At 41.4% G+C, this 271251-nt stretch overlaps 6 protein-coding genes and 1 long non-coding RNA gene across 11 annotated transcripts; 3 read left to right on the top strand and 4 right to left on the bottom strand.

The window, feature by feature from the left end:
• Nucleotides 1-21848: 21848 nt before the first annotated feature.
• Nucleotides 21849-22897, bottom strand: LOC118563235 (uncharacterized protein C14orf93-like). The gene is made up of 5 exons (XM_036137595.1): nt 22826-22897; nt 22687-22741; nt 22499-22596; nt 22283-22401; nt 21849-22174 (listed from the first exon to the last, which is right to left on the bottom strand). Exons 4-5 carry the CDS (start codon nt 22334-22336, stop codon nt 21866-21868), a joined length of 363 nt encoding a protein of 120 aa, XP_035993488.1. The 5' UTR covers nt 22337-22401; nt 22499-22596; nt 22687-22741; nt 22826-22897; the 3' UTR covers nt 21849-21865.
• A 21379-nt stretch (nt 22898-44276) lies between these two features.
• On the bottom strand, nt 44277-69571 carry papss1 (3'-phosphoadenosine 5'-phosphosulfate synthase 1). Its single transcript, XM_012852734.3, has 12 exons — nt 69287-69571; nt 67539-67653; nt 67214-67449; nt 66922-67060; nt 62215-62333; nt 61424-61537; nt 61211-61322; nt 56801-57006; nt 50651-50786; nt 50270-50538; nt 47660-47889; nt 44277-45326 (listed from the first exon to the last, which is right to left on the bottom strand). The coding sequence occupies exons 1-12, from the start codon at nt 69347-69349 to the stop codon at nt 45188-45190; spliced, it is 1878 nt and encodes a 625-aa protein (XP_012708188.1). The 5' UTR covers nt 69350-69571; the 3' UTR covers nt 44277-45187.
• Nucleotides 69572-72721: 3150 nt separating this feature from the next.
• sgms2a (sphingomyelin synthase 2a) lies at nt 72722-87075 on the top strand. 2 transcript variants are annotated; one of them, XM_012852730.3, is made up of 6 exons: nt 72722-72830; nt 80865-81357; nt 82837-82954; nt 83634-83787; nt 84071-84237; nt 86490-87075. In XM_012852730.3, exons 2-6 carry the CDS (start codon nt 80909-80911, stop codon nt 86673-86675), a joined length of 1074 nt encoding a protein of 357 aa, XP_012708184.2. In that variant the 5' UTR covers nt 72722-72830; nt 80865-80908; the 3' UTR covers nt 86676-87075. The 2 variants fall into 2 exon arrangements, with proteins under 2 accessions (XP_012708184.2, XP_035993487.1); XM_036137594.1 differs by having other exon boundaries at nt 72726-72826.
• Nucleotides 87076-88019: 944 nt separating this feature from the next.
• On the top strand, nt 88020-96743 carry LOC105917817 (cytochrome P450 2U1). Its single transcript, XM_036136678.1, has 5 exons — nt 88020-88089; nt 90405-91055; nt 93571-93732; nt 93803-93970; nt 95841-96743. Exons 1-5 carry the CDS (start codon nt 88020-88022, stop codon nt 96035-96037), a joined length of 1248 nt encoding a protein of 415 aa, XP_035992571.1. The 3' UTR covers nt 96038-96743.
• A 1801-nt stretch (nt 96744-98544) lies between these two features.
• hadh (hydroxyacyl-CoA dehydrogenase) lies at nt 98545-106795 on the top strand. The gene is made up of 8 exons (XM_012852732.3): nt 98545-98696; nt 100404-100532; nt 100610-100767; nt 103368-103494; nt 105266-105355; nt 105435-105507; nt 105581-105697; nt 106572-106795. Exons 1-8 carry the CDS (start codon nt 98580-98582, stop codon nt 106688-106690), a joined length of 930 nt encoding a protein of 309 aa, XP_012708186.2. The 5' UTR covers nt 98545-98579; the 3' UTR covers nt 106691-106795.
• Nucleotides 106796-111084: 4289 nt separating this feature from the next.
• Nucleotides 111085-172081, bottom strand: lef1 (lymphoid enhancer-binding factor 1). 4 transcript variants are annotated; one of them, XM_036137592.1, is made up of 11 exons: nt 171156-172080; nt 169485-169551; nt 168294-168421; nt 138078-138210; nt 132907-132997; nt 131221-131340; nt 130455-130617; nt 128896-129003; nt 127058-127106; nt 126458-126499; nt 111085-112593 (listed from the first exon to the last, which is right to left on the bottom strand). In XM_036137592.1, the coding sequence occupies exons 1-10, from the start codon at nt 171357-171359 to the stop codon at nt 126465-126467; spliced, it is 1098 nt and encodes a 365-aa protein (XP_035993485.1). In that variant the 5' UTR covers nt 171360-172080; the 3' UTR covers nt 111085-112593; nt 126458-126464. The 4 variants fall into 4 exon arrangements, with proteins under 4 accessions (XP_035993485.1, XP_035993486.1, XP_035993483.1 ...); XM_036137593.1 differs by having other exon boundaries at nt 127058-127100; XM_036137590.1 differs by lacking the exon at nt 126458-126499 and having other exon boundaries at nt 171156-172081.
• An 81513-nt stretch (nt 172082-253594) lies between these two features.
• On the bottom strand, nt 253595-254492 carry LOC118563234. Its single transcript, XR_004931123.1, has 3 exons — nt 253941-254492; nt 253802-253856; nt 253595-253711 (listed from the first exon to the last, which is right to left on the bottom strand). It is a non-coding gene; the product is annotated as an uncharacterized LOC118563234 (long non-coding RNA).
• Between the last annotated feature and the right edge of the window lie 16759 nt (nt 254493-271251).

The following is a 271251-nucleotide window of genomic DNA, read 5'->3' as shown; positions in this document are numbered from 1 at the left end:
TTCACTTTCAGCTCATTTTTTTCTCATCATTTCTGAAGCTCTTATGAGTTTTTAACTGGACTTTTGCAGCTACTCTTTAAATCTACTCTTCATAGCCAACATTAAAGTAGAAACTGTGATGCATAGATAAGGAACTAAGACATGTGAATGAAGCAAAAAGGCCACCCTCTCAGTGTAGAAGTAGACAGTCTACAAAAGTAACTTTCCCACAATGGCTCTGTGACTCCCCACCTAATAATGCTTTAGTCTTGACAAACACACACACACCAACACACACACACACAAGTCCGAACCGCCTATTCAAGGCCAGAAGCTTTGCTGGGCTGGGATGAAACCAGTACACCAGGTAAAGGCTTCTGACCTCAAAGGCGATCCATCACATCCTGCAATTCAAAGTGTCAAGTTCTTTTGTCGAGGACAATGGGAGACCAACTGAACTGGGGAGTGGGAGGAAGTATTGGACTTGTCTGATGTAACCGTAGACGCTCGGAGGTGATACAATTTTAGCCGTCGTTGTCACCTGAGCACGCAATGATTTACCATGAAAGACTCCCATCCGACAGATGTTTTTAACAGAATACGTCTTTTAAAAAAGAGCTTCGTCTGTTTTCAGACAACTTTACGTCTGGAGAGGAAGTTTTTACACAGAGTACAATCCTACAGTCATTTGATTTTCTCATTTTCTCTGAAAACAGGCTCTAATATCATGTTTTCAACTTATCTGGGCTTTGTGCAGGTAGCTCCACTCTCTTAAAGATCAGTTCCAGCTTCTTTCAGCCTGATGTTAAGATAAGATAAGATAGTCTTTATTGATCCCACACTGGAGAAATTCACATGTCACATCAGCTCAGTAATCAGTAGTCATAGGAAAGAGGAGTCGAGTAGGACGAGGTGCATCAAACATATACACAGTATGTCCTCGTTATACCATGGATTAAAAGGAGTAGGTAAGAAAAAGCAAAAAGAAAGAAAAAAATACAAAAAGAAATAAGGCAGAGGATGTCTTCTGTACATACACTGTGGCTTATACGCGTGTGTATTGACATATATTCGGGTGTGGTAGCAGCAGAAGTCCCTTCTTTTGGATTATTGCACAGTGTAAAATTGCACATTAGTTATTGCATGTTGGTTATTACAGTTGCAGTTATAGTTACGGTTGTGGTTACAGTTATAATTACAGTTATTGTTACAGTTATTTTGCAGCATTGTATAATCTGATGGCAGCAGGGATGAATGATGTTTCCTGTAGTGCAGCTCAGACACAGGAGCAGAACTAAAAGTGAGAGAAAAAGCAGCCAAAGTCCAAACAAAAGCCTTGAAAAATATTTTTAAAAGCCCAGGAAACACTGATCAGGAGGCCTTACAAATGCATCCATTGGCTTGTTAGCAAATGCTGGAAGAAAATGAGATTTCAATCAGATAAATCATTGAATCAGAATCTGCTTTATTCACCAAGTTTGGGCAGACGAACAAAGAATTTGGCTTCGGTTCAACTTTTCTCTCAATTAACACATTTTTAAATATAAATATATAAAAAGGACAAAAAAATTTTTTGTAAATATGTATATATATATATATATGTACAGATATTTTTTGCAGAAGAGAAAAAAACATGGTTGGATCGTTGTGTATGAGCATGGTATTGATCTGGGTTCTCTGACGGTTCAGTGTTCACCAGAGAGAGAGCCCGGGGACAGAAACTGTCTCTGTGGAGGCTGTTTTTTGTAGATAGCGCTCTGTAGCGCCACCTTAAAGGTAAAAGTCTAAACAGTTTGTGTCCAGGATGTGTGGGGTCTGCAGAGATGTTAGCTGCTCTCTTCCTGACCCCAGACCTGAACAGGTCCTGGATGGAGGATCAGGTCAGCCCTGATGATTCTCTCTGCAGACCGGATTGTTCGTTGCAGTCTGGCTGAAGGCTGACCTGAAGTCCACAAACAGGATCCAGGGTTACGTCCCTCGTTGATCAAGGTTGTGCCGTTGCTGCCAACATTTTAAACCACCCTAATATCTGGATGTTTTGCTTCCAATGACCTAGACCCAAATGCAATCCTGATCACTCCTTCAAAGTAATGGACATCCATGGATATCCTTTTATCTCTATTCACGTTGGGCATGTTTCACGTACAGCGGATTTATTTTAACCTACATGTCCTGGCCATGGTTTTCAAATAAAGATAATACTTTTATTACTATTACATTTGAATACCATCAGTAGCTCCTCAACCACATATAGACATCAGCAGATGTAATTTTCAACCCATCAATCCCACTTATCTAACACTGGGTTGTGCGACTAAAAGGCCTGGGAAGGAAACCCAGACTTCCTTCAGCTTATTCTGTGGTATCCTGAAAAAACCTCTGAAGGGGGGGGGGGGGGGGGGGGGGGGGCTCTAGAGGCATCCAAACCTGATTGATGCTGCCTTTCCCAAAGTCCTCACACTGTCTCCTTCACGAGAGACTTGATTACTGGGTTAAGGAGATCTTCAAAGTACGCTAATATGTAATTGCAATATACATTCATTGTTCAATTTCTTCACTTACGGCCTGCAAATTTCCTTTAATTTTCTTTAATTTCAAAGTTTATTTGGTAGGGACAGACACACATTGACATAGACAAACTGAACAAAACAGCAGTCCCATGTTTGCGTCGTAGTGCAATAGAAGCAGCTAATTCGCACAACTTGTCCCTAGATAGGCTTTTAAAAGGTACCTCTAAAAATTAAAGTGATAGTCATTTAAAATAGCACAACATAATATTGACAACATCTACAAACAAACAGTGAAACATAAAAACATTAAAAATGGATACAGTTCTGTTTTTGACATAACCAGAGTTTTGAACATTCTGGTTAAACTTGTTAAACTTTAAATCAACAGGAATTGAGTTCCAAACTGCAGACCTTACAATTTACATTGGAAGCCGCTCTAGTAGATCTGCTATTGCCCTGCAATCTCTCTATGCAATTGCTTAATGGTGTAGGTGCATATTAATTTAAACACTTAAAAATCTATTTTAAAAGATTGTAATTTATAAAATTAGGAAAGTCCAAAATGCCAATTTTAGCCAAAATGTGACAGTGCAGGAATCTGATTGGCTTTTGATATAAAACCTTTAAAGCCCGATTATAAAGACTTGCTAATGGTTTGAGTATAGTTTGGCTAATCTGAGACCAGACTGTAGCTCCATAGTAAAAATGTGAGAGGATCATGGAGCTCAAAAACATCTCAGCACAATAAAGTGTTAAACAATTTCTAATTATTTTATAACAGTTTATATTTGATCTAACAGTTTTGCTGATTTTATCAACATGGCTCCTGAAAGTTTACTGAGCGTCCAGAATTATTCCTAAATATATTTCTTGTTATACTTGCTCAATAGGGACCCCATTGATCTGGATATTCAAGGACTGTAATGACGTTTTCTTGATTGAAAAACAAATACACTTAGTTTTCTTTGTATTAAGAGTTAAGCAAGAATCATTTAGCCATGATGCTAATCTCTGCAGGCTGTTCTGAAGTTTTTCACTGACTACAATACTATTCTTGTCCGATGTATAAACAATGGTGTCATCAGCATACATTTGCAAGTTAACTTCAGGACAAATTTTAGGAAGACTGTTAACATACAGACTAAAGAGGACCGGACCTAAGATAGTTCCTTGTCGGATCCCTGTTACTATTTTACGGAAGACAGATTTACTATTATTAATTACAGAACATTGTTCACGATCTTTCAAATATGACTGAAACCAAGACGATGATCATACTGAGAAACTAAATGATGAAAGCCTTGAGACCAGTAAATTGTGATTCACCGTATCAAAAGCCTTTTTCACATCTTTTCCCAAACTAAACACTCCTTTCTGTGTCATCTGATGGTTTACCAGAATGTCCTCCAGGTCAAAGTCCTTCTCCACAGAGTATCTAAATTCCTCCCATTCTTTGGTTTTTGCTTCTGCAGACACAGAAGCCGCAGCCCTTTTGGGCCAACCGACTCATCTCCGCTGTTCCACGGGTCCCAGAGTCAAGAAAGCCCTGAATCCTTCCCTAGGATGTCCGCCAGGTGCAATATACACTGGGTGACATGCTGGGGTGTGGACCTGATTCATAATCAGACTTTCAGGACATAAAATGTCTGAGGTAAGAAAAAGGAACTGAGTGTGATGTTGACCATTACCAGCTAAGAGAATGACTAAATGATTGTTATTTCCTAATATTTCTATTGATGAGAAATCCACATCAGATTCCAGCAACAACCTCGGTAATGACAGCTGTGACCCATTCTTCCCCACAAGATGAGCATGTCCATCTTGCTTTCTTTACACAGACAGAGCTGACAACTGATCCATACCTGTGGGTTGGATCCGGTGGAGAGGGAGGATCCAAGAGATGATACACACCTGAGAAACCCAAATCTTTCTGTCTCTATAAGGACAGTTTTTCTCCTTTTTAACTTTTAAACTACATTAAAATTGAAAGCTGAAGGAGGCAAATTTCGAGGAGTTCTCCAAGCTTTCTGAAGGACTTTCCTCTAGATTAAAGACATGCCTTTCAGACAATGTCCATCTGTCACAGCTTTGCTAGGCCTGACAAGGTTTTGGTTCTTTTTGCCCCTTTTTTAATGAAGCCCAGTCTGCAGCTGCTATAGTCAGACACAAAGATTGGACTGAAAATTAGATAAAAATCTACCAATTTGAATTTTTAGAATGCCTGGAGAAAGACAACTTTCCTAGTCTTTCAGGACCCTACCTTGGACCTTAAAATACCAGGGATAATCTTGTGACAATCTACAGAAGTATATTTAATAATTCATTAAAGTTTTTTTCATACAGTTTTTTTTTAGATCATTTAATAATTGTGATATCATTGGATAAAATGTGTTATTGTTGTTAGGGCTGTTTGTAGTGTCATTATTTTATTTCTTGTCATTTTGATCTATGCCATTTTAATTCAGCCATTTAAATCCATAATCATTACATTATTTGTTTGTATTTTACAAATGGAAACCTTTGGGATAGTATTACAGGAAACGATAAAATGACAGACGAAACATGTCTTAGGTCCTATTTTGGGCCTTTCCGGGATATTTTCCCCCCTAAAAACATACCTGTCAGATAAATACCATCTGCCTGAACAACATTTGTCTTTTTCTAGAACAACATTCTTTTTTTTTCTAGCTGTCCACACACTACACAAAATACCTGGTCAGGACCAGATTAAAGGAGGTGAGTAAAAAAGCAACAAAAGTCTAAAGAAAAGCTGAAAAAGCCTAGAACTGTAGATCAAAACCACTTAAAACTTTAGTTGGTAATCCTGTTCAGAAACACTTTGTTATACTGGGTGAAATGGTCCTTCCATCCGGAGAGTAGTTAATATATTATGTATTTAGAAAAAAATGTTAAAACAATTGTATCACTGTGGGAGCTGCAGGCCTGTATAAACTGTCATTCTGTGTCATTTATTCCAATAATAATTATAACATCAATGTAAGATGTGATACAAAAGTAATCTGTTAAATTTGTTTATGTTACCGTTTTACTCTGCATGGGTTGCTAGGCGAGATATGGTCCTATCCAATTGTGAAGTAGGAGGTTTTTGAAACAACCTGTTTTCCAGACACCAAGAAAACATTTCCTTATTGGCAAAAAACTGCTGGATTAAAAATATATATATTTTTAGCACCTGGACTGAAGCAGTGGAGACCCAAATGGAAGTAGAAAATGTGCAAAAAGTACATTTTTCATAATAAGTTACCTTTAAACTTTTTCACAATAAAATAAAGTTCAGTTTGTCAGTTTTATGAAAGCTTTCTAGGTGGTGAAACATGGTTTAAAAGGCCATTAAATTAAAACAAAACCAATGGCTGTGCAGGGCGGTGCCCAGCTGGGTTCTGTCTGTCTTCGGTGCAAAAATGAAACAGCTGAAAAACTGCCTGAAAAAAAACAGGGCGATCACATCTAACATGAGTTTCGGAGCATCTGAGGCTTTATGGGTTCATTTATCACCTTATTAGACGTAAGCACATAGAAGAATACTCTGAAAATGAAACACTGCTGAAAATCCAGAGAAGGACAATCTGAGAGTGGAAACATCCAAGAAAACTGCAGCAGATGAGAAATGACAGAACTGAGTAACCTGGATGAATATTCTGGGATCCGCTGCATCAGATGAAGGTTCTCCAGCTGGGTAAATCTGAGCAGAGGTTTCTCTTCCTACTTTTTAACAAAGAGTTGGATGTCGACAGTTAAATAGAAAATATGAAAAACGGCACACAGAGAGTAACTTGCAGCAAATCTGTAACATTTTTATTGGATCAGTTGAGTGGAAAACGTTTTCCAGGGATTGTCTCACGTGCCGTTGTTGCCATTCTAGCCACAACGTGACTCTATTTTTGAAATATTTCAAGCTGCTTGTTTTGAGAACTCACAGCATCATGTTAAAGCAGGAGGTCTGTCAGGTGTGGTGATCTCATTAGAGATCATAGCCTCCAAACGCTGTGAAGCTAAAGATTTTTGTCTTAAATTGTTGATTTATTCAAACTGTAAACTGTCTGTAAAACAGACAGTTCCGTGGATATTAAAGGTACCCTTTAAGTTTCCTATCTTTCCTGCCTTTGAGTGTTTTCCATTTCATTAAACACACACTTTTTTACTCCGAAATGGATGCTTTAAAGCTTTCAGATCATGATTCTTCTAAAGTTTGTATTTTTGAGCTGGTAAAACTGAAATGAATGTAATCCACTGACTGATCCATTGAACTGGGCCCAGTCTTAATGCTGAAGTCAAACTGCCCTGACCAGGACTGTCAGATCATTTTAATCAAAACTCAATCTTTGCTTTTAGGACTCCTTTTAGCTTCACATTCCAGGCAGATCAAGTGAAGACTGCATCCAGCAGCTGGCTCGGCTTTGTTTAAAGGAGGACATATTGCTCAGGAGATAATTGTCTCTATCCTCTCATTTCCCCGAAAGATGGATTAGGCCGTCTCTTAAGAGCCGGGTCTTCATTTGGGAACATGAATGCACGCTGTTACTATCTTCAACTGACTCAGATTATTTAATCGATAACAGCGACCCTGCCCTGGCAGAATGCTGACCACATGAAAGCACGAAGCACTGTGGCATTCATGGATGCAGAAGGCCATTACTGCCTCTAAATCAAAATTTGCCCTCTTTGCCTCAGGCTGTGGGAAGCAGGAAGCACACAGAAAGTGTACTATTGCTGCCGCTGAATGAAATGTCCAACCAGGTCCTTTTAAAGGAGGAAAAGCAGCTTTGGTTGCTGTGCACTATCCTGTCCGATGAGCACAATGTGTTACAAACATACACTTTCATTTATTTATTTATTTATTTATTTAACATACTCAAGGTCCTCATAGGCCTACAAAAGATCCCAACAGACAGCAACCGTGTTTTCAGAAAGACGACTGGCTGAAGGATGAGACACATTCCAATGAGACTGTTCTGAAGGCTGTAATACATCAAGTTTCTCATGAGTGCCTGAAATATCCTTCATTGCAGAACATCTCACTTGCTCTGCTGGACCTGGGTTTCTCAAGTAGCGTTCTCAAGGAGCCGGTATAGCAAAGTTAAGCTTCTGCATACTCATGTTTTTGAATTTAAACCACAGAGTATACAGAGGTTTACTTAACATCATCTGAGCACATTTTAAGCTGCATGGACTGCATCCAACGCTGCTGATATATGTAATCTGTGTCTAGGTGACCCAAAACACAGTAAAGACACGATATTTAAAGCTATAGTAGGTAATCCTGTTCAGAAAAACGTTTTGTTATACTGGGTGAAATGGTCCTTCTAGTGTTTATGTGTCAGGTTAGCTTAGCGATTAGCTTAACGGTTAGCTTAGCGGTTAGCTTTGGTGTTAGCCCTTCATTGTAGCTCCGCTGCTCTCACCGTAGATTTTGGACATGGCTGAGAGTCACAAGAAGCGAACCGTTTACAAGTTTATGATAAAAAGAGTAGAAAGAAATAAGACCAGAGTGGATTTGGGAGATTTTTTTTCACATGATCCCCCTGAAAAGTGGAAGACCAGGTAAGATGGTCTTGCGCATATGCACAGTTATTCAAAAAAAGGGACTTGGGGAAACTTCCGGAAAAATAGCCTACTCTACCTTTAAATGTAAGTAAGGATGCGTACGAACAGGATTTTAGTCGCACCAATCAGTTTTTCCTCACATCTGTGAGACAGCCCTGTAAAGTGGCAGGTCTTTGTGATCAAACAGGTTAACTAAGCTTGATGTTCAGTGTCTTTGTTTAGATTTAATTTAAACAGAACATCTGGGCGAAGATAAATCCAGTTTCATACAAGCTGTGGTTTCAAAAGTCTACACAACCATTTAAATGCCAGGTTTTTTATTAGAAAAAAATTAGACCATCCCAAATAAGTTAATTTGATCATTATTAATTTTCACATTTAATTTGACATATGTAGAATTCCACTTAAAAAACAAACTTGTTTGGAAAAAAAGATTTAGACACCAGATCAACTTTTGAATTTAGTTCTGGACTTTAGCTAGGCCATTTTTAAATTACATTTGGATGTAGGCTGGACAAGGCTGGACTATTGTAATTCTTTACTATCAGGAAGTCCACTAAATGCAGTTCTAAGCCTTCAGCTGATCCAAAATGCTGCAGCAAGAGTTCTGATGAAAATCAACAAGAGGGATTATATTTCTCCAATTTTAGCTTCCCTTCATTGGCTTCCTGTTAAATCAAGAATAGAATTTAAAATTCTCCTTCTAACGTATAAAGCCCTTAATAATAAAGCTCCATCATATATCAGAGCTCTGATTACCCCGTATGTTCCTAACAGATCACTTCGCTCTCAGACTGCAGGTCTGCTGGTGGTTCCTAGAGTCTCTAAAAGTAGAATGGGAGGCAGATCCTTTAGCTATCAGGCTCCTCTCCTGTGGAACCAACTCCCAGTTTTGGTCCGTGAGGCAGACACCCCGTCTACTTTTAAGACTAGGCTTAAAACTTTTCTTTTTGACAAAAATTATAACTAGTGGCTCATGTTACTCTGAGCTATCTCTATAGTTATGCTGCTATAGGCTTAGGCTGCTGGAGGACATCAGGGTCTATTTCTCTCACTTTGCTGAGTTCTCCTACTGCTCTTCAATTTGCATTGCTTGTTGTTATTTCAGCTTTTAACTTTCTGTTCTGTCATTTTTCTCTTCATAGAAGGTACACCTGGTCTGGCGTTCTGTTAGCTGTGACATCATCAGGGGAGGCAGATTATCCTCTATTACCATCTAATATAGAAAGTACTTCTGGATTTCCTTAGAGAGGATACTTTCTGACCAACCTGAATGATTTGATTGGATTTGACTTTGGAAAGTGCCTTGGGATGACATGTTTCATGAATCGGCGCTATAAAACTAAAGCTGAATTTAACTGAATTGAATTGAATGTACACTTGGACTCATTCTGATAAGGAAAACTGAAATCTCTCTTCACCTTCAGCTCTTTGACAAACACCTGAAAGCTTTGGGTTAAAACTGACTGGTATTTGAAACTGTTCATAATTTCATCCTCCTTGATTAGAAAATAGATATATAATAGAACAATAGATATCTATATCAGGGGAAACACTTTTTATAATTTACGCTAACCATATGTGCTGCATTTGGTAGCACTGAGGTCCAGTCTTTCTGCAGGGAGCTTGAATGTTCTCCCTGTGCATGTGTGGGATCTCTCCAGGTATTCTGGCTTCCACACACAGTCTGAAAACATGACTGTTAGGTTAATTGGTCTCTAATTAAGTGTGTGTGTTTGTCCTGAGTGTCTGTCTTTCCCCTGATGGACTGCTGGCCTGTCCTGGATGGACCCCGCCTCTCAGCCAGTCACCGCTGGAGATAATGATGCATTTCCTTGTAATAAATAGAATATTATTCTTATTTAATAAAGTGAATTATTACATCTATACGATATCTGAGAATGCTGTAGCATGAAGCTGCCCTGACACAAGCAGCCAATCAGTCTCTTTGTGTGACATAACTCAAAAACCGGCACATGACACATGAAAAAGTACAGAAAAGAAAGAAGAATGTGGTTGGTATTCATTAAAGATGTATGAGAGTTATAGGAGTTAAAGTCAGAAAGTATTTCTCCAAACTGTGACCACACAGGCTCCTTTTCTTCTTTTCTCTCCTTCTTTCCAAGCTGCATCAGTTTTTCAGTCTGACTTTCTCTGTGACTTCAGATTAATCCCTCTGTGGGTTGATAGTTTTCTTTTTCATCTAATGACGTGGAATCCTTTCCTTCCTAACACATTACCCATTCCATATCAGGATGGATATCCAACAGGATTTTTTCTTTTTCGAAATTGAGATCTGATGTGTCTCCACAGCGTTCCTATGATTTTTTGAGCACTGTCTCAACGTTTGAGACTAAAGATATTCTATCTAAGTAGTATTAGCCTTTCTCAGTTCACGTTCATCATTAAAAAAGATGAAAATAATGATAAACAGGCTCCAATCCGATACCAACATCACTTCAGCTTGACATGGCACGGGCATTAAGATTAAATATAGTCATCTATGTTGAGGCTGTCACATTAAAAGTCTTAGTCTATGACTCAGATGAACATGAAGCATGAATAATAGGCTGCAGGTACAGATTCAGCAGAGCTCCATGGATGGCAGCCAGTGTTTGGCAGCCTGTGGCCAACCATTCGAACTAGATCTATGGTGTGCTTGACCAGGAAAGGCTATAAATACGCTGTTCTCATGATAAACTGGGACGTTCAAAAATATTCAACTGAATCAATATGGTAAACCAGAAAATTAGATAATACCATCTGCGGGACTTTAATAGCATGGTAGAACCTCGACGTGCGTGGACAGCACCGATAAACGCACGCTTAATTATTGCTGCTGAGCTCCATAAAAGGAGTGTTGATTGGTTTTGACAGTAATAGAGTTTTAATTGAAGCCAGCCTCGGCCGCATGCATGTGAGTCTTGCGGTATAGAAGCTACGTCTGTAGCTGTAGCGTGCTTTCAGCAGTTTACCCCAAAGTGCAGCTTTAAAACGTCTGCAGCCATTAAAGCTGCATACTCTCCGGCCTGTAACGCGCAGAGCCGTCTGTGAACGCCCACTCAGAATGTTTTCTGGGTTTGTGGGTAACCCCCCCGGTTGTTTCGGTGCATCAAGAGGTCTGATGACACCATGTAAACACGGTGAAGAAAATGTTAAATACGTTATACCTTTAGCGTTGAAGACTAAACGGGATGAATGTGTACGACTCTTTGTTCGGACTTGTTTTTGTTTCCGGCTGGTTTCAGGTTTATTTATTCAACTACCTGCACCTGCCAGCCGTATGCATTTTCTTAAATCATCATCAGCAACTGTGGCCAACAACGGATGTTTGGTGCTCTGGAGCAAACATCTGTTTGTTAACACAATGCCAGGAAGGAAAGACAACGGCAATGAGCAGACAGCAACGATTCTTGCTGCGCCTTAACCTGCAAAGGGACATGAGAAAACATCCAAGTTATCTAAAGTCGATCATTCTGCAGAGATAAAGAATTGTTACAAGTGTAAAATATTTAACCTTCCCATAAGACACCCTGACAAGTTCACCTCCAAAGCAAATCCTGCAATGCTCAGAGAAATTACACAAAAAAAGCATCTTAAATCTTAAGGTTTACTGGAAAATTAGAAAACGACTGAAAACTATTGATTCTTTTAAAGGGTGGAAGGAGAAAACATGTTTTCTTTAAAAGTATGTGAAGAATATTAGAGTAGCCAGAGCGGGCTGGCAGAGAATGATGGATCACTCGTGATGAACCGACGTCTTTTTGATCTCGTCTGTTTGTTGTCTGTCAGCAACAGTGAAGAGGAAAACAACCGCGTCACGGACAGCTCGCTCCAGACCGTCTCCCACCGGAGGATGCTGGGAAAAGCCAGAGCGGCGAGCACATTTAATGTTAATGACGTGAAGCTCTATCCATGCTGACATCTCCGATAATAACAGTAAACAGACAAACAACCAGATCCCCCTCAGCAAAATCAAAGGATCTGGTGAGAAAAATGAATTTCACTGGAGAATACCACAGAAGAAGAGATAACCAGGGGGTACCTGAAACTAAAGTCACATGTCCTTCACTGATCCAGGGGTTTTCAGGGTATTTACACTCAGGTATGTGAATTTGTCAGGAACATATTTTACTTCTTTTCCCCATGACTGCCTGTTTAATGATCAGGCTTGGATTTCCAACCCTAGCTGTAGACATTTAATAGATGTTTGCACATCATGCAGCTGTTCGAGTCTAATTGGTGTACTCCCAAATTTTAGAAAGAGTTCAGCATTTCTCCAGGTTTGCAGCCGCAGAGCAAAGCTACAGAAAAATCTACAGAGCACCGGTGAGAGCTTCTTTTGAGAGCATAAAACGATTTATTTCATTGAAATGTGTTTGAAATGTAAACCATGTGCATGTACTGCCTGTGACGACAGCTAAAGAAGGAAGTTTTCTGTAGTCTATTCATATTTTGATTATTTTTAAAAGTCATGTTTACGTCGCCTGGTGTCTTTCTTACTAGACACTACAATTACAAAATATCATCATTGAGCTTTGCTACAGGACAAAATTTAAAATATGAAAAAGTCTGCAATGAAATGAGCAGAATTTATACTCCCTAACTGTTTGAAAAAACAAAATGTTTGACATCTTTTGTTGTGAAATTTTCATTTTATTTTTATTCAGTTACTTGGTGACAACTAGACTAAGACTAATCTGCACAGGAGACACATTACCGCCCATTTTCCTCAGGTCGGTTTTTATTTGTATTTAGGGACCATTTTAAAATGAGTCATTTTGCCTCAAAGCAAAATCTTTAAACCTTATCTTTTTTCGGCACTTCGGGCGATTTGCAATCTGCTGCTAGAGAGTTTTGATACTGACAACAAAAAAAGGGTTTTGAACTCTGAGGCTCTTTTTTTTTTTTGTACAAATTCAGCTGAGTAATGGTTTGTGTGCGATATGTTTCGTACCTTTTAAGCTTTAAATTTCCCCTTGGCTTTAATCTAGTTTCAGGTTTTCTCATCCTAAAAGGTTCTTCTTTGTTTTATTTTGTGTAAGCAGCTGTGGTGACATCACTTCTCTGAGATTGCTAACTATCAGCGTTACAGCGCCGGACTGGATTAAATGACTTTAACACAAAGCTCCATTGTCCCCGGACCTGTGGTGTCGGTGTACGGTGAAGTCGCACATATGGAGGACTCCTCACGCTGCAAACATGCCCTCCTTTCTGCTCTCCCTCTCTCGTTTTATCTCTCTCTGTCTGTCTGTCTGTCTGCACACGGTTTGTTTTTGAGGCTTTAGGATGTGATTCACTTCAAGTTGAGAATATCAAGGCAGGGACTGTTTTCATCTTCTCTGTGAACAGTAGGCCTTTCTTAGGATTCACTGGACGGCTTTAACAATGTTTTTAGCATTTAGTTAGTCAGTGATTGAGAAATAAAAGAATAAAAGAAACAGAAAAATATAATAAGCTGCATAATCAACAGAGATTTGACACTATTTACAGTATAACAGCTTAATTTTATGTTCAAAATGTGGTAGGAAAAAGTTTTATACACTTATTAAATCCTCCTTCGGCATCTCAAAAGCAAAGCTCCTTGTCTCATCGTGTCGATGGATCCGTCAGCAGCCACGGGGCTTAATGCTGGCGTTAAAGCATTCGTCATTGTCTATAACCTGGGAGAAAATTGGGTTATTATGGAGTTACAAGTGGCATTATATTGTTTTACAATATACATATTTTCCGTGGTTATGTGCTGAACAGCTGCTCAGATTTCTCCGCAGTCTTGTAGGACCTAGAATATGACCAGAGGTTGTGAAATGTGGGACTCTTGTGCCCTGGGGGGGCTTCAATGCAGATGTGGTCGAGGAGAGGAGTCACCTGAAGAGTTGTGATTGGGAGGAACAAGATCCTGTCATTTGTATCAGAGCTTTGTCTTGTGCTTTACATGCTAGGCATGGGATGTCCACAAGAAACGTCCTCTTTGGGCTCGAGGTGCTTCATAAGGGCACATACTGCCTGGTTACCTTGGACCAAATGTTCATAGTAACCATAATATCATAGAGTCATGGTGAGTTGGATCTGGTGGTAGGGAAGGCTGTCAAGAACGGGTGGAAACCCCTGACCTCCATCTCACATCTCAAGGATATTTTTTTCTCATGGGCGAAGAGAGATTAAATCTGAAGTGGCTGTGTTGGAGTCCTCCGCTGCAGGTGACTGCCTCAAGGCCATTACTGCATGCTGCAGGGGCAACCAGAGGACCTACTGGTGGACACCAGCAGATGAAGGAGGCCTTCAGGGCATGGTTGGCTGTTTAACAGCCCACGGAAACGCTTGTGACCAGAAGGACAACTGGTTCAAAAACCCAAGGAAGCTCTGACATGGCCAGTTGTTAGATGACTCGAGAAAAGGAAACAGAGACCACCCCAGGCAATCTTTGGTCACCATGCCCTTCTCAGAAGATTATAACGTCTGCGGAGCTGGGGGAAGGTGAGTCCACCATGGCAGAGGCAGACAGCAGGGATGGATAGGAAAGGTCCAGGGTTGCAGACGGAGCTGGACATTCTTCAATGTCGTGTGGAGACATGGACAAAAACTATGGTGGCAGACAGACTAGGGTGGTGGTTGTAATTCTGAAGAGAGACGAAACACCTTAGCCTCCCTGGAAGGTTGATGGGGGTCTGAAAGGAGGCCCTGACTGATTGTGGGACCTGACTGAGTGACTCTCTTCTCGTCTATAGAAAAGTGAATCAGATCTTTGTGGACCCGAGGATGATTGACCAAATGAGTCTCAGTCTTGGACCCAACCTGGAGGGAGGATTCTACCTTTTCCTGATTCAGAACCTGTCCTCAGACTTAGCTGGCTCTCAACGCAGCTGCTTTAACCTGGGCTGATCCAGACTCCAACCGAACCACATCAGAGGCAAAAATAAAAGAATAAAAGACTCTGAGATCCCCAGACTAGATACCTTCTTCTCCATGACTGCACCTTCGACATCGGTTCCTTAAACACTGCGGACAGAGACAAAGGACAGCCCTGAGTACAATCTGCACAGGAAACATGCTTGAATAAAAACAATACATAAAGCGCATTTAAAGAGAGTTTGATTAGTTTGATAATGAGAACAAACTCTGATACCTCAGCTGATGAGCTGCACTGTACAGAGTTCATTCCTGGATGATAAAGTTGCACTGCTTATTTTTTATCATATGCAAAAACATGCAGATAACGAGAAGAAGTTCTCGGTTAATTTGGTTGTGGTTCTTTCATGGATAGAACACAAGAGTCTCCGGATCAGGAAAAACTAAAGAATTTCTTTCTCTGCAAACAATACCACCATTATATCACAAGCTCTGCCTATTGATGGACGTTTTTATGGGCCGGTCCCAGCTGTGCTGGTCAGAGCTGGAACGTTTCTGGTTGGGATGAGTTAATTAGTCAGAGCCCAAACTATCCGACCTTTGCACCACAAAGTGATCAATTATCTCAGGAAATCCAAGATTCCTGGTCAACAATGGGATGGAGCTTCAACTCTCGGTCATACCAGCTGACCACTTTTTCATAGGGAAACTATGCTAACACATCCTTTGGCCGCAGTTTCCTGCTCAATGACACGAAGACGAGTTTCAGATGCTTAGGTCCTAAATCACTGAAGTCCTCCTGTCCTTAAGAGTTTGGCAGATTTTTTACTGTGAGTAAAAGTAGCTCAACACAAACTAGTGGAGTGAGCTCTTAGCGATAACTTAGTCACAATTTTATTATGATAACAATTTAATGATAGAATTGGTCGAGTTGCTGCTAATTGAATCTTTTATCCGAGGCTGCAAATGTCAGGAAAGTAAAAGCGGTGAAAATCTTTCCCGTTTCTGGTCCTCCCTGTGAAAAACAGAGGATAGAAATCTGCCCTGTCTGGAAGTTCACAGTTGCTGCACATGTGCTGCAACATAACTTCATATTATGAGCCCGCGACAGAACTGTTATCTCTCTCAGCATTCTCACTTCTCTTAATAAAATAATCCTGCTGGAATTCCTGTCCACCTATGGGCCTCTCAGACTGTCACAACATTTCATACTCTTCTAGTATCAATAATATCCCTGAGGGTTAAGACCTAAGCTGCTGTTCAACCCCTGCAGCCCCTCTAAGCTGCGCAGAGGTGTCCAACATCCATAAATCACAGAACGACTGAAAAAAAATCCTCTTTATTGCAGTTTTTCTCCATGGTCTGTCGTGTTTTGGTGGTTTGATGTGACTGGGCCAGATGAAGGCAGTTATTGATGCTGACCTTGTGAAACTGACTGTGTCTTTGCCCCACATAGAAAATACTAACTAATCAGAAGGTAGAACAAAGACGAAAGAGTGAGCCCTGAACAATCAGTGGCGTTTGCATTTCATGATCTGCAGGCTGCAGGCAAGCGGAAAACGCCCCCGTCAAGCTCTATGAATGCTGCTGATGCTGTCTGAAGCTCCTGGAAGGCCTCCTCCGTACCGGCTGACCTTCACTCACTGTAGTATCTGACTGTTGGATGAGGCTGCAACTGCCTGAAAACACCACAGCCAAAGCAATCATAAACTCTTCCTCATGGTTTGTCATGTTTTAACCTCAAAACGAAGGTATTTTTGGGGAGTTTTATGCAACAGACCAAAGCAAAGTAGTGCTTAACTAAGAAGGAGACGGAAATTGATATGCGCTTTTAAATAAAATTCAAAAAATACTTTATTGATCCCAACAGGAAGAAGAAAATGTTGCTTTAACTCATATAATCCACATTTCTTCATAGATGTTGCAGATGGGGATGGTTGTGGCAGGAAGGGGCTCCTGCAGCGGTTAGGGTCAGTCTTGGTTTTCTGAAGGATCCGTTTCTGGGCAATCATCTCCAGAGGATCCAGAGGAGTCCCCAGAACAGAACCAGCCGTCTTTATTAGCTAGTTGAGCTTTTTTAAACCACTGGTTCTGATGCTGCTACCCCTGGATGATGACAGAGGAGATCACGCTGTCCGCAGCAGACTCATAGAAGATCTGCAGCATTGTGCTGCAAACCCTGAAGGACCTAAGCATCCCGAGGAAGTCCTGCCTGCTCCGTCCCTTCTTGTTGACGGCATCACCGTTGCATCTCCAGTCCAGGTAAACACCATGGTTTTTAAATGCTATTGGACATAATCCTGTTTCTCCTGAAATCTACAATCATCTCATCTATTAAACTAAAAAGCTGTACTTTATGGTTAAGCCACTAATATGAAGAGAAACCTTTGCAGCTTTTGTTTTTGCACATTAATCTTTCCAAAGTAGCTCAAGCTCAGTCAAACCAAATGATTCTGGATTTGGGTCTGGATTCTGACTGGACTCGTCTAACAGATGAATATCTTTGGATTTAAACCGATCCATTGTAGCTCTGGTCGGACGCCTCTGCATTTAATGAAAATAACAATAATACACTTACTCTATTAATATTATTAAATTAAATGTACTTTACATCTGATCCCAAATCTGCTAAAATGGCAAACAGATAAAAACAACAACTAGGCAGAGTGTGCCTTTCTAAAAAAGGTGAGTTTTAAGTTCTTTCAGCTCCATCCACCCTCCAGTCGGTTCTTACTAGCTTCTCTATCCCTGGTGGAAAAAAAGCATCCCCAGAGCATGATGCTGCCACCACCATGCATTATAGAGGGGATGATGTGTTCAGGGTGTAACATGTAGGGTTAGTTTTCCACCACATATGGACCATTTTCAGGCTTTCTTCAGTAACGGGCAGATTTATGCAGTTCATAACTAACAGCTAATAGCTCTGTTTCTCTCCTGATGCCATTATTCGTGCTCGCTGGGACTCAGATGTGTTGAATCATCATCTGCATGCGGAAGAAATTAAAACCAAATCCAAGACGTGAAATAAAAACAACCATGGTGTTGCTTCTTTTAATCATCTTTTTTATGTCTGTGTAGATTAGCCTTAATCCTGTCGATATTAAACTCTGGCTTTAGCTAGAGAAACAGTCAATTATTGAGAGGCAGCAGTGATTTCTTTGGGTGAAGTTAACCGTTTGCTGATGGAGGCATTACTGCCACACACTGGCCTGGCATGGATTTAAAAGGGTTTTTGGAAATTATCCATTTTAATCTTGAGTGAAATTAACTTTTACAGGAATCTGCAATCTGCGGGCCAAGCTCAGCCACCCAAATGCAACATAATAAAAATAAAGCAACAGCTGACATGATGGAAACTGGCTTGAAGTGATGAAATGGAGGACCAGTAACTCCAATCTGACATAGACCAAAGGAAATCACAGCTATACGTATGTCATCATCAAAACCTTGGGAGCAGGGAAAAAGTCACATGTGGTCTCAGTTTACGCTGCTGGGTCGCACCCGGGTAATAAGAAAAGCTTTAAAACGCAAGCAGAAGAAACAGGAGGAAGAGCCAAAACAAAAGCCGGCAAATGATTGAAACTCAAACAGGCGGTTCATCAGCTAAAAAACAAGATCATGGCCCGAAAACTCAAAAACCCAAAGCAGAGCTCAGAGGATCAGGAACAGACTCAGTCGGCCCGTTGAGCCCGCTGTCTTTAAAATAGCGCTGATTATAATAATGTCACAATATGATCAGTCGCAGTCTTTAGTGTGGCTGATTGGGGCGAGGTTCTCCAAACAGAACCGCGTGTCAGATGGAAAACCCAGGAGCTGTGGGACAGTCCAACGAAAACCCCCAAGACAACAAAACCATGGATAACTGGACTCTCAGCGGGGGAATTATCACTCACACTGGACCGGTTCTGACAAACACGCAATGAGCCGAGGAAATTCTGACTGCTTGCATGTTTCCACAGCTCCAAATGAACTCAAACAAACAGAGAATTAGGAGACATATAATCCTAATCCCAGGATTTATCTATGTGTGTTTTACATATTTTATTAAACCTTTATTTAACCAGATCAAAGACCCATGAGACCAAGACCTCATTCCCAAGGGTGAGCTGGCCCTGGAAGTCACAGCGGACAAGACAGACGACACGAACAAAACCACCGTTAAAATATGTAAAGTGCAAACAATTTGACGATCAAAAGGTAATTGTCAAGGTAATAATTCCAGATTAAAAACACAGGCTGTGTTGTAAGGATTTCTGTTGCTGTTTGTTTATAATGGAGCGTCTGGCGGTTTCAGTTCAGACTGCAGAAAACCTGAAGCTTTCCTTCCCGCTCGAGTTCGAGCACGAGGAGCAGAGAACGGCAGAGCGGCTTTTAGTTCTCTGAAGAAAAGGGTAGAAACAAGTAGGACTGAAGCCCCTCAGAGCCTTATAATGAAATGTTGTACAGTAAAAGTCAGACTTCCATCTGGTGGCCCTCTCTGGGCTCTCTGTGAACAAACAGTTGGTCCCTGTGGTGCATTCATGATGCATGTTTGGGTTTTCTGCAGGAAAACGTCTAACTTGTTATTGTTGGCTGTTTTTTTTTTTATTGTAAAAGCTTCTTTGGACACATCTTTATGGACATAAGAGCAAGAAAACAGGAGACAGAACTCTTTTCTCTAAATGGTCCAAAGGAGCCCTAACTCTGGATGGGTTCATTACTCACAGATGACTTTTGACCCACCAGGCAGGGAGCGCCCTCATCCACTGACCGCCTCCCATCACCGGCTCCTTTGTGCTCTGTTGACCAACGCTTGTGATGCATTGGCTTCTTATCTTCCATTGCTCATCTTTCAGCACTGAGTAACAGAGGAAATGTCTGTTTGTGGAAAGCCTGGAATATTTTCATATTAGTGCTGCATTAATCGCAAACCTCAGATCAGTCATATCTGCAGGAAAACATACACAACCTCCCTAAATGATGGAGCAACCTGATGTCTGACTGCAACTTGTTTTAGGTTACCAAACAAACGCACGTCATGTGTTTTTGGTTTTTAGATTTTAAAATGTGTTTTCTTAAACTGGGCATTCAGGAGTCGTCCAAAAGAAGATGAAGCAATTTTACACAGGAACAATCGTGGCCCGTCTTCAGAGCAGCTGCACTGCAAAAAGGGAGCTAAAAGTAAGTGAAATTTTCCTGAAATTAGTGTATTTGTCCTTGATTTGAGCAGCTGAATAAGATTATCTGCCAATGGAATGAGTATTTTGACCCCTTAAATAAGATAATTAGGTAAACTGCATTTGAAACAAGAAGATGGAGATTTGTTCCTATTTTAAATGCAAAAACATTTTTCCATTGGCAGATCATTTAAACCTATATGGGGTAAAAAAACTGTCAATATAGACGTGTGCGGAGGTGTGTGAATTTGTAAATGTAAGTCAGTAAACGTGAATTAATTACAGATTTGTATTTGTTCCTTGTCGACTCATACATGAGACATCAGATGTTTCATCTGTGAGAATACAAATTTAGAGGTTATGAATACAAATTGCAAAGACACAACTTTGCAACTGTATGAAAGTCACACATTTATGAGTATGAATCTACAACCCCTGAGAAAGCTGTTACACACCTTCCAGTTGGTGGCAGTAATGCACCTGAAAGTTGTTCACCAACCCCCATTACACCAGAAGAAGACCAAAAAGATATCAGGACTTGTATTCTCACAGATGACACATAGTTTTATTGACAGTTATCTCACACCATAGACTTACCAACTCAAATCAAGAGCAAGTACATTCATTTCAAGAACATTTTACTCACTTTTAGTTCCCTTTTTGCAGTGTGAAATATCTCTGATTCTCATCTGGTTCATGGCAGTGTTTCCAAACGACAGCAAACCAGAGATTTCTTTACTTCTGTGTCGTTCACAAAGCCGTTCAAAGAAGAAACAATTCAATAAGAGTTTATTTATATAGCACCAATTCACAACACATCATCTCAAGGCTCTTTCCAAAGTCAGACTCCATCAGATCCTCCAGGTTGGTGAGAAAGTTTCCTCTCTAAGGAAACCCAGCAGGTTGCATCAAGTCTCTCCAAGCAGCATTCACTCCTCCTGAAAGAGCGTAGAGCCACAGTGGACAGTCGTCTGCATTGTTGATGGCTTTGCAGCAATCCCTCATACTGAGCATGCATGAAGCGACAGTGGAGAGGAAAACTCCCCTTTAACAGGGAGGAGAACCTCCAGCAGAACCAGAACCAGGCTCAGTGTGAACGCTCATCTGCCTCCACCCACTGGGGCTTAGAGAAGACAGACACTGCATGAAAAGTGAGATTTTCGTCCCCGTAAACTACCGCAGATCTCCCTAATTTTCGGCAGTTAACGACAATTTGCAACCCGTGCTTGTCGCCGTTTTCAGTGCCACAAATTGTCGGAACCGGACTCTGACGTATGTGGAGAGCGATCAGCTGCACTAATGGCCCTAATTAGCATATGAATGCAGCGAACCCGCGCGGCTGGCCAGGTCTGGCATGAATAACCTACTCAGTATTGGCTGAAACCACTATTTTTAAATAAGTAAAATCGCTCCTGATTGGCAGCAAAACCACACGTGGCCAGGGCAGGCCAGAATGTTCTTACTCAGTATTGGCTGAAACCATTATTTTCAAACTAGTAAAATCACTCGTGATTGGTTGGTTGGTTTATTATATATATATATATATATATATATATATATATATATATATATATATATATATATATATATATATATATATATATATATATTGCTGTATATTCATGTTATCTTATGTAGGCTACTACACTATCATTAGGCTACCTTCAAGGACATGAATGAATTTATACAGGAAATTAACATTTGCCAGGAAGATGTTTATGCAAAGAAAGAGCTTTATTAAAAACACACACACACACACAACTATATACAACGCGAGGATCTTCCCACACATGCGTATCCAAAAAACTACAACTCCGTGAACTGTCCGTGCGCCTCCTCGGGGTTGTAGGCAACTGCTGGCGGCGTTCTTTCCGAGGCAGGTCCGATGTGCAGACGCCTGCTGTGCATGGCTTTGTACTTCGGAGTCGCCTCTAACCGGGACTGCAGCTTCACACAGAGTTCAGAGAGATCCGGCCTACGAAATGACGGCGGTACAATCCATCCAGAGACCCCGCCAACGACGCCATCTTCCTCGTCAGACATGAGGTCGACGGTGGCGGACATCCAGAGTTCCACTTCCTCATCAGCTAGCACGCTCTGCCTCGATTCCTGCAGCTGTAAAAAACAAAACAATGAATCAGTATTATGCGATGGGATGCACTGCGTATGGACACAACACATCTATCAATGCACCTGAAAAATAGTCACCAAATAAAGTCTTACCCTCTTTCTTCTCGCTCGACTCCGAGCTGAATTCTTGGCAGCTTCCGCCCGCATTGAGTTCTCTGGCTGCGTATATCTGAAGCTCCTGCGTACCGTCTCGTAATACGTCTCACAGGCGGCTGGAAAACAAATAAATGAGAGTGGTATGAATAAAAACCAAACGCAAGTCACAGTAACATTAAAAACAAGGGAGAAACAGTAAAACAAGTCCCTTACACACAACGTCGTCTTTATCAATATAGTGTAAATCGAGGCTTGCAGTTATTGCTCCGAGCAGATAGGAGGTAACTGCCTCATTATGAGGCGTGCTTAGTCTGTGAAAACAAAATGTACAGTTATGATCGGTATCTATCCGTATCTATTTCCTTTTATCGCAGAATGAAAGCATATTCTTTAAATCTTACCCTTGCGCCGGTTCATAGCGCCTGCAATTTGTCTCCGAGTTGTGAAGACGGCGTACTGTAAATCACAAAAAATACACCCTTAGCTTTGGGTTATGGCTAGGCTACTTTTAGCTTAGCTAGCAGTCAAATATATTCTTACCGCAAGCTTTTGTGCATCCGTCTTCTCTTCTTGGAGTTAGTCTCTCCAGCACAGTTCTTCGACTGCAGAGCCGCCATCTTGTCCTCTATGGACAGCAACCTGGAGTTTACCGAATTCTGCAGTTGAGTGAACCGCTCATTCATGTCGGCAGTATGTTGAGTAAGCTGACGAGACAGTCCACTGATAGCAATCAGCAGTTTCTTCTCGTCAGTCTGCGGACTGGCTGAAAGTTGTGGATCGCGTCCTAGAGGAGTTGAACGCGAGACGTTGTCCGGCATACCAGTAAAATCCAAACACAGTAAAGTCGTCGTCTTCTTCTTCTTCTTCTTCTTCTTCTTCTTCTTCTTCTTTTTCTTCTTCTTTAGGATTTAACGACAGCTTGCATCCATAGTTGTTGCATTACTGCCATCTATTGGATCCTAATATATATCCTTCAAATCCTTATGATCCCAGAATAAAAAAAAAAACGAAAAATCTTTGTACATCCCTTTTCTATACTTAATAATGCAGATAATGAATCACTACAAATTATTATTTTATTTATATTTGTATCCTCCACCCATTCTAAAGCTAATAATATAGCACATAATTCTACCGCATATATACTAAAATAATTAGATGTTCTTTTTGAAATATTAATTTTTAATTCAGGAATCACTACAGCTACACTAGTTGCTTCATTTTTTGGATTTTTCGATCCATCAGTATAACTTTGCAAATAATCATTATATTTAATCTGTATTTGATTGTAAAATTCTTGGCAGATATCTATTATATTTCTTGTCTTAATATTTAATAATGATCTATCTATATTAATATATTTCCATATCCATGTAGGTCTCAAAGCCCACAATACTGTTGGACTGAATTCTTTGTTATATACATTAAATGTTTTTGCTCTATCATCCCCAATCCATCCAAAACTATTAAATTGACCCTTTCGTCTTTCCCAACAACTTTCTAATACTTTCATAACTGGATGATCTTCATTATGTCCTTTTAAATTTATCCAGTAATTAACCATTATATGTTGCCTTCTGATACATAATGGCATTTCTCCTGATTCTATTTGTAAAGCACATACTGGAGTTGATTTAACTGCCCCTAAACAAATTCTCAATGCTCTAGCTTGAATAACGTAAAATTTTTTTAACCTACTTAGCCGCTGAACCATATACCACACTCCCATAATCTATTCTTGACCTAATTAGTGACACATACACATTTTTATGCGATTCAAAACTTGCACCCCATGTTAACCCTGCTTTCATTTGAGCGTTTTAATGGAATACTGGGAAAGTTTAATCACAACAATAGGACAATTGAAGTCCAGATTATGAGGCAATTTCAGCAGAGCCAACAGCTTCATATGCCATGGACATGTGAATATGGTGCAGAATTTGCCAGTATTTTGAGAAGACAAATGGTTGGGACTTTGTCATGCAATGACACAGCTGATATGCTTTATGTGAAGCACAGTGTTTTGGTGTCAGCAGAACGAAAGCCAATAGAAGTTTGGGGCTTGCAGGGAACAGACACGTCATACCCAGCATAATTTCTGCCAGTTGAGCGCATTGCTGGGAGATGTGTAGTTAATACATCCTCTGTGCATTTAAGTAAGACCAAAAAAAAGGTCACTGTAGTCATGCCACTATGCACAGTAGTTGAGCTCTAGGAGACTGTGATCTCTGCAGACCTCTCATTCTGATTCTAATGTTTGCATGGAATGCACATTTTACCTTGCTGATTCTGATTCACATTTTACCAACTGATTCTGATTAAAACAAATTTTTGAAATAAATTATTTTGTGTATTTTTTTACATAACATTTGCCATTGCTAATGGCATACACAGTAATCTAGCATACTTTAATTAAATAAATCAATTCAAGGTAAAATGTAAGAGTCTATATTTAGGTTATATAGAGCCTGATCTATTTGTACCAGAGATTTTCTTACCTTTTAGAGAAATGTCACTTGGGGTAAAACTCCCCCTGCAACCCTGATTTACATTTGTTTAGCTCACAGCATTTTCATTTACATGTTAAAGCCTCCCCTAGAATTAGGAGGAGGGGGGTCATGGGGGGACAACTCCCAAGGTAGGCCCACGTCAATTTCTGACAATTCACGGCAGTTTTCGGTGTTGCCTGCAAATTGCCGTGAACAGCCGTTAACCTGAACTTCCACGACAATCTACAGTGCCGCATAGTGACGAAAATCTCACTTTTCATGCAGTGAGAGCAGAGACACAGAAAGCTCAGAAGCTCACATTGACCCAGGAGTACTCTGTGTCTCATGTCACCCTGTTCTGCCAACGGAATATGATTATGTTCAAGGCAAGAGTCATGGAGCTCTGCAGCTCCTCCAGAGCCACCATGGTCCTCCTGCTTCTCTGATCAATGCTCTCCTGGTCCAGCCTGTCAGTCCAGGTGGACGTCCATGTCCTGGTAGGTCTGCAGGAGGTCCATCCTCTCTCCAGGTCCAGATGATGGATTGATCAGAGCCCTGGGATGTTGATGTAGAACCTGATCCTGCTTTAAATTGTCATATTTATATTTTATATTTTTCTTTTAAGGTTCAAAATGCTCAAAATAAATCCATTATTTTTTCATTCATTCACTTGATCAATCTGTATCCACTGGATGCAGGTTTACAGTTAGGGTAAAAGAAGTTAAATTCTCTAAAAGCCCAGAGCACCTTGTGTTTACACCCTCTGAAGGTTTTTTTTTCTTTCTTACTTGTCAAGTCACAGCTACAAACTGCACTGCATTTTGTTGGGATTGTGTGCGATAGACCAACACAGAGCAGTGCATGACTGTGAAGTGGAATATAAAATGCAGTTGTAGATAGGTTTTAATGTTTTGCCAATAAAAATCTGAAACCTACGGTCGGCACTGGTATTCAGTCCACTTGAGTTGATTCTTTGTTGCAGCAGCTTTTGCTGCGCTTGCAGCTGCAGGTCTTTTGTTTCCAGCAGCTCTCCACATGTTGCATCTGAAGGTTTTGGCCATCAATCTTTACAAAATACCTCAAGTTGTGTTAGACTGGATGGAGAACATCTGAGAACACCAATTCATAACCATTGCCACAGATTCTCATTTGGACTTAGGCCTGCACTTGGACTGAACTTTCTAACATTATGCTTTGATCTAAACCATCCCAGTGGATCTCTGGCTGCATCTTTAAGGTCATTTTCCTGCTGGGAGCTGAACATCCAGAGCCCCGGACTGTTTCCTCAGTCATTACACTGTTTTTAGGTCAAACCACCTTCCCATCAACTCTGACCAGCAAAGGAAAAGCAGAACGTCAACAGTATGCTGCCAGCGCCATGTTTCACCATGAATGCATAGGCCAACTAGTTTAGTTTTAGTCTCATTCTTCCACATTTTTGCTGTGTCCCCTACAAGGGTGATTTTCTTTTTTCCAGCAATGGCTTTCTTTTTGCCATTCCTCCATAAAAGCCAGATTTGTGAAGTGCCCAACTGATACTTGTCATTTCAATAGATTTTTTTATCTGAGTCATGGAGCTCTGCAGCTCCTCCAGAGTTCCCTCAGGCCTCTTAGCTGCTTCTCTCATCAATGCTCTCCTGGTCCAGCATGTCAGTCCAGGTGGACGTCCATGTCCTGGTAGGTCTGCAGGTGGTCCATCCCTCTCAGGTCCAGATGGATTGACCAGAGCTCTGGGATGTTACTGTAGAACCTAACTGTGCTTTAAACTGGACCAGAACTTCTTCCATGACCTGTCTGCTGGGTTCCTTGGTCTCCATGATGCTGGCTGTTCTCTAAGTTCTCAAAAAAAAAAAAATAGAAGAGCTGCATTTATATTCAAATTCATATTCAAGTCATTGAATTAGAAAATGCTTTCTGATGAGGCTTGTTTGTCGGATTAAAAGCACCAATCCCTGCTCTTTAGTGTGAAGAGCGGGGATTGGTCAGAGATTTTATAGGCCTGCAGCTCCCATAGAGATCCATTTTTAACCTCCTTTTTCTCAATATATAATGTAGTGACTTCTTTCCGGATGGAAGGACGATTTTACCCAGAATAACAAAAAGTATTTCTGAACAGGATTACCAACTATTGCTTTAAGACAGTATTACACATACTCTTTTTTTGTGTGTGTCCTGTTTGTAATCCTGTAGCATTAAGAATTTTTATCTTAATGCCATAAAGAGCCAAACAGGTTTTACTTTCACAAGTGGAGCCTTACTGCTTTCACCGTAGTGCTCCGCTTGATTTATATATGCAAGAAGCTTTATTAGACTTTATTCTGGGACTATTTCATGTTAAATGGACACTGAAATGGAAAGGTAGAAGAGGAAAAAAAGGAGAGAAACAGATGAGCCAAAATGCTAAAAAAAAGAGAGAAAAGGGGAAAGAAAAAAGGAGAGGAAAGGGAGAGAGCGATATAACATCCTCTGAGTCTGCTTCTACACCTGCAAAGAGAGATATAAAGAGAACAGCAGAACCAGCCGATAAAGTATTACAGGAACAAACAACCAACGCATTGATACCATCACTGAAGAATATACAGTAATAATACAAAATGTATAAAGTGACAGCTGAAGATAATAACAGGAGTTTTCTGTGTAGAAGTGAGTCTGTAAGTACCTGGATCCAAGCACCTGTAGGTGTTTGTGAGAGTGAGCTTGAGTCTGTGAGGTTTATCCATGAGAAAAATGCTCAGTAGTGGTTGTGAGGAGCCAAAGATCCCCCCTTGCATTTGGAATAAGATAACATTACAATATAAAGTGCAGCAGTGATCAGAATGTAACAATGCAGGAAAAAAAAAACAGTGTCAAACAGTGATATTCTAATTTATTAAGTCACCTGTACACACAGGTGCCTTTTTAAGGTAGCTGGCTGTACTGGACTAATATGAATATAAATAACTTTTTGTTGTTCTGTCACAACAAAAATTCCAGAACACCACGCTGAGGCCTGATAACATATTGTATGTCTTCAAAATATGTCAAAAAGCCATGACTCTTTTTTTCCTGCCATTAGACTTAGACGTAGAAAGACTTTGTCATTCAATTGCACATTCACAATATACATTTAAGCAAAGTTTTGTTGCGAGGCTGTGAGTGAAAACAGACAAAAGAGACAAAAGAGAAACTTTATAAATATAATTATTCATCATTTGTCAGGGATATAGCAAACCAAAAAAGGCATTTTATATGTACAGAAAAGTCATGTCTAAGACAATATGAATACTGCCAACTGATTTCCATCAGTGTGGCTCCAACAAAAAGGCCAAATCTCCTGTTTGCACATCCGAGCACACAGTCTAATGCAGCAAATCAATCACAATGTCTATTTGAATATAGTTTATGCTATTAGACATCAGGAGGTACCCTAGAAAATACTCACAGACACCCGATGCTTCACTGGAGCAACCATGGTGAAACATGACAGCGATACAGGTTTGGTTTAAAATACACTGAGAGAAGCTCTTCAGCATCTCCGTGAGACAACACAACTTGATGAGTGAAGTGAAGATCAGTCATGTCAGGCAAGAGTATTTACACAACAGATGTTTTCTTCACGGAGGTCTGCTACTAGAAAAGAGACTAGAGTCTGAGTCAATCCAAATTAAATGTGGTTGAACTGGCAGTGAGTGTGAGACAGCTCAGTCGAGGAGAATCAATTCAAACTTTCAGAGAATGTCCTGATCAGGCTTCAGGACTCTGCAACATCTGGTCAAATATCATTCGGCCATAATTGATGTGCAAAGCCACATTTGTCACGGTGGTTTTGACATCACTTGAGGACTTAAAGGCTCTTGGATTTCTGGGAGACATTTTGAGCCATTCTTGTCCTGGACAGTTGTTGACGGCATATGTGATGCATATTGGAAGCATTTTGTTCTTCAGTCACTGCACACATAACGCTGGCTGGAATGTGGCTTTGAGAAAGTGAATAACGCGTCTGTGGCCAGGCACAAAGAGATGAACCGTTCCTTAGTCAACAACAAGGAACAAAATATCCCTTTTGGTTGAGTGTAAATGAAAAGATCCCATGTCGTTGCACGTAAATTATTTCCCAAATCCTTTCCCAGAAATTGTTTCATAGCACAGTGGCTTCAGGCAATGTGAAACTAGAGCCTCTGGTAAATCACATTAAATCCTAGAGCTAAAGTGTACATTCTGTAAGTGTCAGACACAAAAGTGATCTGTGTAGAGTTCAAAGACTTTAACACCAATTAATTATAAAGTAAATATAAGGGGGAGATTTTCAGCATGGAGACACTGACAGTGAAAACAGCCTTTAATGCAATCTTAGATTGTATTGGCTTGACCCAAAAAGTTTACTGTCCTACCCGCTCATGCCATCATACCCTTGATCTTATCCTCACAGAATGTATACATTTTTAACAAATACCAGTACTTCTTCACAAACTGTCCTTTCCAACCACGTCCAGATCCAAAAAACACATTTGAAACACTAAATTTCATTAATTTCAGAAATTCTGTGGGGGTAAAGATGTCTTCTACCATCCCATGGCCAGGGTGAACACCACAATGATCTTCCTGAATCCAAGGATTGACAGTTAGTCTGAGCCTTTAACGAAGAGTGACGAGAGGAAAGCTTTTGCTAAAGAAAAGCTATAAAAAGTCCTGTTTAAAGTACATGTAGAAAACCCAGCAGACATGTCAAGGACAGTGCTCTGGTCAAATGAGACCGAAACTGAACTTTTAAAACTACATGGAAAATATGGGGGTGAAGGAAAACTAACATTGCACATGAACCTAAGCACATCACATCTATCCTGAAACACGGTGGTGGCAGCATCATGCTGCAGGATGTTTTACATCAGCAGGGACAACGAAGCTGGTCAGATGTGATGGACAAACAGAGGGAGCTAAACGCGGGAGTGAAAAAGCATGAACTGAATGCTTACTGCTGGAGATACCTGATATTGAGCCGGCTTTGTTTTAAAAAGTTTATAGTGAAAAGTGAATAATGGCAGATGAGGCAGAAGATCAGAGGATGCAGGAGACCAGAGAATGCAGGTGGGATGACTGACAGAACCAATAGAAGAACTGAGTAGGAGTAGCATGCGGTGACAGACTTGAAGACGTATGCAGGGTGATGGCTCACCAAAGCGGGCAGAGCAAGCAGCAGGAACTGTTGTGAAACAGGGCAGATATGAGCAGCATGCAGACACTGGAAAACCTCCTCAGTGAGGGCTGATCATAGGCAGAGAAACTGAGTCCAACAGGCTGAGCACAGAGGAACTGGGAGCATCAAAGCGGCCTTCTGGCAGGGATGGGTTGGCCGAGGCAGGTATAAAACGTGAGTGACAGGTGAGTGGAGTTGGCAAGAATTAGATGTAGCAGGTGGAGTTGATCAGGTGCTGAGTGGTGGCTGGGAGGTGACAGAGCTGATTGATTAAATCAGTCCAGAATGTCCCAAAAAAAACTGCCAAAATCATGACATATATGGTGTGTTTTCTGTGGTATTGATGACCAGAGGGTTTGTGATTTTATTTTAAAATGAAAAGAAGGTTCCCCCTACAGCCAGACCTACAGTGGAATAGTTTGAATGAAAGCACAACCATGTGTCACAAAGGCCCAATCAAAGTCTACACCTTTATTCAGCTACGAACCTTTGGCAAGACTTGAAAATTTATGTTCACAACAGATTCATTAGTCTCTGGATAGATGGACTGATTGATTGATTGATTGATTGATTGATTGATTGATTGATTGATTGATTGATTGATTGATTGATTGATTGATTGATTTTGAGCAGGTCTCCAAGCACACATGAACCTACTTGTTGCCCCATTTCTTTTCTTCTACTTCTGGGTTTTTCTGCCAGGAACCTGATTAACAAACACTGAACCGAAGTAGTTCCCTGACAGTGTGTTGGTTTTTTGATGAATAAATGTAATTTTCCAACACTTGAAGACAATGTTATTTCCACCAGACGGTATTCTGTTTGAACAATGTTGGAAATAAGTTTACACTGCTGATTAGATTGTAAACCCTGTTTAAATGTTATGTTTACTTCTTGGAGGACAGAGATGAAAAGATAACAGGATGAAAGCAGCAGCAAAACTCAGGAAGATGGAAGGAATGATGATCGTTATGCGAAGGTGAATTTTAACTTACTTAAAGATTTAAAAACCATTTAAAAAATGAGTAATTGGCAACACTTCGGGGCTTCATGACCCAACGTTGCATTGAAACCAGACCTGGAGACGTCTGCTTTCAGAAAAAATCAAGATCAGTTTGAGTTGAGGTAAACAAACAGATTTTTCTTTTCACAACCAGTGAAGATAAAACTGATCTGCGTGTAAAAACTTTTCACTTTGGACCCTGACCGTGTTTGTAGACTTGAGGCGGAGACGACGGTGTTTACTTACGGGAGACTGTGAGCAAACCATCACGCTGCGGATCATCACATGTTGGCATCTGAACACAGCCCATCATAGCGTTAGAGTCTCCCCCAGGATACACATTCGATACTGTTGCTGTGCGCTCATTTTCCTCTCGGTGCTCATGGGATTTTTTTCCCCAATAAGAGATGTCAACAGATTCCAAGTGTTGCACAATAACAGCGAGGCTGGCTTTCTTCTTAAATCCCACTCACGCTTTCACCGGGACAAATTTACCCTGTTGACAGCAGTTTTATTTTAAGTTATTCCTTTTGGCAAACTCCTCGAGTTCAGGAAACTTTATTTGGTATCCCAATAGTCCAAAAATACTAAACTTACAAACACATGATCTCAAAAACAAAGCGCTTTTCAAACATATTCACATCCCCGCAAAGTTTTCACATTTTACGATGTTACGACCATAAATTTCACCCTATTTTATTGGAAGTTTATATGCCTAGACGAAGCAGTGCATAGCTCTGAAGTGGAAGAAAATGGTGAGACTTGGTGAGTGTGGCATGCATTTATGTCCAATCCGCAATAAAATCTGTCGCAACCAACCGTCCAATATTTACTAAAACAAGAGTTAACGTGTGGGTTTTATTGTCTTAGTATAAATGCAGCTGCTCTGTTTCTGTCCTCCGAGGTTCTTTAGAAAACAACCAGCATCATGGAGACCAAAGAGCCACAGCAGATGGGTCAGGGAGGAAGTTCTGGTTCAGTTTAAATCACCGTCGGGTTCTACAAAAACATCCCAGAGTTCTGATCAGTCCATCATGTGGACCTGGAGAGAGGATGGACCACCTGCAGGCCTACCAGGACATGGACGTCCACCTGGACTGACAGGCTGGACCAGGAGAGCATTGGTCAGAAAAGCAGGAGGACCATGGTGGCTCTGGAGGAGCTGCAGAGATCCAAAGCTCAGGAGGGAGAATCTATCTACAGGACAACTATTAGTCCTGCGATCCACCGATCAGGCCAGTATGGAAGAGTGATGAGAAGAACGCTGCGTGTGGCAGAAAACTAACTCTGAACACACTATCCCCGCTGGTGGTGGCAGCATCATGCTGTGGGAATGTTTTTTCTTCTCAGCTGGAACCCAGAAACTCATCAGAGCTGTGAAGAAACTAGATGGACGAGATGGAGTTTCACCTTCAAGCAGGACGACGAACCTGAACATGGAACCAGGACTGCATTTGGATGGTTTAGATCAAGGCATGTACATGCCTTAGAATGGCCTAGTTAAAGTCCAGACATGTACACAAATAAAAAATATGTGCTAAGACTTAAAAAAGATGTTCACACACCCTCTCCATTTTATCTGGCTTGGCTATTTTGTAAAGAAGAAAGTTTCCGTCTCCAGATGTGCGAAGCTGGCGGAGGCATTTTCCAAAAGACCTGCAGCTCTAACGGCTGTAAAAGGAGATTCTAACAAAACGATTCAGGGTGACTGAATGCAAATTACACAACCGTTTTCAGATCTTATCAGTAAAATATTTCTAAAACTATGTATTATTTTCCACCTGTCTGTCACGTAAAATCTCTATAAAATAGATTGAAGTTTAGGCTTGTAATGTGTTTAAAACTTAGAGGATGCGGAAGCCAAATTTAGAATTACAGGGTGTGAGCTTTGAGATGTGGTTCTGTGGCTGGAGTTAATTTATCAATCATCTGAAATCATGTCAAACTCCAGAGAAAAATGATCGATTCCTTCAAAACCGAGATCCAAATTCAAGCATTCAGGTTGGTTCCTTACCTGTTTGTGTATTTTCTCCTTTTCTGTCAAACTACACGGAATTTGAGCTATAAATGATGATTTATAATAACATCAGAGCTTAAAACAATATATTTAGGGGTTGTTGTTTTTGGTTGTTTTTGGCAAGATACAGAAACGTTGAAACTAAATTAAACTAAAAGCTAAAATAAAAGCGATAAATCAGTTTAATTTAATTTAATGGTAAACTGGTGTTTCTGGTGACATGTTCCCAGGAGCTGCAGCAGACCACAGGAGGGATTACATCTCACAACGGCAAACTTTTTACTATGATAAGGAGATCATTATTTTGGGAATTTTTGGCACCGTATTTATGGATAACCGCGCTGAGATTCCATCACGACCGGATGCGCAATTCCCAGAGATGGAGGTCCAAGTGCTTCCAGGAAGTTACCGTGCAGTTGGACAAGAACCCGAGTTGGAAAGTGTTATCACGGTATGCGGGCAGCATTTTTAACGAAAAGGAAGCTGCACAAACATTTTTTGCATGCACGAGAAGGAAATCAGCACTTCATAAATCGTTGTTGGCAGCCGGGGATTGTTGCCGGTTCACAAACATTTGTCTGCAGCCAGATGTACGGATCTGCTGACTCACGGCAGGATGCCGAAAACTACCTGCTTATAGTTAATTTTGTGATACCTGTGCATAGAGGCAGCGTTCAGAGAGTCGATTTATCCTCTCACACGTGTTCCCACAAACTCTTGGCCTCTGCGTCTGATGCTAATGCCCCGGCTTCTCCTGTTGCACTCATTGTTTCCAGAGGGAAGGATAAGGCCCGGAGTAATTACCCCAATCTGTGATCAAAGCTAGAACAATGTCCAAGACAAATACGATCGTGGCATCGGGTAGCAGAACATCTGAAGATACGTGGGAACATGAGATCGGCTGAGCGAACGGTGCCAAGTAGGGCTGAAAGCACATCGCCTTATTTGTTTGTGAGGAAACGCACCTGGAGGCCAATCTCAGGTATTCAGGAGAGTCGACACGCCAGCAGAATCTGTTGAGCCTGAACCCGGGATGAGTAGCCGGGTCAGTATTTGTTTTTATGTATTTAAATCTCAACAAACGGCACTTTATTGGGGTTTTATGCGACGGACCAACTCAAAGCGGCTCATAACTGTGAAGCAGAAGGAAAATGATCTGTGATTTTCAACATGTGTTGTTGTGGTTTTTCAAAGAAAGAATTTCCCAAGAGTTAAATTTGTTTGTTTCAAATGTTTTTTTTTTCTTCGCATTTTACAACCACAAACTTTATTGAACGTTTCATAAAATCCCAACGAATTTTTGGGATTTTATGAAACTGTCCAAACAAAAGATGTTTTTTAGAAGTGGGAAGTGAAAGGAAATGGGTAGTGCAAATAAAAAATATAGCCATGCATTTCCTATAATATCACTAATGTATGAACTTTGACTAGGCCATTCTGACACATGATTCTACATCCTATTGTCGCTCGGGCATGAGGTGGTTGTCCTGCTGGAGGGTCAACATCCACCCGTCTCAAGTCTTTTTCAGCTTCAAATGTTGTTTTTTCCTTCGTTCCATGCCACTGTTTTCAAACTTTTTTCAGCTCTCTTTAACTAGGCTTTTATGCGTTGCAATGCATAAAGGCGTTTATGCAATTTTCCAATGCAGAAACCTTTCTGCATTGAAAAATTGCCACCAGTTGAAAATGCATAGATGAATGTTCCTATAGAGGCCAAAGCACGCGTTGTTTTTTATGCATAAAAAGGATTTGTTTGTAGCACTTTTTAAATCAATGTTCTATTGTGAGGTTATGAGCCGTCAACATCTTACCTGCAGTCAAAAACTCTTGCTGAGCTTAGAGTTAAGGTCCTAAGGATGGCAGAGCGGCACTTCTTCCTGCTGTCAGCTAGAAAACGAATGTGTTTCTTTAAGGTGAGTTTTCTGTGCCACTTCCATCCCTCTCATGAAGCGCAGCAACAAAGCACATTGTCCCTGGGGAGAAATAAAGTACAGTATGTCCCAATGAGGGATTGGTCCACGAGTCTTAAGCGCTGTCGCTAAACAGCGAGAAGGATTTCTGCTAAATGTGAGATGAAGCGTACAGAATAAAGTCCCATTGCTTCATTACGGAAAATGTGACACTTTAAGCATTTTTCGGGGTTTTTAAAGACTGGAGAGAAATTGCACACTACAAAAATTTTATTTATGCAGTTGAAACTAAGGAGAAAATACATCAAAAGGTTTTTTTTTCAGCTGATCTACCTCCTGTTTGCCAAATCGTTGTTAGAAACCGTCTCAGTGGAAGGGAAACGTCAGGAGGTGACGAACGAAGTGAATCAGGGATGCAGATTAAACGCACACTGCCTGCACTGCAAAAAGAGAACTAAAAACAAGTAAAATTTTCCTGAAATGAATGTATTTACCCTTGATTTGAGCAGGTAAATAAGATTATTTGCCAATGGAATGGATATTTTTACCCCTAAAATAAGATAATCAGATATACTGCACTTGAAATAAGATGATGGAGATGAATTCTTTCTATTTCAAGTGCTAAAATCCTATTCCACTGGCAAATAGTTATTTACCTGCTCAAATCAAGGGTAAATACATTAATTTCAAGAAAATTGTACTTGTTTTTAGTTCTATTTTTGCAGTGTGAACAATTAGGCTACAGCAGAACAAAAGCTCAGAGTGTTTACAGCCATCTGTGAGACACGGCAGAGGTTATGTCATGCTTTGGGATGGAGAGTTTTAAAAAAGTAAAATAAATAACCAACGTTAATAGTTGAAATGTCAGTTTTCATCTGGAGAGAATCTGAGGATGTCCAACGTTCAGCAAACCTTCACAAAGATCAAAAAGCACAGAGTGGAAATTCAGTGTTGGGGGGGGGGGCTCCAGGCCTGGAGCTAAACGTTGTTTAAATAGTTTGGGGCAGATTATCTAATAGTTTCATCTGTCATCGAAACAAAATACGTTGTAATCTAACATAACATTTATTACAGGGTGTGCCAGTGACAAACAGGCCTCCAGGGCCGTAATAAAGGATGTCGACCACATGTCAGAACTTCCTGAAGAATCCAGTTCAGGAAACGAGATGTGAGACGGTTCTTCCTCCCACCATCAGCACCGTCCAGACTGATCCCAGACGCTTTCCCCTCCGACTCTGCCCTGCAGACAGAGCTCAGGGCTAACGTCGAGGAACGTGCCGTCCCTTGAATCCCAACCGTGTCCTGCGCCGCCGCACGTTTCACAGTAAAGCCTGCTTTTATCACGGCGGGCTTTGAGGGGAACTCAAACCAGATGGGAGGAAATTAAAGATAAATGCGGCCGGAGTGCGTGTAAAAATGAAACTTTCGAAGGATGACATGTGGCAGTGGTGATGTCACTGAGTGCATGGCTGAAGGCGTTTACGGCGATCCGGCCCACTTCTGAAATTACGGATAGGAAAAGACTTTCTGTGCTAAGCAATGTGTAAGGAAGAAATACAGTAACACGGTTTTAGGGTTTACTTATTAACGATCAAGTTATAGGGAACATCCATCCATCCATTTTCTTACTCACTTTATCCCTCATGGAGTCGCGAGTGGTGCTGGTGCCTATCTCCAGCATTTTTAAATGGGCGAGAGGCGGGGTTCACCCTGGACAGGTCACCAATCTGTCGCAGGGCGACATGGTGACAGACAGGACAAACAACCATTCACACACACAATCACACCTAAGGACAATTTAGAGAGACCAATTAACCTAACAGTCATGTTTTTGGACTGTAGGAGGAAGCCAGAGAGAACCCACACATGCACAGGGAGAACATGCAAACTCCATGCAGAATGACCCAAGGTTGGAGTTATTGGAAACAAAACTCTAAATTTCTCCACTCAAGTGTAAAAACACACACAGCACAGAATCCAACAAAGTTCTGTTCATCTGACAGAAAAAGCCGAGAAGTTTTGGAAAACAGAACACCCAGGAACCAATTAAAGCTACAAAATACACAAAACGCCTGGATTTAAAGGGGCTATCCTTTTTATAAATTACCATGACTCGTTTGGGTACCTAAAGCCTAAAGGGCACTTACACCGGTACTTACTGCGTACTTATTGGAGTACCAGGTTGCTGAAAGTATACCATCTGGAGAGTTCTGGTCAGGAAACTGACATGGTAGCAACCTGGTCCTTGTATACCTGTACTTACCTCCATAGCCACCCTGAACCTACTGGGTGTGTGAGTTATCATGAGGGCACTTACTGGATACCTGTGGGTCCAGTAAATCTGGATAGTGGGCAGCATACCCTGTTCCTACTCATTACTATGGGTTGGTTGCAGGGTAGCCATGGTGGTACCTGCAGTTCATCTCCACAGTTCTTGCATGGTACCTACCCTACTGACAGGTTGTTTGTGATCATTTGGAACCGTATTAATCATTTCCAAAAGCCATTTTTTCTATCTACTCATTTTTACGTGGTTTTATCACCTTCTGATAGACGCCAGGCTCATCGACTTCTAAGTTGAATTAAAAGCGACTCTGCATCCCGTATGTTCCTAGCAGAGCACTTCGCTCTCCATTCTGTTAGAGCGCCTGGAAAACTGGGTCGGCCTCCCTGCTACAGCTCTCCACTGGTTTAAATCCTACTTAAAGGACAGGGACTTTTTTGTATCAGTAGGTAACTTTACATCGAAGATTACAAAAATCACATGTGGGGTTCCCCAAGGGTCCATCCTGGGTCCCCTCCTCTTCAATATCTACATGCTCCCTCTAGCCCAGATAATAAAAAATAACAACATTAGCTACCATAACTATGCAGACGACACACAGCTCTACATCACCATGTCACCAGGTGACTATGAACCAGTTCAAGCACTGAGTAAATGCCTAGAAGAAATCAATGCATGGATGTGTCAAAATTTTCTTCAGTTGAATAAAAACAAAACTGAAGTAATAATATTTGGACCAATAGAGGAAAGATCAAAAGTTAGCACACAGCTTCAGTCGCTTCAGCTAAAAACCACCAATCAGGCCCGAAATCTGGGAGTAGTGATGGACTCAGACCTGAACCTTCAAAAGCATCTAAAGACAGTTACAAGGTCGGTTTTCTATCACCTGAGGAACATTTCTAGGATTAAAGGACTAATGTCTCAGCAGGATCTGGAAAAACTAATCCATGCCTTTATTTTTAGTAGAATTGATTACTGCAACGGTGTTTTCACAGGTCTGCCTAAAAAGTGGATCAGACAGCTGCAGCTGATCCAGAACGCTGCTGCCCGCGTCCTCAACAAGACTAAGAAAGTAGAGCACATCACCCCAGTTCTAAAGTCCTTACACTGGCTCCCTGTATCTCAGAGAATAGACTTTAAAATACTTCTGTTAGTCTGTAAATCTCTAAATGGCTTAGCACCTAAATACATCAGACTTGTTATCAGGGCATCAACCCTCCAGACCACTCAGGTCTTCTGGCTCCAGCCTTCTCTGCATACCTAGAACCAGAACTAAACAAGGAGAAGCAGCATTTAGTTCCTATGCTCCAATTATCTGGAACAAACTTCCAGAAAACTGTAAAAGTGCAGAAAGCCTGAGTTCCTTTAAATCGAGATTAAAAACACATTTGTTTAGAACTGCCTTTGAATGTTCAAGTTAAAATGTTTTACTGTTTTCAAATGTTCTTTTTTGTTTCTACACTATCCCTACTTGCTTTTATTCTGTTTTATTTTCCTATATTTTAATCATGTAAAGCACTTTGCATTGTCTCTGTACTGAATTGTGCTATATAAATAAATTTGCCTTGCCTTGCTCTCAGGCTGCAGGTCTGCTGGTGGTTCCTAGAGTCTCTAAAAGTAGAATGGGAGGCAGATCCTTTAGCTATCAGGCTCCTCTCCTGTGGAACCAACTCCCAGTTTTGGTCCGTGAGGCAGACACCCCGTCTACTTTTAAGACTAATCTTAAAACTTTCCTTTTTGACAACAGCCTTGCCTTTTTCTTGTCCTGAAAACAGAGCTCTTCTAACTCATTCTAACTGTGACAACAGGACCCCCTGCTCTTTGGTCTGTACCCGCGGTCAGTAGTGTGATGAAAACTATTAATAAACTCCTAAAGAGGTACAAAAGTTGATGTAACTGAAGGTTGTCCTTAATATCAATGCTGTTATTATTTTTGCCATATGAGGTTCATAGCTAGTTAAAAGTTGACTGCAGGTATGAGTCGGGCTAAAAGCCTTTTATGTTGTTGTTCATATTACATAGTTTAAAAAGTGTGGAAATGTTGAAACTTTGTAGATGTTAGAAACTGTGGCTATATGTTATAAATTAATCCATATATAATGTTATACATTTTAAAACATTCTGGGTAATCTTCAGAATGACAGCTTTAATGCGAAAATGATTAAAGTTACATTTTTGACCCATTTTGTTGGGATTGGGGGGGGGGGGGGCTGAAAATGTTCCCTCTTCAAAGGGGGGGCGCAAAATAAAACATTTGAGAACTACTGGTGTAAGGAATTTATGAAGGGACATTTCTTATCATTAGGTTGTAAATTATGTTCTTTTTGATGTAAAATTATAATACAAATTTTAATAAACTGAAGTTAATGCAGTAAACTTGAAAACAAAGATAGCACTGTTGTTTAATTTAAAAAGCAAAGCCAATATTAGGTATTATAAACAACTATTTTTTTTTTAGTTTTGTTGCTTTTGTTTAGCTGGACCGAAGGCAAAAATGGCCCTGCTGTTGTAAAAGTTGCTGAACCCTGATCTAAAGGTTTACATTCAAGTTTGTGGTTATTTACAGTAAAGATCAAGGTTGGCCTATTCATAAGGTTTCAGCCAAATGCTTTCTAATAATGCTACAAGGCAAAAACCAGCGCCCTGACATGAGGAGAGAACAGCTTTCATGGACATACATCATAAACATGTTACAGCGAGGAAATGGTTCCAGCTGAGCAGCGTCCTGATTCTCTGAGACTTTTACTTCAAAAAAAGTCAGCAGGAAAATCAGATTTTTGTTTAAAAACGCCAGCAGGGACTCTGAATTCTCTCTGCACACAGCCGTTCCACATAAAGGAGGCAGAGCCGAGGCTAAGAAGTCACCAACAAGCTGTCAGAAGAGGACGAGTTGTTCTGGCACCTTGCATTGTTTTTCCTCTGGCGGTGTGCCGCCGACTAGTAACACACCTTCAGAGGGAGGGAAAAGGCCCAAAGCAAGATCTGATTATCTGGCAAACAAGCTGAAAATTGACCCAGAACTAAAATAGACTGTGCGTGCTGCAACCGAGATAACATCAAGAGGTTATGGATACGCGCGGTAACAGACACCTGCATCATCCACAGAGCACGGATCTCCTCCAGACAGTTAAAAGGACGACAGAAATCATAACGCAATCTGGCGGAAATCATTTGATCTTTTCAGGCTTTTGAACTCTCACAGAGGTCCCGGCTTAAGTAACATCTGAGACCGAACAAGATCTTGTAAAACATACGATAAACTTGTTCTTGGCAGGTATCTTTATTACATCGGAGTATTCACAGACTCTTGCAGCGGTTCTCCGACCGTGTTTAAGCCCTCGGTGTTGTGCTGCATCTGGAAGGCAGCTGCGGCTTGTGATAAACACCTTTTCAGGGTTTGTGAGGCTGACTGGGGTCAGCAGAAGGTTTGTTGTTAAGTGTTGGACCCATCCCGTACGTTTAGGAGACTAATTATGCCTCGGTGATTTACAGGGCATAACAAAAACATGTTCCTCTGAAAATCCTCAGATACTTGACTAAAAATTGTTCGCAGGAAATCTATAAAACCATTGATCAAAGCCACATAAGCAAGGGAGTGGTTTCTTTCCACTGTCACCACATGCTTGCTCAGTGTGAAGCTTTGCTGCAGAGTCAGGAAACCAATGCAATTGCTGTTTTTTTTTTATATTGAAAACTTTTTTACCAAAAGCAGTGGCAGCTTGTCAATAGGGAGCGAAATTGCACCACCATCATTGAAATTGCAGGAAATATTATAGATGCAGTAAACATAAATTACAAAATCAAAACTACTAATATCTCGTCTCTCATAAAATGTCTGACTTGAATTTTCAGCATTCCCATTCCATTTTGGGTTTATCTGAGGTTTTTGTTGTGTAAGTCTAAATTATAATTTTTTTTTAAAGGTGCTATGAGTGATATTGACACCTTGTGGCTCAAATCGGTACAACCGCTTGCCAGTCACAACAATCTTTTTGTGTGTGTCCTGTCAGGTAGTGTAGAATTAAGAATTGTTGTCTTAATGCCAAAGAGAGCCCAACAGATTTTACCTTCACAAGTGGAGTTTTACTGCTTTCGCCACAGTGCTCCGCTTGATTTATATACGCAAGAAGCTTCATTAGATTTTATGCTGGGACTATTTCATGTTAAATGGACACAGAAACAGGAAGGTAGAAGAGGGGGAAAAAAGGAGAGAAACAGATGAGACAAAATGCTAAAAGGGAGAAAAGGTGAAAGAGAAAGAGGAGAGGAAAGGGAGAGAACAATATAACATCCCTGAGTCTGCTTCTACACCTGCAAAGAGAGATATAAAAAGAAAAGCAGAACCAGCGGATAAAGTATTACAGGTACAAACAGCCAACGCATTGATACCATCACTGAAGAATATACAGTAATAATTAATACGACATGCATAAAGGGACTGCTGAAGATAATAACACGGGTTTATCTGTAAGGAAGTGAGTCTGTAAGTGCCTGGATCCAAACACCAGTAGGTGTTTGTGAGAGTGCGCCTGTGTCTGTGAGGTTTATCCATGAGAAAAATGCTCAATAGTGGTTGTGAGGACTCTAGTACTCACCTGTGTGGTAAGTGCTAGAGTGGTCCAGGCACTCCAGAGGGATATCCAGCCCCCATGTTTATGGGGCGTCTGAAGCAACCCTTCCCATAAGTGAAATTAGTAGAGATTTCCATCTGCCAAGATCATCTTCTATCTTCTTTAAAAGAGGGATGTGATTAAGTTTTATTAAATCTGCCAATTTAGACAACACAGTAATACCCAAATATTTAATACTCCCTGACTGTAGTTGTAAATCTAGGTGGTTTTGTAAAGAGCAGTTAATTGTCAATACTTTATTCTGAGACCTGTGAGAAAGTCTCTGGTATTTTAATTACCTAAGAGAGAGAGGTGTTTGAGTGCTGAAAATACAGTAATACATCATCTGCATAAAAACTAACTTTATGCTCTATTTTCATGCATTTTAGACCTTTAACAGCATTCGCTTGTCCAATTGTTGCTACTGGTGGTTCAATAAAAATGGCAAACAGTGAGGGGGAAAGCGGGCATCCTTTCCTAGTGCCCCTCTGGAGACAAAAGCTGGAAGATGTGTGGTTATTTGTCCTGACAAATCTGTATACATTTTTTTTTTTTTTTTACCAATTTCTAAAAAAAAGTTCCAAAACCAAATTTATGTAGCAAACAAAAGTTTCCAATTATCAAACACTTTTTTCTGAATCTAAAGACAATATATTGGATTCAATGTATTACTATAGGAATAACCTATTAAATAAAGTAATCTGTGTGCATTTGTGGATGACTGCCTTCCTTTAATCAAACCAGTTTGATCAGGGTGGATTACGAGAGGAAATCTAATGGTTTTGCAAGAGTTTTACAGATTATTTTTAATATCCCCTTTAATAAGGGATATGGGACGATAGCTTGTAGCAAACATAGGATCTTTGCCTGGTTTAACCAGGAGACTAATGGTAGCAGAATTCATATTAGCTGGGAATCTGACATTTTCCTGAGTTTCCAGCAACATTCTGTGGAACGTTGGTGCCAGAATATTCCAGAACTCTTTATAAAACTCAGCAGGGAATCCATCTGAAACTGGAGCCTTTTTATTGGGCATGCTTTTTTAGAGCTTCCTGAATCTCAACTGTTGTCAGCGGTAAGTCCAGGGTCATTCTTTGACTATCTGATAATTTAGGAAGTGTTATTTTATCCAGAAATTGCTTGATGACATTATCAGATGGATTTATCTGTGATGTGTATAAAAATTTTTAGAAATCTCGGAAGGTGTTGATTATACTTTCAGGATCATTTAATGTATTACCAGTTTAATCTGTACCTGCAAATCTAGTTGTTTTTCTTTATTTTTAGCTGATTAGCCAAAAAGCTTCCTGACTTATTGCCTTGTTAAAAATGTTCCATTCGAAGTCTTTGTATTAAAATTTAATTTTGCTTTTCAATATATTAGTTTAATCCTAATTTTGCTTTATGGAATTTACCCAACTTTCCTCTTCCTGGGAGGCTTCTAGTAACTTCATTTTTTCTTCTAGTTCCTGAATCTTTTTGTTTTCTTTTTACAACATGAGAATGACATTATTTTAACCACTCTTCTTTAAAACATTTGATAAATTCTTTATCTTTAAGGGCTGATGTATTAAATCTCCAGCTTTTGTTTCGTGGGGTTACTTTTTTATTTATTATGGTTAAAGAAACAGGAGCAATGACTGACAGCAACAGGATGCATTACAGTATCTGAAATGTCAGACAGCAGCGAGCTGCTGATTAAGAGTCTAAACGACACTAGGAATGATGGACATTTGAATCATAAATATCTATTATACCGTTTTTAAATGGTGTGGGCTGTTTTTGTTAATATCTTTTTTAAACATCAGCATATTCATGTAGGTAATATTGCTCGTCTTTACATTGGGTCTGGTGGTTGACTCCCCCTAGTGGCATTTCCATGTTTAAGAGTGAGCAAACAGACATATATAGACGTCTATATCGGGGAGTTTGCAGCTTTTTTTAATATGCTGATGTTTTTGGTACTTAGAGCAATTTTTCTTTAAGATTTGCTTCAGTCTATTTTCTGCTATTGCATTTTTCTTTTTCATTTGTTTTAGTGTTTGCATCATTCGTCTGCAGCATGTTTGACCATTTGCACCTGTTGGCCGTCATAAAATTACCCCTGATGCACACCACACTTCTCAGATTTTTATCACGGGAAAGATTTGAAACCAGTGTATCATTTACATTCCACTTTCCATCTGCTCCACCGTGTTTTTTTTATTTATTTTTTCATATGAAATCTCAACTCAGCCTGAGACTGTAATTCAACAAAATGGTAAAAAGCTAAATGTCTTCAAATCAATATAAGGCAGTAAAAAAAAATCATCCATCCATCATCTTCCTCTTATCCGGGGTTGGGTCGCAGCTTCAGTAGGGTTTCCTTAGATGGAAAACTTTTAACCAAGCTGTCTGGAAGAGTCGGGAGAAATGAGTTTGTAAAGTGCCTTGAGATGATGTATTAATTGGTAAAATATAAATAAACTGAACAGAGGTTGAAAAAAAACAAAAGTCAGACTATTATTTTCTCTAAAAAATGGTTTATTGAACAGGGTCTAACTGATCCCAACCATCTGATTCAACTGATAAACTTTTAAAAATGATTTACCACGGGGAACATATTAGCAACTGGAGGTAGGAAAGAGAAACTTAAAACACGACAACATGCACAACAGGGTTAAAAAAAAGAAAAAAAAAGAAAAAGAAATCAAGAGTTGGCATAATAAATACGGTTAAAAAGAAAATACTGGGTTGTTCTGACAGTTTAAGAAGGTTACAGTAACATTTATCCACTTTTCTTTATCCAAGCGTCATTTCAGTGTAACAATACAACCAATCAGACAGAAGGCCTGTGTGTATCGCCTTCAAGCCAACATGGTGTGAATCATCTTTGTGGAGACCAAGGCACTGGACTTTTTACCAGGAGAACCCAGTGCATAACAACAGTGTGTGACTGCTGCAGCCTCCCAGACGCATCCCGTAAAAAAAAAACAACCCGACTGGTTTAGGAGGCCCAGCAGGTGCGTCTGCGACCAACATACTCAGGTACCGATCAACAGTACGGACCAGGCAGGACATTTCAGGCCGTCGTGATCTTCAGGTTTACAGGTTATCTACTTTGATGTGCGTTTATCTAAATATACAGTTGGAAAAGAGGTGAGCAAGACACTAATATAAAAAAAAAAAAAAAAAGTATGTTGACCTCTGCTACAGTGACATGATGAGTGGCGGCGTAAATAAAGCACAACGATAAGAAGAAATGTAACAGGACTAAAAGCAACGTTCGTGACAGGAAGTGAGACGAATAAAAAGCCGGCGTGAGGTTTTTTTTTTTTTTTTTTTTTTCATAAAACTGAGTGGTCCCCACGTTCCTCATTTTAGGCAGCAGAAGACACGGAGTTCCCGTTCCCCTCGTCAAAGCTGACACTTCCATCTTAGGCCTTCTCCAGGGACTGGTAGTACTCCTTCAGAACAGCCCAGGCTTTCTGGGCCATGAAGCCGTCGGGGGGGTTCTCTCCCTCACGAGCCATCCTCCGCATGCGTGTTCCCGAGATGAAATCATAATCCTGATGGCTGCAGGTAACAGAAAAACACCAGAGAGGTGTTAGGAGGTGAGGGTGCTGTTCCCCCTGCTCCCCTGTAGGGGGCGTGTTTCTCTGAGAACAGGTTGAAGGAAGAAGACAAAACAGGAGCGACATGACAGCTTTGAATGTTAAAACCTCTCTAGACTCTGATTCTGGGAGCTAAATGTTCGTCTTCTCCAGAGCGACATTTCAGAGCAGTGGAAAAACACAACAACAGAGAAAGGAAAAAAACTACAAGGTGACAATATTTTTATTCTGCCTGCATCTGGATAACAGAACCATGAACTCTGAGCAGCGGCGTCCCGTCTGCCGTTTTGCTCTCCATGTGCGATTCTCGTGATGAACTCATTTTGTCAGAGTCAAATATATTTGTGAAACGATAGTTTTCAGATGGTTTGTTGCATTGAGCTGTTAATATTATTTTGGGTTCAGGCCTGCTCAAGGTTTCACTGTAAAACCGTGTTTAACTGCAGAGCTGTGTAACACCGACTGCTCTCTCTCCGTCTCACACAGTGTGACGGAACCTTGACAGAAATAATTAGTGATCGGTTAAAACAAAAAGGCTCCTTTTTAGTTACAACAAATGAACGATTTAACAATCTGACACATAACAGGAAATCAAATGTTGTGATTTTGCACTTGCCTACAGAGCAGGTTAGAGAGCTATAAAGGAGGCAGTTCATGTTCTTAAAGGCAGATGTGAGACTTCGAGAGGCTGTTTCATTAGAAATCACAGATTAGTAACAAGAGTTACATTTCTAGTTTAAATTGTTGACAATTGAATCTGATGAAACCAGAAAAAGCAGCTTAGAGCTTTAATGAAATCAGTACATCTGTCCTGATGCTTCTTCATTGATCCAACACCTGCCTGTATGAACGTGCTGAACGACAAGCAGCCACATTAAAAAGGTACATAGCAACATTATACGCTTGTTAAAAAAAAAAAAATAGGTTATAAACACCAAGCCTCCTCCTGATAGTGTTTTGGTGGTCCCTTTTCGGCCAAAACATAATTTGCTCTCGGGCGCGATGACCAGATATAAACAGTCGTGGCGCCATCTAGTGACAGTATCGCAGAACTGCCATAATGCCAGTTTGCTTAAGTAATAAATCAAAATTAAATAATGCGGGACCGAGCCTGACCTTCTGCAATGCCTCGCAGTAAAGCAGCAGCTCAGCGTGTTCAAAGACCAACCGTTATTAATTAAATAAACGATCTACAGCAACTTTTAGAGCCTCATATCAGAACATTTACTCACGTCAGTCAACTCTGCGTCACAAATGAGCCTCGGCAGGTTTAGCGTCCGCTTCAGTGAACACCAACGTTCAGACTGGATTCCCAGAGACAATCCAGGCTTTTCCCTCTTGGCATCAGATTTAATTGTGTTTTTTTTTTTTCACTGGTTAGAGAACCTTTCTGTATTGTTTCGCCTGGTGATGCTAATAGCCGTTAGCTGCTTCCTTGTTTTAACCCCTGTTGCACATGCGCAGCGCGTACTTTCATTAAAATCATAAATAAACACCGAAGGCTTTATTTACTAACAAATTGAGCAAAAACAAAGCATAAAACACCAAAACAACAACTAATATGCCAGCACGACGTGATAATCTTTCATAAAAACTTTGTATGCAACCAGAGTAAGCTACTGACGTATAAATAAAAAAAGTAAAATAATATGGCTATGCACCTTTAAACTGAGCTTTTCCCTCATGTGAAGAAGGAATCCAGGTTAAAATGTGCCATATGAAGCAGGACTATTATAACTCTGATCAACTTTGCATCATGGAAAACTTGACTAATCATTTGATTAATCTGAATATTTCCCTCTGAATGCAGCTAAAGTTATTCAACCTTCTTCGGACTGAGTGGAAAAGCAAATAAACGTCATGACTTTAGCTAAAAATCATTTGCATTGTGCAGATTGAGACTTTAATCAGCGGCACGTCTGTGATTCTGAGCAACATCAAAGCTGAAAATGCTGCGACTCAGAGAGAGAAAGAAAACAAATGGTGTTATTGTTGGCTTGGACCTCCGCTGCAAACAGCAGAGACACGGGGAAAGCAGGAGGAGGGGGGAACAGGAGCCTTTCTCTAAACAACACGACCTCGATGAGAAATGAATTTACAGAATATAATTTCTGTTTAGGCTGCTTGGCCTAGTTGGGCTAAACGTGACATATTACCTCAGATTAAATGTGCAAATAAACTTTTAAATTGACCTAGCGAGAGCTCTTCCTGTACCACCAAGACAAATGGAGACTAGAGAGTCGAGACTGGAAGGTCTGTGCTTTGAAGGAGGAGTCAGGACCAAAGAGTGCTTACTTCTTAGGCTCGTAGAAGTCCATGGCTCTTTTGACCTTGTTGTACGCGGCGACCTTAAAGGGGACGATCTCCAGGGAGACGAGGCCCGGGGCCATGGTGAGGACCTTGGCCCCGTGAGTCGGCTCGTACAGGTCTTTGCCTGTGGCAGGGTGGGGCATGCCTGCAGGATCTCGACCCACGATGTAGAAATTGGCCCCGGCCACCATACGTGCCCGACAATGCCACTGCACCTGAGGGAGCAGGAAATGAACATTACGACGCGTTTTCAAATCACCGTGGCTTTGGATTTATGCTGGAGAACAAAAAAAAAAAAGCCTATTCTGACATGTGAGCATGAACCCAGTTTCTCTACGCATAAGAACAGCTACTACTCCACTACTGGCCCTGAAAGGAGGATTTATTCCCGGTGTTTATCATTTTTTGCAGGTTCTGGTAATGCATGGCGCTCTCCTAACTTTACATGCATTAGAGGACAAAGTCTCCCACTCAAAACAATGGAAACGTATAGATCATCCTGTGTTATCTCTGCAGAGCCACCTCCACTCCTGCTGCAGGCAGGGAGACGGTCCAGCTGGGCGTTAACAGGAGTACGCAGCTGCAGCCTGATGCAGCTATGACGTTTCACTTTATTAAACATGAACACGCACCCTGTGCTGCTTTCAGCGTGCCACAATTAAAAACAGAAGTCTAAATACCTTTTAAGATTTTGCTTTCTAACTTCCTGTTAAATCAAGAATAGAATTCAAAATTCTCCTTCTAACGTATAAAGCCCTTAATAATCAAGCTCCATCATATATCAGAGCTCTGATTACCCCGTATGTTCCTAACAGAGCACTTCGCTCTCAGACTGCAGGTCTGCTGGTGGTTCCTAGAGTCTCTAAAAGTAGAATGGGAGGCAGATCCTTTAGCTATCAGGCTCCTCTCCTGTGGAACCAACTCCCAGTTTTGGTCCGTGAGGCAGACACCCCGTCTACTTTTAAGACTAATCTTAAAAAACGTTCCTTTCTGACAAAGCTTATAGTTAGTTAGAGTGGCTCATGTTACCCTGAGCTACCTCTATAGTTATGCTGCTATAGGCTTAGGCTGCTGGAGGACATCGGGGCCTATTTCTCTCACTCTGCTGAGTTCTCCTACTGCTCTCCAATTTGCATTGCTTGTTGTTATTTCAACTTTTTGTTCTCTGTCATTTTTCTCTTCATAGAAGGTACACCTGGTCTGGCGTTCTGTTAGCTGTGACATCATCAGAGGAGGCAGATCATCCACTATTACCATCTAACATAGAAAGTACTCCTGGGTCAATGTGAGCTTCTGTGCTTTCTGTGTCTCTGCTCTGTCTTCTCTAACATAGAAAGTACTCCTGGGTCAATGTGAGCTTCTGAGCTTTCTGTGTCTCTGCTCTGTCCTCTATAAGCCCCAGTGGGTGGAGGCAGATGAGCGTTCACACTGAGCCTGGTTCTGGTTCTGCTGGAGATTCTCCTCCCTGTTAAAGGGGAGTTTTCCTCTCCACTGTCGCTTCATGCATGCTCAGTATGAGGGATTGCTGCAAAGCCATCAACAATGCAGACGACTGTCCACTGTGGCTCTACGCTCTTTCAGGAGGAGTGAATGCTGCTTGGAGAGACTTGATGCAACCTGCTGGGTTTCCTTAGAGAGGAAACTTTCTCACCAACCTGGAGGATCTGATGGAGTCTGACTTTGGAAAGAGACTTGAGACGACATGTTGTGAATTGGCGCTATATAAATAAAATTTAATTGAATTGAAAAAGCTGAACTAAAGCAGCAAAATGCTCATGAAATGCTTTAATTGGGAGGAGTTTCCTATACATCTGCTCTCAAAGGATTTAAAGACGCTGGCAAAGAAGACGACAATTAAACTAAAAATGACTCAAATGTATAACTTAGTTAATTTAATAAAAAAAAAACACTAATGAAAATGATTTCCCATAAACACCTTATAAAGAGAGTTTTATTACTGAGAGCAGACCGAGGCATTCTTGCACCGACACGGGGGACATTTGTACCTCTGGAGTAAAAAAAACATTAAAACTGACAAATGAGGGAAGAATAGCGACTTCTTGGTCTTCTGTGAATTCCAGCTTCATTTTTTCCGCACAAAGCTCAAAGGGGAGCAGAGGTTGCTGGTTTGGAGCCTATAAAAAAGTCTAAACGTGAGATTTAAAACGATGCCTGCAGAAGTAAACCTGTGGGGGTGTCTTCCCAGAATGCCAGCTGTCGCCACTGCAGCTCTGAACATGAGCACCTTCATTTCTAATGAGAACTTTCCACAATAAATCACAATCAGCTTTATTGGCCAGGTTTGTGCTCATAAATAAGGAATTTGACTTTCCACGTTGCTCTCAATGCAAAGACATTTTTAAAAGGTGCATGACGCACGTTTTAAAGTTAAATATCAATTTTCTTTCCCATAGATGCGCCTAGAATTGCCCGACGTAGTTGTCTCTATAGTCTGAGCAGAGCACCAGCTGCTGTTTCCCTTCCTGTCTTTAGTCAGCCAGAACGTGACGGTCTCCTGCCCTGATTCACCCGTCATCACTCAGGCGTACTCAGACATCGCTGTCTGAGAAAGCATGACGCCTCGATCACGTTTACCTCAGTTGGTCCCGCATACATCATGGGAGAGGGAAAAATGGCAACAATGGTTGAATCCGGATCCAACACGCGCTCCTCCAGCACGGCGGCGTGCTGCTTCATCCTCCATGGCAGCGGGACGTCGTCGTCTTTGGTCCAGCCTCCCAGCGGGTGGAGCAGCAGGACGGGCCGGCGGTAGCCTCGCTCCACGAGCCGTTTCTGGGTGTCCTGCATCAGGAGGGCGTGGCCGTTATGGACCGGGTTACGCAGCTGAAAGGCGAACACTGCATCTAACCAGAGGGAAAGGCAAGAGCGGGTTCGTTAAAATGACACCAAAACCAGGAAGCAGCTCAGGCTAGGCGTTCTGTCACTCCTTCATATATTTAAGACGTGGTTCCATACCAGCGTTCATTTCTTTAAACTTCTGTTTGAGCTCGTTGGGTGTCAGTCGGTACTGGTCCAGACCGTCATTCCAGGAGATCTTGTCTAGGACTTGCAGGTCTCCACCAACCAGCCAGTCACCACTCTCCATCACCATCTGAAAACAGGAACAGAATAATTATGACAATTGTGCCGAAATCACACACAACACCAAAAAAGACTAATTACAGTCAGAGTCACCGATTTTTCCAGAGGTTTCCCCAAGTCCCTTTTCGAATAAAGACCGTCTTCTTACCTCGCTGTTACGCTGTTAAGGGGGATCGCGTAAAAAAAAAAATTTTATCAAATCCTCTCTGGTCTTATTTCTTTCTACTGAGGTCTTCCTCTTCTTCTGATAAATGTGTACGTGTTTCACTTCTTTTGACTCTCAGCCATGTTCTACGGTGAGAGCAGCGGAGCTACAATGAACAGCTAACTCCGAAGCTAACCGCTAAGCTAACCGCTAAGCTAACTGGATACATAAACACTAGAAGTGCACAGCCAGCAAGCAGAAACTCAGAAGGAAAGAGCCTGCACACGCGCGTCAAAATGATAATATGTGGGAGAACCAGTAGAGAAGGTGATTCCTCAGGAACATGAGGGACAGATGGAGGTGAGAGCAGGAACAAAACTCTGACCAATCTTTGCCCTTCAGACTGAACGGGATAGATTAGTTAGCGCTTACAGCCCTGCAGCTCCCACAGAGAATGATTATTTTAACCTCCTTTTTCTGAATACAAATTGTCGTAATTACTTTCAGGATGGACGGACGATTTCACCCACTATAACAAAGTGTTTCTGAACAGGATTAGCAACTATAGCTTTAAAAGCCCACCGTGTGGTTTAAAGGAGTTTGGTTTGTTCCCAAATCCAACACTTTGGTAACTGATCTGGACTTGAATAGGTAAATAATGTCATTCAATTGGATCCAGATGATCCCACTGGCTGTCAAAGACCGGAGGAGGAGGAGCTTTGCTAAAGTCTACAGTCTACGTACATTCCCTTCATTTTTGACACGTTAATCAAAAAGGACGACTCCAGAAAATCCAGCAGGACAGTCGGGGCATCAGGGACACAATGACTTAGGACAACTATCTGATATGTTGACTCTCATGCTGACTTTAACACATATTTGTGTAAAATACAAACAACAAAGGGTGACAAAATGCAACAGAGGCACACTTGTAGGAGACACAACATCAGACAGTGTGCCATTTACCTCGACCTGCTGTGTCCTCCTATCTGTTAGAAAATCAATTAGCAGCAACGTAAAGGCAGTATCGTCACTGCTGGATTTTAGGCTACGTTCAATCTGCAGGTCTTGACGCTCAATTCAGATTTTCTGATGAAATCAGATTTATTAAGGTGGTCGTTCATACTACTGTTAAATGTGACATCATCAGACTTCTGTCTGAATGCGCAGAAAACAGAAGGAGACGTCACAGAGGAACGCACTGTTTACAGAAGTAATGGTGAATGTAATTGTTTCTAGAAGTCTTCATTAAAGTTTTGTTAATTAAAAACCCAATTTTTTTTTAAATAAAACGCAGATCCCGGCTGACATCTCTCCTTATTATTAGAAAGCTGTTGATCAATGGGAGCCGACAATATTAAGACCTCATCATAGCAAGAAGTAAGGTAAGAAGAAAGCAGCACAGCTGATTATGGTCTTTCATGGAGCGCTAGCTGCTGCTAATGGATGAGTAGTTGGAACCACGAGGATGACGTGAAAGACGGATAAAATGCGACGCCAGACGCTTTGAAAGACATCCGATACGTATACCAATCGGTACCAAGTATGGAAGTGGCACAGATCGCATTTGTTGGGGGGTGAAAAGATCATAATTGGTCGTTCGTACTGCCGTGAAAAAGACAGGGATGGGCAAAAAGATCAGATTTCGGTCACATTTCCCCGCAGTGTGAACGTAGCCTTAGTCTCTCTACCAGCATGTGGGGTTAGGTGATGAGAAGTCAATAGAAAGTACTGGCTGAGAGGTGATCTGGTACTGTAGGAGAGTTCTCCTGTTAGAAATTAAAACTAATCTGGACTCAAGAGGGTTTAAGACCACAGAGCAATTAAATGTGATCATGCAGCTAAACCAAGATGCTGCTGCTGAAATCCTGACCAACAGCAGGGACCTGCGTCATTCTACTACAGTCCCAACTCTCTGCACTGAACCCCTGTTTGTCTAGAGATATCATTTAAAATCTGATGGTCCATGATGCGCTCAATGGTCTTGGGCCGAAACACCTTCACAGTTGGTGGGTATTAAGGTTAATTTGCCATCTAAAAAAAAATATTGCTGACAAATTCAAACATCAGCAGAAAAAAGTTAATTCAATAAAAAAAAAAAAAAACTGTTTCTTTGTTACAGCAATTCCTGAATGCTGGTTCTAGTTTAAGATTCGATCCGGCTTCATTCCACAACAAAGTGACTTATGTTCTCATGTCTGCAATTAAAAAAATATTAAAGATAAATAAATGAATAAAAATCAACCATTGGCACTGAAGCTGCAGGAACAGGGTGATTTTGTGTCAGGCGCTATCTTTGGACTCCCTCCGGTGGTCCTTATCACACCTGGGCTAGAGTTACTGAAAGCAGAGATCTGCATGAAAGAGACAAATCTAAACAAGAACTCCAACCACCTCACTTATTTCATTTACATATAATTCATCATGTAAATGGCCTTTAGAAAAAAAAAAAAAAAAAAAAAAAAGCCTGGCTGCAGTTTGATTCAAACCGGCTTTTAAATCACGACGCTGTCGGCAGCAGAGGCGTCTCTGTGATCTGATCAAAAGCAAGATCATGTGAGAAAGTTCCAGCATCACTTATAGATTTTGTTTTTTCTACACTAACTTATCCAGTTTGTCCACTTTTGGCTGGGATTCATGTGGGAAAAGGCGGGAGAAGAGTCGCAAATGCAAGCATGAAAGAAAGTCCGACCGCTTCACATGAGAAAAGGGCCCCGACCGAACACACAGCCGCCGCGCCGTGGCTTCCGGTGTTTGTGTGTGTGTGTGTGTGTGTGTGGGGTGGGATTGGTCGACAGACAGGTAAACAGGAAAAAGTGGATTAAGTACGTCTGAAGCGGAGCGGCTCATTTGTGGCTGACAGCAGACAGAAACAATGTCGCAGAGCTGTCACTGTAAAGCGCCGCTGACAGATCGGCTCCGGTGCAGCCAGTGAAACGTATATTCATGTAAACACACACACACTTTGGGGGGGGGGGGGGGCTAATCAGCACAGGCTGCACACACACATCAGGTTAGACGGTCTAGAGACGCAGCGCTGAGGAGCGTGTGTGTGGCGGCGGCACCGAGGCATCAGGTGTCGACAGTGGAGTCATGGTCCCAATTTAGGACACGTGTGCCCCCCCCATCCATCATTTAACACATGAGCCCCATTTCACCACGGCTACGCTGGGAAAAGCATGAAAGCTGAAGTTTTCTGGGGCTCCGACTCCGCAGACTGGTTTTTATTCACCAAAAAGGCGGTGAAATAAGTCAGTGACTGTAAAGAAAGTTAAGCCAATTGATAAGGGGTGTACCTACGGCCCCTTCTGTCCTCCTTTTGTTTCCTTTAAAGTTTATATAGTTATAGTTGGTGTCTGTACGCTGTTAGCGCAACAAGCCAAAGTCAAATTCCTCGTTTTGGACACAATCGTGTGCAGGGATGGGAATCGAAAACCGGTTCCTGTTCAGAACCGGTTCCGTGTTTTTTAATTCCATGGCACCGTTTGGCAGCTAGCTAAACGACGCTCTTAGCAGCACAACATTAGCACGACGTTTATTTTACGCAAGTTACGTCACGTTTTATACGCAAGTTACGCACACGGCGTTCAGTAAGCACGTGTGCGTAACTTGCGCACGACGTGACCAGGCTTAAAGCAAAACAAAAAAAAATGCCGCCCCATCGGGGGAAGCGGTCGACAGTTTGGTTTCATTTTAAGGAAGAGAAAGATGGCAACGAGGCGCTTTGCAATCATTGCAAAATGGCATATACATCCGCGGGAGGAAATAGATCCAACAGGCAGAAACACCTGCGCACACAATATGGCATACAATTTAACGAATGCCGTGTTTTTGATTCTTACCGGACAGAAGCTAAAGTTACGACCAGCATGGAAGGCAACTCTGGTGGTAAGTAGCTAGTTTTACATCAGTGGCTGGTTCCTAGTAAATCATATGCCATTTCTGGAAATAAACCAATTTCCTACATCTCTTTGGGGTTATTAAGGGAGTGTGCCTTTCTCGTTAATCCAGCCCTTCATTGGTAGCATGTTTAATTAGAACTACTGGTAGCTGGAATTCTTACATGATTCTAGCTATTGCAGTGGATGTAACGAAACATGATATGAAGTTGCTCCGCAGTTCAGGTAGCGAGAGAAAGGTGGCGTTAATGCTAATACCAGTAATGCTTTTTTATTAAACGGATGCCTTCTCTGTTAGATTTAGATGACTGAGGTTATCTAAAGAGAGATTAATAAGCAACTGTCACAACAAACTTACATTTTCTTGTATTCTAAGCAACTCATCTACTGTATTTAAGTTTGTTCTTATATTCCTTTTTTTATTGAAACAAATATAAATGTTACTCCGGTTGCACATTTGCTGTGGACATCTTGACCTCGTTAGTTTGTAAGGTCGTGTGATAGTTAAGTAAACAAAGTTGATGCTCATCATCAAACTGTTTGTTCTCCTTTTTTCCCCAAATTGGAATCGAAAAGAGAATCGAAAATGAATCGAATCGTTTCACAGAATCGATAAGGGAATCGGAATCGTGAAAATCTTTTCAATTCCCAACCCTAATCGTGTGCAAAACATCTGGTTCTGGATGGATGGACGATAGCGCACCGCAACATTATTTCCCATTCAGCACTGAGATTTCACCGTCTGGCTCAAAATACAATTATAAAACGTATGTTTCAAACATGTATCCCTTGGAAAATGCTACATTTTACAGACATGTTGACTTCATTTGTCGATATTTGTTTGTTTTGGGGGATTTCTGGTAACTAAAATAGGTGAGAAAAAAAAGAACTTTTCTGGGTTGTGCAACAACATTGTGTCCCATCAACAGCAAACAGCTGGACTAAAATACGACAGAAGAATTTGGAGAGAAGTGGGATGAGCGGAAACTACAAATGGCTAACAGATTTTTTTTTTTAGGTGAAGCAAATATCTCAGCATCCAAATGTAACAACTGCAGGAGGAGGGTGGAACAAAAAGATCAAGTGATTACGCAGGAAGCTCGGTTCCTGCAGATGTTTGATCTTCCCATCGCTGGGTTCTGTCTGCAGGATCTAAAGGGCAGCTTTCTTTCACACACGCTTTGTGTTGTAATGTTGGGTGTAATGCCGTGTCTTGTTGCTCCAAAATAAAAAAAAAGTCTCCATTTGTGGGAATCCAGGGATTCCAAAAAGGCAAACCAACAGATGAATTATCTGGTATTTTTGGGCTGCAACTTTCTGCCGTATTAAAAAAAAAAATACCACAAAAGTAGAGCACAACCACTGGTTTTATAAATGAATCGATGGTTCATGATGTGCATTTTCTAAACTGACTGTACAATACCGCGCTACCCTTCAAACAGAAACGTTACGATTAGCTATACAGTGAATCCACCGCGGTTCCTTTTAAATGCAAACACCTCCGCTGAACCAAGTCTCTGCGGATCATTTCTGAGAAGCTCTTCCAAGCCGACCCCAAAAAAAAAAGAAAAAACTCGATTTGCATCGCCGGTTTCACCGACATCTCATCAAACATGGGATCCGGGGTGGTTCCAGTTTGTTCTGGCAGGCCTACAGTGAAGATCCGCGGGCTGTCGGCAGCAGAGGTGTCCGTGTGACGGGATCAATAAGCACTCGGCTCGCCCCAAGAATGTTTTCAGGCTCACGCAGCAATTTGTTTCCCCACAACCTAATAAATCCAGCCTGTCCGGAGCTGGCTGCGTCTCAGCCGGGGAAGGAAGGGAGGAGGATCCGACAAGTTCTCGCTCTGCTAACGTACACGACCGGGAGGCGGACTGTTGGCATGAAAACAATCAAAAAAAAGGCGAACCAGAGAGCGGCCCGTGTGACGGCTGAACTAAGCCCAGACGAGGCGCTCCGGCACCTCAGGGCGGCACCAACCTTGATGTACGGGTGCTCTTTGCAGGTGGTGCCCCACTGCCGGGCGCAGCGCTCCTCCTTTCTGTGCTCGTAAAACTCCGGGTTACGAAGAATGGCCACCCGCCTGCCCTCGTAGACCAGCGCCACGGCCGTCACGCCGTCCAGACGCTCCTTATCCGCCGCCGACACCGGCAGCACGACGGGGACCGACAGGTTGATCACGCCACCTGGAGAAGAAGGAGGGCATCCGTGTGAAAATACACGCCAGCGTCTGCCAGTGTTGTAGTCAAGTCACTATGCCTCGAGTCCGAGTCCAGGTTCGAGTCTCCAGTGTTCAAGTCCGAGTCATTAAAAGAAAATCCGAGTCGAGTCCGAGTCGAGTCACTATTGATCAAGTCGAGTCCAAGTTCTGCACTAAAGTAAGCATAGCCTACATGTTTTTAAACAAAAAAAAAATCTACACTCCACCACATTGCACTAATAATTTAGATATTAAAATCATACACCAAATAATATTCTAATGACATATTAAAATTATAGCCTAATGATATAAAAAAAAAAGTTGAGTCTTTTTCTCAATTTCCGAGTCAGAATGATCTGAATGTAGGAGTCCGAGTCATCAGTGGTCAGGTCCAAGTCAAGTCACGAGTCTCTAAATTTAGCTAATGACTCGAGTCCGAGACTCGAACTCGAGTACTACAACATTGGCGTCTGCACAGCAAAGCTTTTTATGGGTGCTGAGCCCCTGTTCAAGATTTCACTGTTGAAAGGGGAGCCACTGCCCCCCCAAGGACTAACAGGGTTATTTTTATTATCATGATTATTGATTTCTGTAACTTTTAAGCCGATACACGTCTTTCTCCGTGGGGCGTAGCTCCTGGCTGCAGGCAGGATGTGGGGAACATCTCTGCAGCGCTCACCAACCTCCAAACCAATTAGAGGATTTAAGCTTCAGTAATAAATTAGTCGGGTTACACAAGTTTCTTTACTCCAGCGCTCACAGGGCCATGGAGAAAGATTTGTTTATTACAGAACTCAGTTGGTTTAAATCCTCCCTAAAGAACAGAGACTTCTTTGTGTCAGCAGGTAACTTCTCATCAGAGCAGACAAAAGTTACATGTGGGGTTCCCCAAGGTTCAGTCCTGGGAACCCTTCTATTTTATATCTATAAGCTCCCACTAGCTGAGGTTATAACATGAAACAAGATTAGTTATCACCACTATGCAGATGATACTCAGCTCTACATCACCATGTCACCAGGTGACTCTGAACCATCCATGACCTGAACAGATGCTTAGAACAATCAATGCATGGGGGTGCTAAAATGTTCTCCAGCTGAACAGAAACTAACATGAAGTTATTATCTTTGGACCTAAAGAGGAACAAACCAGAGTCAGCAGCAGCTTCAGTTCTTACAGCTACAAACTGGTGATCAGGTCTGAAATCTGGGAGTAGTGATGGACTCAGACCTGAACCTTCAAGGACACATAAAGACGTCACAAAGTCAGCGTTCTACCACCTGGAGAACATTTCCAGGATTAAAGGACTGATGTCCCGACGAGGTCTGGAGAAACTCATCCATGCATTTATATTTAGTCGCATTGATCACTGCAGCTGTGTTTTCACAGGTCTGCCTAAAAAAAAAAAAAATCAACTGCAGCTGATCCAGAACCCTGCTGCTCATGTTTATCACTAAAACCAGGAAGATAGAGAACATGGACCTGGTTCTGAAGTCCCTCCACTGGCTCCCTGTGGCTCAGAGAATAGACTTTAACTTTTGACTCGCGTCCCTCGTCGGTCTGGATTGATGCAACCTCCCAGAGGAGGGAGACGCTGGAGCATTTTTACCGGTTTGGTTGTTTTAGGCTAAAAAATATGAAGCTGTGTAGTTTTTTTTTTTGTTTATAAATCACTGAACGGCTTAGCACCTAAATACATTAAAAACCTGTTGTTGCTGCATCAACAATCTGCTAAAAAGATTTAGTATTTCCTTATTTCTGAAAGCAAAACCAAAGCATACCTTTACAAAATACTCAGGATTCCTCCTTCTAACACGGTGAGGAAGACTGTGCTTGTTTGTCAAAATTCTAATAAATTAAATAAATCAATTTATCTCTTTATTCTTGTATTTTACAAAAACCAAACATGCCAAAAACGGGTCAACCTTCTCTGGCGCTTTCAAGCTCTGTGATCACTGGCTCCTAAGTGACGCCCACCTGAATTAAAGCGCAAGGCAGCAGCCCACCGAAGCAGCACTGGTTCTGTGTCGTTAAAAACAAAAGAGCATGAAACACAGCTACCAACTCTCCTGTTGACTTTAACTGGCACACTTTGCTACGGGTGGAAGGACATTAAATGTAGTGATTCACGTTTTGAATGGTGACCGCTGACAAAAGACCCCAGGTCAGAGGGAAGGGAGGGGAGCAGTAAGAGCGCTGAGGCACAGACACACAGTGCATGTAGTTAAAAAATGCAAAATTAATAAAAACAAAACTTATTAAAAAAAAGGTGCTTTTTAGAGTATCTGGTTAGCAGAACTGTTTTCTGATCCAGCATGCAGCTATGACTGGTTCTGAATGAAGGCTTTATCTGGCAGCCGCTCTCTCCACTTCCCTCCTGTGTACGCAGTACTGGACGGTACCAGCTTACTTTTACCTCTGGTTAAGACCAGAATTATTTATAACTCTGATCACTCTTCTTAATGGCCGCAAGTTGTGAAAGAAGCTGAAACAGCTCCGTAGAAGGCGGGGTTTAGACCGAGCGCTGAATGGACAGAGCTGTGAACGGATCATCCGCAGCCCAAATGGGCTTTCTTATTTTAATGCATGAGAAATGCGATGTGTTGCGTGTCAAGTCAGTGAAAGTCAGTGAAATGCGTGTGTCACACGGTCAGTGTGTCAGAGCCTTGTGTTTATGTATCTGGCTAGCTTAGCGGCTAGCTTAGCGGCTAGCTTAGCGGCTAGCTTAGCGGCTAGCTTAGCGGCTAGCTTAGCGGCTAGCTTAGCGGCTAGCTTAGCGGTTAGCGGTTCGTTGTAGCTCCGCTGCTCTCACCGTAAACTTTGAACATGGCTGAGAGTCACAAGAAGTTAAACGCATTCATGTTTATGAGAAGAAGGACGAAGGCCTCAGTAGAAAGAAATGAGACCAGAGTGGATTTAGGAGATTTTTTCCACATGATCCCCCTGAAGTGTGGAACAGCAGCTAAGACGATCTTGCACATGCGCAGTTAATTTAAAAAGGGACTTGAGGAGACTTCTAAAAAAAAAAAAATCACAAACTCTAACTTTAAGGTGAAATTGTGAAAAAACCATAAAAGTATCAAATAATCCAGTCAGATAAATGTCAACGTTAGAGTCTAATCCTGTTAGCACCGCTAAGCTCACAGCTGAGCTACGCAGGTTCAAAGTGGATGTTTTCTCACTTCTATGGACAGATTTTTTTTTTTTATTTCCTAATTTTCCTTAAACACCAAAAGATGGGTGGCTACCAAAGGTCACAGGACGCGATTCCCCATCCAGCCACACATTTTAACGCATTTTATTTTAAAATCAGGGTTTTTTTTTCTCCAATGCTGAGGGAGTAGTGATAAACTGAAAAATAATAAAAACCGAAGAACAGGCAGATGGGAAAAACGTGTGCTTCATCGTTTCTGCTCCCTTAAAGTCTGGAGACGGACCAGATGGATGAAAGCAAACAGGCCTCCTGGAGGGAAAAGAAAGCCGTCGTCTGTTTTCTTAACGACTTTATGGTCTCAATCACAGGACTCCGAGTCTTCTGTGCTGCAACATGAGCTTCGTTTTGTAGAAGTAGAATGGAAAGTGAAGCGCTTGCTTCAGGGCAGGGCTAACTTTTAACTTGCTCAATTATAAACAACACATGGTTACAGTGCTCTGTACTCAGACGCTCAGCAAAAGGACACGCCAGCGTTCACGTAAAGATCCTTACATACAAGTTTACACACATGGCAACATGATTTCCATCACGGGAATTTAAAAAAGTCACACTGCTTAAAAAGGCTGCAATACATCTAGAAAGGCATCACTTAAAGTTTCAACAAGCAGATTCCGCTGATTAATGACTTTAGTTTACTTTTTATTTTCTACCGTTTTACCCTTTAGCTCTTTGAGACTTGTTAAAATGAAAAATTCTATAAAAATAAAATGTATTATTATTATTATTATTATTATTATTATTATTATTATTATTATTATTATTATTATTATTATTATTATTATTATTATTATTATTTGAATTTGTAATGAGAATAAGAACATTTTCTTAGGCCAAATCTGGAAGGTACTGAGACAAATGTTTGTACTTTTAAGTAGACATCTCAAGATTTTGCTCCTCCTCAGCAATTGTTTGTGTAGTTATCTCCATCTAGCGGCCATTTTTAACATAAAAAGTTGTGTTTTTATTCAGCGCCCTTACCATCCAGCAGACAATCGAAGTGAAGACACTGCAGATACTCCCTCTCTCTCATAAAGCCATTGAGAGGAGTGGCCCAGCCCTCAGCCAGCACCTGCACCCACTGCATGTCCAGCTGAGGATGAAAACAGGAAGCAGCGGGTCAGAGTCCATCACACGCATGCTGAAAACGCACAGAGCGTGGCTGCAGGGTGAGAGCCACTACAAGAAGGTCACCTTTCCGATCTGAACTGCAGGAAGAGTCTCTGCGTCCGCCTTGGCCAGGTCCAGTTTATTCTCCTGCACATACAGCTCTTTGACTTCATAGGAGGCATCAACAGGAACGATGTCCTGAAGGAAACACATTTAACAGTGAACCGGCCTGCAGGTGGAAGCTTTGGGGATCTAAAATGCAACGTTTGTGCAACTTTGATTCCTCTCTGCCACCTAGTGGCCAAAAGGAAAATAACATCCTGATAATGTTTTAACGTTTGAAGCCAGAAAAGTTTAAGTGGTTTTGATAGATACAAGAACATCAGGAATAACCGATAACTGGGATCTGGTTAATCCACGCTTTCATTAGATAAACTACATCATCTTCCAAATTTTAAATCTTTAGCGATTTTGTTGAAGTAATGGAAGAGTTTATTGTACATTTAAAGATGAAATTTTAACACTGCTTCAAACCCCTTGGAAAAAAATAATAATACTGTCAGTCGGTTGTGAAAAACAAATCATATTTGGTCTCAAACATTACAGAGTCGGTCCAGAGTTCTCATTATTTGTTTAATCAACCGGCCAAACAAAGAAATCATCTCATGAATCAACGTGGTACAAAATAAGCCGATATCATTGGAAAAAAAGCCATAGTTTTCTAAGAACTCAGCAAATTATCGAGCAAATTATTCCCAGGAACTTTGGTCCTTTTAAGAAAACCAAGCTGTGGACGACGAGCATTCTTCTCTTCAGACCTGGAGCGTAACAAACCGGACCTTCCTACTCCTAAAGGTCACCCGTGTGGCCCTCACCCGCTCCTGAAGCAGGTCCACCAGCTGCTGAATGCAGTCGTTCACGTTGCACGAGTCGGTCTTCAGCACCAGCTCCGGAGCTTCCGGCTTCTCGTACTCCGAGTCGATGCCGGTGAAACCTGCGGAGAGAAAAAGATGAAAACCTCTTCGGTTTAGGCTCACTGGTCACCAGAGCAGCACTTTATTAAAAAAAAAACTCTTACTGACGTATAGCTGATCAGACATAATCAGGTTAAAATGTTTCCTCCTCATTCAACACGGGTTAGATTATTAAGTATTTAAAGCATTGAATCAGATCAGAGGTAATGTCTAAAAAACAAACGGGACTTAAAAACGGATCAAAGGTATGAAGATTATGTTGAGATCATGTTTTGGAGATTTAGGTTGAAAACCTCTCCAGACTCAAATATTCAGTTTTCAGTCCGTTTTGGTCTGTTTCCATGTAAAACATGAGAAATTACACATTAAATGATCAACTTTTAGGAAAGGAAACAAGGAAGGAGAGCAAATAGACGGACTGAGACACCCTTTAAACAACGGAGGGTGGGAACTCTGTACCTGTGGAGGTTAAGCACCTTCACCCATCCTCTAATTTAACGTTCTGACAGAAAAAATAAACTCTTTCAAAAATGAGTCAAATTTAAAGAAAAAAACTCTTGTTTCAACCCCTTATTGGAAATCATCCTTTACTTATGACACCTGCTCTGAGACCGAAAGGGCCGAACACATTCAGGTCAAAACACTGAAGGTAAATTTTAAACATATTCAGATATTTTAGAATATTTCCTAAGAAGAAGAAGAAAAAAATACACGTTGCATCAAAGTTTGGGACAGTAATTTCCTGACTGAAAAAACAGAAACGTTGCTCTTTCAAACGAGAGTCTAACATTTGATGCTGTGAGGAAGTTGGCAGGAAGCTCCGTCTGCAGCTTCATGTTGAGCCCAAATGTTCCAGATGTGTTCGGTCCAGCTGGGTCCGGTTTCCTGCCGCCTTCGGTGGAAATATTCCAAATCTGATCCTGGTTTTATTCATTCGGCACCTCTCACAGATAAAAATTACCTCAACAAGTCATTAAACGATATATTTTCTCCTAAGGAGAGGGAAGTCCTGACAAGAACGCCTTCAGCTGCTTTTTAAGGGACAACCAGAGCATTTTAGACTCAGGCGACCGGTCCAGGGTGAGGAATGGCGACTCGACTTTGAGACTTAGGTTGGAAAAATAAAACTGGAGGCTTGACTCGTGGTGCGAGACTCGAGTCCTAGTCAGTTACTACGTTGTGTATTACAGAACGACTGGGAAAACTGGGATGTGAGCGGCAGCTGGAAGCTACTGCGCATGTTTTATTGTGAAAGGATGCGTTTAATTGTCAGCCAGTGAGGTTAGCGGATTATCATGGGATGGTAATGGCTCATAATGTGTTCATGTTAGCCGTAGCTTCACAATAAGCGTGTCTCCAACTGAACGCCGTAGCCCGATCGTTCTGGTGCCGGTACGAGCGTCGGCCATTTTTCACAGCTTTTTAGCCAAATCCCTTTAAAGGCTTTAAAAGGGGTCGTGTCAACACGCTTAATTTTTCTGAGGCTATAATGGTTATGATCGGCTGAGGACTGATTACGCCGTGTTAGAGTCAAGAATGAGGGGCGGTCAGCTTTCTCTTAGGGCTGCACGATTCTTGCAAAAATCTGCGATGTATTTGAACCATAATTGCGATTTAATTTTGACTTTTCTCTGCATTAACAACAAGCAAAAAAAAAAAAATGGCCTGAAGATAAAGATGTTTGTAACTTTTTATTAATCAGAGTATTTTTAGCTGAGAATGTCTTTTAATTGATTTGGACATACCAACACCTGAAGGACATCTGATCCATTAATTGTTACATAGCCAAAAATTACAGACCTCTGTGATTTGGAAATTATGTTTTTTAAACAGCGATTATATTGCAAATGCGATTAATTGTCCAGCTCTGCTTTCTCTTTTTGCTCAAAAACAGTCATCTTTCTACATAGGTTTATCTTTCTATGTAATTCATATTCTCCAATCAGAGCGCACCATCAAGCAAACCCCTCCCCCTCCTCCCCTCAGCTGCTGCGCCGGTCGTGCTTAAAAGGCTTATATTGACCCAGTTCTTGATTAATAGTTACTTCTTATTTCCAGCTTCTTTAAATTACACGTCAGTTATTACAAAGAGAGATAACAGGCCGCGTTTACTTGTGTCTTGTATTTAGAGAACTTGGTTACTTCCCTCCCTGCAGACCAAAGATGCACACGTGTCATTTATGTTGGATTGTCTAAAAGCCAGCATGAAGATGTTTTATCACCTACGCCTTTAAACCGCTACTATTCTACAACATTGTTGTTTTATTTTATTTGTCTACTTTTGGTGTACATGAGGAAATAAAGCAATGACTTATAATCAGAAAACTAACCTGTTTTTTTTTTATCTTCTTCAAGGTGAGAAGTTTATTCTGCACATCACTGTGGTAACAAAATCAGCATGATGTGTCATTGCAGGTTAACATTGTGTCTCTAAGCTTATTATGAGCTGCCGGCGTTAGATTTGTCAGCTGCATTTTTAGCATCTCATTTAGCCAAACAGAGCCAGATTGAGTCAGCATACATCTTTGCGTTTCTGCAGCGACGATGGCGCAGAAGATGATGAGGTGAATTCGCCAACGGCCAGTCAGCTACGTTCTTCTCAAGGTCTGAGAAACACAAGGTTGCTTCTGGCCTCAAGACAAGGTAGCAGCTCATCCAGGCCAGCAAAGGAAAACAAGCATGGAGGCGCCGAGTCAGGCTGCCTGCCTGGGATGACAACGAGAGGCTGGGCGGTACGGCGTAAAAATAAAATCTCCCTCCTTTTTGTTTCACAAAAAGCAATTAAAGAAAACATCTTAAAAACTTGCTTTTCTGTCAAGCACTTCGTCTACAAGTTGACCTGCATTCAAAGGCACTGGACTCTGTACCACATTCACGTATTTGCACATTTGCATCCTTACCCAGCATTACAAATGCTGCCGATCTCTCAGTCTCTATAATGCACTCTTGCACAAATCATTTCTGCACATACAAATGTTTTTTTAAGAAATACTCACCTGTACACTGTGATCGCACACCGACTCTTTCTCCTGCATCGTTTACATTTCAATTGCTGTACTGTTAAATCACTGCTGCACTTTATCCTGTAATTTTATCCTGTAATTTACTTTATCCTGTAATCTACTGCAATTCACTGTTATTTTCAAGCTGTATGCAAACGAAATTTCGTTCTGTACGCACTATGTGCATACAGAATGACAAATAAAGTTGTCTAAGTTTAAGTCTAAGTCTAAAGAGCAACTAAAATCCAAGATGGCGGCCCTGCCGTTGTGAACAATGAAAATCTAGCAAAACGTTTGCTGCTAGTGGTTTGACACAATGAGCTAACGGGCTAACTTAAAAAAAAAAAAAGTAAATAAGTAAATTAAAAAGTACCTTGCATTTTGGTAAAATAAAAAAAGTTACAACATTTTGACAATATATATTTTCCCAAACATATATTCAGCATTGCTTTCTCTTCATGGAAGCCCAAATATGGTCATTGGCAAAATAAAATCCAGATTTAAAAACAAAAAAAAAATGTATCTTGTAAAATTCTAAATTAAAATTAATCGATTTATCGATTAATTTGATGTGACGAGGCATAGATGTGACGAGGCGTCCTCCTGGATGCTGGAGCTCAAACTTCCAGCAGATCATCGTTGAGATGAACATCTGCAGAGCGGCTCAGGGTTTGTTGTCGCAGCGTCGGAACAAGGGCCAAATTTAGCCAAACGTGAACAGGTCTGTTTAAACTGATTTTGACATAACTAAATATATCTTGGATCAACTAATGTTTTTAGTATCAATTACTTTGACCCTATTAATTACCCACAGTGCTGCAAACTGGACTAGCAGCCCATCCTTCAAGGTGGTTTACAAAAAGGCAGAACTTAGTATTTACACACAGCTGACTGATAAAGTTTAGTCCTTTTTGGAAGAAAAGATTGTGATTTAGTGATAAACGCAGCTGTGTTGTAGACGTGCCTCCCATTCTGAAAAGACAAACCAACCCGACTGTCCCAGATCGAGACGGTTTACAATATTATGAGCCAGTCTGGTAAGCAGGCGTTAAGCCTGAGTTACACTTGTGAGTTCTGAAGCCCTGTGGACGTTTATACTCCACACAGACGTAGTTGCAATATTTGCATAAACCACAGGGGGGCAGTACTCAACATAACCAGTGGAAATGCAGTAAAAAGGGAAGAAACAGTTCACGCATGCAGTATTTTAAACAATCATGAAGAATAGTTGGTGTGTTTCTGGCAGCTAAACAGAAATAAACGGAGGGCTAGAGACGTAGAGGACGGCATGCTCACCTGTCGCATAACAGAAAGATTTGAAGACTTGAAGATGGGAATACAGCCCCTCTGTAAAGCTCATAGAGATCTTATTTAAATAGAATATTTAAAAAAAACCACTTCGCTCTACTAAAAAAAAAGCTGATGGATGCTGATGGTGCACGCAACCCTCAATGCGGCGAGTACAAACCCAGCTTTCACAGTGTTATGAAATACTTCATTGTTTACTATGCAAACCAAATGGAAATCTAGTTTCACCAAAACGCTGAAGAGAAACCCAGGACAGAACGTTCAAAATAAAACGAAGACTTAAAGAATAAAAGTCCACCTCTTATCTCCCCGGCTCGGGCTTTCTTGTACAGCCCCTTCACATCCCTCTGCTCACAGACGTCCAGCGGAGCGTCCACAAAGACCTCAAAGAACGGTAAACCTGCCGCTTCATGGATCTTCCTGGCATTCAGGCGATCCTGCCAGGAGAAAAAAAAATAAATAAATCAGAGACACTAGACTCTTACCAGCCATTTATTAACAGATAACCTATTCCCAGACTTTAATTAACTACGTGACTTGGGTACTGATAAAGTCACAGTTTGCGTTCCTGCCTGGAATGGTCCACTCACCCTGCTGTAGGGAGAAATGAAGCTGGCGAGGCAGACCAGACCTGCGTCTGCAAAAAGCCGCGCCACCTCAGCAATGCGCCTGATGTTCTCCTCGCGGTCCTCCGGGCTGAAACCCAGATTTTTGTTCAGCCCCTGGCGGATATTGTCCCCGTCCAGAGTGTAGCAGGGGATACCGTGACAAACGAGGTACTCCTCCAGCGCCATGCTCACCGTGGTCTTCCCTGCTCCGGACAGACCTGCGCCGGGAGGAAGGAAGGAAACAGGATTCTAGAAAAGCTCCGGTCTGAAATCTGCGGAAACCTGTCAGCAGCCCGCGGCCTCCTACCTGTGAGCCAGACGGTGCATCCTCTGAAGCCTCCTCGCGTGCCCACAACCTGCCCGCGCTTGTTACGGCTGACGTGGTGAGCTTGGTAGGTGACATTGGTCGCACGTTGCATTCCCTTAAACGATTCATTATGCTCATTTGAGAGTTTTAAAAACAAAAATTAAGTCAAACAAACTTTAAAAGCACAGCGTAGTCCAAATAAGTGAAACTGCACAACACGTGGAATCACAAAGAACTGCTCAGACGTATTATTTGGCTGGATATTATATTTAAAGTGTTATTAGAGCCAGCCAATAATTCAATAACAATATTTATCGATCCATAGACGTATATCAATGATAGATAAAAAAGGGTCAATAAAAAGTTCAATAGAATAAAAGTTTTCCTTCCTTTTGCATTCTACCCATGTAGGTTAATATTACAGTCATTGCATCATCCCAACCAATCACAATGCAGACCCAGGAACCAAGCTCCGCCCCTTAAAAGAGTTCATAGAGCAGGCTGTTTTTCGTTTTTTATTAAACTTGTAGTTTTGGTAAAAAGTTGGTTAAATAAAGGGTTCAGTTTAAATTCACTGTTTGTGTCTGTATCTAAAAATTAGTCGCTAACAGCATAAAATGGCCAGGGCTGCACTAAAAATATAGATTTTCAATTTGTTGATAATTATCAACATCGATCAATATGATTTATATTTTATCGATATGCTTTTTGCTCCTATATCGTCCAGCCCAAAGTGCTATAAATTTTCAGTGGTTTTAATATTAAACTTCAAATAATAACGGGAACATTTTAATGGGGGAAGGAGGCGGCTGGAAAAATGGACTTAATTGATATTGCATCACAATATTCAGCAATAACTTCGCAGTTACACGTTTTCCTGAAAACCAGCAGCCATTATAAGGAACTGCCATGAAATTGTATCAACAGAAAAGCATGTTGACTTGTGTTATTCTTTTAGCTGAAGCGTTTTCTGGTGTTGTGCATTCCTGACTCTAGTGTTATGAAGCAGCACTGAGATCAGTTTATGGTACAGTCTGTGCAAACGTCCCTCAGCTGCTGGTCCTTCACGCCTGCATTAAAATCATCTTGACTGACAGGTTTTTGTCAAGGTTTTCCTGATGGCTGAAAATTTCCAGAAGAATGTTTGTTGGGCAATTTAAATCATTCTACCCCAAAGTGGTTCTTAGAATGAACGAGGGGAACCTGGAACAACAGAACTTTGGGTTGTTTAGAGTTCCTGTTGCTAAGCCAAACCAGTGGCCTCACTTTGAAATGAGCTTGATGCTCAACATTTTGTGTTGCTTTGCTTTTTATGTAACGAAAAATAACAAGTAAAAAGATAAAACCTAAAAGTTTTGAACAGTGTTGCATATGATAAAGAAAAACAAGTTTTAAACATAAGACTTTAAAACATGTTGATGGGCTGCACATTTTTACTACCAGATTGGACAGAAATGGTTACATAATCTATATTAAAATAGATTTAAATGGATATATCGTTAATGTGGAATAAAATCAAAAATACCTGCACATGTGCACACAGCGAGACCCTCACAGAAGAGTTAATGCTAAAAGTTTGTGCAATAGTTTGCAGTGAGCTAGGGTTAGCCTCGGTGCTATTAGCGGCTAACCTGTAGCGGCTAATGCTAGCGACGGTAGCTCGTTAGCTAGTTAGCTCGTTTAAATGTAGTTTCTGAAAACAGCAATAAAACAGCGCTCCAAATCAGTGTGAGAGAATTACGACTCACCCAGTTCTGGATGGTGTTGCTCAGCTTCTGTTTCTTGTTCGAGTTCCCATGAGTCTCCATCATGAGCGACCTCAGGAGTCACAGCGGCTGTTTGCGCGTAGATGTGCAGAAAAGCCCAAACGGAGCAGCAGGATCCACAGAGGCGCGTTTGGCTCCTGGTGCAGGTGAACGTTCTCGCAGGCCACAGGTATGTTCATTCAACGGAGGAACTCAGGGCAGAGCAGGTTCTCCCAACCTGGAAGGCTCCTCCGGCGGCCACGTCACCAGCGAAACGATGACGTGTTTCCGGGGTCTGTGTGGACCGCTCAGAAAGCTGATGTCAGTTTTGCTTCATCATTACGGCAGGCCGTTGTGGCATATAATCAGAGCACGCGTCTGATTACATTTAAAGGGAAAGTTTGGATTGTTTTTAGTGAGGTTCTGTTACGCCGTTATTAGTGAAACAAATACAGTATATTTTTGTTTGTTTATTTAAACACCACAGAAACAAAATAAAAAAAGGTTAAAAATAAAACAACGACTTCTATTCTAAAGCTGAAGACGTTTCGCTTCCCATCCTGGAAGTTTCCTGGATGGGAAGCGAATAGAAGTCTCAGCCTCAGAATAGAAGTCCAGTTGTTGTTTTTTGTATCTATATACACACTGTGAACTCTTTATTTTAATTAGATTATTTTACTGCTTTTCCTTCTTGTAAAACTCTTCATCTGCTGTGTGGTTTAATAATTGTTCACTTCAATGTTAGGACCATTCCTGTGTATTTTGCTTTAGTGAGAAACACCTTTTCAATTCCTTGGTAAGTCTATATGTGAAAAGTTATACAATAAAACAAACTTTGGCTCATAAAATTATAACTACTGATGTGAATACCATCAATTATTTGTTCATCACGTCACCTGTTGGTGAGTGGGATGATGTACTGTCGTCCAGTACAACAGACGAGCTACTAGTTCAAGCTGCTGAAGAACTTAATGCTGGTTCTGATGGAAAGGTGTCAGAATACACAGTGGATGTCAGCTTGTTACGTCAGGAAACCTATGCTGGTTAAAACACCAATGTTGTTCCCTTAATATTGTAAAAAATATTTCACAATTGATTACTATTTTTAACAACTCAGACAGAAACTGCTTATATAAAATGCTGTAATGGCATGGAAGCTAGTTATTATTTCATGTCTTTACAACAGTAATGAGTTTGGTCAGATATTCCCATGCTGTCTATACTTGCATATAATTGTTTCAACAGACACCTTCAGTATCCGGAAATTGCAGAAGTGGGGAATCCAGGTTCAAAAAGTAAAAAAACGGTCCAGAGATTAAACCATTGGCATTTCCAACTCCACAGCAAAGACAGGGGCTGCATCTGAAAACCTTTTGGGTAAGGACTCATCAGCCAAAGTAGAGGAACGTCGCCATGATAAGCTCTGTCCGAATAGTGCAGTAGTTCCTTTACCTTAGGAATATTGCCAAAATTAGAATTATTTTGTCCAGGAGTAACGCTGAAAAACTACTCCATGCATTTGTTACTTCAAGGCTGGACTATTGTAATTCTTTACTATCAGGAAGTCCACAAAATGCAGTTCGAAGTCTTCAGCTGATCCAAAATGCTGCAGCAAGAGTTCTGATGAAAATCAACAAGAGGGATCATATTTCTCCAATTTTAGCTTCCCTTCATTGGCTTCCTGTTAAATCAAGAATTGAATTTAAATTTCTTCTTATAACGTATAGAGCCCTTAATAATCAAGCTCCATCATATATCAGAGCTCTGATTACCCCGTATGTTCCTAACAGAGCACTTCGCTCTCAGACTGCAGGTCTGCTGGTGGTTCCTAGAGTCTCTAAAAGTAGAATGGGAGGCAGATCCTTTAGCTATCAGGCTCCTCTCCTGTGGAACCAACTCCCAGTTTTGGTCCGTGAGGCAGACACCCCGTCTACTTTTAAGACTAATCTTAAAACTTTCCTTTATGACAAGGCTTATAGTCAGAGTGGCTCATGTTACCCTGAGCTACCTCTATAGTTTTGCTGCTATAGGCTTAGGCTGCTGGAGGACATCAGGGCCTATTTCGCTCACTCAGCTGAGTTCTCCTACTGTTCTCCAATCTGCATTGTTTGTTGTTATTTGAGCTTTTAACTTTTTGTTTCGTGTCATTTTTTTCTCTTCATAGAAGGTACACCTGGTCTGGTGTTCTGTTAGCTGTGACATCATCCAGGGGAGGCAGATCATCCACTATTACCATCTAACATAGAAAGTACTCCTGGGTCAATGTGAGCTTCTGAGCTTTCTGTGTCTCTGCTCTGTCTTCTCTAAGCCCCAGTGGGTCGAGGCAGATGAGCGTTCACACTGAGCCTGGTTCTGGTTCTGCTGGAGGTTCTCCTCCCTGTTAAAGGGGAGTTTTCCTCTCCACTGTCGCTTCATGCATGCTCAGTATGAGGGATTGCTGCAAAGCCATCAACAATGCAGACGACTGGCCACTGTGGCTCTAGACTCGTGGGGGTCTGGTGTCTCTGAACGAGTTCTTCTGATTCCTCAGTAAAGTAATACTAGGCTGCAGTGAGTCTGAGGTGTTGCCTTAAACAAATCTGCAGTATCACCTCTATTTCCTTCAAATGTTGAGAAATTACCTACGAGAGGCTAGCCAACAGTGACACCACCATCCGGGCTTCCCCAAATATTTTCTAGACATGGTAATATGGATGTATGCATACTTGTGACTTAAAAAAAGAATATGTAAAAAAAACTGTTATTATTCTGGCTTTCATGAATATGCAGGAATTAATTGTAGTAATCCTAATTGACCTAAATCAACAGAAGTTTGTAATGTCTTTCTTCCTTCTACTTGTCACACGGTGTTTGTTGTAGATTAAAACTATTACTATTACTTATAGTGTCCGAGTACTTTTTTTTTTTAACCTGCTTTACTAATTTCGCGAGTAACGAGACATTTTCACTGTTTTCAAGGATGAACGGAATCTTTATTATATGATACATTTGCTTGCCATACAAGATCGGTTCACCTGATCTGAAACCTGAAGGTGTTTTTTTTTTTTGGAGGGTGGAAAGGAAAATTCCAGTCAGACTTTGTATTCTAAAAATAATTATAAGCATTACTGAATATACATAAAAATAATATTAAAAATGACCAATTGCTAAATCAATGTCCCAATAAAATTACTGGTGTTCAGGTTATATAGATACAGGGTTGTATGAACATGTTCTCTCTTTTTCTATTTTTCTTGTAAATAAAACGCAGAGCTGTCCCCAGCAGGCTTTGTCGCTCACAAAGGCGAACTTTCAGAAGCAGCCCCGTTAGCTGAGACGTTTTCAGAGAGATGGATGCGCTGATTACAGGAGGACGGATCTGAATTAAAGGGGAGGGAGGGAGGGAGGGATGGTGAACATGCAGGCGGCTTGTGGGGCTTCAGGGAGGAGCGCCGCAGCGTCGCTCAATGCAACAGTCCAGGCTGTGAGAGAGGAGCAGACAGCAGCAGCAGCTGATCCAGGGAGCTGTAACTCCAGGAAGAGCTGCGAGGAGGCCCATCCAAGGCAGGTAGGATGCTACAATCTGTGCTATATGAGATAAAACCAGCACACAGGTGGACATTTGACTGTGGCAGCTGCTTAAAAGCTGAGCTGGACGTTGTCATGAAACTGAAGATGAAATGATGATGTTCAACTTTTGCATCTGTGCCGTTTACAGGCAGGTTTCAGTACTATACTACAGGCTGTAGATGAATCAGCGTACCTATGGCTAGTACTATTTGGGGTTTAGTGTTTCTATAGAAAAAAAGTAGTATTTTCTGATGTTATGGCTGCAGTGCAAAGAGTAAAAACACGTGGTTGTTCCTGAATAATTTATTTGAAGTAGAAGGAAGAATCTCCCTTTAATTGGAAATTGTCAGGGCTCAGGGGGTCATTTAGCTAGTCCTAAATTAGAGAGCCCCTAGGTGGAAGACCTGCCACCCCACCCAGCCACGAGTGGAACCTGGTGTTTAACTCCGTGTGGGGGCCACCGAGCTACACCCCAAAAGTAAACTTCAGAAGTGACGAGCATCCCATGCCGCCCTGTAATAAACTGAAGTGCCAGGAGACACCCAGCCCCAGCCGCTTCTATTAAAGAACCCAGGGTTCGAACGGGCGGGACTTTGCACATCAGGATTATTTTTATCTTTTAAAAGGCCAAAAAACCCACAAACTGCTTTACGATGAAAGCAAACGTAGAAGACACAGAAGATAAAGGCACAGCAGGAGCGGAGCCCGGGGACAGTTGCCACACTTCATGTATTTGACTCTGTTACTCAGAGACAGTTTGGATTAGACGCTCATATTTTTCTACAATGAGCTCACATCTGTCATTTAGCAGTCAAAACCATTTAACGCCAATTAAAGAAAGCTAATTTTTCACAAATTGCATCTGAATGCACAGAGTCAGATGTTGCATCTGACCTCGGGGCCCGGAACAGTCGGCCCATGTTAGGGGATGGATGCAATGTCTCACATATTAAATATATGTCAGTTATTACATTATCATCACTATATATTGTATTACTTTTTTTATTAAAAATACATAATAATAATAATATTGCAGTGTTATTTATCACCTTTGTTCAGATGACTATTATGAATTTGTCAAAATGCAGATGTCAAAGTCAAATGGATAGAATACAGAAAGCTTTCAGTGACATAGGAAGAATGAAACAATTTGTGAGCCAGTTAAATTTTATTTAGTCAGTTCCTGGTGCTTGCAGCCATTATCATTATATTTGTTTTTTTATATAATTAGACCATTCACTGTTTCCTCCTCAGCACATAAACACACAGTTGTAAAAAAGCAGAGAGACACACACACATTCATGAATCTTTTGTCACTGCTCTGACCTCAGGAATTGAATTATATTTAAGTAAAAATGAATGAAAAGATGTTAAAAAATAGTGTTATGTGGTCTGTTTCATATTAATGGGAACGGTTGCAACAGTAACCGCCCCCTGTTCCAGTTAGCCATGATAAAACCTTATGTAGTTAAACTAGGTGATCATATTAGCTATAAGTAAACTTATCACTTGTTTAAACCATATAGATTTGAGTTAAATAACAAAAAAACAGTGACAACAGTAAAACCAAAACAAAGCTCAAGCAATAAAAATAAACAATACTTCCATACCTTAAAATAAATAAATCCTGGATGAGCTCTTGAATCTACTTGCTTTTTGTCTGCAATGGGATGCATCCAACACAGCTTTCATCATTCTAGCTTTTTATGATGGGAAAAAATTGACTATGGCAACGAAACCCCTACATGTAAGATCCTGTATCATCAAACTAATTAAAAGTCAGTCTGAATAAATGAGTCTTCAATTAATTCTCAGACAAATCATCAGAATTAAAACAGAGCAAAGATGGCAGCAACACATTGCGTTGGTTCAAAATATATGTAAAAAAACAAACTAAAATTTGGTATTTGTTTTTTTTTTTTGCTATCATGTCAAACCCGAATCAAACCAAGCTTCATGTGTTCCCCTGAACTCTTAATGCTAAATGTCTACTTACCCTATATACGATGTAATCATAAACACAGGAGGAGTATTTATAGCCTTTCCCAAAGTACACTTTGACGTATGTAAAGAGTAATTATTCAGTGTGTTAAAAACCTCTATAGAGTTGAAATGATGCGAAATAAAAGGTCTTGGAGGAGTCTGTCTCACAAAGTAACTACCCAGCTGGAGTTAGCACGATGTTGTCAAGTCAAAGTAGGGTTAAAGAAATCCCCACCGCTTGAAGATGGTTTGCGTCGCAGCTGTTCTGTAACCGACTAGAAGAAAAGCTACAAAGTAAAATAAAAGACGGAAAACCTTTTTAGAACTGTGAGAAAAATTGCTGTGGCCCAAACCGTTGCTGGGTGACGGCGCTACACTCTCCGTCTGTTTCGTAGCTTCCTGTTCGTAGATCGAGATTTAACATACGCATTGGTTAAACCTGAACTAAAACAGCTTACACTGCTTAGGGATTCTTTCAATCCTGTTTGGGGTTTAATTAAGAAATCTTTGGATCATATCATTATTTATTTCTTCTGACTGGATGCAATATAAGGGTGTTATTAACCAAAGTCCAGACTGGAACCTAATAAAGACTCCGTGGAGGGAGCTAAAGATTAGGGTGATGACACGGAGGCCTTCCAACCTCAGACCTGGAGCTCATCACAAAAGATGAATCATAGAAATAAAGAGAATCACCATAATTTTTCCTTATCTATTGAGAAGGGTATAAAAATGTTGACATATAATGTTTTTAATGAAAATGGAAAAAATAAATCTTTTTTTTTTTACATCGTTTTATTATCTTTTGAGACATGCCTGAATAATTTCCTAGTGCAAAGAAACTTCTTAAATGAACAAAAAATAATTTGCCAAGAGGATGAATAAGTATGTGTTTATATCATTATTATGTTGGTAGAAACAAGAAAAAGCAGGATTTTAGTACTTTTTAAGCCTAAAGTCCCAAAGCTGAAGTCAGCATGTGATTGACTCAGTAAAGGGCTATTTCCATCTTTTTAAGGACTTTTAACTGCATTTCACCATCTATAAACAAGGCAACTATTTAAAACAATTAAAAAAAGAGGGGATTTAAATGACACGTCTTGGTCAATAACACCAAGACTTTTTACTTTACTGCCAGAGGCCAATTTAATGCCATCCAGAGTAAGTGGTTGATCAAGAAGTTTATTTTCTGAGGTCCAAAGATCACAATTTCTGTCTTCTCAGAATTTAAAAGCAGGAAATTAAAAGTTACCAGGTTTTGACGTCATCAAGATATGCCTGTAGTCGAAGTAATTGATTGTATTTAATTTCATGGGGACTTTTATAAATAAATGTCCCCATGAAATAAAACAATACAATATTTGCAGTCAGTTTTTATTTCAGGCTATTTGTATTTCATGTTCTTATATTGAAATGAGGGGGCGGGGTTTTCTGGTCTAGTCAGAACTTTGCAGAGCAAATGAACTTACTGAAGTAGGACTACTTGTCTGCTTTATATTCAATACATTGTCTTACATTTTAGTAATTAATTGTCTTTAAAGCTCTTAACGGCATTGTCCCCCTCATTTTTCTGAGATATTGAGCCTTTCTATTCGCAGCAGTTCCTTGAGATCAACATTTACTCACGTTTCCACAGACAAAGTACAGGACAAACATCGGATTGACCAAACTCTTCTGTGGCCGCACCTCAACTCTGGAATCAGCTTCTTCTAGCTCTTCCATCTCTGACTGAACTTGGCCTTTTTAAATCAAAGCTCAATATTTATTTATTTTTAATCAGGCAGAATTGTAATACTTAGAAATGTGGAGCCATTTTTGCTTTTATCTACCTTGTTTTAACTATTATGTTTTATTTATCTGGTTTTCTTTTATCTCTCTTTGAGAGTTGATCGATTGATCGGCTAATTGATTGATTGATTGAATGAGCGATTTCTTTATTGATTGGCTAATTGATTGAGTGAGTGATTGATTTATTGCAATTATCAATATTTCAAAGGACTGGTTGGATTACAAAATGGGAATTAGACATGTAATGGTCATACATCATATCTGTGCCTCACATCTTTGCTCTGGATGCCCATATTAGACATCTCAGATGGACCCTCACCGCCCACAGTCAGCACATCTGATTTTTATGACAGTGGCTGAGATGCTTGAACACATGGACAGTTTTGAGAGCAGCATGGTGAGAAAAGAAAGGAATAAGAAGATTTTTTTTGCCTTTTTTTGTGATTTCTCCCCCGCTCTGTGTTCCGGAGAGGAAGGTTCTGCCTAATGTGCTCGAACCCAGACTCCACTGCTCTTGTGCTTAAAGGTTGTACTTGTGCTGCCATTATTTGTGCCTCCATACTGTCTTTCAGTCTTCATTTAGGATTTCTCGCTTTCTGTTGGTTCGTGCTTGTTGTTTGGGAACTTTTGCTTCCAAGCTGTTCCCTCCTGCTCATCCTTTCCCTGTTTTTTTTTTTTTTTTTTTTTTTTGCTGTATAAAACATTCACTTATCCTCCCATGTTTAGGGCCCATTATTTCTGTCCTTCCTCTTTCTGCCACAGACAGAAATGAACGAATGTGGACACAATGAGCGCTTTATATAGTCATGTTCTTTGTTAACCTTGGTATGTAATGGTTTTAGCCTTAATATGGCTGAAGATGGATGCTTTGGCCTTTCTTTTAAACTCTCAGAACCCTGTCCTGATCCTTGCGTTTCAGTGGTTTGTAAAGGGCAGGGCCACCTCTTGCTTAACTTATTTTTAGCGCTCTCTTTTACGACAACAGATCAAACGCTGCAAAAATGAAAATTAGTGGCTAGCAAGAGAAGCATGTAATTATGAAGACCCAAAATACAGTAAAAAAAAAAAAAGAACCCTGGTTCTCCCAGAGTAAAACACAGGCCTGGAAGCAACTGGTGGACTTCTCCTGAAATAGCCTGAACCAGCGCAGGCCGCCAAGTTATACATTACAACATTCAGTTTCCAGGTGGGATGAGTTTTTTATGCCAGTTTTCCAACAACACCCGTCTCTGCAGAGGTTTCTGCGGAACAACGTGGTGCAATGAACACCATAAAGGACTGTTTTACCCCAGAGATGTGTTCACATCCCGTCCCCTTTTAATGTCCATATAATGTTATGTGACAGTAAATTCCCACGTTTTCAGAAAGCATTACTTAACAGCTGCTTTATTACCAAAGTACTGCACAGAATTTAAAGTTAAACATGCATATGTAACAATTTATTTTAATAAAGCAATAAAAGTAATAAAGTGTCAAAAGTATTTTCTGAACTCACATAAATGTCATTCAGTACAATAATACATTTAAAACAACGTTGGCTTAAAGCCTATCAAACAAAGACAAGCAAATCATTTGATGATTTAGGTTTTACAAATGCTTTAAACACTGAATGCTATATGGTTGTAGGAGGCTGGACGGATTAAAGGAGTGTGTCCATTAGCTGCTTCATTGGTCAAAAATAAAACCTTAAAATTAGCTATAAGATTAACAGGAAGCCTGTAAAGTTCCACGAATATAATTAAAGATCAACTTCAGCTTCTTAGATTGAGTGCTACTATTAAAGGGAGGCCTTCAACTAACAGCATACAAAAAAGAAAAAATCCTGGTTGGGATGACAAAAAAAAATATAAACCCTTTATGTAATAGTTTAAGAAGTACTGTGTTTTTTTTCTAACCACGGAAAAAATACTTTTGAGTTAAAAAAAACTTTTTTATATATAATTTCACAAAACGTTTTATATTTAATTTTTTAACAGGGTCAAGGCTACCCAAATCCAAATGGGATTTACTTCATGTACCAAGCAGTTCAAACATCATTCATCCAAGCTTTACTTTAAATTTATTAGAAATACAGCTAGTTTAAAAGAAGAGTTAGTAGTCACACTTAACCTGCAAGCTATTCTCCACAAGAGCAGAATTTTGTTGGAAAGACAGAAAAGCAGTCGATTGATGACAATTAAGTTGGAGTCGGATTTGAAGTGTATGATTTTGCATTAAATAAATGTAATAAAAATCTTATTTTTTTATGCATTTAATGATCTCTAGGTTAAAATGAGAAATGCTCAGTCAGCTGGATTATTCTGAAACAAAACAACAGTGAATGTGCTGCAGAAAATCAACAAGGTTCTTGATTTTGACCCCAGAGAGTGCTGTTTTTTTTTTTTTTTCCAGAAAATGAAGAACAATGAATGTTGTGTAATTATGTACAAGTCAAACTTGAATATTAGGAACTCATCCTAACACGCCGTTGGCATATCAGGTCAAAACCTGCAGCAGAGCTCTCCTCTGAAAGGCTGCACAGCCTGACTGAAGCATGACACTGTAAGCAGTTTTTAATGGCCTCAAAGCCTGTCAGATGATTTTGTGAATCATTCTGTCTGTCACTAATGTCACAGAACCTGAATTAGCCCTGCTGTGTCCCTTTTCCATTGATATATTTTCCACAAAACGGATTATCAGGTAACTGATATGTTCAGGGACTATCTTGGAGCCGGCCAATCTTTGATCTCCTGTAAATGTTTTATTTTTCCTGCATGTAACCAGGGCATCCTGTGCTTCTCCCAGAGGAGATGTGTTGTGATGCATTTCAGTGCTGAAAACAATACTCCAACACAAACCATTATAGAGGCTTTTAAAGGCACTATAGCTCCTTTGGAGTTGAAACAATGGAAATCCTCAACACTCGATTGCACTCGTGTCATTAAGTTGAAACGTTTTATTCGCACATGTTCAGCTCCTCTATTGACGTGTTTGCTGGGAATGAGACGTGAGTCAACACAGCAGCTACATGTTAGGGCGGCAGCTTAACGTTTTCCAAGAATAGGTTTCCCTAATGCAGCCAAAATCACACATAATTCAGTGGCTCTGAAGAGTAAAAGAAAAGCAAAGTTTAACTATTTCACAGAAGAATGGTTGAATGTCATTTTAGTTATTGTTGCATGAATAAAACATCTGTGATTCCTCCAGTCTGTATGTTTCCAATCCGCTACGATTAAGTAAAATACAGTCCACAGTCCACCACTTTCCTGTCGTGGTGAAATGTGGCTGGCGCTATGATAGTTATGATTCTAACATTTGAGGTTGGGCCGGAACTGACTCAGTTCAGTTCAGTTTATTTATATACCACCAATTCACAACACATGTTGTCTCAAACCACTTTACCAAAAAAATCAATTTAATCCAATCATTTAGACAAATTAAAGTCATTCCTTATTGGTCACCGCCATCAAACAATGGAGAAAAGTTCAAGTCTCTCCAAGCAGCATTCACTCCTCCTGAAAGAGCGTAGAGCCACAGTGGACAGTCGTCTGCATTGTTGATGGCTTTGCAGCAATCCCTCATACTGAGCATGCATGAAGCGACAGTGGAGAGGAAAACTCCCCTTTAACAGGGAGGAGAACCTCCAGCAGAACCAGAACCAGGCTCAGTGTGAACGCTCATCTGCCTCCACCCACTGGGGCTTAGAGAAGACAGAGCAGAGACACAGAAAGCACAGAAGCTCACATTGACCCAGGAGTACTTTCTATGTTAGAGAAGACAGAGTAGAGACACAGAAAGCACAGAAGCTCACATTGATCCAGGAGTACTTTCTATGTTAGATGGTAATAGCGAATGATCTGCCTCCCCTGATGATGTCACAGCTAACAGAACGCCAGACCAGGTGTACTTTCTATGAAGAGAAAAAAATGGACAGAGAACAAAAAGTTAAAAGTTGAAATAACAACAAGCAATGCAGATTGGAGAGCAGTAGGAGAACTCAGTAGAGTAATCAGAGCTCTGATATATGATAAAGCCTGATTATTAAGGCCTTTATACGTGAGAAGGAGAATTATATTCTTGATTTAACAGGAAACCAATAAAGGGAAGCTAAAATTGGACAAATATGATCTTGTTGATTTTCATCAGAACTCTTGCTGCAACTGAAGGCTTCGAACTGCATTTTGTGGACAGTAGAGAACTGCTATAGTCCAGCCTTGGAGTAAAATGTGTGGACGTCTTCTTAAAGCCATATTTAACCTCTCGTCTCCCCGTGTCTCTGCAGCTGAAGGCTCCACTTCCTCGGGTGGACAGACAGAACGCGCATCCATGGCATCACCCGAGCTCGCCAGTGCTGAAGACTCTTCCACTCGCAACCCTAACTCAGGAAAGGAGGATGGTTCTGTTTCCGGCACAAAGAAAACCTGTCCTGTCCACGCCCCCGCCGGAGAGGAGGCGAAGAGGAGTTTTCGGAAAGGGATCGCCCGTCACAACGACTACGTGAAGATCTCTGTGCCGGAGTCCAAAGTCAGCCGTCTCCCCACAGAGTGGTGGAAGACAGCGATCGCTTTCTTTTATGCAGCTTTTAACCTGGTCTTGACCACAGTCGTCATCACAGTGGTGCACGAGCGCGTCCCTCCCAAAGAGAGCAGCCCTCCTCTTCCGGATAAGTTTTTTGACTACATCGACAGAGTCAAGTGGGCTTTTACAGTGACAGAGGTCAACGGGATGGTTCTGGTGGCCATCTGGTTGGTCCAGCTCTTCTTCTTTAAATACAAGTGAGAGCCCGCTCTGCTGCCTATACCACACAATGCATTATGGGAAAATGTTTGCTTTTATGCTATTTAAAGAAATGCAGATATAAACATTTAATTGAAATGAAATGTTGAGAGAAACAGTTGAGTTGGCCGTAGTATTGTTACTTACTTAGGCTCATCAGTGCTCTGCTTTAATTAAGCCTAAAATTATTCACACCCATTGCAGATTTAGATTTAAAATTATTTTCATTCAGCAAAGAAGTTTGTCTCAGAGAGGGAGCTCTCAAAAGATAATAAAGCATGTTTCTATTTACATTTTATAAAATAAAGCAGGTTGATTATTTTCCTAATAAATAGAAACATTCTTGTTGGCATTACAGACGTCAAACCTTTCTTAAAGTTTTTGACCAGCTTTTTCTACATATTTTTACTGATATTTTTGATATTTTGATGTCTGGTAAGCACGTCTTTAAGGTTGGAAAGCCTCTCTGCCATCACCCTAATGTTTAGCTCCCCCAGAGGGAATCATGTTGGTAAATGTTGTCAAACATGATGTAAGATACATTTCAGACAGATTTCCCTGAGTTCAATGCTTCTTCTGACTGGAAATAATAACATTTTAAAGGTGTCCAGCCTGCACCCTGACCTGAATCTGAGGGAGAGTCTATGGCGGGAGCTAAAGATTAGGGTGATGGCAAGGAGGCCTTCCAGGCTCATAGACTTTGAACCAAGGATAAATGAGCAAAATGTCAGTGAAAACATGCTAATTGCTGCAATGCTGATCCTTTTCTTTTAATCTCCTGTGGTTTTTGAGGATGGCATGAATAATTGTCAATATTACATTTATTTATTTATGTTTTTATAAAATGCTAATGAAAACCGAAAACCTTTTCTTTATTTTTTCTTCCAAAACTGGTCCGTCTCTGTTTCATTTCCTAACAGCAACAAACCTCTAGGTTGAATGAAAATATTTTAAAATCGAACTCTAAAGAGAATTTTGATTTGATACTGTTAGGATAAATAATTAATTTTATTAGACTGACATATTTTGCTAAATTAAATGTAATTTAACCCTTATCCGTCTCTACACCTTCACATGGTGCCACTATGGGCAGAGATCCTATATGAAACACTCTAGATCTACAGCAGAAATCCCAACATCTTCCTGATCTGTTTCTATGGCTTTATAAATATTGAGCAGACAGATCTAATTTAGACTTTCTATATTGCCTTGAATACTTCTATGTGTGACGGCCTCACACGCTGCCAGAGCCTCAGAAAACAGTATTTTCCATCTAGAGCTGCAGAGTTAGCTCCTCATAAGGTAAATACCTCATAGTGTATTTAAATCACCGAAGTCACTTTAATTCTGCAAGATTTCAACTCTCTGCATTCACCATTTGCATTTATGGATTATTTGGCTTCCATGCATGAAGGTATTGTTCACAGGATTCTGGTAGAGAGATTGGGACATAATCTCCAAGTCTTTCCTGTCGACAGGTCCATAGCCTGCAGACGGTTCTTCTTCCTCATCGGCACCTTGTACTTGTACCGCTGTGTGACCATGTACGTCACCACCCTGCCTGTCCCTGGCATGCACATGAACTGTGCTCCAAAGGTGAGTGGAAACAAGTCAGTCTCCTGTAATCACTGAGACTCAGAAGACAAGCCGCTCCAGCTTTTGCTGCTCCAGGAGGACCTGCAGCAATAATGGGGTTCATCTGCAGTTTGTGGGTTTTGTGCTCAGACAAAATGATCAGCGGCTGAAGATGCTCGAGGAGTCTTTGTTCTCCAGATATCTTCTGTCGTCTCTGAGGGGAACCAGAACAAATACAACAATAGAACCCTACTGGTTGATTTTAATGTTTACTTTATTCCTGTAGATCAATGACTCCAGGATGTCTGAGTAAAGAAGAAAAAAAGTAAAACCCGAAACAGAACGAGGCCAGGGGTTTAAATGTTTCCTTAAACGATCCTGTTAGGCTTTTAATGTCCAAGTGGTAACACCAAGTTCCTTTTATTCCCCACTTATTATCCTTTTAAACTTTCCTTCAGAACAAGACATCTTCAAGTCATGTTCCTAAATAAGAAAGATGTTCTCAAGGAGCCTGAGATGCTTGTATCCGTCACAACAACAAACATTTTCAATAATGTTTGGAGCTTTGTGATTCAGTTTTTCTGCAGAAGCAGTTTGTCAGATATGTAGAAATAAGTGTAATTTGCTTTACTTGCTGTCGCTGCTGGTCCAGGGCTCATCCCCGCCGTTTTTAAACCTCTCCTCTGTTCTTCTCCATCAGCTCCAGGGAGACACCCAGGCGAAAATCCAGCGCATTCTGCAGCTCATTTCAGGGGCCGGCCTCTCCATAAACAACTCCCACCTGCTGTGCGGAGACTTCCTCTACAGCGGACACACGGTGATGCTCACCCTCACTTACCTTTTCATCAAAGAGTGTGAGTACTCAAACGGTGGCTCTCTGCGAATAATTCACCAGCTTCTCCGGTTAATATTTGATGAATTACATTGTGCACTTCCATTCTGATCATCCATTGCTCTTAATGTTGTTATGCAACCTTCTAGATTATGTCTATTTATTTTAATTATTAATTATTCAAAGGTTGACAACATAGACTGAACGCCGTTTATCCCCAATGGGTTGGTTATGCCGTGAGGAATGGAAAAGTCGAACATGTTGTTGTAATTACTGACAGCGCTCTGTGTTTGCCTCGTCTGAAGACTCTCCAAAGTCCTTCTGGTGGTACCATCTCGTGTGCTGGCTGCTGAGCGCCGTGGGCGTGCTCTGCATCCTGGTGGCTCATGAGCACTACACTGTGGACGTGGTCGTGGCCTATTTCATCACCTCCAGGCTCTTCTGGTGGTACCACACCATGGCCAACCTGCAGGTCAGCAAATTTCACAGAAACGCCTTTTTTCCCCCCAACCAGTTGGGATTGAAAAGAATGGTGCAAATTCAAACATTGTATCATTTCAATTGAGCGGCGTTTTTTTCATGATGGCACAGAATAAAAAATTGGGGATAAAACAGGTCAATATTTCATTGTTTAATATATTAAGTGAGCCAAAGAGCCAATTGTGGCTCTTTGAACTGCATATTGCAGACCCAGATCAGTACGGCTGGAGCTAAACGTGAAACATCTTAATTTTTTAATTATTGTTAGAGTAAAACTGTAAAGGTAAAAAAACACAATAAAACCAAGTGACCAATCAGTTACGGTATCTTTGTCAGCATATATCATTGTAAGAAATGTAATACCATGTCTTTAGTACAGGAGCCATAACAGGGGCCAGGACCAGTTCTATAGGGGCACTGGCCCCCGTTGGCCCCCGTCTAGAACCGCCCCTGATCCTAAATTAGGATTAATTTAGCTATGGAAAACAAAATTTCCAACAAGTAGAACAGCTCCCTCTAGTGGCTGTAGTGCAAACAGTGTACTGTGTGTGTGGATCTAAAAATAAGTTTTAAATGTTTTAGGCGACAAAAAAAGTAAAGATCCTGAAAAAGAGTTAATCGCTTTTTGTTTCTTTAAACAACCAGAATGTTTGTTTTTAGTTAGCTTCTGTAATTCATCAAGGGAACAAAACAACCTTTTTAGCTGCTAAAATTAATAAACTCTGACATTATGGTGGTGATCCATCATCTCTGAGGAAGGAAAATATGTCAAACTAACAGCACTGTTTGAATATGAAAACAAGGCACTGATTATAAATATCAGAACATTAATAATAAAACAAAATTGATCATAAACAATACAAAATCACAATAAAACACAAGCAATGGAATACAATAAGTTACAGGTTTTGATTATAAATATCAAAACATCAGTGATATCAGAAATGTTGATTACGAATAGTAAATGATGAAAATCCATAAAATAAAGCAAGTTTAGTTTTGAATTATTGAATATGATTGTGAAAATAAAAACATTTTAACTCTACATAATAGAATTAGAACAATAAACTGAAACACAATAAGTCATACATAGTTTGATGATGATTTTATATGTATAGATTAAACGTTAGAAGCTGAGAAATAAATAAAATGATACATTTTCATAAAAATGATGGAATATAAATTATAAATAAATAGAAATTAAAAATAGACCCTAATTCATAGAGTGTCAACGAAGGAGCTCCTTCTGATGCTGCACACCAACAGGATGATGCAGACTCAGAATCTTGAGAGAGAAAAAAACTTTATTAGGAAGTAGAACAAGAACAACAACTTCCAGCACTGTGGCGGGCTGGAAACATGGCCGTCCCTGCAGGAAGTTTCCGCAATTAGCAGGTGGAACAGACTGTTTGTCTAAAACCTTTTAATTCAATTCAATTCTGTTTTATTTATATAGCGCCAATTCGTCATTTGCATTCGTCAATGTCAGCTCAAGGCTCTTTCTAAAGTCAGATTCATCAGATTCTCCAGGTTGGTGAGAAAGTTTCCTCTCTAAGGAAACCCAGCAGGTTGCATCAAGTCTCTCCAAGCAGCATTCACTCCTCCTGAAAGAGCGTAGAGCCACAGTGGACAGTCGTCTGCATTGTTGATGGCTTTGCAGCAATCCCTCATACTGAGCATGCATGAAGCGACGGTGGAGAGGAAAACTCCCCTTTAACAGGGAGGAGAACCTCCAGCAGAACCAGAACCAGGCTCAGTGTGAACGCTCATCTGCCTCCACCCACTGCGGCTTAGAGAAGACAGAGCAGAGACACAGAAAGCACAGAAGCTCACATTGACCCAGGAGTACTTTCTATGGTAGAGAAGACAGAGCAGAGACACAGAAAGCACAGAAGCTCACATTGACCCAGGAATACTTTCTATGTTTTAATATGTCGTTGTTACCAAAGTCCTGCAGTTTGATCAAAATGCACAACTGCAATCTTTTTTTTACTTAATGTAGAATCAGTAATTCAACTGGTTTCTCTTTTCTCATTCGAGTCGTTATACCTATTTGTTGATAAAAGTTAGTCAAGCCCATTTTACTGTTCAGATTCCATTATATTTAGTTTAATTGACTTAATTTGACTTGTTAGTCATCTTAGTTTAGATGTCCCATCAGCACCGTCCCACATGATCGTCATGTTTACCTTTCTGGACCAAAATAGTTCCTGTAGCATCTTTGTTTTTCTTCTCTCCTGACAGATTCTGAAGTGCTCGCCCAACAACTACCTCACCAACACCTGGTGGAACCCCCTGTTTAACTTCTTCGAGAGGAACGTGCAAACGTCGGTGCCGTGCTCCTACAGCTGGCCCATTACCTGGGCCTCCGCCTGCCTCAAGAACCCCTGCAAGAAGTACTCCATGGTGCAGAGCTCACGAGAAGAGTGACCGCGCCTCGTCTTGCTCCCTGATCCTCCCGGGCACAAACCAAAAGGCGCTCTGGTCAAAGAAAGATTCCAGCTGGAGGAAAGAAAGAGTCTCTGTTTCTTGCCACTGTGATTTATTTATGAAATAAAGTGCTGAAAATTGTCCGTTTTTGTAGACGACACCTCTGTCCGGTCTGTTTGCTGTACCTGATCTGTATGTCCTCCATGCTAAGTATTTGAATTATCAGTGTATCTAAGCCACAAGGTGCCTTAGTGTGGTAACATGTAGATGTATCGAAGCTGCCATGACCTGTAACTCAGTCTATTTTTATGTGCTATGATATCATTTGTTTTGTATTAGTTTCAGCAGTCTGAGCTTCCAAACTAGCCTCAACATTGTATTAAAATGAAAGCAAACCAAATGTTACGTGTGCTGGATTTATCTCATCAAAGGATCTGCAGGAGAAGAAATACAGATTATAAAGAATGCAGTAGAATAGGGTTGTTTTTCAGGAGCTGGGCACGGCCCCCCAATGATGATAACGCTGAACGTTCCAGTAGACCAAGACATTTTGGAGAACTTCATGCTCCCAGCTTTGATTGAACAGTAGGGAGATGGTTTGAACCCCATTAATTTGGTTGTAAATATAATAAAATAATAATTATATATATATATATATATATATATATATATATATATATATATATATATATATATATATATATATTTATTTATTTTTTTTTTTTTTTAACAATATAACAATAAAATAAACTGCTATCTTGTTTAAATCACAAAACTACCACTTTTAAATTTAACTGATTTATTCTATTCTATTTTATCTATTTTACTGTGTAATTAAATCATTTTTACAGTCCATTTCTACCAGTGGGGGTTCTAGACCAAATTTAGCAGGGGGGCCAGGGTGGGGCCAGTGTTTTTTCACAGGGGCACAGAACAAAAGATTGGGGGGGAAATAAAACTCAACAGGTCAACATTTCATCGTTTAATATATTAAGTGAGCCAAAGAGCCAATTGTGGCTCTGGAACTGCAGGTTGCAGACCCCTGATCTTTTCTCAATACAACAGGAGCATAACGTGAAACAGCTTAATTTTTAATTATTGTTATTTTTTTATGTTTATTTTTTAATTATTTAGTTATTTTATTATTGGGTAAAAACATAAACGAAAAAAAAAATACAACTGATCCAAATGACCAGTCAGTCACGGTATCTTTGTCAGCATTTATCATCCTAAGAAATTTAATATCATGTCTTTAGGACAGGGGCCATAACAGGGGCCAGGAACAGTTCTACAGGGGCACAGGCCCCTGTTGGCCCCTGTCTAGAACCGCCCCTGATTTCTACCATGGCCCCTCTTGCAATTATAGTAACCTCCCCAGAAGGCGCCCCCCACTTTGGGAACCAGTGCACTCTCAGTGAATTTAATTACTGTTAATCTGATTTTCCATTTACAGCTAATGACATCACAACATTAAAATTTACACTAGACCAACAAAAACTTGGCAGATAATCTTATTTAACTGCTTAGATTAAATAAATACACTTATGTCAAGAAACTTATTTTTAATCAGAGGTGTCAAGTAAGTAACTAAGTACAAATACTTTACTTAAGTAGACATTTTGGTTTATACTTTAGTGGGAACATTATTTTTTTGCCTACATTTTACTTCTACAATTAGCAATTCTCTGTACTTTCCTTACAGTTTAAAAAATAGTCTAATTACTTCTTTGATTTCAGCTTGGTATAATAAAAAAACAAAAACAATATTCAGATAAATGGCGTTTTGGTGGTTTTTATGGTGGTTGAAGGCAGCACTGCACCAAGTTGTTTGCCAAACGGCCCAAAGAAAACTTAAGAAGAACAAAACGTAAAATAAGAACATTGGATTTTTAGAATTATTTGTTATTTTCCTACTTTTTTATTAAGTTTTTGGTTAACCGCTAGGATGAATCATTCATTTTGACAACACTGTCTCCTGTATACAGACAACCGTACAAGGGGTAATGGTTATAAAAAGTTAATGCACTCATTTGCATGTCCAGTTTTCTTATCTTACATCTGTTGTCCTCATCAGTGGTTAACCCTAACCCTAGGCTGAATATTAAGTTATAATCCAATAATAACAAGTAAAAGGTTATTGATAATATGTCTCTGAAGTTTGACTGTTTGCACCAATACCTATAGGCAACCAGACATCAGATGTTCTGCTCCATGAAACCATGTTAATGCTCAGTGTTGCAACAATATGGAGCTTTAATGTATGTGTACTATACAAATGGTTCGTTTTAATGCACATATATGTGGGTGAAATAGACAATCTCCTTTTTTCCCCCAATATTAATTAACATGATACTATACAATTATAGTAATAGGTGGGTATGGGGGGATACCTCTACTTTAATACTCTACTTAGTTTTATATGTGGTACTTTTACTTGAGTAAAAGGTTTGAATTGATGCGTCTACTTCTACAGAGGTATTTTTAAACCCTAGTATCTAGACTTTTACTTGAGTAATAGATGTGAAAACTTTTGAGACCTCTGTTTTTAAACCACCGTTTACAGTCCCGCTTTTAAAGAGCTTTTTTTTGTTCATGTTCAGCACTTTGAATGGTCTTGTTACTGAAAAGTGCTTTATAAATAACCTTGCCTTGGCTAGAAGTCCAAAAAAGGTTAAAAATAAAACAACTGGACTTCCAGTTGTTTTATTTTTAACCTTTTTTGGACTGATCATGACCTGAAAGACAGAATCTTCACCAACACCTTGCCTAGAAGGTTCTGTCTCACAGCTTAACTCGTTTTTAATCTCTGGTTCTCACTTATTTCTCATAATTAATTATCCGGTTGTGTTTTAAGTTCTACGTTCATTAGCTAGTAGTGGACAGTTCATTTATACTCTTCTGGCATCTGTTCATTACAAAAAGCTTCTGTTACGGTGGAGCTGTGGCTCCCTGACATGATGATGAAGAGAGCTACAGTGTGAAACAAAAAAAGAAAAAGGTGGTCAGTCTGTGCCTGAAGCGGAAGAGTTTCAGTATCTTGTTTACCACCAGTGACGGTAGGAGGGAGCGGGCAGACGGGCCGGGGCTTCTTCTTCTTCTGTGGTTGAGATCATTGCAGGCCTCTCTCAGTTTTCATGGAGACTGGATAGAGATGGCCTCGCTAATTTCAGGCCTAGAACCACTGCTGACTAAACAGAACATAAACCTGGAGTTCTGCTCTCTGGAGAAAGTCTGACCATCAGTGCAGGAAACGAAACTCAAGAGAGCTTTGGTTGTGCAGCAGGTTGGAGATCCAAGGCACACCAGCAGCAAATAAGAACATAATAACAGATAAAGAAATAAACAGGATTTTGGAGTGTCCTAGTCAAAGTCTGGCCTTGAGGAGGCAGGTCATGCTGGGAAATGGTGCAATGTGGCTAAAGTTCCTTCAGAGAAATAAAAACATGCTGTTTGCCAGTTTTCCCAAATGATTGATGGAAATCTTCGCTGCCCAGAGGGACATAAACTTTTATTAGGTTTAGGGGGGGATTACTTTTTCCTGAGGGCCGGGGTAGTTTTGAAAGCTGTTTTCCTCAGTAAATAAAATAGTTTTATAACAAATTTAGTCTAAATTCAGTTTTTTTATGTTACATATGTTTTTAATTGTATCTTAAGTATCTAGGTGAGACAAAAACAGCAGAAACATTTCCTGACGACGGCGTAATTGACTGGTGGTCGGTTCAATTCCAGGAATCGTGTTTGCACCTTACGGGCCGGTCTGGAGGAAGCAGCGGCGGTTCTGCCACGCCACCCTCAGGAACTTCGGCCTGGGCAGGCTGAGTCTGGAGCCGTGCATCCAGCAGGGCGTGGCCTCCCTCAACGCGGAGCTGCTGAGGCTGAACGGCGAGCGCGGCGCCTCCGGCGTGGACCCCTCCCAGCTGATCAGCAACGCCGTGTCAAACGTCATCTGCTCCCTGATCCTGGGCCGCCGCTTCCACCACGAGGATCCCGAGTTTCGCACCATCCTGGACCTGATGTCGCGGGGGCTGGAGATCTGCGTGAACAGCCCCGCGGTCCTCATCAACGTCTTCCCGGCGTTCTACTATCTGCCCTTCGGGGTGTTTAGGGAACTACGGCAGGTGGAAAGGGACATGACGGTGTTCCTGAAGAGGATTATCGCAGACCACAGTGAGAGCTTAGACCCGGACAACCCCAGGGATCTCACAGACATGTACCTGATGGAGACGCTGGCACAGCAAGCTGCAGGAGAGGAGGGCAGCAGCTTCACAGAGGACTATCTCTTTTATATAATAGGGGACCTCTTCATCGCTGGAACTGACACCACTACCAATTCAGTTCTGTGGGTTCTGCTGTACATGGTCTTATACCCTGATACCCAAGGTAAGAGCGCCACCATAAACTCTGCTTTGTATCGAACACAGGCCTTTATGAGATTCTCAGGGTTTGATCTCTGTGAGGAAGAAGTACAGTTTTTGTTACATTTAATAATCTTTACAGTTGTAATATAAAAGTAAACATCTGCTAAGTTTTACAAAAACATCGAATGCAGAATATCAGAGCTTTTAGAGTCCAACAAGTGGACTATTAGCTGCTGCATTATACTGCAGGTCTGCTGGTGGTTCCTAGAGTCTCTAAAAGTAGAATGGGAGGCAGATCCTTTAGCTGTCAGGCTCCTCTCCTGTGGAACCAACTCCCAGTTTTGGTCCATGAGTCAGACACCCCGTCTACTTTTAAGACTAATCTTAAAACTTTCCTTTTTGATAAAGTTTCTAGTTAGAGTGGCTCATGTTACCCTGAGGTATCTCTGTAGTTATGCTGCTATACGCTTAGGCTGCTGGGGGACATCAGGGCCTATTTCTCTCACTGCTGAGTTCTCCTACTCCTCTCCAGTTTGCATTGTTTGTTGTTATTTCAGCTTTTAACTTTTAGTTCTTTGTCTTTTTTCTCTTCATAGAAGGTACACCTGGTCTGATGTTCTGTTAGCTGTGACATCATCAGGGGAGGCTGATCACCCTCTACTACCATCTAACATAGAAAGTACTCCTGGGTCAAAGTGAGCTTCTTTGTTTTCTGTGTCTCTGCTCTGTCTTCTGTAACATAGAAAGTACTCCTGGGTCAAAGTGAGCTTCTTTGTTTTCTGTGTCTCTGCTCTGTCTTCTCTAACATAGAAAGTACTCCTGGGTCAATGTGAGCTTCTGTGCTTTCTGTGTCTCTGCTCTGTCTTCTCTAAGCCCCAGTGGGTGGAGGCAGATGAGCGTTCACACTGAGCCTGGTTCTGGTTCTGCTGGAGGTTCTCCTCCCTGTTAAAGGAGAGTTTTCCTCTCTACTGTCGCTTCATGCATGCTCAGTATGAGGGATTGCTGCAAAGCCATCAACAATGCAGACGACTGTCCACTGTGGCTCTACGCTCTTTCAGGAGGAGTGAATGCTGCTTGGAGAGACTTGATGCAACCTGCTGGGTTTCCTTAGAGAGGAAACTTTCTCACCAACCTGGAGGATCTGATGGAGGCTGACTTTAGAAAGAGACTTGAGATGACATGTTTCATGAATTGGTGCTATGTAACTAAAATAAAATTGAATTATTTAGTTGAGTTATCTGTTCAGTTAGCTATCCCACATTCAGCTGCTTGGTGGACATCATGGGTCACCACTTGGAGTAATAACTGTACCTATTTTTCATAACTAGAGCTATTTCCAAATATTTCCAGACTTGTCCTGTCAGCAAAACAAAGGTGTAGCCGGCTGTCTTCAGCCAGCTGACTGGCAGTGTGCAGCAAAAGATGGCCTTTACCTTCTAACTCGGCCCACAACAGAAACTTCTCTTTAAAAGACCCGTAGGAATGGGATGACTGATAAATTTATTTATCAGAGACGCAGCTTTCATTCATCTGTGGGTTTTGCCAGAAGTTTCTTTCATGTGGGACTTCAAAGCGGTTCTGATCAGCAGTTCTTCAGACTTTCTGCAGAGTTCCCGTTTGGACTTGACCACTTTTTAGAGGAATGTTTAGGGTCGGTGAGCAACTTCCCTCCTCAGAGACTTTGTTACAAAATTTGTTAATCAGTTAATCATCCGTCTTTATGGTTTAGTTTGATATTTTATGTCTCATAAACTCACTATAACAAATATGATTTGTTATAGTGAGTTTATGCTGAGATGCACAGTTTTCTGTAAGTCTTTTCTCAGAAATAAAGAAAAATGAATTAATTGTTAATAATTTGCATAAACATTTACTTAACATAAAATTCATATCAATAGGAATCATTGGGAAAAGGCTTCATGGTTTGTTAAATTATCTGAAAGGAAAAGAAAACATGGCGGCGCATCCTCGTATATTCTGGGGTTTGTTTCAATCAGCTTCACATCTAGAGACTGAAAACTTTCAGATTTTTATTTGTAAAAAGCTTTTAGTTTACTGTATTTCCCTCCAGTCTCACAGTTATGGACTGCTGTGTGCCTAAAAGCCCAACGGAAGACATGAACGTTTGTGGCTAAAAGGTGACAAATCGCTTAAAAGGCCAGAAGCAGGAATAAAGATGTTTACATCTATGAAGAGAATTTATCATATATTTTAGATCTCTAGATGTTTTCTTCATGTCATGTAGAATATTTGCTTTTTTATTAAACATGTTGTGAAAAACGGAATTAATAATCTGCAGTCGGTTCGCGTGTCTCTTGTACTTCCTGATTTTTTTTTTTTTTTGTCAGCTTGCCAGTCTGGCTCGGTAAATATTCAAACCACATCTCAACATAGACGGATGTGTCAGCATTTTCATTCTCGGTGTCATTTTAACCAGGCTGCACTGGTTTGTTCTGTGAATTTTGGCCATTTTCCATGACTAATTCATCCAGAGCCATGAACCTAGCGACGCCTCCGTCCATCTGTTTGGGTTTCAGAGCAGGTCCAGGCAGAGATCGACAGAGTTGTGGGCAGACGGCGTCCTCCATCCTTGACAGACAGAGGAAGCTTGCCTTTCACTGAAGCCACCATCATGGAGGTGCAGAGACTGACCGCAGTGGTTCCTCTCAGCATTCCTCACATGGCATCAGAGACCACAGGTAACCACAAACCAGAGGGCGGGCTGTGATTTAACCCAGAACCTCTTGTCTTACGCGCTTTTCTTTTCAGAGTTCAGGGGCTACACCATTCCCAAGGGAACGGTCATTATGCCCAACTTGTACTCAGTCCACAGAGATCCCAGCGTCTGGGACGATCCGGGCGCCTTCAAGCCGGCTCGGTTCCTGGACCATGAAGGAAAATTGCTGAGGAGGGAGTTCTTCATACCGTTTGGTGTCGGTATGGCACTCACAATGCACAGCTCCGTCTGAATAAATCAGAATATCTTCAGGAAGCTTGTTTATTTCTGTTATTTATGATGATTATGGCTAACAGCTAATGAAAAACCCAAAATTCAGTTGCTCAGGAAATGTAAATATGTTATTTTACCATAGACTTGTACAGGTCTATGGTTCTAGAAAATGGCTCCTAACATCTCGGCAGACCCCACACATCCCCGACACAAAGCGTTTAGTTTTTAACCATCTGGTCGGAGCTACTGAGCAGTTTCTGCTAGAACCAGCCTCCACAGAGACGGTTCTTCCCCCAGGTTGCCTCTCTGATGAACACAACCAACACCTTACAGCCTGATTAGTTAGCTACACCGCTATGAAGCATTTGCACTTTCACAACCTGTAACCTTTTCTTTTCTCTGCATAAAAAAACACTTTTTATATAGTTTACTAAAAGCAGCAGCGCAGCAACTGCAGTTTGCTCAGTGCGAGTTGCCAGAGTTGACAAAGACTCCTGAAAAGGTGCCGAAAAGTCTTCAGAAAGAACAGAGAAAGTCCGCTTGCCTTCGATTTAAGCTTGTCCCGCATAACTGCACAGTCAAGTTTACTAAATGTTTGTACGCTGTGAGCGCTTCAACCAAAGTCAAGTTGAATTTATTTCAGACACACAAATATATAATAAATTAAAATATATGTCCTTGTAACATAAATTAAAACCGTCTGAAAAAGGGTGTATTGGCAGAAGCAATAAGCTTATAAAGCCCACCATCCAAAACCAATTTACACTGGACTAGAAAGAAAAAGAGAAAAAGATGGCTACCTTTTATAATATATACCAAAATATGATTTTAGGAAAATAATTATTCTACAATAACATTTTGAAAAAAAGGTAATGCACCCAATATCTTGCTGCTCTTAATTACATTCACATGATTCATAATATTTAATCACATTATTCTTAAATATATTTTTAAACCTTAATGTTGTACAGTCTTTTAGCTCCTGATCTATTTTGTTCCATACATCAACCCCAACAAAATAAATACAATGCTGTTTTACATTTGTTTTTGCTTTTGGTTTTCTGAACATTTTATACTCTCTAAGATCCTAAGCACCGTCCCTGATCAAAAACAGATCCTGAATGTGCGCTGGCAACAAATTATTATTACTTTGTACATGATTGAGCTGTTTTAAAGTCAACCAAATCTTTAAATTTTAATGTTTTGAAATTAACAAAAAGTTGGTTTGTATGCTCTCTAGAATCTGCTTTATTTACAATTCCAACAGATTTCTTTTGAATTTTGAACAATGGGTTTAAATTAGTTTTATAGGGGTTTCCTCACACTTCAATATAGTACATAAGGTAAGTCAAAACTAATGAACAGTACAAGAGATATAATGTTTTTTTTATTTAAAAGGTCTTTAATCAAGTTCCTTGATTATGTGCTCCATCATGAGCAGATAAAGGTGATGGACATGCGCTATAACTATTAGGCCACGGTGGAAAGAAGAAGACTGGACCGCTGCTCATCTCCGTGACACGCCCCACTCATGCAGTAATTCTTGCTAAAGGAGCCCGGACCAAATATGGAGTGAATATTTTTGATAGGCAGATATTTCTGTTTTAAAAAAAATCCTGTTTTGTCTTATGCAATATTCCAATTTGAATTTCAGTTTTGCTGTAAGCCGTAATCATCCAAATGGACAGAAATAGACACTTGAAATGTTTTCCTCCATTGTGGAATGAATCTACATGAGTTTCAGTGTTTGAAATAACTAAATGTTTCACTGTTTAATTCTAATTTACTGATCTGCGCCTGACCTGCAGAGGCTCTTAGATCAGAGATGTGACGGTATGTGTGTCGTGTCGCGGTCAGGTCGGAGGGTGTGCATGGGCGAGCAGCTGGCCAAAATGGAGCTCTTCCTGACCGTCACGGGTCTGCTGCAGGCCTTCAGCTTCCGGCTCCCAGACGGGAAACCCGCTCCGTCTCTGCAGGGTCGGTTCGGCCTGACGCTGGCGCCCTGTCCCTTCGCTGTGTGTGTGAGCGCCCGCACCCAGGAGGGTCTCAGCTAGATGGGCCGCTGGGACGTCTGGCAGAACCCAGAGATGCTTCTCAGGTGTCCGACTCTGAATCAGAGAGTTCTTAAACCAAAACGTGGCTCTTTGCAATATTTTATTATCTGTTCATTTCAAGAATATTTCTCTAATTAGTCAAAATGTATTTGACTATAAAAACTAGGATTTTATTTTCAGGTTATTTCACTTTAATGCAATGACTTTAATGCAATTGTGTAAATGTTTTTATTTGTTAAGCACTTAGGAAGATATTTATCTAATTTTAGAAGTCATTTTAATCTGTTAAGATCAGGTTTTTTTATGTTTCTATAAAATACCAGATGAAGATTTTATTGTTTCATGGCAATATTTACTGCATATTTTCTCTGTATATATGATTAAGAGAAGCTTTGAATTTCTGCTCTGTATGTAATACAGATAGGATTACTAGAAGTTGGAATATTAATGAGGTTATTGTCATATTTTAAATGTTTTCTGCTTTGTTTTTCTAAAAAACGGATGCAGCTCTGTTATAAGAATTGTTGAAAAACAGGATATTATTGGAATGTTTTATTAGAAGTTTTATTTAAACAAATGTAATTTGTATCTGCTGCTGAAATGTCTGTGGAATCGGATAAGAGTTATTTTTTCACGAAAAAAAAAAAATCAAATGTGAAATGACATGACTGATCTGAGATCAATTAAAATGGGAATCATGTTGGAACATTATTTATTCATTTTTACCAAAATTACCCAAAAGTTCCCAGGTGCAGTTTTTAATTTGACCAGCAGAGGTCGCTAAATTTCTGAATGATTTCTTGAAACTTGAAACTCTTTCTGTTGCTGAGCAGCCTGGAAAATCCGGGAAACGTAAAAGTCCTTTATTCTTTCAGTGATTCATAAACACTTTAAAAACAAAGCGCAGAGTTAAGCCAAAGTCTCGTTATTTGTCTCTGTCTGAAGAAAGTTGCCTCAGACATAGAGGTTACACTGCACCGCCACATTGCACCTTTCCATAACACCACAAACATAAGAAAAACATAGCTGTCTAATATTAAATCGTTATTAAAAAACACACCACTAACAAGGTTTCATTGGAAACTGCATGTAATAAATCACAATAAAAAGTTAAGTAACAGAACAGTTACATTTTCTCATAATTAGAAATAACTGAAGAACAGACGTTCCTCCAACCTCTAAATACATTAGTTAAGGACTAAATTGGTTAATGAGTTAGTTATGTAGGTAGCTTTGCATTCAGCTGGATGTGTTCATCTCCTGCTTTGTGTTCATTAATAACTTGTTAACGGAAGGAATTTGTGTTTGGACCGGTTCCGTTTACAGAGAAGAGGTTGTCCTGACCTTCGTCCTGAGGTTAGTAAGGTCGACGCAGAAGGTGAGCGAGATCTGTTAGAACGGTCTGCTCAAAACAGGAGCTTTTGTTTTCACTGTCAAGTTACCAAACCAGCTTTCAGTGCTTTAAAACGGATCCAGTCGTCACGCTGTAAAAAAGTCATCAGAACATCTGAACAAGCACCAAGCAGTCGATAGTAGGAGACGTTCTGCACTTCTTCTTAAACTAAACGCTTAAAATGCCAAAAAAGAGATAATATTATCACAGATCATAAACCATTCAATATTGACTAATCTGGTCTGGATTGGATGTTTCAGTGTCAGGGGTTTTGAAACAGTTAAAATAGTGAAATTAAACATTTGAAATAGCCCTTCGACGCAATGCTAAGCCAAAAGCTAAGTTCTGGACTGTTTCTCTGTGATTTGTGGGACATAAAGATGATATAACCCGGTTATGTAAATGCTTCTCAACAGAAATGGTCAGGAAATTACAAAAACGAACAAAAAACACGAGAAAATGAAAATCTAGGAAAGAGTAGAATTCAGAAATAAAAGATTTAAAAGGAAGAAATCTGATCTGATCTCGTCGGAGGCCCCTGTTGGAAAGACAAGACATTTCCAAACCAAGCTGATTAAAGACGATGAGAGAAGGAGGCGACAATTAACAGAAATAATAAAGACAGTTAATTTCCAAAACTACAACCATTTTAACAGATGTGTTAAAAAAAACAAATTTTCTTTAATGTAATCGGAAATAATCAAAAGTGCAACATAATTAAACACAAGAAGTCAAACTCAAAACTGTGGGAAAGTTGCTCCACAGATCCGGACAACTTACTATGAGTTTTAGTTTTCACCTTATAGCGTCAGAACCAGCTTCATTTGGCCATGATTGTTTTCACAATCAAGGAATTAGACTTTGGTGGCAGCACTCACAGCGTTCAGATGTGAATATTTTAACAGCAGGAAGCACATGTGTGTTTTCAGTGTGTAAAGAAAAAAAGAGAGAAACAGCCAAACCCTGAGCACTCCAGATGGAAACAGTCCACTAGGGGGCGGTAGTGCTGTTTTCAGGAGGCTCGCTGGCTGAATCTGAAGGCTTCACGGGTGAAGAAGTAGTCTGCAGACGACCTTTCACCCAGTACCGAACCTCTCTCCGGTTCTGCGCGCTTTAGGTTCGGTACTTTTGGAGAGGATTTGCTCCAGCATGGCTTTCTTCACCCACCACATCAGCAGGAGCTTCTCTTCTTCTGCTGCCAGGAATGTCGTCATCAAAAACGTGACGATCATTGGAGGAGGTCAGATGGGTGCAGGAATTGCACAAGTAAGAGAGGCGCAAACGCATTGCAGGTTTCCAGGGAATTGCATGTTTTATTTTCTCCATCTTGCTCGTTTTACGCTGATTTGTATTTCGTTGAACCATCCGGGCCACCGTAGATTTGTTCCACTCTTTAATCTGAGTTTTTCCTCTGGGTCCAGTTTATATTCATGCTGGATTTTTTTAGGACGTCCAAACATCTGCCTGGGCATTTCACCTTTTGACCCTTTAAACATTTTACAACATTTTCAGCAGCCCGGTCCAGTCCGCTGGGTTCTGCCCGGTTCTGGACACAGTGGTGGCTGCATGTGGATCATCTCAATTTATAAACTTTAAACCTGTTAATGATCAGCTACCAAGTCCAGGGCTTCTCAGTTAAATGTTTCCTTTGGTTTTCACCAGTAACTCTGTAGAGGATTCTTCAGAACTTTTTTCCCTGGTCCGTTTTATGCAGGTTCTAATGTCACAACGGAACCGAGCTGCTGAATAGCCTCATCTGGTGACTCCATGGGGCATTTCTCAATGTTTCTGCACTAATTGGGTCACGATGAGCAGGGAAAGAAAAGCCCAGAGATAAAAATCTATTTCTCAGGATTTATTTCAACAAATAGATTTTTTTTTTTACAGCACTAATTATTCACAACGTGTCCTCCCTCTTCTATTTAAACTAAACCTACAGACTGCTTCCAGGTCCTCTTCTATTGATCCCGGTTATCAAACCACACAGTCACGTTCAGTTTATTATTCAGCTTAATTCAAAAGTTTTCTATCTAAGGAAACCCGGCAGACTTGCAGCATTCAGTCATACTGAGCATGCATGTGGCGTAGGCCTGGACAATTAATCACATTTGCAATATAATCATAATTTTATAAAACAATTTCTAAATTGCAGAGGTCTGCAATTTTCAGCTACGTAACAATTAATGGATCAGACGTGTCGTTTAGGTGTCGGTAAAATGTTTAAAGTGGGTTTGCACCATATGGAAGGGAAGAGATAGGACATTTTTTTGACCAATCTGTATAATCTGATTGAATTTGACTGTGGAAAGTGCCTTAAGATGACATGTTTCATGAATTGACGCTATATAAATAAAATTTAATTAAGTTGCAGCAGTAAGATAATCTAGTTTTATTATTTGTTTTAGAGTTTATATAATCATACTTATTTTTTACCAGAAACTTTCATGAATCTCACCACAGCATTAAGTAGCGGTCAAACTGTTTAATACATAACTTGTTTGATGGTTTCACTTTATGTTCAAGAAGGATTGATGTCCAACTCAATTAAAAGCTTTTGTCTTGAATGATAATAAAAACAGTTCAATTCCCAGTTTTAAATAGTCTTTGTTTTCAAACATCTTTATCTTCAGACCATTTTTGTTGCTTGTGGTTAATGCAGCAAAAAGTCTAAATTAAATCGCAATCATGGTTGAAATATATCATAATTTAGATTTTTGGCAAAACCATGTCGCCCTAATGTAACAACAGTGGAGAGGAAAACTTACCGTTAACAGGAAGAGAGTTCCAGCAGAACCAGAACCAGGCTCAGTGTGAACGCTTTATTCCCAGGTTCCTTATTTTAACTCTGACTTCTGTAGAAACGCTCGCCCTAAACTCATGGTGAACTTCTGCGTTGTTCTGAAAGCCCGGTCTGATGTTTTGACGTCAAAAATAAGTAGCAGCCCTTCGATTCAGCTTCTTGTCTCCTGGAAGGTCGCTGCCTCCACCGGCCACACCGTGACGCTGGTGGACATGTCCGAGGACATCCTGAAGAAATCCGTCAAAGGCATCGAAGGAAGCCTGAAGAGAGTGGCGAAGAAGAAGTTTGCTGAGAAGCCAGAGGTGAGGAGCTGCAGGTCCTCTGAGGATCGCTTAGAGACGCCGAGCAGCTCTCAGTGAACCTGCTTGTTTCTCCCCAGGCAGGTGAGGAGTTCATCCAGAAGGTGCTGCAGAACGTGTCGACCGCCACAGACCCTGCGGCTGCCGCTCCCACCTCCGACCTCGTGTTGGAGGCCATCGTGGAGAATCTGAAGGTCAAGCAGGATCTTTTCGGTCGCCTGGACAAGCTGGCACCCGCGTAAGAGTCGGAGGTTTAGATAAGATAAGCTTTACTGATCTCACATTGGAGAAATTCACTTGTCACACATCGGCTTAGTGATCAAAAGAAGGTGCCAAAAGGAGGAAAAGGTGCATAAGGTATAAACAATGGATCTACACATATAAACAGTGTATCAAATAAAAAATAAAAAGTAAAAAATAAAAAATAAAAATACAAAGGCAATAAAACAGATTTGAGATGATTATGTACATTCAGGGTGGCTTATATACAAATACAAATTGTGCATTAAGGTGGTACCAGGTATGGAACAACAGTGAGGTGATGAGATAACTATACAGCTGGAGTCGCTTATTTAACAGAATTATTGCACAGGGTGTTAGATAGTAATTACACTCTAGTTATTGCTCGGTTATTACAGTTACAGTGCAGCATTATATAGTCTGATAGCAGCCGGGATAAATGACCTGCGGTAGCGCTCCTTTCTACAGACAGGATGTCTAAGTCTGTCACTAAAGGTGAAAACGACGGAGATGTTCCTCCGTCTTTAGGTCCGTGGTTCATTTAGCTCTGGATGTTTGCCCCGTTGGTTGTTTTAGATCAAAGATTCAGGCTTTTCAAAGTATTTCCATGGGAACTTATTTCCTCCATGAGTCTCATTAAACATCGTCCAGCCGTCCTCCTGCCAGCGAGACTCAGAGACCCGTTCCTGCTTTGATTTCGGTTCTGTACCTTAGCAGCAGGGACAGATAAACAGGAGTTTGGACACACGAAGCTTCTGCTTGACAAACAGCGAAAGTATCACGGCCTCCAGTTGACAAAACGCTGGCGGACAACAATGAAGGGGTTTTGTTGACAGGATTAACAAGCGTTTTGTGTTTTGAAGCAGAAAACAGGATCGCTGTTGGTGGTAGCGTCATGGTTGGGGTTTGGCTTGTTTCATCTGAACCGAGGCAAAAACTTCTGATTAAAAATGTACATAAATAAAAGAAAAACGATGCAACATCTGAAAAAAGATGCACACAATAGGAAATACCAAAGACAGGTTGAACTGGACCGCTGGTTCTCAGAGTTTTTCTCTGTGCCTCCCTTTGAAGAAGGAAAATCTTCAGCCTCCATCCCAACAAAATGGTTCAGAAATTAAACTCGTTTTCTGTTTTAATCCATTAAAGCTGTCATTCTGAAGATTACCCAGAATCCCTTTTAACACATATGTGTATATGTCATTTATAACATGTGTATATGTCATTTATAGCATATAACAATAGTTTAACAACTAGAATGTTTCAACATTGCCACACTTTCACTATATAATCTTAATATAAAAGGCTTTTCCCTCTACATGATTTTAACTAGTAGTGAAACTCATGTGGCAAAATAATATCAATTAATATTATAAACAAACTTCGGTTACATTAAGTTTTATGCTTTTTTTTTTTTTTTTTTAGGAGTTTATTACTAATATTCATTGGACTACTGACTGCAGGCACAGACCAACCAGCAGGGGGTGCTGTTGCTTTCTGAACAAAATAAAAGGCAAGGCTTTTCTTGCATTTATACCCCGAAAAAAAAAAAATAGATTTAGTGCACTTAAAATAAGATAATAGAGATTGGTTGTTCCTATTTTAAGTCCAAAAATCGTATTCCAATTGGCAGATCGTCTCATTTACCTGCTTAAATCAAGGGCAAATACGCTCGCTTCAAGAAAATTGTACTTACTTTTAGTTGTAGTTTTTGCAAGAGTAAGAGGTTCACAGACATATTCATCACGTTAGGTTGGATCTCCTGCAGAGGCTTGGGTTTCTGCTCCGCATTCGTCTTTGGCGCCTTCCTTACATGGTTTTCTGGGGATGTTTCACTCTGAGGAGAACCAGAACTTGTTGAGGGGAATATGACCTATAAATAAATAAAAACAGCCCTGCATTAAAACTGTAAAAAATATATAGTTAAAATTAAGTAAAATCAAATAAAAAAAATTAAATGGTTAAAAAGCAATTCAAAAGTTATTTTTCTCTTTCTTATGACGGGATTTAAAAAGGTTTTATGGTCTTTAAGAGCTGCTAGTGATAAAAGCCCGGTCTCCTCTGGCCTAACTCTTCGTCTCCGGCTGAGGGGACAGGAAGGTCTGCAGGGATGTAGCAGGTCAGACGGATAGGGCGGGGCAAGGCCAGGCTTTAAAAGCAAATTAATTAATTTTAAAATTAATACTAAAATATACAGGCAGCCAGTGCAGGGACGTAAAAATACGGGAATGTGGTATATTCTCATTGAACTTTAGAAACTTCACAGCCATCCGGGCGTTTGTCACCCACAGCTGAAAACACGTCGCTCAGAGGGTGGCAGTCCTTTTTCTTTAGTGCCGTATAAGTTTGGGTGTCATCTGCATAACAACAAAAGCCAAAATAGATTCTGATAATAGAGCCAAGATGGAGCAGGTTACACGGGATAAGCAGGAGATGATGGATGATTTATGGAAAACTGGGTTTAACAGAACATATTCATTCAGAACTAAAGCGATTCAAAAGGCCTCTAAACTGTAAAACATGAAAATGTTACATTCAAACCAAAACATTGTTTATCATTGTTATGAACAATTAGTTTTTTAATGGTTATTTTTGCAGACACACGATCTTCGCCAGCAACACGTCGTCTCTGCCCATCACCGACATCGCCAGCTCCACCAGCAGGCAGGACAGATTCGGAGGCCTCCACTTCTTCAACCCCGTCCCCATGATGAAGCTCGTAGAGGTGCGTCACACACACAGAGAAAACAACCGTTCCGTTTTGTTTAAGGCAGACGAGCATTTTTATTTTTTATTTTTAGATCAGAACAAAACTCATCAAATCAGAGCCGAACCCATAAAACGGGGCAACCTGCTGGATGTATCGTAATATACTGGAAGTCAAATAGTTTCAGTCCCAGTGGCGTTTGGGTACGTCTCCTGTGTCTTTAAAATGTTCGGATGAAGTTATGTCATTGTTAAAAAGAAAAACTGGAAATTCTTGAAATATTCTCTAAGAAATAAATACTTTTTAATTTTAAAATGACGTATTAGAGCACAGAGATAACGAGTAATGAGGCGTATTTTCTCGTTCAGAATTTAGACATGAACCTACATGAAGACCAGGAGGATTATTGGAGTCTTTAAACAGTGCAATAGATTTTATTAACATTTTGGTATCATTTTAAAATAAGGCTCTCCTTATAGATGAGTAATAAATAGCTTTAAGATAGGATAATAATCTGTAAACACCAACTCATTCACAAGTGTTTATTATGCATCAATTAAGGGCGAGCAAGAGACAAAACTAACTCGTTTGTGCTTACAAGGTAGAAATTTAGTCTGACATTTAATCTAAACCACTCTAGATGAAATATATAGTTGGACAGATAAGGCTCACTATTTGGCAAGAAACCAGTCAGCTTTGTCTCCTTCCTGTCCTTAATTAATGCATCATAACCACTTATGAATGAGGTATAAAGTGTTTACAGATTACGAATAAACGATATTAGCCTTCTATAAGGGGAGCCTTATTGTAAAGGGGTACCAACATTTTTAATGATCAACACAAAATAGTGACAACCGTATTTTTCGGACTGTAAATCACACTTTTTTTCATAATTTGGCCGATCCTGCGACTTCTATTCAGGTGCGACTTTTATATCAGTTTTAAATGGTAAATCATACTGAACATGAACCAAGTAGTAAACATTACCGTCTATAACTACCAGAGGGCGCTCTAGGCCTGTGAACTATATCCTGCTCTTGCACCTCGTAGAAATGGATTGAAACATTAACTTATACACAACAAATACTGAACATGTTTTTATGTTGTTTCTCTGTTAGAGTCTGAATTCACACAGCAGAGCGTTGCGTGGTGCAGCTTGAAGGAACCAGACCGCCGCAGAACCTGTTACTGGGCCGTTTGTGAAGCTAATAGCAGCTAGCGTTAGCTTACAGCTCTGTTGTCCAGGCATTTTACAACTTCACTGATTCACTGAGCTTTATGTTGCTCTGAATGATCCGTGTCGTACTGTTAGCTTAGCATGTAGCTTAGCATGTAGCACCGTTGCGTTCAATTTCAGCGTTATTAGACTGATATGCTCTGATGAGAACTTTAAGGGTTGGAGTCGGCGTCTTGTTGTGCTAATTTACCTAATTTAATCTCCCAGGTATGCTCCATGTTATTCAGCCAATTGTGTATACAGCTGTGCAGCAGAATAAAGTTGTGTGAAATAAATAAAATAAAAAAATTGACTGATGCGACTTATATTCTGGAGCGACTTATAGTCCAAAAAATGCGTTAATTGTGACCGTCGTGGCCGTCAACCTTAATTGCGAGCCGCGTCAGGTGAGCAATTATCAGAGGGGCAAGCATGGAGGTAACTCTGGAGGAGCTGCAGAGATGTGGGAGAACTTGTTAACATGAAAACTATTAGCCGAGCCCTCTGAATGAGCCATCTTTTCATAAAAAGCCGTCTCCCGTCTTGATCCGGGTGGGTGTTGTTCTTCTGCAGGTCATTGCGACACCGGCGACCAGCCAGGAGACGTTCGATTCCCTCCTGAACTTCAGCAAGGCGCTCGGCAAAGCGCCGGTGTCCTGCAAGGTGAGCGGCGTTGCTGCAGGTGGATCAGACGTCCCGAAGTGGAGCTCTGTTGCTGACCCGCTCTCGTGTGTTTCTCCAGGACACTCCTGGCTTCATCGTGAACCGGCTGCTGGTTCCCTACATGATGGAGGCCCTGCGGCTGCATGAGAGAGGTGGGCTAACGTCTCCCTCGCTGCTAAAGGCGCCGCCGTGGTTTCACTTCAGCTAGCGCGTCTCTTTCTCCAGGTCACGGCTCCAAGGAGGACATCGACGTCGCCATGAAGCTGGGCGCCGGCTACCCCATGGGACCGTTTGAGCTCAGCGACTACGTGGGGCTGGACACGATGAAGTTCATCATAGACGGTGGGTCAACCATAGACATAATATAAGAGTAGACGCCTCATTGGGCGGGTTCTGCCTATGCTGCGATGCGTCAGAGCGTCCGCCATCTTAAATGTGGCAAATCTGCAGTTACTCAGTCACTTAAACAGCATCAGAGGGACTTTAATCTCTGAATATACTTTGTATTCGTAGTATTTTTGTTTTTGTAATATTACAAGTTTATTTTCGTATCCCTTTAGCTTCATTCTCCTGAATTTATTCTCCTAAAGAATAAAAATATTTAAAATAATCTAACCTGGCCCTATTACTCCAGGAGTGAAATAATTCTGCAAACTCTGACTATTCTGCAAATGTTCCCTCTTAATTCTCATTATATGACGTTTTTCTCATAACATTATCACTTTTGTGTTTTTTTTTTTTTTTTTTTACTTTATTGACCTAGGACTTTTTTTTCCTCATATTATTAATTTTACCTCTTTAATACTCACCCAAAAAGTCTGTTCCTAAAGGTTCACATGTGACACGGTTTTATGAAATAATGAACAATATGTTTAGATTTAACAAATTGAACAAATATATTCATAACACATACACACACATTTTATTTTTATATATATATATATATATATATATATATATATATATATATATATATATATATATAACATTTCCATGCAGCACAGGAATAAGGCATCTTCTCTGATTCACGTTCACAATAGCAGAACTCAACTTTTTTCTGCCACATACAATATGGCGGTGACGTTGACGTGCGAACCTGCGCCCTATGACGCGTCTACGTATATAATGTCTATGGGGTCAACCTCTGCAGACTGTAGTTCATCCTTTAACGTCAAACATCGGGACGGAAATGAGCGTCTTTCTCCTGAATCTTTAGGCTGGAGTGAGAAGGACCCCGACAACCCGCTCTTCGCTCCCAGCGAGCTCCTGAACAAGCTGGTGGCCGAGGGCAAACTGGGCAAAAAGACGGGGGAAGGGTTCTACAAGTACAAGTGATTGGAGCGGTTCTGGGCGTCAGCGGGAACCGGACAGAACAGTGCCTCTCAGGACATTTCCATCCAGACCATCGCTGAATGTAAAACCTGAATAAACAGATTAAAAACTGCCGTCAGAGCTCCTGTTTTCCATCTTTCTACTCCCTGCAGAGCTTCAGGTTCTCCTTCCTGACCAAAAGCAGCTTCTCTGCTGCCCTTCATCACAGGGCAGCAGAGAAAAACTTTACATTTTCGCCTTTTCCAAGTTGACAACTGTGGAGAAATGAACACAGAGTATAAAAAAAATAGTTTTAATTGGCAGACATTGTTAGTCTAAGAGAGAATAATCAGAATATCTAGAAAATCAAACACTTGATTAATATTTAGGCGATGACCCGCTAGCTTTGGTCCATCACAGCTTGAATTTTTCTCCATCTCGTCGATCGTTTTGCTGTTCTGTGTGAATTACAAACTGCTTTAATCACTTTCCCGGTGTCTAGACTTTTGTCTTTAGGACCAAAGTGTCTCTGGCCTGACCAGAAAACCCAACTAGGAGAACGTTGCATATTTAAATGTCTGATATAAAGATCTATAAAGATCTGATGGAAAACCTGGAAACCTCCGAACATTTTGAATTGAAATATTGCGATAACTCAGTCTGTTGCACCTACTGCCAGGATTTAATAAGCTCTGCACTGGTGGCAACATGACTCCACACACAGCATGAGACCTTCTGGACGCCCTGAAGCCCGGTTCACCGCAGCAGAACCTCTGGCCTTGTCGTTCTTGGTGATCCAGGAAACATCTTCATGATGGGAGACCTTTTAGCTGCCTCCTCATTCAGGCTGGATGCCTTTCCTGACACAGTCGGGATTTTAACCCGAGTCCCCCATATTAATTAATTCAAATTTAGTTTATTAAGATTTAGTTTTTGGAAAATCTGAGTTTTATTTTGCCAATACACTCGGGCTTCCTTGAAGAGAATAGAATAAATATATGTTCAGGAAAATATATTTTAAATATACTTTTTTTTAACCATTAATACGGGGCACTTTAATTCATTTAATTTTTTTTTAAGTTGGTTTGAAGTTAAAGAGAAGTGAAGCTTGTTCTTAACTCACCGTGTAAAACCACTGGCAGCAAACATATAGTTGCTTAAAATAAAAGCAGGTTTGTAAAAATAATTTCTTTTTGTAAAATAAATGGGGGGAAATATGTTTAATTGGATTTGGTGTAAAAAAAAACACACACATATATATATATATATAATTATTATTATTATTTATTTATTTTATTTATTTATTTTTAAGCCTTGTCGCCCAGCCCTACCACCATGTGAAAAATGTGGACATAACCCGCTACACCAGGGACTCTGGGACGCGCTACTTTGAGTTGTATTCTATATATAATATCCAATAATAATAATAATATGACCCCGTACTTAATACCCACGGCTTCAACTCCTCCTGGCCAGGCCTCTATGAACTCAGTAAAACTGTTTTTGGGTGTTTTCCATAATTTCTCTCATCTCCAAGCTGAGTCAGGGTGGATGAACAACCAGTTATCTTGTGTTAGAACATGAGTTGTTGGCCAAATCAGAGGTGCAGGGTTTTCCAGAGCATGATGCTGCCACCACCGTGCTTCACAGTAGGGATGCTTTTAGCAAAAATTAATACCTGCTTGTTTTCCTCCAGAGTTTTAGGCCAAAAAGTCCAGTTCTGGTGTCATCGGCGTGTAGATGATAGTTTCTTCTGGACTGAGGATGACTTGGCAGGCTGTCGTTCCCATCTGGTTGGTGGAGCACATCAGCTTGATCTTCTGGAGGCTTCGATCTCCACAGAGAGAAACCCTGGAGCTCTGCCTCAGGGATCATTGATGAAGTCAAACAATTTTCCACATGAAAACGTGGAAAAAGTTAAGTAGTGAATGCTCTCCAGATGCAAAGTGTGGTAGAAAACCCAGTCCAGGCTTAAAGAGCACCCGTCTCTTTTTTTTTTTTCCTATTCGACTGTGTAGCAGAACAGAGATCCACATAATCACCATCGTGTTCCGTTCAGTAGGATCCAGTCTGGGAGGTTAGGTCCATAAACTCAGTGGGAAAATATTTTTTCCCAGTAGTGTTGCCTGGCATCCTTCTTCAGTGCAGCCTGTGGTTTCTCTGAAGTGGTTGCAGCGCACAAAGAGAACCCGACTACTACAAACATCTGCTGTAAATTTCCGTAGCTCCACATAAACAACCGGAAGGGTTAATGGAGAGATTCGATTGGAGGATTTTAACACGGATTGTGTTTAGACTTTTTTTCCACACCCAGAATTTGTTTCAGATCGCAGAGTCCGAGTCTCTTCTGCATCCTCCGTGTGGAAACCACATTGGTGTAGTTCTGGAGCTGCTGCAACAGAACCCGTCGGTCCAAAAGGAAGATCTGGCAGAACAGCTTTGAGTGAAAGAACCCAGTTCTGAAGTCCCTTCACTGGCTCCCTGTATCTCAGAGAATAGACTTTAAAATCCTTCTGTTAGTCTATAAATCCCTGAATTAGCACCTAAATACATCACAGACTTGTTATCAGTGTATCAACCCTCCAGACCACTCAGGTCCTCTGGCTCCAGCCTGCTCTGCAGAACCAGAACCAGAACCAGACATGGAGAAGCAGCATTTAGTTCCTATGCTCCACTTATCTGGAACAAACTTCCAGAAAATTGTAAAGATGCGGAAAGCCTGAGTTCCTTTAAATCAAGATTAAAAATACATTTGTTTAGGATTGCCTTCAACTGTTCTAGTTAACTGAATCACCACTTTTTTGTTCTATTTTCTATCTACATTTTATTCCTACTTGCTTTTATTCTGTTTTATTTTGCTATATTTTAATCATGTAAAGCACTTTGCATTGTCCTTGTACTGAATTGTGCTATATGAATAAATTTGCCTTGCCTTGCCTATTTTCCATACTCAGTAAATCTGTTTTTGGGTGTTTTCTACCATTTCTTTATCTCCAAGATGAACCAGTACCAGGTTTTTGTGACGTTAAAAAAGCCCCTATGAACTTTTTCCACCTTTAATCTGACATTCATCCTGTAAAAATCCATCTGAAAAATAAATCTGTTAGCAGGACAAGTACAGAAAAGTGGTAAGATTCTGTGTTCATTCTTCGTTACGGTGAATCTGATTGAGCTGTCTTGGTAGGGTCGTTTACATCCTTTAGGCTCCTAATTTGCAGAGAGGTTACAAACGATCAAGGTGATGCCATTGTGCAAAGCTATATATTGTCTCAAGCTGCGATTTCCCAATAGTACACCTTCACAGGTCAACACATGCATTAACTCCCTCCATCCTTCCATCAGGGCGATGCAGGGAGACCCATTTATCCTAATTTATGGTTTGGGGCTGTGGAAGGAAGCCGGAGTTCCCAAAGCCACACGGGGGAACATGCAGTTTTGAACCTTCAACCTTCATGGTGCAAATCAACTGCCTAATATACTGTATGTGTAGAAAGAGACAAAAGCTGGTCATTTATCCAAAACTAAAAGGAAAGCAGGAACTGGTGAGAGAGGCGGGCGGCAACAATTCCCCACACGTCTGAAAGGATGCAGGACAGAAAACGTTTCCTGCAATGAAAATATCCACGAGTGGCAAAAATCTCCCCGAATCTGGTTGGAGATAAAAAAAAATTTTTTTTTATGGCTCTGATGAAACCAGACTTGGAACGTTTGGGCCAGCGAGTCCCAGCCTGCATCCTAAAATCTAAAGTGGGACTTCACCAGAAGAACATTTCATATTTGAAAAGGGTCTAATTAAAGTCCAGAAAGAAATCTGATTTAAAACTGCAGCATCACCTAAAAACAGACAAGTCAGAGAGACTTTGCTGGATAGAGAGTTAAGATATTAACAAATCAGGATGTGAGATGCTGATTGACCCCTACTAAAGAACACTGAATACTGAAATTAAGTGAAAAGGTGCTTTAGCATTAGATCAGGACGTGAACAATAAGGCAACCGCTGGCATTCCATGGCATCACCTTACAAGTAGAAAAGCAGCTCAACGGACCTGCTTTTCATTGCAAATACATTTTTAACCTTTAAAAAACTGTTGATTGTCTTATATTTGATTAAATAATAAAACAAATATCTGGTATTCCACCAGGCGCTCGTAAACTCATCACGTCTGAGTTTTAAAGGCGATTAAACTGGTAAATGTGGCTGTTGACCACCAGGTGGGGCTGTTTCACCACAATTGCAACAAGACTGAAGCCAAACGGTAAGATTCAGACTTGGCCTTGAATAGACTATCAATCCTTTAATCAACATGTTAATGTCTACAGTTTTATACATCATTAATGAATGTTTTGTTTTTGTTTTTTAGAAAGTTGTCGAGCTCTCTTTCTTCGAGCTCTAAAGCCCAGTAAGGTTCCAGTTTCAGCTCAGGTGTTTTCACCACACGACTCATCAAATGAGACAATGGTGCCTTTTATTTTCTTTAAAAAAAGAAAAAAAGAACAAAAAAAAACATGTCGAAACAATTCAAATATGACTTCTTGGGAGGAAAAATGCTCTTCCAAGACAACAGTGACCCGAAATATAATAATAATAATAATAATAATTAAAAAAAATAATAATTTGTCAAGTAATACTAAAATAGAGCATCAAAATCATAAGAATGTTACAGATATGGAATAAACAACATGGCTAAAAAGACCACACTATTAGCTACCAGAGAGAGAAAAGACAAAAGGTCCATTGCAATAAAAGAAAGACTGTCAAGTGCTGGGGGTAAATATATATATCTGCTTCATTTGTTCATGTTTCCGAGCAATAAAATATAGGCCTCTGAGCTGTTACTCCTGCCCGTATCCTGATGTAGCCTGCAAAAATATCCAGAAAAATCCAACATATCCTGACAGTTTGTTTTTTAAAAGTACACATACCGAGCGTTAATGTTACATCCGAGCCGACCCGAGGTCACCGTTTGTTACAAATAGTTATCAAAAGAAGCCTTAAGTTTCCATTTTTCCGCAAGACGCTCCAACAAGAAAAAAAAAATGGCTTTCTTGTGTCCAAAGCTTATTTTCATATATAACACTATTAAAAAAAAACAAAAAAAATCACTAAAATATACACCGAGAGGATGAAACAAGATACAAAAACAAAAAGCATTCAAAATAAAATTCAGTCTAAAGCAAGAAGAGAGAGAGGGAGAGAGAGAGAGAGAGAGTCAAATCGTTGATCCTTCCCCCCCGCATCAACTTGGTCAGCGACTCGGTAAAACCTCAAGGACGTTTAGTGAGACGAGATGAGATCCCTCCCTCCGTCTTCCTTAGTGCAGTCTTTCAAAAACAACAAAAAAAACAACAACAAGGAGGCGTTTGGTCGCTCGGGTGGAAACCCGAATGGTCTCAAAAACATTTCCAGTGAGAGATGGAAGAGAGGGAGGGCGTGGCGGGGTGGGCGAGCGAGGGCCCAATGGACTATACAAAAAGGAAACGGGTGACAAATAAGTTAGAATAAGTTAGTGCCGGCGGAGGAGTCTGTGCTGCGGTTTTTCAGTGCAGTGCCCTCAGAGACGAGAAGACAGACGGGTGGGAGGGGGGGGGGGGGGGGGTTTGTGGGGGTCCGGTGTGAGGGTGCGGTCACATGGCGGCGCTCCTGCAAATCGTGATTGTCTTGTTCAGTTCAGTGTCTCCAGAGCAGAGGCGCCTTCAGGGGGTGTGGGAAGGGTTCAATCTGTTCCGGTGTGGCCGTGCTGAGGTGGTGGTGGTGGGGTGGGGGGGTGGGGGGGCGTTGGGTGGAGAAGGGGGGGTCCTCTGAGAACTGGAGGCTTCAGGTTGGAGATTTTAGGGTCTTCATGGGATCTAACAGGCCTCCATCTCAAGCAGGGGGCCCGCTGCGGCTGCTTTTGCTTTGCACGTGGAGAAGTTGCTCCTCTTTCCTCCTGAGGAAGCAGAAAGCAGGAAGAGGGTTTTTAGTCACGTGCAGCGAAACACGGATCACATTCCAGACAAACACATCAGGATGAGTCAGAAGGCCGGGAGGGGCCTCCCCCCGCAGGCATGCACATCTTCCTTCCCATCTACTCTCCATCCGTCATTACTGTTTTTTTTTTTGTTCTCGGTGATTCGGCTGTCTGAACGCAGCGTCCAGCAGCAACGCTCTGAACTGCGGCGGGGTCAGAGGTCAGCGACAGGATGCTGGCCGGCCCGGCTTTGATGCGGGCCGACACACGTGACCCAGCTGGCAGCTCTGCTCTCGTCTTACCCGTCTCGCCCAAACGTGCAGCTTCTGGCTGACATTTAAAGCTCCGGCTGCAGGCGAGTGACGTGAAAATCATAAAGGAAGAAATAAATCTGTCTTTTTTTTTTCTCCCCCTCCTGAATCTTCACATTATGCATTTAGGGCAGCAGGAAAAGGTGCCAACTCAGAAAAATAGTGGCCTGAGCCCAACTGGCCCTCTGATGGCTCCCAGTCCAGGTCTCACTGGCTTTGAGCAGATCTTAGTCAACGGTTAAAACATGACAGCTCTCTATCACTATTAATAAGGTAATGTTGTTTACAAGTAGAGTTATAGCTATAAACCATTGAGCACCCTGCTGCAGGCTAGCCTAACTACGTTTATCACATTGTTAGACTTCCAGTATTCCTCTATAAAGAGTGAAATTGCAAACCAGTGTAAGGTTTTGCACAATAGATGCATTTACTTAAAAACAACCATAAAATTCAGCTGGTCTGTATTGGGCATCAAAATGAAAATGAATAAACATCACAGATGACTTTACTGTAATAATCCACTGTATTATTCAGCTGTATTATTATTCTATTTTAAATAAAACTAATTATGTTGTGCACTTTTTGTGTTAAAGTTTCATGTAAATATTCTTGCCCAATGTTATCATACAGTTTGAATCTCATACTAGCCCCTACACAACTAAAAGGATAATTAAATCCAATGTTAAGTGATATAAACTGAACATTATGTTGGTTCTTAAGTCCAGGTTTTCACAAACTGTAATTGTGCTCAAAACATCTGGTTTTCTGAATTAATACCTCCCTGTTTTTTTTTTACCCTTATTCTACATTTCCAAATAAAATTAAACTAATAAAATTCTGTGTAGACCTTCTGATTATGTGATGAAACCTTGTATCTTGATATTAAAGTCACCAAATAGTGGCCTGAGCCCAACTGGCCCTCTGATGGCAGCTGGGACTGGTTTTACAGCTAATAATCAGCTATTAGAAACGCAGGTGCACGTTAAAGTCGCTGGTATTCTTATTTCATGCACTCCTTTAACACCTCCGCCTCTTTGGTTTTCTGAACGTTTATGTCACAAAGTACTTTCTGCGACGCTGTGAACGGATGTCTTGAAGCTGCTCTTCTAAATTAATTACAGTCCTGACCTCTGATCAGTCCAAGCAGCGCTGCAAACATGCACTGCTGTTTCAAGCAGCTGAAGTTTGAAGACGTTTCGCTTCCCATCCAGAAAGCTTTCTGTTATGGTGCTTTATATTATTGCCCAAAAAGCTCTCGTTATGGCTTAGATAACATGCAAGTTAAGCAGAAACAGGTCCACCCCTCAGCAATGGGGAGTCGTTAGGGTCATTGTTGGCCTGCAAATTAACCTGAAAGGTAGTGGACCTGTTTCTGCTTAATTTGCATATTACCTAAGCCATAACAAGGCCTTTTTGGGCAATAATATAAAGCTTGGAGCTCCACACTACTCCAGACATTTGAACTGAGAAAGCTTTCTGGATGGGAAGCGAAATGTTGTCAAACTTCTGAAAAAAAGTCCAGTTGTTTTGTTTTTTACCTTGTTTTGGAATTAACCTATATTTCCTAGCTGAGAGGGAGTCTGGGTTTTCCTTAGACAGCCTCTCATTAGGCGACCAACAGAAGATTGGTTCATCATAGGGTTTTAGGCAATGTACTACAACCTAAAAATTATGTGTAGGACTGTGTTAAAAAACATAGATGTGTTTTCAACATTATGAATGGAAACTGCTCCATACGGAAGAAGTCGGATGTTTGATTGGCTCCACAGGTGGAGAAACGCTTCAGCAGAAAGTCCGGGACGTTCGGTCCTCCAGGCAGGAAATGCAAATATTCACCAAAAACTGTTTCCCAAAATATTCGAGTACTGACCGCAAACTTTAGGAAGAAAATCTAATTCAAATGAATCACAGCAAAAACCTTATTTTAGGGGTTCTGAACACAGAAATCTAATCATCTTCATGGTTCCTCATTCAGCTTCTGTCACACCACGAAAAAAAACAGTTTGTCCTCAAATTATTGTAAAAATGTAACCGGATTGAACTCAAGCTGACAACTTCAACACATTTAGATTAGATTAGATTTATGCACCACTGTCCAGATCTGTGTAGATTTAACTTTGGTTTAAGTGGCCATGGGCACATCAGCAGGAAAGTAGGAAGCTGGAATCAAACCTACATCAGCTTGTACTGAAATAACCCCATTTTCCAGTGGAAATGTTAAAAACAAAGATTTGGTGCCAAGCGAGCTCCAGAAACCTTTTTAGGTAAAATTTTTAATAAAAAGAAAAATCTGTTGGTTATGTGTATACATCTATATATCATCAACATAGAAACGAACATTTTGACCAGACAAACGTTCTAAAAAGCAGAATTGAGGGGAATTGGGTTGTTTTTTTAATCTGGAGAAGGTTGTTAAATTGGATCACTAAATATGTTTCATATTTATTCTTTTTAAAAGAAATTTTGACTTTTGAACGTGAAGGTTTGAAAATAAACATACAAGTTCCATCTTAAAAAACGTAACCCCACAGCATGATGCTGCCACTACCGTCTACCTCCCTATGAGCGAGCTGCTCTTCTTGTGACGCGCAGCGTTGATTTTACTGGAAACAAACGATCTGCGTCCAGATAAACTCATTACTTAGTTCCATCGCTTCTTTTCCTCATGCGAGGAAACGTTTTAAACTTCGCCACGCCACGTCCCAGATTCTCCATTTCCAAACAGAACTTCCTCGGCAGGCTGGCGGATCACAGCGACGACCCGGCCGGTTAGAACCGACACAAAGGTAGCCGTCTACCTGAAGCCCCCGCTGCCTCGCCGGGAAATTGTTTGTCAAACTGTTCTTTTCCTCCCTGTGATCTCGGCTAACATATCAGAGTTTGTTTCAGCTATCGACAAGCTATAACCGAGTTATTTTAGACCAGAGCAGCATCAAATGGAATCGGTGATCAAAGTGGAGAGGCAGAGGTGGGTAGATGCCTCCTGTGACTCAAACCGTGTCTGAACAGTGAGGATGAGTGGAAACAAAGCAACCACATTAGCTCGCTTCTCCCTCGTGGCGAAGCCGGCTGTGTTTTTGTGCGAGAGAAGTCGGTCGAGTCGCCGCATCTTAACGCTCAAAAGTCCCAAAAAACACGGCACGCAAACACAAAAGACGGCAGACTGCTTTACCACATGTGGATTTAAAAAGGGAACGGGACAGAGGCCACCTTTCCCGAGGAGAGCTGACCCCGGGAAAAAAAAAAAAAAAAAGAGAGCGATCTCCTGTCGCTTTTATTTACCTCCGCCGCCCTCCCTCTTTTCATCCCAGGATCTGAAAGCAGGCCCTGCGCGCCCGGCCCCTGCACCCAGTTTCCTGGGGAGCGTTTTTTCCTTCCCCCCACGGCAGACATCAAAAGCACCGACCTTCCTGCCTGGGGAAAGAGTCCTGAGGGCTCCGGGGCGACTTTGTTGGCGTGTGTTTGAAAAAAAAAAAAAAAAAAAAGTGCTGGTGGTCACAGCAGGCCTGGTGGTTGGCTGTAAGGGTGCAAAAGGCCCCGGCTTCACAAGGTCTGGCCGACAAACGCTGGGATTCAGGAGCGACTTGACCTCTCCTCACCTCCCTCCTCTGCCTCCTTCGACATTAGAGCTCAAGAATGCTGGCTGGATTCCTCCTTTTTTTTTTTTTTTTTTTTTTTTTTGCAGGAAATGAAACGCTCCTCTGTTTGGAGGAAGGTTTACACTCCCCTCTTTTCTCTCTCCCCCAATTCCTTTGCCTTTACGCGATGGGCGGATGGAGGGGAGAGGGAGGAAGGAGTCCCCCCCCCCCACCACCCCCCCAGCTTTTGAAGTGTGGGAGGTTAAGATAACTGGCGCAGCCTCGCGCCTCAATCGCTGCTTTCACCTCGTCGGCCAAATCAAAGCACCCACAGCTGGGGCCCCCTCCAGCCTCCTCTGTAACCCCCCCCCTTCCCCCCCTAACCCAACCCAACCCAGAGCACTGGGGTTTTTCTATTTGGAGCCATTAAAAAGAAAAACACAGTCGACAAATTACTGGCGAGGAGAGGTGCGAGCAGCAGAAGCCGAGGTGCAGCGTCTACGAGCCGACAGAGGGAGGAAGGGGGGGAAACGGGGGAGACTTCACGCCTGAGAGACCAATCCCAATGGTTAAGCCCACCTCTCATTCTTTCACACTTTGCTTTCATGTAATCTGTTTAAATGCCACTCGATCATCAGTTTTTCAGGCTTTCTGAAGGGGTTTCAAACATTTTCTGTGGCCTTTGCTCCTTTTTTCCCCCTCCAAGGCTCCTTAAGTCTGAATGTATATGAATGAATATCTGAATTCTTAAGCACGTGTTGTGCCGATGTCCTTTTATGTGGATTTTTTTAGATAATCCATGGAAACAGAAGTGCATCCTTCCATGTCTGTCCAATTATTCTTCCCTTCCTCTATGCATCCAACCATTTATCAGTCTGTACATCTGCCCATCCTACCATCCATATGTCTCCATCTGCTAATCCTTTCACCTTTACAGTTTCTATTTTTAGCAGTTTCCATGTCTAAAGCTTAATTGCTGTACAGAATAAATACAGCTAATTGTTTTTATTTATGAACAATCGCTCCAGAACGGACACAGAGCCCTGGACATTTGACCAAGGGTGAAAATTAGCACCTGTGGCCGGCCAAATGCGGGTAAACTTTAAAAGTGACGGGAGAACAGCTTTCCATTTTCACCGCTGACCTGTTGGGGGCAGCAGCGCGCCTGAGCTGCATCGGCCATTATTAGCTGAAGAGCAAGTGAACAGTATTGTGTTGTTGCATCCTTGGTTGGAAGTGGTGGCCAAACTGTCTCAGGAGGAACGCTGATACACAAATCAGCGTTTTTAGAAAGTAGAGAGGAAGTAATAGTGACGAGTTATGTGACAAGCTAGTTTTCAACATAAGCAGGAAGTCAATGATATCATCCCAGTGTTGATCGTTTTGTCCCTTTGCTGTTTTGTACACCTGTTTGTTTTGTAACTTTTTGTACTACAATTATGATTTAAATTTCCAAAAATGTGTACAATAAGGTCCCTCATGTGATTGCATTGAATATTGTGCACCTTTAGGAATCTGTCATCACTTATAAGAATCAGGCGGTCCAAACCGAGAAAAGAACCACGATCAGTGCAAAGAGAAAACTAATGCACAATTACACATAGGATTTCAAAATTCTTCCTGATTAATCTTATGATTCATGAAAAGAAACGCTTACAATCATCTTTTTAGACAATTGGTAATAAGTTAGTAGAAGATTTTTTCAACAACCTAATATGTTTTTAACAGACTACATCAACGATTATGTTAAAAACCATTAGTGACTCAGATTAGCTAGATTGTGGAGTGCATTTTGTCCTAGAAATTGTGTAGGAACCTTTTCTGTTCAATTAGCCAAAGGATTGGTTCCTTAAAATAAACAAGGAGAAAAAGAAGAACCTTTCACAATTAAAAAAAACAAACCAGTCATGTGACCACTAAACTTTTTCACATTTTCCTTGTGACGCTTATATTGTATATTATATGTTCTTTCTTATGTATTTGCCTGCCTAGGGACTACGGATGAAAACTATCTTTGTAGCTATAATCTGGCATATTTACATTTGTTTTTATACTGATGTTCATTAATGTGCCCCTATTCAAATAAATAAATAAATAAATAAATAAAAAGACGCATCTCTACAGCAAATGAACCGTATCTCAAAGTGATTTCCTCCAAATGTGAAAAACAGCAACAAACACCACCAGCGTTTTCCTAAATTTCAGCTGGACTTCCGGCAGAACTGTCTGCCCACTTAGATTGGTGACGTTTTCTTTTCTTTTTGTCTTTTAAGAAAGGCTCTACTTTCCAACATTTAGCTCAGAAGAGAGGGGATTTGTTTTCTCTACCAGGGCGATGAGGAAAAGTCCGGAAGGGCTGAAGCGATGAGGGACGATAGCACCAGAAACACTGCAGAGTCGGGAAGGGTGAGGTCTGATTGTGGTTAGAAATGGGGGAACGGACCGGGTACAGTCACCAAAAACCCCAAACCTCAGGCATGAGTGGGCGAGACTCCGAGAGCAGAGAGGAGGAGGAGGGGGGGGGAGGGGGGGGGGGGGGAGGAGGGGGAGGGGGGGGGTCAGTGGGAGCTATCGCCCACATCTGAGGGAACGTCGCTGGGGGCCCGAGCAGCTGAAGTCTGGCCCCGTGCCCCCGCACAGCTCAGTCTGAGCCTCTGCAGGCTGGAAGGAGAGGAAGGAGGGCAGCGGGGGGGCGCGGCGTGTTCAAAGAGCCGGCACAATGACGGCTCCCTCTGCTGCGGTCGGGCTTCAAAAGGGCCCGGCTGCCGCTCACATTCGGCACCGGGACAGAGGAGCGGGGCAGGAAAAACCGCAGCAGGGAAAAGCCGCCGAGTAAAGAGGCAGAAAATGAGCGAGAGAAGAGCCCGAGTTCAACTTCCGCCTCGTTCTGCCGCGAGACCTGGAAGCAAACGAGCCAAACCGTCGTCCACGCACAGCAGCACGGAGGGGCCGCGTCCACAGACAGGGAGTGTCGGGACTTTGATGCAATCAACTGGTTTCCTTATACAGGGTGCTTGCTCTTTTTCCAAATTAAAATTCCAGACTTTTTCCAGACTTTTTTTAAAACTGATATTTTTTTTCCCCAAGACCTTAACTTTATGTACTTGTATACTTGTGTGCCTACTGCCTACTTCATTGGTTGAGATTGTACAAACTGTTTATTAGAAATGTTAATTTTTATAGGCTAGTATTCAATGAACAAATGCACTATTCACAGTAAATTATGCTTTTTCTGATGAAAAGGTTTCAAAACATGAAAATCACAAGTACATGAATTTCACATCAAACAAGTGTTTGATTCCATTAGGCTAATACAGTACGTGACCAGTTAGTAAAATTATAGTTTTATAGCCTACCTTCCCATTTCTCATTTCACAATGCCTTTGAGCATACTGTAAAATTCTACCATACATTTTTTTCCCATACTTTATTAAGACTTTCACACAAAATTCAAGACTTTTCAAGGTCTGGAAAACAGTGTTTCAAAATTCCATACTTATTAAGACTTTCAAGACTTGCGCAAGCACCCTGTTATATAGGAAATTTTTGACCAATCTGTATAATATGATTGAACTTGACTTTGTAAAGTGCCTTGAGATGACATGTTTCATGATTTGGCGCTATATAAATAACATTGAATTGAATTGATCTAGGAGGTCCACAACTCTCCACCCCTTATGAAAGACTGCAGGGCCCTGAGGAGTCTCAGGGAGGGAGAGGAAGCAGAGAAGACATGACAAAAAGCAACAAGAGCGGACCCTCATAGAGTTACTGCAGCTGGCCAAACCTGAGCACAATGGGCCCGTGGCTCCATCAAAACAAACCCTGCCTTCCAGTCTAAACAAGCCGGTGGGCCGGCAGCGCCTCCTTGGTGTGAGCGCTCCACAAACTTTAATTATGCAGGCTCAAACTGAGCGCTGAGAGGGCCGTTTCAGCCAACACAGCGTGCTTTGTAAAAGGTCGGGTGGGGGGGGGGGGAAGAGGAAGAACACTTCCTATTCCATTTCCTAACGCCAGAAACATTAGCCGAGGTGTTGCTCCGTTTCGGGTCCAGATTTCCACCTCCCACCTCCAGCTATCCCACCGGTTTGGAAGGTAAACATCCTCTCGCTTTGCATTCGCGGCTCAAAGCAAGTCCCCCCCGGTCGTCTTTTTCCCGCGGATCCAGAGTCCTTTTCCTAATTACGCGGGGGTCACTAATAAGGCAGGGTGTGGAGGCACTGGGCTGTGCCGCGCTGGCCCAGAGGCTCAGTGTCAAATTGAAGCGGCTCGGGGAAAAAAATGGAGGCAGACTCTGAATCTCGCCTAATTGCAGCCGGGGTGTGCGGCTGGCTGCTTCGATCCGCGACTGTTGTGTGTCGGGATGAGGCTCAGAGAGAAAGCAGGACAAAGTTTGGGGATGGAGACTGGAGGATGAGTGGCAGCTGGGAGAGATTGGCTAAACTCGAGGTTTTTTTTTTTCCTCCGTTTGGCCTGTTTTCTCCTAACACACACACACACACACACACACACACACACACGCTCCCTCTGTCGTCCTCTTTTCTCATCAAAGACGTCTGACAGCTGACTTCTGGCTGCTCACATCAGAGGGATCGGAGCGACGGCACGGCTTCCATCGAGTCCAGGATGGCGGGGAGGGGCCGCCGGAGCCAGAACAACACTTTCATTATATTATCCGGAGCAGCAGCATTAGCCGTTAATTGCAGAGTTTTGTTTTAGAGCGACATCCGGGATGTGACGGAAAACAAGAGAAGGATCTGGAGGTTTTTTTTTTGTTTTCTTTTGTTTTAGCCGGTTTAAAAAGCCAGCTGTGTTAAGGTGTGAAGCGAGGGGGAAAGCAGATAAGCATCACAGCGGCTGACTCAGACAAAAGGCCAACGGCGTGGCTGGAGGCAGGAGGAAGGGAGCGAGAAGAGGAGGCCGAGGTGGCAGAGAGCCACCAGGAGACGAGCGGCTCCGCTGGACAGATTATCAAACACTGAGCCGGGGGGAAAAAAACAGAAGATATGCAGCTAACTCCTCACAACGAGTCATCCCTCTGGTTCTGTTTTAGGTTTTTGTCCAAGCAGCCAGACGTTTGTTTAGTTTTCATTGACCCGTAGCTCAGCACCTAAAAAGTTTAGCTTTGAGCTCCTTTCATCTTTTCACCTCAACAAGTGCGGTTTCTACTCCAGATCAACAGTTTCCTGGCTTCCCCCCCGGGGGACTTTAAGAAAAGTTTTCAGTCTAGAAACCGTCGTTCTGGGCCTTAACGGCAGATTCAGGTTTCGTGCCAAACCAGCAGATCAGCAGTGCAGGAAAGATTCCTACAGTTATGCAAGGTTACCAAAATAAAACCCGTCATGTCAAAACACGACCTGTAGATCATAATCTGGGTGTTTATCACCGCTCCACTATCCATCCATTGCTTATCTGTGCCGAGTCACGGGGGTGGGCGGGTTTGGTTACTGTCTCCAGGCGGGGGGGGGGTAAGCCTGGACTGGTCCTTCACTGGCCAACATGGAGACGCAGAGCACAACACGCTAAACCTAAAGGCAGTTTGGAGAGACCAGAGAACCCGACATGTTTTCAGACCGTGGGAGGAAGCCGGAGTACCCGGAGAGAACTCATGGGTGCAGAGAGACTCCGGGCCGGGATTCAAACCCAGGACCTCTGCTGCAAGGCGACAGTTTTACCAGCTGGACTAGGTTACTGCAGTGCGCCTCCAGCTCGTTCAGAATAGGGGAAAAAACGTATCGATAAAAAACAAATCATATTGATCGATATCCCTAATTATCAACAAATTCTAAATATATATTTTACGTGCAGCTCTGGCCATTTTATGCAGCTTAGCGACCTGTTTTTAGATACCGACACAAACACTGAACTCAAACTCAACCCTTTATTCAACCAACTTTTTACCAAAACCACAAGTTTTTTTAAAAAAAAGAAAGAAGAACACATGCTCTCTGAACTCTGTGAAGGGGGCGGGGCTTAGTGACAGAGCGTTCCTGGGTCTGCGTTGTGATTGGCTGGGAGGATTTAATGGCTAATACTGCGTACATGATAGGGTAGAATGAAAAAGGAAGGAAAAATGTAGTATTGATCTTTTTATTGACCCTTTTATTCTATGGAACGATATATATTGTTATTGAATTACCGTCCAGCCCTAGTTCAGAACGCTGCTGCTCATCTTTTAACCGGCAACCAGACAAAAAGACCGTGTCAGAAAGGCTTTTTCTCTTGCCGTTTTTAGACCTCTCTTAAAAACTCACTGATTTTACGGACTTCTGACACAGTTTTGGCGATTATTCTGCTGTTAATTGTTTTCTTGTTCAATTTTCTTATCAATACTTGTGTCTTGGTTTGATCGTTTTTAGTACTGTACAGAACTTTGGTTAAACTAATTTGTTTTTGTTTTTTAAACAATGCGCTTCATAAATAAAACGGATATATGGAATTAGAATAACATAGAAAACATGGATATTGCTCTTAGTACTTCCAAGGTTTTAAATTGTACAGAAAACATTACAGTAAAGTATAAATGTCCATAATTATTTCTATATTCCAAGGTCTTTAAAATAAAAGTCACGTTCTCAAAGAAATTTAAGGCGTTCTTGATTGGCACTCCTCCAGTTTTTCATTCAGACATTGCCTGCTTTTTTATTTTTTACTCAGTTTCTGATCAGTTTCTGTGGATTTCTTTTGTGTAAGCCTCTTAACTCTGGGACACGAATCTTCTAAGCAGAAAAAAAGCTTCCCAGTTTCGGGTCGAACTACCGATAAAACAAAAGCAAAACGAAGCAGATTTAAATGTTCTGCCCTTTTATTTCTACCAGCAGCCTGTCAAAGAATCCTAAAACACATCACAGTCGACGGTTTGGTTTGTGAATGTGTGTGAATGAAACTAACTCTGTTTTAAAAATGCCGCCCTGGGCAATTTCCCATAGAAAGACTTGTTTAGACAGAAGGTTATTTAACAATTTGCACTAAATCTGAACTAAAACATTATTTAACCAATATTTAACCATTTATTTAGAGAATTTTCACCTGTTGGGACACAGAAATAATAAGGTGTTTTCCTTATTTATGCTGATCCCTAATTTTCATTACCGAAGCTTTTCTTCTCCGTTGTCTCACGCTCACACTGCACAAACCCTTCAACTACAAGGAATGAAGCAGCCAAAGTCCAAAGGAAAACTTTAAAACCTTAAAACAGCTGCAAAATCTATCGATTAAATTATCTTGACGACTGCAAGAAAGTCCAGCTGTTTGGAGGCAAAACGAAGACTTAAGATGTGGCTTTATACTTTTGCACATTTCCCTAAACTCCAACGTTCACATCATCATTTTAATCGTCTTCATTACGACTTTAAAAAAAAGGAAGAAAAAAAATGTTGGAAGTTAATTGAAGAATCAATTAAAGGAACAGGTTATTAACAACGCCTCTCCCCGACTGTTGAAACAGAAAGAGAGACAGATGGGACGGATGAAAAGGAACAGACAAACGAGTTCATTTAAAGATGCTTTTGGCATCTACAGCAGGCTAACCTCAATCCAGCTCCCTGGGATCTGCATAAATTGAGGGCTTGGGGAGTTGTGGCAGTATCCTCGGTATTATGCATATTAGTTTAAGGCTGTCACTGAGAATCAGCCGGGGTGTCCATCCCGCTGCGGCTAGGCGCTGCTAATTATTGGATCAGAGATAAAGTGTTTTTTTTTTTTTTTTTTTTGTGCCTGCGCTGACTGCGCTTTGAAAACCGGCTGTTTGTATATATAAAAAAAGAAGACAATGGGGAGAGAAGGGTGGCCCAATTTTGGGTTCAGAGACAGCCACTGGGTCAGGAATCGATCAAGTGGAAAACCTTTGAGATGTTGTGCCGATTTGTCACATCTGCCCGGCTTTTCATGGAGGCGGAATAACGGGATACTGCCACACTGGCAGGGAGACGGAGAAGGAAAACCGGCGGCTGGCGGGGGGGTGGGGGGGGGGGAGGGGGAGGGGGGGGTGATACATACAGAACAGAGGAGAAAACAACAGGGCAACATTTGACATGACGCTACTCCTCCGTGTTAAATAAACACGTCGCTTGTGTTTTCAGAGCTTCTCAAACTCCTTCAGACCCCCGGAGCCATGAAACCTTATTAAGGTGCAGCAGCTCGTTAAGCGCCAGCCCCCATCCACCCAAAATAAGGCTTCATCTAACCTGTTCTGCTTTATAAAAAGGCCCACATATGTAGTCCATATGGGGCTGAGCCGACATCCGAGCCACCAGCAGCAATAAAACAAAATGTTCCAAGTCCGTTTTCAAGGCTCGTCAGATCGTGTTGTTGGGGAGAGATGCAACGTTTTCTAGGCCGACTCCAGGTCTGACCTGCCAATTTTTGATTTTACTGAAAGCTAGACGCATCAACAACACATTCAGAGGCACTAGAAATTGGTAGGTGACCAAAACTGGGCTTTTTCCCCTCTGTTTGGTGACCAGCCTGGTGACTGAAACTCAAAAATCCAAATTATTTCCCTGATCAGCGACCTCACCGTACTTAAACGCTGCCAAAAAGTGGTAGAAACAGAGTGAGGAAAAGTCAAAATCTGTCTAAAATAAAATCTGATTAAGTCCAGAGAAGGGGGCGGGGGCTATTTTGAAGGAAACTATTATTCCAAACATGTTCAAACGTGTGATTTATTGAGGCTGAAAAAGAGAGCTCATGATTTTCAGCAGGTAACAGGAAGGCTGAGCATGCTAGAGCAGCGGCACTTCCTGTTTTACCCTTTTTGAGCTTCCACCTTGGATTTGGAAATGTTCATTTGGCGTGTTTCGTTCTCTTGGGAACATTAAGGTTCATGTCTAAAGTTAGTCAAGCTTACTGTACTAACTGCTAACCTGAGACGGCTTAAAACATCAACTCAATCAATCTGTGTTTTGCAACAACTGCTCTTCCATCTATGCAGTGACGTCACCTCTGTTCCTCTACTAAATAATAAATAATAATAATAATAATAATAATAATAATAATAAAGAAGGTGACAAAATACGTGCTTTCTTATATTGTATTCCTTAAAGAGAAATAAAGACTGGTTTAAATTGGTAGAGGGTTTACAACAAGTTGAGTTTGGAGAGTCTTATTTTGAAACAAGGGTTGCTAGATTCTTTTGGTAGCCTTTTATGCTTCTTCCATTGTCTTCCTCTAATCTGAGATCAGGTCAGTTGCGTAACAAATTCAGGGTAGAATTTGAAGAACTTCTCAGACCAGAAAGGATGTCATCCCTCTGAAAAGTACAGCCCCTTCTTTGGGGTCTTTTCCCAGCCGGATGAGCCCAGAAAACCTCAAAGGGAAGATACCCAGGTACCTGGATATCTGAATAAGATGCCGGACTCTAAACTCACAACAGCCACCGTCTCGTGCTTCAGGTGTTGACCCACGTCTCATAGCCTTAGGTGGGGGCTGGAGCTTAGATGGACGGGTAAATCTGGAGCCCAACCTCCACACCACAAATGAAGCGACTGATTTGCCCTCATCGCTCTTCCATCTGTCCATCTCCTGTCCCATCCTGGTGTCCCTAACCCAGAGAAGGCATCAGGAAACCAGAGTCTGCTGGACGCAGACACGGAGGACGCACCTCTCATCCTGGTCACAAACCTAGGTTAGACTCTAAACTTTAATTTCTTAACAGAAAAAAAAGCTAGCACAAATTAGACGCTTTGCAACGTTGTATTCATTCACAGACCAGATAACGAGAGTCAAATCCAACGGTAACGAGTCAAACCTTCCATGGTTTGGACTCGTTTTACAGAACAGGACAGGACACACACTCACATGCAGGAATTGTCGAACAGTGACTGTGGTGAGGTTATGGTGGACCTGTTTAGGATTAGTCTGTGAGCACAAGCTCTGAAGTCAGCGTTTAACAGTTTAAAAAGGAAACTTGACATGAATTAACCAGACAGGGAGGGCATAGAGGTGGTGTCTTACCATATTCTCAGATGTACGCCGTTTTCATTCTCTGGCCTGTACCTGCAGAAAATTGCATCTTTAAAATTTAGTCGTTTTTTTTTGTTTTTTTTTTTACGTATCTGGACGATAGCCGTCCACGTGGACTCACACAGTGTACAGACCATGAAAATACTGACATTTAACCTCAGGTGTAATTCTCAGTGGATTACAGCTGCAGAGCTAAGAGGAGGCTTAAAAGCGCAGATAAACAAGGTCAGCAGAGAGACATACTGTGGTGCAGCAGGCAGAAAAATAGTGCAAAGCCCACAATCTAAGTAAGTACTCCAAAGAAAAGGACAGACTAATCCCAAAGTAGGTGTAATATATGGAGGCACCGACGGGATAAAGAATGAATGGATAAGGGGATGTTCGGGATACAAAAAAACAAGCCGGGTCAGAATGCTGATGGTTGATGAATTCGGATCACATTTGGCTTCACTTTGATTTGCATTTAGCCCCATTTTAATGGGATATAATTATACAGCAAAGCCCTAACAGATTATTAATCCCCAAACTCCTAAATGCAAAAAAAGAAAGAATCCACAAACAAACAAACAAACAGGCAGGCAGCGCGCTCACCTGTGGCCGTTTCCTGCATCTTCTCCCTCTTCCGCTTCTTCTTCTTCCCCTAAAAATATACAGAGGAACGCATAAAGTGTGGCTCCAGCACTCACGCTCACTAGACCACTCGGATATCCTGCTGCTGACTGCCATGTTCACTCATCCCCTGCTGGGCATCCGAGCAGCAGAACCCCAGACTCCGGAGTCCACCGCAACCTGCAACTCTGAGGGGGGGGACGGCCGACCTGGAGCCCGATCTGAGAGTCTCCTACTTTCTCAGCCGAGCAGAGGGAGACGTTTATGCTCCCGTCACCCTTCTGTCTACCTCTGAAGTCCCAAAGATGGCAAACATTAAGAGCAAATTAAAGTATTCTCTAAAATTAGAGCAGTATCCTCTGCGAGAGACGGCGCTCTCCTTCCAGTAAGGACATGTGAGGATTTATAGTTCCAGTTAAATCCCCAAAGGGGGGTACTAAAGGTATAGATAGCAGCGAAGAGTCGCTCTAGTCAAATATGAGAAGCACTTTGGTTTCCTGCTGCAAAGTCGTCTAATCCACTTATTCATGAGCTAATCTGCCTTCTGCCGCTGCGGCAGGCGGGGAGGAGGACAGAGCGAGTGTGGATGAACAGCAAAAGGATGAGAGAGGCGCTGCACAGCCGGAGCGTGCACGCTGCAGGCTCTCTGGGCCAGCGAGGGGTTTCCAGGCGAGAGATGCTTCCGGTCTACAGCTGACGACACAGACGCAGTCACGCCGTCATCTCTCTGACGCTGGGAATAAAAAACGGCGGCACCTGGACCCGTAGCCGAGAGGTCCCCCTCAGAGTTGCATGTCGGCGGCAGAGCGGCGGAGGCAGAAAGAGGAGGAACGCTGTCGACGTCCGAGGGGAGGCAGGTAAACACCACAAAGCGCTTCGGTGGTGGAGTGAAGGTGAGTGCCGGAGCCACACTTTTAATAAAAGCTGGTGCTCTCTCTCAGAAAACTTCCCACGCATCACATTCACACACACACACACACACACACACACACACACACACACCTAAAGTCACACAGGACTGGGCAAAAGTCACTTTTAAACGGAGCGTTTCAGCTGGTGTCAATCAGGCCTTCAGAAAGTCTAAAGTTTTCTTTGGACTCCGGCTGCATGTTGCCTCTTCTCCTTGGCACCGTTTGTGGAGCAAAACTCTTTATTTTATGAGCTCAACTTGTCGAGGATTCATCTGATCATGTTTTAAAAGTCCAGAGAAAACTTTAGCAGACCTCAAAAAGGCTTGGCGAGCGACCGATCCAGGCGGTGTGGCTGCATTGAGACAAACTCGTTAATACTTTAGCGTAGAAGTTTGCTCTGAGTAACGCCGCTGGTCCTAAGCTTTGCTGATTGAGGCACACAGAAAACAAAACGAGCAGCTGGGGGGGGGGGGGGGGGGGGGGGGGGGGAGCAGAGGTGAACGCTGGGAGAAACAGCCCGGCCTCCTCGGCTCGCTCTAACAGCTGCTTCTACATCTGAAGCTCTGCGCCGATACGGCACATCAAAGACCAGCATCACCATTACAAGGCAATTTTCGCTCACAGTGACAATAATAATCGCCGTGATCCCAACATCCATCTCTGTGCGCACGGTATCCTCACGCTGCTATGAATTACACATTATGCAGAAACAAAGGCTCTGCAGGCCGGGCCCCATTAGCACGGAGAAAGGCTCCGCTGAATTAATGTGCGTGTGCCTTTTTTTTATTATTTTTAAAGACTAAACCGCACAACACAGACACACAAAACCCACAGCAACGAACACACACACGCACGCACGCACGCACGCACGCACGCGCACCGCTGCCGGTCTGTTCTGGTCATACTTACATAGTTGTCTCGAGCGGACCAGCCGGGGTAGAGCTGCATGTGGAGCTGCCGTTCCTTGCGGGCTAACTCATAATACTTAGCTTGCTCTTCCCGAGATAAAGCGTGCCACTGTTACAGCACAAAGAGAGATTAGAGGAGGAATGCCGTTAATTGATGGCATGCAGTTGAGTATTCAGTCAAGAAACTGTGAATCGTCCAAAAAAAAAAAAAAACACAACAAAAGAAAGAAATCTGATGTAAATGATCTATTGACATATCCAGCATATTTATAATTTAAAATGTCTTAAAATTAATGTTAATTCCTGCAGCAGAAGGGGGGGCTCCTTGTGCAGCTTTGTTTATCACAGTCAGTTCTGCTAGTTTTAAACATTTTTCAGTCATTTTCTTACAGAAATGTCCTGATTTATAAAAATCAGAAACACATCTTTAGTTAAATGCCACGAAATGAGCCACTGCTTCACATCAAGTCATTGATTCTTAATTAAATGCTCATAGATGCTTAAAATAAAAGAATCACTTTAAAAATGCTTCAATTTTAAAGGGAATTTTAATAGCAGACAACGGCAATAAAAAAGAAAAATCATGAAGTCCAATTGATGAAGGCCTTTTTCAGTGTTCATGGTGAGGTTATGTTGCTGCAAATAGAGAATCATTTATTTTTTTTTAGCTTTTTTCTTAATCCTTATCAGCATTGTCAACAGATCTAAATCATATCTATTAACTATTTTCATGCTGTTTAGAAAAAGAGACAATCTTCATCCAAATAAGAACACAGAAATCAACAAAGATATAAATACTAATGCCAAGCAGGCAGGTTGTGTTAGTCCTAATGCTTCCCAGAAACTTTATTTTATCATTAACTTTTCCACTTTGGTAGGACATTTCAATCCATGACGGCACTACTCTGGATAATTTTTGGATTGTTTGAAAAAAAAACAAAAAAAAACAGTTCCGTCTGGATAATAACAGAGAAACTTTTTTTTTTTTTTTTTTAAACACTCATGTTGGCTCCATTAGTGGACAATATTTTCTTCACTTAACCTAAAGTGACATTTTGCACGTGGCTGAGAAGTTTGTGTTGGTGGATATATATGGTGGTTATTATGGTATAATAACCGATGTTATATCAAAACATGGCTGCTAATTTAGCGTCACTTTCTATTAAAACCGTCAGCTGAGCAATTATCGTCTGCAGGCCACAAACCGAGGCGAGCTGCCGGATCGTTAAGGCTTTTAACGCGGCTCTGCGGATCCGCCCCTTTGCCAGTCCTCTAAAGGGACGCGTCTGCAACTGCGCCATTATCCAGGCAGATTTTACGGCACGCACTCTGACAGAGGTCTGTATCTGCAGTAATTGGCTCGGCCAATCATTATCACAGACTGAAAAACACACCGTCTTAACACAGACGGAAGGCTTTGTACTCGCTCAGCCACTCGCGTTTCCAGGATCCTGACCTGTGATCTCTGGGCGATCGGCGTATAAAGAGCAGAAAACATGTGTGGGATAGAAAAGGAGCGGCGAGCGAGCGAGCGAGCGAGCGAGCGAGCGCGTGACGTACCCGTCGTCCCAGGATCTGATTGATGGCGGCGCTCTCCTTCAGCGTGCACTCGGCGACCACATTTGCACGCATCTCTTTCATGTAGAGCATGAAGGCGTTTAGCGGCTTCTTGATGTGCGGCCTTTTGGGCTCCTGCTCCTTTCTCTGTTCGTGCTGGGATTTCCTGCAGACGGCATGGACGGAGGTGAAAAAAAAAAAAACAACAAAAAAACCCCGAAAGGAAACGGTTAGAAAAGAGAGACTATAAAAAAAAAAGAGCGGCGCTGCACAGGGAAGAAATTGCGGTGCCACAATGTCGACAAATGGGTCTGGTTGCTCCCGGCCAATGGCGAGGCAGCGTGAGAAGCCCTGCCACGCCATGGCCTCCTGCCTCTTTAATCATGTGCAGTTGCACACTCGCAGTCCTTCATGCGAAGAGATTACTTCACCATTAATGGCAACCAAACTTTGTCCACAAAACATTGGAAACTACTTAAAACCCAAATGCTGAATTCCCCCCAGTGAGAAGCGCTCTCCTCCCTCTCCTCGTTCCCTCATGGCACCAGTGAGCGTGTGGACATGGGAAACCAGCCCTCTGCACACATGCAAAGCTAATCTGTGGGCTCTCGGTCACTTATCAGAGGAGCGCGGCCCTTCGGCTGCTTATCAGCTCACATCAGGGGACCAACAGCGAAGCCTGTGACGTAGTTTTGCCCTCGACTGCAAAGCTCGGTAGTCTGCCGCCTCAGAAACGGTGCGAGGATTTAAAAAGCGTCGCTGGACTCACATGTGCATGATGTCACTTTCATGTGGCGGCTCCTGCTTGACCTGCGGGTTGACGATGGCTGGATGAGGGATCCCTGTGGCGTGGGGGCCAGGGGGGCCGGGCACCATGTGGTGAGAGAACCTGCAGGAATAATCAAAGCCAAACATGATTTTTTTTTTTTTTTTTTTTTTGCTTTGAGTTTAAGACCATCTAAAAATCTGGGTGAACATTTTAAAGCATTTCAAATGATTCCAAATGAGACAAATTCTAAAATACTCAGCAGCCGAATTCGCCTTAGAGATAAATCTGCATGAGGGAAAAGTTGCAGAAGAACTGTAGTATTTCTACTAACAGAGGATGCATTTTATAAGGTTTGAGATGATGTAGCTTTAGAAATTAAACAGATTTAGCATTAGAGTGCAAAGAAAACAGGTCTGGACAGAAAGGACGTTTGACTGAAGTCTCTTTGTTTAGGGTGTAACAAGATACTAAGACATTAAAATGTGACATTTCTTTTTGAGGTTAAGCCTTTCTCCAAAACCAACTCATCATTAATAGAAACCTGGCATCTGCGTAAATTGGCATCAAAGAAGCTCCCAGCAATTTTAAAATAGTTTTTATCTTGTTTTTGTTCTGGTAGCACGACCGTTTGGGAGCGCTGAAAGAAACAAAACGTTTGCTGTACAGCAAACTGTTTTAAACCATCTCCAAGTCAAAAATCAAAAATACCTGAGATGGATCAAACCTCAGCCAGGTGGCTTTTTTTACTCGCTTGGTGAAAACACAGAGAAGGTTGTTTTTTCAGTGGGAGTCCGATTTGAAAACTAAAGTGTACGCCGATCACAGATCTGTCAACGTACAGTTTGTGATTTGTGAAACTTCTATTGCATTTACAAAGAAACGGCTGTGGAGCGCAGTTCTAGCTCAAAAATATGAAACTCATCTCATTCTCGTGAGCCAAATGTGTCGTTACAACCGCGATTACTGTATTTAAATGCAATCAGAATGAATTAAAACCTGCATAACGCCATCATATATTTAGGCGGCTTTAATCGTATTTTATTATTAGTTTGTTTAGTATGAAAAAAGATGTAGATCAAATCATAAATATAACCAATTAACTGGATATAGGAATTGTGAATAAAGATGCTTCCTGGGTGGTTTCGGTCTATAAGCATTGTCCACATTTTAAAAATCCTTTAAGTTTCTGGAAAACTTGCAAAATCTTGAGTTGATTTTCATGTTGAGAAGTGCCACCAAATGAAAAATGGAGCCAAAAATTTTGTAGTTAATCAGACATCCGGTGAAGAAAGGATGAACGAGTGGTCTAAAACTTCTCACATACAGAGAGAGGAGGAGGAAGAAAACCTGACAGAAAACAGACAGAAAAAAGAGGCTATAAAAGCGTCTCAGAGAGTCTTAAAGAGTCGAGCGCTTCCAAAATCTTTGATGGAGGTTAAGCAGCCACGTGGGGATGCAGCGGCACACATGTGGTGATCTGCTGGATGCTCACAGAGGAGCGGTGTGGTCGGAGCCGCAGCAGCGCTGCAGAGCCAGCCAGAGGCAGACCTCCCTGCTAGAGCAGCTGCTGCAGGCCGGCCTTTCCCCTCCGCTCGGCACACCGAGTCCAGGATGAGGGATGAGGGACGGCTCGGTGTCAGCGTTAATCACCCGGTCCTCACACTTTAAGTGCCGTCTGTGACTCACCATCCCAGAGGAGGCGTGATCTGCCCCACTCCTCCAGGAGACAGCGAGTAGAAGTTGGGCATGTCTGGACCGGGATGATGCCTGGGCATTCCTGTAAGACACAGTCAGAGACGCCGGTAAGAGACGCGTTATACAGCAACAAACCCCCGTCCATCAGGGTGGAGGCGAAGCAACCAGTACAACACGCCCAAAAGGAAAATTAAGACAATGAGACACATCTTTTTAGCCTGGTCTTCCAGAACTTTGGAGCTTATTTTATTTTAGGAAGCTTTCCTGTCCAACAACAATGTTTTCCAAAGACCTGAAGGTCCACACGCTAAGGTTTTACTCTATTATACGTACTACCATGTTTATTTATAAGGCCCTTAAAAAACAGCCAACAGCTGAAACAAAGTGCTCACTGCACAAACGGATCTAAAAATAAGTAAGATTTTCTTGAAGTTAATGTATTTGTCCTCGATTTCAGCAGGTAAATAAGATGATTTGCCAATGGAATGAGTATTTTGACCCCTAAAATAAGATAATTAGACACGCTGCACTTGAAACAAGATAATGGAGATGAGTTGTTCTTATTTTAAGTGCAGAAATCTTATTCCATTGGCAAATCATCTTATTTTCCTGCTCAAATCGAGGACAAATACACTAATTTTAAGAACATTTTACTTATTTTAAGTTCCGTTTTTGCAGTGCTACAAGCTAAAACACATCTGTTAAAAAAAAGATGTAAAGACAATGCATGAACACAATTCAAAGAAACAATAAAACTAATTTCAAATGAAAACTAAGTCTCGCTAGTGTTAAAAGCCAAAGAATAATAGTGAGTTTTAAGGTGAGTTTCAAAGGTGGGCAGTGAAGGAGCCTTTCTTATGTGCAGCTTATTCCACAATTCAGGACCAACAATAAAAAAGGTGCTACAGAGATGTAATCGTGGCATAAAAGAGCGAGGCCTGCTTCCAGTTCTTATGTCCAGGTATGAAAATGGCTTCTGATCTCACGTCGCTGACGGAGAAAGAAAGGATCGGTGCAGATCTGGAGTCCCTCCAGTGTCTCTGCTTCCTTAATCTGGAGAGCCGAGGCTTTCTTTCCCACTAAGCTCCTCAATCTGCAGCTCCTACTGAGCTTCAAGGTCAAGAGGTTTATTTTTGTGACACAACGTAGTAAAAACAGAGCTGCAGGAGGACAAACATCTGCTTTACTTCCTGCTGAAATAACCCGTCCCTCGCTTCTTTGCATTCATCTTCCAAGCAGCCAGACGCCCCTGAAACCGTTAAAGGTTCTCCTGACACACATTTCTCCAGGTTGTCTGGAGGGTTTTCTCTGGGTTCTGTCTGCTTTTTTACCCATTTTCAGTCCACCACCTGACCAGTTTAGTCCAGTTTCTTCAAATATATGAACCCTAGCGACTGTTTGTTTGCTTAAAATCTTGTTTAGGCCCAAAGAAATCTCTGTTCTTCTCCACTTCTTAAAGTATTTTAAGCACAGACTGCACAACATGCAGTGAGGTTAGCTACGGCATCTATGTTAGCACATCATGTTTCATTGTATTTTTGTACCCACGCATCATGATTTTATGATTGCAAAGCATCTGCCAAATGCATGAACAAAGGGGATGGAAAAGTCATAGAATGCATTAAATTCATTTTGAAATAAAAGCCTAAAAAGCATTCAGAGCCGAGTCAGCACTTTACAGACCTTTAGTCATGTCTCCACCAATTTGGCACAACAAATTCCTGCCGATTTTTCTTTGCAAATACAGCTCCAGCTCCGCCGAGCCGGATCCGTTTCTTACATCGGCTTAGCATCTGGATTTAGGCGTGGAGGCTGACCGGGCCGTTCTAATACAGAAATTATCCAAACGCTGCCACTGTAGGTTTAGCAGGAAGGCGTTCAGCCTCTTCCTGCAGCCTCAGTCGGGTTTTCTTCCAGGATTATCCAGGATTTAGCTCCAGCTTCCCTTCAACTTTGACCAGAAGCTCTTTCCCTGCTGAACAAACTCACCTCCACAGCATGATGCTGCCGCCGCCGTGATTTACAACCGCGATTCAAGCCGAAATCAGGAGAAGTGTGTCCCCATAAGACATAGGAGGAGACTTTTGCACAGAGCTGCACAGCTTACCCAGTAACATGCATAAAAATAAATAAAGGTCCAATGCCTTAAGATTAGATTAAACTCTGCGGGAGCCCCGATTCGTCTCTCCATTATTTCCTCGCTGAGGTCTGCGGAGGCCTCCATCCTCTTCCTCAGAGATGCGGGTTGAGAGGAAGGCTTCTGTCTGCAGAGCCAGTGCTTCATAGCGTGGACGGCTCTGCTCCCCGCTCGCTAATCCACCGGCTCACACTCCTTCGGGGAAGGGAAGGAGGCGAGGGGTGAAGCAGCGGGGGAGGCGTACACATCCCTGGTGTGTTAACCTTGTCCCGCTCACCTGTACGAAACCTCATTCTCCACACGCTGCCAGTGAAACCCAGCAGACATCTGCAGCCTGGTTGCCTCTTAAGACAAGCGACACATGTGGACTCGCTCCATCTTCTCATTTCTAGTCCCCATGTTCAGTTTTTTTTTTTTAATCTCACATGTAAAAACGAGCAGAGCCTCTCCTCCACCCTCCCTCCTTCCTTACCCTCGACCTTCCATCCCACACAGCAGCCCCGTGCATATTACAGCTCATAATGAGAAAATCCATGATTGTTTTTCATAATTAACGAGCAGATCAAAGTCTGAGCCCTCTGAAGGAAGGGGAGCAGCCATTGGTCGATACGAGAGGGAGAGAAAGAGCAAGAGGGACAGCTAAAAAAGACGGAGATTTGGTTTTAAGCATCCTCAGCTTAGCTCCGCCGATACACACATGAATACGCCTGGGGAAATCATTTGCAGCTAATTCTGCAGCCGGATTGCTTGGACATGGATTTCTGTGGAATTGTGAGACCGCAGATCAAATGCGAAAAGAAGAAGAAGAAGAAGAAAGGCCCTCTGGGGGATTTTTTTTCCCCCTCTTTATTGTCAGAACCTGATGTGAAAAGTAAAACGGTGAGCATTTTCTCTGAAACCCTGTTTTTTATTTTTTTTTGTGGTTTGTTTCCTGTTTGTTCTTTCACGCTTCGACATCACAGCACATGTCGGCAGACGCGTGACGTATGTGGAGCACGGCTCCTTTACATCTCCGCTCCACGCCGTTATTTATAGCCGGTCCCTCAGAAGCTCCCGTCCTTATCGTCTTCATCATCGCAGGGAGAAGACGTTAGAAGGTGCCGGGACGAGGCTCCTCTTCTTCCTCCCTCCCCCCCTCACCGAGCATCAGCGAGGAGCCGGCGAAGCCTCCTGCAGCGCGGGGCCGAGGGGCCGCGTCCAAACGGCGGAGGAGCTCCTCGGCAGCTGTCAGAGCTGCGAGCTTGATCTCATTCCTCAGAGCCGAGCGGAGGTGGGTGGGGGGGAGTGGGGGGGCAGCGGGGGCTCGGAACGCCATCCGACGGTTCGTCTTCAAACCGGCTCAGACAGACGGATGACTTTACTGTGACACGCTGGGGTTTGTGCGTCTCTGCTCACTCCTGACAGCGCTGACAGCTGAAGAAAGGCGAAAAAACACTGGAGTGCTGCACGAGTTACGTTGGAAAGTCGGGTTCAAGAATCTGTCGCCGCATTATTTTTAGGTAAAGCGTCGTTTCAGACCTTGACGTCTTTTTATCAAAGGCTTCAACGATGCCTCCTCTGTTGTTATCGGAGAGTTTATTTTAAGGCCCGAGCTGTTTTACATGATCATAATTGCACGATAAGTCCTTTTTGGTCTTGTTTTATAAAAACCGTACGGTCCATATTCTATCTTAAAGTGATGAATGTGTCAGTTGTCCTACTCTTTTCCTTCTTTCCTGTCATCTTGCTGACCCTTGACCTCCTCCACGGTGAGAGTCCCTCTGGGAGACGCACTAGCTCCAATGCCTGGAATACAACAGCCCACTAAATATTGCCTCCATGCAATCTTTCTATATATTGCATACATTGCAAGAGCGATTGCAGTGCGATGCGTGCTGCAGCTCTAATGTCAAATTATTCTGATTATCTCAAAGAAGTGGGACGAGCAGAATTTAAAAGGAAACCCAGACGATTGCATCAGATCGGTGCTCTGCATCCTCACCTAAAATTAGCTTTTTTTATATGTGGCTTTAGATGTTTTGAAACAGGAGATGCTGAAAACATTAAAAACCAAAGCTTACCAACCTGGAGAAATGCAAATCCTGGCTGACTGGATCTAGACTAGTTGTAATATTACTCCTTAAGGTTCAGCCGGGATGTTTCCATTGGTAAAGACGAAAGTTTGCATCTTGAGCCATCAGCTGAAGATGATGAAGTGTTTGTTCTTTAATATCTCAGACAGAATCTGAGATATCAAAGCATATTGCTGTGTTTATAGAGCCTGTTTTAAACTACGCAGGCTGCGTGTTTCACACTGACGTCCATTTTATGCCAATTCAACGAGTAGCCATGCAGAAATTTTAACTAAACAGGCAAAGGCTGAACCGAGATTTTTACAGTACGATAACCTCGAGTAATTTATTTATGCACAAACTTATAGCTTGACAGAACTGCTGCAATTCATAACAAAAAGCAACAATCGCTCTGGATGCTGCCTAAATATTAAAATGTATTGATCATTATAGATATGACGCTATAAATGGCGTCATATTTTCTGTTTTTATGCACAGACAACGTATTGAATAAACAAAGCAAGCCGTAGTTTTCAATTAAACATGCTTATTGTGCAGGAAATTATCCAGCTTCACCATTTTTGGTCTTTATACAGTAATGCAGGCAAATCAAGCTAATTTTAGCCATTTAGTTAGTCAGGCTATCTGCTCCCATACACCTTCCAGTCAGCTGCCGTTCTTTCATGGCCAAAAAAAACATTTTCTAACCCTCAAAACTGTCTAAATTAGAAGTGAGAGGTAGCGGCAGCAGCAGGTGGGGGCGGGGCAGCGCTCTATAATGCTGGACAACACCACGGCACCATTAGAACCACTTCAAACCGGTATAACAGAACATTTCAGACATTTCCAAACCTTCTTAAAACCTCCGTAAACCTCTCATGGGCCGGTATTTAAAATTAAAACCCAAACGGCCGACTGAAATAAACTGCAGCCCATCTAATGTTGCACCCATCAGCGTTCTGTGCGTTCTCTACCTTGCTTGTTGCCTCCATCCTGGGGGTGATGGCCGGAGTGCGGTCCCGGAGCGAAGTGCTCGTCGCTGTACGTGATCAGCGGCGTGAGCGGGTGGACGGCGTGGGACGGCTGCACGACGGGAACTTTGTTGGACTGCGGGAAGAAAAAGCAGGAAAACAAGAAAAACCGTTAGCTCCACCTGCTTTACGCAACACAAGGTTCTACAGCAGAGAACCTCCACGTTCTGGTGGAGAACATCTCTGAGGGTTTGTCTAAGAGAAAAAAAAAACATTCTCTAAATATGCCTGCTTTAGGCCCGGTAGCTCCCAACGTGGTTTTAGCCTAGGTCAGCGGGAAGAAAAGAAGTCAAGGAGGAGCGTGAAAGCTCGTCTGGGGTGGGGGGGGGGGGGCAGAGACGGCGAGCCATGGAGGGAGGAATCAGAGAGTTGCAAGGTAGAGCTGGAGCAGAGGTCTGAGGCGGGAGATCAAAGGCAGTCATTAGCTGGTGAATAAGGGGAGTTCATTACAGAGCCAGAGCCGGGGGAGGGAGAGATGAGGGCATGGGGGAGGAAGAGGAGAGGAGGGGGGAGGAGGGAGGGGAGGGGGGAGACTGCAGAGAGAAAGCAGGAATATGTCTTAGCAGAGGGAGGATCGTGCAAACGGTGGCCCGACTGTAACCCCCCCCCCCCCTCAATCCCCAGCTGACTCAGAGAGACGACCCCAGAGCCAAACCAGTCCACAACAGGTCTGACTCTCCCCCCCCCCCCTGCCCACACTGACCGCCTGTCCTCATGTGCTTCAGCTGCAGCACACATGGAAACACTCAGCCATGCTAAATCTACCGTCCTCCATCTGAGTCGGGCTGGAGTCCACAGGATGTACGGCTAAATCTGGATGAGACGCCCATCACCCCCCCCCCACCCCCACCCCGCTTTATTAAAACTGGACTCACAGCCAGTTTCCCCTCGATCGCCTCTGGTCACTGATCTGATTCAATAAATACATTAAACACAGGAGCTGACTTCATTCCCAGTCTGTAAATGCATCATCCTACAGCCGCGCTTTGACGCATTTTCGAGGTCCGAGACGCGGGATATTAAAGGTTGGTCGTCTCACACTGCAAAAAGAGAACTAAAAGTGAGAAAGATTTTCTTGAAATTAGTGTATTTATCCTTGATTTGAGCAGGTAAATAAAATGATCTGCCAATGGAATAAGATTTATGCACTTAAAACAGGAACAACTCATCTCCATCATCTCATTTCAAGTGCATTATATTTATTTTGCTTATTTTAGGGGTAAAAATACTCATTCCATTGGCATATAATCTTATTTAGCTGCTCAAATCAAGGACAAATACACTAATTTCAAGAAAATTTTACTTATTTTTAGTTCTGTTTTTGCAGTGCATTTTGTCTCCATCAAAGATCCTCCAGCTCATCTCCTTCTCCCTTATATGTTTGTTGGTCTTAGAAACACAAACAATCAGGACATATTCTAATATTAGGCACCTAATGTTGCGTCTCCAAACAAAACTTCAGCTCCTCTTCATCGCAGCGCTCCGCATACGCATACGCTCACGGCCACGCCTTCCTCCATCCAGGCGGGAGATTCTGGTCCTCAAAGACCGACGTCCGGCTTTAACACACCTGATTTAAAACTGTCGAATGATCTCTTTAGCTCTGCAGGAGCTTTCTAATGAGGCGTTTATTTAAAGCGAGCGTATATAAGCAGGAAAACATCTAAAACATACAGGACTCCTGGCGCTCAGACTTAAAATTATCTGCTTCAAAGCTGGACTCTTTTCAGAGAATCTGCTGCATCGTTGGTTGTTGCAGATTCTTTCTAGTCTCACCGAGTGTTAAATCCAACAGAAAATGAAGGCCTTTTAACAGTATCCACCTTTTTCCATTAATGCAAATTTCCTGAATCATTAAAACTCAAAACGAAGGGCATTAATAACACGATGTTGGTCGATGAGCTCACAGTGCAGGAAAAAAGGACAACAAAAACTCAAATCTCTTTTAGTATTTGATGCACAGATCATCGTTAAGCCCCAATCAAGACAAAAACTGTCCAATTTACAATAAAATAAGGATTATTTAGCTTTATTTACTCTGATTTCTATGTTTGTTGAGATGAATCAACAAAGATACTAAACCAAATGACCTTATGAGATCACCGGATTTACCCAAAAATTTAAACAAAGTGTTTGAGATGAGAGAAAAGCAACAACTTATGATTATTACAGGTGTCTGTTTTAGATAATATCTTGTTTTTTTTATACACACGCTTAAACAGTATAGAATAACCAACCCCTAAATATAGTTGGTGCTTAAGGGCTTATTGTGGAAAATATTTCCCTTTTCCCTCGTTTAGGAGCCTGGGAATATTCTCATATAGCCTAAAAAAACATTCCTGGCTTAAATCTTTCAGCCAGCTGACCTGCAGTGTAGCACCAAAGTAGGGAGGAGGAGGGCCGCTGCATTACTCTTTGTTCAAAGTAGTGTCTCATTTAAACAACTTTAAATTTAAGATTTCTTTTTTCCATTTCTGCACCGTAACCTTTTAAATGTTGATGACTCTGCTAACAAGCCGGCGGCTGCTGCTGAGGTTCAGGTTGGATTCATTCTTCAGACGAGCATCTCATGTGATCACAGATGTAAGGCAGACATATTTGCTTACAGATATTTAAGGCTGCAGTGAAAAGAAGTCAACAAAAGGTAAAAAAAAACCAATCTGCTAAAGTCTGCAAAAGGCAGCAGCTCACTGACCAGTTCATAGTGTTTGATTGAAATTGCTAATGGAAACGTTCTCTTAGGGTATCTCAGTCCAACAGGTCCTGCTGTCAGTTATCTCAGTGTACTTTGGTGTTTTTACAGGTTACCGTTCCTTTAAAAAGTTATTCTCTTACAGGGACAATATAACAAACTTCTTTTTTTTTTTTTACTTGCGTGCCAACGTGACGTTGCTGCAGTGCCAGGCGCTGACCGGTTCCCCCATCCCAACACACGGGTTTGTAAAACCACTCAAAGACACGGCGCCTGGAATGTCTGAGTTCCTGTGATCCTCTCACAGGCTGGCACCGTCTTAAGACCCCCCCCCCTCCTCCCCCCCCATCCCATCACCCTTCGGGAATGTCCTAATCAGGAAGGGAAAGGACAAAGCGGGAGCGTCCCCCGACCAAATGAAGCGTCGTTTACGCCTGCTCCCTAATCAGGCTCCGATCCCTCCCGCCAACTCAGCCGCTCTTTCCAGTTCGGCTTTCAGCCTCACGGTGCTCCATCAAACACGGCGGACTCTGCGGTCCGATGCGCGGCCTGCTTCAGGGAACACAGAAGAACCAAGAGGACAGCGACTCAGTCTCAGGTTAAACAGCTTCTCTGACCTCCAGTCACAAAGAGTCAGAGGTGACGGGATAATCTAGACGGGAGGGAGTATCCAACGATGTCCCCCAAGAGAGCCAGGCCTCCTAATGAGGCTGCTGAAGCTAAAGGGAGGGACCAGGCAGGGCTGAGGGGAGCAGGGCTTGCCCACACTGGAGGGTAAATTACAGCATTCTCCACCATATTATTTTACGCCTCTCCACTCCCATTTGTTCTCCTGTGGGAATGAGATAAGAACCTCGTGGATAACCAACGTACGAGTTGGTCCCTCCACTAAAAACCTGTCCTACTCTGGAGGAGCATCTGCCGAGCTTCTTCCAGGTTCCAGCTGTCAAATCCCATTCTTCATCAACTCCTCAATAAACAACTTCCTTTCAGGGAGAAATAAAAGGTAAATCTACCATGGAGGAAGGCTGTAGACCTGTGACCAATACAGAATAAATGGCTTTTTGGCTCCACGATTACACGGACGACGGGGACCAACCAACAGAATCATCCTGACAGCTTTATGACGCTTTTACGACGACGCAAGACCTGATCGGCAAAAATAAAAGCAAGGACAGAGATCATTGGCTGAGGGAGTTTACCACGGAGCTTCTCTTCTTCTCTTGGATTGGTGGCCTCACCAACAGCACTCTGGATGGATGGACGGACAGACAGACATTGACGCATCCTGAGGACCTCCCTTTGGATGATTTCTGGGAGTAAACCCTGAGCAGGCCAAGAATTTGCCGAATAAACTACAAATCCCTTCTAGTCTGGGAACAATAGGGGTTCCCTACAATGATGGTTAGATTTCCCTCCTGGATGTTATCTTGGATAAAAATTACACTTCAGTGTATTTTTATTATGCAACAATGTTGATTATGAAAAGCTTCTGAAGGCTACAGAAGCTACAGAAGGAAGGCATCAACCTGCATAACGTTACAGTATATGGGGGAAAAAAATGTTGGCACAGATAAATGCAAAAGGTAACGACTGAATGTGCTTCTGGTTTCAAATAATTTCAAATAAGGAAAAAAAAAACTGGGAAATTGGTGTAAATATCAAAACACCATGTAACTAGTTTCAAATGCAAACTAATTAGAGACACAGCTCTGATCCCGTCTCATTCCCACCACGACTCTGAAAGCTCGGCTCCGGTGGAAGGCAGCTGTACTGGAGGTCCCTTTTCGTTGTACTGGATAAATAATAGGCTTAGGATTTCTCTTTTCATGTTTTTCTTTGCTTAGGACGAGCAGAAGAAGAGAGAGGGAGACGACTGAAAGGCAAACGTTCCATTCAGAGTATCAGATACAGGCCTGGCCGGTCCTTCAGATGTGGTTTAAGGCGGAAATGGAGCCGGCAGGAAGCCCTCGGTGGACGACACACTCCAGCGTGTCCCAGTGACAGAAACCGGCGGCAGAGCAGCTGAAGGGCTCGCTTATTTGGTCCTGTTTTCTTTCTGCTCTAATTTTTCTGACACCACACCGCCGCCGCCCAATAAAGGCTGCAGATCATCGCACATGAAGCATCCACCCCTCGTATATTGTCTGTTTTAAACCCATCCCTCTCTTCTCCTTCCACCTCACAGCGCAGCTTTTGTGCTCCACTCAATTATGGCACTTCTGCAGAGAGGAGTGGGGAAAAAAAAGGAAAAGCGGGAATTTTATAATAATCACTTCCCACTTCTGTAATTTATATGCAATGAGGACTCTTGGAGCCCGCAGCTACAATCAAGAGTGTAGAAACCGTGTGAGGCTCTTCACAAACAGCTGGGGAGATGGCAGCTCGGGTGGCGCTGGTGGATTCCCATGCTGCTAAATCCATGATCCAACACAAGTTTGGACAAAAATTACACTATTATAACAAATTACCTAAAAACTCTTAAAATACATTACGCAGCCGTTAAGCTCCTCCTCCTGCTGTCTCAGCGCTGCACCCACAGAACATCTTTAACATTTTTCGCCTGTCACAGCATCGGATTGGATTCATTTAATAAACTCGTCCCCCGGGCCTTAGAAACGGCAATTATTAAACCACAGTTGGAAAAGAACAATCTGGAAAAGCTGCTTATTGCAAAGTTAGAGGCCCATTTCAGATCTCCTATTCATTATGTTGGTTAATTAAAAAAAAAGCTGACCAACAGCTTTGACTTCCTTCAGTCAGGCGTCTTTAAATCTTACTTGAAGGACAGGGACTGACTTGTGTCAGTAGGTAACTTTACATCAGAGATGACAAAAATTACATGTGGGGTTCCCCAAGGGTCCATATTAGGGTCCCTCCCATTTGATATCCATGTGCTCCCAATACGTCCAATTATAACAAACACAAAGATTAGTAACTAACTATGCAGACAACACTCAGCTATACACCAGGTCACTATCAACACATTCAAGTGTTGAGTGGATGCAGAAAACAAAGCAATGCATGGATGAGCCATCATTTCCTCAGTTGAATGAAAACAAAACTGAAGTAATAATCTTTGGACCAATAGAGGAGAGATCAAGAGTTAGCTCACAGCTTCAGTCGCTTCAGCTGCTTCAGCTAAAAACCACTAATCAGGCCTGAGATCTGGGTGTAATGATGGATTCAGACCTGAACCTCCAAAAGCATCTAAAGACAATTATAAAGTGGACTTTCTATCACCTGAAGAACATTTCCAGGATTAAAGGACTGATGTCTCAGCAGGATCTGGAAAAACTAATCCATCTGTTTATCTTTAGTAGAACCGATTACTGCAACAACGTTTTCACAGGTCTGCCTAAAAAGTGGATCAGAACGCTGCAGCTGATCCAGAACGCTGCTGCCCGCATCCTCACTATGACTAAGAACGTAGAGAACATGGACCCGGTTCTAAAGTTCTCACTAAGACTAAGAACGTAGAGAACATGGACCCGGTTCTGAAGTCCTTCCACTAAGACTAAGAACGTAGAGAACATGGACCCGGTTCTGAAGTCCTTCCACTAAGACTAAGAACGTAGAGAACATGGACCCGGTTCTGAAGTCCTCAATAAGACTAAGAACGTAGAGAACATGGACCCGGTTCTGAAGACCTCACTAAGACCTCCAGACCACTCAGGTCTTCTGGTTCTATGCGCATCCTTAGAATAAGAGTCACGAAGGAGAAGCAGCATTTAGTTTTTATGCTCCACTAATCTGGAACAAACTCTCAGAAAACTGCATAAAATACTGAAACCCTGACTTCATTCATTGGTCTATGGCCTTTGACTGATATACTTAAACTATTAAACAGAAACATCATTAATTTCAGGCTGTTTGTCCTTTATCATACCACTGCAATGTACTTTATTATGTGTCTTCATCATGTAGACAACTTTGAATTGTCTTGTTGCTGAAATGTACGACACAAATAAAGAAGTGCTCTTCACTCTGAATTTCCTCTCTACCAATCTTGGATTATTTCCTGAAACCTTGCGGGGGAAAAAGATGCACCGTAAAACGGTACGGGATGTAAATAGATGATATAATTGCCTCTTCAGTTCCTTTTTTAAAATGACATCAGAGAGCACACCCTGTTACAGTCCATTTTCCCCCGTAGACAATACACTCAAAGCATCAATAAATGCCAAAGGTTTGCATATGAAGCAAGGGTGTGCCCGTCACTGAATTCCTGCAGTCATCCAGGACCAGGTGTGTTTGTGTCCAACCTTTTTCCCCCCCAACAAAAGAGAGCAAACATCATCATGCTGTAGCTTCCCCGTCGCTCCCTTTTCAACCAACGCACAGGAGATCAACCTGCGGAAGCCTAAATAAATAACCAATTACCATTCGCAGAGCCGCTTGAACTCCACCGGCTTCGAGTGAAGCAATAAAAATGGAATATTTCTCCGGCAGGATTGCCCCTTGGCCAGGGGGCTTAATGTAACCAAAACCCAATTAATGAGGAAGAAAGCCAGGCAGCCAGCGAGCGAGGCTGCACCGCGCGCCCAGGGTAATGAAGCCAACCATGGGGACAGAAGCAGCGGGAAAAGCCTGCCCTGGAGACGAATATCCATCTGTTGTAACTCCCAATCTCTCCTTCTCTTCTCCCCCCTTCACTCCAATCAAAATCCCCTTCATGTTAATCAGAGTTCAACAGTAGAAAGGAAGCATTTAAGGCGACAGTGAGTTGATAGAAATGACCACAGAGCTGGGTTTGAGTCAGGTGTGGCGAGGCAAAAGTAAGCAGGTCCAATTACAGCTTTTAATTTAAGGGGTTTGGTGGATGCAGGCTGAATTTACCCGAGTTGTCTCAGCAAAAAAATCCCGATACCATAACATTAAAAAAAAAAGCTGTGGTCATGTTGCAATAAACAGAAACCAGGTAGCTGATGAATTTAATCCTAGCATGCAGCAAACGAACACAAACACCAAAAGCTATTAACAGAAAAGTGTCTCCTCTCCCGAAAATCAGCAAGCACGAGTGAAAAGGACCGAGATGGATTAGCCGTCATGCAGAACCTGCGCTCCGAGCAAGCCGTCATGTTTTCAGCTCTCTGTCTCTGACATTCCGCACGTGCACAGGAGATAATGCGTGTGAAATGTGCGTGCCTCAGATGAAAAGACTTTATCCGCCTTTCTAAGTGTTCAACTCTTAATATCTGTGCGGTGCTGGTGCCGTTAACAAACCAGGGAACACAGAACACAAATTATCCAGCTGCAAACTTTCCCAATATGTTGTACGAGACAGGGTAAAGGAGCTGAGAAATGAGAGAAGAGGAAGGAGGGGAGGATGGTTTTAGGAAAGCTACGCCTGAAAAAAAGTTGCATCCGAGACGTTTAGACCTGAGACCGCCGTAAAGAGACAACAGATCTAATATTTCACCAATATTTATTCGTCCCGTACAAGATTTAGCCATTAAGCTGTACTTTTTGTTAATGTTTACAGTGATATCTAAACTGTTTACTGTGGCTGTTAGCATTATGGAGCAGGAATAGAGATCGTCCATATAAACGCAGAGTTGGCCAAAAGCAGTGACAGAGAGAGACTGTGTTGGTCTCTGCAGCTCCCGTCCCAAAATATCACCTCAAAACGGACAGGAAACAAGCTCGCTCTTTGACATTAAAACGTCATTACTAGAAGACTTAATATTAGCCGTATTAGATTTCTTTAGAAATAAAAGCCAAGTTTTAGGGAAACAAACAACATATTTGTCACTATCGGCAAAAATGGACCGGCCATCTTCTTGTACTTCTATTGACGGCGTTTAATATTTTAAATCTCGGCACATTTTATCCCTGAATTGCTGAATTCTGATGAATTAACTGAATAATTAGACACAAAAAATGGGAACACAAAATAAAATTTTTTTTTTTTTAAATTAAAAAAAACACAAAAAGCAGGAGGCACTGGTTTATCCTGTACATGGAAGGATGTTCAGATTCAGATTCACTTTATTAGCCATTTGCAGTTTTACCTGCATTGGAAAAAAATTTGCAAGTAGCTCAGAGTGCAAAGTCAACGTTAGCTAGCAGCACAGAACGTCCAGCTGGATAACAGATGCAAAGAGCCTGATATGGAGATGGTCAAAAACAAAACCACTGTCCGGTCTTAAATGCTGCTCTAAATGTTTTGTTTATTTACAGCCGATATCCAAGGGATATAAGCTGGGAAGAAAATCACCCCCACATCATTGAATGTTTATTTTTATGACTCTTAACACAAAACACTACCAAAAAAATAATTATCCGCAATGGTTACCAGAGTGCATTGCCTCTGTCCTGAAGCACGCCGCCTTATCTGCAGTTATGTGTCTAAGCTGTGATTAAACATGCTCCTCACGCCGATAGTTTTTGCAATACTGCTTGCAAAAAATACAAGGGTTCAAAATTATGAAGAGCTAAAAGAATCAGCCACCCCACTGGTACTTATTCACCAACGTTAGCTTGGTTTTGTGTGCGGTTTTTTAACCACTTTACTGATCAACAAATGTGAGAATCGTCAGTGGACAGAATTAAGGCTTTTCTGTTTATACCGAACACTCAAAGTGCTTTCCACTAGAGACCCATTCACCAAATCCCACTCACAAACACACACATTAGTATATTTCTATGCAGATCAGTGGGGACCGTGGGGTTAAGTGGCTTGCTCGGGGGCACATCAACATGTGACGAAGGGAACTGAACCAACAACAAGATGAGGACTCTTCCCGTTGAGCCACAGTCGCCCCGATGTTCCAGAGAGCTGCAAAAATCATCGCAAGCTTTTCGAAAATGTCTATGTTTACCTCGTTGCGACACATCTCTATAACTCTGCATCCATTCTTGTGAGAAATACGCCTTTAGCCGGAATAGGTTAGCTTCAACGGGCACCGACTGTGGACTGGGAAGGTTCCAAATGATCGTCAGTCTGTGGAAGTGGACCAGCTTTCAATGGAGATTGGCTGCTCGACTGTCGTGTTTAGGCTGTGTGTGTGTGTGTGTGTGTGTGTGTGTGTGTGTGTGTGTGTGTGTGTGTGTGTGTGTGTGTGTGTGTGTGTGTGGAGGATGGGAGGCTGCACTGGCAGAGCCTTGGGCGAACCGCAGGATGTTCACCTTGCGGCGGGGCACAGGGCTCATTATCCCAGCAGGACCTGGTCACATCAAAGGAGCAAGGAAAGGGCAAACATTCTGCTGAAGTGCCACTGTCAGCAGGCCTGGAAGCGCGCACGCACACACACACACACACACACACACACACACACACACACACACACACACACACACACACACACACACACACACACACACACACACACACACACACACACACACACACACACACACACACACACAAAACATCTTTATCCCGGTAGAGAACAGGACGGCTCTCAGTAGCATCACAGAAAACACAAACTGAGAAGGAGAAAAAAAAAATCTCCCTTTAAATCTGAATTTCTGTGGAGGTGCATGAAGACTGTCAGCTCAGATTAGCGAATGTCTCGTTTTCATCAGATAAACAGATCAGGATCCTGTTTTTAAACAGCCAAGTTGGCGAAGGTTTCAAGCTGACTGTTGTGTCAGACAAATCCCACCTCCACGTTAAAAGTTCACTCACTATTTAGGTGTTATCCCATGAAAACAGACGTTTTCCAACAATATGTAACCTTTTTCATGTCGGAAAACGCACAAAATTACCCAAATAGCTACAGAAATAGACATAAAAATAGAGAAGAAGATGTGAAGTATCAGGAGAATCAGAAGCTACTGTGGCTGCAGCCTGGCTTTCTGCACTAAAACTACAGCAAGGGTGAAACAGTTGCTTTATGAATTATTCCCCATCTATCTCACCTTGTTGTCACGGTTTGCTTAAAACTTTGAATGGAAGCTGAAAATGTTGCAGCCAGAGAGGCGAAACCACAAAGTGTCAAAGAACCCTGAGCTAAAATCTTAAGCCTCGTACTCTTCAGACACCATCAGGATGTTTTTGTGAACTTTGATGTCGCAGATGTCTGCGTTAGCGCCACCTGCTGTTGTGGTTTGGGGATTATTTGAATATCACAGACTATGTAGACAGAGATTTACGTTAGAAAAATGTAATCTTTATATAGATATTCCGACTTGTGCAACATTAAACATTACAATTGAGAGCCCAAACTAAACTAATCTCAATATTTCATACATTTTCAAACTGATATTTCTTCGGCTCGTTTAAATTGCCCTTTACAAGAAATGTTTAAACCAGGTTGTAGACCTTGTGTGCTACAAAAAAAAAAAAAAAAAAAGTCTAGCACAGCTGTTAAATCTCCGAGTTGCCAATGGAGACAATCCCTGAGCTGAGTTTGCAAGTGTGTGTGAAGTGGAGAACAAGGCGGACTATGAACAAGCAGCAGATTTCCAAAGGGCCGGAGTGGCTTCAAGGACAACTTTTTACACCTCCCGCCTCAACCGTTTGCTCAACGTTGAACTTTAAAAGCGGACAAAGAAGGCGAGCCACAGTAAAACAAGTTCAAAATGGCTCCAGTGTTTTGCAAGAAGCAGATCAGGCATCTCCGTTTGTCACGTCTGAATGGATCGATCGCTAAATGTTAGACAGCAATAGTCTCCACTCAGTGTTTAAAAGCAAAAACTTGGACCATAATTTGTACCAATTCCTGACAAAATCACATCTTTGCATTGATAGAACTTCTTGTCTCCCTTTTGTTGGTCTTTTAATGGTTGAACCAAGCAAAGCAGAAGAAGAAGCAAAAATCAGCAGCATTTCTGCCTTATTCATTGATCAGCTGTGTGCTTCAAACCAAATTGAATGTTGGACTTAGCCTTCGGCGCTGACCAAAAGCAAAAAGAAAAAAAAAATGTTTAGAAAACACTTTTCCTGAATCAATGTGCATTCCCCCCCATTTCACCAACTATTTATAGCGGCCCCACTGCAGCATTAACCCACTGCATGATTTATCATTAGGAGCCAGCTCTGGTCTGCTGAGTAGCTACATTCATGCCAGGCTGCACAGTGGTGCCAACAACAACACATCGAAGGCCCTGAGAGATGTACACAAATAAAATCGCAGCACAAGCTAACCGTGCGGAGCTAAAGCCTCGGCTCCTACAATAACACAGAAAGACGGAGAGAGAGAGGGAGAAAAACGACGCGCAGAACGAGAGGAAAAAGTGCTGATGAGTAGCGCTTGTGCAGGAGCTTCACAGATCTGTCGAACAAGAGCGGATTTGCCTGCTACACCTAGATAGTGTTCCCCCCCTCTGCTTTCGCCCAGGTATTCTGGGCATGAATGGCTGTCAGTTTGGATTTGGGAGCTCAGCGTTGAGGGGGAAAATAGAGTCTGGTGGGGGTCTTTGTGCGTCTCCATTGGCAGAGACGAGCGCTAGAGACAGTGCCCTTCTCACTGAGACGCTAGAAATTCACATTACAGTAGATCTAGGGGGGAAAAGGGGGACGGGAGGAAAATATGGGGGCGGCAGATGAAGCAGCTGGCTGCTGAGGACGCTGCCGCGTCTGTGGGGAAGGCTTGTGATGGCAAAGGCACCAGGAAAATGTGGACGGGGAGGTGGTTTGAACGAGAGCGGCTTCTGCCTGAGCTGGAGAGAATATTGACCCAGTTTTCCTTCTGTGTTTCGCTCAGACAGATTCACACCCACCCACATAGCGAGCGAGAATAGCATGAATAAAAATAAAGATGGATTACTTGCAGCTGATGATGTCATAGAGAGAGGCGAGGAAAAAAAGAAAAAGAAAAGAGTGTTTCAGAGGAAAAGAGTTCAGAATAATTGCAAAAGTGTTGAGTTTGTAGTAACAGGATTTGGCCCAGGTGTGACGACACCTGCATCCCTGTTTCAGTCTGAACTTCTGACCCAGTTATCAGGAAATCACTGACCTGGTCACCTTTTAGCCACCCGTGTTAACTTTGAAGACGTGTTTGTCTCATTTCACACGTTTATCAGTCAGAGATCAGAACGGGCTCATTTTCCCTTCACTGGCTTTAATTGATGAGCAGATGGTCAAATATTAAATTATCCCCCATTTATGAATCCATTAACACTGAAAACATCCTGAAATTTAGGCTAATAGATTCAATCAACAAATAACTTCTAACACCATATTTAAAAAAAAACTCAGAAGATGACAGGCAGCAATCAGGCCAGGGTGTTGCTACTGAAATTTAACTCAATTCTCCTATGAAAACATTGGGCCAGGTTGTTTTTGTCACTTACTAAATTAAATTATTATTGTAAAACAGTGTTTTTAAAAATAATTTAGACTCAAGAACCGTTGACAAATCATCCATGAGGTCAAAAATAAGCCCAGAAAAATGACCTCACTGCCTCAGTGGAGCTCGATTCAACGATATTAAAGAAAGGAACAGGGCAAAAATGGTATCCATGGGTCAAAACCATTTCTGAAAAACAGAACCACAAACTCCTGTTCAAACAAAAAAACAACATCTTGAGGATCACAAAGACTGTCGCAAATTTTTATGTCGCCTAACCAGGCAAAAGGGGAACGTTTTGGGAGGTGTGGGTCACTCAGCAAACCTTTAAACATGAACATCATGACTACAGCCAAACGTGCTGTTGTTGGTTTTCTGCTGCTGCAGAACCAGAGCGACTCGCTATGCCTGATGGGAACCATGAATCCTGCTCTCCAGCAGAACATCCTGACATTGGTCCAAAGTACACAAGCAAGTCCAAGTCTTATAAGAAAATAAAGGTTTTACAGTGGCCTAGTCAAAGTCCAGACTTAAACCTGAGTAAGATGCTGTGGTGTGACCTTAAACAGGCTTTAGAAACTTGAAACGCCTCTGATGTGTCAGAATTAAGAAGATTGGGCCAATATTTTCTCCCAGAGATGACAGACTCATGTATCAGTCACCACCAAGTTTTAGGGACACTTAATCTTCATAAATCCAGGTTGGTTTGGATATTTTTTTCCCCTCTGAAACCTGATTTTTGTTTCTCTCAGTTTATCTTTGCTGGACAATAAAGTTTGTTTGATAATCTTAAACTTTTAAGGGTGACAAAGAAGCAAAAAAAAGGGAAAACATTTTGACTGCAATGGACATGAGGATAATCTTGTAGTTCTTTAGTTTCCTGTCGGATTCAGACAACTTTCTCCGTCTCAGTTTCTTCTCTCGCGTGTCCTTAGAGAAAAAGAGGAATCAGTCAAAATCCACATCTGCAAATCTCCAAGACGATCTAGGATCGGTATCAACAGGAAGAAGCCTGATTGGAGCATTTCTGCTGTTTGTACCAGCCAGAATAAACAGTTTTTTTAATGATGTTCCTACTAATGTGACTATTCTGGTTCAGGTTTTAATGAGGCGTGCTCCACATGAGTGTCAGGGAGCATTCATGGCTGTGGATCACGCTGCAAACCTCTCATTCACATAATGGACCAAACAACAGTATCAGCAGCCCACTGTCTGGGTGCAATTCCACGTTTCAGGGGATTAACTGGTAAAGACTCCCGACAACTGCCTTTCACCGGGGAATTAGTCATTAATCGAACCACACATTTCAGGATTTCTTTCCATCAGGCAGCACACGCCCCTGCTAAGATCTGAATGGCAAGCGCAGAGCCATTCAGATCTGATCCGCTCCCAACAAACGGCTTTTCTCCAACCACACAGAGGCAGGGAACTCTTAAGGAACCTCTTCAAGGAACCGAGCGGCCGCAAGCAAAGCCCCGCCCCTTCAATTAGCTTTGTGGCGGGGCTTAGCGGGCTTTAACACGCCAACAAAACAATGACCATGTACGACATGGCAAAGGGCAGCGTCTGCTGATCCCCCCCGATACACCCAAACAAATGGTAATTTCTGCAACACAAAGGCCGCAACTGGGACTCGGGGCATATGGTTGCTGCGACATCATAAGCGCACGCATGCACCTGATTCAACAAGACTGAATGGGCTTTCATGACACCAACACAACGGGGTCATAATTCGCCTCTCGACTGGATTAATGCAAGACAAGCCACTGCAGCGGAGACATCCATCCGTCTGGTGAGACGGCTGAGAGCTGCCTCCATGATGAAGACCGACAGAATAAAGACGCCTGTAAGAGCGGTGAAAAGGCTTGAGTACTAATTATTTATAGCATAACATTGATGGAACATCTAGACAGTTTTGATTCAAGCCCTTCACAGATTTACACGGTTTCTAGGGCTCTTGGTTCCTTCAGCTCTTTCCCCAAAAAGGTTGCTGCCAGGTGTTACCGTGAAATAGTTTCATCTGAATCATTTATCCATTTCTAATGAAGATTTTCTATCCCACTGCGAGTTCCCTGCTGGCTCAGCTGCGTCTTAAGATGTTCGAGGGTTTTGACGACTGATCAAACCAACAGAGCTGTCCCTCCATCAAAGTTTCTGTGAAAGGCAAAGAAGTCGATCAAATGGGCAAAGCGAGCCTTCTTCATCTGGGTCAACGTCTGAGACGAGAAATGGTCTAAAAAAAAAGTCCAATTTCCCAAGAATAAGAGGCTGTCGTTGAACGTCCAGACGGTGGGAGCTAACTCCTGTTTTAATTTAAGTCTCATAACCCCGTTTTCACACAGTTAACTAAGAGTGAAGCGCTGGAGATCATACTGACTCATGCCAAAGCGTGCAAGAAGACTACAAAGACGTGAAAAGAGACTTAGGCAAACTTTTCTCTTTCTTTCCCACAAGTTTGGTGCAAAGAGACAGAAACTGCTAAAAAATATTAGATTTGAAGAATTGTAGTTATCCACCAGAACATGAACTTAGAACTTCAAAACAAAAACAAAAAACACTTCAACGCTCCTGCATGAATATTAAAATGATCGATCCTTAAAAGTACAGAGGGAGAGGATTCTGAGTAAAGCAGATCACTCCCTAAACAAATTCAGCGATTTTCTTTTTTATATTTCATGTTGTCGATCAATCCCTGAAAAACAGTCTCAAGCAAAAACACAATTTTCTTCAGGAATAACCTGCAGTAATCAAGCCAAAACTCTACAAAGATGTATAAACTTTGCATTGAAAATGAAAAACCTTTTTTATATTTTTCTCATTTAGTCTGTTTTGTTTGTGTTTTTACATGTTTTTTTTTCATTTACAATGCATCTAAATATGGAATTTCTTCTCTTTTTAAGTTCAAAACGCTTGCTTATTGGACTTTACCAACAGTATCTCTGAAAAATAATCGCTGCATCCCTGCTACCTTCCCATTTACTTAACCGCTGGCATTAGCTTATCTGAAGCATATTTTGAAGAATTTGAAAGACAAGCATTTATTCTAAAAAGCCCAAATCTGGCTTCTAAACTGCAGGTCATTTATCTAAAGATTTCATGTTACTTTATTTCTTTATGTGTCATTCTGATCCCCACTGAACCCGTCCAGTCTTAGAACATTTGAGACATCATGATGACAATAATGAACCCAAATGAAATATCTAAACCAGACAATAACTGGGCTAATATTAACTTCCGCCTATAAAAAAAAAAAAAAAAGGTTTCCATGAAGGTGCGGTCAATAGAAGTCCTGACGGTAGATTTGTTTTTCTTTTAAGTCTAATTTTTTGGTTTATGGGTGAATTTTAATAGGTTTAATTATTCCATTGGCTGCAAAGAAAGCATGTATGAAAATACCTTCTTTGTCCTAATTAAAGTTAAGGAGAGCAAAGCTATACACAAAATAACCAGAACCATCAAATTAAACAAGTAAATGATTCAGAAGTTCCCTCTGAATAACACAGGCAGCCCTTCTTTGTTCTTATTTCATGTCATCTACATATTTCTCTCAAAAGTAAGCCTTTGATTTGGTGCATTTTTATTTAACCAGTTCGTAGGTGAATATTTTGATGCATTACGGTGATAAATAGTAATAAAGACGCTCAAATCTTAACGGTTTGTAAAGGTTTTGTTTGTGATGCAGCAAGGAGGAGTCTAAGAGAAAACACTGGGAAGATTTTTGTCTCATTCAGATGAATTTATCACCATGCCTTGCCTGATCTTGTGACATTCTCAGTCCTCAAACTAAAGCCTGGTGGGTCAGACAGGATGTACGGCAGACGGCTCTTTGTTTTATGGCCAAGTTCAGTTCCTGAAACAGAACTCTGACTTGTTCTTGTCCCAGAATCTTTAATTTGCCCAACGCACAACACGTGTTGTGTACTTGTGCAGAAAATCTCCAGGTGTGCAGAAAATCTCCAGGTGTGCAGAAAATGTGAATGTGTGTCAAGGAGCTGCGTAGATATCTTTACATCCTGTTATGAGCCGTTCAGTTTTCTTTGTTCTCTATTACATTTTTTTTTAAACTACTACCTCACAGTATTTGCTGTGGAGCTGCTAAACAAGCTCATGTACTTCCGGCTTATCAATTTTGTGAATCAATTTTTTTCTGCTGCAATTTTTTTAGTCCAAGCAGAAGGATGCTGAAGCTACAAGTGGATAAGTCAAAAATATTCAGTTGTTAGACGTATTAACCCACAGATTTCATCACACCGTCCCCCGGCAGACTACAAAAATGGCCGACCGGGGTGGAGCAAAATGGTCTGCGACCTGGAGGGGTGGAGGAGTGGAATGATGCTAAGTGCCTCCTTTAGATTTAAAGAGACAGCACCAAAACGAGTTGCTCTCAGATGCACCTCAGAACAGGGCCAAAACGGGGGAACATACGGGACAAATTAATGAGGAGTTCAGACCAAAGCGTTGCAGTTCCACTTTATACAAACCACAAACGAATGATTCCAATGTGAAAAGGAAGAACAGCAAAGCAGGACATGTTCCCTTTAAAACCACAGCTAATTAAAGCAAAAAAATTACGACATGACGGATTTAATGACTCAAACGTTTCCAACTAAAGCAGATAAATTCCTGTCGTCTTAAAAAAACCTGAATAAACAACTTTTGTACCTGGATGACTGAGAATCTTCACCAACATAGAACAGCTATTGTAGAGTTAATCATTTGCAGAAACATAGGCAGGGTTTATGATAAAAAGGCAGACTTATTAGGGTAAAGATAAAAACTATTATTTCTGGGCGTGTGACTGAACTTCCTGTGTGTTTTTATCCATAGAATCGACGTATGGGGGCGAGATGGCCGCTTGCATTTCCTCCACCTTTCATCTCGGAGCATAGGGGTACAGTGGAGGTGGATTGATTAGAGGTTTTGATGCATTGTTTGATGACGGGCTGCTGAAAGTGTGCGACGCCTCTGTGATGTCTCTCCACCGGAGGACATGAAAAGCATCACCTGGCCTCCGAGCCGAGGGTCACGGCTGATGGTGGATTTAAGGGGCTCCCGCTGGGCTCGGCGGTGGCTCCATTCAGGCCACATAATCCATTCAGCGTGACCTTTATATTTTCAGAGCCAGCTCCACTTCCACTCTCAGCCCGTTTTCGTTGAAGCCACCGCAGACACGGAGATCCGGGATACGTCTAATTTATTTAACACGTCCGTCCCGTGAGGAGGAAACCGAGCTCTCCATCAACAACTTCTCTGTCCGACGATCAAAAAGGAGCGCGGAGTACGAGGCGAGCTCATCACATAAACAAAAAAAATAAATATCTTGCTGGGTTTCTTTGTGGGTTTCATCATCCTGCATCAAGTGACTGCGAGGGGGAAGAAAACAAAGCCTTGTTTTCATCCCTGTGGCATCAGCGTGTGCAGACGGAGTGCAAGAGAAGAATCAGAGTTTGGAAAACTGTCTCTCAATTTGCTGCTTGAAAAATGGGTGGGGGGGCGGGGGGGGGCTTGTGTTTTCCAGCTGCCTTCCAGACAGACCTCGGATGGATTGTTGTTAAAACACCAGAAAACACGAGAATAAAAAAACCCAAATCTCCAGGCAGGATTAGTCAAACTCCTACCATGTTCTAGATTTGTCTAAACTTGGAGCGGATATAATTGGTGCGAATCTCCTCGGCAGACGTATTGGAAACCGGAGCTGCTGAAAGAGTTGCGGGGACAGAACAGAGAAAAAGGGAGCAGCAGCATTCAGCGCCGCCGTTCCTCCTCTGTGACTCGGGGGCCGCTGAGTTTTTCGCCAGCCGTAGTAAATTGGGCGCCTGGGGCGGGAGCCTCAACCGAGCTCGCATTTCAGAGCCGGGCCCGGGAGGGCGTGAGGGACAGAGATATGGCACTGGAGAGGGTGCTGTTGGGAAGGGGGGGTGGGGTGGGGGGGCACTGCGGAGGTGACATTACGCACATGCTCCAGCACAAAGGCGACCTGGCTCGTTAGCGCCCTAACCAGCAAGCTCCATGGCAATCAGCGCTCTCCAGTCTCGTCACAAACACGGCTACATCTGCAAGTGTAATCGCTCCGTTGTGCTCAGATTTTCTGCTCTGCTGGGCAGCGGCATGGCGGCCCGCTTTTCACCACCTTTCCTCCCCCTTCGGCGCCCCCACCTCCCGTCCCCCCGGCCGGCCAGCGCCTCTGCTGCTGCTGCTGCTGCTGGTCAGGCCGGTGCGGCTCACAGATTACACAGCCCCGGTCGCTCAGGTAACAAGAGTCACTAATCTGGCCGGGGTTGAATTACACATAATTGCCTCGGCACTGTGATTGATTTCAGCCCTGGAAAGAAGACGACGGTGCCCCCCCCTCCCCTCCCTCTCCCTCTCCCCACAGCCTCCCTTCCCTGCCTCTCTCCAGCGCTCACGAGCGGCAGCCAAGACTCTCCATCTAGTAGGAGGCAGGAGGCTTTGAAGAGATCAAAGCCAAGGCCGGGAGCAGTTGCGCGCCCAGGGAATACGGGAGAGAGGCTTTCTGCTCCTCAGCCTTATTTTCTAGCGTCATGTTGGATTGCAGCTGTATTGCATTTCGCCAGTTTTCTTAATGCTCTCGGTTTTGACTTTGACATCAGTGATCCCCCTCGGTTTCTTCAAAAACAAGAAGGGAGGAGTTTTTTAAAAAAAAAAAAAAAAGAAAGAAAGAAAGTGGGGGAAAGCAAGGAGAAGGAGGTAAATGGATCCAAAAAGAGATTTCTACTTTTTTTTTTATTTTCACAACTCCGTAATTGGACAGTTCAAAGGAGAGGAGGAGAAAATGTAGCATTTGTTTTCAATTCCACCACCGATATGAAAGGAGCGACAAACTTTTATGGCCTTCCCAAAAATTAAAGACAGGCCCCCCCCCCCCCCCCCTCCACAGTCAAAGAACGGCGTGTTTTTTATGGCTGAGACCACACAAAACGAAGTGATAGCTAAAGCCTCTCCCCTTTGTCCTCCGCGGTGGAGGGAACCTCACACACACATGCGGGTGTGTTTGCCGACAGAAAGAAAAAGGGTTTGATGTTCGGCACAAGAACACAGAAGGAGGCATGGAGAAAAGGACGCGAGCCGCATCCATGTATTCATTTAATGGCCCTGCTAATAAAGCCTGGTGGCAAGAAGGCACCCTTTGTACTGTAACTATGCAGGCCCTATACCCACCTCCCACACTGGGGACCATTAATATTTCAGGCCGTCAGAAACGCGTTGCATGTGAGCGTCTTTAGCGCTCACACCCACAGCGGAGAGAAATAATGAGCTTCTGAAAAAATATGAAACAGCAAAAAGAAAGGAAGGCCGGAGCGAGAGCCCGCCCGCCCGCCCGGCCGGCCAGAGACGATGCGGCTTCATCCAACAGAGCGGCTATTGATCAGCGCTCCGTCTCTGAGCGGGACAAAGTGAGGGCTGTTTGAGCTCCTCTGAAGTCTGGACACAGCTGGCAGCGTTTGTGGCCATGTTTTTTACCCCTGTGCGCCCATTGTTCCCCTCGGTTGCAGCTCACTACTTGGAACTGCCGCTCGTCTCTTTATAGACCCACGAGCTGTCGGGATGAAGTCAAAAACTGCTTTTCATGATTTTCCTCGTTTTGCAGCTGCAGCAGAGAGCAGGGAGCCTCCAAGGGACAAGCTTCAGTCTCTACTTAGGCACTAAACCTTTGACATAAGGTTGCGCAACTTTATTACCAGATGAAAAACAACTATAAAAAAAACAATTACAGTTGATCTGTTTTTCAATAACGTATATTTTGAGCTATTAATTTTTTTTACAGCATGCTGGAGACAGCGGAGCAGTTTCTCAGGTCGTATGTGGCCTACAGTGACTTCCCTTTGCCTAAATGGTGATTGCAAGCTGTCAGTCAGCTGTATACTGAGGGCAGCAGAGGAAAAACCCTCAAAACCTTTGTCACAAATAAGAAATTGGCTAATTGGAAATTCCTGTTGTAATTCTGATGTTGAATTCTAAGCTTGAGCCCATATTAAATGTAGTCTCTGTGTGACCCCTGACCCATTAACCATTTAAGCCCAGAGGGTTTTATAGGGCAATTTCCAGGTGAAATTACATATCTGATATAAATCAAGTACAGAACAAAAGTTATAAAGTGCACATGTAAATTTTAATATTTGTGTGACACTAATGTGAAGGCATTAACGAATATTTTTCAAATGGAACCACTATTACAAATGTCACTCTGTCTGATTTATAGGTAATTAAACATAGAATGAAATAAAAATATCTGAGCCTCGTCTAAATATTTTATTTAAAATAAACACTGCTAAAGTATATGAAAACCCTTTTGAAAATATCTTGACGATAACAGCAGCAAATTTGGATGGAATCAGCTGAAGTATATTTGTTTCACACAGGTGTTAGTAAGCAGTGTGACAGGTACCTCTGATTTTGGTACAGTTTATCCTAACAGGCCAAAACTGTGCCAAATGTATTTTTCACCTTATAAAAAGGGCATCAGGTCAAATAAAAGTGCTGATTTCCATCATAGGACTCCTTCTGCACATGCCAAAGCCTTTGGTAATAAGATTTACCCTGTGTTGTATCAACATGTACCATTGTGCACAGCAACAATCAAAATGAAGAGAGAATCCATTGATCATGACTCATAAAAAAACAGCACTGCAGAAAGTTACATTGTTAATTGGTCACAGCTGCAGCACGTGAGAAAGTGCTGCACATCACTGTACGCACAGCAGCAGGGACTGAGAGTTTTGTAAGCTCCGTTACGCAGTGAGATTATTTAACCACCACATGTGTGACAGAGAGGTGCTATATCTCTAGTTTTTAATAATACCAACCCTGGGCGGGGGTGTGGAGTTAAGCATGTCTGCACACCAAAAAAAAAAACTCAGAATTTTTTTTTTTTTAAATCATCCCGATAACTCATTTATAATTTAATTTTTTGGGGCCCCTGTCTTTTAGGGGCCCTTGGAGTTGTCCAAACTCCCCCCGCACCCCCTCTACGGTGCCCCTGCAGGTTCCATTGGTAAAGGAAGCCACAGAAAAGGAAAGAAATGCACAGCGGTCAGCTGATATTGCTCATGACAGCAGAACAACTTGCAGATCCAAGCAGATTTCCTTATGGTCTTCACTCGGGTCTGACATTATTCTCTGATCCAAACTTTGACTTCTGAGACAAATCAAATGCCGCATTTTTTTTTTTTTTAAAAGAGCCTGATGGTTTACCTGATGGTCAGCTGACTACAGGACTGAAGGTGAAAACGCAGAGAATGCTGTTAACATACATAAACTCAGAACTGAACTTTAATTTATTCAGTAGCTATGACGTTTCAAAATAAAAACCATACAAATGTAAATGAGAAGTGGGTTGTTTTTTGAAAATAGAGCTTTTGATCGATATTATACCTCTGATATATGCGACCTCTTACAATGAGACTTTTGCGACACATTTTTACGTGTGACGCTCCATTTCTACTTTGTGGGTTCAACTCTACACCTCCTGCGCTTCTGCAACGCCGACTTCAGTCGGGAAAACCAAAGTCTGATTGCTACGAGGGCGGTTTGACTGCCAGTAAAGACGGCAGGCTTACAGACGTTGACGTTGGACAGAAATGTTTTGTGAAGGGAAAGTTGTGGCCCAGGGTGGTGCAGAAGTTAGAAACTATGCCATACAACTAAAATACTACAGGTCCAAAAGCTAAAACAGGGACAAATAGTCAATTAACTTAACAGATAAATGGACTTCCAAAGCAGCCAATGGAATGAAATATAAGACTCCATGTTGGCGGACAGATGTTAGGCATTGCTATAATTGAGTATATAGAGCCTATATGCTAATATGCTTTACTTATGTTTTAGCATATTTTAGCATATTTTAAAGATTTTAATGAAAAAATTGACTGAAATGTTTTTAAACTCTGTTCCAGTTCTTAATTAAAAGAAATGCGAGCGTATCCTACAATCCCATACATACGTAGTAATAACATTACAACAGCTACAAGAGCAGAATGAAAACAACAACAACCATGCAAACGCAGCCTTCCAGTCTCCACTTCTTAGCCTCCTTTACAGGAAGTCCCCACCCCCTCTAATCAACCAGAACTAGGAATCGGGGACAACCTTGGCGAGGCCCTCCACTGACCCCCGGAGATCAGCAGCAGGCTGCTGGTGAGGAGTGAAGCCCTGTGAGCAGCTGCCTGGGCCTCCAACCAGCCGCCTGTCCGCTCCACCAGAATCCCGGCTGGCTGGCTCCAGGCGGCGCGCCGTCCAGTTCTGAAGGCCTTCCGGAGACGAAGGAAGCGCCTTCGTCAACGAGCCGCCTGCTTTCTCAGAACCAGCACGGGTCCAGAGTAAACATCACTGAGGGGGTGTTACATGCGAGCCTGCATGCGACGCTCACGGGCTACTGCCTTTCTCAAACACGTAGAAACTCACAGTTTCATGACCCTCAGCACTGGAGCTCCATTATTGTTAACAGATGTCTTTCTTCTGTCTCTGTAGCGTTTAATAGCAAATCGCAACAGAAAGGTGATGAGTTCAACTGTTTAGATTACAGGTTTTAAGCGATAAGAACAGAAATAATGACAAGAAATATGTGGGGCACAAAAAAACACGCATGAAGAAAACATTCGGTCGTCGTCTCCTGCTGCAGCACACAACGGCTCTGCTGAGCTGCGTTAACAGGATGAAAACACAGGCGAGGCGATTACAACCACATGGTGCCGTTTGCACCGTGCATACGGAGCAAACGTGTCGGCCAGCATCACCAGACGTCGCAGGAAACGTCGCCGTTAATGGGGCTGTTTATAAAACTCAACACAGCAGCGCTACAGAGAGCATGGCGGTGTTTTTTCCCCCACCCTGTGTCGGGTCATCACTGCGCAAACACGCATAATTCACCGGAGAGATCTGCACCACAGATGACACCGATGTCACTCTGCAGATTTGTTTCATATAAAAAGAAACTAAGCAATGCAGCTTTTGTAATTTTTTTTGCTTTAACTGAGCTCACAGAATAAGTTGAGCTAAGGATGAGATGCTTACAGGAATTGCAGCCGCCTGCGTAAAGGCAAGCCCAGCCCTTAAAACGCAGCAAACGGTGTCAGAGGTGCCATCGAGAAGGTGATGCGCAGACATGGAAGGCTGCTGGGAGATGCAATGTTCTCTCTAACAGGGATCTTCCATGGTAGCACTAAGGGCATGAGCTCAGGACACACATGCCACTAAGGGACACCGGAGCGGTCCGACCAAATCCCGTTAGGTAAGCCCGGGTTAGCGATTCCACGCTGCGAGACACTGGCTGGCAGATCCGTCACGTTCCCACTACATCAAAGGAAGCCCAGCGCTGCAGCCCCTTCACTCCCTCCTCCTCATCCTCGCCATGAGGATCCGCAACCAAGGATCCAAAGGGGATCAAAAAAAAAAAAAAAGGACTGCAATGGAGACATAGCTCTGAATCCTTACCATCAGTAAAAAAAAACATCAGTAATTCAGTCTTCAAGCTGTTTTTCCAAGACTCTCCAGACTGTTCTTCCACAGCAGGAGGTCACAAACATCCTCACGGTCAGGTGGAAACCCTTGTGCCTCTTCTCTACGCCAACATTTCAAACCAGGCAGTTGCTGGACTGTTTCTAAGTTTGAGGAATACAGCGGTGTCACAAAGAAAAGCTTAACCAAATCAGCATCAGATTTTAGCAACAATCGAACGATGAGGATTAGACTTTCACATAGTAAGCTTGCACCTTTAAATATTAAATTCAAATACTATAAAGCCAATACTCCTTTAAGTTATCACTACTAAACAAATCATTTAAATTTAGACTTATTCTCATTCTCAATAAAAACAAATTCAACTTTCAGAACTATGATAAGAGTTCTGCGCTGGTTTTGGGGCCCTAAGCAGTGGCTTAGCTCGCTTATACCTTGGGCCGACTCTGAGGCTTAATGTCATGATCTCGGGTCTTTGGGGAATATATTCAAACTTTCACTGGAGTTCAAAGAGTCTGAGGTTTTTGTTCTAGTTTTAGATAAAAGTGAGATGCTTATTTGACATCATCTGTGTCCTCCAAACAGATAAGTTTATCAAAAAATAAAGAAATAAAAAAGGAGAACAGTGTCATTTCTGAGTCCAACCCTACTGTTTGGGCATTGAGTTTAATGTGATTACAACAAAAACAACAACTCCTTAAAGCAGTAAACTCCTCCACAGTGAGGAAAGATGATGCGTTTCAGATCCCAGCTCTCCAAACATGACATCTAAAAAGGTCAGCAGAACACAAAAGGTTTGAACATTACCTAAAGATACGTTTATACTCGCCACCTTGGACAGGGCATGACCCCCAAAAGTGACGCAATCACTCCGTCCACGAGCGAGCCCCGATCTGCCGCGCCACGAGGTCATGCACCTCACAATTTTTGTAACTTGGCACAGCCGCGCGTTCAAGCCTTATTCAAAGTGGCCCGTTTCAAAGGAGCGCTCGCCGAACAAGTTCGCCTGTACTGACATCAAATGGCCCAGAGGTGTCAAGCGGTACAATTTCGTTAAATGCTATTTACTGTTACTGTTTATTGTGTTACTTAAAACAGCAAAGTACTGGCATACTTTAAGGGGTGAGTTTATTGGCCATATTTATGGCTACAAACAAGGATTTTGATTTCTGATTCCATCACCTGCAGCGTTCATAAAGTCTAAAACAGCCCATAGTATGTAAAGCAAAGAACTTTTATTCAGTAGAGTTTCTTTCTATAGTCACATCTCTCTATATGCAACGGGTGAGCATCTTTTTTTTCATCCCTAGCCCTCCGTTTATTTCTGTTTAGCTGTCGTAAACACACCAACTATTCTTCATGATCGTTTATGCACGCGGAAGTGTGACGTCGACTGTTTCTTCCCTTCTTACTGCATTTCCACTGGTTATGTTGAGTACTGCCTCCTTGTGTTTTGGGTGAATACTGCAACTACGTCTGTGTCGAGTATAAATGTCTACAGCGCTGCTATGGGCTCACGCCCAGTCAGCACAGACCGGCGCAACAACCCAACGCACGAGTATACCTCACTCTTAAAACCACTGAGCAAAAAAAAAAAACAATGTTGCTATACATCACATAAGAATATTAAAGTGCTTCTACTTAGTTAAGAAAATATATTTCAATTTTTGTGTTAAAATATCAAAACAAGCAAATTTGTTCTTTGAATCGCAATATTCAAATTTAACCCATCTAAATAATTTTGTTACATCCAGCTAGGTAGGAGTGTAAGGATTCATATATTCAGCTCACAATACATAATTCACTAAATAGAGGACATTACAACGCTATATGAAAATAGTGCCCTGGGATTGCCCAACTATGCAATTAACACTGAAGCAAACATAATTTAATCCTCGCTGATTTAGGTTGAAAAGTTTCACATCATTAGCGCCCTGGCTCTCATGTTAGCACCACATATTTACCAGTGCTACAGCATTTACACCACAGCTACACAAAAATAATAAATAAATAAATAAATTGCCGGAATCGATCCCATTGCAAACATTACTTAATCTCATGCAACACTATGCAGTCACTCTGTCTACACTGATGAAGATTGTGTAATTTTTTCTACCACGCCACAAATTGGTTGCATGTTCTTTGAAACACACCCTCCCTTCTTAAAAAAAAAAAAAAAGCTGTCGCTACTAAGTCATACTCTGCTCATGCCAGGGTTCCCCTATGCAGGGAGATTTTGTTTTTCATGTTAACACGACAATGAATCATGGGATGCTTTCAAAACGTTAACACGCTGGAACCCGTTTTCAGAGAAAATGCATGCTGAACAGTAGAAATACAACATCAAAACGGTTCATTTGTGGTTCGTTTTCACCAAAACGGATTGCCGTGAAAAGGGGGCATTAGCCAATTAAAAATCATGCTAATTAAGGCTGGATAGCTGCGTTGAGACATAGATTTAGTTCAGATGAGAAACTTTGAAAACTCAATATCGTGAGACCTTATTACGTCCCTCCATCAGTGGCGTAATGTTGTCTTGCTTCATTGGCAAGAGTCACAGCACACATATCGCAGCCCTGTTCATTTAATTACACAAAAAATATGTGATACAGTGGATCCTCACTCCCACTCAGCAGAAGGACAAATAAATACCCAGTATAAAGCAGTCCACACCAAGGCAATGCAGCAATGGCTGGTAATGACGCAGAAGCGGTAAGCTAGTTTTAAATTAGTTTGAAACCGTTTCTACATTCTGGCAATTCAGCGGTGAGTTTGTGGTGAAAGCACAACTGTGTTTCCTTGTGTTTAATACGTGCTGCTAAATAAACCACAAGTTCTTAACAAGCAACCCCGTGTGTTCAACCAGTGCCACTGTAAGTGAATCTGTTGGAACACCAATATTTAAAGTAACATTTTTCCTCGCAGGATTGACTCCTGGTCTTCATTTAAAAAAGTGACTGTCCTTATAAAACAGTCGATATGTTTTGGCATAAAGCAAAACTTTATAACCAAAATCTGAGCTTCTGTGGCCGAATCAGCTCATCGAGTTGGGAGTCCCCAAAATCTGCTGACAATCAGCAAATACTAACATCTCCATCGAGAGTGGACTCCGGCATGTGCAGGAATGTCATGGTCAATGGAAATCAATCTAAACTGCTGGGATGGAGGGGGCGGGGGGGGGGGGGGGGGGGGGGGCTGAGGATGGAAGAGAATGAAAGAGAGAATGTGGCTTTGATCTCTGTGAAAACTGATCCCAGGCCTGCAGATACTGAGGCTGCGGCGGCCGGCAGTAGCAGAGGGGGTGAGCTGACATCAGTGAGAAAGCCAGGATTCTTCCACCGAGCCTGGACTCAACTTGTTATTGGATAAGCAAGAGAAATGCTTATAAAATGACGAGTGTTTTATTGGAGACAGGGTGTGGGGGTGGGGAGGGGGGCTACCCACAGTAAAAGAAAAGCTTTTAGAAGTTTGGGCAGAAAGTTTGCCTCCTAACTGTCTGGTTTTACACATCTGCAGTGAGGGGGTGATTTCCTCTAACACTCTCAGCTGGTCTCCATACAGAGGTTTATGAGGTTTTTTTCGGTGCCATGGACTAACCCAGACCAGAGAACGAGCCACCCGAGCAGCAATCTGAGTATCAGAACCAAATTTCCAGAAGTGTTTTACTTGTACACTGAGCAGAAAAGCATTTGAATTAATCCCATTTTCTCCACACCGTCATACTTTTTCACTTCTGCAACTATTTCAAAGGCGAAACGACGCAATTTTAACATCATCCCATGATAGAGTTGCGTGTGAAAGAAGATCCTTTACACTCAGCATGGGGCCTCTACCCCCGACAATCACATCTGCTTCCCAAAAACAGACTCTCACAACAACACGGAGCCCACACTTCACAACTTTCCGCCGCTCCAAACCAACTCCCAGGATGTGCAAAATTCACAACAAGACGGGGCCCTTTTGTTCTTCCCGACCAGGTGGGAGCACTTCCTGCGTCGGGCAGCCAGCTACAGACAGCACGTCTGCCCAAGACCGATACAGAGACCAAAAATGGATTAGGGTGGACAGCTGCTGCTCACTTCTGCATGTCGTGGAGGAGAAATTAGCAAAAGGGACAGCGGCCATCAGGGGAACAGCAGCTGGCCTGAAACTGATACCGCAGGCGGCGATTTCTGAACCAAACGGCACTTATGGACAGAACCAAAAACCTCGGAGATGTAACTTTGGGCCTCTTCGGTCATGCTAAGCTAATTAGTTTGGTTAACTTGGGTCATGCAGACATTCGGTTCCTAAAAGTGAAGAACGGAACTTGAAGATAAGGGATCTGGAAACGCTCCTGGTTCCTTAGATCAATCTTGATGCTCTTAAGCATCAGGTACACCGGCCTCCTGTAGATATGAATCACGCTTCTTACTTTGCGTGGGTAGAACTGAGAACTAGACAGAGAGGGGGGGAGAAAAATCAAAGGCACTTTGCCGACTTTGTAGATAAAAAAAAAAAAAAAGATTTACATGTGGTTCATCTAGCAGGTTGCAACCAAGCTTGGTCTTCATGAGGGTCGCTGTCTGTTGTCTGCTGCAGCTCGCAGACCTGCTGTGTGTCTCTGTCCTGCAGTTCAACCACAGCAGAGCTAACTGGTCCTCAAAAGAGGACACGGCAGTGTCACACTGCAGTGGACACAAACAAGGGGGCAAAGAAACATGGAAAAGGGGAGAACAAGCTATGGTAAATCAATCCAAATCAAAATAAAATATAGTTCAGATAAACATTAAACATGTCGTTTTTTTATTTCTACAAGAGTTTTTTCTTATTATTAACGTCAGGATATCTTTGTTGATTTTAGTTGAACAGTCCAAAAGGTTGTTTTAAACAGTCACCACCCTCCCGTCTTTTTTTTTTCTCCCAGAACTTTCTGCAAAAAGACAAACCTGAAGGTTTGTAAGGAGGACGCATGTCAACAGGAGCAAAACTGGGAACAACAGCGACGCAAAGGCTTAAAAGTAAAGCAGCATGGTGGCAAAGATTCACGCAATCTAATTAGGTTTCAGTGGAATTGTTGTGCCGGGTTCCTGTTTTACTGATCCACATAAAGTTGTTAACGTCATTTCTGACATTTTTTAATGAAGATTTTGAACACGTCAAGTGTGACTTTACAACAGACCTTCTGTTTTCCTTCAGTTTAGCTCGATCCTGATGGAATAACTGCTGATGAAAAATGTCTAATCTGAGGAGCTCTATAAATAAACCTTTTACTTTAACTTAAAGCAAGAAGAGGGGTCAGTTTGATCGGTTTCTCAGCAAGTCTCTTTAACAGAAACTGGAGAGGAGCAAGATGCTTTTCTTCTTTGAATTTTAAAAATGTTTGATGCACAAATGTATGAGCTGCTAAATTGTGACAAAATCTAAAATATCAGCCGAGATCAGCGGCAGAATTAAATCGCATTCTATTGGTCCTTTTGACTTCCATGTGTCTTTATGCGTAGATCTACAGTCATGGATTAGAAACCAAAAGGCTGACAGGAAGTTGTGTTAAGCATAGTTTTAATACTTTTAGATGGATAAATGAAGCTTTTTTTCAATATTTAAACAAAAACAGAACCGTTTTGTCTGCAAAGAGGCCGCCGCTTGGAATCAGGAACCTTCTGTTTCTTCTGACTCCAGGTTTGGTTTAATCTGGGTTTTCTTTTTCCCCATTCTACACTTTCAGGTTCGAGTTCGTCGTTATTCCAGAAGCAGAAGCGAGCTGGTACTCACCGTTCTGGCCATGGGCGGCGACAGGGAGCCGTTGTTCATGTAGGAGTCGTTGTTCATGTTGCCCATCATGATGTAGCCCGGATAGGCCGGGTACGGGTGGCCTTTACTGTACATGTCCGGGTGCTTTCCTGCCAAAAACACAGCAGAACCGGAGTAAGTCTGGGCATCTCTGGCTGGAGAACACAGCATCTGTGAAGCACCAGGACGGACACCGAGCGGTCCTGAGTGGATTTCACTGAACAAAGCTGCTCTGAAGTTCACCTGGTCTGAGACGCGGCAATGATATCGCTGTCTGTGGCTTTAACCCCTCGCCCCGCTCCGCCTCGGCCTTTTGTTCGCCTCCTTTCTTCCCGTCAAAGAGAGGAGGGCAGCATTATGCCGGGGAACAATGGAGCCCCTCTGTGCCAATTAGCACCAATTAGAAGAACATACAGGCTGTGTCAAAACAGGAGACGCCCCAACTGTTCCTCTGCGCCTTTGACCTGAGAGGGAGCGCTCCATTCAAGAGGCCTCAATGCCGCAGCACTCAGCTGCAGCAGCGTGTAATAAGGCCGGGGGAGGCGGGAGGGAGGGAGGGAGGGGTCCTGGTATACAGGCCGATGGCAACATGGATACTGTTGTGGAGAAGTCCAGTGTTTGGTTTTGAAGGGGGGGGGGGGCTCATTCAGGGAGTGAAAGGGGAACAAAGAGGAGGCACGCTCCTCCTGAAGGGCCCCGTCAATGACCTGCAGGCGCAGGGTCAGAGTACAATGAGCAGGGAGCAACGAGTCCCGCGGGGCGCAGCAACACGTTGCCTGTGACACCGCAGCCACTGCAGCTGATGGAGGGTCAGGTTGTCAGAAAAATGCCCCGGATTCACATTTTCAGGACGTCGAGAATTTATGCAAAAATAGAAAAAAATAAACGCCGATATAGTCGACCTCCTTTCTTGTTTTTTATTTTTTTCACGTTTCTGCAGGCGCCCTGATCTCTGACGGAGGTAACAGGTAGCCGTGTTTATGGAGGCGCAGCATGTCCGGGCTAGACTTGGAGCAGCAGCATCAAAATAGGACGGGGGGGGGGGGGGGGGGGGGAAATCACATCTGCTGGAGTCGCCTTTACCTTCACTACAACTAGAGCCACAAACGTGGCGCTTTACAGGTGAAAAGAGCACCGACTGAAGAAGCTGCAGCTCCAGGCCGGGTCACTTACCATCATCAGGACGATCTCTGTGTTTTTCATGGTAGGAATCTGCCACTATTTGGGACTGTCTACCTGCCTGGAAGACAAAACCACAAAGCAAGCAGTCAGGAAGGTCTTAATCCACACTTACACGCTCTGAGACGTGCACACACACTCACACACACACACACACACACACACACACACACATACAATGCACGGACCGCAGAGGGGAGATGGAGCAGCCTTCATCAAAGCTTCAGAGGAACCACTTAATTAAGCTTCATGTCCTTAAGGAGCGGCTTACAAATTAACTTATTTTCAGTACCACTGGTCCACTCTCATCTTCATCTCAGAGTTCAAGCCTCCTTCCAGATTAACGCAAATCGAGAAAATGTTGATGGATGATTTTTTTTTTTTTTTTTATCTCTACACAGATGATGCTCTTGGAAAACAATCGTCTGCAGGCGGTGCTTCGTTTTACATCGTCTTTTCGAATCCCAAGTAAAAAATTTATTATTCTAATTATTCCTATTTTGGGGGGACTTCAGGTCCCCTCAGGAAGACTTCAGAGTGAGTCAGGTAACCTCATTAACATGCAGCCTCCGTCCCACGTTTCTCCAGGACATCTAGTGACGAGCCTGAGCTGTTTTGTGTAGGTGGTAGCCCAAAAAAAAAAAAAATAAACTTTATCTGCAAAAAGAGAGTCTGACACACTGCAGGGACAGAATACACAATATAAAAAGTGACATTTCCAAACATAAAAAAATTAACCCTTGATCATGCAATATAACAGACACTTTAAATGCATTTAGAATCAATTTCACAAATGTATACGTTCAAACATTTATTCTCCCGATCCCACAGCATTCATTTTAACCAAATCAGGTTACAAAAGTGTTTTAAAGGATTTAAATCCTGCAGCCACCAAACGAGGCTTTATTTAAAAGGGTGAAAATAAGGTGTTATTGGAATTAGCTGGAACGCGATGAGCTCATTTCCAGGCGCCGTTATTAGGATGAATTGGTGGTTTTTAAGTCGATTTGTGTGCATCATTCCGATCAGCTTATCACCGGCTGCTCACAAGGCCTCACATCTCCCACCTCCATCAAGTGTGTTGGAGATTTTCTCTCATGCAGGCTTTAAGATGCATTTGTATTCAGATTTCCCTGCTAAAGAATGTCGGTTTGGGTGAATTTAATAAATGGGAGCGTCGTTACTCACTTGCAGGCTTCCTGCTACAAGTAAGTGTGAATAGTTTTTTAGTCTTGTGCCGAGGATGCATAACTAAAAACAGGCAGCTAAAAAGGCCTCAATCCTTGGATCTCAAATGCGATTAAAATTTTCTTTAATGCATTCTCTTTTTTAAATGCTGATTTATTTATTTTTAAGATTTTCCTGCTAAAGAATGAAATTCTTTAGCAGGAAGATCTTTAGCACATTCCTGTAGTTGTCACATAGGAGCATCTTTAAGGTTCCTGCAGGTAAACTTTAAAATGTCCATGTTGTCAATTAGGAGATAATTGGTTTTAAATGGGCCTGGCTCAGCTGATAAGACAGAGGCTAAGTAGAGGAAACAGTTTGAGGCCTTTCAGGATTTTTCGGTTTTAATTCAGCTAAAAAGCGCATTTGCAGCTCTGACCGGAGGACTGAGTTTAAAAGCAGCAGCCGCGCTGCGCACCGGCCCCCATCAGGACTCACGTCGTGGTTGTTGCTGTTGGGGCTGATCTCCGACTCGTTGACCAGGGAGGACTTGATGTCCGCCAGGTCCCCCTCCTCCTCCGAGTGGCTGAGCTCGGCGAAGATCTGCTCCTTCTGCGGGTCCCCCTCGTCCTTGAACGGGATCATCTCGTCCGTGGCGCAGAGCTCCGGGTCTCCGCCGCCGCCGCCCGACAGCTGAGGCATGGTTCGCGGTTTCCGGCTCGCACGGTGCGCTCCGAGGCTGCGGGAAGGTCAACTCCCACCGAGAACCGGGCAGAACCGAGCGGCGTGGAGAGGCGACGCAGCCGGTGAGTTGTTCCCGCTGAAGCAACAGGAGCGAAGCCGCTTTTTGCGCGTTTTTTTTTTTTTTGGTCTCCAAACTATTAAAAAAGCTTAAATATCTGAGCCAGATTGGAGAGATCAGAATCCGGAGCACTGATTAAAGTCATGAGGAAATAATAATAAAAAAAACAACAAGTTCAAATCTCAGTTTTAGTTTAAATTCATCTGCCGTCCGAGTCAATGGATTTTTTTAAAAAGTGCATTTATTTATAAAAGTAAAAAAAATATGTCCTCGTTGATCCAAGTGAAGATGGAGCTGCGGCGTTAGAAGTGGGGGAATCAGGTGAAAAGGTGAGTGGATGCGTAACCGCAGGAAAAACGCGCTTCAGACCAGCAGCTGCCTACAAATCCATCCTCCGCGCTGCTGGCATCAGGACGGATGAAAGCAACGAAAAAAGTCCCGAAACAATCAGAAACGGAGCCGAAAGACGGAGAGGAAGAGCCGCCGTGGACCGACTTGCCACCGCTCCCGCAGAGCTTCCAGAGTCTAATGATAGCAGTGTGTGTGTTGATAATGTAGCTGCTCTCCTCTCCTCTCCTCTCCCTCCTCCTCCTCCTGCTTTTCTTCCCCCCTCCAGTCACTGGGAGGAAGGAGAGATGAAAGGGAAGCCGGGGCTCTGATTGACACTCCTCCTGAGAGAGAGATTTAGCTCCCAACAAATGGGGAGACAGGAGGAGAAGCAGGAGCAGCAACACACGCTGCCTGCCAGCAATCCCCCTAAAAAAAAAAAAAAACAATTAGGAAAAGTTCACATCACACATTACCAAAAGAGAATATTCTAAGATGGCTTGTTGGTAGCAAAAGAAATGGAATGGAAAGTAATTATGTATTCAAATTATTTTTAGACCCCCCCAATAAAGTATTTAGTTTTGCTATTTGGGGCAAAAACAAGTGCAATTCAAACGCAAAAAATGGCTGCAGTTGTATTTTAAAAGAATGTCTACGTAAAAAAATAAATAAGCAAATGAAAATAAATGCTTACGTAATAAAAATAAATAGGATTAAATAGAACCCAATGTGGCCAAAAATGATCTTTTTGTGTGTTTGATAATTATCTAGCTTTGTTTTCCGCCTGTTTGTCCAGAGATTTCTGTAGTGATGAGGTCCAGCAGCACTGCCTTTTGGAACAGACGATAAATTATATTAATATTAAGACAGGGGCCTGATCAAAACAGAAAACAGGTCGCTAAAATACCGAGATCATATGAAATATTTGGGATTTGGGATCAAAATAAATAAACAAGTGCAATGAACGACTGCCTATAAAAAGAAATTATTTTTGGCTCTTATTTGCTTATTTAATCTTTTTATTTTATTTTGGCAAGCAATCGTTTTAGATCTTAGCCTTGAATGTTGATGTTTAAATATTACCAATAAACAAACAAAGACCTGTGGAAACGCGTAGGCCTATATATGATAAAACATTTAAAATAATATTTTTTTTTGCTCCGTTTTAGAAACGCTTTGTATATCACAACAAGCAGTAAAGCCCATTAAAAGCGCAGGACGGGTTGGCTCAGCGTTACAGCTGAATGTGTTCATTTAAAAATGCAGCAAAGAGAAATAAAAAGCGGTGGAGGGAAAAAAAAGGAGGGGGGCTTGTTTTGTGCCTGAACGCTGAGAGATTGCGTGAGAATCCGAGTTGGGATGTGGAGGCAGATCTTTATAAAGCGCGGGGGCGGGGTTAGCGGGGCGGAGCCGCGGCTGCCTTTGATCTGGCGGCGGCTGGCTCTTTCATCCCCAACCCCCCCCCTTCCTCCCCCTTCTCTCTCTCTCTTCTCCCCCCTTTTCCCTTTGTATGACTAAATTTGGGCCGAGTGTGGACCCGAGCCAACGTTTCCACGTGTGCGTTCATCCCAGCTGAGAGAGAGAGAGAAAGAGAGAGAGAGAGAGAGAGAGAGAGAAAGAGAGAGAGAGAGAGAGAGAGAGAGAGGGGGTTCTCTTCCGGGTAAGGAGACGGCGAGGAAAAAAAAGGAAAAAAAAAAAAGATCAAAGACTTTTGGGTTTTGGATTCAAAGCGCGAGACTGGCTGCATTCCAGAGTATAGCGGAAAGCGCGTGCTCCTCCACGCGCGTACAGCTCGCGCTCTGAAAAAAGAGAAAGAGAGAGAGAGAGAGGGGAGGGAGGGGAAGGGGGGCTAATTAGACGGATTTCACACAGGCAGATAGAACAACCGAACCTTTCATTTAAAAAGACCCCCTCAACATTATACAGTTCTTGTTTCCAGCCAAAAAAAAAAAAAAAAAAAAAACTGCAATGAAAAGGTTATGGGGGAAAAACCCACTCTGGCTGTTTTCCTTCCCACCCTGTAGAAAAAAAGCAACAACAACTTGGTTCTACCTCATTACACTATTTAATTTAATTATCCGGCACTATTTTTTTCTTCTTGCTGGCACAGTTTACCTACATTCACCTAACAGGAGCCACCTCCTTTTCTTTCAGCTACCTTTTGATATGGTTCAAATCATGACGCTGGGAGGAAATAACAGGGAAGAGATTTTTAGGTCGCATTAAGGCCTGCCAGGATGGAGGAGCTGGGCCTGCTGGGCCCGAGGAGAGAGCTGTGATCCAAAACAAGCAGATTATATAAATCACAAGCTTAAATTATTCACCTTTATTCATTCTTTCTTTCACTGAGGATCAAAGACACTCACAGTTTATCAATACGAAATAAACCTCTGTAATTTCAGTTTTTATTTGCGTTTTTATGTTTTTGGCAGATTATCAGATTAAATTATTGAATTTAATCAGAAAAATAGAATAGTCAGCCCAAGGCGGGTTGGATACTCGCAAATTTAATTTTGCCGGTTCCACCTTGAATTCATACATTTTAACTCCCATTATATAAATTGATTACACGCAAAGTAATATCATCCAGGTGTTTGTTTCTATTGCTTCTGATAATTACAGTTTGCAGCTAGCAAAAATCCTGAATGTAATTTCTCAGACAGTTAGAATAAATGTTAAGTGTTAACAAGTGCTGAAGAGACCAAAGTGAATATTGCATAATACCAACAGGAAATTGATTTTATATGTCCTGCATGATCAAGAGAAACACTGATGACTTAACAGATATTGACACCTTCGATAAGTCATAAAAGTCACAAAAGTTAATTCCTAAAGAATTGAATATTCAGTCGTGTATTCAAACATACAAATGGAAAGTTGAGTGGAAGGAAAAAGTGCCGTAGAAAAAGGTACACAAGTAATAGGTGCCTTTTCTTATTAATCTTTTGTGATACAGAATTTTCAGAGAAGCTGAATTTTAGGATATTATAAGCTGTAAGCTATACTTATCAAAGTGAACATATATATATATATATATATATATATATATATATATATATATATATATATATATATATATATATATATATATATATATATATATATATATATATATATATATATATATATATTATTTGTATTTATTTTTACCTCTTTTGGGTGCACAACTCTGTGTGTCATAAATCTAGTATTGTAAAATGAATGTTTTCTGATTGAATTATTGAAATGAATAAACTTTTCGTTCATATTATAATGTATTGAGATGCACTCTGACCTGCAGAGGACGCTAAGCAGTCTCTTGGTTCGGTTCTTTCTCAGACCGACTCTGAAAAAAACAGATAAAAACATACGTACAATTTAAATACACACAGGTTTCACCCTCATTTTAATTCAGTTCAGTTCTTAATGTGGACCAAACGTTTTAACAAATATCCTACTGATCAATCTCTTTCAGTTTTAAAGGCTCAAAATTCAAGTCAAATTATCCATCATATAATCAATTCAGTCCAACTTAGCTTACAACACAAGGTCAGGTGATGATACGTTTTCCAACCAGGTTGGTTTTGGTTGCTCTGCTTCCCTTAAATAAACAAAAACAACATCTGAAAACCAAGGTTGGTATTTACTCAGGTTATCCTGGTCTGATCTGAAACATTTAAGGGATTGAATACTTTTCCAGAGCTCTCTACAGCATCAGAACAGGCGGTCGCTGTCCAAGCTGGTGAGGCTGTTCAACATGACTCCTCTGTCCTCTAAAACCGCTGAGGTTGCTGTAAGAATGACCTACGGAAGACTGAACAGGTTCAACGGATGCAGAGGTGTTGTTCTTAGCGCTGTAGTGAGTTTAACATGTCTGTCAGCCATAGGCTGTCCTGTATCAGTTATATCTGAGATGATTGTGGGTGAGTACAGGCAGCCGAAGGGGCTGGACCTGGTTTAAATGTGCTCCGGGGTACCTGCACTGGACTAAAAAAGCAGTTAGAAGCAGCCGCAGTCCAAAGAAAGACTCTCAAAGAGTTTCAGAAGGCCTGAAGAACTGTTTATCAAGAGCAATTTTAAAAAAAGCAGACGTCTGAATGCTGGGAAACATGATGTGAAGAAGTTAGAGGTTGTTTAGCAAAGCGCCGTACTGTACCAGCCGCAGCAGAAACTGTGGTGGCCGCTTGTCAATAGGGGGCGCTAGAGCACCGCCCCCATCAAAATTGCAGGAAAAATTAAATTCCGAAATAAAAAGTAATTATCATGCCGATTCTCTTAGAAAATGCGCCTGAATTTAGATCTTTCAGCATTTCCATTCCACTTTGCCTTTGTTTCAGTCTAAATTCAGTTTTTTTTTTATGAGAGACGCCCACCAGATGAGTGCGCATGTCTGTTCTTACACTTTTGGTTTCCATGTGACTTCACGCTGGCCTCTGATTGGTTACTTAAAGATTTTCCCGGGGTGCAGCTCTTTCTGCCCCTGGCCAATCAGCTCTTTTTGTCCCACTCTTTATCCAGTATGATTAACTGTCACAACCCTGGCAGCGAAGAGACAAGGGTTTGAATGTCACTCAAACATGGATGCAAACAAAACGGTCAATAAAGGAACTTAGACCGAGCCGAGCAGACCTCAGACCAGCCGCCACTGCTGAGGTCAGAAGAAAAGAGATCATCCATCCTGCAGGATACTCCACCGACGTGCAACTTCTTACCATTTGTTAAGTGAATCTGCAGCAATCGTCAATAAATCTTCACGATAAAGACAAGGTCTTGCGCAATAACTGTGGTTCAGAGACATGATGACAAGGCTGCAAATGACAAACTCTCTTCTGAAGCGGTGCCAGGACCGCCTGAGACACTTTCACTCAAGATCAAAGATTCCTGAGCGAGTCTTCGTGCATCACAGCTCCGGTTGTTAAACTCACCAGGAAAGAAGTTGCAGAAAGGAGAGTGAACGGATAAAAAAAAAAAGCCACATTTGCATTTTTTTTTTCTCCTAATGAGTTCATAAGAGTGACCCCTCTGGATCTCACACGGAAAGCAAGACGTCCTGCTGTGCTGTGACCTGGATTCAGTTGTCTCTCACTTCAGATTTTCCATTTTGCATGTTGTATAAAGGGAGAGATGTATCTACACACAGAGCATAATTTATCACCAGCACATCCAGAAGCTTTATCTCCCCGCTTTAAGACCGCCGGTCCATCTAAAGGATGAAATAAATATATAATCAGCCAGAACCCGTGTTGATGAACATTATAATGCATATTTTGTTTCCTGGTGTCTTCCCTCCTCTCGTAACTTTGGAATAGAAACTCAGTTTATCCCACCAAATGAACTGTGTCAAACAAAATGGTCTTTGTTAAACAATGCTCAGTCAAGGTCCTCCTTAGATCTATTATTGTCTCATCTTTTATCTGTTCTATTTTAATTGCAATGTACTATACTTCAAAGAGATATCACCCTAATTATCTCCTGTTTGCTCACTGCGCTGCAAATCTTTCCGAATGTTTGCTTGTGGGATAGGAGCCCGTTTAGTGGGTTGGTTTATCAATACCCGTCAATAAAACCGCCTTCCAGATGATCTCACTGTTAAAATGGGTTCTTCACCGTCAGCTCCACCTGCTACTCATTCATAAAAATAAAAAAATAAAAAAAAACACCCTTGATGTTGAAATTACAGCCTTTTGCGCTCTCAGCCACGCTCGGGTAAAACGACAGGAAGCAAACATTAAATTATGATGAAAAGATGGCAATTAAACGCAGCGGTAGACACGTTTATCACAGGTGCAGATCTGAACTTGGGGAGGTCCAAGGTGAGTGATTATGGGTGCCGCTCTTTGATTGGTGCAAGATGAGTCACGTTCCTGAAGGGGAGGAAAAAAAAAAAAATGTCTCCCCACCACGACGGCGGAGGGGGATGGAGGCAGACCTGTGATCTGTTGATTTATGACCCCAAACTCTGTCTCAGACTGACTGTCATTAAAAAGAAATTATCTCCTGAGTGGAAAGAAAAAAGTTTGTCCACTCTAGTGCGTGTTTGCGCCGACTGCATCCGGATTTTAAAGCAGAATGATTTATAGCTGACTAATGACATCCCAAAACTCTAGTTTGTTTGGCTGCTAAGTACCGTGGCGTCTACACGGTAGTTGTTGTGAATTGGTGGTTAATAAATGAATGTAGAAGAAGTTAATATTGAGACAAAGATCCAGCGTCTGTGTTTTAAAACTGTGATGCTGTTCAGGTTAAATAACCAGCTTGGTCTCACTTATTGGCCCACAGATCTGCTCTGATGGGGCCTTAAGCAGAACTTTATTTTATTTATTTATTTTGGGGGGTGGGTCATTTGACTGGCTGATCTTAAAAACAATCAGATGTGAGGTTAATATTATTTTATGAGAAATATTTGAGAAGAAAACTCTGATTACTTTAAATCTTAAATCAGAATTGTTAACAGTTTAAAATCTTGTAATTTATCTATTCTGAACCCATCAGATTAAATTTAGGAGCATTTTCATTGTCTACAAACAAACATAAAAATATTAGAGCTATGATCTTTGTTAAAATTCAAGCATTTATGAGAGGCCCCCGAGGATTTTGGGGCCCTAAGCAGCGGCTTGGTCTGAATGTGCCTCTGTTGGCACCCATGATTAAGATTAGTTAAAATCCTTAAAGTAACTTTTAATTGCAGTGGTTTTATCTCACATTAAAAATCATCTTTTCCTTGACTCTGAATTCATATTTTCCATCAGTTGGGTTGATCATGGTACACCTTTCTGATTCTATTGTTACTGAACATTACTTAGATAATTGTTTTAAATCTGATGTTGCACATAGAGCACGGTAATTTTTCTGCTATTCCTTAAAGTTATGAGACATAACAGAGCAGGTAAACGTCTGCTTACAGCTCGCTCTGATTTTAATAAAAATCTAAATAACTGCAGGTGGTCCATCCTCTATGTTCAGATGACGGGTTGATCAGAGCTCTGGGAATGTCTGAGGCGTTCAGAGAACAGCTGGATTCCTGCGGAGAAAATAAAACACACACCTGGGCACAGTTTTACTGATAAAGTTAAAAATGAAAGCAGCTTTTTACAATGGAAAATGAAAGCTGAATCAGGAAGCATGACACGCCTTATATTTTACTAATTTTACTTCATTTTATTTCACCTTTTTATCTCTACTGCCTTTTAACCTCATGAAACACATAAATGAAAAATCAAACTGACTTTTACAGATTTATGTTTGCAAACTTTTCTTTTGACTTCACATTTATGCTATAAATTAACAATACATTACGTAGAGGTTTGTAGTTTAGATGTAATCAAATGTAAAAGTGTTAATTGGGTATGAATGACATTTTAAGGCACACTTTCCTCTGGGAAAATAATATAATTGTTTAATAAAACAGCTGTTGAATCAGAGTTGTTCCCTGACAGTGAAATATATTTATACAGTAAATAAAATGTTTATTTGGAAGATGGACTGCTTTTTATGGCATATTGAAAAATGTTGTCTATCACATTGTTCAACCCTTAGGGATAAAAAAAAGTGATTTAATTGACTCCTAACTTAAACTTTCTCATCTTCACACATTTTTCATTGTGTTGCTGATGGAAAAGACACCAGAGCAGAGTTAGAGATGACTTCTCCCTTCACAAGAGAAAAGCTTGAAAACAAAAAGTTTACACGCTTCCCTCCCTGACAACGTGCAGAGGCGAAATCTTTTCCTCTCCGGCTCTCGGCACAAAGATATTCATGCAACCCAGGGACGTACAGCCAGAATAAAAGTACTTCAGGGCTTTTGATATGAAAACAGGAGGCTTGTTTCTGCGTTGCGTGAACCTGCAACACCGTCCCGCATCAATCCAACGGACTAATGAGCAGATTAACACTTGGCTGACCCAAAAGCCTGGAGGGGAAAATCTCTGGAAGGATGTTCGTCTACAAACTCCCACCAGCTGGAACAATGTTGAGGTTTTTCCCATATTTTATTGGTTATAAACTAAGAACAACTTTTTGCATCTTTCAACCAGTATTTAGCCATTTTAAATATTTTTTACAGGTTAATTGTGGATAAAAAAAAATACACAAATCCCAAATATTTCATCAGCATGAAAGAGGTTTTACATTAGCATGTTTTACCACGTGAGTTCAAACGCAAAAACACAAGAATGGAGAGTGGAATAAAATTTCACCTCCGTACTTAGCTGTACAATAAATCTTGTATTCTTAGCTGTAGAATATGGCTCTGACACTTTAGCGTTCAGGTTTTGGTGAAAATAAATAAAACTGACATGATAACTGAACTTGGCCGAACAGATCTGAAGGTTGCTGAAGGAAGATGTCGTCATATCATTCTTTATGTTTGGAGAAGTCTGTTCAAAATCCAATGAAAATGTTTCAGTAAAAAAATGTTTAAACAGCTACAAGTTGAAACAGGATTATTAAAATATTAATTTCAATAACCTAAAGCCAATTAGGCTCCTCCCCGGAAGTGTGATTGACACCAATCATGGCCAGACATTCCTCTGATTGGTTGTTTCTGTGCGGGAGCGATGTCTTTCTGCAAATGGCAGTAGGACCACTGGGAGGAGCCAAAAGAGCTGGATTTTTCCCCACAGATTATCTGTCACATAGTTTACTGCAAGGACATAGTGACAGTTTTAATAAATATGTAAAAAATGCATTTTTACAAGTTACCTATTGCAGCTTTAAAGAGTTTGGCCACAAAATCAGACATTTAATGACGCAGAACTCAGTTCTTTAAAGCTGCAGGTGTCAGAGCGCCCTCTGGTGTTTTCTGGCAGTAGGAGCACTTATAGTTGAAATCTTTAGTGTCTTTGTGCTGACACTGAAACACTGTCCATTCTCACATTATTCAGTCTTCTCTCATAATAAAAAATGTTAAGCTGCATATTCGGACCTATGAAAACACTGAGGAAAAAAACACAAAAATGGGACTCTGGGGAATCTCAATGGAGTCGGTGTCTGAATAGTAAGGGAGTTAAACGATCGAATGTATCTGTGAAGTTAGGAAATCATCAGTAGACCACATCATGCACGTTGCTCAGCAGTCGTCTTTTTCCCAACTCCCACCTCCCGACCGCAGCCACCAGCCTCATGGCTGTGATAAATCCCTTCTCTTAATTCAAGAAAAAAACAATAACAATCTGCAATCATCTGTGGGTGTGGGTCACTATTTGACACAGATGGTTTCAGGGTTTAGGAATCAAACGTTGCATGAAAGAAATGTAGAGTTTATCATCATTAGATGTTATTTGCACTTAATGGTTGAAGATGAGCTCCTTGGGTTCCTCTGATTGGCCATCTTCACCATTCACCCCTTGGCCAGTTCCTGATGAAAACCTTCCTTCTCAGTGCGTGAGAGCGGTGCTCACTAATGGGACAGAGTCAGCATGTTGGAAACCTTTGTGTGCATTCACACTGTACTTTATTGTGCTTCCAAAGAACTAGACAATACAGCTGTGTTACATATTTCTGGGGAAGAAAACTCAAAACCTTTCCGACTTCTTCTTGGATGTATTTCCTCATTTTCTTTCTCATTTATTTTCTGTATTTATTGGTGGAAAATGGGGAGAAGGGGCAAAATCTTAAACCAGAAGGACTGGTTTGAGCCAGACATGATTTGGGCCACATGCAGACCAAACGATGGGTGAGCAAATTATTTGATTGGTGAGGAGCTGGAACATCTGGACCATGTCAGTGGAGGCACAGTCAGCGAGCCGATGCTGCTACAGGCAGCTGCTGGAGCGTCTGACAGTCAGTGAGAAAAGTAAAGGTGAGCACACACAGAGGATGTCTCGTTAGGAGTGAGATTATCGATAATGATGACATTGGTGGACATTTTAATCACTCGGCATGGAGGTATAACAGTGTCAAAGTAGACCGAGGGTGGGGGCCAGTGGACACATGCATTCATCCACAGGTGTCAAGCAGATGTGCCTCTGCCTCAACACACCCGAGTCAAATAATTGGGTCGTTAGCAGGACTCTGGAGAACTTGATTGGCTGTTGAGGAGGTAATTTGGCCTTTTTTATTCAGGTGTGTTAGAGCAGGGACACAAAGGTCACTGTGCTGCTTCTAAAAGAAGGGCTAGAGTTTGACTCCTGCTCTCCACACGTCTTAAAATTACAGATTAGCACTTGAGGATATCCCACAATGCAACTCAATCATCAAAGATGTTCTTAAAGAGAATGTGATCGAAGCGATTTCTGGTTTTCCACGTTCTGACTGAACGTCTGAAAGGGATTTCTTTCAGTTAAGTGAAGGACAACGTCTCAAGGGGTGTGACTGGAAAACAAACCTCCTTTTTATTGCTCGGGGTCTCCACATGTCCAGCGGCTGACCCGGCTCCTCCGCCAGCTGTCTTTCACCGCGTACGTTCCTCGGGTCTGAAGGGGAGGCGGGGCGGTCCTCTTTCTGCCGCTCCTTTCATCCCACTGTGTTATTAGAGAAAGCGCCGAGCGGTGTGTCACGGCCTGCTGTGGAGGGGTCAGGGGTCAGAGCTGACCTGCTAAGAGGTCCCGGGGCCCCCCATCCAATCTGTAATCAAACACACAGCACACCTCGCTCACGCCACCCCTCTGTCTGGGATCAGGCTCCATCTCTGGGTCGACCCGAGCTGCCGGAGATCAAACATGGAGCGGCAGCACCTCTGGCCCCGTGTTATCAGCTCGGGTGTCTCTTCACGTCAGCGTGAAGGACCGAACCGTAAACACAGCCAGCCTGCATCGGCTCATCGGCCCTTTGGGTGCAGGTTGGTGCGCGGCTCCACACACTGCAAGGTTCAACATTACGCTCTATTTCTGGGTCCTGTAGAACACCAGTTAAAATTATTTTAAAAATATGTTAATTTAAACCAAGGCTTTGAACCAATTTTTTTCCCCAATCGGTTTGTTACGAACAGAAACGGAATTATAATGTTTCTGGTTATGAGTTCCACCAATAAATTGACGTTCCGGTTAGAACAAAAAAATACTGTTCCCGGAATGGTTAATTTCGTTCCTGTCAGCTGTTTAATGCTATTGAATTATGTCACATCTTTCTCATCCAGCTTAAACCAGCTATTGATATTGTGTTTGCAATGAGTGTTTTACTTAACGATGGATCATAATTTACCTCTTATTTAAGATGTGTAGCTCTAGTGGAGACACCACTCTCTCTCCATTCAGTCAGCGAATGTGTGATGTGATGTCACACAGGAAGTGAACCTCAGCCGTCATGGTAATGTGCGCAGGAAAAAATATATATATATATATATTTTTTTTAGTTAATTAGGCAACGAAAACTTTGAGGAACGAAATAAAACCGGCATTAACCGGTTACCATTATTTTTAAATAAGTGTTCCAGTTCCAGAACATAAAAAAACAATAACGTTTCCGGTTTTGTTTCTGTTCCCTGTAAAATACAAAAAGTTCCCGGTTTTCGTTTTCATTCCTTAAACCGGTTCAAAGCCCTGATTTAAATTGTATTTATTTTTTTGTTATTTATTATTCTATTATTTTTAAAATATAAAAATAATATTAAAAAAATATATTTTGTTCTTTAAATATTCTTTTAGTTCATCACTTTTAGATTGTTTTGACTTTTATTCATCATGTTGGTTCAGAGACACAACCTGTGTTTTTCTTATGTCTATGATAATACCTATTAGTCCAAAATGTGTGCTTTTAAATGTACTTGAATTAATTAATATGTGAAATCTTTTGAAACTGAACATGTGCAGTCAGTCCAGCCTTATCATAGAGACAGAATCTGAAATTTTCAAGCTGTATGCAAACGAAATTTCGTTCTGTACGCACTCTGTGCATACAAAATGACAATAAAGTTAGTCTAAGTCTAATATGCTTTCTGATTCTTAGTTAGAAAGCAGTGCAGTAAAATTCATATTGTTATACGAGAATTACCAAACGTCACTGAATGTTTTTCTTTGCTTTTTCAGGAATTTTCTCTCCATTCCTTGAACCTGAGCATTAGGACATGTTGAGATGCTTTTTCTTTGTGGCCCTTGTGATGTTTATTTGACAGTTAAGTGACAGGAAATGGGACTGAGAGAGAGAGAGAGAGAGAGAGAGGGAAGACACGGCAAAGGTCCACGAGTCAGGACAACCTGGGACTGCTGCATTGACTGAGGCCTCCGTACACGGGTCACACGCTTTCCACAGGTTTAGGTCTGAGGCTCTGTGTTGATTTTCTATAAGATTAATTATTTAGAATAAGATTAATTATTTTTAATGGAACCTTTGGAAGACAACCAGACCCACAGCATCATAGATCCTTCACCATACCCGGTGGTGAGGATGAAGTGATTTTTGGCCTTTTCATCCATGAAACATGTGAAAAACTGGATCTTAGTGTCTCTGAGCTCATGGTTCCAGTTAAAGTCCCAGCAGAATTTAGCCAACTGCTCATCTTTATGTTTGTGACAGAAGAGTGAAATGTCTTCAACCACAGAACTGAAGTCTAGTAGTTTTATTTTTTTACCATTTTTGAAATTGCACTTTCACAGATCACCCCTCTCACCCCCAAGTTTTAAATTGTGTCCCAAATGTCTTTACGCTGCGAAGATTCTCAGTCATGGTCATGCTCAATCCAACAAAAGTAAAAAAAAAAACAACAACTGGACTTAATAGACCTGGAGGCCTCGCCTGCAGGTCTATAAAGCCAGGAACTCCACACTACTCCAGAAAGCTTCCTGGATGGGAAACAAAACTTACCTGACTCCGCCAGATAGATTTGCTCCGCATATCCATCTGGAAACCTTCCGTTGAAGTAATTTTGGGAAGGGGCGAAAATACTGGTCAGCTGATTGGCCTATGTTGGTGATAGACGGGCCAAATAAACCAATCAGATTCGTCGTCGCTCTGTTACGAGCGACGACGAAAACACAACCACAAGCCAAGCTACTCTTGCTGCTGCAGGTAAAGGCTCGTTAGCTCAGCAGAGAAATACTCTGTAATTCCGATAAAACTTGCTCGATAGCCGCGCTAACGCTAGTTTCATTGGCTGAAGCCGCCATGCTCTTTAGACTGAACTGACGCGCTTCCCGTTGCGTCACACCTCAACCCGCCTCAAAGCCAACGCTGATTGGACGTTCGTTTGGTGAACGGCTCCAAATTTTCTTCAACGGAGGGTATCCAGACTGATCTGCGAGTGAAACCTTGAAACCTCGCGAGATCAGGATGGTCTCACGAGGCTAAAACAAAACATCTTCAGCTTCAGAATAGAAGTCCAGTTGTTTTTAACTTTTTAACCTTTTTTGGATGTACACTGTAATCAAAGTCAAATTCCTCTATTCTGGACACAATCATGGCCGAAAAAAGTTAATTCTGATAAGAAATCAACCACTGGCCCAAACCTGCTCACCCAGAGCAATACTGAAAAAGTTTAAAAAAACCTGGATCTGGAGCAAACACGGCTGGACAACAACCTACATTTTTCTACTCACCACTCCAGAACAACCATTGAACGCTGCGATGCCAGCCTGTTGTTTGGGTTTGAAGCCAAGGCAGAAACTTTTCATTCTCAATTCAAAGCAAAAGCAGGAGAAGTTCCTGGACGACTGAGAATCTTACTTTGTTTCACAGCATTGTAGCTGACTAACTGGGCTGTAAGGTGAGCTTTGTGTTCATCATATAGTGACTGGTAGAGGTGACAGATTATGGTATTTTTTATATATTTTTTTTGCTTAATTGGATCTCTTAATTTTAAGGTTGTATTTTTTCAGTGTTTTTTGATGTGATGATTTTATTTTAAGGCTTTTTGCACATTTTCAGCAGGCGTGAGTGAAGGGTACAGTTTTTTTTAAGCAGCTCCATGTTAATAGTTGTTTTTTTTTTTGGGCTTGTTTTAAATCATTCCTTTCAAACGTGATGGACAGCTCTGATGGCCCAAAGCTAGCGATGGAGGGCCTGAACAGGACGTATTAACTCAGCATTTTAAGTGGGATGACTTCTTCATGCTGACTGATGTCTCCTCCACTCATGCAGGAAAAGTCCAGGAGCTGTTCCAAGAGAGGGATGCATTTTTAAACTCTTGCTGCCAAGTTGACAAGTTTAGTTCACACCTTGGCTCTGAATCCTTGCTTTAGTTGAGAATAAATTAAATGAGTGCTATTTGTTATTGCTCCAGAGCAGGTAGACGTTCACTCGTGCATTTTTTTCCCTTTGTTCCCCGTTTCGCTCTGGACTTTCCCCCAACGTCTCCCAACATGAAGGACTTATTGCAAAAATGAGTCAGCTCTTCTTGGCAGGCCCGGGGCGAGGCAGAAACAAGAAGATCCACGATTTTATGTGGACCAGAGTGTAACACTTTTAATTAAAAGCAGCGATTACTCATTTAACATTTGTTCAATCTAAAAAATAGATTCAGAAAATCTCCAATGCAACGTCTTGCTTCGCAAACACCCAGATTGCAGAAGTTTCTGTGTGTCTGAGTGTTTTGTTGAGGTTTTTATTTTGTATGTAAGTCTTCATGCGACTGTGAATGAGTGAGTTATTGTTTTTTTTTCAGTCCGGCAGCCGAGATCAAAGTCAGGCGCCATCTCTGAGGAACTGCTCTTCATTTCTAGGCCGATTCGTAACTGGAAATGTCGCATCTTCTTTCTCCATGTCTTAAAAGTTGGAAAGAGTCGTAGCTAGATAAATAAATATTTATGCACTGACTAGAAAAAGTATTCACAACCCTTGCTATTTTCATATATATACATATATGTAAACATATGAGTTTCTCTGTCTGCACTGAATGACAAAGAATATTGATATATTTTCATGTCCTTCCATTTTATTTCAGCTATACTATAAATTCAGCACGAAACCTGAAAGAAAACATGTTAGAGCTGGCAGAAGACCTGAGCAAACTTTGCAGACTGTACAAAGCAAATGTTTCAAACAATACTTATTCAATGCAAAGAGATTCATTAGCATAAAAACTGTAAAAAAAAAACAAAAAAAAAAACAGTCTGCAGTGTTTCTTCCACACATTAAACTGTTGAATTACAGATCACTCCTTGTTAATCTAATTAGCGGACTGGCTGCTGTAATAGAGAGGCAGATGTGATTGAGATCATGATATTCTTGGAGTAATAAAGACTTACAAGCTAAGAAATGCACAAAGCCATCACTTTGTGCTGGAAAAACTATCAGACTCCAGAAATGGGTTTCTTACAGAATACTTGTGCCGCCAGTGCAGAGCTTTCACAGCACTGGCAGCAGGTTGGAGTCAGAAAATTACACACAACTTGACTAGAGTTTGATATAAAGTTCTTGTAACCAATGAAAGGTTTTGATTTTCTTCAGCATACCATAGAAATGAAGATAAGAAATAAAAACAAATGTAGCCTAAAAATACGACTTCTCACTGGAACATTAGTTTGACATTAAAAAGGCCACAAAACAAGCCTCTGCATTTCTGCTTGTCTTCATTTGGTTCCACCTATTGTGAAAGACATTTGACCCCTCCCTCAATATGAGTCTTAGTTGCTTTGTCCTTTATGTTGAGCAACACTCTCAGAGACAAAGACTGAAAGGGAATGAAAGATCTGACGGAGTGAAAGTCCAGATATGAACTTCTGGAGCTGACAAAATGTTCACACATTTCCGTAGGCAGAAAACCTCCCACTTCAAATAAAAAACGGTAATGTTTCCTCCCTTTGTAGATTTCCACTGGTCCAGGTTCAGACTTAAAAGGCATTCCCAACCTCTACATTGCGCCCTTGAGCCTCAGTTTTATATTTTCCTTTGCTTTTATCCAGCAAAGCCAAAGACTCTTCTCATGTGATGAGAATTCCCCGGGTCAATCATAAATGTTGCACTAAATGTTATAATTTAATCAGCTGTGGCAACAATTTCCTCAGTTTGTTTCTCAGTAGATTACAGTGATGTGAAACCTAAAACTTAATTTTTAGTCCTGTAGATTAGCAAAAAAAAAAAAAAAAAGCTACAATAACTTACATGTTTCCTTAAATAACTCTATGTTCCAACACAGACCACGTCCACAGATACTTTGCAAAACATACATTACACCTTTTACTGAAATGAGTGAGTTAACAGCCAGTAAGAAGAGGTTTTTCTTAAATAGTGGAGAATTTTGAAAACGTGTAGTATCTATGTGGACCAAATATAAATCACTGCAGCAATCTCTTCTCCTGAGCAAACATGTGGTGCCAGTGGAGAGAAACAATGGCATTGTAACAAGAAGAAACGTCCAGCAGAACCAGGCTTTATTTAGGACACCATCTGTCATCATATTGATGTGATTGAAAAAAGTTGCACAGGCAGTAGAGATAACTGCAGCACTGAGAGGATTCAAGAGTTTGAAGGGAACTCATAAGACGTGGACTCCAGCTGGAGTCAGAACGTATCCAGAACACGGGGCAGAGAGGTCCTCTTCTTTCTGTTGCACAACTCCTGAACCATAGGAAACATTAGAAGCATCTTGCCTGGGCAAAGAAAAAAGATCTATGCTGTTACTTAGTATCTCAATGTCCTCTTTTCAAATAAAAGCTAATTTAAAATTGTATTTGATAATCTAAGTTCGAGAGAAAGTCTGGGGAGGAACTGGAGTTTTCCTTTCTGATAGTTTTCCATGTCATCTGCTGGTTTTGGTCCATTCTCAACGCCTAATTTTGACCGCGCACCACTCGGCTCCGCCCGCTTGAGAGTTTTCTTCAGGGCCAGCCCAGGGTTCTCCGGCCCTGCTCAGCAGCAGGGTCAAACCGAGTGGACTCGAGAGGAGGTTTGACATGAACACCCTGCTTTTCTGTGATTCTGTGAGGAGAAACAAGGTTTTTCTCAAAAAGTTTAGAAAAACTGGTGTTATGCAATGAGATTAATATTAAGGACCACCATGAACGGAGTGGGACAAACCCAAAAATTTTACTATTTACAAACCATGAACCACACCTTGGAGGAAAAAGAAAAAAAGGACCCTTCAGCTTTCTATGCACAGACGCGCTCGATCCGATCCGTAGACAACTTTTATTGTCATTTTGTATCTACAGAGTGAATACAGAACAAAATTTTGTTGCATACAGCATACGACAGCGTAATGGGGTTTCAGGTGGAATAAGGCAGCATTACAATACAATATAAAGTGCAGCAGTGATCAGATGTAACAGTGCAGGAGAAAAACAGTGTGCAAGAACAGTATACAGAGAATTGTTCAACCATTGTTTATGTGCAAAATAATGGTGCAAAAAGGCATTTGTATGCAAAAGTATTGTGCAGTGCAAAATAATATGTGCAGTAAACGTTGAGTTGTGTACTATTTAAATGGATAATAAAAGTTCAGCAACGTTGGTAGTGCCAAATAAAGATGCAAATCCACGGATTTACCGAAGCTTTCTCTCATTTTACGCTGAAAGCTGATAAGTTTTGCCTCTGAAGAGTGTCCATCCATCCATCCATCCATCCATCCATCCATCCATCCATCCACCATAGCCACTCTCTGCCTTTCAGAATGAGAGCGGCCGGGCTGAGCAGCATGGCTGCTTTATCAGAGCTGTCCGCCGAGAAGCAGCCCACAGCCGGACGATGCCCGAAAACTCTCCCTGGTGAGAAGCAGTACATAGCCGGGGTGAGAGGCCCGACTGCCAAAGATCTCTCAGCACGAAATCCAACCTATAAAATACTTTCAGTTAAACCGAGCAGGGAGGAGCCGAGCTGGACGGGCCAACCTGAGTAAGGTCGGTGGGAATGGGGCTAATGTTTAAGTCAGCACAGCCGTCTACTTTGATATTTAATATTACTTCCTGTGTCCCTCTGCTGAAGAGCTTAATGAAGATTCTAATTGGATTTCAAAGCAGGTCTTAGGACCTGTGCACACTTAAAAAAGTACCAATATCTGCTTTAGTGAGCTTGGTATTCCTGAGCTGGATCAACCAGCAAAGTGACCTCATCTAAACCCCATGGAGAATCCAGAGTTTTGTCAAGAGGAAGACAAGAGACTATGCAGATGAGCTGAAAGGTGCTGTGGGAGCGAAGAAGTGGATCGCCTTCATGCCACGCTGCATTGATTCAGCAGCCCATGCTGAAGGAGTCCCAACCAAGTACTTGGTGCACTTACTGTGCAGCACATGGACAGACTTTCCGGCAGCCTGACACTTCTACATTTTTTTAGAAGGTTTCATTTGTTTTAGGCCATACTGTTAAAAATGTACCAAAAAAGGAACAATTTGTGTGTCATGCCAGCCAAACATGAGTTTTTTGAAATGAGTAATTTAAATATGCAGCAAAAGTAATATGAAATAAACATATTCACAAAGGACTTACACTTTTTTTCTTTAATACCCTACAACATTTAAGCTTCTGAGAGATTATAAGTTTGTCTTTGATGAACTACAAAAAGATGATCATATAGGACAATAATCTACTTCACCAGGAGGTTACTGGGTTACTTTAATCTGTGCTGTTATGAGCTCTAATTTCTAACCCCTTGCTCCAAACTGAACCATATCATGACCTAAATGTTAAACCATGATTTAGGTCTACAGTTTTGACTCTACCTACTAGTTGAGGGCTAATTTCTATTTTTTGTCCCATGTGCTGTCAGGCAGTGTAGCAATAAGAGTTGTTGTCTTAATGGCAAAAAGAGCCCAACAGATTTTACTTTCACAAGTGGAGCCTTACTGCTTTCGCCACAGTGCTCTGCTTGATTTATATATGCAAGAAGCTTTATTAGATTTTATTCTGGGACTATGTCATGCTCAATAGACACTGAATCGAGAAGGTAGAAGAGGAAAAAAAGGAGAAAAGGTGAAAGAGAAACAGAAGAGAAAAGGGAGAGAACGATACAACAAGGCTAATTTCTACACTTGCAATTCTTTAACTAAAAACTGGGACTTCTGTTTTTTCTGCTTTAAGATGGAAAAGATTGAGGTTCACCCACTCATTGATATTATTAACCTGGTCACACAGTAGCCATAACAGGGTTTTAGTCACGTGTTAACACAGAAATATAAAGTTGTGTGTCATCAGCATAGGTGTGGTACAGGTTGTTGAGATGTGATCTGAGGTAAAGGGGAGTAGTCTGAGAATTGGAGCCTAGAGGAACATCAAACCTAATTTTCTTTGTTCTCTTACGTTTATAATTCTAAAAGACACAAAGCAATACCAGCCAACGAAAGAGTGGAATCAGTTTAGTACAGAGAATACAGCAAACTCAAAACTAAAAGTAAAACCCCATTAACAATAAATCAAACTTCACACATAACCAATGCAGTAAATATGTGTTTTAGACACCTTGATGCACGGAGGCAAGGAATTAGCATATATGATCAGACAACAGAAGAAATTATCTAAAGTTTTCTTCAGTGTAACATAAATGGCTCGTATAGCGCTTTAACTAGTCCAACAATCAGACATTCACCCCCTATGCTAGTAGCCACAGCTGCCCTGGGGTAGACTGACAGAGGAAGCTGCAGGAGGAACTCCCTAATTTCTGCGCCACTGTCGCCGCTAACACAAGTGTTGCCTTTTAGAGGTAGGATAGTTTAAATAAAAAGGAAACTATGTGTAATGTGGTTTGTGCATGATGGGATTGGTACCCTTTGTTCTCATTAAAGCTAAATATTTTTCAAATGAGACCAAGAGAGAATTCCTTTTTAAAAGTCCAATTAAAACTCGCCATTTGATCTAAAATTAACACGTAACCTGCCAGTTAAGCTTAGTGATACTTTGTTTGTTTTCCCCCATGGGATTGACTGTTTTTAAAGAAACACATCAGAAGCAAAGAAATGTGAACATTAAAGTTCTGCATATCTGTGACTTCTTCTTGTGTAAACCGATGCTTAAGAGAGAGTTTCACTGTGTATAAACAGGCCGCTTCAGTTTAAGAGGGAAGCATAACAGGATTTTTTTTTTTTTTTAAATAAAAGATGCCCTGCAGGAACAAAGCCCTCTACAGTAGCTACCCCTCCAGTTTTAAACAGATGACACTTCTTTAGCATATATTACACATGCATATCGTCTTCTCTAATCTGGCTGTTTGTGGGTCTTATTGTGGAGGTGGATAAGACGTAGCAAGGAGGGGACTCCTTTGTGCCGGAGCTAATGATGTCCCTTTGTGACTGGGCTGGGTGCGCGGGTTGAGGACACCGGTATAGACTCCGAAGAGTTGCTGTATGGGTCTTAGTGTGACTGGCAGCTGCAGTAATCCGCCCTTTGTGTCTTCGGCAGGGCCCCACTGAGCTCCCCTGACAGGGACCGATGCTCCAAACTCCACCCGGCAGCCCAGATGGGCTGAGTGACACCGAGGGAGGAGAGGGGAGGGCTGCAGGGAGCATCGTGATAAAGAGGCAAATGGATAAAAAAAGATGGAAAGAAACAAGGCGTGAGATAAACAGAAAGGACGCAAGTAGCATTACAGTAGAATCATGGGAAGAAATGATCCAATAAGAGCGTGGAGGAATGAAGACCTGGAAGACCGGAGAGCTGTGGCTTCACGTCGCAGCAGGACCGTTTGCCCAGATATTTTTTTATTTCTTCCTTTGAGGTCACCCTGAAGCGTGCCAGAGCAATCCCTCTGATTGGTGGAGGCTTTCTGCCTCTGTAAAGTTCACACACAATTACAGAGATATCATGTTGTTTCCCCTCTTTCTGTCAAATGATAGTGTTGACGTAAAATAATTGGCCCTGTCATGACGACTGACACAAACAGCATTTCTCTGTTGCTGTTGTTGGATTGTTTCCCATCTTGTTGTTCTTAATTAGGGCTTTTCGGCTAAACCGGCCTGGGGTTAGAGCCAGTTCCTCGCTGGTTCCTCACAGCTAAGAGGCTGTTTGTTCTTCCACAGCCAGAGAACCAGCTTAAATATGTTCAATGTGTCACTTAAAAATGCCAGTTTTATTCTTAAACAGTGCTGCAGGAGTCAAAGTGTCCTGGAGATTCTCTGAATGTCATTAACGGATCATCATCCATGTTACCACCTCCAAAAACACATAGATCTACAATGCCAAGATGAGAAGACTTTAGCAATGATATGAGAAAAAAAGCTATTTTTACTGTTCATCTTCCTCTGAACAAGTTACAGGCCACTTCCTTCACAAGTTGAAAAAAAAATTAGGATAGATGCAAAACTTCACAGAAAAACTGTCCCAAAGTTGGACGATGTAAAGCTCAGAGCACTTCAGTCTCTACTGGCTACAGTTAGCTTGTTCAGAACAGGGCAGCTATGAGCTTGGTTCTGATTCTGCTGGTTTCTTGCTGTTAAAGGGGGCTTTTCCTCTCCACTGTCGCTACATGCATGCATTGCTCAGTATGAGGAATTGATGCAAAGTCAACCACACGATGCAAGCGACTGTCTGTGGCTACATGCCCATTGAGGAGGATTGACAGATTCCTCCTGGATGAGTAACAGATTTAGAAATAAAGCAACAACCTTGAAATGATTACATGTCGTTTTACTGACTGTGAGATCCTCCTCTCTGGCATCCTTCTGCTGTTTTGGTTGAACCAAGATGTTTGGAGGACGACCACTCCAAGATGGCGGCTGTATTTTTTGCGCCCCAACCACAGATATTTATACGTAGACACCTCATTGGGCGTAGGTTTGCACGTCGATGTCACCGCCATATTGTATGTGGCAGAAAGTAGTGAATGTCTATGTTCCCTGAATATGTTTTAAGTATTTAGACAGAAAGATGAGCTTATATATACTTGTAAAAAATATATATAGATTAATTGATAGAGATTGGCAGCCAGATTGGCTTTTGATCGATGTGCATATATATATTTTGAGGTATTCTAAATAAATAGGTGTATGTTTATATATCTGTATATGTCCAAATATATATATATATATATATATATATATATATATATATATATATATATATATATATATATATATATATATGAGGGACAGAGAGAGAGAGACAGAGAAAGAGAGAGAGAAAAAAAAAAAAAATATATATATATATATATATATATATATATATATATATATATGTATGTGTGTGTGTGTGTTATGAATATAAAAATCAGTTGGTTAAATCTAAACATTGTGGTCTTCATTATTTCCTAAAACCGTGTGACCTTGGTATAGACACAGATTAGCAACAGACTTTTTGGGGGAGTATTAAAGAGATAAAATTACTAATATGAGAAAAAAGTCATAGGAGAATAAAGTAAAAAAAAAAAAAAAGGACAAAAGTAGTAATATTATGAGAAAAACGTCATATTATGAGAATTACGGGAGAACATTTCCAGAATAGTCACAGTTTGCAGAACTATCATAGTCCTGGAGTAATAGGGCCACGTTAGATTCTTTTAATTATTTTTATTCTTTACGAGAATAAAGTCAGAAGAATGAAGCCAAAGGGATACGAAAACAAACTTGTAATATTACAAAAATAAAAATATTATGAATATAAAGTATATTCTGAGATTAAAGTCCCTCTGATACTGTTTAAGTGACTGAGTAACTGCAGATTTGCCACATTTAACATGGCGGACGCTCTGACGCGTCGCAGCATAGGCAGAACCCGCCCATCGAGGCGTCTACATTTATAATATCTATGGCCCCAACAGTCAATGCGGGGTCTACTCTTTAGATATACCTACGGGTGAAATGTCAAGCGAGCAAACGCACATGAATGATGTGGAAAATTCACTGGAATCACATTCGGTGTGAACGTAACATTAGATAGAAAACCTTTTGACCAATCTGTCTGGAAGATTTGATTTATTTGACTTTGTGAAGTGCTCTGAGATGACGTCTTGTGAATTAAATGAATAAACTGAATTTAGTTGAACTGAAAACTTTTAATTTTTATTTCCTAAAACACTGGAAGTGACACAAGGCGTATTCTTTTTTTTTCTTTACCCTGACTGGACACAAAATATTAACGAGCGGCGCTTGATTCTGTTTGACTGAATGTGAAACATTTCTGACTACACAGTAACTGAAAGTCATAAAATCTTGCTCAAATCCAAAGTCCTGCACCACCATATTATCTGCTGCTGCTGCATCTGCAATGACACGTCTTTTGATTTTAGCGTGAATGAGCTCTTCACTTGAAACATCAAACAACTCGCAAAGTAACGGGGATTTGGGAGTGACTGAGTCCATTGATCTTCCGCTTTCTTCTTAATTTATATTTAACCAACAGCTTGGCACCAAATACAGACTGTGTTTATGGCCTTCCCAAATCCATCATTAATTTTTCACAGCTAAACCCAAGACAAACAATGTCATAAATATCATTAATCACAGATGAAACTGCGAGATTTCGTTTTTACCATCAACAGCGGCGCAGCATTTACACCAGAAGCTGATGAGCCTCACAAGCTTCACACAGTTCAGGAAGCAGAAGAAGAGACTCTGAATGCTGATTGGGATGGGCTCAAACAGGAACTTCTGTAAATTTGTCTCCTAAAACTGATTAGAAGACAGAAAGCAAACAGCTGTGTTGAAGGAAACCAGGTTGACAGAAATAGCCCACGTTTTGTGAGTGATTGGTAGGTTACATCCTAACAGTTAGAGGAATTCAGCAGATATAGAAGTCAATCAGATAGAATGTCCTCAAAGACAGGAGGTTTTAATATTAATAAATATGGAGTAATAACTGTAAATCAGCAGTGATTATGAACTACTAAAGGAAAATACAGAGGGGGGAAATGTTTATTTTAATTTTTTATTTATGTAAATTCAGTTAAATTCAATTTTATTGAAATTCATGAAACACGTCATCTCAAGGTTCTTTCCAAAGTCAGACTCCATCAGATCCTCCAGGTTGGTGAGAAAGTTTCCTCTCTAAGGAAACCCAGCAGGTTGCATCAAGTCTCTCCAAGCAGCATTCACTCCTCCTGAAAGAGCGTAGAGCCACAGTGGACAGTCGTCTGCATTGTTTATCTTCTTAAACTTTACCTGGAACCGTGCGCTTTAGTAAAAAAAGAGGCAAACATTCAGCATTTCAGCAACAAAACCCTCCAGGGGAGTCTGGCTTGTGTCAACACATTAAGACGGACCTGCTTCCCACTGCCAGGTATATTGGAGGATCTGTGATGATGTGGGCCCGTTCCTCTTCGAGTGGCCTGGGAATCGTGTTGAATGTGCAGAGAGGAAGGCGCAAAGATCTTTCTCTCTGTGAGCTCCAAGATTATGAAAGATCGTGGTGCTGTTCTAGTAACAAAAGGTTAAAAACTGTTATTTCTAAACAAGTTATTCCTACCATGTAGAATAAACATTCCCAGATTAAAGGTTAAACATTTGTTAATTCAGTTTAGGATTATGATGCTGTTACCAAAGAAGAATTTCAACATTATTTACAGACAACTTTGCTGGTCCAGATCGCCAGATGTGTCGGTGGAGGGGCAGCGAGTGAAGCAAATCCGTCTGCAGCCCCGTCTGCAGGAAGCGGATTAGAAACAGGAGAGCCACACATCCAGCCGTCCATCTGTGTCTAATTGGCATGTCAAATTGCAAAGTGGGAGCCTTTTGCACCCCACATTCTCTGGATTTCTTATAAGACTTGCAGTGTTTGCAGCCCGCAGTTTGATGTGTGTCAGAAACTTGGTTTGCCTCTTCCTTGATCTGGGACATGTGAGAAGATCTGTTGGAAACCAACTGCAAGACTACAAACGGGCACCATGAGTGGATCCCCACGACTCAGAGAAGCAGCAGCGCGTAACTGCAAAGGGTGCAACAAAACTTTCCAGGGAGTTTATGCTAGTTTCACATAAGTCATATTTGAGCTTGGTCTCAAGTGTTGCTTCATGAACATGATGAAATGGCCTTTTAAAGTATTCTCAGAGGACCTAACACTTCAAGGGCTTCTTAGAACCCGCACTAGTGCCTTATATCACCCCGGGAGACAGGGAGAAAAGAGCACCAACAAGAAATAGAAAGAGAACGCCAGAGACAGCAAGCAAAGAGGGAGAACTCTCAAGAACCGAAATGCAAACGAGTCGTAGCGGCTGAGATGAGCAAAGGAAGAAAAAAGCAGTCCAAATGAAAGCAACCTCTCCAAAAAAGAAACTTTTACTGCAAGCTGATCCTCAGATCAGATGAGATAAGAGCACAGTAAGTTCAGTCTCAGCTTGCAGCTGAGTTCAGGCGTTTCTTTCTCCAACTTACTGGATGTAGGACTAAAAGGAGGACCAGAGGAAGAAGGCAGCGAGAGCAGCATGAGCGTGCCCACTAGCTTTTAGTCAGGGAGCCTAATGAGCTCCTGTGGGATGGGGGCTGGCTGTCAATCAGCCTCATTCTTCTCCAACACTATACCACCATATCGTCCTGTACTCGCAGAACCAAGGGGCATGAAATAATTAGAGGTGGCCAGCCAGTGTGACTTGGCTGTCTGGCAGAGGAAGGATGTCACAGCAAGTCTCAGTCGCGTGTGGGGATGATTAAATTTGTCGGATCGGGGGTTGGAAGATACTGTACCTGCCTTTGCCGCTATGCAAAAAAATGGGACAATGAGGTAATAGTGTTTCAGCTTGTTGCGTAATGTCGCCAGGATGCCTCACTTATTGTGAGGGTGATGAAAGAATAAAAATGGTGAGCAATGGATTCAGCATGATGAAAGGGAGCCCTGCAGATAGGGCAGCTGGAAGTCTCTTTTAAAGACAGAGGGAGGGTGAAATGTGAATGCATCATGCTGATTTTAAAAACACATGAATGCAGGGAGCATTATGTACACTCAGGTTCTTGTTAATTGTGTTTATTGATCATCATCTAAACCAATCAAAGTGAAGGGGCTGCAGCTCATAGCCGAAGAGAAAATAGGACATTAACGCAAAATCTCAAAAACAGAACAAAACGCAGATTTAGCCGCAGACCTGCGTAGAAATTCAACCTAAAATCACCGGCAGCTTTAAGAAATTATAATGAAAATTATCACCAAAGTGGCATTTATGAAAAGGGAAACCTCTTAGGATGAGAAACAAACCCAAACCTAAACATTCATCCATTCTGAAAACAAAGTTTATATTTACGGGGTCCGGTGGCGTTCTCCAGGGGTCGCTGGGTGAGGCCAGGGCTGTACCCTGGAGACGTTGTCCGTCCATCCCCTTTAAGGAACGTGCTAACATCACATTGATGGTTTTACACACTAGCTGTGTTTCCATCCAATTCTCATGTGAATTTTTGAGCGAAATTTTAAAATATCACAATTGACTAGTTTGTAGTGAATTAACCAGGAGACGCACAGCGTAACATCATCGTACGTTAATGTTAGCTGTAATAAACAGGAAGTAGATGTTGCTAACTAGCATTGACCACAGGTCAGTAATGGAGCGAGGTTTTAATGATTATGAGTTTTTTTTCTTTTTCAATTGATGAGATTTAGAAATACTCGCGTCTCTTTGTTGCTCCACACATACCTGCACGTAGCTGCTTCCAGACCTGGTATCGATTCTACAAATGTGTTTCTATCTCCTGCTTCTTCTCTGAGCTACCTTACCACAGAGACAAGTTGGTGGGTAAGTGTGAAGTGAGGTCAGCTCCATTGTAGCCAGGGAAAAAAATAGATCTCTGCACTCCCTAAGACCAGAAACGTTTCTGATTCTGAGTCCAAGAAGCTCAGCCTTGAGGTAATCCATAGTGGCTGATAAACCATAATTCAAGTAGAAAAACAAATGGTATAAACCTGCTATTTTTATCTGAGGAACATCTAAAAAATTTGATCAATGGCGTCAACAGTTGGACTTCACTTAAAGGTGCATAGCTGCGTTGACTTTTTAAAATTCACACATCAATAGCTCACTCTGATTGCATGTAAAGTTTTTATGAAGGATTATCACGTCCTGTCTTGGTGTTTTATGCTTTGTTTTTGCTCTGTTCATTAGTACATAAAGCCTTTCAAGTTTATTTATGATTTTAACAGAAGTACATACTGCACATGCACAGCAGGGGTTAAAAGAAGGAAGCAGCTAACGGCTATTAGCATCTCCAGGCGAAACAATGAAGACCCTGATGTCCTCCAGTAGCCTAAGCCTATAGCAGCATACCTACAGAGGTAGCTCAGGGTGACCTAAGACACTCTAACCAGAAGCTTTGTCAAAAAGGAAAGTCTTAAAAGTAGACGGGGTGTCTGCCTCACGAACCAAAACTGGGAGTTGGTTCCACAGGAGAGGAGCCTGATAGCTAAAGGATCTGCCTCTCATTCTACTTTTAGAGACTCTAGGAACCACCGGCAGACCTGCATTCTGAGAGCGAAGTGCTCTGTTAGGAACATACGGGGTAATCAGAGCTCTGATATATGATGGAGCTTGATTATTAAGGGCTTTATATGTGAGAATCAATACAAAGCAGTAGGACTTACCGAGAAAAAAACTCTGTATAGCTCTTGGTATGGCTCCAGTTTAGATAAATGTCTAGGGAGCAGAGTTGTCAAAGATATGCCACAACACAATGTTTACTTCCTTACAGACTCTACAGAAATCGTTTAGTATGTTAAATGTTAAAGTTCAGGACAGGTCAGAAGGTAAAACTCTGAGAATATGGCTCATTTAAAAGACTTTCTTAATAATGTCTCACTATGACTTAGGTTTGCCACAACTACAAAACCTCTGGAAGAATGTTTTCTTGTGTTAAAGATGTCTGACAATGAAGTACAGCTTCATGTTTGGAGAAAACCAAACTCATCCGCACAAATCCCTCATGCCAACTGTTAAGCACGGCGATGGAGGAGTGATGATTTTAGCTTCTTTTGCAGTCATGGGACCTTGGAACCCTAATGGTCATCTTTCCACATTGATCTCTTCCATTTAGCAAAGTATTGTAGTCAAATGTGAGGCTGTCTGTCCAACAGCAGATGCTTGATCAAAGCCGGCTCATCAATAGAACAATGAACCCAAACGCAGCAGGAAATTTACAACACGATGGCTGAAAAAGAACTGAGGAGAAGAAGGCAGAAGAATGAGGAGTGACGATTGTTCAGTCAAAGTCCAGACGTGACTGAAATGCTGCAACGAGACTATATGTCAGAGACAAAATGACAAGTTACTCACTTAAAGACGGTTCTGCAAGCGGGTGAATAGTGTGTGCATCATTTTCCTCACTTCTGTGTTGTTTCTGTTTCATAAACAATGTCAGGAATTTATTTTGTGCTTTTGGACAATCAAGGTTATTTTTTTCCAAACATTTTTTGCATGTCCTGCAGCATAAATCTTCCAGAGATTAAAAGTTGAACCTAATGATTGTATGTCTGCATGAATGCTGATACTTCGATATGATGTCAGTATTTTCCTATAGGTCCCTCTTGAAAAAGAGATGTTAGATCTCAGTGAGGTTTTATCTGGTTAAATTAAAGGTTGTTATTATTATGTAGCATTTTAAACCCCAGTGATAGACTCCTAATTCCAAATTTCCCCTAAGAATACTTTTTTCTCTCCTAATAAACTGCATTATAAGCTCCGAAATAGCACACATAGCATGTCATAATGTAAAATATCCTTATAAAACACAAACCTGGCAAACCAGGAATTCAAACGTTCATCTCAGCAATGGATCATGATGGGTATGTGTGTAAAAAGCTGGCAGGGGAAGGCTGGTGGTCTCCGTGCCAGAGGTGAGACGATGGATGCCGGCTCATGGGATGGAGGGCTGACCTTTTGGGCAGGGCAGGAGAACCGGACGGGGATCTGAGGCCGCAGGGTGAGGACCCTGGGGAGCAGCTCTATCTGTGGGCGCAGAGCCAGCTGTGATCTACTGTATTTCCCCATCAGACAGACAAGGAACAGTCCGATCCCAGGAGGAGAGCAGAGAACTTCTCCCCCAAAGAGACCGGATAAGCAAAATGGTAATTGTTGGGAAAATAATGAGGGGGGTAAACAAACATGATGAAATAAACTGTACATTTTGTTCAGTTACTGTAATTCTGTGGTAGTTTCTGGTTTTTGAGCTTGTTTGGGAACGTTTACCTCAGCTGTTGTGTTCATGTTTGCTGTTTTTTTTTTTTTTTTTTTTGTCTGTTCTGGGTTCAGACCGGCTGTTAAGAGAACCGGCCCCAGGTTCTGTGTGTCCAGAGCTACCTGAGTGCACATTTGCTGCGACTTGGCCTTGTGACTCCGTTCTCCATCATGGGAAATCCACAGGTCATTACGGGACTGGACCTGTTCAGTTTCTGGGCAGAATCAGATCAGAATCCACCCCCCACACACACGTAGGGCTACACAGTGTCAGGAAAACAGGACAAACATGATATTGTGAAAATATTCTTGGATAGTGCAATGATGATATCAGCTATGATAAACCCACAAGTCCTAGCTTTCAGATCTTGTTTGCTAAGGGTTGCATCAGTCGTCGCCATAAAGGAAACATTGATCCAAGCGGCCAAATATCGTAACGGAAAACTCTCCCTAAAAGTCTTACAGCCAACCAAACGCCACAACCTGGCACTCCTACATGATTGGGACGTGTCACATTGCATTGAGGATCGTAGTTTTGCATATTGTGCACATTGGCCGTTTCTGGATTCATAACACCACGTGTGAGCTCTTCTTTTGACCAGTGCCAACTTGTCAATAGAGGGCACTATGTCACCGCCCCCCCATCCGAATTACAGGAAAAACCTATAGACACAGTGAACGTATGCTGCGAAACAAAGAGTAGTTATAACATCTGTTCTCTTATGAAATGTTTTTACCAATGGCCGCTACAGCTTTTACCACTGCTTTAAAGCTTCTCCATTGAAGATGGTTGTTCTTGCACCAAAAACAATGAAAATGCAATTTTTCTATGATAATTAAGGCTTTATGACTGTCAAATTGTGTTTTTAAGTATCTCTATTTAGTGAAGATTAAGTAAATTCAGGTTTGATCTGATCAAGTACTTTATAAGAAGATAAGAAATGCTTTTACGGTCCCACAATAGGGAAATTTGGGTGTGACTGTATCAAAGAGACAGACAGAGTTACACACAGTTTACAGTAGTTTAATAAGCTAAAGCTAGCTCTCCTGCGGCTAAAATAAGCTAATCGCATCTAAGCTAATTCTAAAGCACCAGCATATGGCCTTTATCAGAAATGGAAAAATTAAAAGTTAAATGCCTGTGTGAATATCGGTAATACGATATCCTCGGGTGAAACAAAATCAAATATTCAAGTTAACAGTGGGAAAAAAGAAAAGCCTATTTACAGAACAATATGATATAATACACAATATTCATGGTAGTACAGCAGCATTTTGAAGCAGCTAAGGCATCTGCAAATGTACCTTTGCATCTGAGAGACTGTAAACGATCCACGATCAGATCAGAACCCATGCTACCATGAGCATGTTGTTATTGAGCCTGTTGTGAGCAGAAGAGATTATAAAGTCTAAAAACCATATTATATTTTGAACTAGAGAAAAAAAAAAAACACATTTTGATCCGCTTCTTATCCTCTGCATTGGAAGAGGTGAAACTCGTGTCTCCCCCGACAGAAAGGCGCCCTGGGCAGTGAGCCATTTTGCTCCAGTACTATAACTAATGTTAAAATGCTTATAAATAGCGTCAATAGGCATCACTGTTGGTACGGCAGCAGATATTAGTTACTATAAAATATGAGGGGTTCATAACTGAATCGATCTCATTGGTTTTTTAAAATTAAAAACACTTTTGTGTCAATAATAACTGCAGAAGAAATCGTGACCAATCAAAAACTGCTCCTCGAAGGAGGTAGATGTTTCTTATTATTTTTGGGAATCAATAAGTACTGAAAGAATTAACACAAAAAAGAAATAGAAATTTACAAAAGAATTGAGGAAAAATCCCACCTATCACAGATTAATAATTTTTACTGATTAACTGAAAACTAAAGAAATATGACTAAGCTACAAATCTTCAAGATAAACAGCTCTCTGCTACACACTATACATGGAGGAAGAGTTAATTAAAAGATTAAATCTATTTGCTTTGCTAATTGAAGCTGATTAAATACCTAAAACTTATCAATAATCTGTTTTAATTAAGGTTCATTTAATGGCCCAATTCAAAATTTGATGACCTATTTTTATGTAAGGGGAGGCTTTGGCAGCCATAAAGATGACGTGTCCTCTTCTTTCCTGCATTACATTACTGCAAACTGACCAACAAGGCATCCTGTGTATCCTCAGTTGGTTGCTGTTTTTTAGTCTATAAAAACAGTTTTTGGTTTTATTTTAATATTTCTCAATCATGGAAGTGGGATAAACAGCGTGTTGCCTGAATGGGTTGGATCTGTGGTTATACTTCTGGCCCTTTTCTGGACTCTTGTAGCAGAAACCGTGTCTAGATCTTGTAGAAGGCATCCCACAATCCTTTGTGCTGACCTCGCCACCCGTGTTAGATCCTTCCTCTCCTGTAAAGCGCAGCTCCAATACCACATTGTCATGCTGAGACACAGGATGCTTTCTATTGTAGCTCTGTAAAAGTTATGATCACAGCTTCCTCTGGATTTCTGTTCACATGACTGCTGACGAGGCAACAAAGTTCCTAAAGGGCTAGTTTAGCGTTGGTTTTTGGCTGCTTGTAGGCTACAATAATTACAGAACTGAGCTCTCTAATCAATTCACATGGTCTTTAAATGGTCATAAGTCTCATTTTGCAGCATTTGTATAAAATTGTTTTCCGTCACCAGACAGAAAAATGTTCTGCCTACATTACGTTTAAAGAACAGAATTATGGCATTTTGTTCTTGCACCCCTGGGAGCGAGAACACATTTTCTGCTCTTCATATGAATCTTAGTATGTATATTTACTAAATCTGTTCAGTGAACAGATCACAAACTGTTTCCTCATTAATAACGAGCTGACGCAAACATTGATTCTCACATGATTGGAGAAACAACAAAAGGGGGAATTCTATTATTTAATTACTGTATTATAATATTTTTCATCAGGTTAATTCAGCTCATATAGTGTGCGGATTTGCAGCGATGAAAAAGACAAATTGACCTACATCCAATCATTTTAGCATTTTTTATTTTACTTTCATTAATGTTAAAAACATTGTCAAAATGTTCAAAAATGTTAATAATGTGGAAAGTTAAGTATTTTAATCTTTCACTTCAGAAAGTGAAACTCACATAATATATAGATTCAATGGACAGAGAGGAAAATATTTCAAGCCTTGATTTATTATATTTTGAATATTCTGGCTCACCGAGAACTAAAACTCAAAACTCAGTGTCTCAGAAAAAAAGAAGATTACATGAGATCAATAAAGGATCTTTTACAAGGAAATCTCAGGCTTCTGAAAAGCATCTTCACTTCAGTCCACTGACTATTCAATATGACTGTACAGGCACAGGTATAAAAATTATAACATTGTGAAAAGTTTTTAAATCCACTCATTCTGACGCTGCACTAAATGGATTTTACTTGACAATCGTCTCTGAGCTGCAGCTCTCCCTGTTGCTGGTGCACCTTTTCCTACCACACTTTTTCCTTCCTCTCAACTTTCTACGAATATGCGACAACCTTAATCACACTGAATTTTGGGTTTTCCGTAATCTGTAAGCTGCAATCACCAAAATGACAAGAAATAAAGGCTTGAAATATTTCTGCTCCCTACGTAATAAATCTATATGTTAAACGAGTTTCACTTTCTGAAATGAGTGACAAAAAATATTGCACTTCCCCACAAAATTGTTTAGCTGTACTTCTTAAAAAGGAAGGTAAAGGCTGATGTGTGATTTTACATGTAACTACTGCAGGTTAAGATTGTAATTTTTTACATGGACTATTTAAACTTACACCACGAACCCTTAAACAAACTCCCAGTGACTCCATTTAACTTTATCTCTTCTCCTCAAACACCATCTCCCTTCTACTTCTTGCTTTTTCTCCACTTTTCTCTCCTTCTTTTCCAATTTCCCCTCCCGGCTCCTTTGCCTCTTCCTCTTCTCCTGTCATTTTCCCCATTTTTCCATTTCTCCCCTTTCTCCTCGGCCTCTGCTGTCCCCGGGGGGTACGAGACAGGCTGGGAGATTCTGCGTGCGCGCTGCTGTCATGGCCTGAGCTCCCATCTGAGGAGCCTTTGATGGTGCTGGGGATTATTCATCCTGTTCGTTGGGCCATGTAGCGCTGTCACACAACAGCAGCGGCATCGCATGAACGTACAGACGTGCACATAAAGGCACACTCTTGATTAATATAGCTGCGGAAAAACTTCATACATCGCTTTACTTTGAAGTTGCATCTGCGGTTGTTATTAGGAAATTGTGACGTTAAGATGCAGTGATGATTCTTAGCTCATCCAGCAGCGCAATCATCACTTAATTGATGTTACACATGTATGGTGCAGGCACACGGATTTGCTTCTTTTTTTTGTCTCCTGCGGCAAAACACGCTCAGCGTCGCGCGAACAAATGTCATAAACTGGTGGCAAAATGAAAAAATAACCCCTTGTAAATATTCTGTTTAATCTCTTTTCAGTTGGGATAATTTATACAGTAAAAATAATTTTTTAACGCAAAATGTATCAGAATTCGACAAGTCTCAATGTCTCAATGTGATTTACTGCACTTCCTTTTATAACCTGCTCCTATTAGCTTGACATTTTAACAGATCCTCTGGTACCTTAGTGTATAAGAATAATCTGCATGACACAAGTATAAAAAAATGAGGTTAAAAGGGTGATGCACTAATATTGTCTGTACAGCGCTGAGCAAAGGTTTTAAACAATCCTTCATCCATCATCTGAGAAGCCAGACGTCCTTCCTGGGCATCATTTCTCCAGGTATTTTCTGGACTTTGGTGTCAGTAGAATAAAAGAAATAGAAAATATAAATTGGGCTACAAACATATCTACAGTAAAACTAATCAAATCAGGGCAATAAAAACAACAAAAAAATAAGAAAAAGAAAAGACTGTCTCCTGCTGAACTAGAATTAAAAGCCAAGTCAAAAAGACTGGTCTTTAAAAGAGTTTTAAATGGGACACATTGTGCCTTTTTAACCATTTTCCCATTGAAATCATTCAGTTGTGGTCTATATAAAGTGTAACTGAGATGTTTGGTCTGAATTCCTCGTTATTGTTGCCCGACATCCTCTCTTGTATCCCTGTTCTGAGATGCATCTGAGAGCAACTTGTTTTGGTGCCGTCTCTTTAAAACTAAATAAAGCACTTTACACCCAGCCCCCCTCCAGGTGGCAGAGCAGTCCACTCCACCTAATTTGCCCATTTTTGTAGATTACACCGTATTCCGCATTTTTGTAGTATGCGGATTACGGTGTAATCAATTGTGTGGGTTAAAACGCCAAACAACCCAACAATTTCACTTCCAATTAGTTTAGGCATCCTTGAACTTGGACTACAAAATTGCAGTGAAATAAGTGGCAATATTGGTGATCCAGAAATCCATGACCTTGTTTAGCAGCTTCGCAGCAAACACTGTGATGTAATTGATAAAAAAACAAAGAAAACTGAACTGCTTGAGAAATATGACCCAACCAGAATATATATTCTTGAAAGACTACATTAAACATTCTGCTCTCCCAGAGACTCCACATACACAGCTAAATGTATTTATGGACTAAAAAAGTGACATGTCCCCTTTTAAAATCATTCTAAGTACAGCATTAGCCAACCTAACAGTGAGTGGAAGATCATGGAAATGTTTGAGAGCTGCAGCAGAGAAAGCTCTGTCATCAAAAAGCAGCAGGTTACCTGACCTCACAGTTCTGGTAAGAACATGCTTGTGTTCCAAAGCAAAAGTAAAATCTTTAAAACAATCCTAAAACATACAATAAGCCAGTGCAGGAAGGACAACATGGGAGTAATCTGCTCACGTCTTCTTTTATCAGTCAGCAGAGGAGCAGCAGCATTTTGGACCAGCTGCAGTTGTCCATCCCAGAATGGAGAGACTTGCAGTAGTCCATTCTAGAAGTAATAAGAGAGTCAATCAGCCTTCCAAGAGCACATCGAGGTAGAAAGGGTTTGATTTTAGCGATGGAAGAAGCTAGACACAACTACTACACTGAACTATTCATCAAATTTAAAACTATTATCAAAAAATATCCCAAAATTCCTAACAGCTTTAAGACCAAAACGATGTATAAGACCAAGTCTGTTAATAATTCCCAACATCAACTTAGTCTTATTTCCATTCAGGTACAGGAAGTTAATCTCCACTCAAGTTTGAATGTGCTTTAAATAGTTTTCCAGCTGAGGTTTTGAAGTGTTGCAGTAAACCAGGCACCTCTACCTTTCATCTGAGTTCTTCCTTCACCAAACAGGCAGAAGCATCTTTATCAGAGCCAAACGAGCTCAGATATGTTCATCCAGCTCCCAGTCCATCCTGTCATCGCTCCAAAATACACGAGCTCCTCATGTAGAGACCGGACAACACCTTCACATCATGGATTTAGATCCACACCAGGAACTTCAGTTCTTTTCAGATGTTTTCACAGCTTGCAGTTGTCTGATGGACTTTTCTGGCAGACCCGTGAAGACACCGCTGCAGTAATCAGTATGACTAAAGATAAATGCATGCATTAGTTTTTCCAGATCCTGCTAAATCATCAGTCCTTTAATCCTGCAAATGTTCTTCAGGTGATAGAAGGCCGACTTTGTAGTTGTGTTTAGATGATTTTGTTCACAAACTCTTGATCACTCCTCTATCTGTCCAAAAAATATTACGTCAGTTTTGTTTTTATTCAATTAAAGAAGATTTTGGGCACATCCATGCATTCTTCTAAGCATTTATTCAGTGCTTGAACTGGTTTATAGTCACCTGGTGACATGGTGATGTAAAGCTGTGTGTCGTCTGCTTAGTTATGGACTGACGTTGATGTTTTTTATGATATAAGCTAGAGGGAGCATGTAGATGTTGAATAGGAGGGAACCTAATGGACCCTTAGGGAACCCCACATGTGATTTTTGTCACCACTGATGTTAAATTACGTTACTTAAGCTCTCAAGTTTGATACCAACTTTTTATGGAGCACTAACATTTCTGGTTTGAGAAGATTTCTGAACAATCTGTGTTTAAACATCTGCGTCAAACCAGGCCTGGCGGCTGGTCCAAACTGAACGTTTTGTAGACGTCTTCACCTATTTATGGATTTGGAGTTGATATTCCATGAATGTCTGTACATGTTGGTTTGTGAGTTTGCTCTCTTACAAAGATAATACCTGTTTTATTTTAGTGGAGAGAAGAATTAACCAAGAACAAAATCAACCTGTTACAGAAGACTTCAGAAATCGGGTTTGCATGTTGTTGGTTGAAAGACATTTTTGAACCCAGCAACATAATTTCAGTCTTAGTTGAAAATGTTTCTTTCAGTTGGTGTTGAGCTTTACATAAATCTCAGAATTCTTCTATACAGATCCTCTCATCTGTATAGAAGCTCACAGCTTCAGGTTCCTCCACAGATTTCCTGTAGGTCTAGAGAAGGCCTAGGTCTGAGGAAGATGAGTTTTCTTCAGCCGGTTCCTTTGTTGCCTTTCCGGCTTCTTGGTCAGCTTTACCTGTGAAATGTTTAATTAATATTTGACCTTTCTCAGGGTCATCCAATGAGACCAAATCTTGAGCTCTGGGTCAAGAGTGAATAATGCTCATTGTTCATGTCTTCTGTTTCTCAGTAACAGCACCATCAGCTGTCAGCTTCTCACCCAGATCTACTTTTTTAATCCTGGCACCCTTTGACAGCCCCGTAGTGGTGGAGAGGTTAGATCGGGTCAAATTCATTTTGTGGACAGATGTACTTTTTTACACATAAGTTTAGATCAAATAACACAATATTTGTATTTGATGTATTGAATAATCTGGCTGCCACATTTTATTTAATCTGGTATCTACTTTTTTATCTTCTGCTCTTGGTGTTTCTTTAGGGCTAATTTTAGAGCTAATTTTAGACTAGTTAGTTCTTTTATTTCTGTTCTTCATTGCTAATAAATGTGTGTATGCCACTGTCACATCCGGATTCCCCCCCTCCAGGACAGTAAAGGGATTTCTATCTTTCATGGGCAGGTAAGCAAACTTTCACAGCTGTCGTCATTTCTGCTTTAACTTTCTGTTCTCTCTCTTTTCTCTTCATAGTAGGTACACCTGGTCTGGCGTTCTGTTAACTGTGACATCATCCAGAGAAGACGGCTCACCCGCTACTACCATCTAATGTAGAACAGATTACTAGATCAATGTGTGCTTCTGTGCTTTTTTGTCTCTCTTGTTTGTCTCTGCTCTGTCTTCTGTAACCCCAGTCGGTCGAGGCAGATGACCGTTCATACTGAGCCCGGTTCTGCAACTACTACAGAGGACAGGTTTTACCCAGCGCCTCTGCCATGCTGCCCCTGGTAAGAACCTCAGATCTTCTGAAACTTACTGAAACAGCCTGAGAGGAGAGAGGTAAAGCCGCGTTGTTTCATCTGCACAGCTGCAGAGCAAAAGGACGGAGATGCATTTTCTTTTCTTTAAGGTTAATAATGTGTTTCACACCTTCTCATCAATCAGTCGTTCCCTCATTTCTTTCACAATTCTTCTGATGTTCTTCCTGCAACAAACTGTCAGGAAACGTTTCTCATCCAGATTCAGCTTCAGGGAAGATTCAAAGAAGATTTAAAGTCTAAAAACTGAAACATATCGTGTTTTTTTAAGTCTCGGGGACTCATTTCAATGTTTGCTTTATCAAAGGGTCCGAATGCAGGTCCGGCTGTCAGAACATTTCCATAAAGTTCTTTCAGAAGACTTTCCTCCAGAACCAGTTTGTAGGAAGTTTAAACCAAACAAGCTGATTTGTACAGAAATGTTCTCTGAGACGTTCATGTAGATCCTCTTCACTGGTACCGGGTCAGAACCGCTTTCCCCTCAGAACTGTCTTAATTCTTGGTGGCACAGAGCCAACAGGCGTCTGAAACCTCCTTCAGAGATGTTGGCCCATGTTGACGTGATGGCATCCCACTGCTGCAGCAGATTAATGGGCTGAGCATCCGTGATGAGGTTCTGAAGTCAGTCGGACCCAGACCTGGTGACTGTGGAGGCCTCTGGTATCAAATGGTCTCACTGGCGCTCAAGAACCATCAGAACACGGATCCACTGGGGTCAAAAAGGGACGGAGATGGTCAGCAACCATAGTCTGGAAGGTTTTTCCTTCCCGCTAATGGGTAGTTTTTCTTTCCACTGTCGCTTCATGCTTGCTCAGTATGAGGGATTGCAGCAAAGCCATGTACAATGCAGACGACTCTCCCTGTAGCTCTACGGTTCCCCAGGAGTGAATGCTGCTTGTCGGGACTTTGATGCAATCAACTGGTTTCCTTATATAGGAAATGTTTGACCAATCTGTATAATCTGACTGATTTTGACTTTGTAAAGTGCCTCGAGATGACATGTTTCATGAATTGGCGCTATATAAATAAAATTGAATTGAATTGAATTGAATAGATTTCTTTTTTTATATAATAAGTTGTAAATCCGATTTTAACTTTGATATAATGTTCCTTTTTCTTAGTTTTCCCCATGTTAATTTATTTTGTAACATATCTGATTGGTTTGAATGCGTGTGCTGGTTTAGTGACATGGCTCCTTGCTCTCAGTTCTCACCTCACTCAAACTCCAATCTGAAGACCTGTTTTGGATGTTTTTCCCATCTTCTTCTTCTTCTTCTTTTTTTTACCAGGGTCCCTAGAGGAATTTGGGTGCTTCTCCTTAATGATCCTGAATGGTGCAGCAGTGGCAGTATGTGGGCTGCTGGTGTAGGCGATGGGAGATGGAAGAGCAGAGCTCCACAGCACCTCATTAGGCCCAAAACTCCCGAGCTGGAGGCACATTAAAGAGCAGCCATGCCTTTCAACATGTGCCTGCGAGTCTGCCTTCCCCGTTCTCCCCGCTGCTGGAGCACCTCCTCATCCTTAAGATGCATCCATGCACAGAATGTAAGCAGAGAGACAGAGTGGACTGGTGTGATTTAAGGACGCGGCGGAGCTCGTCTAAATGGTGCAGTAAATACGGTCAACACATATGTGAACCGTGATCAGATGAAAATAATAAATTCTACCAAAACTGAGAGATGGAAAATAAAGATGGTGATAGATTCTGCTCAGACGCTCTCGTTTTTTTCTTTTTTTGTGTGTGCCGGCAAGGCAGGGATCACTGTAATCCACTAAAGCCTTCCACCTCTTCACGTACTCCACTGAAGTGGAGCTGGCTCCTCTTCTCTCTGTGAAGTTTGGCTTTGGAGGCTTCAGCAGGTCAGGCCCCTTTGTGATCGCTGTCATATTGATGAAGCACCCGCTCTGCGGCTGGTCCGAGACCTGCCCAGACTTCAGCCAACATCCCCGCGTCTTCAGGAGACGGGTGGAGCTGCTCCCCCCGGCGAGCGCACAGGAGAAGCAAAAAGGATGATGATCGCATTCAGACTTTTTCATGTTTACGAGCGAGGCGGCTGTAGCTGTAAACACGCCACCAGGAGAGAGCGAGAGCTGTTAGGAGGATTTGATCAAATGCGTTTCTTTCTCAAGCGCTGAAATCAATATCCGCCGTCATAATAAACACGAGGGCATTAGAGATGGATGCTCGTAAGGACGTACGGCATGTCATTAATGCAGTTTATTTCAATTAGCTCCTCGCTGGGCGGGCCTTGAAAGCCCACAGGGATATTTTGTTGAAAAACTGAGCCGCGAGAGGAGGATTGCCAGCTAATATGATGATGTGATGAGAACGTTTGGTGCCATAACAAGCAACAAACCGCAAAGTTTTAATTAAAGCCATAACAAGCTTGCCATCTTTTGCTCACTAACTAGGAGAGCGAGCGAGCCAAAAGGTTTTCCAACGGACTCGAAAATGCTTTTAGATGAAAGAATTAAAATCCGACTTGTGTTTTTTTTTTTTTTTTTTTTTCTCAGACTGTCAAAACAGAACTAATCCTGAAGTTAAAAAGCTCCTTGCAAGCAAATTTAAGAACAGAACAGTGATTGCCAGCAAGCAGAACGCCATTATGGAATAAAATAGAACACAAAGGAGAGCCTTTAGGTTTTACCTCCGGAGTGGCTCCCTGTCATGGGTGACACAAGCCATTATTTTTCTGTTTTCACTGTATTTCATTTAAATTTCCATTCCGCGTCTGAGAAATGAATATTTGATCTTTCCTCCCCCCCCCACTCTCCCCCCTCTGAACCTGTCACTGATGGGCCTTTGAAGCTGCAAGACACTGCATTGTGTTTGTGACACTGCGGGATATACAGGGGAAAAAGATCAAACTTCTCTGCAGAGCGGGGGGAACAAGAAAAGGTAAACACGCCGACCGGCTGCTTTACCTGTTTAGAGGCCCCTCTTTGTTTCCACGGCTTGGACCAACAAATGTTTGGAGGCCACAGTCCTGTGCAGTGTTTGCTTTTCTGGAAACGACAGTCGGCTTTAATGTTTTTTTTTTGTGTGCTTTTTATTTGTTTATTTTGGGGAGAGAACTGCTTCAGTTTGCAAAAAATAACTTTCTCTATGAGACTTTACTGTTGCCATGCCTCCTCTCTAAACCGTCAACAGGAGTTTCTAGGCAATCAAAGCAAGGCACGTGTATTTGTGTTCACACCATTAATGCACAAGCTTATTGGAGTGTTTTACAGGAAAGTAGAGAAACACGGTTAAAGTAAATGACATTAAATACATAAAATTCCAGCAAACATTTAACATCAAAGCTAAATTACAGTAAGTGACTAGCTAAAGACATTTAACATTCTCTATATCTGCAGATGACAACATTGTATTGCTCTAGTGAAAGTTTGGAATATCTTCTGAATAAGGTTGAGAGGGAGCTAAAGGGTTTAAAGAAATTAACACTAAAGGCAAAATGTAAAATATGTCATATTTAGCAACAGCCAAATAAAGGATGAGCTCAGTCACCTGATGAACTAGTTTTCACTTAAAAGAGGGGATGATACCAGATAACTGATCAGAAGTTGAGTCAGAAGCCTTTTGTCAAGCAGGTAAAAAGTAAAATGTCCAAAATTATTGGATTAATAAATGAAATCAAAAACAACCCAAAGCGCTACACCTCCTCCTTCTCAGCAACTCATCCAAGAATTATCCCAGGTTTAGGTTTCTCCAGGGGTGTAACACTCCAGTCCTTCTTTCTATGTGCAATAAAGACAATGTAATTTATAGTGTTAACAATTATTTGTACTTTTACATGATTTACTTATGATGACACATTTTTCCGTTCTACTTTTTTAGTTATTTTTTTGCAATGCTGATAATTTTATTTAGAAAAGTGTGCTATTGCTTTGGTTTCTGCACCTTTCCTGAGCCATTGTAATTAACTCTCATCCAGTGATGTGTTTGATGATGCAAATCTAAATGACAATAGGTATAAGTCTTACTGCTGTCTCACAGTCCCATACACAACTTATTATGTGAAAGTATAGGGTAATACAGATAAAACACTAAACATGTTTATATAATTCAATTTAAGTTTGTGTATATAGCTACTATTCACAGCTCACGTCATTCCAAGGTAACCTGGCCAGTCAGATGGACAATGTGACAATGTTCTGCACATTATCAATATGGGACTACTCCTATTAAATCTGTTTGAGGAAAGGAGGGACATGCAGCAGAGCTCTCCAAGCTGATTAGGCGATGCGACACTTAGTGCCCACCTACCAAAGGCTGGTTTTAGCCAATCACCATATCAGTGAGAAACCACAAAAAGTTACCCTGGTTCTGGCTGTTCTTCTTTCAAATAAACTGTGACAAATTCTGACAAAATGGATGTGATACGCGTGCATCCACCTTCGCTGACATGTTTATGTTGGTTCAGCAGGTCTTGCTATCGTCACAGCTCTATGTCCCGCCTTAAACCACAATGACGCAACGTGATTGGCCCAAACCGTTATTTTTGGTTCGGTTGAAGAGGGAGCGGTACAAGATGGATTCTCATGTGTTTGTCAACGCACAAATACCACAAGAATTCCATCCATCCATTTTCTAACACACTTTATCCCTCTTTGGAGAGCGAGGGGTGCTGGTGCCTATCTCCAGTGTTCAATGGGCGAAAGGCGGGGTTCACCCTGGACAGGTCGCCAGTCTGTCGCAGGGCAACACAGAGACAAACAGGACAAACAACCATTCACACACACACTCACACCTAAGGACAATTTAGAGAGACCAATTAACCTAACAGTCATGTTTTTGGTCTGTGGGAGGAAGACGGAGTACCCAGAGAGAACCCACGCATGCACAGGGAGAACATGCAAACTCCATGCAGAGAGACCCAGGGTTGGACTGGACCCTGAACCTTCTTGCTGCAAGGCAACAGCGCCACTGTTCCACTGTGCAGTCCCAACAAGAATTCATCTCGGATAATCCCAGGCACTTTACAAAGTCCATTTAATCAAATCAGTCAGACTGGTTATACATTTTTCTATCTAAGGAAACTCAGCAGATTGCATGGTGTCACTGACTTGCAGCATTCACTCCTCCTCACAGCAACAGTGGACATTTGTCTGCACTGTGGGTGGTTTTGTAGCAAACACCAAGCAAGCATGTAATGACAGTGGAGAGGAAAACTTCCCTTTAACTCAATTCACTTCAATTCAATTCAATTTTATTTATATAGCGCCAAATCATGAAATATGTCATCTCAAGGCACATTACAAAGTCAAATTCAATCAGATTATACAGATTGGTCAAAAATGTTGTATATAAGGAAACCAGTTGATTGCATCAAAGTCCCGACAAGCAGCATTCACTCCTGGGGAACCATAGAGCCACAGGGAGAGTCGTCTGCATTGTTGATGGCTTTGCTGCAATCCCTCATACTGAGCAAGCATGAAGCGACAGTGGGAAGAAAAACTCCCCATTAACGGGAAGGAAAACCTCCGGCAGAACCAGAACCGGGCTCAGTATGAACGGTCATCTGCCTCGACTGACTGGGGTTACAGAAGACAGAGCAGAGACACAACAAGACAGACAAACAAGCACAGAAGCACACATTGATCTAGTAATCTGTTCTACATTAGATGGTAGTAGGGGGTGAGCCGTCATAGTAATAGGAAGAACCCTCTTGCAGAAGAAAGACCAGACAGAGCAAAGACACAAAAGGAGCACAGGAGCACTGATCCAGGAATACTTTCTGTGTTAGAGGGGGTAGTGGCAGACGAGCTCCATAGGCGGCCATGGCCAAGAGAGAAACACAACCAAGCACACAGGCTCTGAGTAAGTTTTCTGGTCAAGAGGATTAAGGAGAGCACATACAGTTACTATCAAAGGTTCAGCCAACAGCTATGTGTAGGAGAGACAGGGGCAGCTGGATCATCTATAAGATGAAGTTGTTGACAGCAGTAGCTCAGCCAATCTGCCCCTGAGGATGGTGTCACAGCTAACAGAACGCCAAGCCAGGTGTAGCTACTTTGAAGAGAAAAAACAGAGAGAACAAAAAGTAAAAAGTTGAAATAACAACAATTAATGCAAAATTGGAGAACAGTAAGAGAACTCAGCAGAGTGAGAATAATAGATCCGTATTTCCTCTAGCAGCCTAAGCCTATATCAGCATAACTACAGAGATTTTTAGGATAAACTAAGCCACTCTGACTAGAAGATTTATTCAAAAAGTTTACTACAGAACAATACTGCAGGAAACATAGACGGGTAAGATAATAATGATCCAACATATAAAATGTTTATCAAATTACAGCCGTTGGTATTAAAGAGTCAAAGTGTGAATTTAAATAATTAAAGACAAATATTTAAACAAGGTGTAAATCTAACAGAGGGCTAACATGTAAATAACTGTGATGAAGAATTAAGAGAAGTCTCCCTTAACATATTTAAATCTGTATAAAAAACAAGTGGTGGACAAATATCAACCTAGAGATATTGAGATCTGAACCCATTCCTGCACACTTAGAGAAATAATTCTTTGATGTTTATTTTTTTCTCCTTCAGTCTTGATAAAGAAACATACCTGCTGCCATTAAAGGGTTTGTAAAATAGTGCAGACGTAATAAGCTAACTAACCCTTCTGTGTGCTCAATATACAATAAAAATTAATTTAACTATACATGATAAAACATCTTTGAAAAAATAGTAATGTAGCATTATGGTAGAGCTGCAGTAAACAGCAATGTTTGCCATTCCTAATTTAGAGAAAACACTTTCCGCAACTCTTCTGTTTTCAGGAACTAGAGCTGAGGAGTACAGGAACTAAATGCAGCCTCCTCTGGTTTGGTTCTGGTGCTGCGATCTCATTAACTATTTATGTGTGTGTCTATACAGTATGTTTTCATTTCCATTTGCTACTTAAGACCTTTTCTGATACCATCTTCTGAAGACCGCAAGGCATTATGGTAACTAATGCCCAGTCCTAAACCCCGCAGACTGCCAGAATGGGTGCCTGAGCAATACCCTTAGGCTCAGATTGCTTCCCGGGCGCCGTAAGCTGCCGGCTGCTTCCTAAGAGATGGGTTAAATACAGAAGAATAATTGTGTTGGAATGCATAATTGTGATGTCAAAGATTTCTTTCTTGTGGTATGTTGGGAATTATGTTTAGGTTAAGGTTTGTGTCAGGAATATACTGGTAATGGTTTGGGTCCGGCATTACTTCAGTTACTAAAATGAATAGAAATCATTTGCCAAACAATTTGCATTGTTTGTTGTTATTTCAACTTGTAACTTTTTGTTCTCTGTCTTTTTTCTCTTCATAGAAGGTACACTTGGTCTGGCGTTCTGTCAGCTGTGACATCATCAGGGGAGGCAGATCATCCTCTATTACCATCTAACATAGAAAGTACTCCTGGGTCAATGTGAGCTTCTGTGCTTTCTGTGTCTCTGCTCTGTCTTCTCTAAGCCCCAGTGGGTGGAGGCAGATGAGCGTTCACACTGAGCCTGGTTCTGGTTCTGCTGGAGGTTCTCCTCCCTGTTAAAGGGGAGTTTTCCTCTCCACTGTCGCTTCATGCATGCTCAGTATGAGGGATTGCTGCAAAGCCATCAACAATGCAGACGACTGTCCACTGTGGCTCTACGCTTTTTCAGGAGGAGTGAATGCTGCTTGGAGAGACTTGATGCAACCTGCTGGGTTTCCTTAGAGAGAAAACTTTCTCACCAACCTGGAGGATCTGATGGAGTCTGACTTTGGAAAGAGCCTTGAGATGATGTGTGTTGTGAATTGTCGGTTTATAAATAAAACTGAATTTAACTGAATGTAAATACTAGTATGAACTGAAAGGCATGTAAGTGTGCATGTGTTCTTGTACTTACAGCTGAGTGAAAAATGTTTTTGCTCATTTTACTAGTAAAGTGAGGACCTTTTTTTTTGGTCCTCACTTTTTTCAGGGCTACAGGTTAGTTTTAGGTTTAGGATTAGGATTAGGCCATAGAAAGGGTTGAAAATGAATGGAAGGTGGTCAGTGGAGTTCAAGGCACGGTCCTCACTTTGCATTTTAACCAAGGATGTGTGTGCATGCGTGCGTGCGTGTGTGTGTGTGTGTGTGTGTGTGTGTGTGTGTGTGTGTGTGTGTGCGTGCGTGTGTGTGTGTGTGTGTAACACAACCTCATTGGAGGTCTTTGCCAGTGCAGCTTGTGGAATTCCCCTTTCCAACATCAAATGGGAGAAAAGGTTTATGCAGCTTTCCAATTAACACCAAACCTGAATATGTGATGAGATGAAAGCTGATGGAAGCAGCCAGAGGTGGACGGAGAGTGTAAAAAAAAAAAGTAACATTAGTTGTCAAATATATATATATATATATATATATAAATATATATAAAAAAGAAAAATAAACTCTGAGCTGTGTTTAAAACACCCTGATTCTCTGCTCCTAATTATGAAAAATAGAGGGGAAACATGGCCTAATAAAAAGTGGAAATTGAGCAGCCTAGTTAGTCATAATTGACTAATTTTGTTTGTAAGGTCATGATAGCACTTAAAGCCTCTCTGGATCTCTTCCCGCAGAAATGCAGCATGCAACACAGGAAGCTCTTTTGTGTGCCAGCGAGCGCTGATGTGCTTTCTGTTTCCATGCCAACTCACTTTCATCTTTCATCTTTCTTACCAGCTCATCCTACGCTTCAGATGAATTAGGTTTGTTACAAATTCTTTTGAAGTGCACATACACACACATACACACACACACACGTCCCCCACCCCACCACCACCGTGCAACCCCACTTCAGCGAAACAAAACAAAAACACTGAGGAGCTACAAATGTAAGCCAGTAATCTTGCTCGTTTCGGCTCCTTGGCTAACCAATGGCGCTGCGGACAGGATATTTCCACTTCATTTCAATTTGGAAGACGTCCCTCGCTCCTTCTACCTCTTGGCTTCCATTTTCTGCTGTTGTGTGCAGCGCCGCGTTGCACAGTTCATTTCCATTATGAGGACGGTCGCTGAGAGGGTTGTATTGTGGGTTAGTAATGATCTTCAATTACACTGATGCCAGTACCTAAGGGGCAAAAAGAAAGGTGGGGGTCTCTTGAGGATCAAAGGGTTAGACCTGAAGAAGACTTCTGTGTCCTTGCAGATGCATTTTCTCAAAATGATCCCATGAATTCTGCCTCCGGACACAGAAAGGTAATTTTTAGACCCGGAGCTGTGTGCGTCTATAATGGAAAAGATGGAAAATCTGGTTCAGCCTCCAACCTTGGCCTTGGAGATATTTATGATAACCTTATCAACTCTATATTTTGCAGCTCTCTATTTGACCTCAGATTCCGTTCTATGAAAACAGACTTAATTCCGTGTTTCTGAACATCATGTTTAATGATGCTTTATTCAACAAAAGCATGTACAAAGTGCAGTTCAATGCTTTAAAAGTCAAACTCTTGAAGCTTTAGTTGTTAAACAACCAACTAGGCAACACAAGATGCTAGATGTTCATACAGTCTGGAATGTCACCAACGATGTCTCTAAATTGTCTCTAAAGGTGCAAAAAAAAGTCCTTTTAAAAATGTTGAGGAAGAATCATCAAAGTCGTACATTTCATGGGGCTGGGGGGCCTAAAAAGTCACTGTCTAGTCAGGAGAAACAAAATTGTGTTTCCAAAGAAATGCTGTGTATTATTGCCCCTATTAACCCCAAGAACCTTTGATTTTAGACATAAATTGACATTTAAATACACATATCATGGGATTTTGATAACAAGTGCAAAGGGATATCTGAATCAGTTCCCAAAAAAACCCTAAAGGACTAATGTGCAAAGTTATTTGTTACTGCCAAACGTGTGCAGACCGTCGGTCTGTTCCTGAGTTAGTGGTACAGAAACCATAATGTCTATACTTGCATGAATCATTCTGCAGGTATTCAGTGATGCAATAAGCGGTTTTTTACCACTAGGTGGAGCTTGACCAGTGTCTGTAGACCAAAACAAGATCTGTATCAAACCACGCCTCTCTCCTTTCTCCACGCCTTTAAATATTCCATCGCATTACTATTGAATTTAAAAGAACATTGCTATATACCTCTCCAATAATCATGGAACAGTGAGTCAAATTTCTTTATGTGTCTGAAGAAAGCAAATTAAATCTCTAATGTGAGGCTATCAAAATAAAACAAAAATTGTGACTAAGAACTCATTACCAACTCGAGGAAAACACATAGTTACAAAACCAACACTGAATACAAAACTCACATAGTCACAATAAGAAAAGATGTTTACATTTTTATTTTAAAAACAGAGTTAAAGTCCAAAGATTAACTTGGCCAGTCCAAAGCCATCTGCCATTTCTTACCCTTGGGAACTCAGGCTTTCAACCAGAAGTGGTGGATCTTTGGTTGACAACCAAACATTTTGTCCCACCTTATATCCAGAGGCGACACATCGACGATGGTTAGCAGCCTTTAAATCATATTTAAGTTTGTTTGCAGTTGCAACGACCCGGACAGCTGAGAATTTGCACAGACGTTTCCTCACTGTTCCGATACTTTTGGAGAGGAGTGGACAGTTTAGGTTAACGATCATCTGTAGGTAGCAAATCTACACTTTGGTTACAGAATCCTAAGAGGGTTTTATTCATTCCTGATCTACCCTTATTTGCTTTCTAATGCAGTTATTTTTCTAATCACAGTGCAAGTTGCAGGATTTTAATTTGAAAATTTAATTTGGTACAGAATCATGTTTTTTATGCTATTGTGTATATATTTTTTCAAATCCATCATGATTTCGTTATAATCAAGCTCATTGCACACACCTGTTTCCTACACTTTATAAGCTCTCCACAGACAGCTAGACAGCAGCAGATTCTCCAGGAGCAATCAACTGGTTCCCTTATATAGGAAATTTTTGACCAATCTGTAAAATATGATTGATTTGACTTTGTAAAGTGCCTCGAGATGACATGTTTCATGAATTGGCGCTATATAAATAAAATTGAATTTAATTGTTAAACACATCTGTCTGCTTTGCATGATTTTTTGTAGGAAGGAGTGACGTTCCACCCAGACGTTTCTGGAAATAACACAGAATGTTGTTATCCAGCCCAGTGCAGAGGATAACCAGGTCATTTCATGCATCTATCTATTTTTCTACAAAAGATCTGAAGTTCATTTATGAATATGATGAATATGTGTAAATCTCACAGCAGCATTAAAAGGTCTTTATAGTCATCTAATTTCAAAGATGACTCAATGAACAACAAGCTAGTAAATCATCATCCCTGCACCCATTGCGAAGACATCATCCGTTGATCACCAAACCAAGGAAAATATTGATTAAAATATTATTAGCAATGCCAGAGCAGATTGCATCCTGGATGCAGTGAATGGAGTCATATTTTACTGGGATTTCTTACAGTTTGACCTCTAATTAGCTTTAAATCCTTGACAACATGTTGACATTAGGTTGATGCAAATCTCATTGAAGCCACTGTGAAGATGCATGCAAACAGACACAGAGTATGTCCATGTAAAAAAAAAAAACCACCGTGCACTCAAACCACATCCAAGATCAACTCATTTAACGCCCGATTATGTCTGGCAGTTTGTGAGGAAAATTATAGACACTGAAATTCCTTGGTCAGCCTTTCAAAACCGGAATACGTCGGTAATTTACTTGATTGGAATACAATCTTGAGGTTCAATTAAATCCAAGCCAGTTTGGAATAACTTACAGGGAGACTGATTTATTTAGGTTAAGCTGCCACTGGTGCCTTGCAGAAAAGTGGGGAAGCTTTAATGGAATGATATTTCATAACTGAAGTGAAAAATATTCCAGCCCCTTGAAAAGACGTTTAAGGAGCATGAAAGGAGCCAAGGGTGATACTATAACCCTACAACATTTGGTTAATTGGAGATTGGTCACGGGCTGTAATATTTGACTGTAATCTGAAAGGCCTGTGAAAGCAGGAGCAGAGAGAGAGAGAGAGAGAGAGAGAGAGAGAGAGAGAGAGAGAGAGAGAGAGAGAGAGAGAGAGAGAGAGAGAGAGAGAGAGGTGATAAGATTAAACCCATTCACATCCCATGAAGAGCGAGCAGCCGTGGTTCCTCTTTATCGGCCTCATTTTTTACGCCGTCTCTTCTCTCGGTTGTTGTTGTGTTCGTAACAATACTTGATCTCATAGTCAAAGATGCATGTTGCGGGGCTCTGACTACCGGGAGGAATCAGGGTTGGAGAAATAAGAGCAGAAATATATCAGCCCTGGCCTTATTCTCGCCCCGTTCCTCTGCGTAACCAAACTGACTCATTACCAACTTCAAAGACACAGATAGGAGTTTTAATTAAGAGAAATGCTGCGGCGCATTGCAGATAAGTAACATTCCCCCTCCCCATCCCCTCCGTGCCCCCCCACCCTGCACATCCCCACCTCTCGGTGCTCAGACAACATCATTAGGACGTTACAGAGGCTGCCGGTGCACAGCAGCCTGCCGTCATCCTGCCGCATCAACCCGTACGCACGGCCTGGTAATCCTCCCATGGCAGCGCCTTTGTGTTGGGTGACGCTGCGCACGTTTCAGTAAACACCTGCTAACACAAACATGGGATTACCTGGCTTCAGCAGCGGAAAGGTTCCCCGCTGCGGAGCCAAGAGGAAAGGGACGGCTCGTTGTTTCCGTTATGTAACAGTTTTAGATTCAAAACTTGACTCTGTTAAACCAAAACTGACACGTTTCTTCCATCCAGCCGCTTTATTGGCTGCTTATAGCGAATTTTACTCCTTTTTTCCTGAGGAGTTGCATTATTCCTTCATATCAGACTCAAGAAATTGTCAGAGTGTCAAGGATTCTCACTTACACATTCATGATCACACAACCCAAAGGTGCTCTGTTGGTCTGAGATCTGCCATTGGAACGCAGTGAACTCCTTCAAGAAACCAGTTTGGGATGGTTTGAGCTTTAGACATGCAGCATTATCCTGTTGGATGGAGCCATTAGGTGATGGGTGCGCTGTGTTCGTAAAGGAAACCTCACCGTTACACCGCCATCACCAGATCGCACATAGAATAGATGGATCCCTGCTTTCGTGGTGTTTATGCCAAATTTAAGACCATCTGAACAGCAGCAGCTGAAACCAGCCCTTGTTGGATCACGGCACATTTTATCACCTCTTGTTATAAAATCCAGTACAAGGCGTCCTATAACTCAACCAAGCACAGAGCACGGCTTAAAAAGCTGGAACGTCTGGGAGCTGCAGAAGAACGATGAGTCAAAACAAGCCAGAGTGTCGCTAACCTCCTAGATGATAAATCCTAGTGAATTTCTCCAATGTGAGATCAATAAAGCCTATCTTATCTTATCTTAAATCAGCTGCTCGGCTTCTGAACGCGTGAACCTTGGAGTCCGCACAGGTGAGTTAGTGAGTTGATCAAGCATGGGGCGAGCTAAAGGCGAAGGTTGAAATCCGAGTCCAGAAAGCAGCTAAATGTAGAGACCGACGGGCCAAATCCAGAGGACCAGAGCAAGATCATCAAAAACTGGAAGTAACCCTGAACATCTGCACTCAGAACTGCTGCCGCTCACCTGGTGAGACGTCTGGGGCCTTTTGTGTCATCAGGGGTACGAGCATGTGGAAATTTGTTTTTATAAAGGCTAGTTTATTAACTATTTTACAAAACAAATAGCAAAACAAAGCAAAAAAACAACAACTGACCATGACTCGTTCTTTTCAAAATGACTTTCAATGATTTTACTGAGCAGTGCTTCTCGTAGATTTAAAGTAAAAAGAAAAAGAAAAGATATTCATGACATGTTTAAAGAACAATGTTAAAACGTAAGAATTTATGTTTTAAATCTAGCAGAAGTTAAAGAAAGAGGAGAAAAAAAGAGCTTCAATATAATTAAAAACTACTTCTTACATCACTTCATCACACCGTTTCTCACGTCTATCCCAAACTGCAGGTGTATCCACTCCTGTTTGAGGAGACCGGGCGAGCCCACACCCCCCAGGCTCGCTCTGCGGTGCAGATCTGTTGCAGCAGAGAGAAATCTGCCCCCCCCCTCCCCCCTCCCCTCCTGAGGGAAGGCCTGATATCGGAGAGATTAATTACAGACTACGGAGCTGCAGCACGCTGGGAGCACACATCGCTCGCGGCCCATAACAGATTCATCTGCGTACGCACAAACACACACAGATGTCCTGTCTCCTGCTTTTCCTCGCAAGCAGGATCCATCAGCATGTTGAGTCCCAGGTGAAAATCCAGCCCCCCCCCCCCCTTAAAGGTGATGCTCTTTTGTCTCCAGGTAGCGCTGCCTGGCGCTCAGCCCGACGCCTCGCCGCTTTCATGTGGCTGCGGGAATTATCCTCCTCTTTGAGTGTGTGTCGGCGCAGCGTTTGCTTCACAGGTACGAGCTTTCATAGCTGCTGTCTGTCCTGGCACTGGGCCAGCCAGCCAGCCACCTGTGAGGTGGTTTTCCCGGAGGCCCCTGAGCAAGGCATTGCTGTGGCTGCATCCGACAATTAGGAGCGCAGGAACATAACTCTCAGACTGCTGCCCTGCACTTAGCGGTGAGGGGTTGGGAAGTGGTTTGCCATGTGTGTGCATGTGCCGTAAATCACCGGAGCTTTTTCGTGCATCCAGCACGCTCCTGAAAAGAGTTTCCCTGTGTGTTCACGCATGGCCGTGTGTTTGTGCCCCCATATGTTTAGTTTTATTTGTACAAGGAGAAAAATGGATGGTACAAACCCCGCAGTGCGCCGCTCTGCTTATTTTGGGGAAAACATAACAACTGGTATTTCCCACTCTTCAAAGAAAGCTGCATAATGCTCGGTTTTGCCGTCTTTGGAGTGCACTTTGTGGAGATCCCCACGGTGAATCCAACTTAAATACTTTTCCATCCCGCAAACTCCTGACTGAGCGCAGCAGCGGAACGAACCTTGAAGACGGCTCTGAGTCTGCACAGCAGAGATCATCTGCAGCTTTGGCCGTCTCATCGGGCGTGTGCGATCATGTTTGTCTGCGTGTGTCAATAAGGTGTCATCATCAACTTTAATTTGGACTGGGACAAGTTCAGCCACGAGTTTGTGAGTCTACAAATATATCAAACCACCCCAAAAGTGATTCTGACTTTGCCAGAAGCAAAGCTTTTCGGCAATCTTTTCAAATAACCTTTATGAGTGTTTTGGGGGTCCTTGGGTGCTTTTTTTTTTTTACACATTTCTGGGGGCCCATTATGGAGCAAGCTGAATTTGACATTCTGTTGGCACATACGGGAGCAAAGTTATCAGTAAAATCAGCACCTGCTTGGAATAGGTTTGGCGTGTGTGCAGCTTTTCTCACATGCTGCAACAGAACGGGCCGACAGGAAATGTTGCAGGTGGCCTGCGTCTCTGGTGAGGACAGACGGGACGTGTTTGTTGACCCTAGATTACTGAGGAAGGACAGGACTGAGGCACAATGCCTCCACACTATCCTGGTTAATATTTATTTTGTTAAATGTTTACAACAGTAACAACAGCGGCACTACTGCGTTTATTAAAACTAAAGACAAGCTGAATATCAGCTGAATAAGTTTGTAGCAACAAAACTTTAAAGGGTAACTCATCCTCAGAACCATTTTTTTTTTTTGCTAATAAGCTGTTAACAAGGTTGGTTATTACTTTTAATAGGTTTTATAGTAAAGTTTAATAGTACTGACTACATATCCTGGTGATTATTATTTTGACAATTTATTGCATATTTGTATAAATCCTGTTTTTGTGTCTTCCTAAGGTTAAATGGTGCTCTTGCATTGAATTTCGAATAAATATTGCTATTGGTTACAAGGTTTTTGTGATGTAATTTGGAGAAACTGACATGTCAGCAGCTCTGCCGGTTTGCGGTACAAAAGCAGCTCCATCTCGTGCCTCCGTACTCCGGACTCATTTCTTTTGCTGCTATTTACAAACCTCCTTGGACCGGTCGGACAGAAGTGCGTTAAAATTTTATGGCCAAGCTCCTTCTTCTATTATTGAATTATTAGCGCCACACTCTCTGACCTTTGTGCTTCAGTCCTTTGAGGACACAGTTCTTTGTCTAAATTTAGATTGGGGATAGTGGTGGTGGGTGGGGGGGAGGACCTCTAGGTGTTGCACCTGGACTGTGGAATGAGCTTCCTTTGTTTTCATGCTTGACATGAGACTTGACTCATTTAAAAAGGCAGCTAATTTCATGATTCATATTTGGGTTTGTTTTTGGTTTTCATATGGGTTTATAGTTTTATAGTGTGGCCCTCCTAATGGTAAATTCCCTGTACTTGTGTAGTCCTGAGGACCCCAAAGTGCTTTGCCTTACATTCACACGTTGATTTTATGCGGCCCTTAAGTTCAGTTATAAAATGGAGTTAATTTGGCTGCAAACAAAGCCGGTTAGACACTTTTTATTTGAAATAAATACTGTTAGCAAATAAATACTGTTAAATACTGTTAACATGATTTATTTCCCATTCATGTTAATTTGGGGGTAAATAAAAGACCATACATCCAGCAACATTTACTCAAAGCCAGCTTGTGCGGTGATGATTTTGGCCCACATGGAAAACAATTTAGACTTCACTGATATAAGTTGTTCATTATTGTCAGTAAGGTCTTGCATCAGTTATTTCCTCTCATTTTAACGTTAGCCTTTTCCCCTTTGGTTTGCTAATCCTTTTACTGTTTTGGTGCAGCTCCTTCATGTTTATTCTGTATTTTATTGTCTCCTCTCTCTGTTCCTGCTCAGTAATATCCCTCGACGGATCAGTATTCCCCTGATTTTACTCACCTGGTTTCCACGTCACTGATCACACCTCTGTTTTTAAACTTGCTAGTTTTCATTGTGCACGGCCAGGCTTCCACCATTGTTCTCACCCTGGTTCCATCTTTTTTTATCATTAAATCATTCTCACAATGCGCCTGTCACTGTCTTTTCCATGTTTTGATCCATTAAAATGTGACGGCTAAAGACATTCTTATGTAAACTGTACTTTCATTTAAGATATTTTCCAAAACATTGCATATTATCAGTTTGCAAATATCCATGTTGTTAAGTTTTCTAACTTTTAAATCATGTTTTGAGTTGGATGATTTAAATTAGTGGAGCCTTTCCTAATGTTTTAATCTGAGAAAGGTACGATATAGCCTACCTCCTTTACAAGGTCAAATCATGCAACGTTCAAGATGTCAGTCGGCAGGTTAAATGTTGGAGTTCATAGCAGGACAACAGACGGCTCTGATATTCATGAGTCAACATGTTGAAAGTCTGAATCTTTCTTCATGTTTTACCTGGTAAAATTTTTCTCAAAGAAATAGGGCAAACATTGCAAATGTCTCCCACTTCATGTTCAAGCAAAAAAAAAAAAAAAGGAAGGTCCACCATATCCGTGATAGTTTATAATGGTTTGATTTAAAGGGGGAAAATCAATTTTTAGATTCTGTAATAGTACATATAAAGCTGGATAGTTCATCACTCTGGTGCCTAAAGTCAATATGTCTTCCAAAATAGAAATCCATTCTCCGACCTATCCCTCCACCCTCGGTTCACTTTGATGTGCGGGTGTCTGGGTCTTACATCAGACATCAGGGTCAAAGCCTGAAAAGCCAAGTCAATTTCCAGACAGACATCAGAGGGAGAGGCTTCTCTGTCACAGGTAGAGTCGGAGCGGCAGCCCTGCAACCTCCTCATCCGTCAGACTTGAATGGAACAGACAGCTCAGACGGCTCGGCTAAAACAGTTTCATTGTTGGGCTCGTTACATATATCGATTTATGAGCCGCAGAGCAGACGAGCCGAACGCGCCGCACCTCAAGGTGGCGTGTCTACCGACGGCTATGAGGGTTTGCATGTCTACACATCAAAGACCGGAGAGAGTGTGGTCCATCAGCCAGTGAGCTTCTCTGTGGTAGTCCGCTTTTAACCCATGCTCCTTTATCTCCAAGGCTTCTAAAAACCACAACGTTCATCATGAAGGACACGAGATGAAGGCCAAAACCAGTTGGTTCTGACTGGTTCGTATGTAATCTGTAACGCACCAGAGCGAGCCTTGTTTACAAGGTCAGGTCGACTGTGGTTTGAGTTTTGAAGTTGTTTTCTCTTTCTGGCAAAGCCGTTTGAATGATTTATCTTCTCAGAGGTCAGCGACACTCTAACTTGTTTTAACTCATGGGTCGCCCAGACTTTCCAGATTTGTTAAGCCGTGTTTTGTGCTTGGTTGAGTTATCGGGGGCCTCGTACCAGATTTTACAACAACAGGTGAGAAAAGGTCGTGTGAGAAAAGTGCTGATTTTACCTGCTGCTGATCAGACGGTTGGTTCTTTGTTGTTATCTTTTTATCACGAGTCCTGTCGGGCTATTTTACGCATGCATGCCTGCATGTTACTCTACAAAAAGGATTTTTCCAGACGGTGTCCTAATAGTGTGACGGACTTTATTAAATCCAGCATCAAAGTAGGCAGGCCACGTTGATGTAAGAGCAACCTGTTTGTTTGACCTCCAACCATTTAGGTGTATTTGTGCCACACAGCACCCAGTGCCATCAGAGACCCCCAGGCCATGGTGCTGCCCCGGCAAGGTCCATCGTCCCAGACATTAAGACCCTACTGATGTGTGGTGTTGCACATGTTGGGGAGGGGATGGGTGCCAAGGTACGACTACGACTACCTCTCATGTCCCACCTGAGAGAGGGAGCTAGTCCCCAGGGATCTTACACCAGTACAGCACCGACTGAGGACAGGGACCAACCAGAGATCACCAAAAACACCAATAGGAAGCCAAACCCCCTTTTGGTGCTTGTTTTGTTTCTTCTTCTTCTTCTTCTTCTTTTTAAAGGCTGGAGGGAATAAATCACAAGAATAAAGTCATAAAATTGTGAGAATACATAGTATTTTTTACAAAAAAGTTCAGCCTTCCCCCTTAGTTAAAATGAGGAATGTTTCGCATCTTGTACGGTTATACTTTGGTATTGGTTTCATAAATAAATACAACACCGTTTCAGCACATTAGCATCAAATCATGTCACAACCCCCGAGAGGTGTCTTGTGACCCCCCAGGAGGTCCAGACCCCCACTTTGGGAACCCCTGGATGCGAAGTGAGCCCAGCAGCATTGGTCCAAGACCCAAAGATGCTTTGGCCCACGGCTGGTGCACCCAGCCAGCCTCCAGGTCCCGCTGTCCACCCGGGCATAACGAAAATCCCTTAAACTCCCTCCTAACCCCAGACTTCTTTTTTCTTTGAACTACACCGAAGTCAAATGCAATACACTTCTTGGTATACATGGTTCCCAAACATCAAATAGATGCTGGGGTTGGTTATATTGCATCCTTTCATGTCTGCCTCGGCTGAATGCTGCGATCTCAAGCTCACAGTGGATTAATTGCTCTGGTTGCAAAAAGAATTTTTGATTTCTTAATAGTAGCTTGTTTAAAAAAAAAAAAAAACACGTGAAGGTAGTTAGTGTGAGAGAACAAGATGCAGAATATCGAGTTAGATAAAGACAATTGACCACTGAACAGGAAAAACCAAAAACATCAAACTGAAACATAGGAAACAAACATTTTCATGTTGCTTAATGTGTTAACTATAGTCATTTATTCACACTTTAAACAAGATTGTGAAGATATTTTTCTTCTGTGATTTTGTTCATACCAGATATGAAACAAAAACGTCACTTTCTCCAAAGAAAACAAGTAGATAATCAGCAGACAATTTATATTTTTTGTCTAGATCAGACAATGCCAAACCGGCAAGATATCAGCAAACAAAAGAATAGGAAAGAACATTTCTGAGCTCAGTAAAATCTTTTTACAGAGAGAAAGATTGTTCACAAAAGGAAAACATTTTAATGGCCAGAGTTGCTTTTTCCCATTTCAACAGCTCTACAACAACCTGTGCAATAATCCTATTAAATAAGAGACTACAGCTGTTATAGTTATCTCACTACCTCACTGTTGTTCTTTACCTGGTACTACTTTAATGTACAACGTCAAATCCATATGTATATACAGCAAGTCACCTTGAATGTACATAAGTCATCTTAAATCTCTGCTTTATTTCCTTTTTCATTTTTATTTTTTTCGATCCACTGTATATATGTGGACACACTGCATATACCTTCTGCACCTTTTCTTCCTTTTGGCACCTTCTTTTGATCATTGAGCCGATGTGACAAGTAAATTTCTCCACCATGAAATCAATAAAGTATATCTTATCTTATCTTATCTTATCTAATCTTAAGAAAACAGCAGGATTAAATGCTAGGTCAAATCTACAACAGATAAAAGAATAAAAAAATAAAAGAATCAAGGTGCGGCAGTGGCCTAGTCAAAGTCAGAGTTTCAGCCTAATTGAAACGCTGCGGGATGTTAGGAGAGCTGTGCAGAAACAAATGTCTGCAAACCTCACTAAACTGTAGCGTTAGAAAGACCTTTAATTAAAAATGCAGTTGTGTTTTCCCACAACTGCATTTCTTTTGCACTTTCTAATAAGAGTGTATCAGGACTTTTTACTGGTCCTGATACACAAGCAGCAGATGAGGAAAAGTCAGAGAGCGACACACTTGTGACCGACAGGCTCTGATGACCACATCAAACACAAACAGGGATGAAAGATGAGCGCCTCCTGTCCGTGCCCTTACTTGCAGCAGAGTTTAATTGGGCTGAGTGTGTGAGTAGAAATAAAGGCCCCTGTGTCGGGGATTTCCCCCTTCAAGCATGTTGCCCGAACTTGACTGCCGCTGCTGCACAAACGCATGGCTGAGGGCGGATTCTCATCAGCTCTCAGATCCCGGATCCTGTCGTCTCTCCACACACAGATGGAAGTTTTTTCTCTTTATGGCTGGCTGCTTACATACAGTGATGGAAAAATGGCTTTGATGCGTATAAAAATTGATTTATGGCTCTACTTTTATCATTGCTCACTCAGAGCCCGCTGCCCCGAGCTCTCTATCCTATGGAGAGGTATTTTTGGGACGGAAACCACCTGCTTTGATTTATAGACCCTATAACCTGAAAGTTTTGGTCTGGACGGAAGAGTGTAAAACCCCAGACATCTCTTTTCAGTTCAGTCACGCTTGTGAGCTCTGAGCAGACCCTATCTCACAGTCCAATATGTTGATATTAAAAAGTTAGAGTCGGGCGGCTGTGGGAGTAAATCACTACTAAAAATACTTTGGTTAAATTAAGACGTGATCTCCTTATTGCTTCTGATAATAGCCTTCTACACTGCAAAACGGATCTAAAAATAAGTAGAATGTTCTTAAAGTTAGTGTATTTTTGTCCTTGATTTGAGCAGGTAAATAATATTATCTGCCAATGGGATGAGTATTTTGACCCCTAAAATAGGATAATTAGACATCCTGCACTTGAAATTAGATGATGGAGACGAGTTGTTCCTATTTTAAGTGTAAAAATCTTATTCCATTGGCAGATCATCTTATTTACCTGCTCAGATCAAGGACAGATACACTCATTTTCAGAGAATATTACTTATTTTAGTTATATTTTTGCAGTGTACATGTGAGGCTCCTCTAAGATCTTTGCTCCGGATTCCCAAACATTCTGTTCACCGTGTATCAAAGATACTCGTTTAAATCAGTTTATTATTTAACAGGGTTATTAAACTTCTTGATGAGGATCAGTGTCTCCAAATCCGAGGCCACGGTCTTGAGCCAGAAAAGGGGGTAGAGTGGCTTCTCTGGATCGGGGAGGATTTCCTGCCCTAATTGGAGGAGTTTAGGATGGAAAGATGGAGCGGGAGATCGACAGGCGGATTGGTGCAGCGTCTGCTGTGAAGCGGGCGCTGTACCGATCCGTTGTGGTGAAGAGAGAGCTGAGCCAAAAGGCGAAGCTCTCGATTTACCGGTGGATCTACGTTCCTACCCTCATCTATGGTCACGAGCTTTGGGTCGTGACCGAAATAACGAGATCCCGGATACAAGCGGCTGAAATGAGTTTTCTCCGTAGTGTGTCTGGGCTCTCCCTTAGAGATAGGGTGAGGAGCTCAGTCATCCGGGGAGGACTCAGAGTAGAGCCGCTGCTCCTCCACGTCCAGAGGAGCCAGTTGAGGTGGCTCGGGCATCTGGTCAGGATGCCTCCTGGACGCCTCCCTGGAGAGGTGTTCCAGGCACGTCCCACCGGGAGGAGACCCAGGGGAAGACCCAGGACACGCTGGAGGGACTATGTCTCCCGGCTGGCCTGGGAACGCCTTGGGATTCCTCCTGAGGAGCTGGCCCAAGTGGCTGGGGAGAGGGACGTCTGGGCCTCCCTACTGAAGCTGCTACCCCCGCGACCCGACCCCGGATAAGCGGAAGAAGATGGATGGATGGATGGATGGATGGATGGATGGATGGATGGATGGATGGATGGATGGATGGATGGATGGATGGATGGATGGACCTTTGAACCTTTATCCCCTTTTTGTCACATCACAACCACAACCTTCATTATTGTGAGATGGACAAACACACAGAGGCAAATGATGGAGAAGTGGAAGAAAAATTATAAATGGCTTTCAGTTTTCCGATAACATATAATTTGAAAATTGTAGCCTGGAATTATATTTAGCATAATTTACGCACATACGCTATAATAAAAACCAATTCAGTTCAGTTCAACTCAATTAATTTTTATTTGTATAACGCCAATTCACAACACATTTCCTCTCAAGGCGCTTTACAAAGTCGAATCATCAGTCTGATCAGCCAAATTAGTAAACGTGTCCGCCTGTGTATGATCTGACTTGAGTTAAAGCTGTTTTTTTAAGGCCTCAGAGGTTTCCCACCAGACATTAGTGAATTTTAACATCCCAAAGACCAAGAAAAACTAACTCACAACAGCAACCTCCCAAGTCATGGCTGTTCACTTAAGCCGGGCCGGGCAAGGAGAGCGTAAATCAGAGAAGCAGTCAAAAGCCCCATGGTGACTCTGGAGCAACTGCAAAGATCCACAGCTCAGGTGGGAGAACCTGTCAACACGACAACTACGAGTTCTCTGCCCTTTAGATCAAAGAAGCAAAAAACAGGACACATCTGGACTGAGGTGGAGCTTCACCTTCCAGCAAGTCTACAACCCTAAATTTATTCCTAAAGTCACATCGGTTTAGATCAAAATGTGTTTAATTTTATTAGACTGGCTTAAAGTCCCTACTTAATTTTAATCCAACTGGGAATCTGTGGAAAGAGTGAAGATTGTTGTTCACAGAGCATTTCCATCACATCTGAATCGTGCTATTTTGCAATGAAGTATGGACTAAAGTGTTCTGGATGCACACAGCTGGTAGAGACCTACCCAAACAGGGTTATAGCTGTTATGACAGCAACTACAGATATGTAATAATGACTCAGGAGGGCTGAACCATCAGCCCACCACAGTTTAGGACCCACATGTGGGCACATTGGAGGCTAGTTCTGATGCTAAAGTCTCAAACTCAGAACAAACTGACAGCAACTCGTGAGCGCAGGCTAAACAGACAAACTGAAAACTAACGTGATAAATCTCACGTAAAAATTACCCAAACAAAATATACAAAAATTGACACAAAACCTTCAACATCACGACAGAGAAGTTTCAAGATGATGCTCGGAACACTTCATTAATCCAAAATGAAGACCTTCAGAGAGGTTTCCACTGTCGTTTAGACACTTAACACCGATAAGCACTCCACAAAACCCTTCTTTGAAAAATACTAACTGGTTCCTTCTATGTTGATGCTTTATTCGTCCATTGTCTGCATGGTTGCAGGGGACTGGGGTCTTCCAGCAGTCTTTGGGCGAGGAAGGATACACCCTGGGCAGGTCGCCAGTCAATCCACAGGACAGTCAGCCACGCACGTTCTCACACCTAAGGGCAATTTGGAGAGACCAAATAACCTAACAGTCATGGTTTCAGACTGCGGGAGGAAGCTGGAGCACCCAGAGAGAACCCACACATGCACAGGGAGAACATGCAAGCTCCATGCTGAAATTAAACCACGGACCTTCGTACTACCAACTGTGCATCCCATTGATCTGCTATGTCTTAAATATCGTGAACTTTGAGAGCTGGGTTTTGTGGATTTGTCAGCTCAACACTTTCCAGCACATGGGACGTCCTCTAGAGAAGCTCGCTGGTGCGGTACGGCGCTCCCAGATCTGCTCTGGAAATGCAGTTTGTCTCCCGGGGCTACGGGCCCTCCTTCATTGTTTCACGGCTATCTTGACACCCACTCACCAGAATGGAGGCACGCCGCACTGAACCCTGGGATCTGTGATCCTGCCACCGATAGGCGCAGCATCGGCACTGATTCCATTAAGCTCCAAATTAAAGCAGGCACATCAAAGAGGCCTGCGAGGAGGCAGCATGGAGATGTGACGGGGGAGAGAGGGAACAAAAATGAGTGAGGGGAGGAAAAGGGAAAAAGAAAAAGAAAAACCTTCTTTATGCAATCCCCGAACGTGACAGAGCCTAATCCAAATCAATATCTGTGAGTGGTGCAGTGTTGCCACAATGCTAGTTTGGAACACATTAGCAGAAGATGAAAGCATCAAAGTGGTTAGCTTGATGAAAATATGTCTTTTATGCCACAAGACAAAATTAGAAAATTCTGTAAGAGCCGTCATACATTCTTGCCACAAATGTTCTCGTGTAGGAACTGGTAGTGGCCTCTTTTTTTAGCCTCTCTCTTTTTTTCTAGTGAGGTTGGATTTTTATCCCTGTTTCTAAAGCCTCTTCAAAGTCAGCACAGAGATAATTGAACCTCTCTCAGTATCAAGCATGTAAGACTAGTTCATGGGACTTTTCATACAAACCATTCCAGCTCAACAAAATGAGAAGCAGATGCAGGTTAACCCAAAAGTACACGTACCCCCAGAAGATTAAGGGTTGAAGTAATCTTTTAATTTTACCAACATGGTTTCTGCTGACCGGGAGTAGTTTTAACGGCTGACTCGAATCTGTTAAGTCATCTATGGAGGGAGCTGAAGATGAGGGTGATGGAAAGGAGGCCTTCCAACCTGAAAGAACTGGCAAATACCTGTGAAAACATGCAAAAAGCAGTTATGAATAGTTTGATGGCTGTAATATCAGAAAGTGGTTTTCATTAACTATTGAGAAGGGTGTAAATGATGTTTAAGAAATCACTTTTAATAAAAGTTAGATCAAAAACAGATGGATTATTTATTTTTCAAAACTAATACTGCTTTTGCATTGTTCGAATACCCTTTTAAAAATTACCTGTTTCAGTATCAGAAAAAAATATTTTTTGGAAATAGTTTCAACTGATGTTAAAAAAATGGGGGGGGGGGGGGGGGTGGAGGGGGGGGGGGTGAATATTACTCACCTTAAAACTTTTCTCCAAGCTTTTACACCACAAAACAAATATAAATGAGCAGGAACAATTAAAATCTAAAGGTTTGATCATTATGTCAATCCCATTATGAGCCAGATGGCAAAAACTCTCATCCTTACCAAACGTGGAAAATGAAAAAGAGAAAAACCTATGATTTTTAGCTTGATTGTTTATGTTATTGGAAATATGACAACATGTTGCACCGTCAAATTTCATGTTAAGAGCAAGCAATCATGGGAATGTCCATTAACCAATCAGTATCTGCCACATCTCCTCCGCTCCCACTGTCAGTTCTGGCTTTAGCTCAGAGAAGCATCATAAACCCATAATAAGCAGATAAACATGACTGCTTACAGGTATAAACAATGCATCCTGCTAACAAACATCAGAGAGGAAAGGACAAAGGTGCCCTGGCAATCCATGGAGTCCATTAATCCAGTAAATTAGCTTTTATATTTGCTACAAATTTGTCTTATTGTAAGGAACAACAAACAAGAATCATCATCAATCCATTTCTCCTACATGTGTAATCATAAAGAACAGCATTCAGGAATAAATACTGTAAATACCCCTCAAGTACCACAAATGAAGTTTGTTTACATTAGCATGCATCGGTAAAAATGACCTATTAAAAGGTAAAACGGGTTAGGGTTAAACGTAAAGATACCAAAGAAAATAAATGTATTTGCTACACACCAAGAAAATGCTCATTTCAAATTTTAAACAAAATTACTACAAATGACACAAACTGGGTCACCCAGGTATCGGCTGCTCAGTCAGCTCAATCTTCCCGTTGTACGGCTGTCATCCCATCTATGCACCGCTGCACCGCCCTCATGTTTTCAGACAACAGAGTTTATATCCATTTAATGCTCATGGTCTGTCACAGAAAAAAAGGTGCTTGCAGTATTCTGGCTGTAGTTGTGTTGTTTGCTAGAACTCAGTCCCATTTAACTGCCCTGTGTACAGCTGGGCTGTAGTCCTCCTACCCTGCACCCTTTTTCTGTGTCAATTTTTTTCTGTTTTGGTTTTTAAACCAGTACAGTAACTGTTGAAGTGGTGTCAAACTCTTACTCTTTATTATTATTATTCCTTTATTTAACCAGGAAAAGTCCCATTGAGATTAACAATCTCTTTTTCAAGGGAGTCCTGGCCAAGATAGCGGCAAAAGATTACATTACAATTTACATTACAGTTTACAATAACATCTATCTAAATTAGAATTTCATAAAACAAACCATGTGACCTCTTAGCTCAAATATGCACAAAACATAGGAAATAGAAGCCAATTGGTGAGATAAGGCTTTTAAAGCAGAAGGAAGGAACTTTTGTAAATATTAACTTTTTTTTACATAACTGTCACTATGTCCTGAAAGTAAAATATGAGACAGATAATCTTTGGGGGGAAAAATCAAGATCTTGTGGCTCTTCCCTTCGGTCCTATTGCCATTTGCAGAAACACGTCACTCCCAGTCAGAAACAATCAATCAGAGGCAGGAGTGTCTTAGCAGTGTCAGTTGTGCTATTCACACCCCTCCCCTGCAGAGCAGTCGGTCAAAAGCAAAAAGACCAACGGGCTTTATGGGAAAACAGACAATTTCTCAACTGGTGCCTGATCAGAAAACAAAGTAAACACAAGAACGCTGATGACCAAGAACAAGAAGCTAATTGATGTGATTGGCTGATTAGACATTTGCGTTAACGGGCAGTTGGACAGGTGTACCTAATAAACTGGCCGGTGAGTGTGTTTCATAATAATGATGTGATAATTTTATATGCATTCAGTTATGTCACAACTTCATGGTCCCTTTGTATATTTATCTCTTATTTATTCAAGTGAATAACTATTTCATTCTGAGCACTTTGGCTTTCCATAGAATTGACCTTAGATTTGACGCATAAGTTAGCTCTGTAGTAAAAACAGCTGCGACAAATTGTCAAAATCAAGACAATTTCGTGCGGGCAGGATTTTGTGAAGATCATTCATGCCTTAATTATCGTAACGCGCTGCATTTGGGGGTCAGACAGGCTCTCCTCTCTCTCGAAATGCAGCTGCTCCTCTTTTAGCTCGATCACATAGGCGAGAACACGTCATTCCTGTGATGGCAGCTCCTCACTGGCTCCCTGTGTGCAACCAAATTAATTATAAAATAATTTTATTTGTGTTTAAATATCTTAATGGCCGTGCTCCACCTTATCTTTCGGCCTTGCTTTACCTGTACTCTCCTAACTGGGACCCTGAGGTCAGCTGACCAGCTGCTCCAAAGACGAGGCTGAAGCTTAGAGGTGATCAGACTTTTCACATTGCTGGCCCTAAGTTATGAAACGGGCTGCTTTATACACGTTAGCCCGGCTCCTCCTCTGTCTTCTTTGAAAATCCTTTTTGAAGACTCATATTTTTTCCCTTGGTGTTCAACGCACAGCATGAGTTGTTTGTTCTTTTATGTAAGTTGTTGTGGCTAAGTTTGCTTTATGTTTTTATTTTGTTATTTTTATTCTCTTACAGCTCTTTGGTTCAACCATTTGTTTTTTTAAATTATGCCTTATAAATAAATTGGATTGGATCTTGTTTAGGAATCTGATGATTTAAAACATTATCTGCTTGGGGTAATTAAAATTGGTTTCAGGAGACAAACATTTCTAGCACATCTAATTGAGGAACTTTAACTTTAACTTTAAGATATACATTATAGTAGTCACCCTGTCAGTATAAGCCGGTATAGATGATGGATGGATGGATGGATGGATGGATGGATGGATGGATGGATGGATGGACGGACGGACGGACGTTATGTATAAAATGCACACCTTTCTTTAAATTAATCATAAAAACTGGAAAAGCATTTAGAGTTGTGCATCCATGCAGTTCTGCATGTGCCTGATGTTCAATTAAGACAACCAGACACGCCTAAAATAGTTGATCACAATAAAAAAAAAATGCACCTAATGGGCCACACGGACAAACTTGAGTTAAAAACTCAAGTTTCAGACTATACTACTGAAACTTGGGCAACAGTACATTTTCTGAGTTCCAGGCTTGATAGAGTAAAATAAAATATGCTAGTGGCTTTGAAACTTTAAAGCTGCATAGCCACAATATTTGGCTTTTTTTTATTTATATGTCAGTAGCTCACTCTGGTTGCATGCAAGGTTTTTATGAAAGATTATAACGTCCTGTTGCTGTATTAGTTGGTATTTTTGCCGTTTTATGCTTAATTTTTGCTCAATTTGTTAGTAAGTAAAGCCTTTCATGTTTATTTACGTACATACTGTACGCGCAGCAGGGAGGCAGCTAACAGCTATTAGCATCTCCAGGCAAAACAGTGAAGAATGGACCAAAATCCAGTGAAAAAAAAATCACTACAAAAAATCTGATTCCAAGAGGGAAAAGCCTGGAATGTCTCTGGGAATCCAGTCTGAACGTTGGTGTTAACTGAAGCGGACGCTAAACCTGCCGAGGCTCAGATGTGACGCAGAGTTGACTGACGTGAGTAAATGTTCTGATATGAGGCTCTTAAAGTTGCTGTATATCGGTTTATTTAATTAATAACGGTTGGTTTTCAATCACAGCGAGCTGCTGCTTTATTGTGAGGCATTGCAAAGGGTCAGGCTCGGTCCGGCATTATTTAATTTTGATTTGTTAATTAAGCAAACCGGCATTGTGACAGTTCTGCAATACTGTCACTAGATGGCTCCACATCTGTTTATATTTGTTAATTGTGCGAAGTGCTGGGGCTATTTATCCACAAAAAGGACCATCAAAACGTTATCAGGATGGAGGCTTGGTGTGTATATAGCCTTATTTTATCACGATCAAACAGTTTTTGGTCTTTTTCTATAAGCATATAATGTGGCTTTATACCTTTGAAAAAGATGCAAGCAATCTGAGGATGAACTTGGTGTACAGAGATAGAAGCCGCTTGAAAAGTAAAGACTCCGCAGATTACAATCATCAAGAGGTAAATATTTCAATTAATAAACTAAATGTTATTTAAAGTGACAAGTGATAAAGTTATTTTTACAGCTCTGTTTTTATTCTGCCCAGGGGTCCTTCACAAAGACTCTGAAGACAATGAGACGTAGCGGTGAACCTCGGTTAGGAAATAAAAGCGTGGTGATTGGTTGAGAAATGGTGCTTTCATGGTCACGAGCCTTCATGTGGAAACCTGACCTTCAGGTTACTAGCATGAGTTACCATGGTGACACAGCTGGGAAAGAGTTGAATCAGCTGCATTAACTGAACCTGCAGGTACCGCGATAAACCTCTGCTCCTGCTTTGAGACTGCAGATTAAAAGTATGTTGTGCTGACATGATGTATGGAGAAACTGATGAATGGTGCCATCTTTCAACATCGATCAGGTTAATTTAGAAGACTTTGTCTTATGAAAAATTAAGGAATGAACATGCAGCTCAGACTTGAGTTTGTTTTATTCGGTTTGAATCTGAACTGAACTCAGTTAGCTCTGTTAAAGAGTGAATTTTTCATCCAAACAAATGGTTCGTTTCGTAGAAAATGTTCTCCTGACAGCCTTCCAGTCCTTAATTTTCTGTCATGCATTCATCTGAATGATATTTGTCTCGTTTCTAAGCCTGTGGCTACTACCTACTATATCTGCTTTGCATTAATCACCAAACCAGCTCCAACCGCAAAACTTTTAGACCTGGACCTTCTTTTAGAATATGCAGTTAAACCAAAAATACATTCCGTTATATATTTTGCATAATTTCCACAGACAGAGATCATTCATTGAGAAAAAACAGGTTTATGTTTTTTTGGATTAATCGTTAATTTAATCTTCTCTAGAGAATGTGTGTTGAAGTATAGAAGTATAGCTACGGGTTTCCTGTAATGTTCAGTTTCAGTCTGAGATGCATGTTTAGTTTTACCCCTCAGTATCTGTGAGGCTTCATCTGTGTCATGTGGAGGGTAACACAAGGGGGACCACTGGGATCCCGTTGTCTCTCTTGATAATCTGTATTTATTTTGCTGTGAAGGGTGGAAAATTTGCTGCTAATCCCTCAGGTTTCTGTAAGTGTTTTATCAACCAGAGATTCTGCACGAGATGAGACTGCTGATTAGGGGGAAGGGAAGGACTCTACGTGATGCCGTCCGCATAATCCCAGCAAGGTTTGTCCAGGAGATTTTCCTGCTCTGCCAACACCCGGAGACCCTCGGAGCTCGCCGTGCGCATCCCTCTCTTTGTTTGTTTCCAGAAGCAGCAAAAGGTGAAGAGGGGTAACGCACAGCAGCGGTGAGGGTGGTGTTTGTGGCCCTACAGCAGTCTGCCTGATTACATCGCCACACAAGCGTGTCTTCAAAGCCTTCCCCTCCCCACCGCCCAGTTTGACCAGATAAGGGCCCCCTCTTGCTGCGGTTCAGCTAGGGGACAGGAAGACACACGAAGGGGTCAACAGTAGTGCCATCTGCTCCTCGTGTTCAGCAAATACTGCACGTCCATATCAACAAACCACCTTACTGTCCAAACACATCCACCAGTGATCATACTGAGACTTTCCCAATGCAGCAGGTTTATTTGGCTGCTTCTGCGAGTTTTACTGGGTCACTGTTGATTTTACTCTTGCTTCAACAAGGAAGACAGACTCTCATGCAGCAGTTAAAGTTGATTAAAACTCTGGCACCAACTAGAGTTTGTCCACATTTTTCTTCCAGGGAAGCAGACTTTCTTGTAACCTTTGATTGATCTCGATCAGTTGTTCTCCAGGTCTTTTAATGTTCTTTCAAATGAAAAGGTAAATTATCCTTAGAGTATAAAAAATTCTGAATTTCTGAAGAAAGACGTCACAGTAATTGTCTTTATTATCTTGATATTTAGCAAATAGAAATAATTTATGCAATCCAAACTGACTTAAACCAGGAAATATTTAATGTCAGTGAGTAAAAGAGAAGTGTGTTTACACCAGAATTACACAAACTCTGTTTTTTCTCAACCTCAATAGAGATTTTATTCAAAGAGTAGTTTCTGCAGGACAACCTGAACTTTTACCAACATGAGGTTAACTCTGTGATGAAAATCCTATTGCTCTGACAATAAGTGTCGCCTAAAACAGGCATGGCTTCATTATTTGTTTCCAGGGATACATCTGAATCAACACACGCAGCTACAGTCTTTATTAAACTCATGTCTTCCTTCTGCTGCTGATGCTCAAGTTCAAGCAAAGAAATTTTCTGAAATGCAAAACTAACAGTAATGTGATTTCTCCCAGTTTTTGTGGAACTTGAGGATAAGTTGAGAAGCTGCGGCACCCAATGCAGTCTCCCTGACTTTGTGCAGGGTAAGAAACATTTAAAATGCAGGTGAAAATCCAGATTAGTTATATCAAAGAATAAAATGTGCATGGGTTAATATTCAATTTTGCAAGCCACACAAACACAAAAAACAGGCTGATTGGGAAAAATTAGCTTTGCAAAATGTGCTAACGTGGTTCACTGGCCTAAACTAGGGGTGTGTTTACAATATAACAGGTTTTGGAAGCTAAGTTTGGACAGGAATTAAAAATGACTTGATCAGGGCTCACATCCAATACATGGGAACAGACATGTCTACTGATAACATCAGTTCATCATTTCCGCATTTAGACATTGGGGTAAGTTGACAAAATGAGTAACAGAACAAAAATTTAGAAGTTTACATGTCAATATCAGATGTAAAATAATGAAAGTCAGTAAAACACACTTTTTGCATGTGGATAACATGGATTTGTAGCATTGTTGTGTTTTATTTGTATCACATGTAAAATGAACGCATTCAATTTGACTTTCAGTATGTTTTGTAGTCTATCTTCTCTGTCCACTTTTAAAGCTCGTCTTAAAACCCATCTATTTAACTTGGCTTTCAACACCAGTGAGATCTAGTTTAAAGTGTATGTCTTTGTTTTTAAACTACTTTTAATTATAATTATTTTTATTTTGTTGTGTTTTTGTAATGTACGGCACTTTGTATCAACTGTGGTTGTTTTAAAGTGCTTTATAAATAAAGCTGGTATGGTATGGTATTGCACAGTCAAAGCACTTTTACACTTCAGTTAACAAACACTGACAAGTAGATCCCTGAGAAGTTTCAGTCCAATGTCAACTCGACATGTGGAGTGGAAGCTAGAGCTAAACTTTCAACCTGCAAGTCACCCAAACAGCAGCTCTTCCCTCTGACCTGCAGCTCCTCCGACTGTGATGCCCACAGGAAACCCTCTAGATAGTGATGGCAAAAGTCAGTCCCCACTTCAAGTTTTAGTATAAATGTGACAAAAAGGGTAGCAAACACTTCTTCACATTTAGATTTTTACCATCAAAATTAAGAGATTAAGTATGCCTCTTTTACAAATAAGGCAATCTAGATTAAAATATAAAAATCGACTCTTGTGACTGCTTTTATGTCACAGAAGTCAATTGTTAAAAAATAAGAGTCTGCCTACTCGAAAACAAATGCTATAATCAGAATCTGGCTTCCCGTTGTCAGCCTTGAAAGGCTGAAAATCTTAATTTCTCCTGGATGTTATGTAAACAAGGTGCTCTGAGACCTGGAACAGAGCGCTACTGAACTGCCTGACCACGTTCCATCACTGTCAATGACTTTGGCTGCCAAAGCTATCTGCCATAGTTCACAAACTAACAGGCACATGATTACACTAACACACACAGAAGCATATGAACCACCTGTGCTGCGCTTTTCCTCTATTCTACTGCTTTCTGTTTCAGCTGCAGTGCCAGAAAGGTCAGATCAGAAACCTTAAGTTGTAGCTTTAAGGATTTTGTTAATGTTTGAATAGAAACAATTAAGCTTTGTGTTTTAGTATTGAAGCTCGTTCCAGTAAAACTAAAGAAGTGTAGTAAAGAATTGACATAGCGTAATGTTTTTCTTTTGGTAATATAACAATTAAGCTTTGACGTGTTAGTGTTAGCTTGTTCCAGGTAAAACAATGAAACAAAAGAAGTTATTCCAGTTTTAGCTTTAGAAAAGTTGAACAAAATTAGAATTAGATCAGAAACCCCCAAGGATTTGCCTAGTTTATTTGTTATTATGAATTGAGACAATTAAGTACTGTCATTTTATGCTTTCCATATGTTTGTTAATGTATGAAAGAAGTCTAATCAAGGATTTACTTAGCTAACACCTTTATTAATGTAATCATTTTCTTTTCCTATGAATTATTTTCTTCTGTCATTTTTCTTTTATTCATGTACAGCACTTTGAATTGTCTTGACTTTATACCTTGACTTAATGAGTATAATGTTACTGGAATTTGGAGCCATTTATTAGTGTTTTGTTGTGCAATACATACGGTGGCCTGAAAACCAGAGACTGGTCTCATTATGCTTTAGTTTACGTGAGAATTTTGTGCCAAATATGCCTTCAAACAGTAAATACTTTGTTTTTTTTAATATCAGGTAACAAGCTGAATTAAACATTTGTGTCTACATTTTGAGATTCTTGAAAAAGTAACAGTATTTGGAAAAAAGTGCTGCCTTTAATCAATTGAAGTGTAACATCATAGTCATAATGGTCTTTAGAAATATGTATTTTTGTGGGGTTGTGCACTATAAGTCCCAGATAACTTTAACTTTCTTAAATCACTTTTAATTTTAGTAGTTTTAAGACCGGTACTTTTAGACTTTTAGTTGAGTAAATAGCTATACTTCATACTTCCAGGGAAATAATTTTTAACCCTAGCATCTATACTTCTACCTTAGTAATAAATGTGAAAAATTTGGACACCTCTGCCCCCACCTATCCCTTTATTAGTACAGTGGTTCAGCTCACTGCAGAAGCTACTCAAAACAAAACACATGTCCCACATTTTATTTACATATACTTCTCCATAAAAGTTAATTTTCACTTTTGTTTAAATAACTTACTGTATGTTTATTACTTTTGATTCTCACGCTCATTTCCCTGAATTCTTACGTTAATTTGTCCAACACAGCCATGGTCATGGGTCACTTCCTATGAGGTGGAGATGAAAGATTCGCTGTCATGTTTGAGAACAAAGACGGGACTGAAAGTGGGAGAAAAAGCTCCCAATTGTCAAAGCAGAACTATGAAAATATATTTAAAAACCTGGACAATCACAGATTAATCATCAAAATAAATGAATCACCAAGTTAAATTGGAAGCAAACTAAAAAGAAATTAGGTTTGATTAAAACTTTTTTTTATTTGCAGTTATTTGCACAGCTATCATCCACATCTTGGATAAATGTATCAAGACCAAAATGGACAGACCTATATTTACTTAGCATTTCATCCTTGTAGGGTAAGTGTACGGTAGAATAAAAATTAATCTGTAGCTAATATTTGCACAAATAAAGGATATTTTATCATGCACCCAGTGAGATTTTTGTCCACCAACAGCACGATATGCCTTTCATTGAGGTTTTTTATTTCTCCTCACACACAGTGTTGCTTGCACCAAAACTAACGCATCATCGAACCAATCATGAGATAATAGCCATCTTCTCTGCCTATGTTTAAGTAGTTTCTAACAGCAACATTCCTCTTCCCTTATCCTTTCAGCCTCCCGCCTTCAGACGACTCTCTCGTGACCTTGCCAGAAGGGTGGTTTCCACTGTTGGGTAGGTAGACCTGCAGGAGTCTGCCGAGGCCCCCCACAGTCTGAGATTTCACTACAAATTTTCAGATGCATTTGTGGTTTCAAGGGTTTGACAAGTGAACGGCTGACAAGCCGGGACAACAGAGGAGCTGGATGCAGTCGCCATGCTAGGTAATAAAATCCCGGAATATCAAAGTCAGCTTAAAGAGTGAACTGTGGTGCCTAGAAGGAGCTGTTCTCCAAGCCTGTGTCTGAGCTGTGTGGGGAGCTGCCATGTGGCGACTTGAAAAGGAGCCAGAGAAAACAGAATCGGCTTTGCATCAAGGAGAAAAGTTACACAACAGAGCCTGTAATACCTGGTCAAACAAACCTGTGACTGGAGGAGGATTTCAGACAATTGACTTGTTCAAGATTGAAAAGGATCTGCAACCAAATAGACTTTTGATTTTTTTTTTCTTTTCTTTTCTTTTCTGGGAGGCTCCCGCAGTGCTTCACCCATTACTAATGATGTCGTGTAAGGAAAACTCTTATTTGTATTTGGACTAATGAGAAACAAGGTCTGAGCATGTTTTTGCTTTCAGACTGAGGGATTCCCTAATCCTGAACCAAAAAGCAGAAACAGGCCTCAGAACTTTGGTTTGGTGAAGAGGGATTGAGACAAGACACAATGAAAAAGCCAGGACAAACCCTAAAACAACTATGTTTTGATTTTTTGTGTGGCATAGATTCAACAAGGTACCAGAAACATTTGTTAGAACGGTGATCTCAGATTCAAATCCCTGCGGTTAGCTGAACCAAAGCAAAAATATAATTTTATTTTGGCTTTTAAATTCCAAAGGTTCCTTGTTAATATTCATTGTTAACTCAATGCCACATTTTGCGGCACAATTTCTACTATCATCATTGTTCTCATAGAATATACAACCAGTTGATTTAAAAAGACAAAAAAAGTCTACTTTAATTAACATTTATGGTTGAAACCCAAGAAAATAAAAAAAATAGTTGTACAGATATATATAATAAAGAAGTATGTGAGGGTATATCTCTTTCTCTCAGAAGTCAGACTTTTTTTTATCTAATGAAGAGGACTGCAGCTGAACGGTCACAAGTTTTTCTTTTTTTTTTTTTTATATTTAATCATGAATCTCGATGAGGCACAGAAGATATGTCCTGGGGGGATGCACCACAGTAAAATTGTTCTGGCAGCGTAACATAATATCACATAATATTCCCAAAAAAAAAGATGAAGTCACACCAAACAAGAGAAAGCATCTGGCTGCAAGCGACCGCATACAGACCAGAAAGCAGAACAATAAAGCTCTTTAACTGATGGCGGGAGGAGGAGGAGGAGGAGAGATGCTGATGAAGAGCCACTTTCTGTGCAACTTTTATGATCAGGCCAGATGCATCTGAGTGGAAACACAACTTAATTCCTACAGTTCTCATCTGGTAAAACTTAGGATGAGGTGAACGTACAGTACGGTGGCTTCACGTAGGGGTCTGTGCGTGTTTTCCGCCTAGAAGGGATTGTTTGTGTATGTGTGCGTGCCTACAGTGAAAGGGTGGGGCACTGAACAGAGGGCCCCTCTCGCCCAGACTTGAAAAGGCATTCTTTCATCATTGCTAATCTCCCAAACATAAACATGAGAGCATCCACACAATCTCTCTCTCTCTCTCTTTCTCTCTCTCTTAGGACCAAAAAGGGGGGGGGGGGGGTGACCCTGCCAGTACTGGAGACAAGGGACCTTACAGGCAGGGGGCCATGCGTGCTGTTTGTGTTACTGAGAATTACGCCGGCCGTATCAATCAACATATCAGGTTTATAACAGCAGATTTCCAGCGTATTTGTGGGTGTGTGCAGGAGAAAGCGTCATCGTACTTGTTTTTTAAGGCGTGTGTCTGTTTTTCTGTGCTGCTGCATAAACATCCAACCAGGAACTGTTTCAACCCTTTCTCATATATGAGCATGGCAGGAATAATTGCACGTGAAATTTAAGTCAAGGTTGATCATCTAAAGTACCAGACAAAAAAGAGATTCAATGTCTTTGACAAAAATCGCTGCTCGGACCTGCTGGGAATTAGCCTGTGACTTTCAGTGACCTTAAATAGTTGAAGCCCAGCTGCACAAGAGACAAGTCACCTCTTTACATTTAAAATAACATAAGATATTTTAAATGCTTGTGTGTAATGCCAATATAAAGATCAGATTTACTTTCTAGCCCTAAAAGAGTGTGTTCAAACCTAAACCCAAACCTAACCAAAAAGGATGTTTCTGTAGGTAAAGAGCAGCAGGACTTAGGAACAGGAGGAGTATCATAATTAAAATGGGACTAATTGATAACTGGGTGTCATGGTTTCGGTTAAGGAGGACCCAAGGACAGAGGGTGATATAGGCAGAGAAGTTTGACAAACAAAGAAAACCTGTTCTGAACCATGAGATAAGGCAGGAAGTGCATAAACATGTCAGACATGGCACTATCAGAGTGGTAAAAGGAATAAGTCCAAGTAGAACGCCGGAGGAACCAGCAGGGAACAAAGAGAATCAACAATCAAGAGACTTTATTGTCTTTACATAACCATGACGATGTTTTTTGAGAGACACTGGCTCAAAATGTGCAAACACATTTGAGAAGCACCTGCAGAAAAAAAAGCAAAAAATGAGCATCCTTTGATGAGACACTCAAAAATGCAAAAACACAGAAGAAAAAGACAAACATTAAATATTAAACGCCCATCTTTAAAGAAGATATGAACATCCTTCATGGAAACCTTATGTACATGGAAATGTAACTTGTGGTATTTACACAAAGTGAAATTGGCTGCTGTTTGATTGGAGTTTTAGCCTGCAGAGGAACGATTGCCTTCACAGCTTTGGGAAAGAAAATGATCTTAAAACTTGAACTGAAAGCAAATCTGCAAATACTAAGATACCTGGAATATCATATTATTGAAGAATTTGCACAAAGAATTAGAGACCAATTTATCTAACCTAAAACTAGAATAACTTGGGTTTAGCAGTTTTGTCAAACACTGCCAAAGTGGGTTTATTCATGGGGTGGAGTTACATGATGTCAACTGAGTCATGGCCAGCTACAACAAAACGCAGAAGAAGCAAGAATGCCACTTTATAGTTGTTAACTAGTACCCATGGAACAAGAAGCCTTTTGTGAATATGATGAAATGTCATCGCAGACTACAAAAATTAGCGAACGGAGAGGAGTGGAACACTCTGTGAACCGAAGGGGGCAGGGTGTGAAGTACCTCCTTTAGATTTAAAGAGACAGCACCAAAACAAGTTGCTCTCAGATGATGGTGCAGGGCCCTTAAAGACCAGCATGTCTGGTTCAGTTCGCCTGCCTCACCTTCCACCACTAATCTTTACCATAAACTTTTTAAAACTAAACTCTGTGTCTGGCTGATTATCGGGTTCTCCAGTACTATTCATAACAGATTTCAATGTGAAAAGGAAGAACTGAAAAGCATGACATGTCCCCTTAAATGGTTTATGCCACGAAGAAATGTTCCGGCTTCAAAATCTGATGTTCTCTAAAAGTAGAATGGGAGGCAGATCCTTTAGCTATCAGGCTCCTCTCCTGTGGAACCAACTCCCAGTTTTGGTCCGTGAGGCAGACACCCCGTCTACTTTTAAGACTAATCTTAAAACTTTCCTTTGTGACAACGCTTCTAGTCAGAGTGACTCATGTTACCCTGAGCTATCTCTATAGTTATGCTGCTATAGGCTTAGGCTACTGGAGGACATCAGGGTCTATTTCTCTCAACCTGCTGAGTTCTCCTACTGTTCTCCAATTTACATTGTTTGTTGTCATTTCAGCTTTTAACTTTTTCTTCTCTGTAATTTTTTTTCATAGAAGGTACACCTGGTCTGGTGTTGTGTTAGCTGTGACATCATCAGGTGAAACAGATCATTCAATTGAATTCAATTTTATTTATATAGAGACAATTTATGAAACATGTCATCTCAAGGCTCTTTCCAAAGTCAGCTTCCATCAGATCCTCCAGGTTGGTGAGAAAGTTTCCTCTCTAAGGAAACCCAGCAGGTTGCATCAAGTCTCTCCAAGCAGCATTCACTCCTCCTGAAAGAGCGTAGAGCCACAGTGGACAGTCGTCTGCATTGCTGATGGCTTTGCAGCAATCCCTCATACTGAGCATGCATGAAGCGACAGTGGAGAGGAAAACTCCCCTTTAACAGGGAGGAGAACCTCCAGCAGAACCAGAACCAGGCTCAGTGTGAACGCTCATCTGCCTCCACCCACTGGGGCTTAGAGAAGACAGAGCAGAGACACAGAAAGCACAGAAGCTCACATTGACCCAGGAGTACTTTCTATGTTAGATGGTAATAGAGGATGATCTGTCCAGCCGCTATTACCACAGTGGTGGCAGTGGACAACTTTGATGGAATCTGACTTTGTAAAGAGCCTTGTGAGGACATGTGTTGTGAATTGAAAATTTAATTGAATATACACATAGGGTTTTAGAATAACTCTGCTGTCAGCAAAGAGTAAGGTCTTTAAAAAATACATTCAGGTCTAATTTTATTGCACTTTGGACAGACACACCTGTGGTCATGCCAACATTTCACGACAACAGAGTCACACATAAGACCCATGCATACACTAAGGACAGGGGTAGAGAGGTACAAGGGTGGGGGTTAGGGGGTAGTGTGGCCTTCCTTTGTTCCTACCTTCACACTGCCTCAAGGGGGCTGCTGGTGCAGAGACAACCTTGGGTCTTTGGAGGGGGTTACTGTGGGTGGACCAGTGGGGGAGGGAGGGGTGAAATATAGTGGGCTCCTGGTTAGAGGCCTAAAGTTCTCAGCTATGTTCCAGGATTGCTGTGGGCTGCAGGGACTGAGCTGTGCACTGGTGGGGGTCCCACTCCCTTGATCTCTCTAAACCTGTCCGATTGGTTGGCGTGGCACAGAAATGTAAAAGATACATTGCAAGTTATCACAAATACCTGGTGGCAATTGTTGCCACCAAGTGTTGGGAAACAATAATTAGGTATTAGGTCAATGTTAAAACTGTTGTGCTCTGCAATAGAGAAAACACTTTTTCATGTCATGGTACTTTGAATACATATTAGGACATTATGTAAAAATACACACTTCATTCGCCCAATCCCTTTTTACTTATTAAAGGCTTTTGTGGTTTTGACCAAACACTCAGTTATCCAAAACCTGAATGTGGGCCTGTTTGTTGATTCATGTAGAGAATCTCCTGAGAACCTTCAAGATCACATCATGATTAATCCTAGTTGCAAGAACTATAAAATCTAAGTTACACTTCCAGCAGCACAGCTGCTGTGCAGCCTTATGTGCAGCTTTTTGAAAATGTTAAATTAACATATCTCGGCAGCATATCCTGCCACAACTGTGGTTATTTTCGCTAAATCCTGTTTTTACAGCATTGTGCTTTTCATATTCACGATGAAACTGTATCAGGTCATATGACTAATAAATTTAGGGAGGCAAAGTTATGAATTGTAAATGGACTGAATATTGGCATGTGAACTAGAACCAGAGTACAGCATGTGCTCCACTGTGTAATACGGACACTTATTTCCCAGGCCTTAACTGCTGGCATGAAATAAGCTCGACTCACATGAAGTATGCCTATGAGCAAGCACACACACACACACACACACACACGCCCGCACACACATGCACAACCACACACACACACATGCTAAAGCTGTTTTTTGCAGAGCATTTAAGAGATAAGGCCAGCGAGTTAATGCAGACGAACCTCCATAATCCAGTTTTCCCCCCTTTCCCACTCTCATGCCCCTCTCTGCTCATCTCTAACAGCTTCTTTGCGCTTCAGCTGCATATCTGTGACAGATTAGGGCAGATCACGGAGGATTACCGCCACCAGACACAGCCCCGACACGCTGACCAGAGACACCCCCGCGACACCCCTGCAGGGAGAGGGCGAGCGGCAGGGGTCCAGGACTGGTTTTAATATTTAGTTGCTTAATTTATTGATCATGGGCCAGAAGGGGCTAACTGGCAGTAGTCTCTGGGGTTAAGAAATATTCATGAGACTGATTATATTTGGTTTAGATGTCGTGTAAACACTCTAGGCCTTATGTTGGGAGTTATTACAATGCTAGAAGGATGTGTAACACTCCGGTACCTGTTATTCAGAATGCAGAATGAAAATAGGTCAGATTTATTTAAATTATTTACATGCGATTTTTGAAAGAAACGTGCTTGGTAGCAGCTAATAATCATCTAAAAACACAAAAAACTCTTCGGCACCTAATGCCAGATGTGTGACAGAGAAATAATATCCCTGTTTTCTTTATTCCAGACTCAACAACTTCATTTTCTTTGGCAGCACATCTCAGCAGCACCCAGTGGCCATTTAAGGGTACTGCACTCTGCAGGGAAAGAAAGGGAGAAACACGCAGGGAAGGAGTTTATGACATGGATTTGATGTGAGTTTGAGATGAAATTAAACTGATATCCCAGCACTTTTAAATGTGATGGTTGTGGGGCTTTTTAAGGGCAACATTTCATGTATGAAATGAATTTTAAATGGGGGAAAACTTTCCAGACAACTTTCCCAGAGTAAACTGTTATAGTCCAGAGAGAATATTTCACCCATTTTCATTAAAAGGAAGTCAGAATACATTATTATCATCCTTTATCCCTCCCTTTATCCCTCCTCATCCAGCTACAGCACATCAGTGACACCAGTGATCTTGTTTATGATCAATAATATATGACCAGAATAATATGCATATGTGATGGGTATATATTAAATCCAGCTCCACTTGAATATGATCACAATTACATTCATGTTCTTTGTAAAGAAGATTTTTCTTGTTGTATCTTCAAAATATCTCTCCATATGTGAAGTAAAGCAATCAGATCAAAGAGAATATTTCAGTGTTATTCCACCATGGATGGGTAGTTTATTTTATAGTCAGGTTGAGATTAGAAGCAATCCTCTCCTTCTTTACTCACAGGAGGAGTGAAAACAACATATGTTTGATGCATTATATAATTTTAACTCTTGGATGATATCGTATTGCATTATATCTACCTGTACTGCTTGGTGAAGTAAATTAAAATGTATATCATAATGTATATATAATTATTATAAAATGTATCAATTTGTACCAGATCAAACTGTTTTGTGTTGCACTACATTGTATCTTATTTAATTATATCTTCTTGCACTGGGTCATATTGCAATGCATCCTAATGTATCATGTTGAATTGTATAATTTTGCGTTGTATAACAAATTATTGTATCCTATTGGATATAATATCATCCGAATCAGAATCAGACATTAATAATCCCAGAGGGAAATTACTTAATGATATTGTATCAAATTGTGTCTTAAAGCATTGCCTCATTTTATATCTTATGTCAATGTAATATACTGTATCATGCTGAATTTGAGCGTTTTGTGTTTAATAATACTGTATTGCATCAAATTGTATCTTTTTGCACCTCATGAAATTGGATCAAAATACATTATACATTTACTTCTTATTATAATGTAACTTATTGTAACACGTTACAAAGTATCACGTTGACTTTTGTCCAGTTGCATTGAGAAATATGTAGAATTACATTATCTTGTACTGCATTTAATCACATGGCAATTAAAATATACCATAGTGTAAATGCAAAACTAAATTAAATGAAGGCTATATATTGCACTGGCATGTGTGGAAACAATAAAGTTAATTTGTGGGGGATGGAGCTGGTGTGTTCAAATGTTCAAAGGACACACACTGTACGGTTTCAAAAATCATGGAGGATTTGAATGTTTCACGCTGTGCGAGCAACATTCAGTAGCTCTGTCACATTGCACGATGGACAAAGCACAACTTCTTGTTGCATCAGACAGACCCAACAGTCATATCAGTCAATCAATGAATGAACAGCAACTATTAATGCACTTATTATTAGAGTAAGATCTCAAAACGAGAGCAAGAACATAACTGCTAATGTCAGGGCAAAAGAAGACAAGAATCAGACGACTGTCTCAGCAGCAGTCACACTGCATGGATTTCCCAGAAAATCTGGGAAACTTCTTGATGTTTGTCATAGCTTGGTTTCGGTCCTGGGAGCTCTAAATTGAAACTTGGTGTGTCTGTCACAATGCACAACAACAGACGCCCGATTAAAGATCACGACCAGATCATTATATTCACGTAGAAAGAATTCAGCTGAGATGGGCAGTAACGGCAATGTCAACACAGATCAGGATATGGAACATGGGACATGGTGAGGGGACTGAAACTCCACCTGGACACAGAAGAAACCCTAACCCTGATCACAACAAAGCCACATAGTTTGTTTTCTATATTGCACGTTCAACTTTTTGGGTTCAATGCAACGTTGTTTTCGTATTAAACTGACAGAAATATTGTAAATGTTTGATGCATATCACTGCATGAAAAGTGAGATTTTCGTCCCCGTAAACTACCGCAGATCTCCCTCATTTTCGGCAGTTACCGACAATTTGCAACCCGCGCTTGTCGCCGTTTTCAGTGCCACAAATTGTCGGAACCGGACTCTGACGTATGTGGAGAGCGATCAGCTGTACTAATGGTCCTAATTAGCATATGAATGCAGCGAACCCGCGCGGCTGGCCAGGTCTGGCTTGAATAACCTACTCAGTATTGGCTGAAACCACTATTTTTAAATAAGTAAAATCGCTCCTGATTGGCAGCAAAACCACACGTGGCCAGGGCAGGCCAGAATGTTCTTACTCAGTATTGGCTGAAACCATTATTTTCAAACTAGTAAAATCACTCGTGATTGGTTGGTTTATATATATATATATATATATATATATATATATATATATATATATATATATATATATATATATATATATATATATATATATATAATGCTGTATATTCATGTTATCTTATGTAGGCTACTACACTATCATTAGGCTACCTTCAAGGACATGAATGAATTTGTACAGGAAATTAACATTTGCCAGGAAGATGTTTATGCAAAGAAAGAGCTTTATTAAAAACACACACACACACACACACACACAACTATATACAACGCGAGGATCTTCCCACACATGCGTATCCAAAAAACTACAACTCCGTGAACTGTCCGTTTGCCTCCTCGGGGTTGTAGGCAACTGCTGGCGGCGTTCTTTCCGAGGGAGGTCCGATGTGCAGACGCCTGCTGTGCGTGGCTTTGTACTTCGGCGTCGCCTCTAACCGGGACTGCAGCTTCAGACAGAGTTCAGAGAGATCCGGCCTACGAAATGACGGCGCCCCGCCAACGACGCCATCTTCCTCGTCAGACATGAGGTCGACGGTGGCGGACTCGGACATCCAGAGTTCCACTTCCTCATCAGCTAGCACGCTCTGCCTCGATTCCTGCAGCTGTAAAAAACAAAACAATGAATCAGTATTATGCGATGGGATGCACTGCGTATGGACACAACACATCTATCAATGCACCTGAAAAATAGTCACCAAATAAAGTCTTACCCTCTTTCTTCTCGCTCGACTCCGAGCTGAATTCTTGCCAGCTTCCGCCCGCATTGAGTTCTCTGGCTGCGTATATCTGAAGCTCCTGCGTACCGTCTCGTAATACGTCTTACAGGCGGCTGGAAAACAAATGAGAGTGGTATGAATAAAAACCAAACACAAGTCACAGTAACATTAAAAACAAGGGAGAAACAGTAAAACAAGTCCCTTACACACAATGTAGTCTTTATCAATATAGTGTAAATCGAGGCTTGCAGTTATTGCTCCGAGCAGATAGGAGGTAACTGCCTCATTATGAGGCGTGCTTAGTCTGTGAAAACAAAATGTACAGTTATGATCGGTATCTATCCGTATCTATTTCCTTTTATCGCAGAATGAAAGCATATTCTTTAAATCTTACCCTTGCGCCGGTTCATAGCGCCTGCAATTTGTCTCCGAGTTGTGAAGACGGCGTACTGTAAATCACAAAAAATACACCCTTAGCTTTGGGTTATGGCTAGGCTACTTTTAGCTTAGCTAGCAGTCAAATATATTCTTACCGCAAGCTTTTGTGCATCCGTCTTCTCTTCTTGGAGTTAGTCTCTCCCGCACAGTTCTTCGACTGCAGAGCCGCCATCTTGTCCTCTATGGACAGCAACCTGGAGTTTACCGAATTCTGCAGTTGAGTGAACCTCTCATTCATGTCGGCAGTATGTTGAGTAAGCTGACGAGACAGTCCACTGATAGCAATCAGCAGTTTCTTCTCGTCAGTCTGCGGACTGGCTGAAAGTTGTGGATCGCGTCCTAGAGGAGTTGAACGCGAGACGTTGTCCGGCATACCAGTAAAATCCAAACACAGTAAAGTCGTCGTCTTCTTCTTCTTCTTCTTCTTCTTCTTCTTCTTCTTCTTCTTCTTCTTCTTCTTCTTCTTTTTCTTCTTCTTTAGGATTTAACGACAGCTTGCATCCATAGTTGTTGCATTACTGCCATCTATTGGATCCTAATATATATCCTTCAAATCCTTATGATCCCAGAATAAAAAAAAAACGAAAAATCTTTGTACATCCCTTTTCTATACTTAATAATGCAGATAATGAATCACTACAAATTATTATTTTATTTATATTTGTATCCTCCACCCATTCTAAAGCTAATAATATAGCACATAATTCTACCGCATATATACTAAAATAATTAGATGTTCTTTTTGAAATATTAATTTTTAATTCAGGAATCACTACAGCTACACTAGTTGCTTCATTTTTTGGATTTTTCGAACCATCAGTATAAATTTGCAAATTATCATTATATTTAATCTGTATTTGATTGTAAAATTCTTGGCAGATATCTATTATATTTCTTGTCTTAATATTTAATAATGATCTATCTATATTAATATATTTCCATATCCATGTAGGTCTCAAAGCCCACAATACTGTTGGACTGAATTCTTTGTTATATACATTAAATGTTTTTGCTCTATCATCCCCAATCCATCCAAAACTATTAAATTGACCCTTTCGTCTTTCCCAACAACTTTCTAATACTTTCATAACTGGATGATCTTCATTATGTCCTTTTAAATTTATCCAGTAATTAACCATTATCTGTTGCCTTCTGATACATAATGGCATTTCTCCTGATTCTATTTGTAAAGCACATACTGGAGTTCATTTAACTGCCCCTAAACAAATTCTCAATGCTCTAGCTTGAATAACGTAAAAATTTTTTAACCTACTTAGCCGCTGAACCATATACCACACTCCCATAATCTATTCTTTACCTAATTAGTGACACATACACATTTTTATGCGATTCAAAACTTGCACCCCATGTTAACCCTGCTTTCATTTGAGCGTTTTAATGGAATACTGGGAAAGTTTAATCACAACAATAGGACAATTGAAGTCCAGATTATGAGGCAATTTCAGCAGAGCCAACAGCTTCATATGCCATGGACATGTGAATATGGTGCAGAATTTGCCAGTATTTTAGGAAGACAAATGGTTGGGACTTTGTCATGCAATGACACAGCTGATATGCTTTATGTGAAGCACAGTGTTTTGGTGTCAGCAGAACGAAAGCCAATAGAAGTTTGGGGCTTGCAGGGAACAGACACGTCATACCCAGCATAATTTCTGCCAGTTGAGCGCATTGCTGGGAGATGTGTAGTTAATACATCCTCTGTGCATTTAAGTAAGACCAAAAAAAAGGTCACTGTAGTCATGCCACTATGCACAGTAGTTGAGCTCTAGGAGACTGTGATCTCTGCAGACCTCTCATTCTGATTCTAATGTTTGCATGGAATGCACATTTTACCTTGCTGATTCTGATTCACATTTTACCAACTGATTCTGATTAAAACAAATTTTTGAAATAAATTATTTTGTGTATTTTTTTACATAACATTTGCCATTGCTAATGGCATACACAGTAATCTAGCATACTTTAATTAAATAAATCAATTCAAGGTAAAATGTAAGAGTCTATATTTAGGTTATATAGAGCCTGATCTATTTGTACCAGAGATTTTCTTACCTTTTAGAGAAATGTCACTTGGGGTAAAACTCCCCCTGCAACCCTGATTTACATTTGTTTAGCTCACAGCATTTTCATTTACATGTTAAAGCCTCCCCTAGAATTAGGAGGAGGGGGGTCATGGGGGGACAACTCCCAAGGTAGGCCCACGTCAATTTCTGACAATTCACGGCAGTTTTCGGTGTTGCCTGCAAATTGCCGTGAACAGCCGTTAACCTGAACTTCCACGACAATCTACAGTGCCGCATAGTGACGAAAATCTCACTTTTCATGCAGTGTATCATACTGTGTTATATTGCATCACACTATATTGGAGCAATATCCATGATCTGAGGGCTCTCACAGTTATGTACGCTCCTGACATCTCTCCATACTGACTAACTCTCCACCAGCCTAGTTGGTCTTTCAGGAAAGGAAAATTATGCATGGCTTCATGCACCTTAGTGTGCATCATTGCACACAACATGCTGGAGTTTGTTTTAGTTACTTCTAAGATTTTGCTCCACTTTATTAAAGCAGAGGGCCTTTTTGGTCAACTAGAGGGAAACCAAAGTTAGAGAAAGCACTAGTGACATCACACTGAATAGAGTGTTGTGTCATATTGCGTTGTAACTCAAATGTAGGTTTTTGCATGGATTCATATTTGATCATGTTGAATTCTGTCATGTATTTAGTCATTTTGTTCCTTGTTATACTATTATTCTTGTATCATCATGAGCTGTATAATTTTGCATTGTAACATATTGTATCAAGCTATCATATTGAGTTGCATCAGATTCAATCGTATCAATATTTGTCATATTGTATTATCCCTTATAGTAATATTTAATTTTGCCTTGTATTGTGGGATATTTGTATCTTATTGTTCTGTATTACATTGTGTTGTTTCAAATTGCATTGTGTTATATTGAATTTCATAGTGTTGTGTAATAAATAACTCCATTACATTTTATCATATTGCATATTGCTATCCGTCCGTCCGTCCGTGCTTAATCTCTTAATGTTCTGAAATGTAACATAAAATACTTTATATCAAAACAGGTTATATTTTAAAAAGAACAAGATGCGTGTGTGTGTGTGTGTGTGTGTGTGTGTGTGTGTGTTTGCTTGTTTATATTGCCTCCTTAGGACATGTTCTGGCATCATCGCGTCTTCTGAAGACCATCATGCATTGTGGGGACCAAAGTGTGGACCCAATCTGGCAGAAAATTATTTTTAGAGTTAGAGTTAAAGTTAAGCTATAAAATGGGTTAGAAATGTACTGAGTAGGGTTAGGGTTAAGGCGTCTGTCAGTCTGCCCCAGGGCAGCTGTGGCTACTAACATTGCTCACCACCGTCAGGGGGTGAATGGGTGAATAACTGATTGTAGTATAAAGCAGTTTGGGGTCGTCGGACTAGTTAAAGCGCTGCACAAGACATTTACCATTTATCATTTGGGGGAAAGTGTCATAGTTGGGCATAAATGATTTAAAAAAAATTAATTGGTCACCTAATGTGGTTAGAAATACAAACTATATGGATAATGAAGGTTTATCTGTATTAATTTAATGGCCTTATCTCCTAAATGCGCCCCAAAACTGCTTTAGTGTGCATGTGTGTGTAAGATGGAGCAGGTGTGTATGTGTGTGGTATGGGGGGGGCCTGAGACTCCACCTGGACTTAGAACAAGCAGGAGACCAACAGGGGACACGGACACTGCACAACACACTACAAAAGGCTGGCGGGGTGAGGTGCACGAACGCCATAACACAGCCAAAGTCCCATTGTTCTGCCCCTGTTTCATCTCTCCTCCTTCTCTCCAAATATTTGGAGGAACGCTCTGAATAACATACTGGTACTGAGAATATTGTGCCGTGTATATTGTTGAAAGGAACTCAGCCAGTCTGAGTTTTTTGCTCTTCAAAGACGCTTGCTTTGTTTTGTTTGGGTTTTGTTTGCTCCTGCATTTGAATTGTGCACCGTGATTTCGTGGATATCTCATTGTTCCAGGATTTGAGATTGTTGGACAGAGAAGCACCCACTGGCTCATTTATTTTCATTGCGTCACGTGACTCATTGAAACTGGAACACAGTGGGAGAAGCGGGCTGAAAAGGCTGTCAAAAAAATAACAACTAGCTCTTTCCCATTGCTATAGCTGCTGTTTGTGAGAGAAAGTTTCATTCCCCTTCAACATTAGACACCCATATAGATTCCAGGGTGCTCATTTCCATACCCAAGCCAATGGGAAGTTGCTGATTAAAAATACAAGACCAGAGCTTTGCTTCAGAGTTCAAAAACACAAAGCTGAAAGTGAGGAACTGAAGCTTTAATCATGTGATCAGTGGGGGATGAGCATGAATCTCAACGCAGGGTTACAGCATCGTCTTACACAGTTGTTTGATGGCCCTTTCTGGGAACCCCAAAGCTGATTGGGCCCTGAGGGCACCCTGCAGCGCTGCCCTGTCACAGGGGCCTGACTGACAGCTCTAATGAAGTCAGCCTTGCCATGGTCGGGCATGGGACCACTCAAGAGAAGGCGCCGAACTTCAATCGGGCTGCGTGACGTCCACAGAGTTTTGATTTCTCAGCAGTCAGGGGGTAAAGAGAGGGACCCCAGGGGAGCCAGGCGGTTCCCGGCCTCCCTTTGAATATTCCTCCATTTACCGCTTGTCAGTTCTTGGTGTCTGAAACGTGCGGAGGAGATGTAGGGGACGACTGTTGTGAATTTTTCATAAGCGAAAGGAGAGAAAGGGAAGGGGCCCTCAGTCCCAAGAGAACCATTCTGGAAGCTGTCGTCTGAATGCAGACTGTCCCGATGTCACTGTGCCAGTTGACAGATACAGCTGTTTTCTGAACAAAGTCCCTCTGATGTGTTTGTACCTGCAAACCCATTAAAAAAACTAACTCAGGTAAGTTTTGTTTTGTAGTTTGCAGGGGAAAAAAAGTTGCAACTTTTCAGAATCTCACTCTCTTCCATGCAAACAAATCCCTTCTCTGCACGATGGAGGGATGTTGAAGAGCAGCCGAGCCTCAGTAGACCCATCCTGACTTTGTTCTATTATTCACCATCTCTGGCTTCAGAACCCTCCAGAATCTCCACGGGGTTACACGCTCCGTCCTGATGGAAAGACTCCTGTGCCACTGAGAGCCTGTTTACTCTCTGGCCCTGTGTGCAGACGGCGCATACAAGCAGTCGCTGTACTTTCAACGCACGCATCAGAGCCCTTCAAACGCAAATCAAAAGCAGAGCGCAGCAAACCATTTGTAAATCACATGTTCGCCGGCGCTTTTCGAATCCTCACACTGGATCAAAAAAAAAAAAGATCTCTGAGACTAGCAGTTTGCTTTTAATTATGACATTTGGACAAATGTCCAACAGCTTACGTTGTACTCTTCCTTGTTGTTGTTGTCTATTTTAAACCATCGGCTGATATGAGCCACTCTCCTCTCACAATGCTCATTTGTACCCACATAAACAGTTATTGGAAAGATAAAAGCAAACATGTTTATTTTTTATTTGTCTACTTACTTCTCCATTAACTCCCCAAAGGCTTTTATGAGCTCTTTGGTAATAAGGAGCAGAGCAGGATTTTGCTCGTGCTTTGATGTACTCTTAGATTAAGTGAAGTCTGGAGCGATGTCTACAAAAATACACGCGGCGCGTAGACGCTCTTCTTCCTCTCCGCTGGCCCTTCCTCTCTGCTCCCAAACCACCACGGCATGAAAAGACACTCTGGATGTTTGCTAGTTTGCAGGAGACTGGTACGGACCCTGTCGAGAACTTCAGATGAAGCATTCCCCAAAGAAACACAAGCTGGGGAGACTTTTTTTTTTTTTTTTACCCTTTCATAAACTCGTGTTTCTCCCAACAGCCCCCTCTCCTTGAAAAACGTCTGTTTTCAGAGCTGCTTTGATATTTTTGTATGTTGCTCATCTTAAAAGAGATTCAGCAACAAGTCAAAACTCAGAGGAAGGGAAACCGTTCTGAAGTTTGAGTCACAAGATGATGAGAAGAGTTTAAAGTGATAAAAGACTTTGTCATTGGTCACAAAACTTTCTTATTTAACAATATTGCCATTGCATTTTCTGGGATGAGTTGATTAACCAGAGGCAGCAGCTGGAAATCGTATCTTTTAGAATGTTTTTATGACCAAAAACCTAAAATGTAAATTTCTCTGAAAACCATTGTTCTGGCTTTACAAACCAGGACATTGTCCATCTCGGGTTTGATTTGGTTGATAATGAAAGCTGGCATGAATAATTCAGCGATGAAAAGAGGAGTGAATTCAGATTTCCAGCAGCTCTGAACGCTCAGGAGCTGCTGCGATGTTGTGCCGATATGATGCTGACCTCTGCTGGCAGATTCTGCAGCTTGATTCAGGATTATCGCCACACGAGGGGGAGAACTTCAACACAACCACATCATAAACTAAAATAAACAATTAAACTAAATAAACAAATGATCTGGTTGCATAACTGTAAACGCCTATAAACAGACTTTGTTTTAACACGTTCTATCATAAAGCTGCATAATGACTTAGTAATATTTGCTCTCTCTGCCTTTTAGATGTCCTCAGTTTGTGAATTTTCTGCCCCACAGTCCTTTGCGACCAACTCACACATTTGGTATCAGGTTTATTTGTGGACTTTGGCCATATCAGAGTTTACCCGGGGCCAATCTTGAATCAAATTAAGGTCTGCTGACCAGAGCTCTGCGGAGCAGGAAGGCTGAATGTTCAGACATTTGATTCAGACGTATTGCAGCAGGGATGCAGCAGAGTTGTAGGATCGTATCTCTCCAGGACTGGAGTTGGGCATTCTGGGTTAGACCTAAAACTTCTTCTGATTAAGTCATTCTCTGATTGATTTGGATGCATGCTTGGACTCATTGGGACGATATAAAATTAATTCTTCCTTTATCTTCAGCTTTTAGCAGGCGCCTGAAGGCTTCTGGTCAAAATAGGCTGGCATGTCACACATCTGACTGAATGCAGCTCATAAATCTAAGGGTCCTTCAGCAGTGTACTAAGAGATGTGCGAGCTTATGCAAGCAGGTAATTTACTGTTTCCAGTTTAATTATCTGGGATATACTGTATGAAACATTAATATTGGAAGAAGTTTGGAAATTATCTACCATTGTCTCATCTTTCACATCCCAAAACACTTTTATGATCCACGGTTGGCATTTACTTTTGCTAACTTTTCTTCCTTTGAACTATAAATTTAAACAGTCTGAAGTCATAATCTGAGGATAAATGGGTAGATTGCTATATTTATTCACATCACACAGATCAATGTATTGATTTCACAGCTTTTTGTCCTAAAATAGCACTTCCAAATGCAGCTTCAGTGTCTATTACTGTTTAAATTATTTCAATATCTCTATAATTCCCTGTCATAGTTTTAAGACTCAGAATGTCACCTAGAGGCCCTAGAATACGTATAAATGGGAAAATGTGTGTTGACTAAAGAGTAACTAACTGGAACATCCATCCACCTACTCTGTGGAGATTTGGGGAAATAAAAAAAGTGCTATACTTGTTGTCAATGTTGCAGAAAAGGGCACTTTGTATAAAACACAAAGTTGGGATTTCTGGATGGTTTTAGATTCTAAATTACTGAAACTTCAGGACTTGGTTCTTTATCACACAGCAAAGGTTATGTTTAAAGCTAACAAGCATTTACTGCCATTAGAGACATAAGGGGTACACCTCATGTCACTTTTTAATCCGATTTTGATGGATTAAAAGTGGGCGGGGCGATTAAAAAGGGGCGGGGCTTATTTTTTAATTGACCTTTTAGGTAATCACATGATCGTCACGTGGCCCTGCTCGTGACCCTCATGTGACACCCTATCATTGACCCCTACCGTGGCCTCCATATGACCCCACCACGTGACCCCTCATGTGACACCCTATCATTAATCATTATTAAATTAATTATTCCTTTATTAATTGTATTATTATTATTTTCATTTATATTCATATCATTAATAATATTATTACTACTATCATTGATATTATTGTAATTATTTAATTCTGTTACGCATACCCAACCTTATTTAGTAGTATTATTGTAATCATTTAAAGTTATTTATAATTATTTAACTCCGGTATACATACCCAATCTTTTTATTAGTATTATTATGATTATTTTTGAATTATTTAATTCCGTTACACGCACCCAATCTTTAAGGTGGGAGGAAATCAGTCTTTGTTTCAGCCGTAAAAGCAGTCAGACTCTGAATACTTAAAGTTTCAAAATAAAGATTAAAAATAAAACTATATAAAGCGTTTAGACGCATAAGCTTCCCCATCCGGAATCTGTAAATAAAAAGCTCAGGGTTCTCGCTCAGCTCAGAATCCTGCGATGCAACCCCTCAGCTCTCCCTGTAAACAGCAAGCGTTTAACCTCAGTTACTGACCGCTTACCAGTTGCAGCTTACAACATAATAAGTCCATACACTCTACAGGTCCCTGTCAGTTTGAGGGTCATAAGTTCACTCGGTCAGTAAGCAGTTAAAATAATACTCAACCTGTTCGAAACGTCGCGCGGGAGGAGACACAAGGGGGAAGATCTCGCTTTCTCTCAATCATCTGACCCCTCAACACAAAAACTGTGTCTTTCTCTACAACCCTCGCGCCGTCATGCTTAGTATTTATAAATAGCGGACACCCTGTCACAAAAAATCGACAGGATGTTGTATTTCACGCCTTTACGTATCCTAAAAATCCCCATCACGCGGACAAACACAATGCCTGTATTATCAATAATGTATATATAAGGCCCTCTTCCCACCTAACTGATTGTATGCACGGTGACTCCTACGAAACATGTCAAAAGACATTTATGTGTGAAATGTTTATCTCCCCTTTATTATAACTTTTTTGTTACCATCAAGGCTCAGTATAAAATTAAGCGTTGTAAAAATGAAAAATGATTGAACTTTTTGGTGCTTACTGCTGTTTCTTGTTCTTCATTCAATTTTGCACAAATATCCTATTTCTCAATAAACTATACATTAAAAGGGTGGCTCTTTTGGAAGTGGGTTTCTGTTAAAATGTTAATCTCTGGCCCGCAGTATCAACCAAATAAACTTTATTTGTAAAGCACTTTTCAGTTCTGCCTCACATAGGTTAAAAACAAAACAGAGAAAAAGGTTATATGGATGAAAGTAATTTATGAGGAATGGCTGAAAAACAGTTGTGGAGTTTAATGAAGAAACTGCATTAAATATGAAAACTTAACACAAGCTATCATCATGAAAAAGTTAAATGTTTTAACAGGGTCTGCTGTAAATGTCACAATTGAAAAGACATAATACAAGATGCTAATAAAAAATTATGTCTAATGATGTGTTAGTTGATTATGTCAACTTTCCATGAAGTTGAACTTATCTGCTGCAGATATCAGGGGCTTCTCATTTTACCTCACTGTTGATTAATATAGCACTTCACATACTAAAACACAGTTTTCTTCTTTAACAGAATTCTTTGTGAATTTTTACAACATTTTTTGAGTAAAACGTTTAACCCTGGCTGAACACAAGTTGGGTCTTATTATCGATATGTCCATAAATTCTAAAACAAGACGATGATAAAACTGGTGCAGTTTCAAAAGCTTTTACAGTTGTCTTTGTCTAGTCTTTGAAACCCAGTTTGTAAAGTTTAGTACATCTTGTTTTTCAAACCTAAAGTTTTAGTGCTCTGTTAAACTAAAAGGCACAAATTACTAAAATGCCCCATTTCTTAATTCTATAGCGTAGTCTTTGCTGTTCCAATATGTTATATGTGTGCATAACCTGCAACAAGAATTATTGTCCTCTTTATAAATAAAACGTTTTGCTTTGGACGTCATGGATATTAGTGTTACTGCAGCATGCAGCAGCATGCAGCAGCATGCAGCTTTGAGTAAGCTCAGACAAGCTTTCTGCCCTTCCTCCATGAATGTTGTTGCGTTTCACAGGCAAAATCTAAAAAGTTTTACCATATTCCATTTTACACGTCTAATTCTGCGACTCATAGACATTTTCCACATTGTGGTGTGGGCTTGGATCAACTCGCCGTTCATTCTGGTAATGCAAATCTTCAAATAATTGGAACGTGTTTAAGGTATTTTTAGTTTGTAAATGTTTTGTTTGCTCTTTGACATGATTTTTTTTTTACTGCACATTATGCACAAATATTTCCAGACAAGTAAAATGTACAGAAAAAAATGACAACTCACTGTCCTCGACATATGTTATTTAGTTTCAAATGTGACAAACCCTGGCTCAATGACAAAATGCTCTCAGGAGGAGGAAGGGGTGCAACACACAGCATACACACAGCGACGTTGGCTTTTCGATCATTAAAATTTGTCTTCAAAACAACATTCAATTACATCTTTTCAACATTGGCTAGAACTGGATGATTGGTTGATCCACCATCAATCGTCGACCTTAACCAAAAGTTAATCTTTTTGACCCTAATTCCACATTGAATTGACATCTTTTGCTATCTGGGAAGATATAATTTACAGGAGACTGGTTTTGGTAAAACAAAAACATATTTACAAACACAATAACAAAACAAACACTTAAAGGATTTAAATCATATTAAATAAGACAAAATATAACCTAAAAACAAGAACAAGTTTCATGGCAAGATTTATTTTATATTTCTTCCCAGAGGAATCAACATGGATTATTGCGGCGTATCAATTTAAAAACTTATCCAAACGCCGCGGCCGGCTGAGACAAGGGGTAACGGCTACTGACGACGCGTCACGCTGAACCATTACACACGTTGATGTCGTTTTATTTTTCCATCTCACGATCATAACACAAAACTTTTACTTACATTTATGAGCCGTGCATGGATACATCAAACCGTGCGTTGATGACGGTTAACAGAAAGTTTCTCCCCAAGCTCACCCAGCCGCCGTAATCCAGGTCGCTGTTGAACTCAGGTGAGCAAACAAACTAATACAGATGACACCACACCCACGGTGCCACCCACAGATACCAGTGACGTCACATGCGGGTGCCCATACACCCATAGAGAGGATATTATTGTCAGAAGAGCACAAGATATACAGCAAAACAAAGTATGGCTCCTACATTTCCGGCCCCAAATTATTTCATGATAATAATTCACCACCACCATCACCTTGTAGGAGACACCAATGCACATTCAAAGTGAACACACAAGTTCATCAAAGTCCAATTTATAGTCTTAGATCCAAGCAGTCTAATAAAGTCAGACCAGTCCATTCAAAAGCTCAAAGTTCATGCCCAAATAATCTACAGGTCTTCACTGCTCTTCTGCTTCCTGCAGAAGACAGACTTTGGTTATTGGCCTGTCCAAACAACTTGTTTTAGTTTTAATCCGTACACTCCGAACTAGTCCATTTTTGTCTGGAACAGTGTCCACAATTCTTCCTGTAGTCCAAGTATTGCGCGGTGCCATATCATCCACTAGCACCACTAGATCTCCAGGAACGAAGTTTCTCCGTGCAGTATTCCATTTCTGGCGCTCCTGAAGCTCAGGAAGATACTCCTTCACCCAGCGCTTCCAGAACAGATCCGCCATATACTGCACTTGTTTCCACCGACGACAAGCGTACAGATCCTCCTTCTCAAACACTCCAGGTGGCAACAACGGCTGTGTCTTGAGAAGAAGTAGATGGTTAGGTGTTAATGCTTCCAGATCTTGAAGATCTGTTGATGCTTTTGTTATTGGACGGCTGTTAACAATAGATTCAGCCTCACAAAACACAGTCACCAAGCCTTCTTCGTCCAAGGTCTGAGTCTTCACAATAGAGTTGAGCACCTTACGAACTGAACGGATCAACCTTTCCCAAGCACCTCCATGGTGTGATGCTGCTGGAGGGTTGAAAACCCATTTCACATTTTTTTGTAGCAGCACGTCATTTATGAGTTTGTGGTTCAGCTTTTCAATGGCCTTCCTTAATTCTCGTTCAGCGCCCACAAAGTTAGTACCGTTATCTGAACGGATTTCCAGGACTTGACCACGACGTGCAATAAATCTTCTGAGACCATTAATAAATGAGTCTGTGTCCAAAGATGATAACACTTCAAGGTGTATGGCTCGTATCGCTAGGCAGGTAAAAATGAGCCCATACCTCTTGACCACAGCTCTTCCACGCTTGACCTCAAATGGTCCAAAGCAGTCCAAACCAACTCTACTAAAAGGAGGCTCATCAGGAGTAATTCTGTTATGAGGAAGATCGGCCATTTTTTGATGTCCAGGAGCAGCAGACAAACGACGGCAGATGACACACTTGGCCAGAATTCTTCTTATGGCAACACAGGCGCCAGGAATCCAATACTTCTGACGCAGATGAGACAGCATGTAGTTTCGTCCACCATGTCCTGTTACTTCATGTACATGATGGAGAATCAAATTAGAGATGTACAGATCTTTTGCCAGTATAACTGGATGCTTAGCTTCAACTGGCATAGAAGCTCTACTAAGCCGCCCCCCGACCCTAATAAGACCACCATCCAGGAACGGACTTAGCTTGAAAAGGTGACTCGTCCTTCTCACACCCTGCCCTTTCTCCAAGTTGGCCAGTTCCTCTGGAAACCTTGTTCTTTGGCAAAAACGAATTATAGCTGATTCGGCCACAACCATGTCTTCCATGGACAGAAAACATTTTGGCAATTGAGCTTTAACATTTTTCATCTGAGCCTGTACTTCTTTCTCCAGCTGCTCGGCATTCAGGTCAGATTGAAGAAAAGTTTCTCTCAGCAGCTTTCGATGTTGTACCAGAGACACCAGCACGGTCTTAAACTTGAGAAACCAACCCACAGCCCTTTTGAGACGAAGCCAGGAGGAAAAGTAACCAATGAGCTTCTCCATTGGACTGACCTGCTCAACTTGAACAGTATTTACAAACTCAGTCCGAACCTCTGGGTCTCCAACAAGAGAACTTTCCAAGATCTCAGGGTTTTCGGGCCACCTGATTTCAGGCTCGCATAGAAAATCAGGACCGCAGAGCCACACACCAGTCTTCAGAAAGGACTGAACTTTAACACCTCTGGAGGCAAGATCCGCAGGGTTGTTAGATGTATTCACGTATCTCCACTGAGAGATGTCAGACAGCTTTAGTATTTCAGACACTCTGTTTGCAACAAATATCTTGAATCTTGATGTTTCATTTTTTATGTATTTCAAAACAGATGTGCTGTCTGTCCAAAAAACTGACTCCTGAAGGTCCATTTGCAATTCCTGTCTCCACAACTTGTCCATCCTACTAGCCACGACTGCAGCAGTAAGCTCCATACGGGGAATGGTGATAGGCTTTAAAGGAGCGACACGTGCCTTCCCCATCACAAATGAACTGTGAAGATGTCTTTTTTGAAGGAAAACAAGATGTGCTTTGGATGTCTGTGCATTGGGCACATGAGTAAATATTGCAGAAAACGTTTATTGTGTAGAGTATGCAACCTTAAGCACCCCACATTGCTGCATGTCCACTCCAAAGCAAAACAAATGAGCGCAATACAGGCTAATAATGACTTGGAAGTGGCTAGAGAAGGTGCTCTGATGTCTGTGCAGTCTAGTGGCTTGACTGGGGCCGGTAGACTGGACTGTACGCTCTCTATCCTACCTGTACAGGTGAAGTCCAAAAGGGGAAACGAGACTGTGGTCACATATGCATTCTTGGATCCGGGGAGTACTGCCTCATTTTGTACAGAACGACTTATGAACCGGCTGAATCTGACAGGACGGAAGCTGGGAATACTCCTCAGGACTATGGGTCAAGAAAAGGTTGTGGACAGCTACATGTTGTCTGGTTTAGAAGTTGCTGGGCTGAATTCAGACAACTTTTGTAGTTTGCCTGAGATGTTTACACAGAGAAGCATGCCTGTACATCAAGGGAACATACCACACTCAAAAGATCTCATAAGATGGCCACACCTTAGTGATATAAAAATCCCAGAGATCAATGCGGATGTGGACCTTCTGATTGGGACCAATGTACCTCAAGTTCTAGAGCCATGGGAGGTGGTTCGTTCAGTGAATGGAGGTCCTTATGCAATCAGGACCATCTTGGGTTGGACAGTGAATGGCCCGCTCAGAGGAGACTACCAGGTCAGTGACCAGTATGTGCTTCCTGACATTAGAGTGAATCGGATCTCTGTGGCCAGGCTTGATGAGCTTTGGGAGAAGCAGCTGAAGGTTGATTTCCCTGAGACCCTGCATGAAGAACAATCTGGGCTATCAAGGGAGGATCAGCGCTTCATGAAGTCTGTTTTAGAGTCGGCCAAGCTCATTGATGGTCATTACAGTATTGGTCTGCCAGTAAAGCAAAGACATTTTAAAATGCCAAACAATAGGACAGTTGCAATACAGCGTGCATTGAGTCTCAAAAGACGTTTGAATAAAGATCCGTCTTTTTGTACAAACTACACCACATTCATGTCTGAAATGCTGGCTAATGGTTATGCAGAGAGAGTTCCAACTGAGCAGCTGGCCCGTTGTGATGGGAGGGTGTGGTATATACCGCACCATGGGGTATATCACCCAAAAAAGAAGAAGCTGCGGGTAGTTTTTGACTGTGGTGCCACATTTCAGGGGACATCACTGAACTCACAACTTCTGCAAGGACCAGACCTCACAAGTTTGCTTGTAGGAGTCCTCACAAGATTCCGTAAAGAACCTGTGGTGCTCATGGCAGATGTTGAGGCCATGTTTCATCAGGTCAGAGTGCCAGCTGAGGACTGTGATTTGTTGAGGTTCTTGTGGTGGCCAGGAGGAGATTGTAGTCAGGAGCTGGTGGAGTTCAGAATGGTGGCACATCTATTTGGCACAAAGTATGGCTCCTACATGGATATTTTCATATCCTGTTGTAGAGTGCTCCATGTTGATAGGACAGAGTTCCTGTTTTTACTAATGGAGCACCGAAAGTGATAAAGTCCTGGGAACTAAGTCTTTTGCTGGACTAAATGACATATAACGGGATAAATAACACAGGATCAGACAGCTTTAAAGATGAAAATGTACCAATGCATGAGTTTATGGGTTGATGATGATGGCCGGTTGAAATTTGAAGGAATATAAAGTACAGTGAGGTGTGAGAGACGTTGGTATGAACCGTAATTCTCCATGATAGACAGCATCTAATGCAGAGAGGTGGCAGGTGCATTATAAGAAACATCACAGTAATCTAGGTCACTGAGACAGGATGCTGGCCTTGCACTGAAGTAAATTTTATTATTTAGTTAATGAGCAATGAGAGCCTTAACAGCTTGGTATAATTTCTTTAGGTTATTTACGCATTTCACAATAATCGTGTTTTACTTTCGTTAAGGTAGCAGCCAGCAGATTTTTTAATTGATGGAAATGTAACCCATCAACTTTAGAATCATTTCTTCTTTGTGACTTCCCGGAGCTGATTTCTCCTTTCCAGGAGACCTGCTAATTCAGTGTTGAACCAGGAAATGACTCAACCCTTAACTCTCAGCTGATGAAACAGAGCACATTTGTCAATACAATAGTTAAAAATATCAAACAAATAGTCCCAGGAAAAATGTATGTCATCAAACAGATAAATGAACTTCCAATTGTAATGAAATATACCATGAAGAAAAGCCTGTTCTCTAAAATGCTTCATAGTTCTTTTTTACACAAGAACAAGCTCAAAATGGAGGATTTTAGTGTTTCAAACTGCACCATTTTGAATCTGTCTTTGCTAAAGAGGATGGATAGTATGAAGTTTATCAGGTGTCTAATTTCAATGGTTAAAAACAGGCTGCTTTGTTTACGAGCAACGTTTACGATTGTCACTCAACTTATTTATTTTATAGCATTAATTGTTTGCATTTGGAGGACCTAGTTGCAAGAGGACTATGTGCTGAAATTCTAAAGGATTGTTCATTTGAAACTGAGATTAGAATTGAGTCAAATAATGAAAAGAATATCTGGTATAGTGAGATTTTACAACAGTGACAAAAAAAACAACAACAATTTTACGCATCTTTTTTTTTATATATAGCTTTTACTTTGTGTGAAATTTCACATATAATATAATCAATACATTATAAAATCTGTAATTAAATTACTCAAAGAGCTTTTTAAACTACACTTAAATCATTTATATATACTCTCATCATTTAGTGTAGAGTATTTAATTTTTTTGTTTATCTGTGTGAGCTTTAATTGATGTTTGATTAAGTTAGGTGTGTTAGAAAACCAGAGAGCAAAAGTTCTGACATCAAGTCAGAACCTGACGGTGCACTGGAAAGTTTTCACACCCCATCCACACGTTGGTTACTGGTCAGACCTTTTTATCTATCGCTATCACTCAAACACAACGTCTTGTTGTTCCCTATTTGGCAATAAGGCAGTTTTTGCTTGGAAAAAGACAAGAAAATGTACACATTTTAAATCCCATGATAAATTTACTGAGAGCGGAATAATGGTAGAATTTAAACAATTACGCAGTATACAGAAAGAGATGTGTTCACAAGAAATCTAATGACAGTGGATAACATATTAGGTAATGAGGAAAAAGGGGAAAATATGCTTGTAAGATTATCAATAATACCCGGACGTTCAAGACGGTCTTAACTATGAAATTAAAAGCTCACATATATGTGAGAGGATTATTTTCTGTTTCTGCTTTTCTGTTTTGGCTATATATTTTTTTTTCTTCAAAAATGAAACAAATGTATACGTTCTGACAAATGAGCTGAATGTATCCAGAAGCTTTTTAAATTATTGTATTTATTAAGGTGTATAAAGCTGTCCAAACCAGCCTATTATGAAAAAGTAATTGAATGAATAGATGTTATTATTCACATTTTTTGTAAGCTGAGGCTAATTTTATTACTCACACCAAGGTCTATTTAATGTCAGACCTGTAGCCCAAAGAATTCAGTTAAATAGATTCAGGCTAGAATATCTCAGAAGGCTACATAATTTGCCTGGATCTACATAAATTCAAAAGCAGAATTTGACATTTATCATCAGCATCTATCTGTCTGATGAGGGTATCGTGCCATTTTATCCTTTCTCTTCAGACAACCAGTAACCCGGACAATATTATTTTCAAAAGTACACAAACAGCTCATCCAGGAGGCCGCAAAAGAATACAGAACATCTTAGGCACTGCACCTGACTTGTTTCAGTTAAGTTCATTAAAACTAGATTTATTGTTAATTTTTTGGAAGGTGTGCACCCTGGTAGGTTTCACGTAAAACTAACAATTCAGAAAAAGAACTATATACTCAATCAAATCTGGTGGTGGACTGAGGCCAACTTGCCATGGGAGATCCTACCAGGAGTAAGAATCTCTGGAAAACATAGTTCTCAGAATCATAGCAGATTCAAGAGAGGGGTGA

Source organism: Fundulus heteroclitus, chromosome 5 (assembly GCF_011125445.2).
Source record: "Fundulus heteroclitus isolate FHET01 chromosome 5, MU-UCD_Fhet_4.1, whole genome shotgun sequence".
Taxonomy (NCBI): domain Eukaryota; kingdom Metazoa; phylum Chordata; class Actinopteri; order Cyprinodontiformes; family Fundulidae; genus Fundulus; species Fundulus heteroclitus.
This window is presented reverse-complemented; position numbering and strand designations above follow the sequence as displayed.

Bases quoted from the DNA above. Each gene is read 5' to 3' on its own strand.
- LOC118563235 (XM_036137595.1), bottom strand. From the start codon at position 22,336: ATGCGGGCGGAAGCTGCCAAGAATTCAGCTCGGAGTCGAGCGAGAAGA. The intron at 22,175-22,282 runs GTAAGACTTTAT...TGTTTTTTACAG, and splicing joins GTCGAGCGAGAAGAAAGAGG to CTGCAGGAATCGAGGCAGAG.
- papss1 (XM_012852734.3), bottom strand. From the start codon at position 69,349: ATGATGGAGACTCATGGGAACTCGAACAAGAAACAGAAGCTGAGCAAC. The intron at 67,061-67,213 runs GTGAGTGGACCA...TTCTCCTGGCAG, and splicing joins TCATTTCTCCCTACAGCAGG to GATCGCCTGAATGCCAGGAA. The intron at 57,007-61,210 runs GTAAGGGCGCTG...CTTCTTCTCCAG, and splicing joins CTTCGATTGTCTGCTGGATG to GTGGCGTGATCAACCTGTCG.
- sgms2a (XM_012852730.3), top strand. From the start codon at position 80,909: ATGGCATCACCCGAGCTCGCCAGTGCTGAAGACTCTTCCACTCGCAAC. The intron at 81,358-82,836 runs GTGAGAGCCCGC...TCCTGTCGACAG, and splicing joins CTCTTCTTCTTTAAATACAA to GTCCATAGCCTGCAGACGGT. The intron at 82,955-83,633 runs GTGAGTGGAAAC...CTTCTCCATCAG, and splicing joins ACATGAACTGTGCTCCAAAG to CTCCAGGGAGACACCCAGGC.
- LOC105917817 (XM_036136678.1), top strand. From the start codon at position 88,020: ATGGCCCCTCTTGCAATTATAGTAACCTCCCCAGAAGGCGCCCCCCAC. The intron at 93,733-93,802 runs GTAACCACAAAC...TTTTCTTTTCAG, and splicing joins CATGGCATCAGAGACCACAG to AGTTCAGGGGCTACACCATT. The intron at 93,971-95,840 runs GTATGGCACTCA...TGTCGCGGTCAG, and splicing joins CTTCATACCGTTTGGTGTCG to GTCGGAGGGTGTGCATGGGC.
- hadh (XM_012852732.3), top strand. From the start codon at position 98,580: ATGGCTTTCTTCACCCACCACATCAGCAGGAGCTTCTCTTCTTCTGCT. The intron at 100,768-103,367 runs GTAAGAGTCGGA...TTATTTTTGCAG, and splicing joins CTGGACAAGCTGGCACCCGC to ACACACGATCTTCGCCAGCA. The intron at 103,495-105,265 runs GTGCGTCACACA...GTTCTTCTGCAG, and splicing joins CCATGATGAAGCTCGTAGAG to GTCATTGCGACACCGGCGAC.
- lef1 (XM_036137590.1), bottom strand. From the start codon at position 171,359: ATGCCTCAGCTGTCGGGCGGCGGCGGCGGAGACCCGGAGCTCTGCGCC. The intron at 138,211-168,293 runs GTGAGTACCAGC...TTCTTCCCGCAG, and splicing joins CGCCGCCCATGGCCAGAACG to TCCAACAAAGTTCCCGTCGT. The intron at 129,004-130,454 runs GTACGTCACGCG...GTGCTGTAACAG, and splicing joins ATCAGATCCTGGGACGACGG to TGGCACGCTTTATCTCGGGA.